This window comes from Leguminivora glycinivorella, chromosome 6 (assembly GCF_023078275.1).
Source record: "Leguminivora glycinivorella isolate SPB_JAAS2020 chromosome 6, LegGlyc_1.1, whole genome shotgun sequence".
In the NCBI taxonomy this organism is placed as follows: Eukaryota; Metazoa; Arthropoda; class Insecta; order Lepidoptera; family Tortricidae; genus Leguminivora; species Leguminivora glycinivorella.
This window is the reverse complement of record NC_062976.1, coordinates 3,730,277-4,018,634: the sequence shown is the minus strand read 5'-3', so window position 1 is coordinate 4,018,634 and position 288,358 is coordinate 3,730,277. Positions and strand designations below refer to the sequence as shown.

The 288,358-nt window shown below is 37.7% G+C and overlaps 2 protein-coding genes and 17 non-coding genes across 19 annotated transcripts; 10 read left to right on the top strand and 9 right to left on the bottom strand.

Annotated features, from left to right (window-relative positions):
- Positions 1-65,151: 65,151 nt before the first annotated feature.
- On the bottom strand, positions 65,152-77,640 carry LOC125226945 (crustapain-like). Its single transcript, XM_048131128.1, has 7 exons — positions 77,519-77,640; positions 77,164-77,430; positions 68,439-68,827; positions 68,128-68,251; positions 67,020-67,201; positions 66,347-66,463; positions 65,152-65,291 (listed from the first exon to the last, which is right to left on the bottom strand). Exons 1-7 carry the CDS (start codon positions 77,638-77,640, stop codon positions 65,152-65,154), a joined length of 1,341 nt encoding a protein of 446 aa, XP_047987085.1.
- A 9,740-nt stretch (positions 77,641-87,380) lies between these two features.
- On the top strand, positions 87,381-217,523 carry LOC125226944 (zinc finger protein Gfi-1b). The gene is made up of 8 exons (XM_048131126.1): positions 87,381-87,447; positions 106,637-106,912; positions 122,552-122,605; positions 154,520-154,633; positions 174,513-175,155; positions 175,397-175,578; positions 214,791-215,030; positions 215,642-217,523. The coding sequence occupies exons 1-8, from the start codon at positions 87,381-87,383 to the stop codon at positions 215,728-215,730; spliced, it is 1,665 nt and encodes a 554-aa protein (XP_047987083.1). The 3' UTR covers positions 215,731-217,523.
- Positions 217,524-231,335: 13,812 nt separating this feature from the next.
- On the bottom strand, positions 231,336-231,407 carry Trnaq-uug. Its single transcript has one exon. It is a non-coding gene; the product is annotated as a tRNA-Gln (tRNA).
- A 1,759-nt stretch (positions 231,408-233,166) lies between these two features.
- Positions 233,167-233,238, top strand: Trnaq-uug. The gene has a single exon. It is a non-coding gene; the product is annotated as a tRNA-Gln (tRNA).
- A 460-nt stretch (positions 233,239-233,698) lies between these two features.
- Positions 233,699-233,770, bottom strand: Trnaq-uug. Its single transcript has one exon. It is a non-coding gene; the product is annotated as a tRNA-Gln (tRNA).
- Positions 233,771-233,913: 143 nt separating this feature from the next.
- On the top strand, positions 233,914-233,985 carry Trnaq-uug. The gene has a single exon. It is a non-coding gene; the product is annotated as a tRNA-Gln (tRNA).
- A 501-nt stretch (positions 233,986-234,486) lies between these two features.
- Positions 234,487-234,558, bottom strand: Trnaq-cug. The gene has a single exon. It is a non-coding gene; the product is annotated as a tRNA-Gln (tRNA).
- A 167-nt stretch (positions 234,559-234,725) lies between these two features.
- Trnaq-cug lies at positions 234,726-234,797 on the top strand. Its single transcript has one exon. It is a non-coding gene; the product is annotated as a tRNA-Gln (tRNA).
- Positions 234,798-236,625: 1,828 nt separating this feature from the next.
- On the bottom strand, positions 236,626-236,697 carry Trnaq-cug. Its single transcript has one exon. It is a non-coding gene; the product is annotated as a tRNA-Gln (tRNA).
- A 183-nt stretch (positions 236,698-236,880) lies between these two features.
- On the top strand, positions 236,881-236,952 carry Trnaq-cug. Its single transcript has one exon. It is a non-coding gene; the product is annotated as a tRNA-Gln (tRNA).
- A 7,843-nt stretch (positions 236,953-244,795) lies between these two features.
- On the bottom strand, positions 244,796-244,867 carry Trnaq-cug. Its single transcript has one exon. It is a non-coding gene; the product is annotated as a tRNA-Gln (tRNA).
- A 193-nt stretch (positions 244,868-245,060) lies between these two features.
- Trnaq-cug lies at positions 245,061-245,132 on the top strand. The gene has a single exon. It is a non-coding gene; the product is annotated as a tRNA-Gln (tRNA).
- A 4,559-nt stretch (positions 245,133-249,691) lies between these two features.
- On the bottom strand, positions 249,692-249,763 carry Trnaq-uug. The gene has a single exon. It is a non-coding gene; the product is annotated as a tRNA-Gln (tRNA).
- A 10,959-nt stretch (positions 249,764-260,722) lies between these two features.
- Trnaq-uug lies at positions 260,723-260,794 on the top strand. Its single transcript has one exon. It is a non-coding gene; the product is annotated as a tRNA-Gln (tRNA).
- Positions 260,795-260,997: 203 nt separating this feature from the next.
- Positions 260,998-261,069, top strand: Trnaq-uug. Its single transcript has one exon. It is a non-coding gene; the product is annotated as a tRNA-Gln (tRNA).
- A 3,763-nt stretch (positions 261,070-264,832) lies between these two features.
- Positions 264,833-264,904, bottom strand: Trnaq-cug. Its single transcript has one exon. It is a non-coding gene; the product is annotated as a tRNA-Gln (tRNA).
- A 192-nt stretch (positions 264,905-265,096) lies between these two features.
- On the top strand, positions 265,097-265,168 carry Trnaq-uug. Its single transcript has one exon. It is a non-coding gene; the product is annotated as a tRNA-Gln (tRNA).
- A 456-nt stretch (positions 265,169-265,624) lies between these two features.
- On the bottom strand, positions 265,625-265,696 carry Trnaq-uug. Its single transcript has one exon. It is a non-coding gene; the product is annotated as a tRNA-Gln (tRNA).
- A 183-nt stretch (positions 265,697-265,879) lies between these two features.
- Positions 265,880-265,951, top strand: Trnaq-cug. The gene has a single exon. It is a non-coding gene; the product is annotated as a tRNA-Gln (tRNA).
- The last annotated feature ends 22,407 nt before the right edge of the window (positions 265,952-288,358 follow it).

Sequence of the window (288,358 nt, the reverse complement as noted above, 5' to 3'; positions counted from 1 at the left end):
GACCATAATATTGCCCTAATAGGTCCAAAAATGGTGTATATATACGAAAACAAAAAAATTGTGCCACCGACAACCAAAATCTGAAGTCTATTTGCTCTATCTCTTATAGTTTCCAAAATATACGCAAAATCTTTAAAGTACAAATCTAGTGTAGTCAGGCGCTCATGACCTTTTTGTATGGAAATGTCGAAATCCGACTCGCACTTTACCGATTTTCATAGAAAGTTGTGTTTTATTATAGTTTTGAAGGAGGTTTCTTGTTTTTAACCACCAACGCAAAAATATTATAATAATAATAGGTTTGACGCTTGACATGTCTGTCTGGCATCATAGCTCCCGAACGAATCAATCGATTTTGATTTAGTTTTTAGGGTTCCGTAGTCAACTAGGAACCCTTATAGTTTCGCCATGTCTGTCTGTCCGTCCGTCCGTCCGTCCGTCCGCGGATAATCTCAGTAACCGTAAGCACTAGAAAGCTGAAATTTGGTAACAATATGTATATCAATCACGCCAACAAAGTGCAAAAATAAAAAATTGAAAAAGATGTTTTATTAGGGTACCCCCCCTACATGTAAAGTGGGGGCTGATATTTTTTTTCATTTCAACCCCAACGTGTGATATTATGTTGGATAGGTATTTAAAAATGAATAAGGGTTTACTAAGATAGTTTTTTGATAATATTAATATTTTCGGAAATAATCGCTCCTAAAGGAAAAAAAAGTGCCCCCCCCCCTCTAACTTTTGAACCATATGTTTAAAAAATATGAAAAAAATCGCAAAAGTAGAACTTTATAAAGACTTTCTAGGAAAATTGTTTTGAACTTGATAGGTTCAGTAGTTTTTGAGAAAAATACGAAAAACTACGGAACCCTACACTGAGCGTGGCCCGACACGCTCTTGGCCGGTTTTTCTGTATGGTACTGAGATACGTTTTTTTCTTAGACTCTGTCTATACATACATACATACAACATACATACAATCACGCCTGTATCCCATGAAGGGGTAGGCAGAGCACATGAAACTACTCAAGTTTCAGTGCCACTCTTGGCAAATAAGGGGTTGACAGAAAACGAAATTGTGACATTGCAGTGACAGGTTGCCAGCCTCTCGCCTACGCTCTGTCTATACGGAGTTATATTATATATGTCTTTGATAATAATTAATGATAATCTTGTCGAACTGGGGAGACAAAAGTCATAGGTAGGGTAGGGTCAGTAGGGGTCATTTAGAATATATTTTAAAAACTTTAACGACATAAAAATCTTGATTTTAGCAGGTTATTAGCCTGCTTGTCAAATTCCACGAGAATACGTTAATATAAAAAAGTGACTTGGGAACTTTTGAACAAATTTTTGCCCTGAGCGAAACAAAGACCTACGCTCAATCAAAAGGGGTTAGTGTTCAGTGAATCAGGAATAGGGTTAGAATTGTTTACACTCGATTCGATGACGTCGAGGGTGCTCAGTCGAGAAGCAATTCCAAACACTTAGAGTTGCTCTGAAACATTGCATTCAATCCGAGATGCAGCTGAGGGGGCAAATGGAATGCACTCGCGTTGAAGTTATTTGAAGATTTGTAACATTTGGATGATATTTTATGTAAATCGCAAACGGGACTTAATCGTGTATTCCTATGTTTTTAACACTAACCTCTGACGTATCAAGGGCAACATTGTCCCCGTGGTCTCGGAGTAGACTGGCAAAAGTTGACATCAATATATTCTAGCTGTACGAATTTTTCGAACTACCCGCGCTTCGCCCTGACTACCCACTTGAACGTTTTTTGCACTAGGGATGTCACCTTGTCAACACACAACACTCACAAATCTCACAATACTCGGTTCGGTTAAACATAGTAATACGCGATTAAGTCCCATTTGCAATTAAAAATATTTGGATGATACAAATATAACATACTTACCGAAGATTGCCAAAATACGGGTTTGAACAAACAAATGTTAGCAGGTTTTCACAATCAGCAAAGGACTAAACTAAACGGGCCACAGGCAATCAAACTTACCAAACTCGACTGTACATGCGATAAATACGTCTTTCCGGATAAACTAAAGATTGCTCACCTGGGATTTACGTAAAGAGCGGTTCACCGCATGTGTCTGTACTGTCTGTATTCAAGCAACTCAATTATTTAATTCACTTCGTTAAAATGCCTTCTGGAGTATTTTTTTCTAGATTTTCACTATTTGTTTTTTATCTAATTGCTAATCACAAAAATAACCAGTCTGTCTCACAACACTTTTGGTTTATTTTTCTTCTTTAAAATCTTCTGGATCATCTCTACAAAAAGCTATTTTCTTCGGCTTGAGCATTTGTAGCCAATTTTCGGCCACCACTAGCCACTTTTTCTTTAAAGGGGCCATTTTGTTTCGATGTTAGTATGAATAAAAACATCAAACAATCAGTCATAATAGAACAATTATGATTTTTTTTTTGAAAAAGTAAAGCAGCTAAAAATGTTCTGTCTTAAAATATCTTTTTGAAACTATTGATAAAAGGGACCCCATCGCAGCAGAATTTAAAGAAATATCTACCTATCTCAGATTCGAAAAGCTTTTAGGTTATAAATTAGTAATTCTACAATTTCAACGTTCCAGACGGCCAATCACCATTAGGATCAATTCGAATTTTCTCTCCTAATTAACCGAGAAAATTGTACTCTTCCGATACCTATAAAGAATTTTCAATTTTTTAATAAGAATCGTTTGAAATAATGTCCAGTAATTCTATTATTTTCGTCATGTATTACCTACATATGTATTTATTTATTGTTGAAATATGAGTATATAACCTGAGCGTACTTACGAGCTGACTTAGTTGACTTAAAGACCCAAGATGAGTCTGCCTCCAACACAAAAGCACTGAACGTATAAAAGCCAAAACATTCAAAGCCATCTAAGGGTACGCAATATTTTTAATCCAATTTATGAATATACATAATTTCGGGCAACCGAAATATTCTTTGAATCCATCATCATCCTCATTATCCTCCTTGCGTTACCCCGGCATTTTCCATGGCGCATGGGAGCCTGGGGTCCGCTTTGACAGCTAATCCCAAGATTTGGCGTAGGCACTAGTTTTACGAAAGCGACTGCCATCTGACCTTCCAACCCGAAGGGTAACTAGACCTTATTGGAATTAGTCCGGTTTCCTCACGATGTTTTCCTTCACCGAAAAGCGACTGGCAAATATCAACTGACATTTCGCACATAAGTTCCGAAAAACTCATTGAGCTAGCCGGGGTTCAAACCCATGTCCGACACATTTTGCAAAAATAGAAATATCTTTTGAAGACCAGTGGCCCGTTTCTCGAAAGGTACAAGCGGTGTTTTCATGACAACCCATACGATTTGACAGTTCGCGCACTTGTAATTCAACGGCTTGTACATTTCGAGAAACGGCCTCAGATATTTTACAAAAATATTTGTAACGTGGAGTTATCTTCATTATCTGGACCACTAATGAGTGCTCCAGCCTTCTTTCCTAATTGCCAACGGACAAAGCCCGTGATAATTAAAACGGACGGGTCAGTAATGTTATTTTATTTCTATTGAGAATTCTGGGGCCGTAAAGTATTGGGTTGGTAAGAAAGTAATGAGCGAATCATAACCAATATTGTAATTTTTATTTAATTTATTATTTTAATCATTTATCAAAAATATAACGGCCTTCGTTATTTACTACTTGTCTCCATCGTTCTGGTAAAGAATGAATAGCATCGGCGAAGAAGTTCTTAGGTTTAGATTCAAAAAACTCAGCTATGTACTGTCGTAGATGGGCTTGATCATCGAATTTTTTTTCATTCAAGGCATTGCTTAGCGATCTGAACAATGCGTAATCCGTAGGTGCCAAGTCTGGAGAGTACGGTGGATGAGGTATCACTTTCCAACCTAGCTCCAATAGCTTTAGCCGAGTCACTTTTGCAATGTGTGGGCGAGCATTGTCGTGTAAGAAAAAAACTTTAGCATGCTGTGGACGATTCTGACAGATTTTTTGGTTTAAATTTTCCAGCTGATTACAGTATACTGATGCGGTAACAGTCATTCCACTTGGTAGGAGTTCCCAGTGAATAATACCATGAATATCCCACCAAACGGACAGCATAACTTTTTTCGGGTGAGGCTCGGTTTTTGGTGCCTCTATTCCTTTTTCGTTTGGAGCTAGCCACTGACGTTTGCGTGTGTGATTTATATATAAGACCCATTTTTCATCTCCAGTGATAAGATGGTCCAACCAGTTGAATGTGCGGCGAAAAGACAGAAGTTGTATGCAGATATCGGCACGGCGGTTTAGTTGATCTCTATCAAGTTCGTGCGGTATCCAAACACTGTATTTGTAGTTTTTTCCCAACTCGTGTAAATGTGTTTCTATGGTGACATGGGAGCAGCCTAACTCGGTAGCAAGAGTACGACTCGTTAGCCTCGGATCTCCTTCAATTAAGGTTTTTAATTTGGCTACATCAATCTTCACCGGTCGACCAGACTTAGGTTGATCTGATAATGAAAAGTCGCCACTACGAAACCGCTGGAACCATCGTTTCGCCGTGGCCTCAGACACAACTTCAGGAGCAACACGCTGACATATATTACGCACTGCTTCGGCGGCTGAATGGCCAGACTGAAATTCATATAGTAAGCAATGCCTTACATGCACTTTTAATTCGTCCATTTTCTTCCTTATATTAGCTCGGCGACAGCTAGTGAATGACTGACGAGAAACTGTGCGACTCGCGCTTTATATACTTTCGACCATAGAAGATTCTAGAACTCTCTCAAAAATTTTATGTGGAATTCAATCGATCGCTCATTACTTTCTTACCAACCCAATACTTTTGGGGCTTGAAATTAACCTGGAATGAAGGCTTTGTAGAATATAATGCATCTATTAGAGTAAAGCAGGAAAATTAAATGTCATAGTTAAGTTCGTCGTACGTCCACATATGTATCTCGTGAAATTTTAATAAAACAGACTAGTTTTTTAAAGGTGCGCGGGGCCCGAGGGCCCCGCGGTCTTTCTTGTTGCTTTTTTGTTTTTTTTTTGCTTTGCTTGTTTGTTTTTTTGCTTTGCTTTTTTGTTTCTTTGCTTAGCTTGTTTGTTTTTTTGCTTTACTTGTTTGCTTTTTTGCTTTAGCCTTTGTGTGCTTGGATTGGAAGCACTCTCTGCCCGCAGCTCGGCCTGCGGCCTTCGCGTGCTTGGGAGCCTATCAGACACGCTCCGGCCTTCGGCCCTCCGCGTAGTTACTGTGGGGGTTGTAGGGAAGTTGGAGCTTAAACACGATTCAATAGTTAAAGTGTCTTGAGAAGCTCACGACGGGCTTGCGGCCTGCGGCCTCCGGCCCGTCGTTTCGCTTCTCTAAGACACTTTTACTATTGGGTCGTGTTTAAGCTCCAACTTCCCGGTCCGCCGGCGAGCCGATCAGGGACGCTCCGGGCCTTCGGCCCTACGCGGAGCTCGGCCTTCGGCCTTCGCTGGGTTTCGAAGCTCCGCGTCGGGCCTTCGGCCCGCCGCTTCGCTTGTTAAGATACTTTTTGTTATTGTTTTGCTTGGGAGCACAGTCTGTACGCAGCTCGGCCTGCGGCCTTCGCGTGCTTGGGAGCACTCTGCCCGCAGCTCGGCCTGCGGCCTTCGCGTGCTTGGGAGCCTGTCAGACACGCTCCGGCCTTCGGCCTTCCGCGTAGTTTCTGTGGGGGTTGTAGGGAAGTTGGAGCTTAAACACGACCCAATAGTAAAAGTGTCTTGAGAAGCTCACGACGGGCCTGCGGCCTGCGGCCTCCGGCCCGTCGTTTCGCTTCTCTAAGACACTTTTACTATTGGGTCGTGTTTAAACTCCAACTTCCTGGTCCGCCGGCGAGCCGATCAGGGACGCTCCGGGCCTTCGGCCCTACGCGGAGCTCGGCCTTCGGCCTTCGCTGGGTTTCGAAGCTCCGCGTTGGGCCTTTGGCCCGCCGCTTCGCTTATTTAGATACTTTTTGTTATTGTTTTCTTGGGAGCACAGTCTGCACGCAGCTCGGCCTGCGGCCTTCGCGTGCTTGGGAGCACTCTGCCCGCAGCTCGGCCTGCGGCCTTCGCATACTTGGGAGCCTGTCAGACACGCTCCGGGCCTTCGGCCCTCCGCGTAGTTACTGTGGGGATTGTAGGATTGGTAGGGAAGTTGGACCTCCGGCCTGCGGCCTCCGGCCCGTCGTTTCGCTTCTCTAAGACACTTTTACTATTGGGTCGTGTTTAAGCTCCAACTTCCCGGTCCGCCAGAGAGCCGATCAGGGACGCTCCGGGCCTTCGGCCCTACGCGGAGCTCGGCCTTCGGCCTTCGCTGGGTTTCGTTTCGAAGCTCCGCGTCGGGCCTTCGGCCCGCCGCGTCGCTTTTTAGACACTTTGATTATCGTTCTGCTTGGGAGCACAGTCTGTACGCAGCTCGGCCTGCGGCCTTCGCGTGCTTGGGAGCACTCTGCCCGCAGCTCGGCCTGCGGCCTTCGCGTGCTTGGAAGCCTCTCAGGCACGCTCCGCGTATTTACTGTGAGATTTGTAGGTAAGTTGGAGCTTAAACACGACCGGGTCGTGTTTAAACTCCAACTTCCCGGTCCGCCGGCGAGCCGATCAGGGACGCTCCGGGCCTTCGGCCCTACGCGGAGCTCGGCCTTCGGCCTTCGCTGGGTTTCGAAGCTCCGCGTCCTGCCTTTGGCACGCCGCTTCGCTTATTTAGATACTTTTTGTTATTGTTTCCTTGGGAGCACAGTCTGCACGCAGCTCGGCCTGCGGCCTTCGCGTGCTTGGGAGCACTCTGCCCGCAGCTCGGCCTGCGGCCTTCGCGTACGTGGGAGCCTGTCAGACACGCTCCGGGCCTTTGGCCCTCCGCGTAGTTACTGTGGGGATTGTAGGATTTGTAGGGAAGTTGGACCTCCGGCCTGCGGCCTCCGGCCCGCCGCGTCGCTTGTTAGACACTTTTACTTATATTTTCTTGCTTGGGAGCACTGTCTGTACGCAGCTCGGAACTTGGACCGGAGCAATGACCGTCGGGCTGTAGAACGCTCCCTCAGGCTGGTAGGGAAATTTGACTTTGTCCCCTCTCGCCGCCGTTTTTGACTTTTCCAAAAATTTTTTTTCTCATTTCTATTTTTGGCCCCCGCTCTTACCACGTGCCAAATTTGAACGCGCTCGGACCGAAAATAAAAAAAAATTTCAAAGTCGGCCATTTTGAAATTTTGTAAATGCCATTCGATGGACCTCAGATAACTGTACAACATTAGTTTAAGCACTATTAACCTTTTTCCTACCGTTACGGAGCTATGGGGATTTAAAAAAAAACCTCCATACAAACTGGTAGGGAAATTTGACTTTGTCCCCTCTCGCCACCGTTTTTGACTTTTCCAAATTTTTTTTTTCTCATTTCTATTTTTGGCCCCCGCTCTTACCACGTGCCAAATTTGAACGCGCTCGGACCGAAAATAAAAAAAAAAAATTTCAAAGTCGGCCATTTTGAAATTTTGTAAATGCCATTCGATGGACCTCAGATAACTGTACAACATTAGTTCAAGCACTATTAACCTTTTCCCTACCGTTACAGAGCTATGGGGATTTAAAAAAAGGACCTCCATACAAATTTCAATTGGCCTTCAAAGGGCGCCATTTTGAATTTTTCAAAATTTTCTTTTTGTATACTAATCTTGGGTTGGCTGTCTACCCGTGTGCAAAATTTCAGCGCGCTCGGACCATTTTGAAATTTAAAAAAAAAAAAAGTCGGCCATTTTGATTTTTTTTTAATGCCATTCGATGGACTTCGGGTGACTGTATAACATTTGTTTGAGCACTTTTCACTTCTTTGTACCGTTACGGAGCTATGGTAATTAAAAGAAAAACCTCCATTCATGAAATTACTTCTCAAACCGGGGAAACTGAAGAAAGTTTAGCCTCCAAAGTAAATATGAATGTAAGCCCCCTGAACTCTTTCTTCATGCACCCGACCGACCCAAAGGAAATTAGAGGCATTATTTTACAGCTGAAAACAAACAGTGCTCCTGGCTTGGATGGGGTCAGCAGTGATCTCATCAGGTCTATCAATCACTTAATTCTGGAACCGCTAACACACATCTATAACCTGAGTTTAAAAACTGGTATTTTCCCTGAAATGTGGAAAATTGCATCAGTGACTCCAATTCATAAGGGTGGTCCTAAGGATGAACCTGGTAACTATAGACCCATATCTTTGCTTAGTGTCTTATCTAAAATTTTAGAAAAACTTGTAAATAACAGACTTGTTAAATTTTTAGAGAAGAACCGCGCATTATCTGATAGGCAATACGGTTTCCGATCGCAAAAATCAACTGAAGATGCCATCACACTTTTAGTTAAACTTATATCAAACTATTTGGATAATAACATTAATTGTATTGGGATCTTTTTGGACTTGGCCAAAGCCTTTGACACGGTGTCGAAACCAATATTGCTGCGAAAGCTCGAGACAATAGGAATTCGCGGCGTGTCACTGGCCTGGTTCGACAGCTATTTAACTAACAGAAAACAACTAGTTAAAGTGGATTCTCTCAAGAGCGGGTTGGATAGTCTAGACTTTGGAGTTCCCCAGGGTAGTGTGTTGGGTCCCACTTTATTTCTGATCTATATAAATGACATACACTACCTTAACCTCCCCAAAGCCGAAATTATTTGCTACGCGGATGACACAGTAATCCTCTTTAATGATAATAGTTGGGATGGCGTCCTTGCCTTGGCAGAAAAAGGTATGAGCCGTGCTGCAGGCTGGTTTCGTAACAATCTGCTAACACTAAACAGTAAAAAAACCAAATTTGTTTGTTTCCATAAAACCGCCGCTTCTAGACCTCCTGATCCAACATTAGCAATTAAAATCCATTCTTGTATAGATACAGACGTCCGCTCCTGTTCTTGTGAGACCATAAGTCGTACAAAAGTTATGAAGTATCTAGGTTTGCTTATCGATGAAAATTTAAACTTCAAAAGTCACATCTCCTGTCTTTCTAAAAGAGTCCGTAAAACAATATACATCTTCAAGAAACTCCGGCACTCCGCGGATCCAACTCTCTTAAAAAACATTTACATATCTCTGTGTCAGTCTACAATTACTTACGCGATATCAGTCTGGGGCTGCGCTGCCAAAACCTATATGTTAGTTGTTGAGAGAGCCCAACGCTCTGTCCTGAAAGTTATGCTCAAAAAGCCCTATAGATATGAAACAAAAAGTCTTTACGCAGATGCCCAAGTCCTTACAGTCCGTCAGCTTTATATCCACAAAGTCTGCCTCTCTATGCACAGATTCGCGTCTAAGCTGGATAATTATTCCGAACTGATCTCAAAACGCATCTTTAGATTACCCATCTCATCAGTTTTAACACTGCTTTTGGCAGACGCCTCGGTGATGTTTTAAGCTATAAAATCTACAATACTGTCGTAAAGCTGCAAACCGGGCTGATACGTTGCACGGTATCGGAGGCTAAACGTATTCTTTGCAAATGGTTACTGTCACTTGACTACCATGAAACTGAAAACTTACTTCAATAGGTAATTTAACAATAATTTTAACTATAACCATACTATAAAATAACTTCTACAAACTGTAATATTTTGGGCAACAGAATCAATGTTTAATAACTGTTCACACTGTACTTTTAATTATATAGTTACTGTGTTTTTCTAATTTTCTAACTACTGTCAACAGACTTCCATGAAACTGAAAACTTACTTCAATAGGTAATTTAGTAATAACTTAATTATACCCATAGTATAAAATAACTTCTGTAAACTGTAATACTTTAGACAACAGAATCAATGTTTAATCATTGTTTACACTGTACTTTAATTATATAGCTAACTTGTTTTTCTAACTTTCATGACATATAAATGCAATACAGGTCTCCCGCGGTACAGGCCTAGCCTAGTGCGGGGACCCCTGGAAACTTGTGTTAACAATAATTAGGATATGCACAAATGGATGTAAATTTTACCTATCTTTTGTAACAAATGACTTTGTGTTTATGTGCAACAATAAACGATTTTTTACTTTTTTTACTTTTACTTTTTTACTTATTATGACACTTATAATTATTGTTCTGCTTGGGAGCACAGTCTGTACGCAGCTCGGCCTGCGGCCTTCGCGTGCTTGGGAGCCTCTCAGATACGCTCCGGGCCTTCGGCCCTCCGCGTAGTTACTGTGGGGGTTGTAGGGAAGTTGGAGCTTAAACACGACCCAATAGTAAAAGTGTCTTGAGAAGCTCACGACGGGCCTACGGCCTGCGGCCTCCGGCCCGTCGTTTCGCTTCTCTAAGACACTTTTACTATTGGGTCGTGTTTAAGCTCCAACTTCCCGGTCCGCTGGCAAGCCGATCAGGGACGCTCCGGGCCTTCGGCCCTACGCGGAGCTCGGCCTTCGGCCTTCGCTTGGTTTCGAAGCTCCGCGTCGGGCCTTCGGCCCGCCGCTTCGCTTATTTAGATACTTTTTGTTATTATTTTGTTTGGGAGCACAGTCTGTACGCAGCTCGGCCTGCGGCCTTCGCGTGCTTGGGAGCACTCTGCCCGCAGCTCGGCCTGCGGCCTTCGCGTGCTTGGGAGCCTCTCAGACACGCTCCGGGCCTTCGGCCCTCCGCGGAGCTCGGCCTTCGGCCTTCGCTGGGTTTCGAAGCTCCGCGTCGGGCCTTCGGCCCGCCGCTACGCTTATTATGACACTTTGATTATCGTTCTGCTTGGGAGCACAGTCTGTACGCAGCTCGGCCTTCGCGTGCTTGGGAGCACTCTGCCCGCAGCTCGGCCTGCGGCCTTCGCGTGCTTGGAAGCCTCTCAGGCACGCTCCGGGCCTTCGGCCCTCCGCGTAGTTAATGTGAGAGTTGTAGGTAAGTTGGAGCTTAAACACGACCCAATATTAAAAGTGTCTTGAGAAGCTCATGACGGGCCTACGGCCTGCAGCCTCCGGCCCGTCGTTTCGTTTCTCTAAGACACTTTTACTATTGGGTCGTGTTTAAGCTCCAACTTCCCGGTCCGCCGGCGAGCCGATCAGGGACGCTCCGGGCCTTCGGCCCTACGCGGAGCTCGGCCTTCGGCCTTCGCTGGGTTTCGAAGCTCCGCGTCGGGCCTTTGGCCCGCCGCTTCGCTTATTTAGATACTTTTTGTTATTGTTTTCTTGGGAGCACAGTCTGCACGCAGCTCGGCCTGCGGCCTTCGCGTGCTTGGGAGCACTCTGCCCGCAGCTCGGCCTGCGGCCTTCGCGTACTTGGGAGCCTGTCAGACACGCTCCGGGCCTTCGGCCCTCCGTGTAGTTACTGTGGGGATTGTAGGATTTGTAGGGAAGTTGGGCCTCCGGCCTGCGGCCTCCGGCCCGCCGCGTCGCTTTTTAGACACTTTTACTTATATTTTCGTGCTTGGGAGCACTGTCTGTACGCAGCTCGGAACTTGGACCGGAGCAATGACCGTCGGGCTGTAGAACGCTCCCTCAGGCTGGTAGGGAAATTTGACTTTGTCCCCTCTCGCCGCCGTTTTTGACTTTTCCAAAAATTTTTTTTTCTCATTTCTATTTTTGGCCCCCGTTCTTACCCCGTGCCAAATTTGAACGCGCTCGGACCGAAAATAAAAAAAAAAAATTTCAAAGTCGGCCATTTTGAAATTTTGTAAATGCCATTCGATGGACCTCAGATAACTGTACAACATTAGTTCAAGCACTTTTAACCTTTTTCCTACCGTTACGGAGCTATGGGGATTTAAAAAAAACCTCCATACAAACTGGTAGGGAAATTTGACTTTGTCCCCTCTCGCCACCGTTTTTGACTTTTCCAAATTTTTTTTTCTCATTTCTATTTTTGGCCCCCGTTCTTACCCCGTGCCAAATTTGAACGCGCTCGGACCGAAAATAAAAAAAAAAAATTTCAAAGTCGGCCATTTTGAAATTTTGTAAATGCCATTCGATGGACCTCAGATAACTGTACAACATTAGTTCAAGCACTTTTAACCTTTTCCCTACCGTTACGGAGCTATGGGGATTAAAAAAAAAGACCTCCATACAAATTTCAATTGGCCTTCAAAGGGCGCCATTTTGAATTTTTCAAAATTTTCTTTTTGTATACTAATCTTAGGGTGGCTGTCCACCCGTGTGCAAAATTTCAGCGCGCTCGGATCATTTTCAAATTTTTCAAAAAAAAAAGTCGGCCATTTTGATTTTTTTTTAATGCCATTCGATGGACCTCGGGTGACTGTATAACATTTGTTTGAGCACTTTTCACTTCTTTGTACCGTTACGGAGCTATGGTAATTAAAAGAAAAACCTCCATTCAAATTTCAATTGGCCCTCAAAGGCCGCCATTTTGAATTTTTCAAAATTTTCTTTTTGAATATAAATCTTGGGGCGACCTTCCACCCGTGTGCCAAATCTCAGCGCGCTAGGACCATTTTGAAATTTTTCAAAAAAAAAAGTCGGCCATTTTGAATTTTTTTTAATGCAACTTTTTTCTACTCGGATACCTGTATGACATTTGGTCGAGCACCCCCCGGCTATCTCTTACGGTTTAAAAGTTGCCATACAAAATAAAAGTGGCCAGTTTTCCCACATTTGTAGCATTTTTCAATTTTTTTCTATTTCATTCGAATCAAGGCCGCTTGGAGATTCTATGACCAAAATTTGAGATCTCTACGACAAACTTGAAAAATTGTCAAAAAAAAAAGTCGGCCATTTTGAAAAAAAAATGGCGGCGTCAAAAACTGCCCAGGGTCCTCTATGACATTTGGTCGAACACTCCCCGGCTAACTCGAGCCGTTTGGCCAGGCCGTCCAACATTTTTTTACCCGCAACCGGTAGACCGACGGTCTGATCTATCCGGGGTCGCAGGACCAAACTCTATACGACCACACCAAACACTGCCACCTTCAAGTCCCCCTTCTGCCCATTTTTGGAAAAATGTCAGTCGGGTTGTAGCTTTATATTACTAGTTTTTTAAAGGTGCGCGGGGCCCGAGGGCCCCGCGGTCTTTCTTGTTGCTTTTTTGTTTTTTTTTTGCTTTGCTTGTTTGTTTTTTTGCTTTGCTTTTTTGCTTTTTTGTTTCTTTGCTTAGCTTGTTTGTTTTTTGCTTTACTTGTTTGCTTTTTTGCTTTAGCCTTTGTCTGCTTGGAAGCACTCTCTGCCCGCAGCTCGGCCTGCGGCCTTCGCGTGCTTGGGAGCCTGTCAGACACGCTCCGGGCCTTCGGCCCTCCGCGTAGTTACTGTGGGGGTTGTAGGGAAGTTGGAGCTTAAACACGACCCAATAGTACGACCCGTCGTTTCGCTTCTCTAAGACACTTTTACTATTGGGTCGTATTTAAGCTCCAACTTCCCGGTCCGCCGGCGAGCCGATCAGGGACGCTCCGGGCCTTCGGCCCTACGCGGAGCTCGGCCTTCGGCCTTCGCTGGGTTTCGAAGCTCCGCGTCGGGCCTTCGGCCCGCCGCTTCGCTTGTTAAGATACTTTTTGTTATTGTTTTGCTTGGGAGCACAGTCTGTACGCAGCTCGGCCTGCGGCCTTCGCGTGCTTGGGAGCACTCTGCCCGCAGCTCGGCCTGCGGCCTTCGCGTGCTTGGGAGCCTGTCAGACACGCTCCGGGCCTTCGGCCCTCCGCGTAGTTTCTGTGGGGGTTGTAGGGAAGTTGGAGCTTAAACACGACCCAATAGTAAAAGTGTCTTGAGAAGCTCACGACGGGCCTGCGGCCTGCGGCCTCCGGCCCGTCGTTTCGCTTCTCTAAGACACTTTTACTATTGGGTCGTGTTTAAACTCCAACTTCCTGGTCCGCCGGCGAGCCGATCAGGGACGCTCCGGGCCTTCGGCCCTACGCGGAGCTCGGCCTTCGGCCTTCGCTGGGTTTCGAAGCTCCGCGTCGGGCCTTTGGCCCGCCGCTTCGCTTATTTAGATACTTTTTGTTATTGTTTTCTTGGGAGCACAGTCTGCACGCAGCTCGGCCTGCGGCCTTCGCGTGCTTGGGAGCACTCTGCCCGCAGCTCGGCCTGCGGCCTTCGCATACTTGGGAGCCTGTCAGACACGCCCGGCCTTCGGCCCTCCGCGTAGTTACTGTGGGGATTGTAGGATTGGTAGGGAAGTTGGACCTCCGGCCTGCGGCCTCCGGCCCGCCGCGTCGCTTTTTAGACACTTTTACTTATATTTTCTTGCTTGGGAGCACTGTCTGTACGCAGCTCGGAACTTGGACCGGAGCAATGACCGTCGGGCTGTAGAACGCTCCCTCAGGCTGGTAGGGAAATTTGACTTTGTCCCCTCTCGCCGCCGGTTTTAACTTTTCCAAAAATTTTTTTTTCTCATTTCTATTTTTGGCCCCCGCTCTTACCACGTGCCAAATTTGAACGCGCTCGGACCGAAAATAAAAAAAAAAAAAAATTCAAAGTCGGCCATTTTGAAATTTTGTAAATGCCATTCGATGGACCTCAGATAACTGTACAACATTAGTTTAAGCACTATTAACCTTTTTCCTACCGTTACGGAGCTATGGGGATTTAAAAAAAAACCTCCATACAAACTGGTAGGGAAATTTGACTTTGTCCCCTCTCGCCACCGTTTTTGACTTTTCCAAATTTTTTTTTTCTCATTTCTATTTTTGGCCCCCGTTCTTACCACGTGCCAAATTTGAACGCGCTCGGACCGAAAATAAAAAAAAAAATTTCAAAGTCGGCCATTTTGAAATTTTGTAAATGCCATTCGATGGACCTCAGATAACTGTACAACATTAGTTCAAGCACTATTAACCTTTTCCCTACCGTTACGGAGCTATGGGGATTTAAAAAAAGGACCTCCATACAAATTTCAATTGGCCTTCAAAGGGCGCCATTTTGAATTTTTCAAAATTTTCTTTTTGTATACTAATCTTGGGGTGGCTGTCTACCCGTGTGCAAAATTTCAGCGCGCTCGGACCATTTTGAAATTTAAAAAAAAAAAAAGTCGGCCATTTTGATTTTTTTTTAATGCCATTCGATGGACCTCGGGTGACTGTATAACATTTGTTTGAGCACTTTTCACTTCTTTGTACCGTTACGGAGCTATGGTAATTAAAAGAAAAACCTCCATTCAAATTTCAATTGGCCCTCAAAGGCCGCCATTTTGAATTTTTCAAAATTTTCTTTTTGAATACTAATCTTAGCGCGACCGTCCACCCGTGTGCCTAATCTCAGCGCGCTAGGACCATTTTGAAAATTTTCAAAAAAAAAAAAAGTCGGCCATTTTGATTTTTTTTTAATGCAACTTTTTTCTACTCGGATACCTGTATGACATTTGGTCGAGCACCCCCGGCTATCTCTTACGGTTTAAAAGTTGCCATACAAAATAAAAGTGGCCAGTTTTCCCACATTTGTAGCACTTTTCAATTTTTTTTTATTTCATTCGAATCAAGGCCGCTTGGAGATTCTACGACCAAAATTTGAGCACTCCACGATAAATTTGAAAAATCGTCAAAAAAAAAAGTCGGCCATTTTGAAAAAAAAATGGCGGCGTCAAAAACTGCCCAGGGTCCTCTATGACATTTGGTCGAACACTCCCCGGCTAACTCCAGCCGTTTGGCCAGGCCGTCCAACATTTTTTTACCCGGAACCGGTAGACCGACGGTCTGATCTATCCGGGGTCGCAGGACCAAACTCTATACGACCACACCAAACACTGCCACCTTCAAATCCCCCTTCTGCCCATTTTTTGAAAAATGTCAGTCGGGTTGTAGCTTTATATTATATAGATATAGATTTACATTCTTTACCCTATATTAGGTACTTTTAAACCAAATCTTTTTTTTAATTAATATTATGGACTGATCGGTGATTGATGCTAGTCACACCTGATGGGAAGTGAAGACAGAGTCTAAGATGGAGCTCACCGATTCAGTAATAGCCTATTCACTCTTGCTTTAACACTTTCGCTACCAAGAACCCGACTGTCGGGTACACCGCTCGTAGAAGCGTAGCCGATTACATGGGTTTCCCCGTATGTAGCGAAAATGTCGTAGCGCCGCGTAGAGCCCGGTTTCGAAAGTGTTAAAAAAGACCGAGGTCGTATTTTTCTGGGAACGCCGATGGTGGCAGCGCATTCCATTAAATCACGTTTTACATTTAATATTTGCCATCAAGAAATATACATTTGTATTTCCTTTAGTGAAATAAATTATAGAGGTAAAAAATCCAACTCAACATGTTGCATAGTAAGTAGATCGACAATGTTTAAAACACTCGCATGATAACATTGGAGCCTATTTCACAATAGTGAGAATTACCGCCCAACAGTGACACTTCGCTGTTCATTTCCCGTTCAACAAGGAAATATTGACGCCGAGTAATAATGTTACTTATCAACCCAGAAATAGGCACAGAATTGTTAGTGTCAAGTATCAATATCAGTGGTGAAATAGACCACTGGTATCATAATTGTTTCCATTCCAACTTATCTTGGTCTAACACTAACGACTGTATTAAAAATAAGTTGATATAAATTATGTTTCTATAAATTTACATTCGTTATCAATTCGTAAGAATTGGAACTATTTTCATAATCTATTAAGGGATTAATAGATTATGTAAACAGTTCCGTTTTTGTAACCCTAAATTATAAATAGATTGCATAATTTAGCATTCGCGAATTATGATAAACAGTTTGCAGTGTACGGCTGGCATAGATTGATCGCCCGATGGCTGGTTCATTGCATATTTATTGGGCCGCTTAGCTTGGCAGTCGCGGAGATCGGTTACAGACTAAAACAGATCTGCAGTATGGTAAATTCATGTATTTGATCAAATCGCTTCAGCACTGTTTATAGTGGTTATAGAATTATGGTGAGTAGGGTCTGCAGCAGCGTACGTTACGTGGTCTCACAAATAGTCTCGTCGGAAGATCAGCGCTGATCTCCGGGTCAGTACAATCCATTGCACATTTGTAATTTTAGACATACATAGTCTACTTGCATAATGTGTAGTTTTAAGGTATTACAAATATTTATTATTGATTGATAGGATCCATTTCGTGATACACACTTAAAGGCCAAATTGAATCTAGCCAAACAGGCAATCATTGAAGTAGCGAAAGCGAATGATTGTCACCCTAGTACAGAAAGTAATAAAGAGACTGTTTCGTTGGCATTACGTTTTAAAGTTTATTAGTCATCAAGTTGGTGAATATGGAATTATTTGGGTCTGATTCCTAATGGCACCAGAGGGGTCGGAGAACTTGGAGAGACGTAAGAAATATCTGAGCTTATATTGGATTGTGTAAATCCGAATGAATGAATTGAAGGCGAAGCGACCCCCGATATTCCGACACTGAGAGAATTCGCGAAGTGATATTGAAGTGCTTTGAAATTAGAGTCAAATATGACCAAGTTTAGATTTCGTAACGTCAAAACCACCAAAAGCATCGAAGGGGATTCTACAAATGTAGGAGACAAAGTTACAGAAACGTAAAACTACTGTAGAAGATAAATTATCTGTGCTTATATTGGATTGTGTAAATTGAAGGCGAAGCGACTGCTCAACCCCCGATGTTCCGACAGTGAGAGAATCCGCGGAGTGAAATATTGACTTTCGTTGCACTCCGGAACATTGGAACGGCGCCACTGAACGGGTGATGCGCATCAATATTGACAACTGTCTAGTGGTTTCATGTTACTTCTGTATTATGAGCTGTTTGTTAAAGCTTTTCTTAAACTTATTTATTATGTATGTATGTTCTGATTGTAATAATAAGTTGTGATTGGCTAATGCTTATATCTACACGTTTGTAGATATTAAACGGTCACTTAAAAGATCACGCGCCAAAACGGTAATGGTTTCCCTCTTACAACACGTTACATTAGATGTTTAAATAGTAACAACATGTAATGCATATTTTTTTCATTGTTGACTACCTACTTATACTTAGTTAAAACGTGCAATTCGGTACTCATTGAAATCTTCCCAAACACCCCCAGAAGGTAATCGTCCCTCGGGTAAATTGCGCGTAACAGCAAGGCGCGATATTAAATAGAAGGGAAATTTTAAACTGTTCATTATGTAACGGACTCGAGGTAATTCTCGACTCATCAGCGGCGTGTACAAGTGAATTTCGAGTTGAGGCTGGGATCCACGGGGAGAATGGAAAACGTTACGTCGATTTGCGACGCTTACGTTCGTGATATTGGCATAATACTCTTAAATGATGCGAGTACAGAACAACATTCAGCGACGCGCGACTTCAATGGTGCCGAATTTCCCGAATTTACTGAGATACCAGAAAAACCGAAGATTTTTGGCGAACTTAATGTCATAAGGAATTCGCAAGCAGAGATTGAACATTGAGTGAAAATTTCATAACATTCTTCATACACGCTTGTCGATTTAGAATGGTCTTGACCAGGACTTCCTTCAGAACTTTCTCGATATGGTTAGAGAAAATCCGCCAAGTTCATCTCTTTCAACTCTTGCTTCTACTTCTGTCCAAACTACACCTACATTTTCGTAAAAAACTTCAAAGAAAACGTTGAGCTATATAAGTGTACCCCAGGCTGAACTTAACCAGCGTTGAGATGGCAGCTTTTTAATCAAAAACCTAAAGTGGATTGCAGATCGTTTGGCGAGATACGAGTCTCAGTCAGTCTTTAAAACATGTTTTACTTGCGAATCTGATTTTAGTCAAGCTACGTGACGCTACAATTTTAAGACTTAAAATAAGAGGGAACAATATAAGCATGCTACGAGGTAGTAATCTTCTATCGGCTAATCTTTGTATATTTCTAATATTTCTATTACAAACAAAATTTTAACTAAACCATTGATTTATTGGAGTATTTGGTAAAAGATCCGTATCGATCGAGTCGACATTCTTCAGAGATACTTTTTTACCGTAGACCAGTAGATAGAGACGGATCACCTTAATTTCCATTTTTTTCGACTTTAGCAATTATGTATTCCATCAACACCAGAGTCGTTACGGGTCATCGCTCCGGAACATCGTCGGCAAAAGTTCATTCTACATCAGTTGCACACTTCAGATCTGCAGTCAACTAACATGTGGTGAAGAGATCAATGGCGATAATAAGAGCAGAAATCAATCCGAATATTCCGAATTCCGAAAAATCCCACGCTCTATATGCTGGCTGGACCAACTTGCTCTCCATCTGACGCAATCTAGAGGGAGAATAATATCACTGAACATGCATAAACTCAGCTTTGTTGGAAAAACTGGTAGGGAGAGCACATGGATCTGCTCGTTTAAGTGCCACTATTAGCAATCAGGGCGTAATATTGCAGTGCACTGAGAGGTTGCTAGCCTATCGCCACAACAATTGAACCCATTTCCTACAGTAGACTCCTACGGGAGGAAAAAGGGATGTCTAACGCACAGTCACCACACGGGTTCCAATTACCTACACATACACTTTATTGATGACTTTCATTGTAATATACACACATCCGTGAAATAGCTGGTCCATTTGAGCAATCCCTAATTTCATTCGCAATTCGACTCACGTAAGATTCCGCTATTAATATCCCTAAAAATGCCAAACCATTGACTTATGAACTACCCACTATCGCGTTATGAATCGATTATTGGCCATTCATATCTTGAAATAAGAAATGGCCTGTGAGATATTAAGATTAAAAACCTATTGAGACAAATCCGGTATACATTTTGATTCGTTGTTTTTTATTTGAATTGATTTTTCACAAGGTACATTTTAATTTTAGCACAAAATCTGTTAATTTTTTTATACTTAACTTGTGGTATAAATAATTCGTCGTATTTATGTTAAATACTTATATCAATAACTAGCTCCTGTTACTTCGCCTGCCTGGGATAGTGACGATGATAATAATTGATATAAACTATCCTTTGTGTATTTCCGCAAAACTAAGACATGCGTAGTTACTTTTGCATTAATTACATAAGTATTATAATAACACGACATTATTATGTTCTCATTTCCAAAAACAGCTCATAATCCACCGGCCAAAAGCACACAGATTGCGTCCATCATACCTCCCCATTTCCCCATGGAGCGGACCCTTATTCGCGATTCGGTTCACGCGGCTCCGGTATTAATTCCCCGAAACGCGCACGACGAGTCGCTGAACGTTGACTTATGGGCTTCTTGTACACTCCACTGCGTTTATGGTATTTTCTAACCAAATAAGTGTTTTGTCCCTTTCCTACAAATACGCAAGTCAACATGACAGAAAGGGACAAAACACTTTAACTAATCAGTTCAGTAACTTGTTTATGAATAAGAGGGTTAATGTTTTTGTACTGGCTCAGTAATACAAAAAAAAAACGGCCAAAAGCGTGTCGGGCCACGCTCAGTGTAGGGTTCCGTAGTTTTCCGTATTTTTCTCAAACACTACTAATCCTATCAAGTTCAAAACAATTTTCCTAGAAAGTCTTTATAGAGTTCTACTTTTGTGATTTTTTTCATAATTTTTAAATATATGGTTCAAAAGTTAGAGGGGGGGGGGACGCATTTTTTGATATACATATTGGTACCAAATTTCAGCTTTCTAGTGCTAACGGTTACTGAGATTATCCGCGGACGGACGGACGGACGGACGGACGGACGGACGGACGACGGACGGACGGACGGACGGACGGACGGACGACGGACGGACGGACGGACGGACGGACGGACGGACAGACGGACAGACAGACATGGCGAAACTATAAACAAACTCTAAAAAGGATAAAGTTTGATACTGCAAAGGTTTTAGATCCATAATCCTGTAACTGTCATATGATCATTTCACTAGTTCCGAACTAAAACTAACGATGCTGTGTTATTGTGATTGTCGGTGTTTAGACTAATCTCAACATGAGAGACTTGATTGTGTCCCATTTATGTGAAAATCTTTGTCCGATAAGAGACAGCCACGCCACGAGAACTCAAGAAGTGTGAGAGTCAAATGACTGTTGTAATGACCTACTTCCCGCACTAATAATTAAATTTACCGGTCTACTATTATGTCAGTAGTAGACAGGAAAAAATTGTTATTTGTTTTACAAGGGGGCAAAGTAGTTGTTTAACCGCACGTGCCAATATTGATACCTGAGCAAGCGAAAGATTCCAATATTGAACCGCGAGCGAGTGGTTCAAAAAGCGGAATCTTGAGCGTTGCGAGGGTATCAAGGCACGAAGGTTTGACAAACTTTGCCACCGAGTGAAACACAAAATTTTTCACCACACCAACACGAACAAAATACTGACTATAAAATATCAAAATAAATCAAATCCATCAATTTATTCAATATTTATGATTCAAAATCATCATTAAATTTATAGGTGAAATCTAGTTGCCAGATTAAGAGATCGAGTTAAAATTTTTATTAAATTACTTTGCCCCCTTGTGGATAAAATGCAATTTTGCTATCTGTTTTCGAATAGCAAAGAAAGCCTTTACCAGTTGGTGTGGTGAAAACTAAATTGTCCTTTAATGAGTTTTGCCCTCAGTTGAAGTATTTTACCGTTAACACAGCTCAACATTTTTTTATATAAATATATCTGTAATCAAAAATCGCTGTCAAAGTTCTCTGAACTGTTAGAATCAACGAGCGTATTTCTATCTACCTAAGGAACTTGGCGAGTTGCGACGACCAGAAACTTTTGCTTTTGATACGCATACTAAACTTTTGACGGCGGCTTCTCGATTCTACCTTAAAGAGGAATCAGCTTTACAACACAATTTTTGACTTATTTTGTTTTCACTAAGTTTTACCAAATAAAACTTGTAGCAATTAGAACTAGCACAGCTTGAGTTCTCGTTCTGTTCTAGATCGACAGCTTTCATTTTCTATTCATGTCGCTAAGAGCCATGGCTTGCAAGACTTATATGTTAGCGACATGTGTATGTAATTGTAAAATCCAAAAAAATGGGGTTTTTAAATGAAATGAATTAAATGAAATACCTATCATTTAATTCAGAAATTAATTTCCATATTGTATTAGTAACTTTAATTCTTGAAAATCCATCCATCCAGTCCATGTTAATGCGATATATCTAGTTTAAAATCTCACTTTAGAAAAATTAATCATAAGTGTTATTTTTTCTATATTTGTGTATTGAGTGAAAGATTTGCATCCGAATAGAAATGCAATGATAGTTAGGTATATAAAGATACATTGACCTCTAGATTTTAACCTGTAGCAATTCTTCAATTGTAGCAAACTAACATTTTGAAATTGCAGTCAAATTGAGAATCACCCTTAAAGTAGCCCTTTTAATAAGCCTGCCAAATTCGGGGCTCCGAGGGTATCAAAAACCGTTGTTTTAAACTAAGTACACACTTTGGAATTCTCCATTTTGCACGAAATTCGTAATGATTTTAGATGAATTTTTGGTACAAGATACTTTTATCTCATATAATTGATTTTTCAAGAGTTTAACATATTTGGAGAAAAATATTCAAGGTATTCAACAAATTAACCAAGGGAAAGAAAAATTCAATTGAACTAAGGACTTTATAATTTATAACATAATATCACAATGAGGTTGATTGAAATCAGCTAACCCGTTAAAAATATAAGGGATAGAGAGAGCCTATTAGAGATTTGAGGCCGGTAAATGAATTTCGAGATTTTTGTTTTACATCATTCGGAAATTTATGGAAGACTGCATGTTGCTATTTTTTTAATTGTTTAATTTAAATACGAACGATATCATGATTTCGACCATTCGTTTCCATTCCATTAAATTCTATTAGTTATTAGTAAGTCCTCTTCTTTGTCGCATCCTCATGGCTGAGGGACGTGACGAATGTGGACACTCTTTACCAGTTGTCTCCAACGTTGTCTCGACATCAAAACGAGACTCTCCACTATTTGCACCCAACGTGTGCTGGGTTTATTTGGCCACCTGAGCAGGACCGCACCAGATAGTCTAGACTGTCTAGAGAAGCTCACAATTACGGGACGCATGGTAAGAAAACGAAGAAGTGGAAGCATGGGCACACGTTGGGCAGACAGAATAACGTCTGTGACAAAGTCCATTTTGCAGGCTGCTAGCATGCATCGGGTCCAGGATTAGTAAGTACCTATTAATAAATATTTTAACTAACGAACCATACAAAATCGGGTGCCCATAAGCTCTTCACCACTGGTGAAACTCACTTTTTTAGAATACTTGTATATCAACTATATTTTAATTTATAATTTACACCAAACGTTTTAACCAAATACAGTCGCAATTGGATATATCGATATCGTAGCGCGCAGAGTGCTCACAAATATCGGAACACGCCAATGAAAATGATTCATTCGTCGTTCATTCTCATCCGCTTACATGTGTTGCGTACGTACACGTCGCGCATACATACACACCGCGCGGCGTACGATTGGTAGAAGTGTTACCACTGGACACTACAGCCGGCGTAGCCGAATGGCAATCGTCGACGCCTGCACTGAGAGAAATTTTCATTGTGAATTTAACAAGTTCGACTTGTTGCGGTTTATCCGTTTGAATCAGCCAAACGTATGTTTAAAACAATATGTGTCAGGTTGTTTTTATAAAATCGACTTGTTGATTCAAATATATTGCCGATTCAAATGACAAGTAGCTTGTTGTTTGAACCAAAGAGCACGTAGGCGCTATTTTAACCAAAAAACTTGTTGAACGAACATGAAAACTGGTTGTATTTTCTCTCAGTGTGAGTGCGTTTTCACATTATCCGATCCGATATCGGATGTCGGACCGATATCCCATACATAAGAGGCGCCATCTTGGATTTTTTCTATTGAAATCCTTCCGACATCCGATATCGGATCGGATAGTGTGAAAACGGACTGACGCCGAAAGAAATGCACTCTCGCTCTGTCGCGCCAATACGCAAGAGTGATACAGATAGATAGCTACGAAACAGATATTATCGTGAGCGTTTGTACATTTGGCTACGTAGTACGTACCCTGGCCCGTAGCCGAATGGCATTTCTGCGACGCGAAACGAAAACGAAACGCCGCGAAAGGTAGTCTGGCTCTGTGGCGCCAATCACGCAGGAGCGATAGAGTTAGATATCTACGAGCGTTTCGTTTCGTGAGCGTTTGTGCCTTTCGGCTACGCACCCTGGTCTTATACTGTGGCTAAGTGCTTCAAATTCATATCTAACAATGTAACATATTTTTCTCCTCACTAGCTCGGAAACACGTGTTTTGTCCTTTAATACCAGCGGGTAAAAACGCATTTTATCCACTAGTGGGTAAAGTAATTTGACCTTGAGTAAATTTAAATTAACTGCTTTAAAATTGATTAAAGTGAATCTAGTAATAAAGATTATTTACCACCTGTAGAACTACTGGAAGCAGTGCATGATAAACGCATTTTTTGCGTTGTAGTTTCCTCGCTATAGTGAGGGGAAAAGTTTTGTGTTACACTCGGGTGCAAATGTATTTTACTTCTCGTGTGTTAAAAAACTCGCAAGTTCAGGATTCTATTCTCGAACCAATCGCTTCGCTCGTGGTTCAACTATAGGATCCATTCACTTGCTCGTTTTTCAATTCCACACTCGGCGTTAAAATACAACTTTGCCCCCTTGTATAACAAATAACAATTGACGGTTGCCATGGCGTGTAAACGAGCAGACAATAAATTAATGACGACGCAGAAGACTGTAAATAAGTTGTCATAACGCTACCGTCAGCGAAACGTTAAAATCACTCCGTTTCTCTTTATTGTTGTTTTGGGTGGGGCAAGTTATGAACGATAGCGTTTGTCTTCGTAAGAAAAGACGTCTAAATCTAAAGGACAGTGTTGCGAGTGTTGCGAAACTGGGCATTTCGGGAGATCGGTTGATAATCACAGCTAAGATAATAACTTGATTTTGACATCAGCGGAATGGGTTAGTGACTTAACCTCGTTCTGCCCAATGTGATTCATAAAGGACATATTCCTGGATAGGCAAAAAATATATATTTTTTTAATGTTTTACCTAAATTGTGACACAAAGGAAGATGTACCATATTTAGTCAATAATTTGGTTTAAATTTCAATGGCTCTAACTGTATATGGTGGTAGGATATATGAGAAACGTCCATCACGTTTCTTATTTGAATAGCTGTCAAACTTCAGTTTTGTGGGTCTTTTTTCTTTCTTTCTTTCTTCAATGTAGTAAAACATAAATCAGAATTGATACTGCTTTCAGCTAATGCTGCTAGGAGGCACCATGTCTATTGTATAGTTTAACTTGACTGACACCAAATCTTCTTCTTAATTTTCTAAGACTGCTATAAAGCAATTTGTAACTACCCTACCTCCCTTTATCTTGTTGTACCACACATAACACTAAATGTATTTCACGCACATTCTGTAATAAAGCATAAATTAGAATTGATACCGCCGTAAACCTGTTTATCGCCGCTAGGGGGCGTGCGTGCCTATTGAATATTAAACTTGTGACGGTGTGATAACTTTAACTTTGGAAATAGCTTCTTTTCCGTTTAAGTGCTTTTTGTTTGTTTCGGGAAAGTTACCTGTGGGTTGTAAAATCGCCGTCAATAGAAATTGTCAACAATGTAAACAAACCATTCTATAAAATATCAATATTCTAGCACAATTTTATTGGGTATTTTAAAGGTGGAGGGTCATAATTTGATATGAATTGATTAAATGACACATGGACTTAGCCAGTATCTGATGAGTTAGAATGGAAATTAAGACATTTTCTCAAACATGCAATGAAATATTGTCTTTACGTTCCTTAAAATGGGCTGGGAAGTATCGCTTTTTGGGCGCAACAACTCGAGAGGACTGTAAAGGGATTTCATATTATTTTTCAGGCCTAGGCCTGCAAAGTAACTTTTTTTTATAAAATATTGTCCTTTAGAGCATTTTTTATTTTATTTCATTGTATGTTTGAGAAAAGCACTATACATGCCTCGGCGTGAAAACGGATTCCCGACCTCGTATCCCTATATACCCACTTGGCCGGAAATCCTCATTTTCCCGGCCTCTGATGTAATGTACTATTTGACTACAAGGTTTGTTTACATTGTTCACAGATTCTATTGACGGCGACTTTAGGGTGCAGGTTGGTTTATACCTCTAGATAGATATTCTTTTTTGCTTTAAGTAAAAGAAAACAAACGGCATATGTATTACGAATTATTCAAATATCGGGAAAAATTAGGTCTACACACATGATTATATGATTTTATCTCGCCATACACTGCAAACTTAGCAAAAAAAATATTTTAAATTAGGTATAATCATCATCATCATCATTTCAGCCATTAATCTGCCCAATGCTGAGCATAGGCCTCCCTTCGTGTACGCCACTTATCTCTTAGGTATAATTAGGTGATCAAACGAACTTACCTTAAGTGAAGTTCGATCACAATTATGCGAAGCTCCTTGTCCAAGAGGGTTTAACACTGTTATATGGCGAACCTTGACCTTAGTGAAGCTTATTTTTCGGTACCCATCTCTAATAACTCGAAAAAGTATTTAAGATTTGAATTTAATGGACGGTTATATCAATTCAATGCCTTATTACCATATGGTCTATGTACAGCCCCATTTGTGTTTACAAAAATAATTAAGCCAATAAGTACTTATCTCAGAAGCAATAATGTAACAGTAACATGTTATCTAGATGATATTTTAATCTTTGGAAATTCCGAAAAAGCTTGTAATGATAACTTGACATTAACATGTAGACTTCTTCAAGACCTAGGTTTTGTAATCAATTTTGAAAAAAGTACCCTTATTCCAAAGAAAGAATGCAAATTATTAGGCTTTATTTTAGACTCCGCCAATATGACATTAGGTGGTTCCTCAACAAAAACAGCTTTCATTATTAGAAAAAATAGACTTGTTCAAACATAAATCTTCTTGCAGTATTAGAGATTTCTCACAATTGCTAGGATCTCTGACATATATAGCCCCAGCAGTTCCTTACGGCTGGGTGTATACAAAAATACTGGAAAGAGAAAAATATTTAGCCCTTTTAAAAAATAAGGATAATTATGAAGCCATTATGCAACTTCCTAAAAATATTTACTCAGAGCTTCACTGGTGGTGTAAAAATATACATATACCTAATCCAATTAGACAACATAACTTTACTCTAGAAATTCATACAGATTCATCACTTACCGGCTGGGGTGCTGTAAGCGAAGGGAAAAAGGCATCTGGTTCTTGGTCACATAAAGAAAAAGAAAATCATATTAATTTCCTAGAATTAAAAGCGGCTTTCTTAGGTTTGAAATGTTTTACTAAGGACTTACAAAGGTGTGAAATCCTATTAAGAATTGATAATACCACAGCAGTATCATACATTAACAAATCTGGTGGAATACAATTCCCACATCTCAATAGTATTACTAGGGAAATATGGCAATATTATGAAAAAAGAAAAATATGGATTTTTGCTTCTTACATTAATACTAAAGATAATGTTGAAGCCGATATAGAGTCAAGACGAGTAAATATAGAGTGGGAACTGTGCAAAAAGGCATTCCATCAAATAGTAAACAGATTTGGTAAACCGGAAGTAGACTTGTTTGCATCACGAATTAATACTAAATGTCAAAAATTCATCTCTTGGAAATGTGACCCTGAAGCTATGACAGTAGATGCTTTCACCGTTAGTTGGGGAAATATATTCTTTTATGCCTTTCCACCCTTCTCTCTAGTCTTAAAATGTGTTCAAAAAATTAAAAACGACAAAGCTACTGGTATATTGGTATTTCCATACTGGCCTTCTCAACCGTGGTTTCCATTAATGAATAACCTAGTAATAGGAGACCTTATATTTTTTGAACCTAACAAAAACCTATTAACATCTCCTTACAGAGAGACACACCCTCTCCACCACCAGCTTACCCTGGCTGCAGCAGGGCTGTTGTCAGCGAGGCATACATGAGGCGAGGTACTCCAGCTTCAGCAATGACTATCATGCTGAACTCGCTGTCACTCAACACTATGAGACAATACGACTCTCCTCTTAAACAGTGGTGGAAGTTTTGTAATACACATAAGTTAGACCCATATCAAACATCTATCCCATATATACTAAAATTTTTAAGTGAACATTTTGAACAGGGTGCATCATATGGCACCTTAAATTCCGCTAGATCCGCACTATCTCTAGTATTAGGCCCTAAAGTAGGTAGTGATGACAGGGTCAAACGAATGATGAAAGGAATCTACAGGTCGAAACCTCCAAAACCGAAGTATAATGTTACTTGGGACCCTTCAATAGTATTAAACTACTTATCTACCTTACCTTCAATAAATGTTCACTTAGAAATATTAACAAGAAAATTAGTTACGCTGCTAGCGTACCTAAAAGACCATAACCAGGGCAACGACAGGAAAAAAATAATTCACGCATTATCCAAATTGTAGAAGTCAAAACAATTGACATTCAAAGAAGATTGTAACAATAAATATCATAAGAGTTTTCCGTGATCATGATGCATGCATGCAACTGCGTCGAAATATCGGGAGCTCGACAAAAATCAAAAAGGTAATCACGGTCTATATCCCGGTCAATATAAGTCTAATATAAGTCTAATAAATATCATAACCTAACCACAAAATTAAAATTTTGAAAAACCCCCGACCGCGACATAGTGGACCGATTTTCATGAAACATGGCTAAGAACACTCCCGACTAACTCAGCTTTCAGACAAAAAAAACTAAATCAAAATCGGTTCATCCGTTCAGGAGCTACGATGCCACAGACAGACACACACAGACAGACAAACAGACAGACAGACAGACAGACAGACAGACAGACAGACAGACAGACAGACAGACAGACAGACAGACACGTCAAACTTATAACACCCCTTCGTTTTTGCGTCGGGGGTTAAAAAGACCAATATTGAATCTACAAATGAAGGCATTTAGAAGTAATGACTCTGGTGACTCATCATAATAAGTGACCGGCCACACCAGAGCGTCGCGTGTCTCGGGGCGCGCAATGGGCGTCCGCGCCACGCCGCTTCAGTGTAATTCAAAAAACGCCTCCTCAGTACATTTTGTATAGGAAAGACGTAAGACGCGCCCCAGGTGGCGTGGCGGCGGCGGGGCGCGCGCCGCGCCGCTTGGCGGCGCGCCTTACGTCCTTCCTATACAAAATGTACTGAGGAGACGCTTTTTGAATTACACTCAGGTGGCGTGGCGCGGACGCCCTTTGCGCGCCCCGAGACACGCAACGGTCTGATGTGGCCGGTCCCTAAAACACCAAGAATTTCCCCTTTAAACCGTTAAAATACTTCCAAAGTCTACATTTCACACATTAACCGAATAACTAAGTCGGCGAACGCTCCAATGTCAAAACTGTCACAGAACCTATAAAAATTCCGACTTGTTCTAAAGAATTTCAACAGGGAATGTTGATAAAATTTCCGCCGCGTCAGCGGGCCTACCGCGGACACTAAGCCCCTAGCCGAATGACATTTCTACGACGCGAAACGAAAACGAAACGCCGCGTAAGGTAGTCTGGCTCTGTCGCGCCAATACGCAACAGCGATAGAGATAAATATCTGAGCAATTCCCGTTAAGTTTGTACATTTAGATCACGTCTCCGATTTTGATAAAAATTGGTTATAGAGTCCAATGATTTTCTGAGCAAGATCACTTTTCGCTTTTTCCCAAAATGTCCTATGTAACAAAGTATGAAACCTTCCTTTTTCTTTTTCTATACATTTTCAGTAACAAAAAGGAAAGTTATATTACAATCAACCTCTATAGGACATTTTGGGAAACCTCATGCTGAGCATGGATGAGCGTCAAACAATTGAAGATTGCAAGTGTCTTGAGTCGACGCTGCATAGGGTGTACGCATACGCACGCTGCACGCACCGCCGCCGAACGTTCCAAGTTCGCAAAGCGTCTCAAATCAATGACAATGTGCTTGAATGAGTGACACTGATTGTCACAAGTCACAAGTCATCATCACCGTCCTTGCGTTATCCCGGCATTTGCCAGGGCTCATGGGAGCCTGGGGTCCGCTGTGACAACTAATCCCAAGATTGGCGTAGGCACTAGTTTTACGCCTTATTGGAATGAGTCCGGTTTCCTCACGATGATTTCCTTCACCAAAAGCGACTGGCAAATATCAAATGACATTTCGCACTTAAGTTCAGAAAAACTCATTGTTACGAGCCGGGGTTCGAACCCGTGACCTCCGGATTGAATGACGCACGCTTTTACCGCTAGGGCCACCAGCGCTTCCTGATTGTCACACGTACCTACACGTAAAATTATGGACATGCTAAAGCGGCGGCCATTGAAACTGATTTGGTACGCCGTAGGCCCTATATAAATAATGTGCTAGTGGCTCCCTCTACGCCGAGATTTCCGTAATATAAGTGATGGAGTATGAAGTAAACGAGAAAGTTGCGAGCAGTTTCTGAATGTAGGTTCTCGCAGTAAGCCCGTAGGACAGAGGAATTCACCTTTGTCATAACATTTTGCTTTGTTAAAACGACGTATTTTAATATTAAAAGCGCGTCCCTTAAGCTCTTTTATTTTGAGAGTAGGTATGGTAGCGCGTTTTAAATACTTATTCGCTTGATTTTGTGACGCTTTTATTTTGCATACATGAAGTTATTTTAATATTCTGCTGTAAAACAGTCAGCTGAAGACTGAAATCGCTGAAGAAATTTTCTGTGTGTTATCATACAGGTAGCTTTTTTTAGAAGAATATGAAACGTCTATTTTAAGCCTTAGTTGCGCCAAAAAATATCATGTAAGGTACAGCGGGGCAAATCTCGACTGGCCGGCAATTGTAACTGATCCATATTTTCCATTATTACACTATGATATTGAGTTCTACATGTATCCATTGTACACGCCTACCATATACAACGTGTTTCCGGTATCACTCAAAACCTCAGACACCCCAACTGATTTTTATTTTTTTAAACTCATCTAGAGTATTCATCTTTTAATCTGATGATTACTTTTTTTTTAATTGAATTTTTAATTTTCTGTACAGCTCTACTTGACTTTTAGCTCTACACTCAATAAAATAATTGCTAACTACCATCATAAACCATAAAACTATTTATTTGTGTACGTTACTGCAACGACATAAGGTTTACCAATAGACAGCTAGATGTCACTGTAAATACTTTAAAGCTTTGTCACAGTAAACTTCAAATTGGACAGGTAATCACAGTAAGCAAATTTAAACCCAATATTCAAAATGACAAGGTTGTAATTAGGTACGAGTTCAATTTGTTATGAATTATGATAAACATTAAGATTAAACTGACAAACAACGTCAAACTCGTAGCGGAAAAAAAAATCGTCTAAGTAACCAGCCAGTATTAATACCCCTAAATACTGAAAAAGGTAAACAACCTCTAGCAATGCGATATACACAATGTTGTATTACGAACACAATAGAATAGGCACGTAAAAAATAACTAATAATACTAATTTAAATAAAAATATTACCCCCATCAAGATATAGCTCAATCGATTCTACTCTCGATTCTGAACAAACGGTTTTCAGGTTTTTAGTGTTAAGTGAAACACGGTGTATAACCGGTGGACACTATTGAATAATGCAAACATTGTAAAACGTGGAAAAATGAACCAGTTACATTTGTCCTTATTAGGTATTTGAAAGGAACGTTAATACATAATATATTATTAATATTTACGTTCTTACATGTAATTCTGTTGTGACCATTTTGACGTAAATATCACACGAACCTGATAGACAGCTAACCTTAATGTCCTTAATAAACGTTAATAATATCTTTAGTTTCGTTATGTATGTTAGAGGTAGGTACGATAAACCTACTAACTATATATTTAGGTCATGAAAACCTTTTAAATATACCTATGGAGTTTCGAACCGTATCAAAATACGCAGAAAACACTATTAATATAATTAACAGAAAGCTTAATAATATAGATTAATAATACGTACGGGCTAGGTCGAACTCACTCCATCGTAGGCCACGTCTTTGCCTTTGGCTAGTCTGTTGCCAAGCGTACAAGCCCATTTATAATTTAAAAAAAACCGGCCAAGAGCGTGTCGGGCCACGCTCAGTGTAGGGTTCCGTAGTTTTCCGTATTTTTCTCAAAAACTACTGAACCTATCAAGTTCAAAACAATTTTCCTAGAAAGTCTTTATAAAGTTCTACTTTTGTGATTTTTTTCATATTTTTTAAACATATGGTTCAAAAGTTAGAGGACGCACTTTTTTTTCCTTTAGGAGCGATTATTTCCGAAAATATTAATATTATCAAAAAACAATCTTAGTAAACCCTTATTCATTTTTAAATACCTATCCAACAATATATCACACGTTGGGGTTGGAATGAAAAAAAATATCAGCCCCCACTTTACATGTAGGGGGGGTACCCTAATAAAACATTTTTTTCCATTTTTTATTTTTGCACTTTGTTGGCGTGATTGATATACATATTGGTACCAAATTTCAGCTTTCTAGTGCTGATGGTTACTGAGATTATCCGCGGACGGACGGACGGACGGACGGACGGACGGACGGACGGACGGATGGACGGACGGACGGACAGACAGACATGGCGAAACTATAAGGGTTCCTAGTTGACTACGGAACCCTAAAAAAATCACCCTCCAAGGTATGACAACCAAATCCCCATGTACATTTAAGCCCATTTAAACCTACTCCTTGACCCAAAAGGCGAGTAAACCGAACAAGCTACACCCTGCCATCAATCATTTCGCCAATCGCCGCCAATCTCGCCAAGTTTGGCAACAACGCCAATCCCTTGTCGAGTTAATGTGCCAACGCTTAATGAAAGCTGCCTGTTAATTGGGCAAATGTTTGGCTGAGGCTCGTTTTGTTATATTGGTAGTAATCAAAACGAGAATTGGAAGCGCTTGTGCGTTTATCGTAGCCAGTGAAAAAGAGATATTTTTATGCGATAAGAGGCAGACCACTTCGGCTTATGGTAAGCGATGACGCATAGACAGCTGAAAAACCAGAAGGGTAGGAGTTGCCTTGAAGGTTGAAGGTTATACTATTCTAGAATTACCGCATTACGCAATTAAAGAAAACCTTCAACAAATTATCTCCCATTCCATTCCGGCAACGTAATCTTGAAACCCTAACTCCATCCATTTGCAACGGTAATTTCTAATCATTGTATCGTTATATTTGTCTCCCCGTTTGCCTCCTATAATCAGTCCAGTGATCGGACTCTTGGATCGGATTTCTAACAACTTAAGATTAATTATTCCGAAAATTTTGCGATTTTTTCTATGGACACATTCTGCTCATTTTCCTCCAAGCCTTCATTTTCTGTTCTGTTTCCACATGTACAGATGTATAGTACGAAATTATTATCCTTCGAATTTTACCGGAAACTTACGAACGATGTCTTTCAGTCAGTCTCAGTACTGAGACTGAACTAGCATGACAAATACAAAGATATCCGTAAAAGTACGAAAAAACCATTCGCACTACCTCTGTACCCATATTAACCGAGCATTAGCTGCAGTCGCGTCACTACGTGCGCTTCAGTTCGTTTGTGGTCCGCGTGCCGCGGCCGCTGCAGGACACCATCGCGAGCGCAGACTTCTGACCTAATGTATAGAGTTAACTTTAGTTAGAATTTAGAATTAGTATATATTACAATTGTATCTATATCAATTGTAATTTCAACTCAATTTTAAATATTTTTTAAATACCTATGTACATGTGACGTATGAAAGTGCCCCTGTGGCCTATTTGCTGAATAAATTATTTTGATTTTTTTTTTTTGATTCTTAAATAAAAAGTTGAATAAAAGCTTGTAAAGGTGTGGTTTTTCGGCGGTTCCGAGGCAACCTGCCGAATTCCACACCGGGGCTAACGACGCAACGCTGTTACGTCATCACCCAAATCATTTTAATGTTGTTCTCTTTTTTTTCACTCTGGTTTTTGTTATGTCAGTCTAAGTTTCGTGACGCATCTGGTTTTACTGTTATGTCCTGTAAACGTGTTTTATACTAATAAATAAATAAATTTTGTGTGTGTTTTTGGATTTCTTTCAACCCCTTTTTGCCAAGAGTGGCACTAAAACTTAGTAGTTCATGTGCTCTGCCTAGCCCTTTATGGGATACAGGCGTGATTATATGTATGTATGTGTGTAAATAAATAAATTATCAGATATGTCGAACTACGACCGTATACCCTGAAGACCTCAAGTTGCTATATTAATATTAATACGCTACTACGGCGCGGTCTCAGGGGGCGCAGAAGGATAGAAAAACTTGGTCGAGACGTCACTATAACTCACTTGAAAAATTGGGGTAGGAATTGTAAAGGCTCTTTCTGTCCCCCGACCGGAAAGCGTTCAATTTCAGGCCGATGCGCTAGATGAAGTTACCGCTTCCCGGATCCATCGAACAGAAAAATAGTATACCTACACCTATTAGGTCAGTAAATATAAGAAAGCGTCGATCACATGTTCGTTATACTCGGCTCCGCATCGGCCGATAATTTAATTTTCCCCTCACTAGCTCGGAAACACGTGTTTTGTCCTTTAATACCAGCGGGTAAAAACGCATTTTATCCACTAGTGGGTAAAGTAATTTGACCTTGAATAAAGTCAAATTAACTGCTTTAAAATTGATAAAAGTAGGTGAATCTAGTAATTAAGACGATTTACCACCTGTGGAACTACTGGAAGCAGTGATAAACGCATTTTAGTTTCCTCGCTATAGTGCGGGGAAAAGTTTTGTGTTACACTCGGGTGCAAATGTATTTTACTTCTCGTATGTTAAAAAACTCGCAAGTTCAGGATTCTATTCTCGACTATAGAATCCTTTCACTTGCTCATTTTTCAATTCCACACTCGGCGTTAAAATACAACTTTGCCCCCTTGTATAACAAATAACTATTATGTTATTGGAGACGTTTCTTACTAAATGGTATGTAATATAAGCTACTACTTCAGAATACTATGAGTTTTTGACGTTTTTTAATAAGTTATCGATAGCGTGAAATTAAAGAAAATGACATTCATTGCACGGAGAAAGTGAACTTGTTGTTTCTATACGTGTCTGTTATCTTCCGTGAATTTTCTCACTTAATGGTCTTATCGGAAAACCAGCGCTGGAAGTCGCCAGCAATATACTGAAGTAAGGATATTTCGAGGCATTTTATTATTTTGCCATATGGCAGTGTAAAATGTTGTTTACTGGCTTACGAATAAATCGTATTCTATTCTATTTAATAAAAATATTCAAATTAATAATGGCGTTAAAGCAACGATACCAGATAAAGGTGTGACAATGATAGATATCCCGGAACCATTGCCTCGGTCACGCAACAATATGATTACAATATTTACAATCTAAGTTTACAAATGATAAGCCATGAAATTTTACACGATCGAATTAAATGTAGAACAGTAAAATCAACCATAGCTAAAATTTTCTTTGTTATGTTCTATTAGAGTCGGACCAACCTAAGTTAGCAACGATTTTGATAACCACGCCTTTGCAAGTAAACGTCATAAATCATAATTTCAACGAAACTTGAGTTTTAAAATAACATTTGCACCGGAGAGGCTAGGCTGTCTAAATGGCGGCAATCAGTGTCAAGTGTGTTGTGACTTAAATGTCTTACTGAAGTTGTACATACCTATTGATCTTATTTTTTATATATTTGGGTGGGATTTTACACATATCAATCCATCTAGACTTGAAAATAAGAGACATACAATAAAATTGTGTACTGTTAGCAATAGTTTAGTTCAGTTTTATTTATGTCATAGTTAAATTTTCATTTCAGACTATATTACAATTCGTATAATGATCGTTACATTTGAAATAAAATAATAGTTTTCTGAGTTTAGATGCCATTACCATTATATTTTACATAAGTATAAAACAAAGCTGCTATCATTAGTAGTTTACCATTACCATCGTTTTCAGGTCAAACGGTTTAATTTCCCTCACCCACTTTTAACCAACTTTGAATATAATTTCCTCAAGTCATCCATCAAAAAAGCAATGCATTTAATTCTCGTCTGCAATATCCGAGCTCTTAACTGTCAAAGTTCCGAGGTACCAGAGTAAATGAAGGAATGAGTAAGCTTTCTTCAAACAAAGACACACTATAGACATAAAAAAGCTTTGCAATTTGCCTTGCGAGTTGCGATTTACAACACAATGTTGATTGCCTTTTTAATTTGCCTTACTGCACACGTTTATAGACAGGAGAATATAGGTTTCTGGGTTGTTTTTGTATGTAAAAATCTTTGCTTACGATGGCGTTGTTGATCGGGTCGCCACTTCCCCGAATGAAGGTTGAGATACGTGCCATGAACGGGTGCTTCTTCTTTATTCATATTTATTTTCTTCAGTTGTGACAGCAAGAGTCTTTTACAACTTTAAGTTATTTTAGTTATCTTTTATTTGTATCAGTCTGTTTTTTTTTTTTCATGTTTAATTTTTACTTTAACATTTAGAGACTCTGTACATCTCTAACATCTCTTATTGATCATAGTAACTTTGTACTTTAGTTGAATTCATACTATTTGTTGTAATTTTGTAATTGTTGACATGTAAAAGTGCCCCTGTGTCCTACTTGCTGAATAAATGTTTTTGATTTTTGATTGTAAGTCACTGTATCTTTTTTTGCCTTTAAAAATCTTCTTGTCATGTCATTGTGTGTGTGTGCTAAAACTTCTTAGAATAAGTGAATTTCATTTTTTTTATTTTTATCGTTCCGTTAGCTACATTATACCCTTCGCTTAGAATGATAATACATACCTCCATATGCTAGCACTATTACTTGTAGGTTCTGTTATATATCCTGTGATAATAGTTTCTTCAATTCCCTTTTGACTGAACTTAATTTATATAATAACTCAGATATTAAGTTGGTTTCTCGGAGTTTGCCAACGAGCCATGGAGCGTAGCATACTACTGGACTCCTTCTTGGAGGAATGGTCAGACATAGCACTGGATAGAGATTAGTGGAGAAATTGGGGGAGGCCTTTGCCCAGCAGTTGGACACGACGGGCTCCAAATAATAATAATAAGTTGGTATCAACAAACTTTGCGTCCAAGTTTTGACTTTATACATACAATACTGTCACTGTCCCTACACTATATTTTAACTGTCTAACTTCCAAGGAACTCCAATTATCGACGCCTTATCTTTGTTCCCGGTTGTCTGGGATCGGATGAAATATCGGTGTCAGACAGATGTATAGTTTAAAAAAAAAGGAAATTTAACTTCCACTACGATGTCTTAATAATGGGACGGTGACAGTTTTGGACAATTTAAGACACCAGTTATGGACACTGGCTAGAAACTGCACTGTATCTACTTTGTCAAATGAACTCAGTAAAATCCAATGAGTTGTCCATTTTTATTCGCAGAAGATGAAGTCTACAAAAACATAAAAAACGTAATATTTAATTGCAACAGCACAAAAATCATGAACAAGGGCCCGAGACATATTTAAAATCACAGACAAGTAACAGCTGAAGTACAACATCTGACAAGCTCGGCCCCTCATGCATTAGATTATTTCTTCTATTACAAACTATCTCTGACTTGAAAAGTGGTATTTCAGCGTCTAATGTTTGTTTTTTCTTATGTGGGCGTTAAATAAGCGTTTTGTATTATATTCTATGGTAAAAGTAATGTTGCTCTTTCAAAAGATGTCAACAGCTCAACCGAGATAACAAAAAGACTGTTTAAGGAAGCGTTTCCAAGCATCGCATAGGGAATTGGAATTTTATTCCAACAGAAGTTCTGAATAAGAAAAATTGTGTTCTCGTCTATTTTCCGACACGTTGGCCCCGGGAAAATGGAAATTCTAGTGAATGATGGTGGCTACGGGACGTTTTCAATGTAAAACGCTTTTCTATTGCTGCAATTTTATATTAAAACCTGTGGAGTTGAAGTGATTTGAAAATGTTTCCATTGAAGATGATTGTGACGTCCACAGAACTATATAAGATAGAAGAAATAAGTTTATTCCCGATGAACTACAGTATGGGGTCCTTCAAAAAAGGAGTGTACAAGTTTCTAATGGGTCGGCAACGCGCACGTGACACCTCTTGAGTTGCGGGCGTCCATAGGTTGCGGTGACCGCTTTCCATCAGGCGGGCCGTATACGTGTTTGCCACCGACGTGGTATAAAAAAAAATCTACTTATATGTATAGGGGCCGAGCGTGTCAGATTTTGTACTGAAGTTGTGTAGATAAGAAATCTGTGATGACGTCTGCAATAGGTTAAAAAAACCGGCCAAGAGCGTGTCGGGCCACGCTTAGTGTAGGGTTCCGTAGTTTTCCGTAATTTCCTCAAAAACTTAAGTTCTACTTTTGTCTTCAAATAAAGTTCTACTTTTGTGATTTTTTTCATATTTTTTAAACATATAGTTCAAAAGTTAGAGGGGGGGGACGCACTTTTTTTTTCTTTAGGAGCGATTATTTCCGAAAATATTAATATTATCAAAAAACGATCGTAGTAAACCCTTATTCATTTTTAAATACCTATCCAACAATATATCACATGTTGGGGTTGGAATGAAAAAAATATCAGTCCCCACTTTACATGTAGGGGGGTACCCTAATAAAACATTTTTTTCCATTTTTTATTTTTGCACTTTGTTGGCGTGATTGATATACATATTGGTACCAAATTTCAGCTTTCTAGTGCTAACGGTTACTGAGATTATCCGCGGACGGACGGACGGACGGACGGACGGACGGACGGACGGACGGACAGACAGACATGGCGAAACTATAAGGGTTCCTAGTTGACTACGGAACCCTAAAAAGTAAAACAGAGGGTAAATTGGAATTTTCTTTCCGATATAAAAATAATTTCATCTACTCATATGCTTTGAGCAGCACACCTCCTTGCTTGCAATAGCTGTGGCTACATAGCGGAGTAATGAAATGTTTGATCAATTTTATTTCGAAGCCATTTAGAGCTCCTTTTATGAAAATCCACATCACGTGAGTACTCGTAGTTAAGACATTCGCCATTGCGTCACGCTTATACCAAAGCAACATTTTAAACGCGAATGATATTAAAATGTATCCTAGTAGGTGCGAATTGACTTCCAGGAAAACTTAAATCTGTTTTCGTAGTGTTTCGGTGTCTATTATTTTACCATTCATTCAAAGTAACTTTAGGTGTACTTTTTGAAATCTAAAACTCAAAGTGTTAAGAAATGAGATAAAATCAAGTAATGGATGTGTATTTCCAAAGTTTCAAAGCTTTTTATTACGTTCAACTCATTTCAATATCAGGAAGTACTCTCGAGTTCCGTATTTTTAACTTTTTTTTAAGGTTTCGCAGCTGAAGCTGTATTCAATTGATCTCAAACCGTACAACGTATTGCCAAACTTTCTTCGATCGAATATCCAGGAAGGAGAAACCCAGATTGTTTTGTCTTTAAGGTTTCTAACCAAGACAATATCTTTTCCCCTCACTAGCTCGGAAACACGTGTTTTGTCCTTTAATACCAGCTGGTAAAAACGCATTTTATCCACTAGTGGGTAAAGTAATTTGACCTTGAATAAAGTCAAATTAACTGCTTTAAAATTGATAAAAGTAGGTGAAATAGTAATAAAGATGATTTACCACCTGTGGAACTACTGGAAGCAGTGATAAACGCATTTTTTGCGTTGTAGTTTCCTCGCTATAGTAAGGGGAAAAGTTTTGTGTTACACTCGGGTGCAAATGTATTTTACTTCTCGTGTGTTAAAAACCTCGCAAGTTCAGGATTCTATTCTCGAACGATACGTAACTTGCTCTCTCGATGTCGCACCAATACGGAACAGCGGTAGAGAATGATAAGTACGATGCGGCGCGTCAACGTTTGTATTCTTGGCTACAGGGCCAGGGTACGTAGGCAAATGCACAAACACTTGAGGAGTGTCTTTTCAAAAAGGCTTTTTTCCATATTTTCTTTTTTTTTAACTATGAATGCAGTTTTTTTTAGTATAGAAGCTCAAAAAGTCTCGCCTTGATCTTTTAAAAAAAAGAGTATCGAAATATTGTATTGTATATTGTATGTATTATAATATATGTATGTAGGTATATAATATGTAAGTAGTATGTATGTATATGTATGTGTAGGTATTATATGTATTATGTAGGTATATGCTTTTTAGCTACAATTAATTACTTTTAATTTAGTTTTTTTGCACCTCCTAATTAGTTAAAGTTATGAATACCATTTTTCCACTACCCAAAGGTTGCCTGGAAGAGATCGCTCTTTAGCGATAAGGCCGCCTGTTGTTTACCTCTGTAATAAAATTTATTGTAATGTGTGTGTTCCTATGTACATTTCTGAGGTTGTGCAATAAAGTGGATTTGTATTGTATTGTATTGTATTGTATCAAAGTTTAGAACACATTTTGAAAAATGTGTAATGATTATTAAATTTATGTGGATAAACCAATGTATGTAGTACAACAACATTGATATCAAGTAACTTAATACAAAATCCAAAAATAAAATAAAACTATTTTAAAATAATAACATGTAAGGCCACAACAAAATGGCTTAATTCCCAAAAATTCGCATCAAAAGTGCTTAATTCTCAAAAACATATGGTAATTAAATACATATTTATATAGGTACACATTTTACGTTTGATGTAATATTACAATTTTGCAAATTCAATATTAATTTCAAAATATTACCGTGGAATTATGTTTTTCTCGAATTCCCAAAAAAAGTTCAAAGTGGAAATAAGCCCTTTTGAAAAGATACTCCTCACTTGACAGAAACAAATGACAGTATGATTGAGAGAGCCAGACTGCGTTCCGATCGGCGTCTAGCGTGAACCATTGTCAATTCGGTTAGGCTGGCAGTTCTATTAAGATTAAAGTTATGTGGTTCCTATGAAAGAGGTACAACTTGCGTGCAGCTCAGGAGTAAAAGAGCGTAAGTTCCACATAATACTTATGCTTTTTTGCACCTGAGCTGTATTCCATCGCTGGCAAACAAGCCTATTATGCTATGGTCCGGCTTATTTTACATAAATTTTCTTGCCCATTTTTCTCCCCCTCAAAATCACACCTCCAGCGCCCCAGTTATTTATCTTTTTAATAAGGGCAAGATATACAAAGGCCAGTAGCTAATTGGGCCCATTTGTAAGGGGCTCTTTAAACAGCTAGCCTCATTAATATGGCCAAGGCCGTATTCTTTATTCTTCGGAGCGAGGGCAAGCTTGGTCATCAGATTAACCACTCTAGCGTGACTTTAGGGCCCATATGTTTATATCTGCAATTTCTACAGACACCTGCTCTTATTTCAGATGATGACGTAAGTGATGGTGATGAGTACGTGTGCCAGAAGACTGGCTACACGCTGAGGGTGCACCAGCTGCAGTCGCGCCACTACGTGCACTTCAATTAGTTTGTAGTGCGTGCCGCGGCAGGACACCATCGCGAGTACAGACTTCTGCTGGCCAAAGGGTGTGGTGTTTCGGCGATTCCTGGGCAACCTGTCCTACCCTCCGCCATTGAGTAATTATGTTAATTGAATGATATTGCAGTGACACATCGCAACGGAGCAACGGAGCCACGCTGTGACGTCATCGCCCAAATCAATTGTTTAATTTTGGTTTTATTATTGTTCTCTTTATTTTCTCTCTTTTTTGTTATCTAAGTTTCGTGACGCGTTGGTTTTACTGTAAACATGTTTTTACTAATAAATAAATAATAAATAAATAAATAAGGCAAGGCGGTATGGGAGAGCAAGCAGCTACACGGGCGGTTCTACAAGGCCCTCATGGGACCCGATGTAGACCTGCTCGCATCGGTGAACTGGTTACGATTCGGGGACCTCTTCGGAGAAACCGAGGGTTTTGCCTGTGCAATTGCGGACGAAGTTATGATGACGAACAACTACCGGAAATATATCCTGAAGGACGGTACGGTCGACATTTGTCGGGCATGCCGCCGTCCCGGAGAGTCACTCAGGCATATCATTTCCGGTTGTTCTCATCTTGCTAACGGCGAGTACTTGCACAGACATAATCTCGTAGCCAGGATTGTTCACCAGCAACTTGCTCTTCAATACGGCCTTGTGGACCGCGAAGTACCGTACTACAAGTACTTACCTGCGCCAGTTCTTGAAAATGGTCGTGCCACGCTCTATTGGGATCGATCTATTATCACTGACAGGACTATTGTAGCCAATAAGCCTGACATTGTGATAATAGATCGACTGCAACGCCGGGCAGTGCTCGTTGACATCACCATCCCCCATGATGAGAATCTCGTGAAAGCCGAGAAGGACAAGTCCAGTAAGTACCTAGACTTGGCTCACGAGATAACCGCCATGTGGGATGTTGATTCAACGATCATTGTTCCGATAGTCGTTTCAGCGAACGGTCTCATAGCCAAGAGTCTCGACCAACATCTTAAGAGACTCTCGCTAGGTGGCTGGATCAAGGGCCAGATGCAGAAGGTGGTGATCTTGGACACGGCGCGGATAGTCCGACGGTTCCTCTCTCTGCAGCCCTAACCACCGGCAGCTTGGGCCCTGCCCCGCTGCTGGCGGCACCCTAGGTTAGGTTTTTTATAATGTGTTTATATATTTTGTATTGTTTTGTATGTGATTTTGTATTTTACTTTTATAATCATATTATAAAATAGCCTGATCTAAGAGAAAAGATAAATAAAGGAAATAAATAATATACTTAAAATAAAAATATAGACTTTTTTTTTAATTTAGTGAAAGGAGAACTATCACAACTAGGTAGGTACCTACTTTATTTACCCCTGCCTACATATATATGGTAGGTATATCTAACGCAGCTTACGTGACATAAACAAATTAATTATAAAACTATTCCTTACCCAAGCAAAATATAACTCATAATAACAATTACAAAACTCATAAACTAGAACAGCTAAAAACTTTATCGTTCTTCTATGCAAATGACTTCAATTTCGCATTGTTCTCTCTCTAATTACTCTGCCATGTTTTCTAGCCCATTACATTGAAATGTGTTTTCTAGCTAGGTCCTGTTTTATGAATAAAGCTATTACTAACTGAAATTCATGAATAATAAGCATCTCATTCACAATTTGCCTCAGACGTGTCACGGAGAAGTAAGGTTGCCAGAGTAACAACTAAGTATTTCATGCTTGAAGTCACTATACCTTGTACTAAAACTATGTCGATATTGTCATAATTTTCTTGTTAATGTGAAATAAGGCAGATATAAATATACTATTGTGTAAATTCTTGACGACTTCCATTAAACAAACTAACGATATCATCTAGACTATATTTAACCCCCGACGCAAAAACGACGGGGTGTTAGAAGTTTGAGGTGTCTGTCTGTCTGTCTGTATGTGTGTGTATCTGTCTGTGGCATCGTAGCTCCCGAACGGATGAACTGATTTAGATTTAGTTTATTTTGTCTGAAAGCCGAGTTAGTCGGGAGTGTTTTTAGCCATGTTTCATGAAAATCGGTCTACTATGTCGCGGTCGGCGGTTTTATCAAAATTGTGGTTAGGTTATTTTATGTCGTTTACAGTGACGTTTATAGGTTAAGGTTTATTTGTACTTCTCAGTTACTTACACATTGGCGGGAGTGTGATGAACGGCACGGGCGAACCAGAAAAAATTTAAAAAGTTACGCTTTCGGCGGAACTTGAACCCGTATAATCTGCAATCTTGTAACATATTCGTTAGCAGACGATTCTGCTTGTTAAAATTTAATATGGAACCAGAAAAACAAATAGATCTTAGGTTTCTTTTAAATTTCAAAATGTAATCTTAAATTTTTATTGTTTTAATGTTTACTAGGGCAACAAACGGTGCAATTTATCTTATAAAATAATATTATCAGTTAATACAAGAACCAATGAAGATGCTACAAGTTGCTAATGCATTTACATGTACAAAATCGGAACAAAATAACAACTACATCTAGATAACAAACATTTGTCGGCAATATGAATAAATTCAAACATACAAGAAGATTGCTTACGGATAAAAAAAAACTAACATTATATTACAAGAATTACAAGCTATTCATTCAAAACACTAACGCCGTGTCTTGCGTGGGCGACGGTCGCGCGACCGTCGCCGTCGCGTCTCATACTTCCATATCGATAAGGTTTGATTTCGTATGCGTCGCATCGCCGTCGCGCGACTATCGCGCGACCGTCGCCCACGCAAGCCACGGCGTAAGAAAGTTGAAGTTAGTTTTGTTACTCTGAATGTCATATCCTCTGTATCACTACTTTCAAGTATTTTAATGTCCATTCTATGACTGAAAACTTGTAACTGCAGCTCGTTTTTGTTTTAAAATATTCAGCACCCGTCTTACGTTCCCTTTCTGTTTGTTTCTTTTGTGATCAGTTGTATCCAAGTGTCGCTAGACAAAAAGGAATATTGTATGAAACTGTTGTTTTTTTATGCTTGAGAAGTGGTACATATAAATATTTTTTAATAAGAGCAGATATTGATATGCATGGTATGACATATCAATATCATGTAGGTAGTTGCCTGAGCAATTTGACGACCGGTCTGGCGCAGTCGGTAGTGACCCTGCCTGCTACGCCGCTGTCCCGGGTTCGAATCCCGGTAAGGGCATTTATTTGTGTAATGAGCACAGATATTTGTTCCTGAGTCATGGATGTTTTCTACGTATATACGTAGTTATATATTATATATATATCGTTGTCTGAGTACCCACAACACAAGCCTTCTTGAGCTTACCGTGGGCCTCAGTCAATCTGTGTAAAAATGTCCTATAATATTTAATAAAACTCGTGTTGACAGTTGCTAACGGACTGGTTTATTGTTCAACTTAATGGCCGCTACCAGAGATGGCAGCACTGGTAATACAATTCTGATTTTGTTACAATTTTAACACCACCACCTAACAAAATCAAAAAATAAACTTATATTTACTACACAGCTGTAATGCCCAGTAATTTAACAAATTTGTGGTGCTTTACAGAGCATAAGCTTTTTGTCAAAATATCTGCTGGCATTTCAGCTGTAGGCATATACTTAATTTTAACAAAATTATTTGCCACAGCTTCACGGACAAAGTGACATCTAATGTCAATATGCTTTGTTCGCCTGTGGAAAATTGGATTGATAGCCAATTTCTGCGCACTTTGATTGTCATTATATAAAACAATAGTGTCGCAGTTACCTAATATCTCTGTTACAAGGTTCTTAAGATAAATAGCTTCTTTGCACGCTTCTGACATAGCTATAAATTCCGATTCCGTACTTGAAAGTGAAACTGTTCGCTGTTTCCTGCACTCAAAAGAAATTACACTATTTGACAATGTAAAACAGAACCCGGAATAAGACCGTCGGTCATTGACATCTGACCCCCAATCAGCATCAACAAAACATTCAAGAACGGAATTATCTCTTTTATATACAAGACCAAAATTTTTAGTTTTATGTAAATATTTCAAAATTCTTTTAGCGTGTTTCCAATGACTTTCATCATGACAATTATTAAATTGACTTAAGTAACTCACACAATATGAAATATCAGGTCGAGTCAAGACTGACAGGTACATTAAGCTACCTAGCAATTGTTGGTATGGATATTTCTTATCTTTACAGAAATTTTCAGCCTTTTCACACTGCAGATTTATCTCCATCGGAGTGTCTGCTAGCTTGCTATCAGTCATATTAAATTTATGAAGTAATTCAGTTACATACTGTTCCTGATCTACAGTTATCATGCCATTTTGAACGTTCACTCTCATCCCTAAACATTGTTTTAACTGACCTAAGTTTTTTATCTTAAAATTAGCACTTAGCTCCTGTACTAATTGATTAGTAGCCAATTTACTGTTGGAGAAAACAAAAAAATCATCAACAAACAGAGCTATGATAATTTTAGTATCACCATCAAACTTAGTGAACAAACATGGCTCAAATTTAGATTTCTTATAGCCAAGACTATGCAAATACTCCTCAACTCTTTGATACCAAGCCCTAGACGACTGCTTGAGCCCATAGATGGCCCTTTTTAATTTTAAAACTTTATTATTATCATCACTGCAGTCAGGAGTGACAGGCTTATACATATACACTGTTTCATTTAAATAACCATTTAAAAAAGCAGTAGTAACATCCAAGTGACTTACATCTAAATCAAGTTTTACAGCAAGAGCAAACAATAGTCTTAAGGTAGAGTATCTAACTACCGGAGAAAATGTTTCATGGAAGTCGACACCTTCCTTTTGGGTGAAGCCCTTGGCAACTAAACGCGCACGATATCTCACTTTATTTTCTAAGTCTATTTTCTTTTTAAACACCCACTTACACTGAACCACTGTGCTATTCTCAGGATAGTCCACTAATTCCCACGCACTGTTCTCTTCAAAAGATTTTAGTTCGTCTCGCATAGCCTCCTTCCAAAATGAAGATTCGGGGCCATTCAGAGCTTCTTTCAGACTAATCCCTCCTTCAACTGAGCTTTGACTGGACTCCACACACATATTTGTGAAACCGTACCTATCTGGTTTCTTTCTCAGCCTCTTGGTAGGTGTGGCACTGGTTGCTTGAACTGGGGCCTCTTCAGTCGCTTCAACGCTTACCTCGCTGGTGATAGGCTCATGATCATCAGGACCACTTTGCACCTCAAAAAACTCTGCCTCATCAGAATCAACTGACCTATTAAGTTCCTGTTCACCTTGATCTGAGGTCTGGACTAAAGGCTCCTTCTCAGTCTGAACTCCTTCTTCTACAGAATTCACCTTCTGTTCAGGACATGAGATATCAATCTGCACACTGCTGTCCTTCTCAACTCCCTCTTCAATTATAATTACATCTCTACTAGTAATTATATTGTTGCTGTTAGGATCATATACTCTGTATCCTTTGACATTATCAGCGTAGCCAACAAGTATGCACTGCTTCGCTTTCTTGTCCCACTTTAGACGACGTTCTTTTGGGATGTGGACCATAACTTTGCTTCCGAAGATGCGCAGGTTACTTACATCTGGCTTCTGCCCCGTCCACATTTCATATGGTGTTTTGTCTTTTAAACCTGATGCTATAGACCTGTTTTTCAAATACACAGATGTATGAACGGCCTCTGCCCAAAACTTTTTGTCTAAACCTGCACCAAACACCAAACTTCTAGCCTTCTCTGCTATCGAACGATTTTTCTGCTCCACTAAACCATTCTGTTCACTGGTATATGGGTTGCTCTTTTGATGTACTATGCCTGAATCTTGTAGACATTTTTCAAAACTTTTATTACAAAATTCTAATCCATTGTCAGTCCTAATGGACTGAATTTTCTTTGAGGTCTGATTTTCTACCAATAATTTGAATTGTTTGAAGTATTCAAAGGCTTCATCTTTTGTTTTCAAGAAATAAACAAATGTCATTCTACTGAAATCATCCACTAAGAGCATAAAGTACTTAGAGCCCCCTATAGATTTTTCCTCCATAGGCCCACATAAGTCTATATGTACCCTCTGAAGTACCTCCGTGCTTCTGGTACCAACGTGAGAAAACGGTAGGCGAGCTTGCTTAGCCTCACAACATACCACGCAGTTTTCTTTGGTTATATTTATCTTGTCTTTGACTGACATTCCTGTAACTGCACCTTCATTCATTTTATTTAGATCATTACTGTTAATATGACCATATCTGCGGTGCCAAATACTTGCCGTCGTCGATGACAAAAAACAGCTGTTCGATTTAAGAACATTCAGCCTATAAACACCTTCCACTAAGTCTGCTGTAGCCACCAGCACTTTATCCTTGTTGTAAATATTACATCCGTTCACCTCGAATAAAACTGTATTGCCCTTGCGCATGAGCTCGCTAACAGACAATAAGTTTGTTGCCAAACACGGTACATATAAGACGTCCGTCACTGGGATCTCGTACTCGATACCCTCGGCTTCTGTGGAGATGCACAAATCACTACTGCATTCAACTGGTATTGTGTTTTTATTAGCAACCACGATCTCATTTACTCGAGGATTGTTAGACACATTTGCCAACCACTCTTTGTTTGGACTCATGTGACTGCTGGCTCCAGAATCCACGTAAAAATCAGACTCGCTGAATTTCGCACTCAAAAATACTGCACTAAATGCGTTTGATTGCTTTCTTTTTTCAGGTTTATCAATCATTTTACACTGATTTCTGTAATGACCCGGTTGGTGACATGAATAACAGGTTATATTTTTCTTGTTCGACGACTTGACATTGACGTTTCTAGCCAGAGACTCATGCTTAGTGTTGCCAGGTTTCTGTTTCTGAAAACCTTTCGCTGCAAACGCTCCGCTAGACTGCGGTTCACTCGATTCCATATCGAGCAGTTTCGACTTAATGACATCTGCGTCGATAGGAATGCCTGAGTGCTCAATAGCCATGATCATTGGCGAAAACTTGTCCGGCAATCCTGCCAACAGTAGCGATCCAATCCATTGTTCGTTTATATCGAATCCCGTACCTTTCAACCGCTGTGATGTTTCAACAACCTGAGTTACGTATGACGTCATTGAATCACAATTTTCCAGCCGTATTGATATCAAATTACGAAGTAGGGTAATTTTTCTGGAAAAACCTCGATCATCAAACATTGATCTTAACTTGTCCCATAATTCCTTCGTGGTCTTCGTACTTTTAATATGGACGTACAAGGTCGGGTCGATTGTTAAAACTAGCTTCGCTCTGGCTTTTGCATCCAACGTCTGGGCTGCCGCAGCCGCTGCCGCCGTAGTCGCTTTAGTCTCCTCGTCTTCTTTTTTGCTTAAAAGGACCTCGGTCATTCCTTCTAAGACGAGCAAGTTTTCTGCCGCAAACGCCCACTCATCGTAGTTTTCACGGCCCTTCAACTTCGGCACATTCGCGATAAAATTTGAAGCCATTATTTAAACAAATGAACACTACACTAACTGAACAATAATTCTGGATTAATCTGATCGTCTTTACTGTATTTTTAGTGAAAATATGCACTGGGACACATAACCTAATAAAACTCGTGTTGACAGTTGCTAACGGACTGGTTTATTGTTCAACTTAATGGCCGCTACCAGAGATGGCAGCACTGGTAATACAATTCTGATTTTGTTACAATTTTAACAATATTTATATTTATTTATCCTATAATATTTATATCCTATAATATAATATTTATATTTATTTGTAATGTAAAAGTACTAATAATTTGACCTTATGGGTCAGTAAGGATGATTCCAAAAAATACAAGAAGAAGCCTAACAGCTATCTGTATTTTCACTATATTTATTTATTTATTTATTTATTTAACCTTTATTGCACAACATAAAGTACAAATGGCGAACTTAATGCCTTAAGGCATTCTCTACCAGTCAACCATTGGACCAAACAGAAACTTACAATTGGTGCGGAAAATAAAACAGAAATTTAAATAGATATAAGTCACTATCTAAATACTATATGCATCATCAATATACATACATAAATAAGTACAATCATATACATACATAAACTAACTAAAATATATAATATACATATATATACATATATATAGTACCCATTTAACCATTACTGTCTAACAACGTTGGTGTACCTGCGAGAAGTGTTTACGTAATTGACGTTTGAAGGAAAACTTGCTCTGTGCTTGTCGTATTGCGAGAGGGAGATCGTTCCAAAGACGAATTGCCTGCATAGCGAAGGAGTTGGACATGAACCCGGTGCGATAGAGGGGGATAGCGAGCTTAAGGCTCCGAGACTTACGAAGATCGCAATCGGGACGAGGAGTTATAAATTGAAATTTAGATCGAAGGTAATCTGGTGCAGCTGGATCAAACAGGATAGTATAGAGCATGCAAAGTATTCTAGACGACCTACGCTCGCGGATCGGGAGCCAGTTTAGTTTTCGGCGGAAGATGGAAATATGGTCGTACTTTCTGAGCCCGTAGATGAATCGGATGCAGTTATTAAGCAAACGATCCAATTTATTTAGTAATAAAGTAACTATAGTACCTAGTCTACATATGCTACAAAACATTACATTTATTTCACGCAAAAGTACGCATGACGGGTATAGGCTCAAATTCATTAGTCTTATTTTTTCGAATATAAGCAATAATTAAAATGTAATCCATACTAATATTATAAATGGGAAAGTGTGTATGTCTGTTTGTTTGTCCATCTTTCACGGCAAAACGGCGCGACAAATTGACGTGATTTTTTAAGTGAATATAGTTGAAGGTATGGAGAGTAACATAGGCTATATTTTTTTTTTGTCTCTTTATTATTTTTTGTCTCTTTCTAACCCCCTGCTTCCCTAAAATGGGGGGTGGAAGTTTGTATGGAACATTCGGCAATAATCGAGGTTAACGCGAGCGAAGCCGCGGAGAAAAGCTAGTTTTTTAATAATTTTGCAGTATTTACTTTTTAATCTTATACTTTTAAACGAGCAATTCTTGTATATTTATTTATTTATTTATTTATTTATATATATATATTTATTTACACTGACGATCTCGGAAACCGCTCTAACGATTTCGCAGAAATTTGTTATGTGGGGGTTTTTGGGGGTGAAAAATCGGTCTAACTTATACTTAGGTCCCGGAAAACGCGAATTTTCGAGTTTTCATGCGTTTTTCTTCGCGCGCCATCTCGTGTGCAGTAGTTGTACTGTTAAGACAGAATTCTTTCGGTCGATGTAAGTACTATTTATTGCAAACACTAGATGGCGACACAGGTCAAGGCTAAAACGAATAGAAAATACACTATTTGAGGTTTTGTGGCGAAATGCGCGCCATCTCGTGTGCAGTAGTTGTGTTGTTAAGGCTGAGAATTCTTTCGCTCGATGTAGGTACTATTCATTTTTGAACTAGATGGCGACACATGTCAAGGATACGAAACAGAAGATATTTATGTACAATATACATATTCATAATGCCCAAACAACCCACTTCAAACCCCATAATGAAATGGTACAATATTAAAGCGGAATCCACACCAAGGTTTATTAAACCCGTTAAAATTCAGGAGGGCCTAAATATAAATACGGTTTAAAGTAATTAACGGACCCTTAATATTGACGGTTCATTAACTTATCTCATTTTGATTTATGATTAAAATGTTGTTACGGAAATATCATATATTTACCGTAAAATATGCCTACCTTGCTCCCCACGGATACAGCGGGTACTGTGCTGTGGGCCAACAGTTTTCATAGAAGGACACTAGGTATATTACTAAAACGGCGGGGTGTTATAAGTTTGACGTGTCTGTCTGTATGTCTGTGGCACAGAACCGATTTGATTTCGTTTTCTTTGTTTGAAAGCTGAATTAGTCGGAAGTGTTCAGTCAGGTCAGGCCATTTTTGATAAAAATCGGTATGTCTGCCGTTTCTTTTTTCAAAATTTATTTGTTTGATTCCAATCAGATAATCTAGGTGGCAAAGAAACTCTTTGATGAAACAACGTAACCCAATTGTATTTGGGTGTTTATTTATTTATTTAAACTTTATTGCACAAATCTCTTTATTTACACGAACATACAAGTATTTACATCATTATATAAGAAACTAAGACTAAACTTAAAAGCTAGCTAAGCTAATGTCTAAAATAGGCCCTTGAGGCATTGTACCAAGGATACTGGCGACATTTCCTCGCTGTATCGCAATGCTGATACGTGGTGCGAGGAAGTCGCCAGCTCTTCGGTCACCAGCTTTTGCACAAATTAACATTAAAATTTTGAAATAACCCCCGACCGCGACATACTGGACCGATTTTCATGAAACATGGCTAAGAACACTCCCGACTAACTCAGCTTTCAAACAAAAAACCGTCAGACACAGTCAGGCAGACAGACAAACAGACAGACAGATATACACGTCAAACTTATAACACCCCGTCGTTTTTGCGTCGGGGGTTAAAAATGACTTACATACAGTAATACCCCGCTTTACGCGACCCTGTATAGCGCGGATTCGTTATAACGTTTATAAATTTTGATGGATCAGAAGCAAAAAGCCACTCAGAAAACATTAGATTATTTTTTTAATAAAAATAGTACTTTATTATTGTTTTTTCTAATGTAAAATGTTACAAGTTTCTTTAAACAAGCGATTTGATTGTAATTTATCAAGTAAAATATATATTATTTTCGGTTTGGTTCTAAATTTGGTACCTTATTCAAGTGACCCGATATACACGTAATTCGCTTTAATACGAGATTTTCCCTGAACGCATCTCTTGCGTAAAGCGGGGTAATACTGTATTTTACCATAACAAAAAACTTTTGCAATATTGAGCAGCGTGCATTAGTCTCGATATAGGTATAAAAGAAAAAGCCAAAGCCAAACTTAATGAATACATAAATATCGATGTCCATTACATCTGGCCATGTCGCCCAGCGGGCTTTTACCGGCTAAGTGCTTTATTCGTAATGACTTCGACCTTCTAAATATACAATTCAATAGCCACAGCAGGGTTAAGTTGAAAGGAAATGACCACCCGGTTTTTAACCCCCGACGCAAAAACGACGGGGTGTTAAGTGTGACGAGTTTGTCTGTCTGTCTCTGTGTGTGTGTCTGTCTGTGGCATCGTAGCTCCCGAACGGATGAACCGATTTAGATTTAGTTTTTTTTTGTCTGAAAGCTGAGTTAGTCGGGAGTGTTATTAGCCATGGTTCATGAAAATCGGTCTACTATGTCGCAGTCGGGGTTTTTTCAAAATTTTAATTTTGTTGTTAGGTTATTCATATGTAGGTAAAATAGTGCATTACACAAGTCCGAAACTAGTGGCGGGACGAAAACACGACCTAGAGGAGTGTTTTAAATCGGAACGAGTTACGAATTTCCTCTTCGCACGTGTATCGTTCAATTTTTACAACGTTTTCAGTTTTTTTTACATGAGTAGGTACGGTACGATACTGCTTTTGTATGGAGAAATGTCGTCCCCTCTATTTTCTCTCAAAGAGTGTAATTTCCATTTCCAAAACACGCAGTTTTCGTACTGAATTAGTATTAAGTTACAGGGGTTCACACCCAAATGCAGTGAAATTACATTTTAGGAAACTTTATAGAATTATTCGGTGTTAGTATTGTATCTTTGACTTGCTAGGGTAGGTAAGGTACCTATCGAATTTCTAGATAAGTAACAATAATAATCATTTTAACTTTAATAAAAAAAAAGGTTAAGGAGTTGGCAGAGGACCGGACGAGTTGGAGATTGCTCCACCAACAAGGACACAGCTTTAAATAGTGTGAAGAAGAAGAAAACACTAATAAACCAGGGATGTAACGGAGCTCTGCTTCTGCTTCCGTTTCTGCGGAACTTCCGTTTTGTTTTACACATCCGCTTCTGTTCCGGTTCTGTTATTTTTCAAACGGAAGTTATAGCGGATGTCGGAACCTAGCGCGACGGTGGGACATGAGTGGCGTACATCAAAGACCAACAGGTCTATACCTGTCATTCGCTCATCTCTCAGCTTGCCACGTGCTGCGATACTAAACATCAATCGCTTCATTCCATTGCGCGCCAATATTTGTCCTGTCCACCTAGTTAGTAGCGAGTGAACAACTATTCAGTGGTGCAGGGCTTATCTACGATCCCCTTAGAAGCAAACTGCCGGGAGATAAAGCTGCTAAGCTTTTGTTTATTAAATACAGTTTACTTCTTTTATAATCACTCCATTTAATTTAAAAATTTAATTGTGTGCTAACAATTACACATAATTTTTACTGGTTAATTTTGGATTGTATTATAGGTACTACCTACGAGTAAGTTTTCTTTTCGTTTCTAAAACCTTTTACGACATAATAAAGGTTTAAAAGGATTCTTATGTGATTTTTAGTGATTACCTAAACAACTAAACATCTTAAAGTTCAAGGTGATTTAAATTTTTGGATTGTAATGAATGATATACTTAAGATAAAATATCAGGTAACTTTTCTTTTCGTTTTTAAAACCTAAGTGGGCCTAAAGGCTGATTACAAACTGCTGATTACAGGTTGAACAGTAAACACCTAAAAGTTCTAGGTAATTTAGGTAGTTTTGGTTTATGTTATACCTATGTGGTATTTTTTCATTTCGTTTTTAACATCTATAACTTCCGCTTCTGGTTCCGGTTCCGCTTCTGCTTCCGTTAAACTAAATTCCAAACTTCCGCTTCCGCTTCCGGTTCCGTTAAAACCACATCCGTTACATCCCTGTAATAAACTTATAATAAACATTAGTTATATTTATGAAGTACTCTTAGTTTACCGAAATATTCATAATAATTATGTAAATTCAAATTCATAGTTGTTTTCAATTTTAAATTCATCTATTTCAGTTGTTGTGCGACCACGCCATCTATGAGTTGATCGTAAAACCACATCATTGCGCAACATGCTCAAATTGCGCGACGAATCCCCAGTACATTGGTTTCAGCATAATGTGAGAGATGGCGCTGACAAAGAATCATGAAAGCGCCCTCTATGAACATAACACGGAACTATCTACTCCAGCCACTTACAAAATCGCGACCAACTGTAGCAGTGCTAGCCGAAAATAAAAGATGGCGCTTTTTACAATAATAAATATTTACCATCTCATTTATTGAAATAATTTAAGAAAATAAGTTTTTACTAAATATATTTATTTTTTTATTACACACTGCAAACTAAAATTTTGCTTTATTATTAGGACTAACCTGTTCATCGCCGCTGGAGTGCAAAGCAGCATCCCAGAAATCCTCCACATTCTCCGGAAAGTCAGATTCCTTTTCAGGATCCGGGCTCAGGCAAGGTTTCCTAGTCTGGAACACCAGGATCATGCCACCATCTTCTTCCTCGGGTCTCCATGCACCACACATAGTGGCTACAGTTCTAGTAGCCACATCATTTAAGGTCAATTTTAGTTTTTTAGACGGATTTTCATCCAAATTTAAATCACTTTTCATCTTAGATGATACACCGGCCATTCTAAACTGATTTGCAGACTCAAACGCGTGTCGGAAAGATTTGGATAAAAGCAAACGGTTTCTTATTTGGGAGGTTGTTAATTTGATTATTTTATTAATAAATTTAAGCATTTAAGTTTTATTGCAGTAAAACACATAGTAACCTAACATTACGCTTATTATTTAATACACAAATTACACATTTATAGAAAAACTTAATCACTAAATCACTAAAAAACAAACAAGTTTTAGCCGCAAAGCGAATGCGCTGAGCACGTTGTTTTTATTTAAAATTCTCGCCTCGCATTCACTAAATAAGCACTACACTATTAAAACACTTTATTGACACTATATTTAAATGTACTTTAACTCAAAATTCGGAAAGTAAACAAGATTTTATCTCCATATGCCGACCGATTTGAGGTTATGCAGCTTGGGCAAACCGAACGTCAAGAAACTCGCGATCAGCTGTGCGATGACGGCTGTCAACTGTTTTTTACATCAGTGTTGTCAGTGTCACTGGACTGTCAGTACAAAAAATGATAGTGAAAAATGTAAATTGCAATTTTTCGATAAAATAAAATGTTCTGTAAAGATGAAAGTGGCAATGTGTTTTTATATAAACCAAAGTTTTTAAAGCTTGAAAAAAGAAGGTGTTTTTCGTTTACGTGGCGCGCGAGTAAGTTTACGGTGAAGAAAGTTCAAGGCAAGCTGTTTTCCAGATTTCTTGGCAAGTGCTTTAAGCATTCATACATATTTTTTTAATGTAGTTTTATAAAATCTTAAAGACTAGGTAATGTTAATTAACGCGATTTGAGTGGTTTAATGCTGCAGTCACAATTCCACATACGATCAGTTCGTGATGGCGTGTCTTTCAATTCCCTTCGGATAGCGTGATATGTCATCAGTCATCACGAATATTCTCCGAATTTCTGCTAATATTATTTTGATTATTTTTGAGGCAATTATAATATAAAAGTGATAACACACGTTACACACGACAGCACCGCACCACCATAAACATAGTCGACTACAAAGAGATGTATCCACTTTTTCACCTTACCTTAATGTATTGTAATAAGGTGAAAAATGGATCTTGTAGTCGAGTGTACTGGAAGGTCACGGTGCGGTCGTGTATTAACTTATACTTAAGAGTAAACACCCATAAAGTATATATACATCGCAAATCGCAACATCGGTTGTTAGTTTCTGTACCAATCGGTGTGCAAATGATATTTTAGTCCGTCTCTATCGCTCCTATTTAATATCTACCTCTCTATTTCTTTACATTCTTATCTTATGTTTCATATCATAACATAGTCGCTAACGACCACCAAATTCGTGTCCACTCACACGATTGGTTCCACGTCACTCGCGCGACATCTGTGGAGCGTCAAGTAAACGATGTCGCGACGGAGACAAATGGTCGCTCTTGATAGTCCATACTTGTATTTGGGTGGGGCCACGAAACAGTCTATTGAAATAAAAAAATAGTTATCCATCACACTGCTAGGACTTCTTCTTTTGTAATTCAAACTGGAATGTCAATTGCCAGCATAATCTAATCAGCTTAGCCCATTGGCGCTGCTAAGAGGTGTGGCCTCGCTTTGCATTTTCTGTCGTTGTATATATTAGTATAACGAGTAGTGCTTTCATTAATCCCTGCCACTTCTTTCCGTCATCGCCCTTCGCGACAACATTTCCATCCCCATCTCCAGACAGTCCTCAACTTTGCGTTTCTCTAGAAACGGCAGAATATCCTGCCTCGCACAGCTTAACCGTGGAATGAAAACCTGCGGTATTTCCGGACCGATACGACCTTCAAACCTTCAACAAGAGAGCTTACACCCATCGTAAAGGCCGGCACCGGCAACACCTCCAATGCTTCTTGTGTTTCAGGTGTCCATGGGTACAGAAGCCTGCAGAAGTTGTGGTCATAGACTGTCTACTGAATACGGTTACTTAGGCACTGGTCTGGGATCTGGGAAATTATATGTAGGTTAAGCGACTATCTTTTGTTCGTTTCTATCATAGCTTATAGCTTATTATAGCTTCATAGCTCACTCGATTTTGGTCGGACCAGTGCCTAAGCCGTATATTTTGTCACAATCAAATACTCTAAGCACAGCATGCCGCGTTTAGAAGTCCGCTGAATTAGTGGCCCAACACTGCCCGCTGAAAACGGTTACTTAGCGTTGGTTTGCCACATATTTTGTCACAGTCAATCCTCCACGCCTGCAGACTTGATATAAAGCTGGTGGCTACTCCAAATGTGATGTAATGTAATAACTACTTATGTTAGAACATAAATTATATAAAAAATACTGGGGACGTTTAGGTTATTCAATTCATTTAGGTAGGGTACATAGGGGTAATTTCAATGAATTCTTAGATTAGGTAGGTACTTAATTGAAATTACCTTAAGTTTTAATAAACATTGTAAGTAGTTTCTTTATTGGTTTTTTTACACCATGTCTTACATTATAAATAGGCCCGGTATAAATTAATCTACATACCCAACAAAGGGGATTAGATTGAAAAAAACTTCATTTGTTGACTCCTCCCTACATAATAAAATAAGTTAGAAAAAAATTTGAAATCTAAAATATTGGAAAAATAAGTTATTGGCTACACTTGAATGACAGGACTATATACTTTATGCCTAATAAGGTCAAACTATCAAACTTGTGTGAACATTTTTTTTGGGGAATTTAATTTTTGAACCCTTGAAATTTTCAACATGCAAGTGTTTTTTTTAACATATCCTGTAAAAATCGATATAAAGTAGTAGGTACATATGAAGACAAATAAATAGATAGCTATCTTGCCAATTTGGCAAGCCGACAAAATGATAGAAACTGCAATTCCCCTGTAAACAATGACAGGCAATCGAGCCAGCCATAAATCAGGCTGTGGGAACGGGCCGGCTGCTGCTGACGAGCGGGATGGGTAACTGGGGGCACGGCAGTGCTCACGCCAAGACATGGTGCCCTTAGTGCCCTTGGCCGGTCCTAGTAATAAAATGAGAAGACACTTATGGAAGTGGAAATGTTGGAGGATAGGGATGACGACTATATAAAAAAATGGCATTCTGTTTAGTCCGTCAAATAGATCATCAAAAAATACTGAACACATATTTTTCGCTTTTTCTAATAATTAATGAAAAAATACAAAGAAAGATATAAAGAACATCAAAGTTCCGGAGTGGGGGGCTTGTGACGTCACTTCTAAGTAAAAACTGTACCTAGGCGAGACGTCACGCGAAACTTCAACGCACTGTACCGTCGTCATTTTTCGTTTACGAGAAAAAGAAAATTTGTGCCTAAAATTCTTTGATAATCTAACTGACGGACTAATTGGTTTTTTTTAGTCGTCTCGCCTATTGTCACAACCACCTTACAAAAAGAAATAAACTTAAACATCTGCCAAAAAAAATTTTATCTGTCCCGTGTTACGTTGACAAAACCGTTCGTCCATCAAATAGTTATCAGGTCTTCTGAGACTGACAAACTCTACACATTAGTAAAAGTACGTCGTTTGGCCTTTTTGTCAATAAGTTATCAAGCTTTAACTTCACAGACACTGCATCGAAGTAAAAATAAGACATTTGGACGATTTTCGAGCCTTGGTTTCTTCTTGGCAACATTTTACACGAAATTATTTTTGATGGGTTGTGTTTTTGTCGAGTTGATGAAAATGAAAGTTGACTTGGACTTAACTGATAAGTTGTTGAGTCTGTTAGGAAAGAGAAGAATCGTGAGGTCCTTTACATTCTATGAATTATCTCATTTGATACAGATTCTATAAAAAATGATTGGTAAGATATGAAACATAAGTAATAAGCGTGTCTATCTAGACAGGCATAGCTTTAATCGCCGTCTGTAACACTTCAGGGTATGTGTCTAAAGTAATTTCTTTGAATATTACGCTTTAAACCCTTTTTTGTAGGATAGTTGACACGTATTTTATTTAAGTTACAAAAGTTAACTAGAAACTAAGAACAATTGTATCCTTCCTTCCTAACTTATTAAATGTCTCCTCTTCCACGATTGAAACGAACCTGTTAAAACCAAAAAGAAATCGCCCAATCTTTCGATTGATCTGCTTTAAAAAACATACCAAGACGATTTCACGAACACAAGCACAACATAAAAGTCTACGATAAAACATTCAATAATCCACCTTACGGCACCGTCATAAAGAATTCGTGTCTGCTACTTTTTTCTTGGTCCTGTTTAATCCGAAACTGTATGGGGCCGGGCCCGTTCGAAAACAAATGACAAACGCCTAAAGGTAGACTTTACCATGTAAATTAGTTTTTCAAAGGAGTTCCATTTTTCGTAACCCCTTTTTGAATGTAAATAAGTGTACTACAGAGAAAAACTAACATAAATTTGCGGTTGACAATGGAATGCCCTAGTACGATACCAAACAGAATCGCTTTGTTTTTCATTCTTATTCCATTGCTTTAAGATAATCAAGAATTTTGAGAAACGCAGAATTAAAATGGTTTTTGCCAAATGAAGTTGACAGCTACAGAGCGATTCTTTGACTGTTTTTTGTAATAACAGCTAGCAGCTAATATTTTTGTTGAGACAAACCTTTTACTTCTCGTTGATTGTGTTTTGAATCCATTTAAATACGAGAGGTGTGAAATTAAAGCGTTTTCGTTTCGACGATAAAACGTTGTTGGCATTGTCACATCATATACAGACCATTCTTACAAGTAACTATAGACTTTTTGTGTTTAAAAAATACATTTAAAAACCGGCCAAGAGCGTGTCGGGCCACGCTCAGTGTAGGGTTCCGTAGTTTTCCGTATTTTTCTCAAAAACTACTGAACCTATCAAGTTCAAAACAATTTTCCTAGAAAGTCTTTATAAAGTTCTACTTTTGTGATTTTTTCATATTTTTTAAACATATGGTTCAAAAGTTAGAGGGGAGGACACTTTTTTTTCCTTTAGGAGCGATTATGTCCGAAAATATAATTATTATCAAAAAACGATTTTAGTAAACCCTTATTCATTTTTAAATACCTATCCAACAATATATCACACGTTAGGATTGCAATGAAAAAAGAAATCACTCCCCACTTTACGTCTAGGAGGGGGGGGGGGTTACCCTAATAAAACATTTTTTTCCACTTTTTATTTTTGCACTTTGTCGGCGTGATTGATATACATATTGGTACCAAATTTCAGCTTTCTAGTGCTAACGGTTACTGAGATTATCCGCGGACGGACGGATGGACGGACGGACGGACAGACAGACATGGCGAAACTATAAGGGTTCCTAGTTGACTACGGAAGCCTAAAAAACCAATAGTTTCGTGCAAGGCGTTTGACTACATATTTTAATCATATGAGACGTATTCAATAAAGGTACCCCAATAATCGTAAACACTGCACATTGCTAGTTTAAAAGCACAAGCCGTTACCCTGAGTACCTCGACCGAAACAATATTCAAAACAATCTAGAGGCAAATACCCGATTGGTGTACCCCAGGGATCCATTCTCGGAGCTTTTTCGCATTACTTCAGAATGCGTGAGGTCTATATTATGCGAGTGTTTATTTTATGGAATGTAACTCATGCGTGCTTTATGCGTACGAGTTATGATTTCGGGGTATCATTGTGAAAGATTGTAAATAAGATTGCTTTGGATGAATATTAACAAAGGCTACCGACCAGAAAAGAATTGTATTTTCAGTGGCTCAAAATCCGTGGGTGTTATGATGAACTCAGAAATAGAGTAAGTTGACTACAGATTACATAACATGGTGTTGAGCTAATCCATACTAATATTATAAATGGGAAAGTGTGTGTGTCTGTTTGTTTGTCCGTCTTTAACGGCAAAATGGAGCGACGAATTGACGTGATTTTTTAGGTGAAGACAGTTGAGGAGATGGAGAGTGACATAGGCTACATTTTGTCTCTTTCTAACGCAAGCGAAGCCGCGGGCAAAACCTAGTTATCTATAATTTTTCAAGTACTACACAGGTTTATTACGATCACAAAAATTACGGAAGTCGCATTAAAATGCCAACTAGCTTTTCGATACGACATAACTTAATTCTCATTTTTGTTACTACCGAGGCATAAAATAAAACATGTGTTTATATAACTAACAATTGGACTATGAAGTCATTCTTAGGTTAAAACGAAAAATGCTTTGATTAGGTATTAGTTTGTATTTTTAAAACAGTTACTAGTGTTATATTACATCCTTGTTTACACCACCTTTTGTCTGTGACGGATTCTTCTGTATACATTTTTTCATATTTGATTTTGGAATTTGATTTAAGAAAAATGATCCAGAGAAAGAAAAGAACCCGTCAGTCTAGATATAATTTTCGGCGTGAGCACGATCCAAAATTCTCAGTGATATTCCTTCTGTAAAAAAATACTTAAATAAACTTAAAGTGTGTCTTTTAAACAAAGTGTTTTCAATAATGCGGATCCATCATAGAGTCTATATCAGAAGTTCCATAGTTTCAAAAAAACACTGACTGACAAATCCGCCCTGCAAAAAGTCATAGACAGCGAACAGGCCAGCAATTTTCCTTATTGTTTTAATTAAGCCACTAACCTGGCCGCCATTTTTGCAGTCCCGCACCGCTCGTGCAGATTGATTAAAAGTCTATGGCCCATGCTTTATAGTCCGTGTCCACGGGACTGGACGACACGAGATTACAACGGCGGAATTTCTGTGATGGCCGCTATTTCAAACGTTGGTATGGCAGAAAAGTATAGTATGTAATTATACATCATATCACTATCAGTTGCCCGTGCACCTTGCTTCTCGCTTGCGCCCGATCCCGATACCATATGGAGGCCTAATATAATGGTTTTTTTTTGTGTTTGTCCCACTTTCTTTCTCAGCCGATTCTCGTAAAATGTGCTTAAAGATGAATGTTGCCGTACCAAATTATACTCTTTTTGTCAAAGCTAGCGTTTACCAAGAACTCTGAAAAAATCGCACCTTGCACACCACTGACAGGCCTTCCTGGCTCAGTTGGACAGAGCAGACGGTGTTCGGAGAAACAACTGGACTACCAGAGGTGTGATTTTTCCTAAACTGGATTCTGTCTAAACCGATTTTGTGTAATAGGTATAATTGATAGTTTCAAGTAGTATATGTAAGATTTTAATGTAATTTTTTAGCATGTTTTGCAATAGTACAATGGGAACAGTGTGGGCGCATGTAGCGGTCCTAATTTACGGGCGCCGGGATAGTTACACGGACGCTAATTCCGACCGACACGGACACTCAAATCTATGGCGCTACCTTTGTATTTTACTTTGTAGTTGTACCTACCAATGTATTCATGAATTTGCATTAACATAATGATTGTGAATACTCTAAGCCAGTGAATTTTGTATGACAATGACAAGCGATTTCAAAAGTTGCTACACAAATCTGTGTAGCTTTTATCAAAAATAAATTAAAAACAAATGGTAGTAGATAACTTTCCAACTCAGTACTATGATAATTATGCTCTGTGAAGTATAATAAATATAATGGTTTTGGTATTTTTGGAACGATGCTGATGTAGGGAATAGGTAAACTTTATATCCTTATTTTTATTTCTTTAAGGATCTGATTATAACGGGTCTCTATTGGTTCCCATAATTTTTTTAGTCCGATTTTTATAATCCATAACGTTGTTAGTCATAATTTTTAATAGTCATATTATCAAAGTCATAAAGTTGAATGTCAGAAATTGGAGGTCAGATTTTTGCAAGTCATCATTATTGTTAGTCATAAACATTGTTTGGCATAATAATCAAATTGCATTTTGTATTATGGACATAATGTTGAAAGCAATAAACATGTTTGTCATAATTGTCGTAAAGTATATTTTCGCAAGTAATAATGATTACTGTCCACATTAACTTTAATCATAACATTCAATGGGATCTATATTATTTTTCATTAAGTTTGAAGTCATAATGTTTGTTCGTGTTCACTATCGTTAGTTATAATTTAGTATTTCACAGAAGATACTTTTTTTATTGGGCGTCTTTTACATGTTATGTGTTTAATTTTTTCATGTCGCTTTTAAGAATATTAGGCCCCGCCAAAATGCGATTCCTATTTCTGCTCTGAATGACACAAGGTAACTAACGAACCTACCCCACTGAGAAATAAAAATTTTCTCGTTGGGCTCACTGATTTTCCCGCCATTTCGTCTTTTACATGTTATGTGTTTTATTTATTCATGTTGCTTTTAAAAGTATTAGGGCCCGCCAGCGATGCGACGGAGCCTCGCTATGCGGGGCTCCTATTTTTGCTCTGAATGACACAAGGTAACTACCGAACCTAGCTGAGAAATGAGGATTAAAATACTCAATGAGCTCACTGATTTTCCCGCCATTTCTTCCTTTGCATGCTGATTTTTGTAGTATTCGGCTTCGTCAACGAGTAGAAGGGGGGCAGGGGTCCTATTTCCGTTCTAATGGACGCGAGGTAAATGCGGACTACCAATAAAGTCATAAGGTATAATGTATCGATTCTCCACATTTTCGTTAGTCATAATTTGTTTTTTCTCAAAAACGCGTAACTTTTCAGGATTGCCATAAAACTAACCTAACCTATCTATAGGTGACCCTAATGAAACCGTTTCAGAATTATGACTAATGATAATCTGGCTAACAAAGGGATCCGTTTTAAATGTTATATTCATCAACTTTCTTGATTCTGTATTCTATAATATGGGTTGTTAACGTTAGAACTATTAAACGTTATTCGTAACAAAGATTATGACTTATGAGGTTTATGCCTTAAAACTGTATGCAGAACAATCAGTAGGACTTCAAAAAATATGCCTAGTAATATTTTTGGATAATTATTGTTATGCCTTTCAATTTTATACTCATCAACTTTATGACTTTTAAGGTTATGGCATCCAATATTATGGGTTGTTAATGTTAGTACCATTAAGCATTATTCGTAACAAAAATTATGACTAGTGATGTTTATGACCACAAAATATATGAATAACAACTTATGACTAACGAAATTCTGACCAAAAAGTTTATGGGAAAGAAAGGGGTCCCGATTATAACAGGTATTTATTTATTTGAATACATTTTTCAATGGCAATAAAGATAAATCCAATGCGTCATGAAACTTAAATTTTAAAAACAGTAAATAAGAACACAAAAACATTACAAACAATAAAAGTATTACAACTAAACCATTGATTTGGGCGATGAAGTAACAGCGTGGCTCCGTTGCGCCGTTTGCCCCGGTGTAGGATTTGGCAGGTTGCCCCAGAACCGCCGAAAACCACACCTTTCGGTCAGAAGTCTGCGCTCGCGATAGTGTCCTGCAGCGGCCACGGCACGCGCACCACGAACGAACTGAAGTGCACGTAGTGACGCGACTGCAGCTGTTGCACCCTCAGCGTGTAGCCAGTCTTCCGGTGATCGTAGTCCACCACCTCGTCGGCCACGGTGGAATAATGCAGCCGAGACACGTACATAATATATATAATATACATGACATATAGGTTTATATATATATGACTGTTGGGATATAAGAGTCGTCAAGGATGGCGAGTATATGATTTCATTATTTTGACTTGTGATACGATCTTTTCGTCGTAGTATTTTGTCATAGTCCTCTTTTTCGAGGCTTAACTGGGGTATCCCCAGGTTTTTTGAGGAGTTCCACTACTCTTGGTTGATCAGACCAGTCATAAGGAGTTCTCATTGTCCGTGAGTGTGTGTCATTATTTTTAACCGACTTCAAAAAAGGAGGAGGTTCTCAATTCGACTGAATGTTTTTTTTTTTAAATTTAAAATTGCGCATCTTACAGCTACGCTTAGCTGTGTGTATCGTGAATGTGTTGTCATTTGAGACGTCCAGATACCTATCGTAATGATGGTGGATTATTTATATCTTTCTATTTTTAACTTTGTAATTGCATCTTTACACTGTTGAGTGTAATTAAATTCTAGATTTCTATTTAAAGATAGTTTTTTTTATTTATTTATAGTTAAGTATCTTTTTAATTGCTTAATTGTTGACTTCGATATTTAAATTAAAATTATTGAAAGAGTGTAAATTATACAATATGTCGTTATTTTTATAACACTCAACTAAAAACTTTTACTTAAATACAAGAACCTTGCTTATATAAAAAAAATGAAAAACTACAGGGATAAGATAGGAATGAAAAGACAAAAAGTACTCTGCCAAATACATTTTAATAACATGACATAATTATTTTTTTAATTTGGAAAAAAATACATTGTCAGAAATAAAATTAAAATCGGTTTAGACTCCAAACAACTCATAAAGACAAAAAGTAATTCTTGACTCGCTTAGCTTAATCAGCATCAGCAGTAGTCGTGTATGCCGATCCTAAGCCGCACGGACAACTCATGTCCAACTTGAAAAAGCCTTGGTCACCAACGCCCGTACCCCAGGAGTTTTTAAAGAGCCAGTAAGACTTGCCACTTGCTGCATCTGTAAAATGTCAATGTAACGAAGAGGGTCGTTTTAAATTTTATTTTAATCAATTTTCTGTTATTATATTATACTAGCTTTTGCCCGCGCCTTCGCTCGCGTTACATTCGAAAATTACAGAATGCTCCATACAAACTCCCACCTCCCATGTTAGGGAAGTGGGGGTTTAGAAAGAGACAAAAAGTAGCCTATGTCACTCTTCATCCTTTCAACTATCTCCACTTCAAAAATCAGGTCGATTTGTCGCTCCGTTTTGCCGTGCAAGACGGACAAACAAACAGACACACACACTTTCCCATTTATAATATTAGTATGGATTACTACTAGCTTTTTCCCGCGGCTGCGCTCGCTTTAGAAAGAAATAAAAAGTCTAAGTATGTCACTCTCCATCCCTTCAATGTATCTCCACCTAAAAATCACGTTAATTCGTCGCTCCGTTGTCAAGAGTAGTGCTTAGCCAACGTGAGAAACGCTAGATTTATTTTGTCATGAATACACCGTGTTTCACTTAACACTAAAAACCTGAAAACCGTTTGTTCAGAATCGAGATTAGAATCGATTGAGCTATATCTTGATGGGGCTAATATTTTTATATTTGTATTATTAGTTATTTTTTACGTGCCTGATGTTCTAGAAATTCGTAATATAACATTGTGCATATTGCAATGCTAGTCAGAGGTTGTATACCTTTTTCACTATTTAGGGGTATTAATAATTGAACGATTATTTTTCCGCTACTAGTTCGACGCTGTTTGTCAGTTCAATTTTAATGTTTGTCATAACTGTCATAAGTTATAAAAATTGAACTCGTACCTAATTACAACCTTGTCAATTTGAATGCGATTACCGCATTTACTTTATACGTTTATATGTTATCACGTAAGTTTATGTATGTGCAGTTCTAATAAACACAATTTAGAAGACACCATGTCGTGATTTTAATAACATAACCAATTTTCAGTGGTCTTTCGGTCTTTGTATTCCGAATGGTTTGCCTTTGTGTCAGATTTACGTTATGATAAGCCTTGTTAAAAAACAAATAACGCACACGTTACCTTTGCCATACCCTATCAGCAAAACGGCATGATTAAGCTGTTGACCTGCTGTACAATCGTTTGGGCTACATACTCCCGGACCGGTACATGCCTGAAGTTGAGATCCCGCGTATAATCCTGGAACATCAAAGCAAAACGATTTAATAATCTTCCAGGTGTGACATCAATTTCAGTTCAAATTTAGTTGTGACGCTACTGCTACACAAACTTTTTTGATCGCATAGCATCTTACATAATTAATAAATATCATAGAATATTCTCACACGAATTGACTCATAGTAAGTTCAAGAAGGCTTGAGTTATGAGTATTCAGACAACGATATTAACATAATTGTAATTTAATAAGTACCTACATAAAACCAGAGCAGTCAGCCATGACTCAGGAATAAATATTTGGGCTCATTACGTAAATAAATTCCATTATCTGACCAGGCAGGCAAGTATGGTCGCGCGATAAATGATAAAAGAGATGTTTTATCGCTTATCACGCGACCATGTCTGACCTATAGGATTCGGACCCAGGACCATCTGTTTAGCAGGCAGGGCCACTACCAAGTTCGCCAGACCGGTCGTCAAACTTATAAATCAAGTGTATGGGCCGCTTGAGTGTTCTATGGCTAGACACGCCACAGGAAGTTTAGTTTTATACAAAGTCAGACTTTACTGCACTTACCAACAACAATGGGGGCACCATTCCCATAAAGAGCTCCTTTTAGTGATTCAATGTCGGGGGTATTAATAACAGTTCCTCCGTTAACATTGACTTTGCCTTTGCTAGGGTCGGCGCGGCAATTTCCTTTTTTTGGAGTAAAAGGGTAATCCAACTCTGTCATTAATTTTTTACCAGCCATTTCACTGCAAAACACAAAGATGGAATGATTATTATTAATTACAATTGAAACTATCCATCATAATTTTTCCATTATTCATCCCGGTTTTGCTAATTTCTCGAAAAGCGTCAGCCAAATCTATACCTGTTTAGTATGCATAAAGGTTGAAAATTATTGCGCCATCACACCCAAGTTGAATCAATCGTTGAATCGTTTTGTTGGTGATTGACTCAATAGCGACAACATTATTATTTAAGCATAAAATAAGTAAGTATGTCGAAACCAATTTGTATAAAATACCTGTGTGTTTATAGAAAACAGATATCCTGCACCTTTTATGTCCACAAACAGAAACGACAGCTATTATATTGAGAAATAAAATGATTTCCCCCTCCTCCCCAACTATTAGAAAGAAATCAATTCAGAACTCTGAACAAAAATGAACACACAATTGAGTCTCTATACCCCTTCCCCAATACCCCGTCTAAGTAGATTGCTAACTGAAATATGTGACCATGCTGATACATATAGGTATACTTCGACTCCTTCAGTAGATTCCAGACTCGCATCCAGGACTAAGTCCCTTTTCCCTTTATATTATGGTAATATAACCATACTAATTGTATTCTTTTTATCTTAATTAATGTATTTCTATTGTCAAATGACATTGTAGCATTACAACATGTTTTAAATAATGAATTTTCATTTAACTTTAAGATTATAAATAAGTAGTGTTTGCCTATAATTAGTTGTGCAATACATTTAAAATACCTGTGAAGGCATACCTAATAATGTATCATTGTAACCGTAGTTGGTAGCCCTTGTTACTATGATAAAGTAAAAATAAAATAGGTAAATATAGTGTGTAATATTCAAGTCTCCCTGACTGAGGTCACTGAGTTCAGAGGTTACTTCTAGGTTCTTATGCCCTGCAGTCTGGTAAAAACTTACTTTAATGCATCCACTGGCATTCCCCCATGTTCGCACACTGCTGAAGTACAGTCTAAAACTTGCTGCTCTGATAATGACTGAAGGTCTCCACCGGACTTTTTGGCATGCATACCTTCAACCGCCCCTGTAATAAAAATAAAAACACCTATAAAAATTTCATCTTCAAAAAACAAAATCGTAGTCTGTAACTTGGTCTTGGCTCGGCCCAAATAGGAAGAGAGCGTATCGGGGCTGAGCCCAAGTTACAGGTGCGAAAACCTGGCACAGATTTTCTTTAGGCATGTTGCTAGTTACTATATTAAAAACATTACCTATAGCGGCAAAAACATAGCAAATCAGACAAGTGCTCTGATCTTTTACTTCCGTGACTAGATTTTGGTTGCGATAATCCAGCTCATCTGGGGCATTTAAAATAAATTCCTTTTCCACTTCGATAACTTTTGTTGTGTTTCTAATTGCAGATTGATCTAACGGCTTCAATTCTTCTTGATCGGCAAATTGGTTAACAGCATACCACACGTTTGTATATTTATTATTTTTGTTCCACTCGTTAATGTTTTCCAATCTTTTCTTAAATATCTCAAATCGCTTCTGGATTTCTTCGGCGCTTTCGTATTTCTTATCATATTTTTCTATAAAATCAGCGAAATGTTCCTCAGCTTTTTCTAGATCATATTGTGGGTACCAGCCTAGAGCAAAGCTAAAAAGTAAAAACAACGTTAAAACGTTTAGATAATACATGATTATCAAAGTAGTTAAGTATGTAAAGAATAACCAAATGCGTTCGTCTTATATACTAGTTTTGTGTCAACCTAAAATATTTAGCATATTTCTTTTTTACAGTTTTCTGTTATCTTTAAGACAAACTATTCAAATTATTATATTCCATTAACTGTACAGAACGTAGTAATTAATATTTTATTGCCATAATTAAGGACATTTGTCTATATTTATGTGCAAGTAATAAACTTAAGGCTTATTAAGCTTGGCTTTACTTTGCACGTGTAATTTTGCTTAGCACGTGTAATTTAGCTTGAAGGTCATAATTCGAATTCTACTACCATACTTATTTGATATTTGGTCTCCAACTCAAAAGCTCGCCACCAAGTCCTATCTGCAAACAGATTTTTATCATAATGCATATCATAACATAAGTATGCATCTGTGCAAAACTAGACATTAAAATACCTACTAGTGTTACCTTATTATGAAACATTCGTGTTTAAATGCCTCTCATAATACACCATCCAAATAAATAGCTATTATCGCTCCGGTTTCTCCTTATAATATTCAGTAAAACTTTTCTATTAGAATGTAGATAATGTTCGTTTGTCCCTTTCCGACGTATTGGTGTAACTTCAACAAATGGAAAAGGCAAATAGAAAAGGACAAACGAACTTTATATGCTTGATAACTTTAGTGAGCGTTTATGAATAAGGGGGATAGATAGATAGATCGATAGAATACTCTTTATTAGCATACCTCATTAAAAGATACAGTGGAGACAAAACAAATGATTATAAATAGAGGCAGACAACAGGCGGTCTATCATTAGGTATTTAAATAAAAAATAAAATCTGCACCGAAAAGGCTTCCCTAAATCAGTTGAGGCTAAATTAAATGGTCATGTAGTCTGACCAAATAAGGAGGTTGAAAATAGGTCACTCAGTGACAAATCCGCTTGGTTTTGTATTTCGTTTTTTTTATTTATTTTTGTTAGCCAATTTAAGTGTCCCACTGCTGGGCAAAGGCCTCTCTCCTGGCTCTCCATTACTCCCGATTCTCCGTTTCCTTCGGCCAGTTCTTCAGAAAGGCGTGAACCTTTTTCATTCAAAATTATAAAGAAACTATAAATTTATCCTAAACTAGAACTTCTTATTGACCTATAAGAAAAAAATCATACATATAAGACATACCTTTCTGTCGATAGATATGTTTTTAAAACACCTAACATTCGAATAAAAGACACTGTGCTAACGCGAGCCCGCTCAGTCTGCGCCGAGCGCTCGAAGACAACGGACCTGCGTTTGATCGTCCGGCGCACCTAGCTTTCGTAAGCAGCTCGATAGTTCCGAGAAGTGCCGTAAACTGCGACTAAACAAATCTTGATCCTTTTTACACCTTATGCAATTTTAGCATTCGACATGCTTTTCATATGATTTTGGATTTTAAGTTATACGTGAAGTTTGTTGAGAGTTTGAATTATTATTATATTTTGGGACCAGGATGAGGTTCTGGTTCTCATGATGATGGAGTCAGGCAGGAGATGTTCAACAGAACTGCTATTCTACTTATCATAACTCCACCATGTTTGGGCTCATTAGATTTGGGCTGATGAGCACCATCGATCTAGATGAGGTCCAAGGTCTCATGATGGAGTCAGGAGGTGGTCAACAGAACTGCTATTCTCCTCATCATAACCCCATCATGTTTGGGCTCATTAGATTTGGGCTGACGAGCACCATCGAACTAGATGAGGTCCAAGGTCTCATGACGGGGTCAGGAGGTGGCCAACAGAACTGCTATTCTCCTCATCATAACCCCATCATGTTCGGGCTCATTAGATTTGGGCTGACGAGCACCATCGAACTAGATGAGGTCCAAGGTCTCATGATGGAGTCAGGAGGTGGTCAACAGAACTGCTATTCTCCTCATCATAACCCCATCATGTTTGGGCTCATTAGATTTGGGCTGACGAGCACCATCGAACTAGATTAGGTCCAGGGTCTCATGATGGAGTCAGGAGGTGGCCAACAGAACTGCTATTCTCCTCATCATAATCCCATCATGTTCGGGCTCATTAGATTTGGGCTGACGAGCACCATCGAACTAGACGAGGTCCAAGTTCTCATGATGGAGTCAGGAGGTGGTCAACAGAACTGCTATTCTCCTCATCATAACCCCATCATGTTTGGGCTCATTATAAATATGTGGAAGGTCGTTAATAATAATAAATGTTTTATTAGGGTACCCCTACATGTAAAGAGGGGGCAGATATTTTTTTTCATTTCAACCCCAACGTGTGATATATTGTTAGATAGGCATTTAAAAATGAATTAGGTTTTACTAAGATCGATTTTTGATAATTTTCATATTTTCGGAAATAATCGCTATAACTTTTGAACCATATGTTTAAAAATATGAAAAAAATCACAAAAGTAGAACTTTACAAAGACTTTCTTTGAAAATTTGTTTTGAACTTTATAGGTTAGTTTTTGAGAAAAATACGGAAAACTACGGAACCCTACACTGAGCGTGGCCCGACACGCTTTTGGCCAGTTTTTATTTTATTTTAATACTTTTCTGTGCTATTCATACATAGCCACCCTAGGGGATTCAGTATTGACAGCTTCTTTTTTTCTTTCTGCATATATTTGTTTCCGCTTTTAAGTTTATTGTAAATAAGACTGCTTGCACTTACATTGAGATTATAATTACATAATGCTATTAAATTAAATCTAATGAAGCGTTGTTTTATTTCCTAAATCTCAAAACCCTTTAAATCGAATATGTATAGTAATGAGCAAAAATTTTACCGCAGGCTTTCCAAACCGACGATGCTTGATCAGCTACTTTTAGAACGAACATGTACACCGTGTCCAATAAGTCCGAATACTCACATTTTACCTCAGTTCTAAAGATATAGGGATCACAGGCCATCAAATTCTTATTTAAACTGAAGAGTATATTCCTTTTAATAAAATACAAGCACAAAGTTCTTGAAATTTCCGAAGTGTCTAAGAAAAACAAAGAGGTAAAGTGCCAACAAAATACTTGCTCGGCACGCAGGTGACGAGTTATTTTTTATAAGCAGAATCTGTATGTGATAAAACAGACGCCACGTGTCCAAAATAAAGTATTATGGGTACCGAGGATAGATAACATTCCGGGCAACTAGAAAAATGTGCCTAGGTTCCAGAGCTCACCATCGGCCCAGGTGTGGGATGCAGTATGTAAGCGAGGTAAACTACCTTCAGTACTTACAGATAAAAGCGTTAAAATCAACGTTTTTTTCTTTAAAACCAAGGTTTTGGAGAAAAAAATGCCTTAAAGTTAAAAAGGATGCTTGGGAATGAGTATCATGTGTCCCAACAAGACGCACCTCCAGCACATTCGGCAAATGGTATTCTAGCGTAGTTTCAGACTAATTTGGCAGTTTTTTATCCGAAACATGAGTGGCCACCCAGGCCTCCAGGTTTAGGCGTATTAGACTACTTTGTATGGTCATACATGCTTTGAAGACTAAATTTTTATAAAATCATAAACCTAGATCATTTCAAAAAGATTATTGAGAGTATTTGGGATGAAATGTGAAGAAAACGGTGCGTGCCGCGTGTGATCCGTTTGAGAAGCGTTTGAGGCTGGTAAACAAGTTAATGCTGGAGTTATTCCAAAACATTTGTTGTGAATGTAGTAAATAAGAGTGCCATTCATAAAATATAATAATAATGTAGTAACTATTTGTTCATTTTGTTTTATTGGCTATTTGTGCTGTATTCAAACTTATTGGACACGGTGTACATATTTTGATTTTCACCCTTTAAAATGTTTCTAAGACGCAACGTTTTGCAAATTTGGTCACGTCATGCACAGTTAAACTGTGGAATGAATTGTCGCCAGCGGTATTTCCGGACCAATGCGACCATCAAACCTTCAAGAAAAGAGCGTACATCCATCTTAAAGGCCGGCAACGCACCTCCAACACTTCTGGTGCTTCTGGTGTCCATGGGCGGCAGTGATCGCTTACCATCAGGCAGCCTATCTGCTCGTTTGCCTCCTATCCCATAAAAAAACGTTTAATATTTTTTAAGAAAAAAAAACCGCCGCCTTTCGGGTTGTGGTGAAAGCTACTTGCGAATGTTGGATTATGTAGAAATGTGTAGGTATTTTTTAAAACTGCTTTTAATGCTTTAATTATTTGATGGCAACACAAATCAATATACGTATAACGCTAAGGTTTGAGAGTTTCTCAATTCCTCATGAATCCGATTATAAGAAATCAAAGCTTGACAAACTTTGACTTGAAAACTCAATAATTATGCTTAACAAACATAACTAAATAAATGTCACTGTTCTGAACTTAAATGCATGCTTTTCTTACAAAAATACCAACTGAGAGACTGGACGTAAGTGCATGATGTTCTTATAAGAATACCAAAGTCACTATAAGTGTTCCGTTCAGATTTGAGAAGATCGGTTCTGATCTGACCATCATCAGCAGTTCCACTGCACCAAATGTCACTGTTCTGGACGAAAGTGCATGCTGTTCTTATAAAAATACCAAAGTCACTATAAGCGTGCCGTTCAGATTTGAGAAGTTCCGTTCTGGCCATCATCAGCAGTTCCACTGCACCAAATGTCACTGTTCCGTACCTAAATGCATGCTGTTCCTTTAAAAACACAAAAATCACCATACGTATGCCTTTCAGATTCGAGGAGTTCCCTCGATTACTCCAGGATCCCATCATCAGAACTGGGTTCTGAGAAAAATGGGACCAATCTGTATTCATATACATTCAATTTTTTTTTTTAATCGGTCCAGTAACAACGGAGATATCGAGGAACAAACATAAAAAAATGAAAAAAATAAATAAACATACAGACGAATTGAGAACCTCGCCTCAAATCTCTCAGATTTGAGGCGACGGTTAAAAAGTGACACATCATGAGCAGTTCCAATGCACCAAATGTCACTGTTCTGGACGTAAGTGCATGCTGTTCTTATAAAAATATGAAAGTCAGTATAACTGTGATAATTTCCGAAAATATTAATATTATCAAAAAACGATCTTAGTAAACCCTTATTCATTTTTAAATACCTATCCAAAAATATATCACACGTTGGGGTTGGAATGAAAAAAAAATCAGCCCCCACTTTACACTTTACACTAATAAAACATTTTTTTCCATTTTTCATTTTTGCACTTTGTTGACGTGATTGATATACATATTGTTACTAAATTTCAGCTTTCTAGTGCTTACGATTACTGAGATTATCCGCGGACGGACGGACGGACGGACGGACGGATGGACAGACAGACATGGCGAAACTATAAGAGTTCCTAGTTGACTACGGAACCCTAAAAAACAGAAATCACTGTTAAACTATTCTCTAATTTCAAGTTCCTAACTAAAATTTTCCTAATTAAAAAAAAAACAAATTGATCCCGCTACAAACTTTCACCCCCTTTTTCCCTCTACTAGGGGTGTAAATTTTCATAATCGATTCTTATCTCTTCGAAATTTTGTTAATGCAATCTATACAAATTTCGATTTTCTAGCTTTCGTAGTTTCGGCTCAGCGGTGTTGGTTGTTGAATCAATCAATTAGGAAACCTGAATTTATATATGTACTGAAGTTAGCAGCGTAGTGTTTCGGACTCGATAGGACCTTTTGTATTTCGGGTTGTTTTCCTTTTGTATTCGTTTTGTATTTCGTTGGTTAATCAAAAACTGTTGTAAGTACCCGAAAGTGTGCAAGTTATTTTTTTACTTTTAAATACCTAAAAGTACCTACAGAGAATAGATACTGTACACTCTCTACAGTAGCATGCAACCGAATGCAGTCTTCATCCCGAAATCCTTTAGCGAGCTCTCCTCTTAACTGAATTTGTGCCGATTTGAATCTCAAAGATTTCGAATTTAAGTTTCCTTATGCCGTGGAATCCTTGGTCTGGTATAAAATGGAAGAGTAAGCGGTTGTTTTAATACTACATACGTGGTAAATAAGCATACTGCCCGTCTGATTGTAAATAATCAAAGTAACGGATGCCTAAACTCCAGATCAACTTAGAGTCTACGTCATTTTTGCCATCGTAGTTGTTTTAACGTCAGGTATTTTGTGGTTTGGTTGAGACACCCAAAATACCCGTAATTTTATTTTCATTACATAAGAGTAGTTTTTTTACAAATAAGTGAAATATGAAATAGGTAAGAATTCTGAATTGTGTTTTTTCTACTTGTCGACTGTAATCTGTCAATTAAGCCACCACAGACTAAACTATAAGTGCTAACTTTTCAGTGTTGGATACTCTATGGCAGTTCCGACTCAATTATAATAAGCTCATTATAGTTGACTTTAGTTAACTGTAATAATTTCAAAAATAGAACTTCATACAATTTCTATACTAATTTGCGATACCTGGCAAATTTTCCTGCATCTGAAACACATTTTTTTTTATCTGTCGCGTTATCGGCCAATCAGAGACGGTTATTACAAACAATTGGTTGCTAGGTAATTCGATGTTGATACAACGGTGAACGACTCTATTAACATTAATTTTAACTTGCATGAATGATGATATTTCCGTCCATTGATGATGAAGATGATGACTCGTAGAAAAAATATTTTATACAATAGTGATATAATTAAGCTTTTCACTCTCGTACCGTACTATTAGGCCACTCAGCAAGCTTCGTGGCCTAAACATGGTACTCGACTGAAAAGCTTTGTACCTATTATATCACGATTGTATAAAATACTATTTGAAGTACTCATGCAGCCACACTAACGCATACTTAAATTACAAACCGAAATAGACGTCAGATCAAAACTGACGATACCCGTTGAGCTGGGGCGCATGAAACAGGAATCGAACCGGCGTCTCTATAGTCATTACGGTTAACGAAATAAACGAAATAAATATTTATCGCTATCTCAACAGTCCCATATCGAAAATTGGGATGTCAAAGGTTTGCAAAGATGGTCTCAAGTTTTGTTCCATGATGAGATTTGCCTTAGAGGGCTGGAATACTGGACAAAGATCCGGGGAAAATGAGAATTTGTCAGAGTATATATATTTGTTCTAGTTATTGTCAGAAGAAATTATGATAGCGCCGTTTGAAGAATATTTTGACCACCAAAAAATTACCAAAGAGGATCGAGTATTATAGAGAGTTACTGTCGAAGTAAAATGTGTTATCACAGTGCATACACTGCCATGTCTTGACACAGGCTTAAAACTTTTGAACCTCAGTTTTGACAATTTGGCCCATATTCTTATCTTGATATGTTTTAAAATGTCAAATAATAATATTAGCGCCATCTAGCTGAGCGTACCAAAGGTGTAATGCCATCTAGGCCACCGTACCTTTTTAGGGTTCCGTAGTCAACTAGGAACCCTTATAGTTTCGCCATGTACCCACAACACAAGCCTTCTTAAGCTTACCGTGGAACTCAGTCAATCTGTGTAATAATGTCCTATAATATTTATTTATTTATTTATGTCTGTCTGTCTGTCCGTCCGTCCGTCCGTCCGTCCGTCCGTCCGTCCGTCCGTCCGTCCGTCCGTCTGTCCGCGGATAATCTCAGTAACCGTTAGCACTAGAAAGCTAAAATTTGGTACCAATATGTATATCAATCACTCCAACAAAGTGCAAAAATAAAAAATGGAAAAAAATGTTTTATTAGGGTACCTCCCCCCCCCATACATGTAAAGTGGGGGCTGATATTTTTTTTCATTCCAACCCCAACGTGTGATATATTGTTGGATAGGTATCTAAAAATGAATATTTATTATATGAGCCTCTTCCTCAGCACATTTCAGATGGATATAGTTTTAGTATTCTAATATATCTCTCTTTCTTATCATCTACTCTGTTCCAGGTTACTCCGGCGACTAAGCGAATGTCATCATCCCATCTTTTTAGCTGTGAGCCAGCCTTCCGTTTCCCTTTCGTTTCGTTTTGTATCCAACCCCTTGGGTACCATTCAGTTATACTTTTACTCCATTTTTCGCCTCCTCTGACCAAATGACCAGCCCATTTCCATTTTAACCTTTTTATTTTTATTGTTACATCTTGTACTTTGGTTTTTGATCTTATGGAGGAGTTTCTAACACGGTCCGCTCTCCGGAGTCCAAGCATACTTCGTTCCATGGAATGTTGGCAGCTTTCCAGTTTTGAAGTTAAGTGTCTTTTGAGTGGCCACGTTTGACTTCCATAGATTAGGACGGGTAGTACACAGGTATTGAAGAGTTTGCTCTTGGTTGAGATGTGTAGCTTTTTGTCTTTAAAGACTTCTTTTAAGCTCCAGTACTTTTTCCATCCGTTTACAGCTCTTCTTTCTACTTCCTTCTCAATTGCGTCATGAGGTGATATAATCTGTCCTAAGTAGATGTATTCTTCTACATATTCTATGGTGTTTTCCCCAACCATAATAACATGTTTTTCTCCATTTGTCATTAGTTTAGTCTTCTCTAGGTTCATGCCTAGTCCTACTTTCAGACTCTCTTGGGATAGTTCATTGATCATGACATCTAGCTCTTCTGGAGACTTGGCGAACAGGACGATATCGTCCGCGAATCTAAGATGTGTTAGAGCAACTCCATTGATGCTGAGGCCGTAATTTTGCCAGTCTAGATTTCGGAACACCGGATAGAGGATCTCCTTGCCTCACACCTTTTTGTATTCTGAATATGTCACCTTTCTTTTCCAGTTGAATACACGAAGTGCTGTTGTTATAAACATTTCTGATCAGGCGAATGTATTTGTGCTCGACGCCTTGTGTTCTCATGGCTTCCCATATCTTCTCATGTATGAGGGAGTCAAATGCCTTACTGAAGTCTATAAAGGCTAGATAGTAGTTAAGTTGGTGAAAAATGAATAAGGGTTTCCTAAGATCGTTTTTTGATAATATTAATAGTTTCGGAAATAATCGCTCCTAAAGGAAAAAAAAGTGCCCCACCCCCTCTAACTTTTGAACCATATGTTTAAAAAATATGAAAAAAATCACAAAAGTAGAACTTTATAAAGACTTTCTAGGAAAATTGTTTTGAACTTGATAAGTTCAGTAGTTTTTGAGAAAAATATGGAAAACTACGGAACCCTACACTGAGCGTGGCCCGACACGCTCTTGGCCGGTTTTTATTCTGTATGATACTGAGGTACGTTTTTTTCTTAGACTTTATCTGTCTATATGGAGTTATATATATTATGTCTTTGCCATTACGCATTGTTTTAAAACAATAAACTACTGTCGTCAAATTAGTTATTAGTTTTTAAATAAATGGAGCTATTTTGGATTCCGCGAATAACTATATTTTACCTTGTTGACTTTTTATGACTAGCTTTATACATAGTTACTATGTAAATTTAATTCATTTTAAATTAATGTCAATAATTTAGACTAGTTTTTCACCATGGTTTGTCTAGGTACACCGTGGTTAGTATAGGATGTATTGGCCAATTCAAAATCTGTAGAAATTGAAAATATTCTCACTGAAATATATTCTTTATTGTACTTTATCACCATAAAAGCCAACAAAAGCAGCTGTCATAACTAATAAGTATATTTTGGTGCTTGGTAGTAAGAGTAGTGACCGTGACTGAAAAGCAGAAGATTCCAGGTTTGAATCTCGGAAAAGGATTTTTTTAGACCAAAAAGGTACAGTGGGCTGCAAAATTTCATGTTGAAATTATGAATGAATTCATTGATGAACCCTCTGCGCGACTCTGTTTTGGGTTCAAATTCCGGTAAGAGCATTTATTTGTGTGATACAGATATTTGTTCCTGAGTCAATGTTTTCTGTGTATATAAGTATGTATTTATCCGTTTAAATATCCGTTTAAGTTGCTTAGTTTTGGGCTAAGTTGATCTGTGTAAGGTGTCCCCAATATTTTTAAAAAAATCATTCTTAGATAAGACAAATCTCTCGTGCCTTGACCCGCCGTATCTTAGCACGCAATATTCAATGCATACCCTTTGAAACGTTACTGTATGAGAATCTGCCTCCATTATTGATCAGAGCCTCCATGGGTGTTCGACGTTTAAGAATAATAATTATTATGTATCTCAATAGCGTACAAATGTATGCAACATTTCCCGTAACGGCCGTGACGTCGTTGACTTTTGGTTCAACATATATAAGTATCCTTGGCGACGCTGTGTTACTTAAGTACAATGAATTTTATTTCCCATAAGTCCGTTTACACATTATCCGATCCGATATCGGATTTCGGAAGGATTTCAATGGAAAAAATTCAAGATGGCGCCTGTTATGTATGGGATATCGGTCCTTCATCCGATCATCATCGTTCTTGCGTTATCCCGGCATTTGCCACGGCTCATGGGAGCCTGGGGTCCGCTTTGACAAGTAATCCCAAGATTTGGCGTAGGCACTAGTTTTACGAAAGCGACTGCCATCTGACCTTCCAATCCGAAGGGTAACTAGACCTTATTGGAATTAGTCCGGTTTTCTCACGATGTTTTATACATCCAAAAACGGATCGTACAATGTGAAAACGCACTAGTGAGCAGCTCAGAGCTTCACTTTATTGTAGTTGTATATAGTGCTGCCTGTGTGGTGACGGGTTAAGAATTTCACCACCCCCTTTCTTCTCGTGGGTGTCGTAGAAGGCGACTATGGGATATGGGTTAAATTGTGGCGTAGGCGAGAGGCTGGCAACCTGTCACTGCAATGTCACAGTTTCGTTTTCTTTCAACCCCTTATTTGCCAAGAGTGGCACTGAAACTTTAGTAGTTTCATGTGTTCTGCCTACCCCTGTATGGGATACAGGCGTGATTGTATGTATGTTGTATGTATGTATGTATATAGTGCGGTAAATAGAAGTTGATATGATTTTTTATCAGATCGCGGCGGCTTTGGACGACCGAGGGCCGGCTTTACGTATTATATCTGAGTCAAGTGAATTATTTCGATACCAAAATTTGCACCTCATGAGAATGAAAGTGTTTTTCTTATTTAAAAAGAACAATATGAAGTGTTTTGGAATTATTTAGAAAATTGAAAATTACAAGCTTTGCGCACATACTTTATAAAGTTTAGAGAGTGCTTTTTATGGTTTCGCACATATTTTGACGTTTTAAATACGTGCTTTAGTAGTTTCATGTGCTCTGCCTACCCCTTTATGGGATACAGGCGTGATTGTATGTATGTATCTGTAAATACGGACCTTTTAAAGATTATTTGCCTCTCATGCGAAATTACCCCAATGCACCATATATCAACTACCGCTGTTTGCTTTGGACTTCATTCAGACTAATTATGCTAACCAGAGTCACTCCCGCAATTCAAAATGGTCACACAACAGTAATGATATAACGGATGGGCCGATGAGAATGTTTCTGAAAATTTGTTTTCTAAATAAATTTCAAGAAAATTTCCGATTTTTCTCGAGAATATCCTGTGTAAAAAGCTGTCTATTTTTTTTTTCAGTTTCTCACTAACTTAAGACCTTTTTGTATCGCTCGGCAACTGATCAGGAGGGTTACCATTACCAATTACCAGAATGTAAGTACTACAGCCGTTCAGTTTAGGTTTAAGAGAGAGGGACGGATCTATAAAACTGGTATAGCTGTGTCCCTTTCTCTCGACTAGGGCTTCCAATACCGGGATCCCGGTATCTCGGGATCCCGGGATCCCGCCTTTTTTTGGGCACATTTCAATACCGGTATTTAATTTAGTAATACCGGGATCCCGGTATTCTTAGAAACTAACAAATTTTGCCAAATGAACGTAAATTACTCGTCAAAAACGTTACATTTCTGCATCATGATGGTCGCTACACGCGTAAATCTTGCTTCTTGCTCTCTTTTCTCGATTTGACACATTCCCTGTTTGGTGTTTTTACAATATTTGTATGAAAATGATAGTTTTTTCGATGGTTACCAAGATAAAGATACGTGTCAAAAGCATTCATTAAGCGGGCCTGTCGCGAACCTTTTTTGACACATTTGTCGCACTTGTGATTGATTGGTTGATTGATTGATTAATGTGTTGAACTCTAGCGCAAAACTTTGCGGTAACATTCCCTACAGTAACGAAATTGGGAAATCTGAACTATCAAAGCAAGAAAATTACTTTTCTAATCCGTAGATTAAATGTTCCTATTCCGCGAAGTAATCTTCTTGATTTTGATTATCATGATCATTATGTATGTGGGATAATTTAGCTTTTTTGGCTAATTGTTCAATGATTTGACGGATTTATTTTATTAGTGCTTTAGCGCCTCTAGTGCCACGAAAAACAAAAATATCGCTAAATTGTACCACAGAACACCCAATGTGTTTTCAAAAAAAATAATTTCATGTTCTAGTTTCAAAAGTCAATGATGTGTCTTGTTATTTACTAAAGTGATTTATTATAGTTAAATGAACTACAAGGTTTTATTCCGTACGAGCCTAAAGAGATCGATTTGGAATAAAACATGGTTTGCTATGGATGGCCGCGTCTCCTTGCGAAATGGGTGGCGATATCTAACTTACAGAATCGGTTCACTATTGTCTTGCAGAAACTTTTTTCGCATATATTTGATTGGTATAAAAGTTCTTGGCAGATGTCACAATTGGCAGAATATGCTTTGGCATAAATCATTTCGCAGATTTTTGTAATACCGAATTGTCTGTTGTCATAATGTTGATGTGCATAACAGTCTTCTAGTCGAACAATACTTTCGCAGATAATATTTGTGCATAATATTTAGACTGCATAATGTTGCAGTTTGCTTTTTGATAGCCAGTTGTATGTGTTGTGGATGCAAGATACCTAACTCTCCTGCTCATTTCGCACGTCGTCACACCTAACGGTGACTCTGGGGCAGTATTTCCTTTTTGATATCCTGTAATAATTCTGCTCATGTCATAGTATGCTATACGATTATTAGGGTATATAAAACTATGCTAAATCAAAGTCGAGTAATGTTCTGTAAAACAATATTCTGCCAAATGTGTGAGGGTTGTAGTAATAATGCCAACCAAGTTTCCTGCACAATGACCATTCGACCGATAGTGCTTCTGCGAAACATGTTATGCAAAGTGTGTTTCTGACTAAAATTATTCTGCCAGATGGGTAACCCTACAGAATCACCTGAGTAGAGATCTGGCGCTCTTTCCCGCTTGCTTTTATACTGCGCCCTCAGTCCTACTCATAACAAAAATACAGAGCACGGGGCGTAGCCCTTTGAACTATGTATACTTATAAACAATAGAAGTTGAACCGACTTGGCCACATAAGTTTGCGAACCGTTTTGGGTTGAAATCGAAACATATGAAGTTCGAAATGTATTTGATCTGTTTGACCCATCACTAAGTCCGATTGGCAAGATTTCGCTGTAGTATAACACGCATGAAAAGTAACAAACGAGATTTTGAATAAAATTTGTTATTTTAAGCAAATTACTTGGTTTTTATATTTTCGCGATTTCAATACCGGGATCCCGGGATCCCGGTATTGAAATCCCCAATACCGGAATGAATACCGGTATTGGATAAGGTCCGGTATTTGGAAGCCCTACTCTCGACCTAAAGTGGACGGATTTAGTACGTAGCCATTTTTTTTAATCTGCAAATTTTTATGTGGTTTCCACTCAGAATCGCGAGCTCTTTCAATCCTAATATTAGAAAAAAAGTGTCCCAAGGTTTTTTCCGATTCCGTTACCATTTTTAATACATTTTGTATGGCGGTAACGGAATGGAAGTTCTAAAAATGTATGGAAATCTTGGGACATTTTTTTCTCCTATCAGGATCGAAAGACCTCGCGATTCTGAGTATGAATCGCGTAAAAAATACCCATGTTACAAAAAAAGTGGGGTGGACAACTTTGAAAAAAAAAAGGCCCTCATTAATTTTTTATTTTCTGCAATAAAGTACCTATAAATAAATAACGTAACTGTTCTCACTAACCTACGCCCTTTGTCTTCTGAGTCGCCACTGATTAGGCCGCATCCACACTGACGTCACCAGATTAATGAGGAAGGAACCTCGGGATGTGCACAATTAGTGCGGTCATAACAAATCCCCGGGAAGCTGGGCTGGTTAATGTGTTCCGTGGAGTTGGTACAGTTGGCACAAGGAAACAATGCTGCAAAATGCCTAAAACAACCTTAAGTAACTAATCATAAACAAACGAGTCTCTGCAAGCAAACCAGTACGCGTCTTGAGCCTAGCAGAAGATTTTAAAATACATAATAATCGACATTTTTTCCATGTTATACTATTTTTTTCATTATGAAATAGAGTAATTTTTTTTTCCCCTCACTAGCTCGGAAACACGTGTTTTGTCCTTTAATACCAGCGGGTAAAAACGCATTTTATCCACTAGTGGGTAAAGTAATTTGACCTTGAATAAAGTCAAATTAACTGCTTTAAAATTGACAAAAGTAGGTGAATCTAGTAATTAAGATGATTTACCACCTGTGGAACTACTGGAAGCAGTGATAAACGCATTTTTTTTTGCGTTGTAGTTTCCTCGCTGTAGTGAGGGGAAAAGTTTCGTGTTAAACTCGGGTGCAAATGTATTTTACTTCTCGTGTGTTAAAAACTCGCAAGTTCAGGATTCTATTCTCGAACCACTCGCTTCGCTCGTGGTTCAACTATAGAATCCTTTCACTTGCTCGTTTTTCAATTCCACACTCGGCGTTAAAATACAACTTTGCCCCCTTGTATAACAAATAACTATTTAATTTTTATTTTATTTTAAAACATGGAAAATCGGTCAGTTGAAATTATCCCTCCGTCGAAATTGACCCCTGTACCTTAAATTAGATTACAGCTTGGTCTTAATAAATTGGCATTACAATTTAGTACTTCAAAACTAGGACACATCCTAATAGTACATTACGATACAAGTGCGTAAAAAAGGAAGTTAGAAACGAGTGGCGATAAATTAAAACACGACCGAAGGTAGCCACTAAGGCAGCCAGGGGTAATGAACCACTTCTCGCACTAGTGCGTAAAAAACATCATCTGTACTGAAACAAATATTACATAATAAAATTTTAATATTCCTTCATATTGTAAAATTCCACCATCAAGAGCTTCTTTAGTCCATAACTACATATTTACTAAATATTATAAATGGGAAAGTGTGTGTGTCTGTTTGTTTGTCCGCCTTTCACGACAAAACAGAGGGACGAATTGACGTGATTTAATAAGTGGAGATCTTTGAGTAATTATGTTAACTAGAGAGGGCACCTAAACTTGATTTTGTGTAACAACACTTAGAGCCGATCGGCACAAACGCGCTTAGTCTGTGCCGAACGGCTGTGGTAGATTGACGTATCGCAATGAAAAATATTTCGTCTAAATAATGCCGTCATGTGTAGTTAGGTACTGTACAAACTGCTCAGGAAAATCTAACAAAAGCCAAGGAGTGACTTTTCATACGTAGGTTTACTGCAATTTTGTTTAAACACGCTTACTTTTTAAAAAATGTATCAATATAAACTCATGCCGAAGCACCATGTTGCGGCGGCCATGTTTCGTTGAAACCAAAGAGTAAAAAATGCAACAAAAGCAGACGTGACAATATCGCAAGTTAGTTCAAGTTTCCTATCATACATTAAATTATATATATTTATCGACGCAATAAAGGTTATTTAATTATTATTGTCAGAATTGCACAGTTTTCCGACATGTCGGTCTATAACAGATTCTCAATACGCGTGTCGAATTTCATGTGAGTATGTAAATGTAAGTGCAGTATCTAACCTATCTGATTGAATTTGGGTAGGTAGACGGTCAAGCAAATTATGAGAGTATAAAAACGCGCGAAATTCAAATTTTCTATGGGACGATAAACCCGCGCCCATACATACATGGATGTAGATAAAGTTATATATGTATGCGACTATACATAATTAGGCGTTTTAACACTCATGTTATCTTATTAACACAACAAAAACAACACTCATGTTTTAATGCCTACCATTATGCAAATGTCACATAAATAACTAATATCCAGTTGCGGCTACGTGTACACATGTACGCTCAGTCCGTATGCAGCTTTATATGTGGGCATTTAAAAAAATTGGGACTCACAGAGTTGTTAAAAAAAAGTTAAATCGCTGTCAGTTTTGCAACGATAATTATTAAGCATGAAATTTCAATAAAAACATCGTTTTTGTTTTAATTATGTAAATTATACTAAGCTATAATCTAAATTCAGAACGTGAAAAAAGTTTCGTTTTAAATACAGATTTCAAGCTTGATTGTCGTTACAAAACTAACAGCGATTTATGTTTTTTGTTAACAACTCACGCTAATTGAGAGTCATAAATAAAAAAAATGCCCATGTAAACCCATGTCACTTCTATACTACGACTTCTAATCTATGCACTCTATGCAGGGCTCATCATTGCGACCGAAAGGTCGTAAGCGCCGAGTAAAATCGTAGCGCTTGCGATGTTACGGAAGCAGGCCATTGGTTCACACCCCGCCCCCTCGCCCCGCCTTCAGCTTACAGGCTGTGACACGTTCGTTGTTTGCTATAGCTCCTCTATACGAAGTAATACTTACTCAATGGTGGAGATAGTTGAAGGGATGGAGAGTGACATAGGCTACGTTTTGTCTCTTTCTAAAGCGAGTGAAGACGCGGGAAAAAGCTAGTTTGTTATAAAATATTTTTCTTCTCTACGTGATTGAGTTTTAAAGTTATTTTAAAATGAAACCGGGACTTAATCGCGTAATATCTGCCTTGTAACCACACGGACCGTCGAACGAAACGTCGGGCCGAATTCTAAACGTAAGTCTTACGCAATTAAGTCCCGTTTTCATTTAAAAATATGAGTGAAAATCGTGTTAGTTTCAATCAATATATTTTAAAGGTATTTCATTGTATGTTAGCAAATACATATGTAACTCTGTATAGACGGATAAAGTCTAAGAAAAAAACGTACCTCAAAACCATAGTGAAAAAGGTACGGTGACCAAGATGGCGTTACACCTTTGGGGAACGCTCGGCTAGATGGCGCTAATATTAATATTTGACATTTTAACATATATCAAGCTAAGAATATGGGCCAAATTGTCAAAACTGAGGTTCAAAAGTTTAAGCCTGTGTCGAGAGATGGCAGTCTATGCACTTTGATTACACATTTTACTTCGACAGTAACTCTCTATAATACTCAATGCTCTTTGATGTTAGTAATCAGTAACACGCTACACATCCAATCCATCGATCGATTTTGGAGCTAAAAATCTCATTACTCTAACTACATAGTCGCAGCTGCTCCGTCTACTAAGAAATTGGCCCGTCCGTACGTTCGGCGATTGGAAATCACCGATCGAACACCTGGGGCTGATAAAAGATTCATTTTGGAAGAATCTGGTAAGTAATTTGAAAATAAAGAATATCTTTTTGGTGAAAAACCCATATTAAAGGATAAAGATAATTATGGAGAGAAAGTCCGTTGGCTCGTTGGGTGGACGACATTCGAAAAACTGCGGGGCATTTCTGGATGAGATTAGCCCAGGACCGGGATAAGTGGCGTACACGAAGAGAGGCCTATGCTCAGCAGTGGGCGATTAATGGCTGAAATGATGATGATGATGATGAAGAGAAAGGTAAGGGGTTGATGCAATACTGCAACATTAGTTCTGATGCAGACTGAATCCCAATGGCACCATTGAAGTAAACACATTTTTGTAGCAAGCAATTAAAAAATTGTTAATACAATTTTTTTTTAGTTTTGAAATTTTGAAACTCCATCTGAAGAAAATTGGAAAGTACCAACTAGTATAGATGAGTCCTGTTGTGAGCCACAAAGTGATATCAAAATGGCTTCGTTTTAGTGTCATTTGCCCGTGCATGTATCTAGCTCTAAAACATACGAACAAGTCCGAGCAAATACATAACAACGGTCGGCAACGCATAAATAAGTGACTCCCCTGATGTTGCTTATGTCCATGGGCGGCGATGATTGCTTCCCATCAGGCGGCTCGTCTGCTCGTTTGCTGCCTATTCCATTAAAAAAATGCGCAACTACGCAAATAATAACTAAATATTTTAGATATCGGTACGGATTATTTTTTACACGACTGCCCCAAAAAAGAGTGTATTGTTTTCAGCGTTCATGTTTGTAAGTATTTATAGGTATCAGTTTGATGTGGCTCGAATCGGCCTCTTGCACCTATGTTCATGGTTTATTTTGTTCATGATGTCGCTTTGTAATTAGCTAACTTCATATCGTTACAGCGGTTACAGCGTACCTACGTTACAGTTAAACAGGTCTAATAAAGTAACAGCACAAAGCAGACAGCAAAAGAAGCAACTCGAACGCAGTGCAAAATTAAACACATGCTGCCCTCAAAAATTGCACTAATTGAGTTGCAGTTCTAGCAGAGACAACGTCCTATAGATACCACATGATAAAATAGCTTCAAAATAAATATTAAGAGATACGCTTTTTTTTTCAGGAAGAACTTGGAGGTGGAACAACTAGTGGGCGAGCCCAACGTCATCGGCGACAACAAGGCTGCTCGTCTTCGCTGGCTCGGCCAATGGAGAGAATGAGAGATGATCGTGCGGCCAAAAGAGCTTACCTGTGGCGATCCACTGAGAAACGGCCGGCTGGAAGGCCCAGGTACCGATGGATTGACGAGGTCTAAAAATACCTGTGTGTCCTTCAAGTGACTGAACGGCATCAGATAACAGTGGTCCGTTTCTCGAAAGGTACAAGCCTTGTATTACAAGTGTGTTTCCATGACAACCCATACGATTTGACAGTTCGCGCACTTGTAATACAAGGCTTGTACCTTTCGAGAAACGGGCCCCAGATCGCACAGGAAATGAGCGAATGGTGAAGTCTAAATAGTGTCGGAGGCCAAGATCGGCTAGATCCACTTCGGGTCGCTGAGCCAGCGAAGTAAGTAGTAAGTACGCTTTTGTAAACAAATGGTTTATACCCATTGCAGCACAGAGTGCCTAAAATGTTGAATGTAATATGTGACGTGATCTGGGTAAAGGGACCTTATTGTCGATGGCGCTTACGGCGTTATGAGCGATGTTCGTGTACAAATACGACGCCGCGGGCCGTAAGCGCCATCGACAATAATGTTCCTTTACCCGGATAATGTCACATATGCATCCTAGTTTAAGGTGACATTTGTTAGAGGCCAGGACAGGACATTCTTAAGGGTCGATAGGTCGGTATCTACCTATATACAGATCATTTACGAAGACGCGTGCTTTAGCACTGTAAGGTCATTTGATTAACCGTCCTCTTGAATGACACGACCTTGACAGACGGAATATAACCATCGCCGAAAGGGGTTACTGACTTAAGTCTTTTTCAAACTTTATATAGGTATGTATCAGTACGTTACACCAAGTCCTTACGACTAATGCCATAATCTTACAATTATCTTACAATTGTATTGAAAAACATGTCAGAAAACGCATTGAGTTTCAAAATACAATACAATACAAATACTTTTTATTGCACACCTTTATAAAAAACAACAATACAAAACAAGGAAGCTACACGAACAAAGGTAAACAACAGGCGGTCTTATCTCTAAAGAGCGATTTCTTCCAGACAACCTTAAGGTAACGGAAATCGATAAATTTACATTATGACAGTAGGTGTCAGCAAATTCGAAGAAATAAACTTATCGCACATTCCAGACTAAAGACATATAATACATAAACATACATACATACAGATAAATATGTGTATGCATTACATAAAATACCTATGTTAGAAAGAAACCGTTGCTTCATCTAATCATTAAGTGTTCTGCGAGCTTCAGTCTCCGCTAACCGGACTCGAATGAGACAGAGCAGAGTTGCTATTACAACAAATAACCGCTTTACCCCGAAATTGAATTACTGCACGTATGTGTATACACACGGGCTTACATTGCGGACGGACGGTAATGCAGCGTGTTATCTAATGTTTAACTTTTTTAACACGCTTTTATTAGGTCGTCGTGTATGTAACTAACTATGTAATGGAATCTAAGGAGGCTAATTTAACCATCTTCCAAGGATCGTAGCGTAATGAAAATTGGCAGCTGTATGTAGTTCTGATGACCATACAATAATATGGTACTGTTGAACTGATCTGATGATGGAGCCGGAAGATATTAACTGGAACTACATGATGGAACATCGTATCATAGCTGTTTTTGGGTTTCTTAGAAAAGTAATTTATCCAGCAGATTATTAGATTTAAAAATATTTTAAGCGGGTTACTCACGTATTAAGTCGATATATAAAATATATATATATATATATTTTAAAATATATATTTTTAAATATGTATGAGTCTCACGGGAGTTTTATAGTTAAGATTATTAGATTATCTAAAAAAATATGAAAAAAATGTCACCCCTTTCTCTCCCCCTCTTTCTTGAGTTTTGTAACCTTTTGGAACAGCGGTAAAAGTTTTGCCATTAATAACGGAGTTATGGAAGTTTAATGTTTAGTGTTAACAGTACCTACAGGCTACAAGACAACATGAATGGGCCTTTTAAGGTTAATTTAAGTCAGTTATTTATGGTTTGTAAACTGTTATAGCCTGTGCTAGCCTAGCGGTGCGGAGTATATACACCCAAGATTGATCGGGAAAAAAATAAAAGCTTAAAGGAACTTAATTTACCTCACGTAATACGATAGTTATTTTCCAATTATGGAACAAAAATAAATCGAGACATTATCAAACGGGTATCCGTCGCAATTCTCACTTTTTTGTTTTGTTTTCAACAATCTAGGTTAAAATTAAGAAATATTTATTTTGCTTTGGTAATGTCACTTTTAATAGCAAAAATTAACTTTGCTCTATACTCGTAAGGCCCACCATAGTTAGTTTTTCTATTTTTAATTTGAACCCAATATGAAAATTGGTAAGATTTCGTTTGCTTCAAAATCAAATGAAACAAAAAAATGCTACTTTATTCGGTCCACGGAAGATTCAAATTATTGCAACAACTATGTACATTGTAATATTTACATTTTGAAAAAAGTAGGTTAATATAAAATAGTATTAATTATTTTATTACTATTATTTTACTGTATTTGACTTTTTCTTTTACATTTTTGGTTGATTATTGCTGTATTTTGATTTTCTTTGATTGTTGTGTGTTTAGTTAAGTAGTTATTTTACAAATATTAATGAATTTTGATTACGTTTTACAATCTGACGATCTTTTTGTGAATTCATGTTATTTTGAGACATCTTTAATTGTTAAATACCATGTTATTTTCAAGGAGAAATAAATAAATCTATCTATCTATCTATCTATATTGGGCCTTACTAGGCTAGATGTGATTCCAAGTTGTGAAGAAGCGGTCTCGTTGGTAATTTCATACACTATGTTTTCATCTGACATCAAGCGGGCAAAAATACGGCTTGGCCAGTTTTTAAACTAGGTTCTAATTACCCGTGTTTAACTGTTATCCTTGGCTATTGGAAACACACAAAATTGTAACTACTTATATTATTTTGATTTTATAACGTAACTTCGTAAAATATATGATATGTTTGTGCAATAAATAGGCAAATAAAATAAAAAATAAGTACAAAGTTAAGCCACAGGCTTCGTCAAATATAGTATCTTTGTCAAGTAGGTTATTAAGATATAACATTCATAACATTTTTTAAATATAACTTAGGTACTGTAATATAACTTACCATACAGTTTTCATAGATCAGGATAGGAAAAATATACAGTGTACTCTATTGTTACGACTATTGAAATAGGTATTATCTCGTACCTACTTTCTGAATCATTTTTTTTACTTTTTTTTTTTCTTTGGTAACTAATCTAGCATTCGCTCTTAGTTCCGTAACTATCTTTCAATGTTTTGATAATATCAACACCACATTATTTTCTAAAATTATGTTTAAAATGACATTCTAATCACATACATCGTGCTAATAACATCATCAGCCATTATAACCCCCTTTTATTATCCTAATAACCCAATGGCTCTATTAACCCCTGAATTTTGTTTACCTAATAGAATAATGACCTGTCGTATAATAAATTGAGAGATTTCCATACCCGATAGTACGTTTATCATTTTAATACTTGGAGTGCCTAGGGGGTGCATGACGTCATTAAATAGCACGTTCATTTTACCAACTTATCTTTATCACTTATAAAACTATTTATCAAACCATTGTCAACCTTAATTTGAAAGTAATAAAGGTGTTTAAACAATTTGGATATAGCAATGTTAAGTTTGCCAAAAAAACAAATGGGTGCGAAGTTCGAAATTCAAATTCCAACGATTTCGAATTCTATGTCGTTGGTTTAAGAGGGCTTTCGTGTTAAAAATAGTGAAATCGCAACCGAGCGCTTGATCATACCGTGTGTGGTATCAAATTAAAGGGCTTTGCGAGTAGTTTATAAATATATATCACATTATAGGACTTTTTCTACTTGATCTAACAAAATATGAGAAAATGTCCAAAAGTGGTAATAATTGTACCGGTGAAGGCTCGTTTTCAAAAAATTGGCAAAAATCAATAATAGCAATTTATAATCACTAAGGCATAACAGCAATTTAAGTAAACGTTGCAGATTAATTTAGTACAAAACTTACTTCGATGTGATGTAGGTTTTTAAAGAAATTGTCACTTAATTTTAGGTAATTTCTGAAAAAAATTGAATTCGCCTTAGGCTAGTTTACTCTTTTTCAAAAACTTAAAATAAAAATCTAGTCTGAAATGATTGTGGTACAGGATATACGAATTATAAATTTACCCGTTTTAATATTCAAAATTGTCCAAATTTTACAAATAAGATCGACTGATTCAGCTCTATACGTGCGTTTTTCTAAACGTGCATTAGAGAAAAATTCATAATTAATTTAGTGAGTTAGTTTTCAAAAATCCAGTCTTATAAAAATCAAGATAATAAGATGCTCTAACTGGAACTCGAATTAAATAAATCTATTGGACAACGGAAAGTGTAGTATTTCACCGACTAAAACTATCAATTTTACATTATTTTGACGTTTTTTTTGAAAGCAGCCTTAAAAAAGTTTTATAAAATATGAATGGAAAATAGTGTTTGGTAGGGAGGCATCAGAAGTTGACATAGGCAAGGTGTTATTAAGTAGTGATACAGTAGGCAATGATTAGGTATTTTATAACGCTATTAGTTAGGCTTGTTAGGGTGCGTTTGCTTGTGTTTATGATTTTTATGGATGTTTCTCTTGTTGGTAGAGACCGTCTGATCCATTGACATGTTATCTATGGTCTGATAGACTTTTGCATAGGCCTGGCTTGGTGGATAAAAAGTACTTATTACTCGTATATACCTGTGCTACGGTTTAGTATGCCAATGCTAGGCTTTATTCCAGTTCGACTTAGTAGAAGCTAGTTTAATTTGTTTTGCACAACACTCCCACAGTAAATGTGCAATTATTGCATGTAGGCGGAGCGGGAGTTATAGAAAAATCACGGGGAGTTATAAAATTTCTAGTACGTACTGTATTTAACTTCCTTTTGTCTTTTTAGATATTTTTTTATTTGTTGCAAGTGTGATGAAAAACATTATGTGTAACATAGGCGTAAAAATGTTGCAAACTCGGGTTACCTACTCTCGTTAGCAATATTCAACAAGTAGCCTGTCTTTTGTCAAAGACTATTGTGGTGGTATTGTGGCGGTTCCGGGTTCGAATCCCGGTAAAAGGGCATTTATTTGTGTGATGAGCACAGACATTTGTTCCTGAGTCATGGATGTTTTCTATGTATATATGTATTTGTATATTATATATATCGTTGTCTGAGTACCCAAAATACAAGCCTCCTTGAGCTTACTGTGGGGCTCAGTCAATCTGTGTAAAAAATGTCCTATAACATTCATTCATTTATTTATTTATTTTCCCCTCACTAGCTCGGAAACACGTGTTTTGTCCTTTAATACCAGCGGGTAAAAACGCATTTTATCCACTAGTGGGTAAAGTAATTTGACCTTGAATAAAGTCAAATTAACTGCTTCAAAATTGATAAAAGTAGATGAATCTAGTAATAAAGATGATTTACTACTTGTGGAACTACTGGAAGCAGTGATAAATGCATTTTTTGCGTTGTAGTTTCCTCGCTATAGTGAGGGGAAAAGTTTTGTGTTACACTTGGGTGCAAATGTATTTTACTTCTCGTGTGTTAAATTCCACACTCGGCATTAAAATACAACTTTGCCCCCTTGTATAACAAATAACTATTGTTTCTACAGATAGGACAAAGGTTATAATTACATTTATGAAACCTTAAAAAAATTCGAAAATTCCTCTAATCAATATACCCATTGCCTAGTCTTAACGAGTTTGATTTTAATATGAGCCACGCAATTCCGAACAAACACACGGGCCATAGAAAAGGCTATAAAACTGGCGTGTGCTGGAAACCAAACAGCAATTTATTCCATTATTTAAAACACCGAAACAATGGCTTGTACGTTCATTAAAAAATCTAAACTCAAATAGGTGGTGGTACTAGGGGATCTCGAAGGGTGAGTTCGAATTTGACGTGAGAAATGCAGCCACCACCACTGAACTGAACATTTTTTGATATCATAGATTTTTGAACCCGTGTCACCCGTGTGACGGGTTAAGAATTTCACCACCCCCTTTCTTCCCGTGGGTGTCGTAGAAGTCGACTGTCGGATATGGGTTATAAATTGTGGCGTAGGTGAGAGGCTGGCGACCTGCCACTGCAATGTCACAATTTGGATTTCTTTTAACCCCTTTTTGCCAAGAGTGGCACTGAAACTTAGTAGTTCATGTGCTCTGCCTACCCCTTTATGGGATACAGGCGTGATTATATGTATGTATATGTATATGTATAGATTTTTGATAGTCCTCAACTGCTTTTCATGCTAAAAACTTTTATTATTGTGTTCTGTTGAATTGTTGTTGCGGTTTTCGGGACCGCTAAGGGTCCCCCCACATTTAGTGGGCGTGTCGCGAGCGTAGCGTCGGGCCAAGAATGGAAAAAACGCCGCGTCGACTTCACGCCGATGCAGCGTCAGGCTTTGCTAGACAATTGGCCCAACGCTACACTCGCGAGACGCCAGATGTTGGCTACAAGTAAACGCAGCTGGGAGCTTACAATTTGTTATACTAAATCATAGTAAAAAACATGATTGAAATAAGAACCAAGTAAAATTTTAAAGAGTAGTTACAAAGTCAAGAAAATAATGCTAAGTACGTATGTAATCTTTATTGTCTACTTATTACCTATTTATAGTGCACGTTTCATGTGCCGCTTGTAGTCAATGTTATCTCACTTTTTTCTCGACACAACCTTACTCACGAACCAATAGTACCGCCGCACCCACCCACTCCTCACATTAAGCAAACACATTTGTCCACGATTTCCAACTGTAAAACGTCACTGGCCGCCGCTCCGCCTGTTATTACCGACAATATATCAAAATATTGTAAAAATAAGGGTAATTTACCCGTGTTTGCTCATCGGGGTATTTACCCCGACGCGGGCTTTTAATATACCAACCTTAGAGCATGTAACACTAGGGAGCGGACAAACCACCGGCGGACGTGTCGCATGTTAGCTTATTGAGTATACAGTTGTCATTGTGTGCGTGCGTGATGACACCTATCGCTAGTTGTTCGCACGTACACAGACATAGAAAGGGTGCGAGTCTATTGCGCAATAGCCCAATTGGAGCGTCTATCGACAGAATATATAAAAGTACAAGTACCGAAGGCTGCTTTGATGTTCACATATTCCGCCATTCATAATTCTTACCTAAATTAACAAACCGACCGCACGCGAGCAGCCGACATTAAGTTATACTTATTGCGCCGCGCGACGGTCGTCACCAATGAATGGGCCGCGAATGCGCGGCCGCCAGCATATACTTGTAGCTTGGCGAAAGAATCGCGGAGTGAGTCGCCCCTGGTCCATCTAGAAGTGTGTGTAGGTTCATGAAATTGCGTCAGGTCATTCAATACAAATCGCCTGGCATGTCCGACCGATCTCCTTTCTTCCTATATCTGTGGCACCAACACTGTGACACGCACTGGTTAAAGGGAAACTAGTTGTGTGGATTTTGGAAGTTTTATGAGGTTACAGTGAAAGTCGTTTTTATGATTCAGTACACGCGTTTATTGAACGTTGTTTACCTAGTAGTAAGGCATGCGCCCAAGCCTAAATAAATCAATATCAAGGTGACACCTTTCACAGATAAACCAAGCCCCAAACTAAGCAAAGCTTGTAAATTAGGTACTATGGATGTAGGTAACGATGTACATAATGTACTTATATATACATAAAAAAACATCCATGACTCAGGAACAAAATATCTGTGTTCATCACACAAATAATTGTCCTTAACGGAACCCAGGACCATTGGCTTAGGAGACAGGTCACTATCGACTATGCCAGACCGGTTGTCGTAAATGAGGTACCTAAGATGACACAGGAGGGGTCAATTCTCCATACAAACGCTCTCGACTATTTCCTCCCTGGTTTTTGACGATAGAGCAATGATGTTTTCAACACAGATTATTATAATTTTTATCTGTGTCGGACCGTTTTGATTTTTTTTGATATTCTTATTTTTAAAGACGCTAGAGCCCATCAAAAATTTCCAAAATCGGTTTTATTGATTATGGCGCAATAAAAGGTATGGTTTCAAAACTTTCAAAATTGGTAACAATTAGCAAAAAAACTAAATAGTCCGACACAGATTATTTTATTTTTATTCAGATTCTAAAATTTCATTACGATTGATTAAGTTTTGGAGAGGAAAAGTCGAGAGCGGAACCTCGATTAAAAAAAATGTTCTGAAGGGACAATTTTTTTTCGATAAATCTAATTAATAACACTAGTATATTTAACTAAAATCCCCAAATAGAAAGGGGGGCTCCTTTCATTTTAGCATTTCGCTTCTGTAGCCTCTTACTATAACATTAGTATGGATACATTATCTTATTAACAACTCAATTTCAGTTGTTCTACTGCAAATTGATTAAACATACATACATACATACATACAATCACGCCTGTATCCCATAAAGGGGTTGGCAGAGCACATGAAACTACTTAAGTTTCAGGGCCACTCTTGGCAAATAAGGGGTTAAAAGAAAACCAAACTTGATTAAACATAATTGATTAAACATATTTAATTATGTATAGAAATTACTCATCATTTTAATTAAGATAACAATAATTATGTTGAATAATTTATTCCTCTGACACGCGACAGGGAAAATGACAGTTGACAGCAGTCAGATTAGGGCTAAAGTGGCGAGTTCTGATTGCATAAGTAATGTAATTATTGTAAATTAATCAATATCCTGTTAGGGCTTTAAATGAAGGACAAACGACGATATTTTTTATTTGATACGTATATAATTATTTATTAATATACAATTATTATATACGTATGTATATAATTATTTTATATGTAAAGAGCAAAGATTTGTAAAATATCAGAATGCAAATTTTCTTTTGGTCAGCACTTGAATGGCTTATTAGGGGCATATGTGACTACTGACTACCTACCCCTTATTAATTACATGTTTTACAATCTCAAATTAAAACTGTAAGTAATTTCAATTAAAAAGTTGAAAGATGGCAGCGAAGCGCGATTTAAACAACCAATTGATTGATTTGAAACAATTAACCTCCTTGGAACTTGTGCACTCCTTTTTACTGTGTATTTAACACAGCAAAAGGGAATGTACAAGTTTCTAATGGGGTGTCAACGCGCATGTGACACTCTTTGAGTTGCAGGCGTCCGTAGGTTACGGTGACCGCTTTCCATCAGGCGGGCCGTACGCTTGTTTGCCACCGACGTAGTATAAAAAATTAACGAAATAGGTCCGGCCTTGGAGTGATCCTGGCATTGCAATAAAGTTTAAATTAATGACAAAATATCAATTACATGGCGTTTATAACCCTCACTTTGTTCTCTTTAAATGTGTACAGAGTTAATTTGATAAGCAGAAGCAGCGAATAATTATGATTGTTACCTTACTTTTACAATGGATTCTAACATTTGCGACGCGTAAAAAGTGTACATCGCCAAAAACAACCATAATAAAATTGAGGACTGTTTTTGGTTGCCGAAAACGACCATCATTGTAAGGTTATTTCTCTAGGAAGACATAGATAAAAATAACATCTGATGACTTACAAAAATAAGTCCTTTTGAAAAGACACTCCTCAATTAAATGCCAATCACAATTAAATTTTATTAATAACTAAGATTGTAAAGTTCCACGGCTGATATGGTCACGGTGACTGCTTTCAAGTCCGTTGCTGTCTCTTTTATGCTTGCAAATGGCTGACGTAGCTGATCTTGTAGATACAATGTTCGCGGAGATTGTGGACATGTGAGCACACCATTGACACACCTTGGACATTGGCGATCAGATATATGAAAGAGGCGCGTTCCTAGCACACAGTCTTAGCTCGTGTAGGTGAACGTGTACTATGCTTGTATGACTGAGATATGACCGGTCGACTGGTCGCGTTTTTGACAGGCTGTAACTGTGAGACATTCAGCGAGGAACGGGAGTGGCCATATTGTACGATAGTACGCTTTATATTGTACTAAGTAGCTATTGCCCGCAGCTTCGCTCGCTTTAGAAAGAGATAAAAAGTAGCCTATGTCACTCTCCATCCCTTCAACGATCTCCACTTAAAAAGTCACGTCAATTCGTCACTCCGTTTTGCCGTGAAAGACGGACAAACAGACATACACACTTTCCCATTTATAATATTAGTATGGATTGCTGCAGGTGGTCGCAATTCAATTAATATGTATATCGTGTACACCTTCAACTATTACGTGATACAAAACTCGCAAAGTAAACGCAAGTCTGTCAAAGCAACGCGACTCCCCAGGGCCTGCCACTGTCACATTTACCACTTTTCAAACAATGTTTTTAGTTCGAATTCCCATTAAGGTGCGTTTAAACGGCGCGCGATAACGCGAGCCGAGCCTGGCTCGGCTCGTGATCCGGCGCGCCACGCGCCGTTTAAACAGCTACGCTCGGCGCGGCTCGGCTCGGCTCGGCAAAGTTCGCGCGATCCATCACTTGTCGGTTTTTTCGACACGGATCAAAGGCGCGCGCGCCATCTTCGGCTCGGCTCGTGTTAATACGCGCCGTCTAAACAGATGGTACAAAGCGCGCGACGACGGAAGTCGAGTTTTAAGTTTTTAACACGCTTTTATTAGGTCGTCGTGTATGTAACTAACTATAAGTATGTAATGGAATTTACGAAGGCTAATTTAACCATCTTCCAAGGATCGTAGCGTAATGAAAATTGGCAGCTGTATGCAGTTCTGATGACAATACAATAATATGGTACTGTTGAACTGATCTGATCATGGAGCCGGAAGATATGAACTGGAACTACATGATGGAACATCGTATCATAGCTGTTTTTGGGTTTCTTAGAAAAGTCTTGTAATGAACTTTGACTAAGATTAGGTTTCAAAGTCTGATGATGGAGCCGGAAGATATGAACTGGAACTACATGATGGAACATCGTATCATAGCTGTTTTTGGGTTTCTTAGAAAAGTCTTGTAATGAACTTTGACTACGATTAGGTTTCAAAGTCTGATGATGGAGCCGGAAGATATGAACTGGAACTACATGATGGAACATCGTATGAAAGCTGTTTTATTAGGGTTTCTTAGAAAAGTCTTGTAATAAACTTTGACTACGATTAGGTTTCAAAGTCTGATGATGGAGCCGGAAGATATGAACTGGAACTACATGATGGAACATCGTATCAAAGCTGTTTTTGGGTTTCTTAGAAAAGTCTTATACTTAATGAACTTTGACCACGATTAGGTTTCAAGGTCTGATAATGAAGCCCGAAGATGGCGAAGATAGGCACTGGCATTCCATGATGGCATATCGTATCATAGTTCTGTTTGCGCTTGTGAGAAAGGCCACGTAATGAACTTCGAACGTTACGTTTTCAACGTTATAACAAACCTATTATTGACCGAAGCGAAGCGAGGCCTAAGCTAGGTTAGCGTTTTCTTGCGACCCTTATGAGCGGAAAAAGGAAAGACCGAATCAGTATATCTAAACTAAGTCAGGTTAGGGTCTTTTTTGTGACCCTTAAATATGCAGCCCAGCCAGGCAATCATGGTCGCGCGATAAACGATAAAACATCGAGCATCGATAGGGACGGCCTGCTGTTTTATCATTTATCGCGCGACCATGATTGCCTAAATAAATATCAACGTAGTATTTAAAATAAGTTGGTTAAGGGTTTTCTTGTGACCCTTAAGAGCAAAAGTAAGAGGGGCTCGGGGGCGAAGCCCCCGCATATAAAAAAAGATTAACGTAATATTAAAAATAAGTTGGGTTAGGGTTTTCTTGTGACCCTTAAGAGTAAATAAAGGGGGGCTCGGCCCCCGAAAAAAAGAAAGATTAACGTAGTATATAAAAAAGGTGGGTGTGGGTTTTCTTGCGACCCTTAAGAGCGAAAATAAGGTGGGGGGTGGGGGGGTGGCTTTATCAACGAAAAATTTCACGCCACGCTACTGCTAAGCATGTCGCGAAGGTCTACAGTTCCCAGAGCCACTATCAGTCTTTTAGTTGCTTAGCAAAATGTCGCGTCCACGTTCCATATCCAGGTTCAACCCAACGTAAATATACTAGAGTGCGACTGAGAAAATTCAACCCTCTGTCTCTATCCTCTTACAGAGTAAGATGAAATCCTTAAGTTCCGTATTGCATTAATCTTCAAATTAGCGCAGCACTATGAAAAAATTTCGCGCTCGCTACGCTCGCGATCGCGATTTTTTCCCTACATGCTAAAATTTCTTCCCAAACCTGCCGAAACTCAAATTCGCTCAACCAACCCACACAACCCTAATCGATTGCACAGGCCGGCACTGGCCGGCATTGACTCCTAGTGATTTCAAGTTGGGCATCTACCGTGCACAAGATGCAAGGCACTACGCAGTGGTGTATTTAGGGTCCCTTACTTTTGCGGTTGGACAGGCTCATGTGGCCCTGAGTAGAGTAAAATTACTTAGTGCTCTCCAGATAGAAGAGCTAGATTGTTCTAAAGCTGACAGGTAAAACACCATGCAATACAGACACACTGGCGGAGATGGAGAGAATGTGGGCTCAATAAAATAGAAATTGAAATAAAAATAAAAATTAAATGAATCAATGAAAAACTTTATTGCGATAAGCTTGGTACCTATACATCAGGTGGTATTAATTATTATTAAGTAGCAATACGTGTTAGCCACAAATGGCTTGCGAAATTCGCCTACTTGGAATAAATTTATGTTTAAATTTTAAAGATATTTCATTATTAACGACTAAATTAAATTTATAGTTTAAAAAACTCTAGAAAAACACGCTTTTATAAATGCACGTAAATATATGGCGTCTATTTCAGACGATTTATGGTGCAATGTACGATTTATGTAAATGCACGTAAAAGCCAAAAATAAATTATGGATCGTTTTAGTTGTCTCTATTTCTGGGATGAAGAGTAAACTCTGTGCTTTTAATTATAATATTTGGTTGTAAAAGCGTGGGGCGCTGTAACAGGAAAATCTTTTTGTATAACTTGCTGAGAAATCAAGTTAAACTATATTACGAGAAGCAGTTTACACAGATTGGCGCGCTAACTGGACTTGCAGCACGGCTGCAGCGCCCCACGCTTTTACAATCAAATATTATCATTAAAAGCACATATAAGTAGTTTACTCTTCATCCCAGAAATAGAGACAACTAAAGCGTGTTTTTCTAGAGTTTTTTAAACTATAAATTTATTTATCGGCGTTTTCATGTGTTCGAATTATGGAGTGGAGCAATGATATGATTCAAAGCTTTATTGAATTATATGAAGAGGAACCATCAATATGGAACCCAAAACATCTCGGTCACAAAAATCGCAACAATATAATAGGCTTTCGTTCGTATCTACACGGACGGCTCGGCTCGCGTAGGATCGTGCTACCTCGCGCCGTGTAAACGCACAGGCTCGCGTTCGTATTGAGCCGAGCCGCATCTACACGGACGGCTCGGCTCGCGTAAGATCGTGCTAACACGCGCCGTTTAAACGCACCTTTAGAGAACGCTAATGAATGACTCGTTGTGGAGTGACGTGAACACATAATTACCTACCCTTTTTTGGGTGCGGGGGCTTAAAATCAGTATTAATTATGAAAATATTATAACAAGATCATACCATCCCATACATTAAAATGCGACCGCCTACGAACGCGCTTACACTCCACCACATATAGATGGCGCCACAAAAAAATGCCTTGTTGCCACCGATTATTTGTAGATTGGCATTAAGTGTCAATTCCGAGCCGTAAATATATGTCAAAAGTGACACTTATCGCCAGCTACAAGTATAATCGAAAGCTACAAGACATTTTTTTGTGGCGCCATCTATGTGTGGTGGAGTGTAAGCGCGGTCTTAGGCGGTCGCAAGGTATGATCGGATGGTATGATCTTGTTATATTTAATTTATGGTTAAACTGAAATAGCCTACACACGGACCAGACCTACGACCAGCCCTTGACTGCGAAGCTCGTCAGGTCCTCGACAGTGATGACCAAACAATTATTAAATTAACAAAGATCGTAGACAAAGTCCTTGCAAATAAAGGCATCATTTCGGCACAAGCATTTGAACGCATAGGATAGACTAGGACTGGAATAAACCAGAAAAATATAGTAAATACAAAAAAGTGTCCATAAACAATTCATGCACATTTTAATCGATTTAACCAACTAATATTTTACGAGCAACACTTACACGGCCACAAAGTTCAATCAATCCGCAATAAAAAAACGCCACTAAAAATAAAACCGAGTTAAACTCACACAAACGTCGTTTCCCGTGGATTTAAGAAGTTAAGTTTAATAAAGAGGACGTAAAATTAATTATCCAATCGTTTTTAGGCTGGAAATTAAAAAAAAAACGGCCGTCAACGCCCGTATTGGTCGACCAACTTAATAAAATCAGTTGGTTAACTGAGTTGGACAACGGGGAATGTACAGAAATTGTATGTGGTTTGAGTTTCTGTGGACGGCAGAAGTTAAGTTTGTGATGTTGTCGCAATTGGATGGAAAACAATAAAAATCGTAAACCCCTGATGGTTTGTTGATTGAGAAAGATGACTGCTACTCTGGGAACTTCTGCGCCAGATTACGGGGGCTGTTTACAGTTCACGACTTCGGTTTTAAAGTTTCGTACTGTTAAGGGTATTAAGTTAATTGAAAGGGTTAATGAAATGAGTCATCTGTGATTGTTGAGTGATATAAAATTTTACGGCAGTTATGTGTTATAATTTTGTAGCATGATGACTTTTACTGCATTTAAGAAGCTTAAACAAGGGAGTTATGGAAAACAAAATAAGAAACCTTTCTCAGCAGCGGGGCACATAAATGGGATAAAAAAGTTAAAGATCATTTATTAGGACCTATTTGATCCATCTTTGGATGCAGGTGTTTTGCTTACAAATCCTGGAATAGTTGCCAAACCGAACTTCAGCCTCTCAAGAAAGAAGTAGGTATCTAACTACACCTGTTTCGAAATATTTCGAAAAACTGGCTGGTATTTTAAAATCCCTTGTCGCGATCGTTTGATCGTTTCCCAGTCGTGTCCCCTAAATGTCACCACCCGATAGTCATGTGAGTCACTCATTAGACCCAAGCTGAGCTTTAATCAGCGAGAATAACAAGTAATTAGTTGATCTGGAGCGGAGTTGAGTCAACTTTCTCGGCGGCCGCCTTTGACTGTGCCCGGACGGACCAATTGTGGTTTGTTAACTTTCCTATTTTGTTACCATATACAAACTACGTGGAAAATGGTAACAATAGGAAAAATCGCATGGGACAGTTTTGTTTACCTATAGTAATTAGGACTGAAAAATTAATGATTTTGTTTGAGTAAAAGAAATACATCCTCCTGTGTGGTGACGGGTTAAGAATTTCACCACCCCCTTTCTTCCCGTGGGTGTCGTAGAAGGCGACTATGGGATATATTGGGATATATGGGTTAAATTGTGGCGTAGGCGAGATGCTGGCAACCTGTCACTGCAATGTCACAGTTTTGTTTTCTTTCAACCCCTTATTTGCCAAGAGTGGCATTGAAGCTTTAGTAGTTTCATGTGTTCTGCCTACCCCTTTATGGGATACAGGCGTGATTGTACGTATGTATGTAGAAATACATGAAATGTAACAAAAATATCACCTTTTAATTTTTCCAGTTCTGTTTTTTTGCTACATTTATCAGCATTTTTCACTAGATATCACCAGTTTTTCACAGATAACCCGTGATATATTTAAAGCATAACGAGTAGGTAATTAAATCCTGACCAGGAATGGCAGAAATATATGATTACGCGTAGTGTTACGGAATTGCATTAAAACTATTTTCTTCATATTATACTAAACTGTCACCGCATACATCAGAATAACAGTGCCCTCTTGAAAATAGTCGTATATTTCTGATCAGTACTTAGATGATCTGCAGCGGAGTTGAGTCAACTTTCTTGGCGGCCGCCTTTGACTTGGCCGGACGGAACAATTGTGGTTTGAGTTTCGAAATGGGACACAGGGATTGGGATTTTTTGAGTATTTTTTCATAAAATGCTTCCTTTTTAGAAACACTATCTACAAATAAATATGATAATCCTATGTCGATACTTAAACAAGGATATTTTTAGGGAGATGCGCATACTTGTACTTAATATAGGATCCCTATAAGTAAACTCGGGCTTGGTTTCCTCAACTCAACGTTGTAAGTTTGCGCCTATTTGGCGTGATGGGTTACGGCACTACTGCGCACTATTCCTGCCAACCCAACTCTACCAGAAAGCCTAGCTGACCCTTTATGTTGCCGACAACTTCTTGGAGACACCCCGGCGCTCCGATGTTGTTGTGCACGGTATTCTGCCATCCCTGGGCATTCGACGATGACATGAGCGGCTGTTGCTTCTGCCTCCATACATGCTCTAGTCTGCTCTGTCTGTAACACTCATAGTATCTATATAAGTGTTTATTGAAAGGGGCATGGCCAGTTATGCCTTTCAGAAGGATCCGGAGCTGTGGCTACCCGAAGTAACAATTACTGACGCCTGGCAATCGAAACATAGTCTGTCACGCCTCTTGGCTACAGATGAGCGATAGGGACCTAATTTAATGTTAACGACATTAAGATCACAAAAAATGTCTATTAAAAAACGAGTATCCATTTGATTCTAACCTCTTATCTCTGTCATCATCATCACTGTCTGTATTAACCCATTCATTTAGAAAGACAAAAGGGTGAACGCACGTTGATAAAACGCAAACATATTGCTTATACAACATTACTTTTACCATCCACTGTGCCCGCCATGACTCCAATTTTCATTGAAAACTAATCCTCATTTGTACAAGCTTAAAGTTCTTATGAATAGTTTTGAGTAGATGTATAATTAATGTTGTAAATTGAACACGGGAGCCCGCATGTCATTATTAACACTTAAAATAAGTATAATTATTTCGATTCATCAGATTGCTTATTAAGGGCCCTTGATGAAGTAATCAGTGTGATATTTTGAGCCGCTGATGTCATTCATTAAGTAATATTTATACTGTCTGTTAGTTTTAAAAAAAAGGAGTGGTATAATACCCACAAAACGAGTGTCAGGTCTTTCCTGGGAGGAGTAGGAGGACTACCGCGAACTACGAAATTTTGCAACCAAAAAGGCATGTTTTGTTTATATAACTCCTACTAGGGTGAAATTTGCGAAATTGGTGTCCGCGGTAGACCTTGATGGCAGGAATACATTTTTTTTTTTTCTATATGATACTGATTGGATCTGTCAGTTTTTTAATGACTTCTTTCTTGACACGTCACTTTTAAACCATAATAAAATTATCTGAGACAAAAATAACATTTTTATTAGTTGAAACGTCGCTTTTGAAACTGACATTCCATCCATATCGTGTTTAGACCTCGTTTTGGTATATATTAAACTTCGAACGGGACCGTTATGTCCGTAATCTAGCTGAATCTATGATTATTGGCTAAATAACAGATGTTCCAACGCTTACCGCCAATTAAAAAATATGAATCGAAACAAAAAATCCAGACCCGCATTTTAAAGTAATCTCCGTAAACGAATCAAATGTTTTAGCAATTTACGTTAACAGACTTTTTTACCGATGGCTGATAAAAATCGGTTTTTTGTTAAAATGGCCGGGATAGTTTGATTGTTGTTGGGAGATGTGATGTTTTGTCGTTGTGTTGTTTGTTGTGCCCGCATATGCTCACACGCAAGCTGACAGAATGTGCTTCGTTTTTGAGTGGATATTTTTAGTGGAGTGAGTAAATAAGGAACTTGTTTAGAAAATGTTAATAAAACTGTTCGTAGTTAATGCGTTTAAGTGTATAAGAAAATCATTCTTTATGTTGTGTCGCATCTCGCAAAATGGACGACGGCCCTGAAAACGGGTTTTCGAAATAAACGTATTACCCATTTACTCTCTGAGGATTAAATTATTATTACTTAATAATTATTTGTTCATGAAAATCAATTTCCAATACATTTTTATATATGTACCTAATCAGTGAATGCGCAAAACTTGTTGGTAAAAGTTATCGTGTTTTGTTTACGTTTTTTTATTCTTCGATTTTTCAATGTCAAGAAGTTCTTAAAGACAAATCATTAAAATATTCAACGATTGAAGTAAACCTATACCACAGTAGATATTTTTTGTTTTTTTTTTATTATTATTATGAGATCTAAGAGACAAATGAATAACAAGTATTCAATGACTGATAAAAACCTACACTCCACCAAAAAAAAACTTTTTTTTTCACCCACCTCGCCTCACCTCGATCGCAAATTTAGCGTAGACACGGAAGGGGCCAGGGCCGCGCTCCCAGGGGGCCTATAACACGGCCGCCGACTGCCAACGTCTACTATCGTCAACGAGCATTTGGATTGGAAATATTCGTATTAGATTATTTAATAAATTATATTATATCACGCCTGTATATATAAAATTAAAGCTTCCGTGCCACTACCTGTGACATTGCTAGTCTCAGCCTCTCGCCTACGCCACAATTTAACCCATATCCCATAGTCGCCTTCTACGACACCCACGAGAAGAAAGGGGTTGCTGAAAAATAAATAATAAATTAATAATTATTTAATAAATTATCTTATATATAAAATTCACTACCACGTTTAAAAATAATGCGGCCCGCTACTTGGTCGCCCAGGTACATTTCCACAGTGATACCAGTGCAATAAACAAAGTATCCGACAAAAACGGCTTGTTAATTTCAATAAATATACCAAAACGTTTTGTGTTGAAATTTATTTTCGTTTAAACAGTCATTATTTGTGTAATGGAATACGTAAAGATTTTTAATAAACTTGTAAAATATCGGCAATTTTAATACCTCGAATTGTGCAATTTTTTTATAGCACTGGCCACACATTTGTTTACAATAATTCCGGCTAATTAAAAATGGGAATATAGTAGTTATTAGTAAGTAATAACAGTGGAGGTGCTGTTAGGCTTAAAGCCCCTCTGGATTGAGGCAAAGAAGAGAGCCATGGAACAGTGGTACAGAATGAAAGCATGCAAGGAATGGAGAGGAAGTTGCGTGGACAAGAGACACGCACTGATACAAAGAGAGGCACTATCGAAGCTAGAAATGCTGATGGTCAACAATGACCTCATAAAGAGGGAGGAGATTTTCGATAAGAAGTATAGGGTACATATAGGATAAAGAGACAACTGGAAGGTAGAGGTCGTGCACCTAACGACTATATGCTTCACAGATGGCTCTAGGAGAAGCTCTACAAAGCTAGCAGGGGCGGGAATAGTAATCCCGAAACTAGGAGAAAAGGTGTCAATACCACTAGGGAGATACACTAGCGTGTTCCAAGCAGAGGTATGTGCCATAGCGCGCTGTGCACGTATATTAAAAGAAAGCGACAAACAAGATGGAGCCGTGGTAATATACACCGACAGTCAAGCGGCACTAAAGGCTCTGAAGAGAATATCGGTGACCTCGTCACTGGTGAGAGAATGCAGGGAAGAGCTCAACTCGATAGGCAAGCATAGAAGTGTAACGGTTGCGTGGGTACCGGGACACCAGGGAGTCCGGAACCGGCTCTGCCTATGTCAGCTGACGTCACGAAAGGAGTCATTGAGAGGATAAAAGAGATGGAAGCACAAAGAGCTTGGGAAAGAGAGACCAGTTGTAGACAAACGAAGATGATGATAGAAGGCAGAGACCAAAGGAGAACTAAGTATCTTCTGAAACTAGGTAAGAACAGTCTAAGAATGTTGACCGGTATCATAACGGGACACAACACTCTTAACAGACATATGAAGATAATAGGTATCAGTAGTGACGAATCCTGTCCACATTGTGGTAAGGAGGAGACTAGCTTGCACCTACTAGCAGAATGTATCATGTATGCGGCACCGCGACATGAAACATTCGGTAGAGACAATTTGGGAGAAGATGAACTCAAGGATGTCAAACTTAAAGATGTCCTTCTGTTCTGCAGGAAAACAAGAAGATTTGAGGAGAGAAGTGTGGGAGGGCAGCCGGGACAGTAACCTGCAGCTCCAACTCCAGGGAATTGGGCTGAATGAACGCACCAGCGATCGACAGCCCGCCTGTATCCGGCCAGGCGTCCCTACACTACATCTACATCTACATCTACATCTACAAGTAATAACAGTTGTTTTAGTTATAGGGAAAACCTGACTGACATACAAAGATTACACTTGCATACCTATATGGGAAATAAATAAATATAATAGAGGTATAGTATAATATAATATCTCAAACGGAACAGAATTCACAAAATGACTGGTGTATTTCCGACCCTTGGTTGACCCTAGGATTTTCCTTAAATAATTATGGTTTCATATTAGAACAAAAAGTGACCAAAAGCTCTTATGGCCGATAGATAAATAAGTACATGCCATTTACAGAGAAAAAGTGACCTAGCCTAATGCAGATCAAACGTTTTACGTTTCATAACTAGGAAGCCTCCGTGACCAAACTTTCTTTAAAACAGGGGAACATATTTAACATCAGCCGAAAAGACTTGAGAATACCCTGATTTCATTTCGACATTTCATTACCCACCAGAGGGCTTGGTAATATTTTTCAATAATACCTTACCTAATTTTTTTAGTACGTTCAAAGACATATATGTAACTCCGTATAGACGGATAAAGGCTATAAAAAAACGTACCTCAAAACCATAATGAAAAAGGTACGGTGGCCAAGATGGCGTTACCTTTGGGGAACGCTCGGCTAGATGGCGCAAATTAAAATATTTGTCATTTTAACACATATCAAGCTAAGAATATGGGCTAAATTGTCAAAACTGAGGTTCAAAAGTTTTAAGCCTGTGTCGTGAGATGGCAGTCTATGCACTGTGATTACACATCTTACTTTGACAGTAACTCTCTATAATACTCAATCCTCTTTGGTACGTTCTATTAGCCTACCGTTGACCATTTCTAACAAAAAAAGAGCTGTAGAAAGCAGCCAAAAATCGTAACAACTGTATCAAACAAAACACATTTCACGCCGCACCCGATCGGCAAATTAAACATAAATAAACACAAACCCCACAGGCCCGTACAAATTAGAGAAAAAAAAATTCAATAGCCCTCCAACGGCTTGCAATATCAATGACGTTTAACCCTAAATATAATCGAGTCGATCGAAACTACCTTGGGGCCATGGAGAATAAAATGGCAAAATTTAAATGCACACGGTCAACTTCGGAACTAAAATTTATCTATACGATTTGAAGTTTCGACATAGACACTAGCGCCACGATGGTTGTCAAAGGGATGTTTGTATTTGAAAGAGAAATGGCCGGGTATTTTTTGGCAGTAAACGCTCCCCTTTAACCGGCGGCAGTTTAGGGTTAGGTCTGTTGACAGTGTGTTGAGCCGACATAATGTGGGTTTAGCTTTTAAGTTCGAGTATTACAAGTTTGGATAGCGACTTTGATGGTGGTTAATTTCATAAAAGTTTTGAATAATGTTGCAAGCAACGCAAGTTGATGTTTTTGTATGATATTTGGTCTCGGATCTATTGCACGATTAAAAATAAAGCTCTAATTATTCAGGTTTCAAAAACATGATAGTAAGAACGCCTTTTAGGAAAAATTTTAATCCATTTTAAAGATACCAAGTGATAATTTTATTACTTGGTATGAAAACTTAGCGTGGTCCAACTCAACCATTAATAATATTCCCAAAAAAAAACTGAATATTTTAAAAAGGTCCCCTTCACCGACGATACTCTCATCCTTAAAACAGATTGCAAAAACCCGAAACGGGCCCCAAAACCTTAACCCTTCGAATGACACGGCCCCATAATTGATAAGTAAAGGAAAGAAGGCCCATACATATTTATGAACCAAATTGAGGCCCGTACTTGCCATCTCATTATGCTTTTAGAGTTCCTTTGTGATTGTTCTTTGATGATACAAATCGGTATTATGATTTGGAGATGAAACGGGTTGAGTTGCGGTTAACTTTTCATTTGATTACGTAAGCGGAAGGGAAGGGATCCTTATTGATATTTATGAGGTAATGGGCTATATTTGGTTTTAATTACTGGACGAAATTTTTGAGATTTTTCTTTTTAGGTTTTTTTTTAACTTCGTTACATGGCTTTAAAGAAAGCTCTTTTTTATGAATCACGATTATCAGAAAGTCGTCAATCCTAATAGGTACCTACTCGTAGTAGAAAAGGCAGTGTTTCAAAATAAAAGTAAAAAATGTATATTTCGTGGTTTATGTCACAAAGATTAGAAGAAACTTTTATTATTTTTAGTAGAAATAAGATACAAAAGTTTCAAATAAGAATATATTCAGGTAGTTAGTTAAATAGGGTTTTACAAAAAAAAGTATCTACAGTAGAAAGAGCTTTTTTTACTAGCCTGGTGTAGTGTCCCACTGCTGGGCAAAGGCCTCCCCTCGCTTCTTCCACTCAACCCTGTCTCGTGCGTAATCCTGCCAGCGCGGATAGAATGCGTCCAAGTCGTCCCGCCATCTCTTCTTCGGTCTGCCTGAACCCCGGCTTGCACCCTCTACGGTGTTCCGTGGGCCCCACTCGGTAACCATTTTGGCCCACCGTTCAGGGTGCATGCGGCAGGGTGCATGTCCAGCCCAGTTCCACTTAAGCATAGCGGTTAAGAGCTTTAAGTTTAGTAAATACATTATTAGCCCGTATCAAACCTTCTGAAGTCACCATAATGCAACTTGATTATAATATTGTCAAAAATAAACAACGAAACCTCCTTTCATATTTTGTGAATCCCCTTTTAAATATCACTCTCAGACATAACGTTTTCAAATGCTACTGTTGCCATAACGCAAAAAAAAACAATTCAAACTTTTCCGGAGTTTCAACACTTCATTTACCGCATTTAAGGCCCATTATAAGAGCTCGGAGAGCGTTCAGAATGGATTATGGCCGTTTAAGAGTACTGCGGCTGTAAACTTACTTTATTGTGGTTTTTGAACGCCACTTCAAAATTATATTGTGACATCAAAATGATATTATGATGCTGTCGTAGTATAAGTAAGATATGTTTTCGATTTTGTTAGTACGAGTATCTCTATTTATAATCATTTGTTTTGTCTCCACTGTATCTTTTGCTGAGGTATGCCAATAAAGAGTATTCTATCTATCTAACTTTATTATTTCATATAACTCTTCATAGTCTAAATCAATGTCACTCCAGAAGTCTACAGAAGAGCGGCTGAATTGAGATATATTATCATTTTGATGACACAATGTTATTTTGAATTGGCCTCCTGAACGCACCGCCGCGTTTTGTCGTTGCAAGTTGATTTTATGCGACACTTAACGTTTTGTTTCGTGTAAGTAGGTGTTTCGTAAAGGCTTTGGTAAGCATTCAAGACTGAGCTGAAGCTTGAATTGATGTCGCTGTACGGTGTCATAATCATAAGTATAAAGGGTGGCTAGCTTAGAACTTTCAGGTAGGCACCAAAAAATGAAGTATGTAATGAAAACTTACATTTTTTTAAATTATCCTACATAATATTGTCTTCGGTTACCCCGATAGTTACTCATGAAATAAAACTATGGAAACGGATTAAATCGCGTATAATGAATTTACACTTCATTCCGACGTTTTGAACACTTTACAGCATTCGTTACCCGTTGACCACGAATGCTGTAAAGTGTTCGAAACGTCGGGATGAATCGTAAATTCATTATACGCGATTTATTCCGTTTCCATAGTTTTATTTTATCCTACATACTTAAATAAATACACTAAGGTATACATTTTGTTTACTTTTTACGTCACCTTTAAATATACGATTTGGTTCTCACCCGTAAAATTGACGTTTTGAACATAAAATGTCACTAATGGGGAAATCCATTACTTAATATTATAACTGGAAAAGTGTGTGTGTCTGTTTGTTTGTCCGTCTTTCACGGCAAAACGGAGCGACGAATTGTCGTGGTTTTTTAAATGGAGATACTTGAAGGGATGGAAAGTGACATAGGTTACTCTCTGTCTCTTCCTAACGCGAGCGAAGCCGCGGGCAAAAGCTAGTATTTATACATACAAATCTCATCATTTGTATATAAAAATAATTCCCTATCCCTTTCTTTTAACTAATGTAGTCATATTTCCGTTATAACCCGTTTCGTAACAAGCCCATTAAGGGCCAATTAAAGTTTAATGAATGAAATCATGTTTACGCGTTTCACGACACATGCGCAAACGATTGGCTTCCGGTTGTTTTTCAGCGCCGCGTTGTAAAGGCTTACAGAACATTTTTTATGTTTTTTTATTAAAATATCAGTTGAATGAGATAAACAGCACAAAAAGTACACACCATACCGTTTAAAAAAATTCGACGGACGGCTAATTCTTGTAGAAGTTATCTGAAATAAAGACCATACTGTTTACGCTTCGTCAAGGACATAATTATAACCTACATAGGAGATTCCCTATGAGAAAGCTTTACCGGCGAGTCTATGTAAAATACCAGCTAAATCTGTACCTTAAGACGCTACGGGAGCGAAAATGCTAAAATGGAAAGGAGTCCCCCTTTCAATTTGGGAATTTCAGTTAAATATACTAGTGTTATTAACTAGATTTAAGTATCGAAAAAAAATGTCCATTAAGAACAAGTCAGTTAAAAGATATTGCGAAAAAATCTTTGAAATCGAGGTTGCGCCCTCGACTGTTTCCTCCTTCAAAACTTATTTAAACGGAACGAAATTTGAGAATCTGAATAACAATGAAATAATCTGTGTCGGACCGTTTAGATTTTTTGGCTAATTGTTACCGATCTTGAGTATCACACCTTTTTTGAGCCATATTGAAAAAGGCCGTTTTTAGTAATTTTTGATTGGCTCTAGCGTCTTTTAAAATAAAAATAGCAAAAAAATCAAAACGGTCCGACACAGATAAAAATAATAATAATCTGTCTTGAAAAATCATTGCTCTATCTTCAAAAACCAGGGAGGAAATAGTCGAGAGCGTTTGTATGGAGAATTGACCTGTATCGTATCGTCGAAATACGCTTTGTTAAATTTGGGACATGTTATAATAATTATTGCTTAGTATGAAGATCTTGGAAATCGGTAGAAAAACATAAATTGTACATTACGGTTACTTTGCTTTTAAAGCGATGATAATAACTTTACTGCCTGCGCCCGCACATCCGACGGGATGATTTGTACGCTTTGACACAGCTTAAACAATAATGTAAAATCATCACATGTCCATACAAAACATTTAGACACTTATGACGTTTTCGACTGAGGTATTATGAAGCAGATGGGTATAGAAAACAAAAGAAATAAGGATGTTGATGAGAATTTGCAATGCAAATGGTTTGCGATCAAGTGGGCCTTATTTTAGCTTTTTAGTTAGATGTGATTGTGAGAACTTGCGAAATCATTTTCATCGTTATTATTATATACTTAAGTATAATATCATCATCAGTAATTTAAAAGTATTTAGAAGTAAATTAAATTTACCAGCACATTATTGCTGTTATTACAGCAATTACTATAGATTTATTTTTCTTTGTATCTGTTTGTGCTTTCTTTATGTATTAATTATAGCTAGTAATAATATGACATTTAGAGACTTCATACATCTTTAACTCTATATCAGTGTATAGCTACTTTGCTTATGATTAATATTTTTAATTGCTTAATATTTATATTAATTTATTTGTTTAATTTTAATGAATACTTTGTAATGTTGACATGTAAAAGTGCTCCCGTGGCCTATTTGCTGAATAAATGATTTTGTATTTTGTATTTTGCTTATTTCATCACTCTAGTGGGCAATGTAATCATTTTCTTAACACTATCAATCAGGTCGAAACATCAATGGGCCATGTTCATTAAAACCGCCGTACGATACACGTGCGCAGAAGAAATTAGACAAATACACAATAACTTCGCGTCAATCCTAAAATCCTAGCTAAAAATTACCTAAGTACCTGTTATAGAAAATATAAAAATTTAATTTCATACTACATACATAACATTATACCATACACTTATAAGTCTTATAACAAAACCAAAGAGGATCAAGTATTATAGAGAGTTACCTACTGTCAAAGTAAAATATGTAATCACAGTGCATAGACTGCCATCTCTCGACACAGGCTTAAAACTTTTAAACCTCGGTTTTGACAATTTGGCCCATATTCGAAGCTTGATATGTGTTAAAGTGTCAAATATTAATATTAGCGCCATCTAGCCGAGCGTCCCCCAAAGGTGTAATGCCATCTAGGCCACCGTACCTTTTTCTGTATGGTTCTGAGGTACGTTTTTTTCTTAGACTGTAGCTGTCTATTACGGAGTTACATATCTATGACGAAACTAACACCATAACGTCCATAACCCCAAAAAAAATCCCAAGTCTCCATTATAAAATCTTAATAAAATTATATCATATATCGAACACGTGTAGTTTATTCATAAATTCGCGAGGCGACCGTTTGTCTGCGCAAGCACATGTACTAATGATCCAGTGTACCACGTGTTTTGTGCGTGTGGCTTTGGAACGGATAGAGGGGATTTCGTATATAAATTGAATTATTTTTAAAAATAAAATTACCCTAGTGTAATGTAATATTTGATTTAAAAATAAAAACATTGAGACGATATACAGAATATTTAATAGCATCACAAAAAAAGTATTCAGATCACAGGGCGAATCGAATCAGGCAAATAAACAGTTTTTTTGCATGATTTTCATTGAAGGGATTGAAATAAAACGAAATTGTAATTATCTTACAGTAACGGTCGCTAGCCAATCGCCTACAACTGAACTCATAACCTCACAAGTCGACTTCTACTTCACCCACGAAAGGAAAGGGGGGTGGTAAAATTCTTAACCCGTCAACACCCAAACCCAAACCCAAAACCCAGAAGTAGTTATCATATTTTTTTAGTTAATATAGATACAGGGCTGATTTTGAAAGTACTAGCCAAACTTTGCATCGCAACTTTTCAGTTCAGGTCATAATGAAAAAGTTTTATTATGGAACCAATGTTAAAATCGCAAAAGAATATTTAGCTGTTTCATATAATTCAACTAACGTTATGCCGCTCATTTCTATGTCACTATGAAAAGTTTAGCTAGTAAACAAAATCAGCTTGTATAATAAATCCTGTCTTAAAGACTCGAAGCTCTATGCGTAGTTAATTTCAGTGAAGTAATGAATGAACTGGATGAAGCCATGTTTATCCACGCAAACATCACGTGTTGGACAAAAATAAAACGTCAGATTATCTTTTTTGTTCAATATAAGGCCCACAATGTATGCTTACAAGTATAAAATTTATTACAACTAATTTTCTGCTCGCGATTTCATATGAATGAAATTACGAGTATCTGTTGATTGATAAAAACTGGTTCTTTAAGTAAATAAATAATATCACATAATTATTTTAGTTTGAGAAGGATGATGCTATAATGGTGTCACCCATAAATTCTACGACTTCTGGTTTTCCTAACAGGGGGCCGACTTTTTAATCTCACGCGTTCGAATTCAGAAAATTGTCACTGAAAATAATAAGCAAAGTCACCGTTTTCAACCGGTATTTTAGTGACAAAATCCCGTATGCAAGATTCAAAAATCGCTCCCCCAGACTCTAGCTATAACATGTTAGAAAAATATTGGGTTGGTAAGAAAGTAATGAGCGATCGATTGAATTCCACATAAAATTTTTGAGAGAGTTCTAGAATCTTCTATGGTCGAAAGTATATAAAGGGCGAGTCGCACAGTTTCTCGTCAGTCATTCACTAGCTGTCGCCGAGCTAATATAAGGAAGAAAATGGACGAATTAAAAGTGCATGTAAGGCATTGCTTACTATATGAATTTCAGTCTGGCCATTCAGCCGCCGAAGCAGTGCGTAATATATGTCAGCGTGTTGCTCCTGAAGTTGTGTCTGAGGCCACGGCGAAGCGATGGTTCCAGCGGTTTCGTAGTGGCGACTTTTCATTATCAGATCAACCTAAGTCTGGTCGACCGGTGAAGATTGATGTAGCCAAATTAAAAACCTTAATTGAAGGAGATCCGAGGCTAACGAGTCGTACTCTTGCTACCGAGTTAGGCTGCTCTCATGTCACCATAGAAACACATTTACACGAGTTGGGAAAAAACTACAAATACAGTGTTTGGATACCGCACGAACTTGATAGAGATCAACTAAGCCGCCGTGCCGATATCTGCATACAACTTCTGTCTTTTCGCCGCACATTCAACTGGTTGGACCATCTTATCACTGGAGATGAAAAATGGGTCTTATATATAAATCACACACGCAAACGTCAGTGGCTAGCTCCAAACGAAAAAGGAATAGAGGCACCAAAAACAGAGCCACACCCGAAAAAAGTTATGCTGTCCGTTTGGTGGGATATTCATGGTATTATTCACTGGGAACTCCTACCAAGTGGAATGACTGTTACCGCATCAGTATACTGTAATCAGCTTGAAAATGTAAACCAAAAAATCTGTCAGAATCGTCCACAGCATGCTAAAGTTTTTTTCTTACACGACAATGCTCGCCCACACATTGCAAAAGTGACTCGGCTAAAGCTATTGGAGCTAGGTTGGAAAGTGATACCTCATCCACCGTACTCTCCAGACTTGGCACCTACGGATTACGCATTGTTCAGATCGCTAAGCAATGCCTTGAATGAAAAAAAGTTCGATGATCAAGCCCATCTACGACAGTACATAGCTGAGTTTTTTAAATCTAAACCTAAGAACTTCTTCGCCGATGCTATTCATTCTTCACCAGAACGATGGAGACAAGTAGTAGATAACGAAGGCCGTTATATTTTTGATAAATGATTAAAATAATAAATTAAATAAAAATTACAATATTGGTTATGATTCGCTCATTACTTTCTTACCAACCCAATAGTTTTGAACTTCGTCGATCAAATATTTCCTTGTCATTTCTTATTTATATCACCCAAAATGAGCAACTTGTCAAAGTAGTTATAGAATTTATCTAAAAAAAAATCCAATCTTCTACCCATCCTTACTCCGCACACTGTAACCACACTTTCACATGTCATTTAGTTAAGATCGTTAAAAAACAATCTAGAACGCTAGACCGGAGTTCACTGACCGCACCACATGTCACTGCAGACTTTTAATGACAACTTTAGTGTATTATTATTTGCATGTGCACAAGAAATAGGCTACTTAAACACTTCTGAAGTTTAAAAGGTTGAAAGTGCCTGTCGAATAGTGGACTATCCGTCAATTGGCTTCTGAGGTTGAGAGTTACGAGTTTTTGCTTTTAAATTATATATTTCAGTGGTTTATTTAATTTATCCGTAGTTAGGTTAGGTTAATCATGACTGTAATTGTGTCTAATTTCTTTTCTAATACATTAATTCAAAGATATCACAGTCCTATATGCTTTCCAAGCTGTTTGAGATATAACAGCACAATGCAATGTATGAAAATGTGTCTTTTGTATGGACTACTCGTACCTACAAAAAAGCTTACGTTGGCATATTGTTTTTATTTATTTCAACTTTATTGCACAACTTATAACAATGAAAAGTGCAAACGGCGGACTTAACAATCTAAGGCATTCTCTATCAGTCCAAACATTGGGCAAAACTATATAGTTAGTATCAGAGTCAGTAGTAATAGAGTCAGTTTGGTGCAAGATTATAGAGTCAGTATGAGATTAGACTGTTTTGAAACAAGTCAATACTGTACTAATTATGCTTGCCCCATGCGAAGCAGGAGAGGCGTCGCTAGTGTATATAAACGTTTAAAACGAGCCCATACTTACTACTACTTACGAAATTATCAAAAACTACTTATATGCCGACGACGGAAACTTTACAAAATTGCGAAATTTTCATGATAGGAAAAAATCTCAAAATTTTCCTCATTTTTGTATGGAGATTGACACTTTCCATTTAATAAATTTAAATTTCATTTCTTGAGAATTTTCATGAAATTTCCAAAAAAAAAATTTTTTTTTTTTGTTATGTTTCCGTAACTTGCACTTAGTACCTATCAAATATTCAACTGCAAATAAATATAAGAGACTAAGACAACCTCTTTCATTCCAAGACCACTCCTAATTAACCCGTTGGTCACTGCAAAACATCAAAAAGGTTAAAAGGTTAATTACATCGTCCCGGTCAAAAAACCCTCAGCTAATGTGACGATCTAAATGCAAATACCGGGTTTGCCCGCGCCGGTAATTCGGCCCGGTAAATACCGCAAGGGTTGAGCCGGGCGAAGTTTTCTTTTTAATTTCTGGAGCGCTTTGCGGTGTCTTTGTAACTTTTAGTTTTTTTTATTGTTACGAGACTTGGAAAATAAGTAAGGGTGAAATAATACTCTGTATTTTGTTTGTAACAAAAGTTATTTCTTTTAAAGTATTACAGCAAAGTGGTTTAAGCAGTTTAAATTGCAAAAAAAAAGAAAAATATTTTTTTTTTCAAAATGTTTTTTTAGAATTTAGAAATTAGGTAGAGTTAAACAGGGTACTTAATTTAAAAAAGACTATAAAACTGTCAGAAATATGTAATTAAGTACCCTCTACTTTAATTAATTTAGAATAATTTAGATTGAAATATAATTTAGAAAGAAATCTAGTACCTATTCATATTTTTGTTAATTACTTTTTTCGTGCCAATAACATATCACAATTTTTTGTCCAAATAAATAATTAATTCATTGTTATTTATTTCAGGTGACCTGAAAATGTATACATTTTGTGTGCTATGTGCATTTGTCAAATGCTTTAAAAAAACATGCTGTATTATAAAATTATGAACGAAAATTATAAAGGTACATTAAATTTTCATCAGTGCTTTAAAGCGCTACAGCGCTGCTTACTAAAAGGCGCGATAATTTAAATAAAATTTCGACTGGGAATGGAAAATAAACATGTAAAGGGGGCAATTCTCGCGTAGGCGAGTACTAAACGATTTCACGGCGAGAGATAAGTTTTTAATGTTTTGTATTAATTAACTCTGTATAATTTGGCAGTGAGAGAGCTGAGCCGAGTTGCTGGAGTTACAAGGGTTACACGGTCGACTGTGTGTGTCGACACAGTGTTTGATAACTTGATGAGTAGTGTTGAGTATTGATAAACAAAAATAAGAGGTTTTTTTTTTGATGAAACATAAGTTAAAAATGGCTTGTATAAATTAATTCTGAATCATTTGGTACTTAGCAGGGCCGTATTAAGGTTAGAGCGAATGGAGCGGCCGCTCTAGGCGCCAAATGGTAAAGGGGCACCAAAATCGCAAAGGAGCGTAAGCGTGACGATGGGCGTACATGCAGTGACAAAACACCCAAATTACTGCCTAATGAAAAAATTTCGCGCTCGTTCTGCTCGCGATTGTTTTTCCCTGAACCCAAACTTAAGAAAACTTCAAGGGCGCCGAAACTCAAACTCGCTAGAGCGACCCTGATCGAGCGCACGGGCCGGCACTGCTGCTTAGTTTGCTATTGCGATTATACTGCTTGTTTTAGAATTAAATGTGTACCTATTGTCTTTTTAAGGTATTCTCAAAACAGAAAAGTTGGTAAAGATTATATTTTCAAAAAACTAAAAATCCGTATGAGTGAACGATGAAATATTAAAACATCCGGATAAAAAGTTTCCATCCGGATAAAAAAATATTATTCAACATAAATAAATAAATATTAAGGACATTCTTACACAGATTGACTTAGTCTCACGGTAAGCTCAAGAAGGCTTATGTTGCAGGTACTCAGACAACGATATATATAATATACAAATACTTATATACATAGAAAACATCCATGACAGAAACAAATATCTGTGTTCATCACACAAAAAATGCCCTTACCGGATTCGAACCCGAGACTGCGGCGTAGCAGGCGCACTACGCGATAGGCCAAACCGGTCGTCAAAATTTTAGTATTATTTTTATTAATTTTATATTGATGTACAGTACTGTATACGTTTTAATCTTCAACACAGTGTCTCTAATAGGAAAGCTTCCATCCCTGCGCAGGTGACTCCCGCTCTGGATAATTGCCACGAGCGTTTGTGTGCAAACGAGCAGCGAAGGGTTATACGATGTTTAGTTGGACTTTGTGAGGATTGGGTTATTAAGTTGCTGCTGCTTTATTGTTAAATTGTATACCTACTTCATTGTTTAGCTGAATAAAATAATAAGTTAAACGTAACTAAATAGAAGAATCCATTTTAAGAAAATCTTTTTTTTTTTTAAAGTCAAGTCAAAGGGTAAATCCAGACGCAAAATTTATGGTTTTCACAATTTTTCCTTTATCTGAGATATGTGCTAATATGACGTTCCATCGTACCAAATTTCCAGATCCTGTGTTCACGAGTGTCGAAAATTTGCAATAATTTGCAATGTGAACGGGCTGTATCTTATGGTTGCGTTGGCTTAGAAGTTAGATTTATCGCAGCGCTAAGGGACAGCAGGACAATCACGAAAATCGCATTTTTCCTCAATTTTTTTATTAAGATTCCAAAAATATTTTTTATTTCAGACAAATCCGGATAAAATAAAAAACAAATTTTAATTTACGTAGATAAAACTGCAGTTCTCCGGACACACTCATGTCCTGTCAGCTGACCTGACACAATTATCCGGACAACGATGGCGTCACGTAGCGACATTAAAAACAATGAACGGTTCAATTTTTCACCGGCTCGCTCTGCGCTAATCCTACTGGGGTGGATCCTCAACATGGTGTATTAAGAGTGCTCGACATTCGGAAAAATATCTTATAGAAAATGAACCCACGTTTTACCGGTAAGTCCTAGGTGTTACCGTACTTCGAGTTTTACAGTAACGAGTACACGTATCAATATATTAATATAATAAATTCATCCAGAACATAATTATTAGCTAAGAAAAATGTATATGTTTTTTTTTATTTAAGGTTTTTTTATTTTATTTTGTTATTTTAATCAATAAGGGATGTGGGTACCTACTCACTATGGTTGTTTGCAAATAAATGGCGTAAGAACGGACGTACTGGTTTTATTACAAATGCAAAAGCATTTTTTACTTCAAAATCTTTTTAAAGCATTATAAATTATTTTTTAAATTTACATTATGGGGAAGTATTTAAAGAAACAGATTTTCTAATATTTAAGCAAATTTACTTGTAAGTTTGGTCTAAAGAGTAAACTTAAGGTAAACTTAAACAGTAAACTTAAAGAATAAACTTATGTTGGTTACCTAGTTAAATTTTATTTTTGACCAAACCTGATTTAATCATTCCAGAATAGCCCCCGCCGTTACGAAAACTAATTATCCCCCGCTTCGAAATGATAAAGCAAAGCCGTCGTATGGGATAGGTATTTTTATTCCGGACAAAATGAAATTCCCCGACGCACTTCATACAGGGAATTCTCCACCCTATTCACAACCGGTCCGGTTTAAATTTGTACGAAATGGGTTGAAATGGTGGGTATACAGTACATTGTGGAAAAAATTTAGTACTCAGTATAAAATAATCCGGATATAATCTCGCTGGGTAGATCCCATTATTTTTGATCATCCCTCTTTTGTACTGAAGGTACGGGATGAAAGTGATGAAACGGAATGTAGATCGGGTTTTGTTTTGAGATTGTTTTTGTTTTTATTTTGATTTCGATATTTCGCATTAAATACAGCAACTTTTTTTCCAGACTTGTATTTGTATACATACAATTAATTAATTAATTAGGTGTGAGCTACATTTAGTGTAAGTTGCGTTTTCCTCAGGTTTTTTTTACATTACGAAAAAACTATTTTTATTTTAACTGGAATTTTATTTAAGTAACCTTGGTTTGGGAACCTTTGCACCTTGAATGACTCGTGGGGGGTTGTTTGACTGATGATTGTTGTTGTTTTTTTTTAAGTAAAACTATAAACTGAAAGGGTTTTTTTATAATTTGTGTACTTTATTTTCTAATTATTCATATTATGGCAAAATAAATCTGATCGTCGTGGAAAATAAATTCGAATCATTTACATATGCGGTGCAGTGAAAATAAGACAAATAATATTGTTGGGATCTCAAGCCAATTCATAACTACTACGCATAAAAATAAGTAATTGGCTAAATAGATCTATATCGAATATCTATTTCTGTTCTGATGGTTTGATTTGTGTTCCAAGATATTTCCATTGTCTACAAAATATTTAAAAGAGACATGATATAAACAAGAAAACATATAAGTAGCTAAAAATTAAAAAAAAAATTAGTTTCGTTCTCTGTCGTCTCAGTATATTTTATTTTTATTGTTTACTAAAACATTAGCAATTTTCATTTCTCGAACCGTGCACGATTTGAAATAAAAAATACTTGTTCTTCCATTTTCCTACGTTTGCATTCCGGTTTAAAATATTACGGTTTTAATAATAATATCGCCATTTATTTCCTTGCAAATATAAGTCTTTACCAAAAAAATAACATTTTTTTTTCTTATTTTTACCTTTGAATAATATTTATAACCATAGTTCATTAACTACATGATTTTTTTGTAGATTTGTATTTAATCCTAATATACCTACCTATTTAATTTAGTTACCTGTTTCAAAAGCTCTTTTACTTTCAGTGTCTAATTACTTATATAATCATTTTCAATACAAGTTAATTCATCAACACAAACCCATTAATTTATCTAACCGGAGAACAACAAGCACCGCCTCTCCAAGCCCACATACAGAAAACGTATTAAATTGCTACGGTAAATGCATTCGCACAAAATCCATCAAGAATCATATTATTGCGTTACCTATACAAAGTGATTGTCACTCCGGACACATGGCGTCAGGGGACGGTGGGCGGCGCTAGCCAAGCCACGCCTTTACCGCCGATAAGGTTCAAATCTCAAACGAATCCAACCTTAAACACACCAAAAGCAAGTCGAAGGCGCGTCGTGTGTTACTGGTTACTGGTTTAAAACACACTGGCGGTCCGGCGCGATCGCACGCTCCGCGAGCCGGATATTCGGTGTTCGAAATTTGAAGTTTTTGTGTAATGTTTTTTTAACCGGGACGATGGAAGTTAGTGCAATGCCGCCGATGCCGTTGGACTTTTCTATGGTGCGGAGTGGCTCGCCTTATTTAGAATTATTTAAATGTGTAGTTGATTTGAGAGATAATATTTGTGAAGCGGCAAGCTTTTGTGTTTCAGCCTTATGGATAAGTGGAGTCGCCGAGGAGTGTCTCCAACAGCGCCTTTAGAGTTGTCACACCAAAGGGTGAGTTTTTTTTATAAAATAAAAAAAGCACAGTACTTAAGACTTGATACTGTTACTTATTTAGAATTATTTAAATGTGTAGTTGATTTGAGAGATAATATCACCAATATAACGAAGAAAGCAAATTCTATGCTGTATATGATTCGAAAGGCATTGTGATCACTAAGGATCTTTTTGTTGGGAACAAGACATACCTACGCTTTGCTTGAATACGCTTTTCAGGTATGGTCCCCCTATTCAAAAAGGATATTACACTATTAGAAAAAGTCCAGAGAAGAGCTACTAAAATGGTCGCTTCACTGAAAGATAAGCCATACAACGAACGGCTTCAAATTAGGTCTTACATCATTGGAGGATAGAAGAAAGCGTGGTGATCTCATTGAGACTTACAAAATCTTGTCTGGACACTACAATGTGAATAATATGAAAGACCTATATATACTAAGCCAGAACTTTTATCAAACCTCCATGTGCTAGCAACCCTAAGAAACACTTCCTGCCGAATCGCATAGTATATGTGGAACCTACCAGAAACTGTTATTAGCGCGCCGTCAGTGAACTGTTTCAAAAATAGACTGGACAATTATATTAGAACTTTGAAGAGTGCAAAATAAACACAAGTGCAGTGATATACACGCATCAGCTCGAAGAGCTGCTAGATCAAATAAATAATAATAATAATAATAATAATAATAAGCTTTAAGTTTCCGTACACGTGAAGGTACATACAAATACATATAATAATCTTTTGCGGTGTGCATTTAAAATCCTTGCCGATTTTTTTTCTTATTTCAAAATCCTTGCCGATTTTTTTTAAAAATTATTTTCCTATATTTGTATACTGTATACCAACGAATTTAGACTGCCATGCCTATGCTTAAATTGACTGACTGTAGAAATATTTTTTGTGTCAGTATAAAGTGACAAACTGAAGAAATATTTTTTGTATCGATAAAACACTGTCAATTATCGAGTCTTGGTTAGGATGTAACGTAGATTTTTATGGATACAATGTTTATTTTACAATAAATATTATAGATTTACACTTAGGAAGTATTAAATGTAGGCGGCTCAGATTATCTTTAGGTTTTTCCTTCTCCGCAATCTTAATCTAAATCATGATACTCAGCTTTGTAATATCTACAACAGAGGTGGATATAATGACAGTAAAACTCCTACTAAAATAATTAGTACCTAAGGACATATCTAGAGAACAGATTTTTTAAAATTTTGACACCTCGATGATGTTTGTTTCATTAAATACTATTCTATTAATTAAATTGGAGACGAATGATAACACCTAAATTCGTAAAAATTTCGTATTAAAAATATATTTTTCAATAAATGATGGGAATCAAATATCGGTTCTATGTCATTTAATATAGTGATGAATGGTTCATAAATAATTTAAAATCATTTTTATACATATAAATAATAGGTACGATAAGAAAAATAAAACTGAAAAATATAAATTAAAAGAGATAACATAATATAAATCAAATTTCATTAATTAAAAACGAAATGAATGAAACCAAATCGAAAATCATATAGCCTATAAAGTGAAACTAAACTGACTTTTTAGGTAGGTATCTGACTACCATATCTATTCATCGCCATCTTACTAAAAAAATAATGAACTATATAACAAAACCTTAAAAAATATTATCACACCATCATTATAAAAATGTACCCCACAAGGATTCTAATTGGTCAAAAGCCGACACTAATACCGATACTTCCTTTGTGCCCAGATACCCAATGCAGTTGAAATTTTAATTTCCAATTTTCATCTCGGCACCTGATGATTGTTGTTCTTTTTACCCTAGCTTCCCCTTTCCGCAATTCTTTTGATCGTCGATTTGAAATTGGGAGCTAGGGCGGGGCACACATTTGCTACATTTTCAATTTTAAAATGAAGAAATGAGCTTTTAAAAATTATTTGAAATTGTAGATTATTTATCACTTAGGTCGGGGAAATGGAAATGCAAAAAAGGTGAATGCGGTTTTTTATCCGGGTCTATTTTTTAACCGGCAGTTGGTTTATGACATGTAACACTTAAGAGTACATTTTTTTTATTTTATTATTTCTGTAGCTGTTACATGGTGCAAAAAATAACTAGTTATCCAGAAACCAATTTCATTCCATCGACAAATGAACGTCACAAAAAGTGAAAGGGGTTGAAATTTAAGTCAATAAAATTTTACAACTTTCTAAGCACCATGATAAATTCTATACTTGTAAGTTATAAGTATGTTCTCTCTTACAATTATAAAGGCAATAAGATTAACTCAATAAGTAATACATATAAAATCTCGCTTAGAAGCTTACGCGAAAAACAATTAATATCGAAGAAGATGGGGCCGGGCGCCGTCCGATCACAACTAATCGGATTGCTTGATCGACCATCGACCACTGACATTGATTTTAATGAGATTTCTATATATTGGTTGGTTTTATTGAAATCTTTAGGTATCAAATTACTTTGGCGAACTAGGATTTTGTTTATGAACCCGGCAACCTTCAAATCAATTTTTAATTTAATTTAATTTATTTATTTCATACATACAAATATCATTACAGGATGAACCCATTGCAATATTGTAGTAACAAATTAGAATATAAAAACAAAGAACTTATACATGTATACAGTGTTAACTTTACCTATTCTGGATTTCTTTATTGTAACAAAGAGTACATAACGCTACCTTTGTGAATTCACTCATCGTACAGGAATGAAAGGGTGAAAAGGCATCTTCTGGGCGAACTCACTCCATCGTAGGCCACGTCTTTGCCTTTGGCTAGTCTGTGGCCAAGAGTAAGCCCATTTATAAATAAAAAGGTAGACAAAATAATTATAACTAAAGTTGTGAAAATACCTAATAAAATAAAAAACTAAAAATTTACTTCCTAAAAACATAAAAAACTAGGTGTAATAAATAAGTCGGTCTGTGGCATAATGTTGAGATGAGTCGTGATTGAGATACTGGGTGCACGAAAATCTTTTGTTTAACCTTTTTACCAAAATACATCAAAGCATGGTATGAAAATTGATTTTGCATTGGTTTTATTTTAAAAGGGTAATGGGTATATTTTATGAAATATACACATTTTTTTATAGCTTCATGTATAAATAGCAGACTTATTGGAGAGAAAAGCTAAAAATCATTACAATTATTTTTTTTAAGCTCAGGCCTAGGTATATCAAAAACATAAAAACTGAAATTATATCATTTAAAATTTCTTAAATTTGTTAAGATTACTTCTAAGAAATAAAAAGCATATCTCAAATAAAAAAAAACGCATCAATTCGGTTCACCCGTTTATAAGCTACGGTGATACAACACTCAACTTTTTACAGGATTAACAAAGGGAAAAAAGTTATTTTCAGCTGTTATTTAAGATATTAAATAAATAAATATTAACGGACATTCTAACACAGATTGACTAAGTCCTATCTACGGTAAGCTCAACATATTACAATTCTGGTCTGAAAATGATCAGAATTTGGTGCTAAGGATTAGGTAGCTCCTTTAAATCGATTTGAAATAATATTACTAATAATAATTTTTAAGTACATTCGTTACAAGCATAAACCTAAAATACGTTTTAAACGTATACTGAGATAAAAGACAAAATTACAGTTTATCCTGTGCGGTACTTTAACACATATAAACCAAATATTAATTATTTCAAGTCACACAAGTGATAATATGTTTCAGGATTTTCCTATGACTTTAAAATATACTTGATGGTGACATAAAACTAATTTACGTACCTACATGAAATGATAGGGTAAAAGTAGGTAAAATTATAAGAATAACTATATTTTTATTATGCATTTACTTTTTATTATACAATTAGAGTACCTAAGTACTACACGTACGTCGTGTACATTCAATTATTGGCGATGAAATATTGAACAATATATTTTTCAAATCGGATAAGGAACACTGAGCTGCGCTCCAAAACAGGTATCGCAGATGTTGGTGTGAAGGCAGCCAAGCTGAAGTGGGATTGGGCGGGACACGTCTGTAGGATGTATCCGGAGAGATGGGCCAAGGTAGCGACCGAATGGGCGCCACAAATTACCAGAGGCCGAGGTAGACCAAAGATGAGATGGCGGAAAGACCTGGACTCATTTTGTGGCGGCTGGCGAGAGCATGCAGAGCCGTGCGGAAAACAGGGGAGGCCTTTGCCCAGCAGTGGGACACATTATAGGCTATATAAAAATACATATATATTTTTCAAAATTGCCATACTTGTATGTTGCTTGTTCACATTATTTCTTATTAACGTTGTTTATATACCCAGTTTGTATACTATTATTACTATTACTCAACAATAAATAAATTATTTCACTACGACCTACAAAAGTAAACTAGCTCTAACTTGCAAACCATCCTTGTTTTACCTTATCTTTACATTTTATAACCTAACCACAAAATTAAAATTTTGAAAAAACCCCCGACTGTGACATAGTGGACCGATTTTCATGAAACATGGCTAAGAACACTCCCGACTAACTCAGCTTTCAGACAAAAAAAAACTAAATCTAAATCGGTTCATCCGTTCGGGAGTTACGATGCCACAGACAGACACACACACAGACAGACAGACAGACAGACAGACACGTCAAACTTATAACACCCCTTCGTTTTTGCGTCGGGGGTTAAAAAGTACCTAGGTATAGTGAACTCTGTAATCTCTAAATTACTCAGATTAATAGTAAGGAAATAAAAAAAACCGTTCATTATAAGAATAGGTCGAAGTAAGTTCGATAACTTATAAACAGGAAAACGGAAGTAGTTACCAAATTTATATCAGAATAAGTCAATTAACTATTTAAATATCGGCCGGAAACTGGATAAAACTTAAGTTTGATTAATTAAAATTATTACAACACCACCTTATGAGGTAAAATATTATTATTTTATGTAATTAATAATTAAATCAAAATGTATTTATCCGCCATAGTAACTGAATGCCCAGCACGATACTTGCACAACAGCAAAAACTGTGTGTCAGACGACCCGTAAGAAGAAAACACATACATATTTACATATATACACACTTTAGAACCGATTAGTTTTTAAATAGTCTCCCTCGGAATCCCTAACAACGTTTGTCCTAAACTCACTTATACCAAACAATATTAGGGAATTATAAATTGAAATAGATATCATACACGAAAGAAAAAACGGCAAGGCCTACTGGTGGCCGAGCCGGGAATCGAACCCGGGTCTTCAGCTTACGCGGCTAACGTCCTTACCACTAGACCACACGCCCGCAAAAAAAAAATCAATAAAATAATTTAATTTGTTCCCTATTTGAATATTAGGGAATGTAAAAATAGTTCAAAAAACTTTAGGGATTCCGATATAGATCCGTTTTTAAAGTACCTACCAGTGTTTTTCATTAATTAATTGTTTAAAAGCAAACATTTTTGCGACAATTTTTTATTTATTTCTTCCTCCCTAATCGTAACGAATATTTAGTCCTTTTTAGTATCAATATTTTTTACAATTTGTGTAACTTATTTTTTATTATAAAATCCTGATAGCTGGTAGCTTCAAATAATTGTTACTTACAACATTTGAAGGCACATAATCGCAGAACCACCCGGTAGCTTATTTTAATTTTTAAAAAGTTGCAAAACCGCATTAGGTAAAAAATACGAGTACTAAAAATTGGTTCATTCTACATATTATTTCCGTTTTTTTTTTGTGTTAGCGTATGTATAATTAAGGGAAACGTGAAACCGATATATTTTAATCACAGTAGGCAAACTATGAACTCAGTAGACCAATTTTGGTTTGATGTCAATAAATCTGTCCAAATACTTTCATAATTTAGGAAATAATAGGTAGTAAGTACAGTACATGTTGTTCCTATAAACATATGAGCCGAACTTGGCAATAAAAAATCATAATTATGTAATTTTTACAATATCCTTTACATTTAAGTAACCTTATTATTCTTTTCTTATTTATTATGAGATTTACCCGTAACAGAAAATCTCTTCGTAACATAATGTAAGTGTTGCATAAGTATAACATCATAACATACTTCCAATTTTCTAGACAAGTTTATCAATGAATAATTCATGTAATTATTACGTTAATTATGTACGGAAAAGTGAAATATAATTTTATGACATTCAGAAACACTTTTTGTAATGAAATTATGTTCGATCAATATTTTATTTATGTAATATGCAGCATCTGGAAAAATCTATATCAAAATAAAAAAAAAAATAGTTTTACAACAGCTCACAAAACTAAAATGTCCACCAGCGTAAAAACTAACTCCAACTTCTATAGAACCTGATTTCACCATGTAATCCCAACCGGCCGATCCGTCATCCAGGATGGAAACCTAATTTGGCAGCCGACTACTCGTCGGGGTAACCGAATTACCCGCGCGTACGCTATTACGGTAACCGATTTACTTGCTAATTTTAAATATGTCTCAGGCTCTTGATTGTTCAAATCTTTGTGTTGTTGACATTTGCACGTAACGATGATTTTTATGTTTTGCGCTGACTTCAACTTACAAAAATTATTTTGGGCTGTGACAAAGACGTCGACAACTCAGTGTTTCACTGAGTTCATTTGACACGCTAAGTAGATAGGTATCTATGAGACAGTGATTAGGTATAATCAAGAAATGAATAAAATATTTTATTTCAAACTTGATCATAGATTATCGCTGTTAGCCTTTGGAGTGTCGGCCGAATCCCGGCCGATTACATTAATCAATTTGAAATTTAATTAATTGGAATAAAATCAAAATTCCATTGACTCAAAAATCAGTCTGGCACTCGAGGAGAAGTTAGCTTAATATATTATTGAAAGAAGACCTTGAAGTATTCTTGGACCGATCTTGTAATGAAAAATTTCTTCATAAGTCTACAGAGTATTCTTAATAATCATTGATTAATAAATAAATATTATAGGACATTCTTACGCCTGAGTCCCACGCTAAGCTCAAGAAAGCTTATGTTTCAGGTACTCAAACAACGATATATATACCCGTAATATACAAATACTTATATTCATAGAAAACATCCATGACTTAGGAACAAATATCTGTGCTCATCATTCAAATAAATGGCACTTACCGGGTTTCGAACTCGGGACCGCGGCGTAGCAGGCAGGGTCACTACGCGCTAGGCCAGACCGATCGTGAAATTCATTCCTAGCAACATATTTATATTTACGTAAAGTATGCGATTGACTAGCTATCCAAACTTTGTCGGCGTCTAGTCGACCCAAAAAACCCTTTTAAATTTCCAATCATCATCGCCCATAGGTCTTAAATCTTCTTTCTACATGTATGTACCTATCTTATAATAGTAGAATAGTGCATTACGATACAAGTGCGTAAAAAAGGAAGTTCGTAACTCGTGTCGATTTAAAATACTTTTTTACGCACTTGTACTATTAAATAGCTGAAAATGTGAAGTGGCCTGACCTAACGGAGCCGGCGTAGTCGCATGGACCAAGGCTCCAAAATAAAGCAGTCTTAAAAATAAAAACAACTGACTCGCAAAATTTTACGTCGACGTTTTTGGAAGTCCAATACATACCGTTTTATCAAAATCTTGACACACGACGGCGACAGTGAGCTTATTACAAACTTCAAGACTGCAATGTCACAAGCAACGATTGAAACAAATCGAGCTCAGCTTCAGAACGTTACTTAACAGTTTATTTTGATCGCACATGTGCGGCAAAACGACAATAAAATCGCAAGTCCTTGGCTACATCCGACGTCCGGTTCCCACACTCAAGCAATTACAGCATGACATCAACTTATTACAGATCTAGATAATCTAATTATTTTGCTTGAGAAATTCCAATAACGAAAACAAGAAGTAAGGGACAAAGGGACCTATAAAATCAAACGCAATTTTTTCGGAGAAGTACTGGCGCATTTTAAATATCTATCAACGTTTACTACAAACTTCTTTTTTCCACTGAAGGAAGCCTTTTCATGAATGTTTTAGCCTATTTAAATAACAACACCTTATTGTAAATCAAGACTGGTGGGCGCCTGGGCGGTCGAGATGGTGTAGTGGTAAGCACGTTAGTCGCGATAGCTGGAGACCCGGCTTTGATTGCCCGCTTCGCCACCTGTGGGCTTGATCGCTTTTTTTAATGTATGATAATAATTTTAATAAGCGCTGGTAGCCTAGCGGTAAGTACGTGCGACATTCGTTCCGGAGGTCGCGGGTTCGAACCCCGGCTCGCACCAATGAGTTTTTCGGAATTTATGTGAAAAATGTCATTTTATATTTTCCAGTCGCTTTTCGGTGAAGGAAAACATCGTGAGGAAACCGGACTAATTCCAATAAGGTCTAGTTTACCCTGCGGGTTGGAAGGTCAGATCAGATGGCAGTCGCTTTCGTAAAAACTAGTGCCTACGCCAAATTTTGGGATTAGTTGTCAAAGCGGACCCTAGACTCCCATGAGCCGTGGCAAATTCCAGGATAACGCAAAGAGGATGATGATGGTAATAATTTTAATATTTCAGCTTAGAGACACCATTTTTAAATTTTGAACCCTCAACCACATTAGGATGAAGTAAATTACGGAGTAAAATATAGGATTCGTCGGATAGATGCGACTTTAATGACTGTACTGTAAGAACAGACCTAACGCGCACACGTAATCAACTCAACAAAAACAATTTCAAAAAAATTTTAAAATCAAAATACCACTGCAAATATGTATAAAGATTCGATATGAAAAAATTACTCATTCTAAACTAAATGTGTCGCCCCACGCGTTGACAAAGCTCAAATCGTAATCATGTAATCATGCTCTGCCACAGATATAAATAATTAATCCGACGAAGGCGTGTGTCCCATTAGGATAATGACCCGAATCTTTCCGGACACGGAATTTACAATGACTTTCGCACGTTCACAGATTTACTCTGTCCCTGTACGGTCTTATCGATTTTTGGAGCTATTGTGCCGCTCGTTGACATAAATTCAGAAGTTTTCGGTGATAAAGTGCAATTTTGACAAGATGCGTGACGCTGTCTCACTTTATCTCATGAACTTGTCTTGCAACGTCTAGTCTAGCTGTATATTTGAGAAGAGATATATAGGTTCCTTTTTTACCTGACTAGTCCCTATCCACTTCTGTTTTTCCTTATTTATCCTAAACGTATTATCTTTATTGACATGACAAAGCGTCGCTGCGCGTGCAAAATTCGCTATGTGATTTTTAACGATTTTTCGTTTTCAATGCCATTTTAAACCTTATTTCTAAATACATATGCTCCAAAAACAGCGTCGAGCTCATTTCAGTATTACAGGTTTTATCAAAAGTAGGTATGTGATGCCCATACATTGAATGTTCCTCCTATAATCGCTAACTGCAATAAATCACATAACTACATTATCTTCTTATAACAGCAGTTTTGGAATTGCGCCTGCTATGTGAATTATGACACATAGCTATATTTTCGGAAATATTGTATAAAAAGATATGTTAGATGTTTGTGCCCGATTTGTACAATCTCATACACAGCGATAATTTTGTACTATTTGCAGAAATCGTGAATGTTTCCAGATCGTGTGTTTTGCGTCACATAGCAAGCTTTTCTTATAAAAATCTAGCCTACTCTCTTAAAACTCGTTTAAATGGTGTATGGTAGGTGGGTTTGTAGTCAAGTATAACCTCTATAAATGAGACAGAGAGTGTAGTTTCCCTTTTTATTGAGACTATGTCTGAAAGTACTCACTCTGACCGAATAGTTATTTTTTAATATTTGTTAAAAATAAATAATTTTAAATTGATTTTTAAGATTAACTGTCAGAAATTTATTAGTGTTTAGTATAATGACAAATTTCGTGTAGGGTTCAGTGCGTGTAAACATATATTACAAACTATCGAAATACGATAAAGTTATGCTAACTTAAAAAAATAGCAAGTGATTTAACATTGCATTGGTAAGACATCGTTTTGTATGAAATTTTGTGTGATAAGATCTATCTATCCTTTCTGGAAACATTTTAAAATAAATAAATGAAAATAAAATGTTTAATAAATGAAAAAAAGCTGACTTGAGATTCACACAAAGTTTTGAGTGACAAAGATTTTTTATCGTTTTCGGATGAAAAAAAGAAAAATGGAACCCTTACACAACTATGTACTTTCTTGTCAATCCGTTTATCAATTTGTCAATATTATTTATTTCGGAAAAACCCTATACTCAAGTGTACTGTACCGTTCCTTGAAGCTGTAAAAAAACCTTATTTCTAAGTAAATACAACATAGGTTAATTGAGTTGAAAAAAAATCTACACTCTCAAGGAAGTCAAAATTAATAGGGTACTTCCGTTTGACCTAAACTATGAAATTTGGAAAATAAATCGTTTTACACCATACATGATTATTAATATAGTTGTGAGAAAAAAAAATAGTAAAATATACACGTAACCTTCGGTGTTCGAGCCAGACTAGCATTATCCGGTTTTTTCAAGTTAAAAAATGCATAATGAAATCTTATTCAATACATAAATGTTTACATAATACCACATTGAGCAACTTTGTAACTGAAATAACCTCCATTCATAAAAATTAATGGAAAAAATATATTATTATAGTTGTAATATATTGGTAGTAATATATTAATTTAATCGAGTTTTTTATTATAGTATTATGTATTAAGCTTATAGTATTAAATCGTGTTTTTTCTGAAATAATTAATTCGAAAATGAATTGCTAAATTACAAATAAACAACAACATAGTTAATTCAAATCATATGATTAAATAACCATGTGACGATAAAGTGCACAAATTGTATTTTGTTCCTTAAGAATAAAATCTAGTTAAGTGATTGTAAGACACATACCGGTTTTTTACGACTAAAATTATAATCGCTATGTAACATATTTATGAAAAAAATTTTTTTTAACCTTATAATAACTGAAATATAATTTCAAGTTATTTCTTAATGTATGCAAAAGTGAAAATACTTATGCCATAAAAATATTAATTTATTTATGTTCAATAATTGCCGAAATAAACAGTTTTTTGTGTCTCCTGTAAAGTAGGTTAAAAACACATAGCGAAATTTGCACGCGCAGCGACGAAAGGCATTATAGATCCATAACAGCACAGTCAATCAATTTGATTCCTATTAGACCACTTTATTTGTAATCTCCTTTAATTTGTTTATCTTCTACAACAGTGCTTCTAAGCTTCTTGAGAAACACAAAAGTTTTGTATAAAGGTTAATATCTGTCCGCCGAACTAAAAGCTGAAAGGGTAGGCCACACATACATATATACATAGGTACATACATACAATCACGCCTGTACCCCATAAAGAGGTAGGCGCACATGAAACTACTCAAGTTTCAGTGCCATTCTTGGCAAATAAGGGGTTGAAAGAAAACGAAATTGTGACGTTGCAGTGACAGGTTGCCTCTCGCCACAATTTAACGAATTTACGACACCCACGAGAAGAAAGGGGGTGGTGAAATTCTTAACCCGTAACCAATACACTAAAGCGAGGACATGAGAAAGAAAGATGTGAGTGTTGAGATGACGAGAGATAGGGGAGAATGGAAGAGGAAGACATGTTGTACCGACCCCACATAACGTGGGATAAGGGTAGGAGGAATAAGAATCAATACAATGGCTAAAGCGACAAAAGTTCTATTATAGTGGTCGGTGGTGGTATAAAGGACCTTTTGCCACATCTGAAAACCACCATAATTTAAGGGATTCACCAAAGCTATCCATCTTTTCAAACAGATGCCAGCGTCCAAAGCATTGCTTAACCTGAGTCACCCACGATTTGACATTAAATCTTAACCTCATTAGAATCTTCCGCCGCCGGCACTTCAGAGTCGCCGCTCTAATGAATCATGCCACCAATTGGATTGATTGTCTATGCCACGGACTTTTACGGCTTTGGCGGTCGAACAGACTTTTCAGTCACAACTACGAGCAAAAACAAAACACTCATGTGATGTGGACGGTTGTGTTGTGTAAAAATACGGGAGCGAAGTCAGTACACATTTTTGTAAGGTTTTTTTATGAAAAAAAAAATATTTTTTTTTCCTTTTTCATGTAAAATTTTCTTAAGAAAGTTCTAAAATAATTGCGCCCTCTCTCGCAGTTTTGACTAGCCAATGACTAGGAATGAGTCTTGGCCTCCAACGCATGGGGACACCACTTTACTCTATCATGCGGAATCACGCCAGTTTTTGCCGTCGATTTCACGGGGGTTTACCTCCACTCTATCCACCCTATGATAATTTAGTATGACCTTAGGCCGGCGACGTCCACTGGGTTGACCCAAGTAGGTATAGGTCTTCTTCTTCTTTGTCGAAACCTCATGACTGAGGGTCGTGACCACCATAAGTCGCTGTACGTTGCAGTGCTCTCCACTCAGGCCGATCTTTTGCCTTCCTAAAGGATCCCTGGAGCCCAACGCGCGTGACCTTCTTTATTGTGTTGAACCAGCGCGTGGGTAATCCGGCTCTTTTACGATGGCCCTCCACTGGTCCGACGATCAACGCCTTCTCAAGGCTGTCAGGATTTCGTCTGGCCAAATGGCCAAAGAAGCCTATAATTCTCTCCCGGCAGATAGCAGCGAGGCGAGTCTTGACATTAAGCTCTTGTAGAATAGATATATGAGGTATAGGTACTATCAGCTGCAAAAGTGCATAGCGAATTATCAAATTCATTCATAATTTATCCATGTACTTTTGCAGCTGATAGTACCCAAGCCGGTCTTCAAAGATTCTTTCGAGGATTTATTTACTAAGTACTAGCTTACGCCCGCGGCTTCGCTCGCGTTAAAGTCAAAAATTGCGGAATGCTCCGTACAAACTTCCACCCCCATTATAGAGTAGTGGAGGGTTAGAAAGAGTCAAAAAGTAGCCTATGTCACTCTCAATCCATTCGACTATCGCCACTTAAGAAATCACGACAATTCATCGCTCCGTTTTGCCGTGAAAGACGGACAAACAAACAGACATACACACTTTCTTATAAATTTATAATATTAGTACGGATTACTACCATCAGTACCATCTGATAGTACTAGGTACTTATTTACAGAGACCTTGTAATGTGTACATTACTAAATTTATCTAGGTAAACCAGAGACTATAGATATCTTCAGATTTCCCAAACATATAATATGAATATGGTCAAGTATATTGATATGCTGAAGGTCTGAAGTGCGAAGCGCAAAATGTAATTCTATCTTGTTTACGACTTTGACCCCAATTGGTCCAGTCGCACGGGCATTAGTATCATATGTGATTTTATTATTCGCACTTAACAATCTGTTATTTATCGTTCTAAAAACTGTGCTCACAGTAGACTCATATTAATTATGCCTGTCATTCAGAATCATTTGAATTCATTTATGCCGACTATTTTTTTATCGCTTATTTTATTTAATAGTTGAAAACATTTCATATTTTTCATAGACTTCATGGCTGTCCAAAATATTGCTGAGTATTGGTGGGCTAAGCACCTACCTACCATTAATATGGTTACCCTACCTCGCTCAGCGTTCTTTAAAATCAAACCAATATTAAAAAATATTTTACACATCACGGCTTACAGTTGTACCCAGCGCTTTAGTCACGGGCGTCACGGTGAGTCCCACATAGTTAGCAAAGTGCACATCCTATTCTAGTAGCTCATCTTACCACAAAATACACGTCCAGTTGGTTGAATAGCAAAAGAAACAGTAGACAAAAGATTCTTACATTAGACATGAAGTTTTTCATCAATACTAATATTATAAATGGGAAAGTGTGTGTGTCTGTTTGTTTGTCCGCCTTTCACGGCAAAACAGAGCGATGAATTGTCCTGATTTTTTAAGTGGAGATAGTTGAAGGGATAGAGAGTGACATAGGCTACTTTTGTCTCTTTCTAACGCGAGCGAAGTTTAAAATATTGACAATGCAGTAGCGATTCCTCATCTTAAAAACTCGCTCGTCAAACCCCGTCTCGCAGCAAAAACGAAACAATTGCGTTCAATTGAGATTCCGCCCTGAAAACATTCAATCTGCACAATTAACACCTCTTAACCCGCTCCTCGATCGCACGGCAATCAGCACCGTGAATTAATATTTTTATATAGAGTTTCATATGTCTAAGTAGCTAACTAATATGGTTCTGCGATCCAAAGAGAATCTTGGCCTCCAAAACGAAAGCACGCCACCTATCCCGATCCTGCGCAGATTCCAGCCAAATATCTTGGTACATATTATTGGCTATATTGATAAAGTGATCCATAGACCTCGCAAGAGTCGTAAGTCCTAAACTGACCTAATTTTTTTTTTCAAAAATTGACACTATAAAAGGATCAGGAACTTGCGTACACGTTTCTCAAGAATGGATTGCGAGCTGTAGGTAAACCAGAAAATAGGTACAGTCAACCAATTGTGACCCTAGGCCACTCTACAACCATGTCAAAGACAAGCAGTAAGATATTTCTTACAATATGGTTTATAACGTGACTATGACATAGTTCTACAGTAGCCTAGGGTTCCAATTGGTTGTCTGTACAAAGATTTTTTCCCAAACTGCAACGAAAACTTTTGTTTATTAACTGTCAACAACTTTTTCCATTTGAAGGCCATAATAATCATCATCACTGGCCACGACATCATAGCAGATGATTGTAATTTCAGTGCCTTCATTGTGTGGTGCCGGTAGATCGTCTTTGGTGGTTTAGTAGTCCGATGGCAACATTAGACCCTTTGCCACATCTGTCACAGGTGAAATGTGGGAGCTCTGGAACGAAGCCTTTTCTACTAAAGGTTGTATTAATAATAATGGACTAGGTTAATTTATGTGTAATCGTAACGTATGACGTCCGCAATGTTTTATTAATTTATATTTATTAACATTCTTACTTATTGTGGTCACGTTGTATGGTTTGAAATGATCATACTAATTTACTATACGGATGTCACAACATTTGCTTCTCGTCAAACACACATAATTAATTTGCATAGCAACCATGACCAAATTCGCCATAACGGCCCATTCATAAAAATCCTTTGCCAAGGCCGACCACGTTCACACACTCGCAGACTGAAGAACCACGATTCAATTTACAGATCGCGCCATTCACGAAGACACCCGAGAAGACTCGTGGTACCACTGTATTAAAGGATAGATTTGACAAGTCTGCATGCCGTCGTGTGTGAGATGAGTTACTAGGAGTTCTCGCTCGGGTCAATTAAAGTAGCAGATGACAAACGGTGACTAATGCTGTGGGCGGCCGTGGGAACTGCTCCAGTTCTTGTCTAGTTTATTGGTCTGCCTGGTTAATCTGATTGGATCTGGAGTCATAGAATCTAGAAATTTAATGGGACTGTCTTGTCACCTTATTTATGGAACTTGATATAAAATGTTGACGCTTTGTAACAAGCATGTCAAAATTACAGATAGGGACAAAATATTTGGTAGGTATCTAGTTTCTGTCTGTTAACTTGAAAGTTTTAATAAAAAAAATGTTACTAACGTTATACAGTTCATTATCCTAAGCACTGTGGGTATGTTTCATTTGTTTCCAGCAATCTTAATCATTCTTAATTAAAGTGAGAATTTTTAAAATGTGCGTCCTGTAACTCAAATGTAACGTTATGGAGAGCTCCATGCGGGCATTTCATAACTATGTAAAAAGAAAAATTAAATATTATTTTAAAAGCTCATTTGCAATAAATAAATAGCATGCTGCTTTTTCTAATACTTCAAAAAAAAAGGAAATGGCTAAGGAAAATAAAAAAAAAAGTAAAAAAAGTCATGGCTAGAAGACTAGAATGTATTCAAATTTGCGCAAAAGAACCAATGTCACAGTATAGTAGAAGAAATAAATATAAAATAAATCAACAGAATCACCAGAAAACCACTTCCACAAAACAAGAAAATTAGCCCATTATATACGAGTCAAGTCCAAAGCCACTTTACCTAAAATCGGTCTAAATTCTAAAATCCGTCGCCTGCGCATTGCCCCACGCGAGGAAGCGGCGTGGGCGCCGCTCGTGAGAACCACTTTGTAGGCTAACCTGATTGATCCAAATGCATCTTCAAAGAACATGACAAATGGTCACGTGACAAATTGAAATGATATGAAAGATCAGAGAGATTAGTGACAGCAGTTATGACCATGGATGATAATCAGGCATCGGACAAAAAGTGCGGACAAAGTAGTATCAATGAAGTAACAAAATAATCGTAAATAAATCTATGGAATTCATAATACAGGTAGGATGATGTTAGTGAATAAAATATGTATTCACGAGATTTGTTAACATAAAGTACGATTATTTGAAATTAATTGAAGGGATATTTACAAAAACAACATAACTGCTTAGAGCGGTTGACACTTTTAGAACAACATTTTTGATCGTGACAGGTGTCAACCAGTGTAGTCAGTTATGTTGTTTTTGTAAACATCCCTTCAATTAGGACTGAATAAATCTGTGGGAACCTCAGATAAATAGGTTTAAAACTCAAAGGTGGGAACAGTAGGTAAGATTAGTAAAAAACGTAACGTACGTACTTACTCATTTCAAGTGGCGATATCGTTTAATAACGAGGTTGATAAACAGATAAGTGATAATTGTTTATGAAAATCAGATTAGATTAGATTAGATTTCTTTATTTCATGATAAAAATTACACTATAAATTTGCTACATGTCAAAATTATGTTTATCTTCTCATCATGATCGTCAAAAATTACATAATAAATTCCAAATAAAAATAATTCATAGATACTATTTAAAATCATCCTATAAGTGGTTTGACGTCATAGGCACTTTTTGTCCGATGCCTGATGATAATGTTCAAACAACTAAATCAGATCTGGTACCAGTTGCACCACTTAGGAAAATTTGTTCCAAAAACATCAAATATGATGACGATATGTCCGATCTCTGCTCATCAACCAACTATGAATTTCCAATACAACTAAATTTTGCGTCACAAAATAATGTTTTCAATTAGAACTCACGGCGGTATGTTTTATGTTACAAATATAAATATCACAATTTTAAAGAACTATTATAGGAACAAGGAACTATTATAGAGCAGGCGTAGCTTTATTTGACGTTCATATGCGCATTGTAATATGCCTACTTGAAAAATAAATAAATATTTCATTTCAAGCTAATGGCAAACTCCTTGTTTCACATTTAGCTTTTATTTGTATTGTTTTCCTCACATGCTTACTGAAAAAAGACTAGGCCTAGAGATCTAACCTACCAATATCATATAAGGTTGTTGATATGTTTATCATCACACCCATTAAGACAAAAAGAGTTGATTATTTCCTTAAATATCTTGTCACCATACACTCACTGGCTATACAAGAACATTTGACTTCAGCGGTACAGATGAATGCGACCGCCGGCTCGCGTTGAACTCCCGCGCGACTCCCGCGCAGCGCGCAGCTCTCAATGCGCCTATTAATCCCAATCAATACTCAATCCGAGTGTCGAGTTACCGCCTGGGTGGTATCGCCAGCTACCGGATACTGTGAACTTGTATTCTTTTAACCCTTTAACTAATGGGCATGACTCAAAAAAATCGTGAAAAGCCTCATCGCCATTCTGAAGTCCTAAAAAATATGTGCAAGAAAAAAAAAAAACAAAAAATAATCTTACTCGTACAGGCGGTCTTTTTAACCCTCGACGCAAAAACGACGGGGTGTTATAAGTTTGACGTCTCTGTCTGTGTGTGTGTGTCTGTTTGTCTGTATGTCTGTCTGTTTGTCTGCCTGTCTGTCTGTGTGTGTGTCTGTCTGTGGCATCGTAGCTCCCGAACGGATGAACCGATTTGGATTTAGTTTTTTTTTGTCTGAAAGCTGAGTAAGTCGGGAGTGTTCTTAGCCATGTTTCACGAAAATCGGTCTACTATGTCGCGGTCGGGGGTTTTTTCAAAATTTTAATTTTGTGGTTAGGTTAGGTTATTTGACGCCAAATGTGTATAAACAGTTATGGAATGTTACTATGGGAATCGATAACATTTTATCAGCAACAATTTTTCGAGATTGTTATTGGGAATAGTGTGCTTAGGTACTATTTAGTAGGGCACTGTTCTTCCTTATATCCTCATAAATCTTAGATTGTTTTCATTCAAAATGCCAAAGAAAATTGTGAGTACCTACGTGAGGTTAAATAGGTTAACACAGAAGCGTCATAAGCATAATACCTGTAGGGAATCCTGTAACTACTCTTATAAACTATATTACAATACTATTTATTGCACACCTTGATAAAATACAACAATACAAAACAAGGAAGCAACACGAACAAAGGTAAACAACAAGCGGTCTTATCGCTAAAGAGCGATTTCTTCCAGACAACCTTAAGGTAGCGGAAATTAATACATTTACATAATGTCAAAGTAAGTAAATAAACTTATTGCACAATACAGACTAAAAATTTAAAATACATAAACATACATGCATAAAGATAAACAACTATACGCATAAATAAATAATTACCTCTATATATTATTACCTAACCTCATAAGCTTAAAACATTAGAAATCAGTACCTACCAACAGCTTCGGTATAACGAATATTATCATCTCTAAAACGCAGCCCAATTAAATTCAAAAGAGACATTGTCCTTTATCAAATTCTCAGTAAAACACAAGCTAGGTATCACAAGAACCGTTATCGTGGTGACAGGCAGTCTGAGCGTTATCACACTGTGGTACACTGTTTTGTGCACACCAGTGTAAACCGTTCTGTGCACATCAGTGTGCGTGAGCACAGTGGGTCCTTCTTCCCACTGCATCGATGGAGGCATGCGGTGTCAGTGAGGTCGCAGCTTCCTGGGTTCAGATTAGCGGAATGTGACTTTTTAGAGTCTTTGTTTTCTTGACACTTTATTATTATGCTCTTGGAAACTTAGCAGCAATTAGTTTTTTTTTTTTTTTAGTTCTGCTTATTTTGAATCTGTAGTTATAGACGGTCAAGGACTAAAAGGAAAATTCATATTTTCTATGGACGATAAACCTTCTACCTTCGGCCGGTGAGTCCGACATTTTTCAAATTTGCCGCCATTTTTAGTGACAAGATTTGCTTGACCGTCTTTACCTAATAGTTTGTTGACAAGAAGAATAAAGTCAATTTGTTGCCAACATCCCTTCTCGAGAGACAAAAAGTAGCCTATCGTCACTACTTTGAAATAATGTCGTATCTCACATTGCTCCTCAAAGTTAAAACGCAGTAAGTCTATATGCATTCCATACACACTTACTTCATTTTTCTTTTCATTGATAGAAGAAGATACAAGTTTTTTTCAAAGTAGTGACGCTATGTTACTCTCCATTCCGTCAACTATCTTCAATTAAAAAAATCAAGTTGTCGCTCCTTTTTGCCGTGAAAGACGGACAAACAAATACACACACACTTTCCCGCTTATTTATATTTGTGTGATTTTATATGGATCAATTTAGAAAATACGATACATCTATGACCTTGTTAGCTTGCTCCTATTTTTGTCGAATAAAGACCATTAGTTTTAATTACCACAGCGTTGGTACAAATTGGAGGAAGTTCCTAATTACGGCGTTCACTCGATTTGGTTTAGCTGACGCCTCGCTTCTAATCGACACACACACAGTTGTTGTCAAAGTAGTAAAGTTTTTTCCATATAAACATAAATTTCCGAAATTCTAAAGTTCGCAATTTCTTCAAATTTGATTTTAGATCACGATCAGAAGACCTGTAATTGTTTTGTTAAGCTATTAAATAATACTGTCATTATTCATTATGGATAGTTTTGAAGCGATATTCAATCTGCAACTATTTAATTGGTTCAGCCTGAAAATGTACTAAGACAATTTAAAATAGTGTATAACGTGTGGTGTGAAATGTACACTTCACTTATAGCTGTTCAAACAAGTTAGTCCTTAAGTGTGATATGAAAAATTTCCCATACAAATAAAAAGTGAACGCTAAATTATATAAGGGACGGTTTGGTGCACGGTTGCACTCCTAAGTTCAGAACAAACTACCAGCGCTTTTAATGTGATTGAAAAAAAAAACCGGCCAAGAGCGTGTCGGGCCACGCTCAGTGTAGGGTTCCGTAGTTTTTCGTATTCTTCTCAAAAACTACTGAACCTATCAAGTTCAAAACAATTTTCCTATAAAGTCTTTATAAAGTTCTACTTTTGTGATTTTTTTCATATTTTTTAAACATATGGTTCAAAAGTTAGAGGGGGGGGGACGCACTTTTTTTCCTTTAGGAGCGATTATTTCCGAAAATATTAATATTATCAAAAAACGATCTTAGTAAACTCTTATTCATTTTTAAATATCTATCCAACAATATATCACACGTTGGGGTCAGAATGAAAAAAAAAAATCAGCCCCCACTTTACATGTAGGGGGGGTTCCCTAATAAAACATTTTTTTCCATTTTTTATTTTTGCACTTTGTTGGCGTGATTGATATACATATTGGTACCAAATTTCAGCTTTCTAGTACTTACGGTTACTGAGATTATCCGCGGACGGACGGACGGACGGACGGACGGACAGACAGACATGGCGAAACTATAAGGGTTCCTAGTTGACTACGGAACCCTAAAAATTGGTTCAACAAGAACATTGCTTACGTAAAAACAAAAGCATGTCAACAAAACCGTTCACTTACAAATCGTTCATTCACGCAAATAGTTAATCGTTGTCCATTGTCCATTCAGTGGATGACCGATTCGATCCAATAAGTGAACGGCTCCGGCCCATTGATCGTGAAGACGGTATTGTACTAATTGGCGACCCGCGGTGCGTTTCATCTTGATAAGCTCTTGATAGGTGGCTGTAAATGATGTTATGCAGAAGATTGCATTCATGTTTCAATGTGTATGAAATACACATACAAATAAAATACAAAATAGTATATTGGAAAAGTACACAAGTATAAAATTTTCTCTCAGTGTGTATCTAACACACTGAGAGAAAATACAACCAGTTTTCATGTTCGTTCAACAAGTTTTTTGGTTAAAATAGCGCCTACGTGCTCTTTGGTTCAAACAACAAGCTACTTGTCATTTGAATCGGCAATATATTTGAATCAACAAGTCGATTTTATAAAAACAACCTGACACATATTGTTTTAAACATACGTTTGGCTGATTCAAACGGATAAACCGCAACAAGTCGAACTTGTTAAATTCACAATGCAAATTTCTCTCAGTGCAACAGTATAGAGGTTTCGTCGTTCAGCGTTCAGTATGTTTAATTTCCTCATGTCAATGGATCTTACCTTAAATATTTGATAAGTAGATATGTTTTTATTTTGATTTAGTAATGATATCGAATATACGGAAAACGGTCTTCGAAAACCTTCCTTCAATTTCAAATTGTAGAATAATGCGTTTAAAGAATTTGGAAACAACATACACGGCACTGACAAAATACATTCTGTATAAGTTAGAGAATCATCAAGAACATAAGAAACTTCAAGTCTCCAAAATGTTATCTTTAGGAATAAAAAAAAAAACAATAGTATGGTCATATCAAAATAATGCTGAAGGTACTCAATCTGAGGAGCTGCCAGATACTTACAATGTGCAATTCAACTTAGCAGCAATAGTATTAAGCATTGTATCACATAATGACATTAACACAAAGCTTTAACAACCATTGAAATTGTAATTATTTTTTTTTTTTAAAAGCAACACTTACAACAATGGCATGCAATCAGACATAAATGATAGGTCATTATAAACGTATATAATTACATTAACATATTACACAATAAAAATTACACGTCAAAAAAAAAAAACTAAACCTAACTTAACCTAGATATCAAGTAACACATAAAGTACACAAAGCAAAACACCAATCTATCATAGTTAATATGAATTACAGTTAATATGTTAACTGTAATTCATATTAACTGTCATAAGTATTGATCACACAGACGTGCGTCACACGTCACACATTTCCTCATAAATGCAGCCCTCATTAATGAACCCTATCACCTCACCAAAAACAATAATACTAATTAGAGGGTAGTCGCCCCTCGAGTTGATTCGATTAAAGTGTAATCGACGACTGACGATTCAATCACAATCGATTGTTGCGATGCACTATTATTTATTGGCTGCTTTGTGACTGACAATATTTCCATTGCATTTAACATTTGTGTTGAAAGAAATATTTTGTTTAGTTTGCTATGAAGACGATATTTCTGGGTATCGATATCCTGGTCAGTAATGGAATTTGCCTGTTTGATGACCACATTATATTTGCTCCTGATGAATTATTTTCAATGTATTTAATTATTTCGTACATATTTTATATAATTATTCATTACTTACCATCAGGTGTGATCGTGGTCAAACGTCTACCTATTCATACTAAAAAAAAAAACATCATCATCAGGCATGTCTTCCTTTTTCCATACTTCTCTATGCCCCTATATATTGTATGTATGTATATAATTTTTACATCGTCGTCTTGATAATCCAAATATTTTTTTACATATTTAATTAATCATTAGCTACTTCAATAAACTCTACTATTTTAGCGTCTGTCCTAAGTAGTTCTATTTTTGTCTAATTTGTTATTCAATAACATTAAAAAAAACGAACTAGTTATTTTTTTTACATCTGATCGTTTCACCAAGACGCGTGCCGAGTCAAATCCCTAGGTCGACCAAACTGGATGTGTAGGCGAATCTGGCCCGTATGCAACGGTGCCGAAGGAAGGAAATCCCCAATATCCGCCAGATTGACCGGGGAGACGTTGACACTAAATCCCAGTTAAATTTGGACACTAAGAATCAGCACGGGACTGAGTAAGTGGTTTAAAATACAAGCATATTGAATATGAACTAAAATGGCGTTTGATTTTTGGAAATATTCAGGCACCTATTTTTAAAAAAATGTCAATGCTACCGGAAGTAGATTTTGTTGAATATGGTACAGCAAACAGTCAGCTCATGACTTGCGCGATGACAGGAAGCGGTGTGCAATTGGCATTGTCAGTGCCAAAAGCCTAAAAACTGATCGTTGTCCAAAAGTGTAACCAACCCAAGTAACAGACAAGTAGTAAGCACATAACTTGAGCAGTCACAGGAAGCGATGTTCAACGGACGTTATCAGCAGTGCCAAAAGACTGAACTGTCAGTGCCAAAAGACTGAACTGTCAGTGCCAAAAGACGGAACTGTCAGTGCCAAAACCCTAAAAGCTGATCGCTGTCCAAAAGTGAGTCACAGGAAGCAATGTTACTCGTAGTGCCAAAACTGCCACAGACTGGACTGGCAGTACCAAGGCAAGGGCCTAAGCAATCATTGTCCAAAAATCTACCCAAAAAGCACAGTAAAATAAACAGTTGTGCATGACTTGAGCGGTGACAGAGGAAGCGATATCAAATTGGCATTGTCAGGGCCAAAAGACTAAACTATCAGTACCAAAAGTCAGTGTCAAAAGCCTAAAAACGGATTATTGTCCAATAATCTACCCAAAAATCACATTTGTGCAAGCAGTCAGCTCATGACTTGCGCGGTGACAGGAAGCGATGTCCGATTGGCGTTGTCAGTGCCAAAAGACTAAACTATCAGCACCAAAAGTCAGTGTCAAAAGCCTAAAAACTGATCATTGTCCAATAATCTATCCAAAAAGCACATTTGAGCAAGCAGTCAGCTCATGACTTGCGCGGTGACAGGAAGCGATGTCCAATTGGCGTTGTCAGCGGCAATTGCGAGAGCGCCGGACGACGGCCATTGATTCCGCTGGCGCCATTCGGCTGCCTTTGTTTTTTAACCATGGACTAGACTGGTAAACAAATCGTGAAAGTAGAAAAACGTAATAGAAATGACTTGTAATCGAGAAAGCTACTGGAAAAATAGTTACTTACTATCAAGGACCATACAATACGGGACAGACAAAGCACATACCATACAAAAAAGCGTACCCCTGAAATGTATGGGCATTTTAGGCTTAAAACTAGATGGCGCTGTTCGCAGCCTGGAAGTGGCCAAAATCATATATTTCAATATCAAATATTTTTTATAAGAACAAATAACTTGCTTCTTTATTTAATATCATGATATCACATCAATAAACACTTCAAAAAAAAAATGTACACATCGTCATAGTTATGATAGTATTTAATAGGTGGCGCTAAAAAAATGCGGTTCGATTCTTAGTGGTAGCCACTAAATTACTTTTTACTCAGTTCTAAAACGAGACATTTTTCTAACATTCCGTCATCTAAACTTTTGATAGCACGCTGTGAGTCAATCATCTATAAATAGAAAGTTAACTGATCCTAATTGACTAGTCTATTATTAGGCGGTTTGATTGGTCTATAAAATGGCGGTATTGTGTTAATTTTGGGATTACGATGCAATGGATGTCAAGGATGGGTGACACATCCGCAAGTAGTGTCGGACACTGAATGCTACTTATTAGAATTGACACATTGTGGCCATGTTAGCATTAATGTCAAATTTCTCTAAGAGGCCTTTACAGCGACAATTTGTCACTTATTACGTCTTTATACACTTATTACGTATTATATACGACGAAGGTAACCAGGCTTACAACCCACCTAATGGTAAGTAGTAACCGCTGCGTATAGACGCCTGTAACTCCAGTCGTATATCATGTTTAAATGCGCGCTGCCGATCACACCAATTCGCACCCCAGTTGAGCTCCAGCAACCTTACATACACTGGCAGGATATTAAACACGAGTGGTGACTTTGTTTATTGAAGTAGATACGATACGACCTTCAAATCTTCAAGAAAAGAGCGTACACCCATCTTAAAGGCCGGCAACGCACCTCCAACAACTCTGGTGTTTCGGGTGTCCATGGGCGGCGGTGATCGCTTACCATCAGGCGACCTGTCTGCTCGTTTGCCTACTATCCCATAAAAAAAAAGTAGGTGGGTGCAGTTTTCTAAGATTGACTTTATTATTTTCCCTGTTTAAGTTACCTAGATTTTTTGGGCAACCAATCAAGTGAGGTAATAGTACATTGTGCAACAAGGGGGAGGACATAGAGTGATGAATATTACTAACGAAAGTAAGTTAAATCGCGACGGCTTGCCCGTTAGTAATATTCAAACTCCCCGAGTTACACACAATGTTTTTCATCACACTCGCAATGTAAAAAATATGTACCTAAATAGATGTAAAAAAGTTAAGTACGGTACAAGAAATTTCATTATTCCCTTGGGAGAACGATTTTTCTATAACTCACGCTCCGCCTGCGTGCAATAGCACATTTAAAGTGAGGGTGTGATGAAAAGATTTTCAGTTCGTATATATTATTTTAAATATAAGTAATAATCTCAGACATAACTATGATTTTAGCAACAATATAGAGCCCATTTTCCAGTAAGAACAAAAGAAGCAATACAAGCACTGGTCTATGAAGTAGTTAATTTTTTTTTAAATAAAATTAAACTTTTACTCATGAACTCTTCTACTCACGAAGAGGTTAGGCTTAGGCGAACTCGCATGCGATTTTAGTTACATTGCGGGCTGTTGAGGTTACATACAATTTTGCTCAGCCATCAAATACCGCCATGTAATAAAACTCGTATGCGAGTTCTCGTACCGTCTAAATGGGCCCTTACTCTTATTGGTATCTTAAAGTAAGTAATGCACAGACCACGCAGTCCACACACCAAGTTGGTCTGTTACCTAATGCCAATAATAAATAATAATGTATGCATAGATGAAAACGGGCCCTACCTACATTCGCCCTCTTTCGTCTAAAATTCATATTATAAGTCGATTTAAATTGAAGCACGCGCAGGAAGCGGGCGAAGGCAATCCGTGCGGCGGAAGCGAGCGATTCAGTGGCGCCATCTGTCCGGCTCAAGTGCCAAATAGCCTGCTTGACGTAATTGTGATGGACTGTATTATCGTGATTCATGTCTGTTTACAAGGTTATAGAGTAGAGATGGGCCGAATACGGACTTTGCCGAATACGAATATTCGGCCGAACGTCCGGTTCAGCTGTTACTGAACCAAACATTCGGCCGAATATTCGGTTGCGCCATCATATTTAAAATCCGGGCTTAGAGTTTAAAACTTTTCAATAATTGGTAATGGGTACATTTATCTTGCTAAGGCTCTTAATATTCCTATAATTTAGTGCAAAATAAAATTTTGGTTTTTGTTTCTTAAGCTACGTTATTTTTAATTTTTCACAAAATTATTGTATTTATATTTTAACGCATTTTTACACCCTTTGACTACCAAAGGGACCTTAGAATGCTGAAATATGATGTCATTATCCGATTAATTACGAAACAACTTATATTTTTACTTGCAATTCAAAGGGCGCTGGTTCAAACCCCATTTCGCACTAATGAATTTTTCGGACCTTGTCAACGAAATACTATTTGACATTTGCAACGTTTATGGTAGAGGAAAACATCGGGAGGAAATCGGACTACTCACTAGAACTAGTCTAGTTTACTGGTGGAAGATCTGATGTCAATCGATTTCGTAAAAAACTAGTGTCTACGCCAATTTCTTGAATTAGTTCCTAGAAACTAATCCCAGTGGCCAAGAGCCGCGGCGAAAAATCGGGATAACGCAAAGACCTTGATACGACATGTCTTTAATAGACATGATGAAATAAAGATATTTTTTTTAGTAATATATTTTTACGTTTGAAATCGATCTCAGTACCGTTACCATGGGCTGCCCAAGTGAGAGCCGTATTACTTTACTCAGAAAGTAAGTGAGTTTACGTTTGTTTACAATATATTGTGCCTAACTTCACGCCAAAGAAGCTGCTTCTATCCCTTTCTAAGTTTATCAATAAACGGAGAAAGAACTATAGGCGAATGCTACGCCTCTGGTGTTTACGCGATGGAACTAAAATCATAAGTAAGTGTAATTTACCTATCGAAATCTGTCAATATAGGGTTTACTGCAAATTTCGAAACATACGCACTGAGGGATTCTTCCTTTTTCACTTTACACTGATAAGAGTAAAAGAGACGCATGTCCACATTTCGATAACTTCGGTATTCGGTAGTAGGCCTCAAACCATAGGCCAATTAAGTCATTCTAACGTGACATTTCTGTCAAGTTATACCAAAATCACACGGAATTTTCACGATTATATTTGCAGTTTTAAATAAAATTATGACTAACATATTGCATTAATTTATAATATTACGTGAAATTCAAGATCAGCTAAAATTGAATAAAAAGATAAACCAGTGAACAAATCAAATAAGGTAATGAGTAATGAGTTATTTTTGGCCATCATTTTGTACTATTTACAATTGAGATGATTATATTGCTCAAAGCAGTTTTTGGTTTCAGAAAGATGACGGAAGCTATGATTGAAATCAATATTTCCGAACAAGGGTTATGGTTTCAGTCAACATGGAAGACGGTTCAATTGATATTAATACTGTGGAACTCTGGCAGTTACGCTACTCAAAACCTTAGGGCAGCAGAGGGGAGCAGTACCAATTTATAGGTGTTTTTGTTCCGCGATGCACTTAATGGTATTATTGGCCATGATCATCACAGGTATATGTATAGAAGTGCTCCAATAAAGGAAAAATCCTCAACTCCAAAAAATAATCCTGTTACTAAAATAAAGTATTTCATTAATTGACTTTGTTTATTTGTGATGTTCTTGAGTAGTAAAGAAATAGAAATATTTTTTACAGAAAAAGGGTACATAGCATCTTATATAGAATTAGCTTTTTGCCCGCGGTTTCGCTCGCGTACTAAAAGAATTCTTATTCAAACATATACAAATAATAAAATTTTCTTTTGGATCCGTAGGTTTCTATGCAGACGTTTGTCTGCGTTTTTTTCCATTACTCATATTACTATTGTTTTTAAAAAAGAAATGCTTGCAGTGGTTGTACATGTACAAATATGTTACACAGCGACCACAGCGTAGGTAGTAGGTACGAGTAGGTATGTATTCTAAGATATACACTGAGGAAACTACATATTGTACAACAGAACTCACATAGCTCCGTATCTCGGCACTATTGTCCGTGGGTAAAAAGTACTTTCTCGCATTATCGCTTACAATTACTGATTGCCGACCGATTACCCCTATCCCTAACCCTACCCCTATCCCTATCCCTATTAGGGTTTGCTCCCGGGAAATACCGGTACCGAAAGTACCGGGAATTCCCGGGATTTTCACAAAGAACCGGGAAATGAACTTGAAGGCTGTTTTAAACCCTATAATTTATGAATTTATTATGCACACTATTGGCGCTTTGTAAATAATTTGTAATTGTTCAAAAATACTTCTTTTCATTCATAAAACATTGTATTGTGTAGTTACTATATAGTCATAAGTTTAGCATTTCAATATGTGCAATATTACTTTTATGATTAAGAAAGTAATTGTTATTCCTGTAATTGTTTCTTCTGCTGTATGTTGTATTAAATATTGTATGTTTGCGCTGATGGCCAAGTTGCCAATGCTCCCAATAAATTAAAAAAAAAATAGCTTTGTCAATTTTGACACAAGGACTTAGCTGAAATGTCAATCGTTGACGCTCAACCATGGACTTTAAATCTATGCGCTAAACGCCGATCGAAATTCAGTCTAGCTCTGTCATGTCAATACGGAAAAGTGATAGAGATAGCTAAGCTACGATATCGATGTTATCATAATCGTTTGTGCATTTGGCTACGCGCCCTGCCAAAAAATTAGATACAATTTTTACTTGTTTCAAAATGCTTTTCTACTCACTTTTGTATCAAATTATAATCTTCATATACACCCCATAATGGCCTAATCGCCTTCAAAAGTTCTATACCTTACCTTAGACTTTGTCGTTACCTATGTCGATGTCGTTGTAATTGATGTTTGATATGTACGTAAACGCTGAATTTTAGGTTTTTAGTTTTCGTTTCACGTCAATTTATTAAATACTTAGCCTGTTACTCAAGAATATTACAAAATAAACAAAGTCACAGAATGAGATACTTTATTTCAGTAATAGGATAATTTTTTTGAAGTTTTTTCCTTTGGTTCATTTCTAATATATACCCGAGTTATGGTGACTATAGGTACAAGTATTGTGCATTGAGGAACTAACATGCCCATGAATTGGTACTGCCTGCTGCTGTAGGTAATCAGTTGATTCTTAACTGCCTCATTCATTATCAATTTGAACAATCTTCTACGTTGGGTTTGCTGAATACCATACGGCTGGCATGGAAATATTGTTTTCAATAATATCTTCTTTTTCTGAAAGCAACCAATATAATCATCTCAACTGTAGCTAAACAGTACAAAATGATGAATAAATATACCTAACTCATTACCTTTGTAAAAGTATCAAGCACCGGTTTCATCACTGGTTTATCTTTATATCGAACTACTGACTAACTGCTACATTTAAGCTGTTCTTTAATTTCACGTAATATTATAAATTAATACATATTAGTCATAATTGCATTTAAAATTGCAAATATAATCGTGAAAATGTTGTGGGATTGTTATATAATTTGACAGTAATGACACATAGAACCAGAATTGGTGGTTTACTTTTCTTAGTGAAAACTCAATACTTTACGTAAAGTATTGAGTTTTCACTAGAGACTGTCAAATAGTTCTGGTTCTATTGACTTCATACAATCAGAAAGAGAGCGCCTTAGCTGTAAAGTTAGGAACGTATTAAAAACTAGGAGTAAACACGTTAATAACTTATGGTACCGATGAAGATTTTAGTACGTGAGCGTTTCGCTTGGAGCGCTGTTCAGTTTTTCCATACATTTTCCGTAACTCTCACTGAAAACGTAACGTATTTTTTCACTTAAAAAAGTCATGGTAAGGCTACAGATTAAACAAATTACAAGCGATGCTTGCAAAACAAATACTGTGATTAACTTTTAATTAAATCATTAAATAATTTAAATTCAGCTTTATTATAACGAACTAAGGTTGAAATTGGTATCTATATTGAACACAATTCATTTAGATTTTGATCGAGTTTTTGATTAGGAAATTATTATCAATATGTAATCCGTTTGCCACCACGTGTAAATGATTTATTTTTCTGATTACATAAGTTTAGTAGAAAATACTTGTAACTTCGCACAAAACGATTCGCGAATCTCTTATGGGATGAGCTCGGTCAAAAAAATCGATGAAATTTATTAATGTAGTCTTTAACACTGACTACTTAATCTACATTATGTCTCTCGTTATTAAAATCAGCATCATTCATGCGAATGCCACTCAGCATTAGATACATATTTATTTTGCTCATGTTTTCAATACATTTTTACTCTGAAAGTGGACAAGTCTATTGATTTGTTTTGACGGTACATCGGTTTAAAATCTGATTTAAGTTTATTCGAATAGGCCTACAAATGTGCTTTTTCGAATTGATCGCAACATCGCGTGGCACATCTACAAATAAATCAGACATGACATGATCAGCTGTGAAGGGTCCAGAGAGGCGCGACACAAATCAAGACACTGGACATTCAATTGAATATACGCGGCTTTCGATTAGAAAAGGGCCCTTGTACTTTAAATCCACCACGTTCAAAAAGAACGATCTTCTTCTTAGGGCCCCCTTCTCACTAGGCGTCTACTGAGCGTCGGCATCGGACTAACTGTACGGAAAATGACTTTGCCTTTGCTCGCGAGACGCCTAGTAAGAGGGGGCCCTTAGTCGTATACCCTTATCCATATTAGTCGTGGTCATTGGGGTATATACTGCCTTTTTAATGGTTTCCCGCCTTGTTTCTCTATTTGATAGCGTTCCGAACGCGCAGATTTCAGGGTGACGACCCGGTGAGATGCTTCACTTGGCCTGTCCATCGCATTGAGGGCCGCAGTTTGGGTCTTAAACCACCCACTTCCCTGAACAACAAGCCTCTCTATGGTGGAGTCCATAAGGACGTTATGATATGATCTGAAATATTAACAGAAATCAGTTCTTATTGCTGATGTAGCATAAGGACCCTTGATGTGTGGAATGCCACATATTGTTGCGACGTCTGCCTGAATCTGCGATTACAATCACGAGACTTATTTCACTGAATTGCTAAATTAGAAAGCGCGATAAGAGATCCTTTTATTCTTAAATCGGAAAGATTTTGAACAAATCAGTTATTATATTTCTGAAATCAACAGTCGTGAATATTTATCACATTAAATTGCTTTAAATATGTTGTTGCCTTTGAATCATATGGGTCAGAATCAAATTTTCTTGTTACTCAAACACACGTGTGTGTGTACACGGTGAGACATAAGAAATACATAGTTCAACCACAAAACTTCTAGGGACAGTCAGCAATACTATTCTCTTAGCACCTTCGCAAAATATATCTTCAATGCAAGTAAGTACTTATATTTGTCAGTTCAATGCCAGATGTGATATGACTCACAGCTCAGAGTTGCGTGACACACAAATGAGGAAAGTAATCTCTGATTAAAATTGTCACTTTGACTGATCGGTGATCAATAGATTGCATGTTGAGAGCAATTGGGACGAATTCTTCTGAGGGCCGTTCGACAAGTTGTCCCTGTCACACTTAAGTACGAATGTATAAGTGTGCCAGAAAGGTCCGAACTTGGTTCGCGGTAGACCCCCTGATGTCCTCTGCCACGCGTGTTGTTAAATGTATTTTAAAATTAAATTGTATTGGATTGGATGATTGATCTTTGAAACCTCACCGCTGGGAATCAAGGATGGTTGCGTCACTTGCGTTTAAACAAACGTTAGTTACCACCAAGATGATTTTTTTTCCATCTCTTAGTAGTACCATTGAAAAAATACTTCCCAGTAGTTATTAGGTAGAACAGGAAGGTTCTTATAATTATATTTTTACCCTTGCTATTTTTGCCTTCACTATTTTGTATAAATGTTTGCTTTGTGTACTACCAATTTACTGAATCTTCCCTATTGTCCACAGGAATCCTAGCGAGCGAGGCACTTCGGAACAGCCTCGGACAAAACACCTGGTCTCCAGTTCCTCGGCCGGAGCCGAGAGCGTCTCCTCCTCACCATGACGTTTATCCTGTGAGAGGTAAGAAGTAAGGATTAAGGAATGGTAAACCTAACAATAAGTTTTACCAACGAGCGGATAAGACAGGTCGATATGTATCGATTCCGATCCATCATCAATCCAAAATCTCCATCACGGACTGTCTGCTGCCTCTGAAATAATCTACTATTGTCATAAATTCATCCCCTTTCAAATAAGTATCAATACTCATAAAAATATTGTTAATGGTCTTCCACATTGAAAAATTAGGTTTGTGCCATTGATTTCTTATTTGACGACCGGTGGATTTCTGCTGTTCGCTATTCGAGTACTAACACACCTAGAGCCAATGTCTTTCTACGTAGCCAAATGCATCAACGCTTACGATCATATCTTTATCGTAGCTAGCTATATATCGCTCTTCTGTATTGGCGGGACATAGATTGCTTTTCGATCAGCGTTTAGCGCCAACGAATGCCATTTCGACTAGGCCGACAGGGTACGTACAGTCTGCTACAGAGAAAAGTAGACCCCCTTGCATACAAATTTGTATGGCAGGGGGTCTTCTTTTATCTGCAGCTGACTGTACATGGCGTACGTATTATCCGAATGGCACAAACGCTCACGAAACGAAACGCTCGTAGATACCTATCTTAATCGCTCTTGGGTATTGGCGTGACAGAGCCAGACTAGCTTCCGCGGCGTTTCGTTTTCATTTCGCGTCGCAGAAATGCCATTCGGCTACGGCACCTGATAGGTAGGTAACCAATTTAATTGCAACGTGACCACTCCCCAACGTCACAACATTCAATATCCACAATCCCACGGCTTCAGATTTCGGCATGACACTATCTCCTATCACCTTATCACTTATCAGTGGCCCGTCAGAGCTTATCGCTAGCGAAATTACGGTTGTTTTATGGCTTTGATTTACGGGCGGCATCGCCAAAAGAGAGATAACTTATCGCCAGTTTAAATAGTCGTGTTATGATGGTTGTAATTTTTGTATCGAACACGAATTTTGGATAGCGCGCGATAAGGTACGGTCTGCAGCACCTGGGGTTTCAATAAATATGGATTGATTTTGTAACTCCATGTGGCAATCACCACAGTGACATTGATACTTGAAACTAAATAAAATAAAAACATAAAACACAATTTCTTAAAAACAACATATTTAGGGGGAGTCCGGGAGACTTGAACCTCTTTTTACTCTTAAGCCCCTAGAATTTTATCTGTCAATGTCAGCAACTCGATGTTTTGCGTATAGATGGCATGCCTAAATAGCTATCTTTAGATCATAGTAAAGTGCTGATAAAATACAAATTGTGCGTTCTGCAATTTTTTTTTCTAAAACAGAAATATGGCTCAAGTCTCCCCAACCTATGGGAGACATGACCAGGGGATGAGGGAGACTTGACCATGTATATGTTATTTGGGAAAAGCAGTGAAATATGCAATAACATTTAATACATTTTAATAGAAAACCAACTTAGTTCCTCTAACAACGTATTTATACCCATTAAAATACTTGTTAAACTTTTAAAATTGACAACATGAACATTTTCTAGAGATCAGAAACTTTACATTGGTACTTGTTTGTTTTACAAGGGGGGAAAGTTGTTGTTTAACTGCACGTGCCAATATTGATACCCGAGCAAGCGAACATTCCAATATTGAACCGCAAGCGTAGCGAGTGGTTCAAAATATGGCATCATGAGCGTTGCAAGGGCTTCAAGGCACGTAGGTTAAACAAATTTGCCCCAGAATGAAACACAAAAATTTTCAACGCACTAACACCAATAAAATACTAGCTAAAAAAATGAAACGAAATCAAATCTATCACAATTTATTAAATATATAAAATATTTACGCTGAAAAATTACCATTAAAAAGCTTAAATCTACCAGCCAGCCTATGACATCAAGTTAAAATGTGTATGAAATTATCTTGCACTCTTGTGGATAAAATGCAATTTTGCTATCCGGTTTCGAAAAATCAAGAGAGCCTTTACCAGCTGGCGTGTTGAAAAATATTAAAGGCACATGCAAAATCAATTTTCATTTTACACAAAATCATAGTCTTAAATATAATTAATATTTGTGACAAACAAATTTGTCTAAATCTGTTTCAGTTAATCCAACGCTAAGTTCGTGAACATATCCATTGCAGGAACCACATAGTCTCATAACCATGACTGCTTCAGTTTCACATAAAGACCAACGATTATCTAGGCTAGGATTTCCCTCATCCGTTGTACCAGCATAGGAAATAACCTTTTCATCTTCGAAATCACTGTCACTTATCTGAACAATTTTCCTTTTCCCAGTTTGGGCTTTGCTCGTTTTCTTCTGACGTTTATTTTTGTCTTACGGGTTGACCTCATCTTAAGCTTGTATTTAAACGTCAGTATCATCTATAAAAAAATATAAAAACAACAAAAAACAAAGCAAACCCTTACCCAAGCACTGTGCGGGAGAATTGAACCACTGGTCAAGTCTCCCTACCACCTTGCGGTTCAACTCTCCCGCACCCTCCTTTACTTTATTTAGGTCATGTTTTCTTAAAACTCTTACAATATACATCCCAAACGTTCATTGTTAATAAAAGCACAATAACCAACAAACACAACAATGGTAAAGAATACCACTCACCAGTTTAATAGTCCAAATAATTTATAAATTTAATGTTATTATTTTTTTCACTCGCCGACCACAAAAACACGTTCATTGCAGTGAGATCTAAATCAGACCAATGGTGGACAAAATGGCATCGCCTAATGTTGCGCCATTGGTTAGTCTATCATGCGACCTACCAACGGCGGCGGTGGCGCGAAATTTGAATTGAAATTTTGATTGTGGTTCAAGTCTCCCACCTGGTCATATCTCCCGGACTCCCCCTACATAATATCCAACAAATTAACGAAGAAAGTTTGACGACCGGTCTGGCGCAGTCGGTAATGACCCTGCCTGCTACGCCGCGGTCCCGGGTTCGAATCCCGGTAAGGGCATTTATTAGTGTGATGAGCACAGATATTTGTTCCTGAGTCATGGATGTTTTCTATGTATATACGTATTTATATATTATATATATCGTTGTCTGAGTACCCACAACACAAGCCTTCTTGAGCTTACCGTGGGCCTCAGTCAATCTGTGTAAGAATGTCCTATAATATTTATTTATTTATTTAAAGTATATGAAAAAAGAGTGGAAGGGTCAGTTGGAAGTGAAAGACCTAGGCGAACTTTTCTTGATCAAATCGGGGAAATATTGCAAAAAGGCCAGGTCAGAAGTACTCGAAACCGACGAGCGTGTATGAGAAACGTTATGAATGTGTGTGAAGCGAAAGTGGTTTGTCAGGATCGCAGTAAATGGAAATCCGTGATCTCTGCCTACCCCTCTGGGAAACAGGCGTGATTGTATGTATGTTGTATGTATGTATGTATCCAACAAATGCTTAAAATTAGTGAGGGTTTACATTTGCCTGAACTAGAATACCGTGTTTCAGGCGAGAGCTGCACTGACATGTCTGTGCCTATTTCTGATTTTACAAGTAACTAGCGACCCGCCCCGGCTTCGCACGGGTACTATACCTACATGTAAACCTTCCTCTAGAATCACTCTATCTATTTAAAAAAAACGCATCAAAATCCGTTGCGTAGTTTTAAAGATTTAAGCATACATAGGGACATAGGGACAGAGAAAGCGACTTTGTTTTATACTATGTAGTGATAGTGATATTGTCATTCAGCGCCAATATTTCCTTGTCAAAAAGGCAAAGAATGACTAAGGGTCACTTTCGGTTGACAATTGTCACTTTTGTGAAATAGCTGAATGGAAAGTACTGAAGATTCCGCACAGAGAAATTTGCATTGTGAATTTAACAAGTTCGACTTGTTGCGGTTTATCCGTTTGAATCAGCCAAACGTATGTTTAAAACAATATGTGTCAGGTTGTTTTTATAAAATCAACTTGTTGATTCAAATATATTGCCGATTCAAATGACAAGTAGCTTGTTGTTTGAACCAAAGAACACGTAGGCGCTATTTTAACCAAAAAACTTGTTGAACGAACATGAAAACTGGTTGTATTTTCTCTCAGTGCGTTTTTGGTTTCCAAGTGTCGTTCATTCAATTCAATTCGTGTAAAGTGGGTTCAAAAGGTGAACTAGGTAGGTTGTTTCAAGTCCACGTGGGGCTATAAAATTGCCAGAAAAAATACCCGTTTGGCATGTACATGTACATGTATTCTTACAAGATACATCATTAACACTCTCTTCATAACACTGTAATCAATTTTTTAGGACCTACAACTATTTCGACAACTACTTACGTATACAATTAACGCTCTTCATTCGGTATTAAATGCAGTTATAAACCAAAAATACCTAACATACTTCGATGCAATATTTATAAAATCTATTCCATAACTAAAGTTTCTCACAAAAAAATATTTTCTTTTTTCTGACCATACTCAGGTACGCAACGCCCTCCTCTTGTAAATCCGAGTTGGACATGTGTACCCGTGTAAGCAAACACTAATACAAGATAACGCTTGTGTGTTCGTGTGTTTGCGGCCTCGTGACTTCGAGGAATCCGTTAAAAATAAATCGTATCGGATTTGAAACTTATTGATTTATTGGGATTGAAATCTGACATGTCTCACAGATAGACGACTTTGTAACAGTTCTTCATAGCTGTTAAGTGAGTATAAAATACGAGTCAAAATAATAACCTAAATATTTTGAGTTTTTTTTTATACTATTCAAAAAAGCTCATTGTAAATGAAAAATATGAGATAACTATCTTTTTCCCGCGGCTTCGCTCGCGTTAAATTCTAAAATTGCGGAATCCTCCACATAAACTTCCACCCCCCAATTTTAGGTGAGTGGGGGTTTATAAAAAAACAAAAAGAAGCCTATGGCACTTTCCATCCCTTCAACTATCTCCACTTAAAAAATTAAGTCAATTCATCGCTCCATTTTACCGTGAAAGACAGACAAACAAACAGATACACACGCTTTCCCATTTACAATATTAGTATGGATACGTTTAAATTTTAAACACAACCTAATTAATAATGCCATAAATTAAATATAACAAGATCATACCATCCCATACATTAAAATGCGACCGCCTACGAACGCGCTTACACTCCACCACACATAGATGGCGCCACAGAAAATGCCTTGTTGCCACCGATTATTTGTAGTTTGGCATTAAGAGTCAATTCCGAGCCGTAAATCTATGTCAAAAGTGACACTTAACGCCATCTACAAGTATAATCGAAAGCTACAAGACATTTTTTTTGTGGCGCCATCTATGTGTGGTGGAGTGTAAGCGCGGTCTTAGGCGGTCGCATTTTAATGTATGGGATGGTATGATCTTGTTATATTTAATTTATGATAATGCTAATTATTTTTGTTGATGGACCTAACACAGGTAAATTATTACAAATATTATGTTTTAATTAGTTTGGCCCACGTGTCATTGCAACGTGAAAAGTTGATGTGGCAGGAAACTATATGTATTGTACAACTTCATTGCTAATTACAATAAAATTGATGCAGAAGGTACAGCGGGACAAATCTCGACTGGGGGGGGCAAATGTAACTGATCCATTTTTTCGATTATTACACTATGATGTTGAGTTCTACATGTATCCACTGAACACGCCTGCCATACATTACCGCTGGATACTCTATTTAATAATGCAAACGTTGTAAAACATGGAAAAAATGGATCAGTTACATTTCCCCCCAGTCGAGATTTGCCCCGCTGTACCTTAGTTTGTTAGACGTCTGAGAAGATCGTAACCCTAGTGAGTATTATATTCTTTGACAAGGACTCTCATATGTGTTATATTTCAGATTTGTATACTTCGGTTCGGTACTTACTTTAAAAAATTAATATGTACAGCCGATGTATCTTATACACGGTGTTTCCGGTATCACTCAAAACCTCAGACACCCCAACTGATTTTTATTTTTTTAAACTCATCTAGAGTATTCATCTTTTAATCTGATCGTTACTTTTTTTTTAATTGAATTTTTAATTTTCTGTACAGCTCTACTTGACTTTTAGCTCTACACTCAATAAAATAATTGCTAACTACCATCATAAACCATAAGACTATTTATTTGTGTACGTTACTGCAACGACATAAGGTTTACCAATAGACAGCTAAGATGTCACTGTAAAACACTTTAAAGCTTTGTCACAGTAAACTTCAAATTGGACAGGTAATCGCAGTAAGCAAATAAACTCAATATTCAAAATGACAAGGTTGTAATTAGGTAAGAGTTCAATTTGTTATGACTTATGATAAACATTAAGATTAAACTGACAAACAACGTCAAACTAGTAGCGGAAAAAATAATCGTCCAAGTAACCGGCCAGTATTAATACCCCTAAATACTGAAAAAAGGTAAACAACCTCTAACAATGCGATATACACGATGTTGTATTACGAGTACAATAGAATGGGCACGTAAAAAATAACTAATAATACTAATTTAAATAAAAATATTACCCCCATCAAGATATAGCTCAATCGATTCTACTCTCGATTCTGAACAAACTGTTTTCAGGTTTTTAGTGTTAAGTGAAACACGGTGTAGTTGTGCAGATCGGATTGATTTCAGTAAATGATATAAATGTAATTGTCATCTAATTAAAGCAACGGATTATTTAGTAATTTTGTACAATACTAGTTACGCAACGAAACTATGTATTGTACAACTTAATTGCTAATTACAATAAAATTTATGCAGAAGGTACAGCGGGGCAAATCTCGACTGGGGGGGGCAAATGTAACTGATCATTTTTTTCGATTATTACACTATGATGTTGAGTTCTACATGTATCCACTGAACACGACTACCATACATTCATAATTCATAATTCTTTATTCGCATTTAAAAAGTGTCAACATGATAGGTCTTACATAAATTGTGTGTACCAACTTTTTAGCTGTGTTTTGGCAGCATGCAAATTATACAATAACTAAAACTACATTAAAAATTAACTTAATTACTTATTATTAAACTAAGGTATACAATATGTACAATATTTACAGCATATCTTACTCTTGTTGATACTTCCCCATTACTATCCACAAATTATTTAATCGAGTAGAACAGTTTTGCCATTAGCCATTTGAATAGTGCATTTTTAAATTTATTGCATGGATACTCTATTTAATAATGCAAACGTTGTAAAACATGGAAAAAATGGATCAGTTACATTTCCCCCCAGTCGAGATTTGCCCCGCTGTACCTTAGTTTGTTAGACGTCTGAGAAGATCGTAACCCTAGTGAGTATTATATTCTTTGACAAGGACTCTCATATGTGTTATATTTCAGATTTGTATACTTCGGTTCGGTACTTACTTTAAAAAATTAATATGTACAGCCGATGTATCTTATAGTTGTGCAGATCGGATTGATTTCAGTAAATGATATAAATGTAATTGTCATCTAATTAAAGCAACGGATTATTTAGTAATTTTGTACAATACTAGTTACGCAACGCCAACGCCTTATCAATATTATCAATTCCAAATTCTTATTTCTCTATTCCTATAAAATGTGTTCATCGTCATCAAATACGTAAACCTTATTGCAGACGGAAAATCCAATAATCTAAATATATGAAAGAAGAAGCTGACTGACTGACTGACATATCAACGGACAGCAGAAACCGCTGGTCATAGAGATTCCAAATTTGGAACATAGGTTCCTTATAAGGTGTAAAGGAGGACTAAGAAAGAATTTTACAAAATTCACATCCTAAGCGGGTGAAATGGGGGTCCAAAGTTCGAACGTTTGAATAAGATTACTTTTAGTACGCGGATGATGCCACAGGAAAAAGCTAGTAATCAATAAAACAGAACAAAACCTAAGTGAAAATCATGCGACCATTAGTCATTACAGTCACCAAAACACAGACTAAATGTAAAAACAGCGCACGATCAATCAAAGGGTAACATTCGACCCAAACCGTCAATATTTGCCAAGTGGTCACGACATCGCTGTGTGCGCTATTATTCACCATGTTTGACCAAGAAGTGTAGCGAAGACTTGGCCTCGGCTGGTGGCCATAAATCCGGGGTAAACTGGGATTTGTCCCGCCTTTTTATAGTTGTGGGTGCAGACTGTTTGAACAGTTTTGAGGGACAGCAGAAATGTGCATTTGCTCACTACGCTTGTGCGTCCTATGTAATTTGCAAGGAAAAAAAATAATCATGATGATCAGCTGATCTTAGCTAGACTGAATAACAATTTAGGTGGTAGCAGGAAAAGCATACTAAGTAGACAATTAAAACCAAAAAAATACAAAATACAAAATACAAAATCATTTATTCAGCAAATAGGCCACGGGGGCATGTTTGTAGGACAACATTACAGAGTATTCATTAAAGTTAAACATTTATTAATCATAAAAAGTAGCTGATATAGAATTAGAGATGTATAAAGTTCTAAATGTTTTATTACTAACTATAATCAATTAAAGCAAACAGATAAAAGATAAAATCATAATACTTCAATAGTTGTAAAAGACTGAATATTACAAAAAAATATTATACTTAATCAAATAATCCATGGAGATTCTAAATTTAATCTGATTGAATTGGAATTGACCCAATGTTTGTAGGACCCACCTTACACACATTTTGTAAAAATGGGATGTAGTTCGTTTATTTTATTTGCAAAATAAATAAAATCAACTTGGTTTACGAAAGGTTCTAAATTTAATCTGATTGAATTGGAGTAGAGTACATGCATATTAAATATTTCAAGGTTATTTAATTATTTTACGATTCTCAAAGCATGCTAGTTTTACCGTCCTTATACAAATACTCCAGTTTCCAATATTATTGCCAGTGTCCAATTTGTAGTAAGTTTGATAATAAAAATCAGTAAGAACTTATCAAAAGACTTGTCCTAGGTTTTTACTGGATTCAGTGACCCCACCGTCGCGTGTCAACCCGGTATGACAATTGAATTTTGTGGTGTACCCGTTAATAATTTAGGGGATTGTGATTGCCTTGCGCTTTTGTTTTCCTACGGCACTTGGCTCTGTTTTTTAAACATTTTTTGGCAGTAACCAGCTTATTACTAGATTTCTTTCAACGTTTTACAAAAACGTGGAATCAGACTTTTCGCGCAATATGACATAAAAAGTCGTCCTCTAAAAGCTTGCACAAAGAATGAAAAATATGGTCAGTATTCTTGCTCATACAAATCAAACACATAAGTATAATATAACTCCGTATAGACAGATAGTCTAAGAAAAAAACGTACCTCAGTACCATACAGAAAAAGGTACGGTGGCCTAGATGGCATAACACCTATGGGGTTGACATTTTAAAACATATCAAGCTAAGTAGGTATATGGGCCAAATTATCAAAACTGAGGTTCAAAAGTTTTAAGCCTGTGTCAAGAGATGGCAGTCTGTGCACTGTGATTACACATTTTACTTCGACAGTAACTCTCTATAATACTCGATCCTCTTTGATACAAATAAATAATAAGCTAACTCTAAAATAATAATAACATTAATGTATTTATATTATACAAGAAATAAATAAATGAAAAAAATGAAATAAAAAAAACTTAAAATTAAATTAAAAACTAAGATAAATTAAAATACTTCTAAATCCCCTGCGATATTGTGCCAAATATGAATACGAATTCAACAGAAATCTCAAAACACTGAATAATATTTCACTTAAATAGGTACTATGATAAAATTTAATAACCCGTCATTCCATAAATACAGCGAATTTTGGGTCAAATCATGTTATCTTATTCTGAATCATAGTCATTCCACAATGGCAAATCTAGGCACGAGTTAACCAATGTTGACCTGCAATTGTTTAAGAATCTAATCCATCAAAGGAGCCGCCATGAATGACGTTTCGACAGTGTTTACTGACAAACCTCAAATTGCGTCAATGACAAATAAAACCTCTTCAAATTCTACTTTAACAGCCTTGTATTAAGGTTGAGAGATATAATGTTAGGTGTTTTTTGGATACATAAGGTAATTAAGAACATTAAGAGTGTTGCTTTAGCAAATAATTCGGGGAAACCAGTGAAATCGGGACAGAAACAAAGACGCCGGTTGAGTTTGACGATTCTAATGACCTTAAAGGGTTATCTTGATTACTTCGTGTACTTCCCTTTCATTCATAACGTTTGCCTTTATTGTTTACTACTATACAAACGTACTGAACAGATTGTTTATTTTTTTTGTACCTAATAGATAGGCGACACTTACATACAACAAAATCTTGAAATTTTATTTTAAAAGCATCCCTTGAATTTACATATATGAAGTTATTATGTAGGTTTGTCTTTAATGTACAGTCGATCTCATAAATATGTGTACCTTAACTCGTTGCTTTAAGGTGTACACATATTTATGAACTCGACTGTACGTCTGAAGGAACTAAACTTCCATGCTTTTAAACGAGTGAATGATGATTTTATATGAGTGAGTGATGGAATCCATACTAATATTATAAATGGGAAAGTGGGTGTGTCTGTTTGTTTGTCCGTCCTTCAACGCAAAACGGAGCGACGAATTGTCGTGATTTTTTAAGTGGAGATAGTTGAAGGGATGGAGAGTGACATAGGCTACTTTTTGTCTCTTTCTAACGCGATCGAAGCCGCGGGCAAAAGCTAGTGATAATATAAAAGGGAACACCAATGTCAAAACTGTCAGTTGCCAGGAATACCCAAGAAAAAATAAAAAACATGCTTATTCTATGTTATTGACTGAATATGAAAACTTGAATAGTAATTTTCGTCATTTTTTGGCAACAACACATTCAAATAAAACATATTACGTAGATTAAAATATTGTCATACCTCTATACAAAGAATAAAAGTGATCAATGACTCCAAGTGTTCCGAGCTGGAATCTACTAAAAAACTACAAACTGGGCTACTTAAAAAATACAAGTTAAAATAATTTCTATGAAAATAATTTGTTCTTAGAGTACGTCTAGTTTTTTTCTGCGCATCTCACAAACACAATTGTATAGCGAAACGTCACTAATCCTCCTATGATTGTGTCAACCGTCACAAATGTCAGTATCGAAATGTGACGTTTCACCAGGCGTGGTTTCCCTAAGCCCCGGGCTTCATGTCGCCGCCTAAGCCCAGCCGGCGTATCAAGCTGCCAATTTTATCACTTATCCACGTGGATAAGACATCTGTCACTCTCACACTGACATACTTGCTAAAGCATGACGGATGCTTTATCCAAGTGGATAAGTGATAAAATTGGCAGCATGATACGCCGACAGATTTGTCAACGATATCGAAGAATGTCAAAGATATGTTTCGTCACAATCCCATTGTTTAAGTAACATACTTGTATTACCAATGTTCTGGATTAAATTCTCGAAAATTCTAATGATTTGTTTTTTTGTTGCCAACAATACAATACTATTCCTCTTCATCGCAATGCTCAATAAACATACATACATACATACAATCACGCCTGTATCCCATAAAGGGGTAAGCAGAACACATGAAACTACTAAAGCTTCAGTGCCACTCTTGGCAAATATTAAGGGGTTGAAAGAAAACGAAACTGTGACATTGCAGTGACAGGTTGCCAGCCTCTCGCCTACGCCACAATTTGACCCATAATCCCATAGTCGCCTTCTACGACACCCACGGGAAGAAAGGGGATGGTGAAATTCTTAACCCGTCACCACACAGGCCAATAAAAATAAAAAAAAACATTCAGTCGAATTGAGAACCTCCTCCTTTTTTGAAGTGGGTTAAAAATAATGAATATAGAAGAAAATAGCAACATAAGGTAAACCACAAGTGGTTCTTTCGCTAAGGAGCGATTTCTTCGAGATAATTTAGGTAGCGAAAATGAAGAGTAAGTAATTGAACTTTGTGCTTTTAGTGTCTATTTGTATGACACTTGAATTTAATATACTTCCTTCAATATGTGTGGCGTAATTGTTGAAATGGAACATTGGTCAATAGTTAAGAATAATAAGTACATATGTACCTTATCCCTAAAATATACTCATACTTACCGACATATGGACCTAGGACCCCAGCTTAGAAGGCAGGGTCACTGTTACTACCCGCTAGGCGAGACCGGTCATCAAATTATCGTTACATATTTATAAAAATAGAAATTCGAGGAAAAAGATCTCGTTTGATAAGGTTTTTCAGACCAGAAGATTACCTACGCAGTGGATTACGGATTTGGGTACTGCACGTAACTAACATATGTTACATTTCTGGTTGTATTCTGATATCTGAGTCTGTCTTTTCTGAGAGTTTAAACTGCCAGCCATATAAATAAAGATAGCGAATTGGGTAAAATGTTTCATCAACACGACGTTTTCTGTTATTAATCCGTGGGTGTCGTAGAAGTCGACTGTGGGATACGGGTTAAATTGTGGCGTAGACGAGAGGCTGGCAACCTGTCACTGCAACGTCACAATTTGGATTTCTTTCAACCCCTTTTTGCTAAGTGTGGCACTGAAACTTAGTATTCATGTGCTCTGCCTACCCCTTTATGGGATACAGCCGTGATTATTTATGTATGTATGTATGTCATTAATCTTAGGGCAACTTGCACCACCCGCTTAACTCAAGGTTAGTAGGCTGTTAACTGTCAAATTCCATATAAAATGGTGGGTTAACCTCGGGTTAACCTCGGGTTAACCCTCCATTTTCGGTAGTGCAAGTGATCCTTACAGGATGAACATAAATCAGCATACGCCTTTAAAATTAAAAAAATTACCTACATTTCTACCTAAAAATTCGTGAATGCAAAAAATGCGAACTTGTAAGAGTATAATTACTAGATAAACATAATTTCAAAAGATTAAACCATAAAGATACGAGTATACCATTTCCGACGCACAAAATCAATAACAAAATTGTAAAATGTGCCAAATCTAATCTCAATGGTGACCTTGGAATGTAAAACTTTGATTAGTTCGGCTGTGGATTACTGTGTACACAAATCCAGGTTGATTAAGCCCGAGGTTTTGATAAATGTCATGTTTTTATGATTTTGCTTTAGATCATAGATGTCGCCGCCATGTTTGCAAAAGTTGTATAACATTATGCTTTATTTGATATTCATAAGTGCAGTGGAGTGGCATATGCCTACTAGAACTACTTAAAAAAATCATTGATGTTAAAGGCTTATTACAGAGTCGAGGACTATTTGACAGACAAACATGCATGGCCCGAACCAGAAACTACAAAAAACGAATCTTATAATATCTTTTAAATCTTGTTGTTACGTCCATATTCCATAGGATCCTAACTATTTCTCGCAATCCCCGATAGATATTGATACTCGAGTTAACGGAAATAATAATTTTAGTTCACTACTTATATTCAAAATGGGACACTAAGATTAAACAAACTTTGCTCCGAGCAAAATTCTAAATGTTTACAAAACTAAAGAAAGAGAAATCTACCGTCCAAAAATCAATTGTGCCAGCTAAAGTGAAGAAATAACATTGACATTCTAAAGGATAATTGCAACTTTTTCATCAGTTTTTCAAGAAATAAGAAATATAAGTTGCGGTGAATCGTACGATTTTCATCGCGTTCAATCCAAGATTCGACAACATGTAATCCACCGATAACATGGATTAGCAGATATCTTTACGATTGATAAAAGACATTAAAACGAATGATAACATTTGATTTATACATATTATTTGTTACATTTTTATGCTGATACGGCTAATTCACAAGCTGCAAATAATGTTGCACGCGTTGATATGATCGGTGTAGGTGTGTAAAATGATTAATGTACCTACTTCTTATAATAATCATATGGTTTTTATCAATATTTAACATATACTACATACAGATGTCATATATACCATAGATCAAGCAAACGTATCTACTTAGCGTGTCAAATGAACAGTAAAATCCACTGAGTTGTCCGTCTTTAATCGAAGCTTGCTGCTTTCGGGCGTCAATTTTTGTAAGTTGGGGTTCATAAAAACATTAAAAATTCCTCGTTACGTGATATTTAATTGCAACAACACAAAAATTATGAAAATTCAAGGGCCTGAGACATATTTAAAATCACAGGCGAGTAACAACTTCAGTACAAAATCTGACACGCTCGGCCCCTATACAAATATTTAGATGAACTTGTTTCTTCTATCCAAATCTAGTTCTGTGGTACTACATTAATATAATTATAATATTCTTTACATACTGCAGTGCTCATTTAAGACTACTCGAAAAATAAGAACCTACAAGAATCAGCCTTTGGTAACTTACGTTCCTTTCTTATTTACAGTAGAGAAATTCATTTCGGTGAGAAAATTTTCAAATATTAATTTTGGGGTGAAAATTAGATTAACTTAAAAACATCTCTTAATTATTGATAACACTAATTTATCGCTGCATAATGTTTACAAACTGAATATCTTGGCTTTCGACACCCAAAGACCGCCATTCTCTGCAGGGAAATTTCTCATAGACAACGAACAATAAGAAATAACTACAGATTTAAAATGGGGTGTGACTTTATTAAAATAGTGGTAAATTATCCACGGCTCCCATATGTGGGGTTATTGATAAATAATCCATATTAACGGGCGGCGCATGACTTTGCATGTTCGTGGCGTCAATTATAGTTTTATTGAGCTTATAGGTGACTTTCCATCTCTGAATGATCCTTAAGCAGCGTTTTAAGGTCCTTTTTGTCTGTAATTTCAAGAGAAGGTCCTTATAGCACATGAGGTCCCTAGTCTGATGGATTCATCATCATCATCATCATATCAGCCCTTTATCGCCCACTGAAGCATAGGCCTCTCTTCTAGTACGCCACTTGTCTCGGTCCTGGGCTAGTCTCATCCAGTTGTCCATTAGTCTGATTGATTGCCACATTTGATATTTGATAGAAATCGCTTAAGGATTTTATGCCTGTAGCAATTAAAATTATGTTAGTTTGTGCAACTTTTTCTGTATTTATATATACTTATACATAGTCAGTAGATATTGTTACATATTTACATATGCATACCGATTTGTCCGATTCAACCGATTCAACGTAACCAATTTAGGATAGCACGCGGATTTGCGTAAGGGTCATCAGTATGCAAACAATATGCTAATTCCGAATGGGCTACTGAATATTGAGCCACAAATTTGCAAGGCATTTTGATAAAAATCTAAATATTACCAGTGATTCGTGAAAATCATCGGAAATTCTCATTGGTAATTCAGTGTGGTAACGTTGCCAGACGATTGAGCCAGGTATGATTTGTAAAGGTAATTTTATTGAATTTTAAATGTCGCATAAAAATGTCAAAATTTATGTTGAGAAGAGAATTGGAAACATTGTAGGCGTGACTCGGTTAAAACTTATATATTTTTGCTGTAAATCTAGTTTTAAATATCTTTCGTGAAGATTCTGTTACCAGAATGACCCTACAAACTACCAACAATTATAATATGAATCTCCTGAAGATCTTCCTATAGTATATAAAAAGTTGTCTTCTCTTCTTCATAGACTTTTCGACCTTAGAGCTTTTTCACATTATTCGATCCGATATCGGATTTAAGACCGAAATCTTTGTTATTTGCCTTTGACATGCTTCCTCCTTAAATATTTGAAATGCTGTTCTAATTTGGGATTTTTCTATCCACTTCGATCTAACTGTTCTTTTCAAAAGTTATATTAGTAAATTCTACCTGTTCAGTGTAGACATATTGTCTGTAGTGGATTTCGATTTCTCATTTCGACTGCATATTCAAACCTAGATATCCATCGATAAAACAACACAACCGATTACAGAAACACTTAGCCGTGTTTTTAATTTGTTAAAAGCTTTGGAAAAATAGCAATCACAATGCACCGGGCACTTTGCGGCGCGCCTCTTATAATTAAAATTGCATTAGTGCAGCGATACTAATGCGCTGTGCATAGAAAAATGCACTCTTGTAATATAATTAGCTTTCATGTGTGTAGAGATGGACAGAAATGCAATTCAGCTGTAATGACACTTGTAACTGAAGAGAAGGAATTTTTCGAAAACCAGAACCGTATTTGTATAATTAATACCTGCTAATTGATTTAAAATTCCAATTCAAGGTCAACAAAGTTATAAAAAAACAATTATAAGTGCATGAATTTACCTTAGTTATATAAGTGGAATTCCAAATTTAAGATCTCCCGCAGAATTTGAAGTATCCTTTATCATTACACAATCTGCAAGAAAATGGACATAGTCATCCACCACCTTATTAATATCAATGTAATAATAGAGGTGACTTGATTAAAATTGCACCCATAAATCAAACACCAAAATTAAGATCATCTAATTACAAAACGGCACAATGGCTCACAATGAACGTCCTCACACTCTCCATTATCCCATTCAATATTTTGCAAACCCATAAATTCGAGCATACTGTCGGGGCGGAACAATGAATCCAAATAACCATTAATATGTAATAAATACTATGGGGTAATAATGCTGGGGGACAAACAAACAAGTGTACAGAGGCAACCCTAGAGGGAGCCGAGGATTGCCGAGCTGATCCGAGTGTTCCCGATTGGTTCCGCTCTGGATGACAGCTGCTGCGTTTCGGTATAGGGGCGCCTCTTCATTAGTGCAACTTGTCTGCTGAGATGGATGTTTGTTTTTGGATGGCCGCTTGATGATGTATGATTTTTCGGTAGGGAAAGTGACGGTCAGGCCCCGTAGCCGAATGGCATTTCTCCGACGCCAAACGAAAGCGATACGCCGCTGGCTCTGTCGCGCCAATACGCAAGCGCGATAGAGATAGATATCTACTAGCGCTTCGTTTCGTGAGCGTTTCGTGAGCGATTGTGCCATTCGGCTAGCCACCCAGGAAATATCCATTATATTAACGTTGTATTGCAAATATGTAGAGTTACAAATTTCATATACTTATCTAGTAGCGACAAAGAGACTGTTTTAAATATGACGGAGAGTAAAACCACTACAGAATGGAAAACTGGAACGCAACGTTTTATTGATATTTTATCAAAGGCATGTAAAGAAATAAACTAAAAATGTAAAAAATAAACATTTTTGACAATTCCAATATGATACAAATGACAGTAATTTCTAAATACCTACCTAATAACGAAGCACTTCCATAAAATATCTACATACCTAGCATATACTTAAACTTGATGGCCAACAAAAAAATGCCAATCACAATGCAGAAGTAGGTAAAGTAGAAGATGAATAATGACAATCAAATTATGTGAAAAATAGTATAACTTAATATTGAAAAAGACGAAAAAGAAAAAATAAATGCCGACAGCAATACACAAATTCAAAGTTCACCAAAGCTTAAACACAGCATCAGAAACTAAACGGAGCGTAGTTTTACCGAATAAAAAAGGGGCCCAGACCCAATGTGTTAATTACAGGGGTGGGCCGGAGGGTCCAATGAAAGTCAATTTGGTGCTACGACATGATATGGCCCATTTCGCCGACGACAAGTGAGGCACCTGCGCTTTTTCAAGCCCCCGGGCCCTTTGATTGTACCCTTTGTACCCGAAAACGATCCCATGTTTGGCAAATTGCTATTTGATGTCGCTTTGCTGTTATTTTCTGGGCTATTGTTAAAGTAGTTTTTTTATGTTTTATTGATTTTATAAGAATTTACGCGGATGATCTTATAGTCCACAGTAAGCTTAATTAGGGACGGTGAGTAGGTTTGGGACTAAATATAACTAGGAAAGAAATATTTGTGATTGACACAAATAAGTTCATTAGGTACCTTCCTTTTATTAATAGGTATATGTCGGTTAGGGTGGAGTGAAAAATCGTTTTTTCGATAATCAAATTGGGGTACCTGGGGAAAGATGCTCCATACCAAAATGAATAAAATATATAATGAGAACTTTTCAATATTTTTAAGTTTTGTACTGCCCCAAGGCCACTGAAAGTTTTGTAAATGCCGATTTTTGGAGTAATAAGATAATGATAAAAAAACAATTAAAAGCTGTATGCATTGTAATTTTCACATTTATATTTATATTTTAAGTAACAAAAGAACCAAATTTCATAATTTTTACTACTAAATTACTAAAAATTATAATTTAAGAAGCACCTGAAATATATTCAATTGCTAAGTTATAAATCAGTTTTGTATTCTTTTTTAGTGTTGAAAACTGGCATTATTTTTCTTGATTCGAGCCGTGTTTTTATAAAACCATCTCTCCTTTCTAGTCCACATACTGAAGCACTAGCTTCAGTTACAATTTTCACGCATCTTTCAGTTGCTTGTGTGTGACAAGGGAAGTTCTGAATTTGTGATAAAATAAGGTCTTTTGTAGCATCCGGATTTTCAAGACACTCTGAAATTATTTCTGTCGATATGTGCTTAAGCAAAGGGGTTCAGTTATACTAACTGTATTCCAATTTATTAGTTCTGTGTACGATTCAGCATTAAAATTAAATTTTGGTAAGACAAATTGCCGAACGAGTCCCAAAGATGATGTGGTTTGCTTTTCTCTCAATTCAAGTACCCTTTGCAATGCGGATTGTTTGACAAGTTTTGAATCATCTGCCAAAATCGATATTAAATATATTTTCCGGGTGGCCGAAATACCCATTCCGCTGAATGACTGGATCAATAATTTTTTTTAAGTCATTACTCAAATATCGAGATAGTACCATCGTTTGGTGTAAATGTTTAGTACCATAAATACAAAGTGGCTGAGTCTTATTAAAAGACTGACACTTATATGCTGCAATATCAAATAATCGTCTAGCGTCTGAACGAAACTGTAGCAATTTCTGTTTATAATTTTCATCATTTTTCCTCGAAGCGTAAGGTTTCAACACGGTTCTGTATTTTTTATAAAAGTTTTTAATTTTTGTAACCACAGAACGATAGTCAATTGTAGGTATAGAAGATAATTTCCACTTTTCTAACACATGTTCTGCCACTTCATGGCTTGATTCCGTCACTAAATTCACAAACTGGTTCGGTTTATTTCGACTTATCAAAATATAAAACATCATTACATCTTCGTATGTCGGCAACAGGTTCGGTGGTAGTTCCCTTCCATTCATAAATATTGGACATTTAAAATTACTTCGTAATAATGCCATGACTTCGCAATAATAACTTTTTACAGTATACTTGAACGACTAAAACGATTTTGCCTTTGCAAACTCCATACGATAACAAGTACCTACTTATTAAATAGGTAGAATGCGTTAACGAGTTTATACTGCTAAATATGTCTTACACTGAGCTAGACACATACTGCTAAATGTAAATAAATGTGTAAAGCATACAATAGGAGGTAGTTGATAACTTTAATGCTAACTTTTTTATCATCTACCGCAATTACGGCTAGTGTAGGACGTGGGTTCTTACTGTAGTATGAACGAAATTTTCAGTTGCTTTGTGGCAGTACTAAAAATCAAAATAATAAAAAAGTAATAATACACAAATAAAAGTAAAGTAAAGGAGCACCAATTCCGCGGTAACCCATCAAGCATATTACAACTTTTTTTTTCTTCATACATTCACGCTCCACCCTAATGTCGGTAAACCACCAAAAAAGCTAGAAAGTCATTAAAATGCATGTAGTTGAAATGAAGAAATCATTGTTAAATTATTATTTTTTTGCACTACCTAGTTGATGGAAGTATGTAATGATTGGTATATCCGCTTGGGTTTTTTGCGATGTGTATTTAATACTACCTACTGCTGTCGAGTTTGGGAAACCTGAATGATTTAAAATCATATTTGTTCCTGTTTTAAAACTAAAGCTAAATAGGTATAAGTAAGTGTAGTAAGCGAAAACCGCATAAGGCAAAAATCATTGCAATATTTGTCACCTAAACCGCAAGCACGTAAGTGACCCATTATTAAAAATACGTATTTTGTTGCAGAGGAAATCAAATTCGGCATCAACCGTCTGGTCAGCGAGAAAACCGACGAGGAAGAAGATGAGCAACACACCGAAATCCCCAGACCCGAGGACATTTCCCCCAACTCCCGCTGCGGCAGCTCATGCTGGCCCCCGTCTCCGCAATCCCCTCGATCAGTCCGCTCAAGTTCCCCTGAACTCGAAGTGGATTCCCCTCCTTCATCCCCAAGAAGACCTCCGGACTCTTCGCCACCTCCGAGGAGATCAGAATCATTTTCTGTCAGCGCTCTCTTGAGACCTGATGCACCTCGAGTGCAGCCGCAGCGGCCTTTCTTATATCCTCACCTGCCTTTCGCGGAGTTTCTTCGAGACGCTGGGAGTTTGGGTATACCTTGGGGAGGTTACAGCAACCTGTACCTCCACGCAGTGCAGGCCGCTGGTCCGGAGTTCCTTCGGCTCCGAGCGGCGGTGCTTGGAGCTCCTGGACCTTTGTCACGACCTCTGCCGATTGGGGACGTGTACTCGTGTGTGAAGTGTGAGAAGATGTTCAGCACCCCACACGGATTGGAAGTGCATGCGAGACGATCGCATAATGGCAAAAGGCCGTTTGCTTGCGAGATGTGCAGTAAAACGTTCGGACACGAGATCAGTCTTAGTCAACACAGGTGAGTTTATTTCATTATTACTTTAAAGTGCTTTTATATTTTCATATTGTAAATACTCCTCATTTAATCATTTAGTCGTAAAAATAAAGTATTTTTTACTTGCTAATCATAAATTTTGCCAAATGAATTTGTAGTTTGTGTTCCCGTCTATTTTGTGCAGCCTTTATTTATTAAATGACTTTCCTTACTGTTTCTAAATTGTCCTGTTCTTGTCAATATTCATACCTCACCCTCTTTCCAGGGCTGTCCACAGCGTGGAGAAGGTGTTCGAATGCAAGCAATGCGGGAAGACCTTCAAGCGGTCCAGCACGCTGTCGACCCACCTGCTCATCCACTCGGACACCAGACCCTACCCTTGCCAGTACTGCGGGAAACGGTTCCACCAGAAGTCTGATATGAAGAAACACACTTACATACATACTGGTGAGTCTTAGTTTATAAAGTACAGACCAGACCATAGTCCAGAATTATGTCTTATCCTCTGCTCATTTTTTCCAGTGTTTAGGGAAACACAGTCCGAAAATAGGTATCTACAATATAAACAAAAACACTTACCTATGTATTTACTTACAAAGACTAGTCATAGACATACTGGTGACTCGATAGAATGAATATAACAACAAAAAGAAAAAAAATGGTCGGGATTATCCAATTATATCTATTATCTACTAGATATTAATTTATATTAAGGATTTGATAGGAGTTTTCTCTCAACGTCCTAATTTTACAATAGCTGCCGTTTAGAAATCGACGTTATGGTACATCTGTACCTAGATAGGAACGTATCTAAAATGCCTTCGTGTTCTCTGACCAACAACTTCGCAAATTTCCTTGTTCTTATGTATCATTTTATCAATTATATCATTTAAATATCCACCTACTTTAAATTAAAGCTTACCCTCATTATTAATCTGATCTAATCCTACAAATTCATCACCAAAAACTTATCCCAATTCCACTTCATCAAAACAATTTAAGGCAAACTCCGTTTACTTACCATAACTCAGGGCTGTCACGCCGCCCCAAAATTAATGTGTATTAACGCTAAGATGAGCTAGGTGTTTTATAATAATTGCGGGCTGAGACGTTTGCGGGTACATTATAAGGGCGGATTGGGTTGCGGATGGGACATACGGTCGTGAAAGACGAGCGAACGTAAGTTGCAGAGCAATATTAGAGGTATGATATACGCTAATAATCGCATGTAATGGGGAAAGTAATTACAAATTGATAATTTACATTTTTTCGCCATGGAATCCATAGTTAGGTTAATGTTTCCTTTTAAAATGTACCTGTTTAATATTTTACTTTTAAATTGAGGTTATTTTTTGTAGAAACGTTTGACGTTCTATTTCATGAATGTGTTCTATGCAATGGTACTCGTATAAATGTATGTATATGAAAAGAAATGCAAAATACCAAACCAATTCTATAAATAAATGTGTGGGTACTTTCGCTTGTGTGTGGTGGTGGGGTGTCTCTAATGTATAGGTATGTGTTGAAATAATTTTATCCTCATCACTTTTTTTTTAAATATTTTATACGTGTCTCTTTAATCGGCTGACTCATCTTTCTTTAATCACAACTTCTTCACATTACCCCATATTATTTTTCCGAAAAACCCTACAGTGAGCAAATACACTCCTGTAAAAAGAGATATTAAAGAAGCTAAAACATGATGTTTACCAGGCCTCTCGACAGTATCTCCAAATCCTCAGGCCCTTCATGAATATAAGATGCCGCGGTCGGCAGAGTTGTCTCGGTAACACTTAAGCCGCCGGGTAAGATTCCGTATCTTAACCCTAAAGTGCTATCATGATTTTACGTCCGTGTTTTAGTAAAGTTGTTGTGGCGACATGATTTTCTGAAGGCATGATTTAGTTATGAAGGATTGTCCTAAGGACAAAACTTTTGTTGTTAAGCTTAAAGAAGATGAACCTTTTTCAGAAATATTTATCTAATGAAATGAATAAGTATAATAGTAGTTAAATGAAAGCACAGGTACTTGACAAAAAAAAATGCCGACTTACTTACCTGAATACACAGGGAGTGTTCCATAAAACATACATAATAATTGTGTATTTTAAGTATCTCCGTCTAATGTAGAATTATTAAAATTGAGATGGATATATTTTTGAAACAACTGTGAAAGAGAGTCTCGTTCATATTATATCCGCGTCTTTTTAATATCAGATAATGTTCTGATACAAAATATATCCTGATACCTAATGTAAATAATAACCAAATTTTAAACCATTAGCAACCTACAGCACCATCCAGATCTCAAATTCGCACCTCCATATTGATAAAACATGTAAATTTTATTCATCACGTCTACCTACAGCTAGTAATTCCAACCCTTCTGTCACTGTCTCGCTTCGCACTAATTGAGAAACGGGAGATTTGTGTAGCGCTCTCCCTCACTCCCAGTGTCGAAGCAATGAAAACTGAATCACGGAAGATGGAGGAAGTCCCACCCTTCTTAAATGAACTGGGGTTCCTCAAGGGTAGGTATTTGGTCCTTAGTAGTTGCGACTGTTCGCGGAAATCTTTGCCTTGTAATGAAAATTATATGGCGGCGAATCGTTTCGAGTAATTGCTGAATGTTTTATTGAGGGTTTTATTGAAAGACTTTCTAGGGAGTAGTCTGGATTTATTCCAGTTTCATAGCAAATAAACGTAGTAAGGGAAAGCTATGTATTTCATTTTAATTTCAGATATTTAGAGCCCCTATTTAGAGTATAACATTCTAAGATTCCCTATTTATTTCATTTTCCTTATGTTTCTATGAAATAAATTGTTTGCCGTTTGGACTACAATCAATACCCATAACACCAATATTTGTTAAAATGCAAATAAAATAAATAAAAGAGACACTTCCAAAACACACACAATATTAGGTATAAAAATTAAATAGATCCTCACTTTATCAGATACAAATGACTAATAGTTAAGTGACGTAATAAAGCATAATATGCAATAATAAGTTTCCCTTATCAGCCATTGTCACGATTAAAAGGACAAGGGTATCCTGAATAATTAATAAGGAAGCCCCCGACACTTTGTCGGACAAATTGTTCTATCAACGCAGTAAATACTGCCATTAATCGCAACTTGGATACGGAATATCTTAAAAATAAAGTGTATTGTTTACAGTCTTAGATTTTAAAGGAGGATTTTCATATTTTTGACCATGCAATAAAATAATGTGTCCGATTAAAAAAAATGCAGTATCACATCACATTCATGTTTTTCTTCACACCATATAGCGTAGGCTGTCTAGTAGGTCTACATCTCGAGTCCTTTGTGATAAAGATGAAAAAACTAGGCCTCATGCACACTGTTTTTTTTTGTTCAAGAGATTCAGTGCAATTACTAGTATGTATTTGTTTTTATTACAGTTGTTTTAGTTTAATTGTAATTCATTATATTTAATTGCAATAATCATTAGGAATTTATACTAGTAAAATATGCAAATGCAAATGGACATGCGTCTCTTACTCTACACATGATTATACAAAAAAATTACAAACTGGAATATAATTTTCCGGAATATACTGTATATTTTAGTAGTATCATTTTTTTATTTTACTTAGACATTTATATGACATCAGAAAATGCATTAACTTTTGATTATACGCGACAGAGATCTCCGCGTGTAAAACGACGCACGCTCGCCACTTATCGTAGCTGTCTCGTCCCACCACACCTGATACCCCTTGTAAATTATTAACATCAACTCAGCGAATAGTTCCTCAACGGCATTTTAATCAGTGTCCCAAGTTGTTGATTAATGTACCCTACACAATTTATCGTCGAAATTTTATTTATAATTACGCCTGCGAAATTAAATGGTGGGTGATTACTCAACGTCAAGACGTACGACCACGACCTGCGATTTGTCACCTCGCCCGAAGGTTTAATTCAACGCTAATTGAGCGCGGAAGTTTGTAACCCCTGAACTTGTACCTGTTAGAACGGCAATTTACAAGTTAGTAGGTAGTTAGCAGTAGTTGTGAACAGTTGGAGTAATTAATATAAATTCGCCTGCCGCTGCTCTTTGGTTCTATAATTATCGAATGGGTTGAATTAGATTTGCATCCGCTTTTCAACTTATGTTTACATTTATCGAATACGGATATGACAGTTACTAATTGGGAATGTGGCTCGAAGTTAGACCCTTGTGGTACGCCTGAAGATAATTGTAAAATAAGTGAAGCTGAAGTGAATTTTAAAAGCCGTAGCTTTAGACCACAGACGTTCCTGAAGCAATTAACTGTAAAAGTTGAGCGATCGCACCGCCTCCACCTCATTAATGTTTGATTTTAAAACGCTCTCGTTTAAGAGGCATTTTAAAAAACTCTTCCTCTTAATTAGGCGTGGAATAAACAAGTGGCACATTAGCCTCTCGGAATAATTACGCAGCGCTATTTTCTTTTTTCCTTGCATTACTTCCCCGCACTCCGCAATGAAGAATTTAAAAAGCATTTGCAAAATTGGTTTGCACTGTGGTAAAAAATACAATCATGTTAATTAGTATCAAAGTAAGATTGCTGTAATTTGATAGCTTTGTTTTGTGTCTAGTTACACAAACATTCGTGTTGTTTCTGAAAATTCAAGTTTACTTATGTTTGTTTCCGTAACAAATTGAAAACAAAGCAGATACTTAGACAATGTTTCTTTACACTAGGTACCTATATTTTACGTTACTGAGAGTTTAAGAAAACAAGTATTTTCTTGCAAATATTTTCTTTCTTTTTTCATTATCGTTACCAAATTTACCAAATCTCTAAAAGTCTAAGACAATTAAAGCAAAAACGTCCGTGAAACGATTTTTCCGGCGAAAGATTGCCAAAAACAAAATTAAAAGTATAAAACACTTCATAATTGCCGTTCCTGGGCCAAATGGTCTAAACTTTTTGTTCGCAGCCCCTTTGATTACTTTTAAAGCCTTCTTCTGCTTAAAAATTGCAGAAAGCGCCTCGAAAGTTGTTAAAAACGAATTGCAATTGTGTAATTGGAAAGAAAATGCTCAATTTTCTTTTGGAGGGAATCAATATGGAAATGTAAATACAGAAGAATCTTTCGATGTTATGTTATTTGAAATAGATTTTAAAATACAGGTTCTTAGATTTACCTACATATGTATATTTAAATATGTAATTATGTAATGCTACAAGTTTTTTATCGTAACATTTTAGTCATCCAAACATAAAATCCTTCACTAACGTAAGAGCATTTTGAAAACCAAGCCACAGACTGAACTGTCCAATCTCACCAATTCTTAGTACAAGATTCCAGACTTCAAGTATTCCGTCCACACAAGGGGGCGAAATCTAAGCGGTCCATAAGGAAGGGGGGGTCCACAAGAAGTGCCCCCCTCGGGAGGGGGGTGAATCAAGGAGTGGTACGTGCCTGGCGTTTAATTAAGGACCCAGTCGGTGGGTACTTCGATTTCAGTGGAGTTTACTTTTAATTTAAGTCGTTTTTTGAATTCGATGCGAGGTGGTAGTGACATTTAAAGAGGCATTACTTGAAAGTATAGTTCCGACTTCTTATACGTGAATACATCCATTATAAAAAAATCATAATACTATGGAATATTTAAGACGATATTCTAAAGTAAAATCCGTGGCTCCTACTTCATCCAAGAGTAAATAAAACGTCATTGACGTATACATATAAATATTCATCTCTCCGGTAAACGAAAATCTTCCTTAAATTGAGTAGAGTAGATAAGTCTCTACTCTACTCAATTTAAGGAAGATTTTTCGTTCCTAAATGTTTAATTCCTATTAATAATAGTATCTTTTTATTTGTATCAGTTCGTTTTTTTTTTCTTCATTATGTAAGTATAATTTTTCTTTTTTTTAGATGTCACGACTTTGACACTTAGAGACTCTATTCATCTCTAACATATCTTATTAATCATGGTAGCTTTGTACTTTGTATAATTTATTGAAATTAATTTCCATAAAGTACCTAGTCTGTTAATATTTTTTGATGAATACTTTTGCATGTTCAATTGTACCTTGTTTTTTAATGCATGTTAATTATAAGATGTAATGTTTTGAAAAGAAGTTGCTCGCCGAGTTTCTTGCCGGTCCCATAGTGGAAACCCCTCCTCCAACTGAGGGGGGACTGAAATCTTCTCGAGGCTGAGGCGTAGGGTTAGAGCCGGCGTAGCTTTATTTGACGTCCATATGAGCATTGTAATATGCCTACTTGGAAAATAAATATTTCATTTCATTTCATTAACTTCATTCTGAACAAATGTTATAACAACATTTTGTGTTGTACTATAAAACATAAAATTATAATATAGGTACCTACTCATCATCTTTCTAGAGATATCTCTGCATATTGCCGAAGCACATTAACTTAATGCATAGGTAGAATTTATGTTGAATGTGTAAAGCTAAGCTTTCTCACAAAAAAATAAAACATAGCGATATCCTTTCAAAGATTTACACCCGATATCCAAGAAAATATATTTTGTTGAAATCCCTGAGTGGAATACACGGTACATCCAGATTTCCTCGCTCTGTCATCCCTCCTCCCTCAGACGTGCTTCTGACAATGCCGTCCGCGGTTATATGTATGTATATACATCGTATACATCTTGAGCATTCTGAAATACAGTGATATGAAATAGTGGACGTAGTTTAAGGAATCTGAGAAAATATTACTGAAAGATAATGGCAAAGTTTAATCCTGTCCATCTAGTCTGATAGTTTTGACTGTGTTAATTACTTACTGTAATCCTGGTACACAAAGTTGGGTGATCCGAACTACAGTTCGACAATTTTACTAGTAGTTTTTGATGGGTTTTTGTCATATAAATAAAATAAGGTGTTGAAAATGTGTTTGTTAATTTTTTTTTCAGCCGATGCATCGACTGTATCTTTGGGATACTCATTGGCCTTCTATTATTATGGATACCTTATATACTTAAGTACTTAATGTTTTTTTTTTTCTTATATTTGTTTCATACACACCTATCAAGTACCCCAAAACAGCCAAAATCAATATAACTTTGACAAGGTTGGAAACATTTCTTTCAATGTCACCTTCTCCAGATTTGCCGCGATACACGCAACACGATCCCACAAGGGATCGCGGAAAATCAGTTTTGAGATTTTTTTCTCACGCGAAAAAATGACACCCGAATTTGTATGCTGGGTCTGGCTCCCGTATAATATTAGAGTGTCCCGAGAGAGAGAGGTAATTAAATTAATGTCTTCGCCCTATCTGGCCCCTGTTTCGTAACCCGACACCTGCTCTGTTTTCGTTGGGATCAGCGATTCTTTTCTGCTTTAGTTTTAATGTTTTGTGTTGGGACTTGGGAGGTTTTGAAGTACGTTTAGTGATGGATTAAATCTAGATAGCTGTTTATAATTCCCGATGTTGTATTAAAAGGAGACAGCAAAACAAAAGGAATAATAGAGGGTCCAATTTTTTTAAATTAATATTAAGAATTCGGTAATAAAAATTAGCATTTCTTATTTCGCGTGCGATACTTTTCTTGTCTTAGCATATCATCATCATTTTGCGATATAAGTATCTTAGATTTCCTCTGTAGAAGGGAAAATCGCGCAGTCTGAATTATTTACGAAAAACTTGGCTCGAGAATAATCGCATTATGCTATAAGTATCTCATAAACATCTTTCTTTAGAAAATCTATTCGGTTTATTCGATTGACTGTTGCTGCTTTTGTTTCGTCGGCTTTTCTTTGTTTTATCTTATGGAGTACCTACCAACAATGTATTCCAGCGCTTAGCATTAATGTTTGACAATCCATAAGATTACGTGTATTTGTGATACTTAACGCTTCTCCTTCACACACCTTGCCAATATTTAGAACACAAAAATATGTCGTGATTATAATTCTGTTTAAGTTTTCCAATTTTTCTTCTCAAATCTTTATAGCTGGCCGATTTTTAAGGTTTTCAATTGAAACTTTATCACCGCTTTCTACATCTACAATCAAATCCAAATTAAAAAACGCACCCAGAGCCCTGAGAACTTTTTTCAAGGCCGTCAAAAATCACTCCCCATCGATCTTCCCTAACAAGTGATACCACTTAACCGGGAGTAACCAGATCCACGCCGCACGCGCCTCTAATTTAATAAGCACATTATCACGATTAGCTGCAGTGGAACCCCTGCTTAAGCCGACGTATGGCGAACGGGGCCGAACATGCGCGAATGCGGAACGAAGAAGGGGCTTAATCAAGAAGGCAAAAAATAGTTGATAAAAAAATAGTGCATGGAGTTCCTCCGCGCGGAAGAAGTGAAACTTCGTAACATAGCCTTAAAAACATTCTGTCATTAGTGGCCGTCACGTTTTTTCGTTTAGTTACTTCCATCTCTTTTACTGTTTTAAATATTTTACATTGCTAATTGCTCAAATTATTTAAAATATAAACATAAACTTCTGAAATACAGACAAGTCGCATTAGAAGTTTCACTTCAAAAACGCACAGAAATAGTACCGTGAAGTAGTTTTTAGAATTTGCCATTCCGATACATTTTTTTCTTTTGACATTTGGTAATTGTCACCTTGACTATGGGTATGGCCCTAGCTAGTTCCACTTTCACTATTGTCATCTGATATTGAGAGTCCATTGGGAATCTAAAAGTCTGAATCAATCATTGTAAAGAGTAGAGCCAATATAAATTCTCGCCTTGGGTTAATACTAGTAAGTGATAGAGTTGATAATTGTGAACTTGCTAAAAATGTTTTTACTACAATTTCGCCAAACCAAAGTTTAACGGCGAGGTTATGCGTGTCAATAGCTAGTTGATGTTGTGGTTTCATAAACATAAATACTCGTAATGTACCTATATAATATACTAGCTTTTGCCCGCGGTTTCGCTCGAGTTAAATTCGAAAATTGTGGAATGCTTCATACAAATTTCCTCCCCCATTTTAGGGAAGTGAGGGGTTAGAAAGAGACAAAAAGTAGCCTATGTCACTCTCCATCCCTTCAACTATCTCCACATAAAAAAATCACGTCTCTTCGTCGCTCCGTTTTGCCGTGAAAGACGGACAAACAAACAGACACACACTTTCCCATAATAATGGATAAATTATTATTGTCGATCGTTATGCTATTAATAATTTCTCGGAGATTTCTCTTGTTTTAATTAATCAAGCAGGACAGGATGCGTAATAAAACCACAATATCAGTCTTTGTCCAAGAAGTAATAAAAAATAAGACATCACTAAAAACATCATTCATAAAACAAAGTTGCAATCTTTTCTCAGTAAATCGATTGAAACATTGTAGCTTATTGACTAACACAGAAATTTATCACCACAATACTCATTTCCCTTTAAAAGGCACGCGTCCACCAACTGTTACTATATAAAAAACTCATTTATTAAATTTGGGACAGCCCTAAGACTGATCCTGCCAATTTAGTATTACCTCCGCGGTAAAGCTACAGCGACTTTATACCGACGTGTTAAGGTTGAGATTCCAATGAGGTTGAGATGAGTTCAGTTCAGGGTTGTCTGGCTAAAATTGACCTTCTGATTTTTGTAGTGTGAACTAAATTGAGGGTCTTCCAAATTGGGGGCTTACGGGGCTGGTGGCAAACACGTGGCGGCGCGTGCGACGGGCTCCAGGATGTGATTATTTAAACAATAAATTTAATTGTAAATCGGTTGATTCGTGCGACTAAATACGGTGCGGATTTTAACTTTTTTAACTCGTGAGGTGGTGGTGACATTGCTATGACATGTTAAAAAATACCTAAAATACATATTAAGCTTCTTTAAAATACAAAATTAATAAATTGAATAGGCAACTGATTAGTTTATATTTTTATAATATTTCAATTTGATTATTTAATTTAATTTAAAAAGAGCACAGCTGATGAAGTTGTCTCCACTTTGGTTGATCCGAAGGTGGCTTTTTATTTTCATAATATAGTAATTGATATTTAAGTTGATTTATACTTTTGCGACGTATTGTTTTACCTACTACCAAATATCGTTTTACCTACTATCAAAAGGAAGTATTCAAAGTTTACTTTTCAAATTTACCAAGTGTTTGCATATATGTGTATTGTGTGCGAGTTATAGTGACTTTCAATAGGTATGTGTACAAAACGGTAAGGCATCGTTTATTTTAGTATGAATACAAGTAGATAGCATTAATTACAAATTTTATTGAAAGTCACTAACACTCACACACAATACACATACATGCAAAAACTCGGTAAATTAGGAAAGGCAACTTTAATAGGTACTTCCTCCAGATAAAACGATACGTGGAAATGTCTCACCATTATTTGTCGAGCTTCCATTACTGTCATCGCGTACGACACGCGCGATCCCGCGTAATGCAAGTGTCATTACGGAATTTACAATCAAACCTTTTTGGCTACGCTATTATGGGATTATAGACCTAATTCTATTAGCAATTGTTGGCTTTCTCATTATGGTTTTATTTAACTTCGTAAAAAACCTTAAAGTAATTTTCTTCTTTATTAATTTTGAGTGAATAGAAGTATTACGCATTTGACTCTTAAACATAATTTTGGACTGACTCCACGAGACAGGCCTAGCCTAGTGTGGTGGTCGAAGGTAAAATCTTTTGTAATTTTTGACAAATAAACTATTTTTAGTTTTATTTTATTTTTAAAATTTTTTATCGGTTTTAAGCAAAAATCGAAACATAGTTTGATTACGTAATTTAAATAAGTAAGTAATATTCTTTAATGATAAGCGGTTGAGAGAATTTGTCAGGATTCGTCAATGTTCCCCTTTTATCTAAATACATAATGTACGGTGGAATATTTAGCCATGAATGTTATGAATTACATACAAAATAGCATTAAAAACAAATTTAAAAAAACTAACCTCACCGAATAAAATGTAACCGTTTGGCCAACAAAAACACAAATGTTTTCAAAAAACGAAACCACATCTGAGCTTAATTCAGACCGTTCTATAATCAAATTATTCCGTTATTTTGATTGGCCGCCGACAGATCGTCAAGTGTTTTGATTCGCCGGTCACAATACCAGTTGGCTAAGTGTTTCATATACATTCTAAAGGAGAATAGTCTTTACGTTTTAAGGTTTAAAGAGGAGGTTTGCTCGGGGTGTGTGAGTGAGGTGAACTGGTGCATTCGAGTGCTAGGATAACAGCGGCAAATGTAAGTGCATTTGTTAGAATCACACTAAATCGTGGTGGATTTCTGTGGAAGATATAGATTTTTCTAGACTGTTGTAAAATGGTAGGTTATTTGTGATTTTTAAGTATTCGGTCAATTTGCTGACCGTTGGGTTTACTCCTAAGCAATAATTGCAGTAACGTAGGCTGAAGAGGCGTCATCTGCCGTTTCTTTTAATTTGGATCATATCTTCAGGAGATTTAATAAGAGAAAAAAGCTAGTCATTTTCCTACTCACCTACTCTCTCTCTCTCTCTCTCTCTCTCTCTCTCTCTCTCTCTCTCTCTCTCTCTCATCTTAACGATTTCCCGGTTGCATCCTCAGCTGAAGCGCTTCGGAGCCCGGGGTCTGCTTTCCGGTTTTTTCTCCTCCACTTCGCACGGTCTTCTGCATCCCTTTTTGTGAGACCATTAGCACGCATGTGAGCCCCAATGACATCAAGCCAACATTTCTTGGATGCTTCGTCCGGGGCCAGGCGGAGGTGGCAATGGCAAGACCTTTGTTCCACGTAACTTGCCGGTTTAGGTAAGACATGGCCGTACCATCGAAGACTCTCTTGAAGCTTGTCTATGTCACGGACATGAAAACTGCCGCGAATGCGGGAGTTTCTCACGCGGTCTCTCCGCAAAACTCCACACATCCAACGGAGCATATTTGTGCCGCTCAAACACCTACTCACCTACTATTTTTTTTTATTATTATGAATGGGCTTACTCTTGACCACAGACTAGCCAAAGGCAAAGACGTGGCCTACGATGGAGTGCGCTCCCCCAGAAGATGCCTGGTCACCCTTGATTTGAAGGTCGCCGGGTTATATGAGCTCGGAAATATAGCATTCAATCAACATCAATGATAATTATGGGAAATGCTTTGCTGTAGCGTAGGTATTGTGACAGAATATTGTGGATTACTGCAGTTTTCAAAATTACCTAGTTGTCGCAGAAAGTTACCTAAAATGGTACACTTATAGACAGATGTTCCATACATTTATAATGATAATGTCAGTGCTAATGGTCGCATAATAGGATGTAACATGAGTTAAGAGTAATATTTTTAAACATGTAAAGCTCTATGACACCCTTTTTGCCACGAACTTGCGACTAAATGACAATGTATGAAATAATACCAATATTTTCGTTAAATCTTACGACACGACTACGAGACGAGACGAGATTGTGGAACATGGAATATATCCTCTTTGCTTGTCAAAAACACAAATTAATTATTTGGATATGGGTGAATTGGGTAGGCTACATTACATAATGAGGAGGCACACTGACATCTTATCCCGTCAGGCGGCGCCTGTGCAAGTGTCTAGGCATTGTCACTGTCATTAATTTGTGTGAGAGAGAGAAAAATATCTTCTTCTCGCTCTCTCGTATAAAATTCTTTATCTGTGCAATAGACTAATAAGGTGGCGCCATCTTTGCCATGACCTTTGAGTGTGCCTGCTCATTGTCACATCATATCAGTCTACCAAGTTTAAATTCACAAAAAAAAATTGAAACGGATAGAGAATTAACCAGAATAATTATGTTATTTAAAAGGATTAGCGTCTTGCCTCTCAAAAATCGCGAGATTTCATTTCATTTGCGCGGCACTCTTAGACCAGTAACCCGTTTCTCGAAAGGTACAAGCCTTGTATTACAAGTGTGTTTCCATGACAATCCATACGATTTGACAGTTCGCGCACTTGTAATACAAGGTGTAGTATTCGGAATTAGGGATCTAAGTAAAACCACGGAGATAGCTAGATCAAGACTGATTTATTTTTATATCGAGCCTACCCCACTTTACTTGACTACCCACATGTACAATTATGATAGGTATTCAATATATATACAACATCTTCCCCCTTATAAATAAGCACCCGAAATAAATCACTGTTAAATTGCTTACACAAATTTAAAGTACAGCGTTATCTTAATAAATGTATAAAACCGTGCGAAACCTTTTTTACATTTAAATCTTAAGTTTATTATGCCTATTTTCTTAACCTAAGTTGAATGATGCCTATTTACTTAACAATCATTATAACAACAAGTCACTACTACCCAGTACATACTTACATATAAAGCAGACATATCAAACATTACCTACTTATCAACATTAACATGCGGCGACAAACTATTGCTAACGTTATTACATCGGATTAGAGTTCATTACAAACATAATTAGCTAAAGTGCGCTGAAGATAAGCAAGAAATTACTTATTATATGCATCCTTATATACTAGTCAATAGGTTTACGTGAGTGTAAAATATTATTCTATAATTGCTTACATTAATTACTTACGATAGGTTTTTTTTTAGTTCACCGAAAATACTTATAGATACCTAGTACCTATTATACAATTAAAACCTTTCCGGCGTACGTACTCGCCGGCCTGAACGAGTGTAGCGGAAAGTGGTATGTTGAGCTGTATCCTGGGGTCCTTGTGAACTCTGTGGACCCAGCGGTTGACCTCCGCCACACTCCTCCAAGTCATCATAGTATTTAGGTATATTAGTCCCTGAGCTGGTACTATTGGCAATAGTACCAGCCGGCGGCGCCGGCGCCGCCGGTATGATCTGCTGCCTGTTGCGGCGGTAGCGGCGGCCGTCCGGCGTGCGTACCCAGTAGGAGCGCGGCTCGGCGGCGGCGCGCTCCACCTGCGCGCGCACCCAGCGCCCTCTGCCGTTTATCTCGGCCGGGTCTCGAATACGCACCTGCTCATTATCCTTTAGTGGCTTTAATGCCCTAGTTCCTCTATTGTAATATTGACACATTTTATCATTTTTAATATTGCGACTGATTGTTATTTCTTTTTTAAGGGAGTTTTAGGGTTTAATAAGCAACTTTTTACTGGTAACTTTGTGTTTAATCTTCTACCGAACAATAACTGAGCAGGTGAGTATTTCTCTCCCGATATTGGTGTGTTGCGAAAATTCAACAGTGCCACGTAAAAATCAGTTTTAGTCTCTTGTGATTTTATAATCATATTCTTTACCGTTTGCACATTTCGTTCCGAAAAGCCGTTCGAACGCGGATAATGTGGCGAACTAGTGACCTGTTCAAAATCCCAATCTTTAGCAAAGTCTCTAAACTCTTGCGACACGAATTGACAACCGTTATCTGATACTAATCTTTGCGGTATCCCATGACGCGCAAACATAGGTTTCAAAATACCTATCACTGTCGCACTTCTCAAATCTACTAAAGTGGCCACTTCCACATACTTTGAGTAATAGTCAACCACTAGCAAATAGTGTTTGTCCTTTACCTGAAAAATATCAGTAGCGAGCACCTGCCAAGGCCTGTCAGGCACGGCGTGCGGCGCGAGCGGCTCGCGCGGCGGCGCGGCGCGGCGCTGAGCGCACGCCTCGCACTCGCGCACCGCGCGCTCCACCGCGGCCGCCATGCCCGGCCACCACATCACGTCGCGCGCTCGCCTCTTGCACTTCTCGATGCCGAGGTGACCCTCATGTACCTTATTGATCATTTCGGCCCGTAAACTGTTAGGGATGATCACCAAGTCGTTCCGAAACACTACGTCCTCCACGACATGAATCTCATCTCTAACTTCCCAGTACGACTTAGCTTTCTCGGTTACCTGGCTTTTAGTATGCGGCCATCCCTTTCTGTAAAGGTCCATTACTTCGCATAAACTCTGGTCGATCCTCGTAGCCTCTCGAATCGCTTGCATTTTATTGCTACTAAATGGTAGATTAGTCACCAGAGTATTTATGTGTAAACTTACCTGTTCTTGTATTCGCTGATCGCACTTGCCTCCTAAATCCCTGGTCGCCCTTGACAACGTGTCGGCTACGTACATCAGTCGCCCTGGTACATAACAAATATTTAAGGAATATATTTGCAATTTAAGTAGCATCCGTTGTAGTCTTATCGGTGTTTCATTCAGCGGTTTTTTGAAAATAGCCTCCAATGGCTTATGATCTGTCTCCACCGTCACTTGAGAGTGTCCATAAATAAACTGATGAAACTTACTGCAGCCAAACAGGATGGCGAGGAGCTCCTTCTCTATCTGAGCCCACCTGGACTCGGTGGGCGTGAGCGTGCGCGCGGCGTAGGCCACGGGCCGGCCGGCCTGCAGCAGCACCGCACCCAGCCCGCGCGAGCTCGCGTCCACCGACACCGTCACCGGCTCGTTGGGCGAGTAGTACCTCAGTGTGGGCGCCTGCGCCAGCTGCCGCTTCAGATCATCGAATGCTCGAGTGTGCGCCTCATGCCACTCGAAACTTACGTCCTTTTTCAATAGCTCCCTCAACGGCTCCACCTTATCTGCATAATTATGAATAAAACGAGACACATAGTTAGTCATACCTATAAACCGTTCTAACCCTTTTTTATCTTCCGGAATGGTCATATTCTCTATACATTTAATCCTGTCTGGATCAATCCGAATTCCATTTCTATCTAGTATGTGACCCAAAAACTTGACAGTTTCCTGAGCAAACACACACTTATTTTTATTAAACTTTACCCCAAACTCGGCCGCTATCCGCATTACCTCCCCCAATCTCTGGTCGTGCTCCTCTCGCGTTTTACCATGAACTAATATATCGTCAATAAACACCTCTACTCCCTGTCTTGAAAATAGTTTGTACATTATACTATGAAATACCTCTGACGCGCAATTTATCCCGAACGGTAACCTAAGGAAGCGAAAACGCCCAAAAGGGGTCGCAAATGTGCACAGTTTTGAGCTAGGTTCATCTAATACACACATATAGAACCCCTTGCTCGCATCTAAGACTGAGAAGTACATGGCACCCGAGATATTAGCCGTAATTTCATCAAGAGTGGGGAGTTGGAAATGGCTTCTCTTTATTGCCTTATTTAAATGTTGAGGATCTAGGCATAATCGAATGTTTCCATCAGCTTTTTCTACTATTACAATATTCGAGACCCAGTCAGTGGGTTCAGTAACCGGTACGATTATATGTAAATTCTGAAGCCTTTGCAACTCCTCCTGTAGTTTAGGCCGTAATTTAATTGGTATTTTCCGACAACCCCTAACAACAGGTGGCACAGTGTCATCAATCGTTAATTTATGCAACCCCGGTAACTGGCCAATCCCCTCAAAAATGTGTTTATGCAACGTAATCATTTTACTTAAACAATTCTCATTAATATTATGAACACGCTGTATCAACTTTAATTGTACGCAAGCATCTCGAGATAACAAATTGCCACACTCAATATCTAGTAGGTACATATATTGTCTCTTTAATTGTAACATCATTAAAACTCAAATCTGCTTCAAAACAACCTACAACTGGTAAAATATGCTTACTAACCTCTTTCAATATTGAGCTCGACTTACATAATAACCGTTTATCAAATCCGGCAGCCACATAATTGTCTATAGATATAACCGTGACGTCCGCACCACAGTCCAATTTAAACTGCACTTTCGCTCCGTTTACCACTATCCACTCGTACCAGCCCTTACTGTCCACGCTCCCAACTTCAATTCCTCTTATCATAAATTCCTCCTCTTCGCTCACATCCTCCGCCGATTGACATAACTCATGCATCGTATGGTTCACAAATCCTGTAGATCTACAACATCTGGCGAAATGTCCTCGCCTGTTACACTTGAAACATATCACTTGGACAGCTGGGCACCTGTTGTTGTCATGCGCGTAGCTACAATTCCAACACCGCCGCGAGGCCCGACCGGTAGCGCGGGCGGGCGGCGCGGTGGGCGGGCGGGGGCGGGCGGCGGCGGCGCGCGCGCGCGCGCGAGCGGCTCCACGGCGGCCGCGGCGCCCGGCGCCGGCGTCGGCGGCTCGGCGGCGCGCACGGCCCCGGCCTGCTCGCTCGCCACCTCGGCCGCCCTACACCACGCCGCGGCTTCTTTTAGCTCCAAATCTGACTTTCTAAGCATCCTTTCTCTCAGCTGGCCGTCTTTTATCCCCCTTATCATTTGAGTCAATATTAAGCTATCCCGTTGATCCCCAAATTTGCACGATTTACTTTTCACTTTCAATGACGCGAAGTACTTATCGAATTTATCACTTCCTTGATAACACTCGAAAAACAGATGTCTCTCGAAGTTAATGTTTTTTGTTGGGTCACACCTCGATTCAAACTTTTGGCACAACACGTCAAAATCGTCCTTTTCTTTATCTTCAAAGTCCAACTCCTCATATATTTCACGCCCACTTTTACCTATTATGTGCAAGAACAGAGCACATTTCTCCTTCCCCGATGCCTCACTGCGCCCCGAAGCTACTAAATACCAATCGAATGCCCTTTTCCAATCACGCCAACTGTCCGCCATGTTCCCGTTACCGCCATCGCATAACGGCGGCGGCTGTTGTAAACTTGCATAGCCACTATTCCGAGCGCCTAAACCTTCAACTTCTTTTCCCGTCATCACTGATAAATATCTACCACGTTCTATTTACGATTATAAACAGAATTTACACCTGACACCATGTAGTATTCGGAATTAGGGATCTAAGTAAAACCACGGAGATAGCTAGATCAAGACTGATTTATTTTTATATCGAGCCTACCCCACTTTACTTGACTACCCACATGTACAATTATGATAGGTATTCAATATATATACAACACAAGGCTTGTACCTTTCGAGAAACGTGCCCCAGGGGCCCGTTTCTCGAAAGGTACAAGGCTTGTATTACAAGTGTGTTTCCATGACAACCCATACGATTTGACAGTTCGCGCACTTGTAATACAAGGCTTGTACCTTTCGAGAAACGGGCCCCTGGAATAATTTACATTCACACTTGTAACACCCAAGTAATAAGTAAAACCAGTTATTAATTATTATAATTATATTAATGATTGTTTCAGTCTTTAATTTGTTAAGTATTTTTTCTGAAATTTATTTACTCCAAAATCATTTCAAATATATTAAAAACCATCGTTACGACACGACCGAACGATCAAACTCGTATCGTATAAAACATAGTTTATACCATCTAACCCTTTATAATCCTCAACCGTACACCGCCGTGGCAATTTATTAGTACCGCGATATGAATTAGATCAGACAATATGGGGCGGGGATGAGGCTATGATTTACATTGTGGGCCTTAATTACTGTCATATTCTATAAGCTTATATCATACACAAACCACATTTAGGATTTAGACGGATCAAGAAATTGTAATATGCTATTGAACATGGAGTCACGTCGTTCTCTGCATTTTGCATGTATGCTATTTGGCATTATTAAATCATTGACACCACAGTATTTATCGAACAAGTTGAAATTTTCTCAGCGGCATGTTAGGGAAGCTACTCGTCTCATCTGCCCACGGCACAACACAACTGCATTTCGTGGTAGCTTTAGATATGCCGCCATGAAATGCTGGAATAATATACCGCCGCCCATAAGAAACTCCCGCACAATGTTGTCTTTTAAAGTTAAATACAAAAATTACATTTTAAATTTCTGCCAGCTAGTATGCCATTATTGCCTTATATAATTTTCGTTCCATGCAACTAGTAGGTAAACTCTAATTAGTCTCAGACGTAGATTAAATTAAAAAAAAAGGTCAATGTTAATGTAATAGTAGGTCATATATCTTTAGTTTTAATATTCATAATCTCTTTCCAGATCTCGTAAGTTTAATTTTTGTTATAAATACGTACTGACACGATCGCTTTGACAGGTCTCCACGGAAGACCAGCGTCAAGTTACCTGGTAGGTAACTTGACAAAATGCTGAGGGGAGACCTTTTCAGTGACGTTAATATACTACCTATTAATGTGTATCACAGACGTAAGGAATATTGTTAACGTCCTGAATAAAATTATTTTCTTCTTCTTCTTCTTTCTTCTAATTAATAAGTATTAGACACATGGCTCTACAACAGGGATCAACAATAAATTTCTTCAATGGGTCTTTACATTGTCGGAAGAGATATTTTGTAATATTTCGGGTATTATTGTACAATTGTACATATTGGTACTTGGTAGTAGGCTGTAGAATTTCTGTATTAGATTGTTTTAACTAAGTGCGTTTTCATATTATCTGATCCGATATCGGATGTCGCAAGAATTTCAAAGACAAAAATCAAAGATGGCGGCTTAAATGTAATGGATATCGGTTCTATATCCCAGCAGTTCTCGAAAAGTTTGTACAAAAATTAAGGGAAAAGTTAAATTTGTTTTTATTAATAATTCCTATTTTGTTACCAAGATTTTGTTGATGAATTGAGATTTTATTAAGTTTTATTTCGTCATTAAGGTTCTCTAGTATCTATATTTTCTTAATTATAACAATTATCCTGTATATATCTTACGAAAGTCGAATTATATTACTAAATGTTGGTAACAAAATAGGATCAATTAAAATTTGCTGACGTGTCATTGTACAAAGTTGACGGGAATTGCTGATCCGATCCTATATCAATGGTTCTGACCATGACCAAAGGTATCAGTGATTTACTATCTAGCAAAGAGATAAGCAAATATTTTTCTTCCATATAAATATCTACATAAATGAAGAAGAAGAAGAAGAACATAAAAACATTGGTTTAGGTACTAGTTTCATTCTAACTAATGTAGGTATAGTATTAAATTCCTGCTTTAAGTTCACATTGCGTTGCAAGACTTGCTAGTTTCAACGACGTCACTTCCATTTGGCAAGTTGTTTCGCTATAACAAAACATTGCGTCGCTTAGCTGACATCCACAGAATAAAAAACAGTGGATCTACTTGGAGTTTTGAACGCTGCTGCAACTTCACTTAACTTTGAATGTAGAATTTCCAACGATGTCACACCTATTTGGCAAGTTACTTCGCTATAACAAAACATTGAAAGTTGAGACCCATACCCATACTGTACTTAAGTAGACCCACATGAAGCCACAAGTACACATATTTATTACCTATATAAACAAGTGTCACTTTGCTGACTGCTACGAACGACAAAATTGAGCAGCGAAGTCTATTACTTAGATTGTGTTATAAATGATTTGATGTAGAGAACAATGTACACAGACCAAAAAAATGCTTGTTCCGCAAGTACTGCACTAAATTGAAAACCTGGGTGACTTAGTCAAAACGTTTAAAACCAATATGTTCCTCCATAAAAGTAATGAGTTGTGAAAAACCGTAGTCGAGAAAAAAAGGAAATAAACTTGTTCATTGATGTTCATTGTCCATTATTTAGATTTTTTCTTTTAGCAAATAGGAGCGGTTTTCTGTCCAAACGGTCAGTTGGTGTGACAACATACGCTGTGGCAGGAATGCAGCAAGATTGCCGCCCGTCGGGATTGCTCGCAACTATTCGGGAATGCTCCAGTCACTTCACTTATTGCGATGTATTTGACGGTCGGGTGTCTGTGTCAGCGGATTTAGTCAACAATTTCAACTGGCCGAAATACATAAATGTAGCGTAGTAGGTAGTCGTATCCGAAGGCTGGTGTTAGCTAAAGCCTAAAAGCCTAGAAGTTGTAAGAATTATATAATAGACGCAGAATCCAAGATAGGTAACAGAAGACAAAAATATTAGCTACTTAGTCTAATAGGTAAACGATTCTTTGATGATTTTTTTTCGTATAATCGTATAAAGTCTCCCCAAATTTATCTCAAGGTCTTAATCAAACTGATTTTACTTGTTGCGTTCTTATAATATAATAAATATGTAATCAAAAATCTTTATTTTGCACTGAACAGAACAGGCCAATTTTCATGTCAATTTCTAAGGATGTCGTGTGATCTCCGGGCTATTTGGCTGACACATCGGGACGTGTCGTCCCATGCCATTATAGTGTTATGGTGATAAAGAATGTTACTATAATCTAGTTCCGCTGTACGTCTATATTGTTTGTGACTGTAAGGATCCTGTCATAATTTAGATTTCTTTTAACCCCTTTTTGCCAAGAGTGGCACTGAAACTTAGTAGTTCATGTGCACTGCCTACCCCTTTATGGGATACAGGCGTGATTATATGTATGTATATGTATGTAAGGATCCGAGAAGTATTCGATTTTCGAATTTTTGCCGTATAAGTTGGTACCTTTGTATCAACGCGACGCGTTTCGCTTGCAAAGGAGCCCCGCCCGGTCCAAGAGTGCCAGGAATTCGGGATTTTAGGGGCTCCAGCTATATTGTGGACTATTGTCGTTGGCGATTGTCTCCCTCATTATCACCGTGACCGTCGCGCTCTGTTCTAGATGTGTCTATTGGGCATTTTCAGAAATTGGGACCCAAAACTAGTGACAGTTGTGACGCCAATATAGAATAAAATTTGTCTAAAAACCAACTTTATTCATGTTCTAAGTGTAGATTTTTGCCTATAGTTTATGTATTTAAAACAAAAGCAATATTTTTATTGAAATTTCATGCTTAACTGTCGTCAAAAACTGATATCGAGTTAATTTTTGTTAATAACTTTCACTAATTTAGGGTCCCAATTTTTGAAATAGCCCCTTTACAGGAAAGTACTAACATATAACAAAAGTTAGAGCAAACCGTTATAATAGAGCAGACAAAATCTGTACAGACATGAGAAGCCACAATGTTGTGTGCGTGCTGAACTGGCTTAGGTAGGTACTCATATTATTTAATTGAAACGGGACTTCTCCCGTAAGATCTCTTGTAAAACCAGGGGCGGCTCACTCCGCGATTCTATCGCCGCGCTACAAGTACATGCCGGCGGCCGCGAGCTCGCAGCCTACTCAGGGGTGGCGCGCGTTCTCACGGAACGCACGTTTGCACTTTCTAATGTTACTTTACGTCGCGAGTTTTTTTTAAGGTTCATATGGGATGTCCGCGTGTGGAATGGCTAATAATGCTTAGTTAAATAGATATCATGAATAAAATAAATGCCATAGCACATTTTTAAACAGATCTACCACTGAACTCCCCCAAAAAATTTCAAGAAGGCTTGTGATGTTGGAACTCAAACAATTATATATATATATATATACTTACCTAGAAAGTACCCAAGACTTGAATATAATAGTATGACATTTTATCTGAGTATTAATTCGTTTTAGTCCATAGGCAACCCTATCGCCGGGCGCCGCGCACGTGCGGCACGTTTCTTTGTAAGAATTTTGTAGGCATTTAAAAAGGCGGCATGTCGTGAACATCAAAGCAGTGGGTCTTCTGTACTTGTACTATTATATATTCTGTGGTAAAACTCGAAAGACTTCGGTTATATTTAGCCCGACGTTTCAGACTTAACATTACGTCCATGGTCACGGACCACGGACCACGGAACGGACTTTAAAAAAACAATTTAAAAATGTATACTTATTACTATTCAAGGGCTACAACACACACTCCCTCTGGTGTTACGGGTGTCTGAGTGCAACAGCAACCACTTACCGTCAAGCGCTCATCTGCTTATTACTTCCTAAAGAAATGTGTTTAATTTTAATTTTTAGGGTTCCGTAGTCAACTAGGAACCCTTATAGTTTCGCCATGTCTGTCTGTCCGTCCGTCCGCGGATAATCTCAGTAACCGTTAGCACTAGAAAGCTGAAATTTGGTACCAATATGTATATCAATCACGCCAACAAAGTGCAAAAATAAAAAATGGAAAAAAATGTTTTATTAGGGCACCCCCCCTACATGTAAAGTGGGGGCTGATATTTTTTTTCATTCCAACCCCAACGTGTGATATATTGTTGGATAGGTATTTAAAAATGAATAAGGGTTTACTAAGATCGTTTTTTGATAATATTAATATTTTCGGAAATAATCGCTCCTAAAGGAAAAAAAAGTGCGTCCCCCCCCTCTAACTTTTGAACCATAAGTTTAAAAAATATGAAAAAAATCACAAAAGTAGAACTTTATAAAGACTTTCTAGGAAAATTGTTTTGAACTTGATAGGTTCAGTAGTTTTTGAGAAAAATACGAAAAACTACGGAACCCTACACTGAGCGTGGCCCGACACGCTCTTGGCCGGTTTTTTTTACAAAGTTTTTATTCAACTTGCCTTGTTGTTAGTGTGCATCAAAACCTCGAAGCTAAATTTGACCCACTTCCCGGTTTCCGATTGAGCTGAAATTTTGCACACATATGTAAATCACGTGCTGAGCTGATCTGATGATGGAGCAGAAAGGTGGTCATAGGAACCCTGTTATGAAACGTCCTATCCCCATCGAGTAAGGGGTTTTAGAAACGTCTCGGAGAGCAGGAGATGACTGTTGAAAGAAAGGTACAGTCGGCGATAAAAGCTTGTGCCAATAATAAATTTTTTGCAAAAACTTATTGAATGATATCATATCGTAGAAAGGTCCTCAAAATTAGATTTCTCTTCCAGCTAGACTGAGTCGGTGGTGAGGAATGCTACAGTCACCCGGTTTATTGCGGGGCGAATGGGCTCCTCTGTTAGAAATCTGGAGGCCCGGAGTAAAATGTTAGGACTTTGTTTTATTGTCGGGCCTTAAATGGAGAAACTAGTAAGTACAGTCACCGGAAATCACAAAAAGAAAGCCGCAAAAATATCTGACACGCTCTTATGACTCTAGAAATTACATTGTGTCTCATATTTTTGAAGCCTTCTTTTTGTTATGTTATTGCTTGTGATTGTGACTGTACGCGTAGGTATATTTATATTTACAATTAGGTACCTAACGTCTTTCTAAATAACGTGTAGTCAGAATAAACTTCCAAATGTTTTTTCAATGCCTATTTTATTTATCAAGTGGTATTTCAATAATGAAGCTCCAAATAAATCTACAGTTACTCAGTAAGTCCACACAAAGATTAACACATGCCCAAAAACCTTATGAAAACAATTTCCGAAATTTCCCACGCAACGCCAAAGCGTCGTAAGTCGAAAAATCTAAAATTGTGTTCCAAATTTCAAGACATTGCTTCACGTGCGCCTCGTCACCGTGACGTAGCGCCTTTTTCCTCTAGGGGCTAGATACAAATGCCCTCACTAAGGGTGCCGAATTAACGAATTTGTCAAACTGTCAAAGCTTTATTAGTTTTTCTAGCCGATGTCTTCACGGTGTCTTCATTTGGGCAATAAAATTGGGGAATTTTCGTGGTTTCTGGAGGGATTCTATTGTTTCACATTGATGGATACTTTAGTGTGATCGTTCGCAGAATGTTGCTTGAAAAATTACTTCGTGTGATGCTTTTAATTATGTACAGAGATAATTTCAAAACAAAACTATTTTATTTTGACACGCGTTCTGAGCTAGTGAAAAAAATGTGTACCTACATACTTTATTTAAAAAGTATTAATTTTTGATTCATTAATATGATTTTATTCAAAAAAACCTTGCAGAATCAATTAAAATAATTAATAAATCAAAATAATGAAATCATGAAATGGTACATAGAATAATAAAGTTGCAATGAGATTAGAAATAAATTTAAACTAAGCTTTTAAATAGTGTTTTTCCATGCTTTGTAGATACGAGCAACGCTTTGTGCTATGTCAAGTCCGGCCAAGTAAGGAGATTAAATAATGTACCTACGCATTATTTGTATACTGCATCTGCTGCCCATTCGTTTATATTCTACATACGATTTGTTAGTAAAAGCGAAAGTAATCATACTAAGAATGAAGTCCACGCTAGACACGCTTCAAAATCAAGTCCGAATTCCATTTTCCTCAAAAACAAAACACGAGCGAACAAAACACGTCTCGGTAGCCAGTACTATAAATCTTCCAGCTAAGTGGCATTTACACACAACACATATCTTCTGTAAGAAGCAAATCGTAAACGTCCTATGCGCGGGCATATTTTACAAAATAGTGGGGTGATTTGGGCAGGGTGTGGGAGGGACCTTTTTAAATCAGTTGTTGGGGTTTTGTCTGGAAATGGACATGGGTTGTTAACGCTCGGGAAGATATGTTCTAGTATCAACATGTATGAATGAAGGTGAAGTAGCATCAAAAGGTTTGAGGTAATATGGTTACAAAGATATAATTTGATTTTTAAAGTGCTTCTTTGGGAAATTTTTGTACCTAATGTTTGAAACTAGTGCAAGAATAAGAAACTGTTCATTACTCATCCTCCTTGCGCTATCCCCGAATTTGCCACGGCTCACGGGAGCCTGGGGTACGCTTTGACAACTAATCCCAAGATTTGGCGTAGGCACTAGTTTTACGAAAGCGACTGTCATCTGACCTTCCAAACTCTTCGCACATAAGTACGGAAATTCAGTAGGTACGAGCCAGGGTCGAAAACGCGACCTCCGGATTGAAAGTCGCACACTCTTACCACTACGCCAGGCTTATTGTTTATCAAAGTTTTGCTATTCGCTATCGATTAACATATTTTATATCGTCTTTCTATATAGTAGAAGCTCAGTTGTGATAGCGCCACCATTTTGTTTTCAATTCAAGATGGCGGTTGTTTGCACACGGCAAGATTGCGATTCCATTAGATCTGAGATAGGAGTGTTTACCCGGCGGCTAGTGATTCAATCATTGTGCGACGTTTACTTAAACGCTGGTTTGTTGGTTCAATCTGAATTTTAGGTTGTTTTGGTGTTGGAGGATTGGAAATTGCGTTACTTACGTACCCACTTGGTGGTGACGTTTCTTGATTAAGATAAAGATTATGGAATATGTGGTTGGATTTTGGAATATGTGGTATTAAAATAAGAATTTGACTTACATAAACATGCGCAAATTTAATCGAGTTTATTATGAAGAATAATTAAGAACTCAGAAGTAGACACATACTGTAGGTACGTAAGTTCTGAGTATTTTTTCCGCACTAGTACCTACGCAAAAGTTTTTGCGGCAAAACTAGTAATAGGTACGTACAAACCGCGAAGAGCCGATAGTCGCCATAAATCGTCAACCTTTTACTACTAAACTAAATTAAACCATAACACAGGCATCGCAAACATTTCCTCCAAAATCTCTAAGCAGGGATCGATAACATTTTTTCCCAGTCTACTAAATCCTATATCCGTGGTCATCCCCCCTCCCCCAGGTGGAGGGGGGAGGGTCGTAAACCGGGATTCCGGCGAAATCCGCACTTCACTAGAGCGTGGTAATCACGACGTCTAGAGTGTGGATTTGTAGGTATAAACGAGCTCTTTTTACCGACTGAGGATCGATGTGTTTTTCTCGGTTTCTTTAGTATATTTTGAGAATTTTATTTTAAATATGAAAATAATTGCGAGTAAAAGTGAGCATCTTGCAAACGTACCTATAGAAACGTTAAGATAGAGTAATATGATGTAAGAAACTTTTTAACAATAACAATGTGAATTCACAAACTATTAATGAAAGGATACCAACTTTAAATAATTTTCACGTTTAGTTATAACATTTACTTTACCTAAAATCATCAAAAGCATCAATTATCGTAGTTTGTACCCAAAAAGATTATAATTATCATTATTACCACTTTGCCTTTCCACTTTTCACGTGTAGGTAGTTTTTTCTTGAGTTTTTTTTTACTTCTTCACATTATGGTCCCTAATTATTTAAGTTGGCTAAAAATTTACTCTACCTTAATTTACCAAAAACATCTCGTACCATGTTTTGTACCCAAAAAGCTTATAATTACCATTAGTTCCATCCCAAAACTTACACCATTTTGCGAAAACCCGCAGGCAACACTTAGTCCGCTGTTTCGAGCCAGCGCACGTTGCACGTCTCGCACCTGGCTAAGTGCAGCCCCAATTCATCGGCAAAGTACCCTAGTTCCCACTAAGATACTGAGTTACTCGGCGCATAGTTCAGTCTTCAGTAGAATAGAGTAAAAAATGTTGTGAAGCCAGAAGAGGTCAGAAGACGACAAAATTCACCTAAAGCAACGTTTTCACCAGAAACACCTTTAAAAGTAGGTATTAATAACATTTAAGTATTTTCAGGTCACAATTTTCGTTTACAAAAAGTTCCACAAGTACATGAAACTTCTAAAATTCAGTTCAGAATATAAGTATATTACGATACAAATGCATAAAAAAACCGGCCAAGAGCGTGTCGGGCCACGCTCAATGTAGGGTTCCGTAGTTTTCTGTATTTTTCTCAAAAACTACTGAACCTATCAAGTTCAAAACAATTTTCCTAGAAAGTATTTATAAAGTTCTACTTTTGTCATTTTTTTCATATTTTTTAAACATATGGTTCAAAAGTTAGAGGGGGGGGGACGCACATTTTTTTCCTTTAGGAGCGATTATTCACGAAAATATTAATATTATCAAAAAGCGATCTTAGTAAACCCTTATTCATTTTTTAATACCTATCCAACAATATATCACACGTTGGGGTTGCAATGAAAAAAATATCAGCCCCCACTTTACATGTAGGGGGGGTACCCTAATAAAACATTTTTTTCCATTTTTTATTTTTGCACTTTGTTGGCGTGATTGATATACATATTGGTACCAAATTTCAGCTTTCTAGTGCTAACGGTTACTGAGATTATCCGCGGACGGACGGACGGACGGACGGACGGACGGACGGACGGAGACATGGCGAAACTATAAGGGTTCCTAGTTGACTACGGAACCCTAAAAAGGATCGAGTTACGAATTTTCTTTTCGCACGTGTATAGTACGACGTTTTTCAGTACTTATGGCACTCCGAAGTTTCGACCTGATATATAATGAACCACTTCTCGCACTAGTGCGTAAAAAAAACACCATCTGTACTGAAATTTATAGTACATTACGATACAGGTGCGTAAAACAGGAAGTTCGAAACGAGTGGCGATAAATTACGACCGAAGGGAGTGTTTTAAATCGACACGAGTTACAAATTTCCTTTTTGCACGTGTATCGTACGACGTTTTTCAGTGCAGATGAGTCTTCAAAGTTTCGACCTGGCATATAATGAACCACTTCTCGCACTAGTGCGTAAAAAACACCATCTGTACTGAAAACTAATTTAAGGTTTCACTTTATACACAACAGGATTGACGAACATGAAAGTAGCAGGGTACTTTCATAATTTTCATATCTAATATACATTACATGTGTTAAAAGTATCGGTCAGTTATTTCATAGACACGGCTTCAAAACAGTCTATCCACATTTCAGATTTAGAACCATTTCATTCTTTTTCATTCCCCCAAAGTTCCACATTCAAAATTCAACGGTGCAAGCCAGTGTTGCCAGAGTACCCTGCATTATCTATGAACATGTAAATGTTACCTGAATTCACGGCGTCTCTCCCCAATTTACTTCGCCGTTTTTTCTCTAAGTCTCTGAATAATTAAGTCTGGCAAGACCGCGGCTAAATTATTATTATGGCTGGCGGTTTTTTAAGCTTCGCCGTTGTCTATGGCTGAAGGGAGGTTTTATGGGCTTTTTCTTATTGTTTCTTTATTGTCTTTTGTAAGCCGCAACGGCAATCATTTGGAAAGGATTACAATTTTATTGCAGATTTTGTTCAAAAATGTTATTGAGTTATTTTATTAACGAAAATAGAGGTTTCGTTAAATAAAGGAATTCTTTTATTTAGGATTTTGTCTTTTAAGATAATCCGACAGACTACGTCATTTTGTTGCGATTCAAATTTCAAATTCAGAATTTTAATGTCAGTGTGGGGAAGACCGTCTACCCGGAAAGACCGTCTATTGACAATAACTTTGGTTTTTATATATCTACGCCTCTCACACCTCCGAAGGTATACCAGTTTTTCATCCTTAAGCCATTGGTCTTGAATACATATCCCTAGGACAAACACTAGTTAATAATAAACTTGATTCGTGTTTCGAACTCGAGCATCAAGTTCAACATGGTTCCGCAAAAAATTAAAATAAAATAGAAGCAGTCGGAATACTTGTATATCATGTATGTAACGTAGTCATTTAATAACCGTTCTTTCTGACTAGTATTATTAATCTACTCAAAACGCGTTCAATTTCTTGTTTTATGTTCTGAAATATGTAACTTAGAAATTGTGCCTACTCAGAAAGTCCGGCATAAAAGAGAAAGGCAAGACCGGCATACGATAAACAAGGAGTTGCCAACCTTTTTTAGGCTTTATTGGAAATAAGTCGAGTGTAAACAATATCAATATATAAGTACGTTTTTTGCTTATGATAGTTGTACCGTTTTTGATTTTAACTTCGAAATACAGTTTTGGTAATGATTCCTATGGTGTTACTAATACTAATATCATTCGAAAGTATTAAATAAAAATTACATAGTTGCGAAGAATTATAAGTGGTGAACAGACCTAAGCCTACTTACACTCATCATCATATTTAAGATGGTAGTGTTTGTATAGATTGTGCAACATGCGACGACAAATATTTCAAAAGAGAGTTAAGTATTTTTAGAAATAAAAGTAAGCATTTTGAATCCAATTATTTATTCAAACAGAAAACATAATATTTGCGCACCCTTGACAAAACATATTTGATAAAGGTTGTTCGTCAGACGGCAAAAACTGAACCCTGGACGCACAGAGGGTCATATCTAAACTATGACTAGTGGCACAAACTGTGCACTTCTCAAGCAAAATCATTTCGTCTTCCTCGTCGATATATACGCTGGCGTTAGGAAGTGCATCAAAAAAAGATTTTATCAATACATTCTTCGGAAGATGTATAGACATGACTTGTATATTGTTTGCTATTTTTAATAACTGAAACAAATATTTATGTATTAAGTATACAAATATTTATGTATTAATGACATCTGAATCTCTACTGAGTTTTTGAAGTCGTAATCGAGCAAAATGGGGCAAAGGGTGTTTATTGAATCCTGAACGAAGTAAAGGAATCTCTAATCTCGCTACGCTCGGGATTCAAAATTAGAACCCTGAGCGTAGTGAGGGATTCAAGTATTAACGCTCAAGGTGGAAATAATTTTGCTACCATGTGACATATACAATTTTTCACGTCACCTATAAGGAGATTACCAAAATATTAATAATGAATATACCTACTGCAAATCAGTAGTACGAACTTAATCTACAACAATTTATAAACGATCATGAAATATAATGTCAAAACTCTTTTCATTGAATTAATATGTTATACTGGCAACATAAAATCCTTGAACAGAAAAGAACCACTCAGCTCCTCCAAGACTCGAGTTTATAATATTTATACTCCCCGAGTTACACAAAATGTTTTTCATGACACTTGCAACATAAAAATATGTAAAAAGATAAAAAAATTGAATACGGTACTAGAAATTTCATAACTTTCTATAACTAACGATTTTTCTATAACTCACGCTCCGCCTGCGTGTCACATTTAGTGTGCGAGTGTGATGAAAAAAAATTACGCATTCATTCATACTGTAGTGACTATATCAAAACCAAGCATTGCTAAGAAATGTTACCAAACTAATTCACGTATCTTAATATCCTATTACGTTTTCTTAATTAACATAGTTTCAAAAACAGATAAGTAATTGGATTTATATGCGACTGTATGAAGACCTGTAATATTGTGACTAAATTGTATTCGCAGGTGTTCGTTGGAAAAACAGTATTATGCCATATCTGGACCTGAAAAGAAAAGGTTATGAACCCCATCTACGGGACATATGCCGGTCTTGCCTTATAAATAGAAAAATGCTTATATGTTGAAAATTTCAACGTTATTTTAATAGTTATCTAGCACATTCTGCCCCGTTATTACGTAAAATAACAATGATCATGATTTTGGAACCTAGTCTCATATGAAATTACGCGACAACAAGCACTAGACGGTCTTTCTGTGCTCATCGCGGGAGGACGGTCAACCCGCCGAGCCTTAAAAAAAGTGATTTTTATCACTTAAAAGTACCTTACTTCACCAAAATACTGTAAAAGCTTTGTAAAATATAATATTTGCTATCCCATAGGACCATGCGCATTACGCCAGACTGCATTAATTATAGAGTTTTATCCACTCAAACTTTATTTCAAATAAACTATGCCGGTCTTGCCCGCCCTGACCTTACATCTAATAATGGGAAATAGTTATTTGTTTTACAAGGGGGCAAAGTAGTTGTTTAACCGCACGTGCCAATATTGATACTGACCAAGTGAAAGATTCCAATATTCAACCGCGAGCGTAGCGAGTGGTTCAAAAAGTGGAATCTTGAGCGTTGCGAGGGTATCAAGGCACGAAGGGTAAACAAACTTTGCCACCGAGTGAAACACAAAATTTTTCACCACACCAACACAAACAAAATACTGACTATAAAACATCAAAATAAATCAAATCCGTCAAAATATTCAATAATTTATAGGTAAAATCTAGCAGCCAGATTAAGACATCGAGTTAAAATTTGTATGAAATTACTTTGCCCCCTTGTGGATAAAATGCAATTTTGCTATCTGTTTTCGAATAGCAAAGAAAGCCTTTACCAGTTGGTGTGGTGAAAAATAGTTTATCATATAGATTATGCTAGTTTTTTTCCAAAATTATATCTACATATCGTATGTACCTACCTATTTTTAGTAGTTTCTATCTACCATGATATTTTCCAAAACTTAAAAAGCCTTTTAAACTAAAATCCACCCAGCGCTTTTAAAGCTTCTGCACTCCCCGTATCCTCGGCCATATTTCGTGAAATCTTGCCACCGAAGCACTTTAAGTCGGGGCCATAATATATTTAATTCACGACCGCCCAAAGTACGTCCCCATAAAAATCCAGCGCCGTGATACTGTGCAGATGAGCCGCGCTGGGCCGGATTCGGTAATTATGTTAGAAATATCACTTGTAATGAGCGCAGATTGGTAGATTGGGAAAAAGGTTGGAAGCCCTGTATCAGGATGTTAGGAGAAAACAGAATTAATGCAATTGAAAAATGTTCTGGAACCCTGCATATTAGTCTTAGGTACTTATCTCTCTTCGTATGATATAGCATGTGGAGGTAATTTTATGTAGCAATTTCTATCATCACGCCTTTCACACGCCTCTGTCGATAATTTGGTGTCGGAAAAATCAACAAAGTTGTAAACGCTGTTTCTTTTTTATTTAATCGATAATAAAGCAATAAATATTTTTAGATTTTACACAGGGTTATAACTTATTATAAATCTGCAAGAAAAACTGAATGTACTAAGGCACTGAATAATTTTCACTATATCATTAGCTGTTCTCGTAGCTTACCTTTTCGTCCCAAAACTAGAATAAATTCCTTGAATGAGAAGCTTCGAACATACATTTTTATCAAAAACTAACGAAATAAAAATTCGTCAAAAAATCTCTCTTACGAAATCGCAACAGGCTACACTTCTAAGTCCCACCAAAAAGAAATGATATCATTCTGGTCCCTCGGCCAGATTGTAATAGTATTATAATAATTGGTTTTATTGCGAATCTCGCAATAACCGATAACGGCCTTGGCAATAATGTCGCTGTGATTATTTTATGGCGTCATAATAATAATTATTATTTCGCCATTTACGGGTATTTATATTGGTGTGTTAGTGCTAATATTTTAAGGTAATTAAGTGCATAAATTAGTTTTAAGAGAATTGTATGTTTACCATAAATGGACTTATTGAATCTAAATGATTTAATGAGTTCATGAAATTGTCCAATTAATTTTGTGCGCAATTGATATTTAAGTAAATATTTGTTATTATATGTGTTATTTTTGCTTAAAATATTAAATAGTTCCCGTAATTTATAAATTGCTTGAGCACGGTGTACGACAGCTGTCACCTTAACATTATATCATCACTAAATACAATTTTGCAAGATTTGTGTTATATACTGAGGTTATATATTAGATAGGTACTATCTTAGGTAGCTATACCTATTATACCTTCATTGTTGTAGGTAATTAATTGGTTAAAACTGACCAATAATCGCAAGTTGTGGGCATCTTTCTCTTTCACTCCAATTAAGAAATATTTAGAGTGACAGAAAAAGTAGCCCGCAGTATTCGATTTTCGATGTTCGCGGTACGCTCTCTTAGGTACTATCTTAGAAAGTTATACCTATTATACCTTCATTGTTGTAGGTAATTGTTTAAAACTGACCAATAATCGCAAGTTTCTCTCTCTTTCACTCCTATAAAGCCAATTTTTAGAGTGACAGAAAAATAATGCTGGATCGGACACAATTCTAGCGCTATCTACGCTTAATAAATATGTTTGCGCATTTACGTCTAAAACTATTAATTTCCCACCCAAATCCGGGCCCGTGTTATCCGGACGGGATCCGGGATTTACGGTTATGCCCGTCCGGGATGCGTTCAATCACAACCCGATATTAACGTTACTGCACACGTTTGCGCCGTTGATTTTTATCGTTCAAAAACTGAATGTTTGAAAAATGAATCCGAATGGGAAACCAATTTTGAATACTAAACTCAATCCATACTAATATTATAAATGGGAAAGTGTGTGTGTCTGTTTGTTTGTCCGTCTTTCACGGCAAAACGGAGCGACGAATCGACGTAATTTTTTTACGCGACGGAATAACCCGAGAACAGGATGTGATTTGGAATTACTGAAATTGGCGTGTGCCTACTATCTGTGTAAAGTATGTAATGTAACAATTTTAGGTAGCCTTTATTTCCGCCTTCGGAAGACAAACTCTTGCTTCGTGTATTGGAGGCCAATTCAGTCAGAAAAAAAATACGTTGTAACTTGTAACATCAACCTGATGTAAAAATCTTGAAACTATACCTACTCCGTTTTATTTAATCTCCATAGTTCAAATTTTGATTCGGTTAGACTGTTTACTGTAAGTTGGTTGTTGTTAGATATCTTTTCAGAGCAAATAGTTGCCAGAACCTCGTCATTTGTCGTTATATCCCTCAGGCACCAAATCGATTCTATAGACAACTCCTCACCCGGGTCCCCTTGGACAATTAAGAGGCCCCCTCTCATCTCAATATAGCCGTCATTACAAGAAGCTCGAAAACCGGCAGACATACAAATGATATTTATCCTTAGAGAAAACTAATATAAAATCTAGTTTTTGTCTTGAACGAGCAAAGAGTGGAAAGCCCTTGTTATTTGTGATATATTTTAGGCACTAATATTGATTCGGTAGATAAGTTTCCACCCGGATCCCCTGGGACAATTAAGAGGCCCCCTCTCCAATATAGCCATCATTACAAGAAGCTCGAAAACCGGCGTGTAGACAAATGATGTCAATGTTTAAAGAAAATTAATAGTACCTAGTGCAAATTTTGGTTTTTATCTTGAATGAGCAAAGACTTAAAATCCTCGACAAATGGTCTCGATTTTAAGCGCTAACGTCGTGTCTTGCGTGGGCGACGGTCGCGCGATCGTCGCGCGACCATCGCCGTCGCTTCTCATCGCATCGTCTACTTCCATATCGATAAGGTTTGATTTCGTATGCGTCGCATCGCCGTCGCGCGACCATCGCGCGACAGTCGCCCACGCAAGCCACGGCGTAACGCAACGATGTTGTTATTGTCGTTAGGTCGTTACTTGTACTATGGCCTTCACAAGATCCTTCCGCGCCTTTCTTCCTATTTAGAGGCACCGCAAAATCCTTACAAAGTTTCATTAAAATGTCAAAGACTATGTATCTGGAATAACACCATTTGTGCCGTGATGGGAAAGATTTACTAGTTCCGAAAGCAATTGTTTTGTTTTGATTTTAGAACACTAAGAGTCCAATATAAATTCAAAATAGATTTCAGAACATGAAAATTTTTTTACACGGAAATTAAATAAAAACAAAGTATAGATCATTTGTATGGGGTTGCGGCTCAGTAAGAGCCAAGATTTTACGCCAGCGTAAGTCCTTACGTTTACGTTTACGTGTTGTCGGAGGGTAACGCCCGCTGCTGAGAGTTGAGAGTTTAAACAGCTGTTTAGGCCGTTAACGTGGTGTTACTACGTTTTTATTGTTTTGGGAATTGTTTGGTGGATTTGGAAGTTTAGACGTATCTAACTTTCAAGTTCAGGTTGTAATTGAAGCGAAATGACACAAGGGGCAAACTTTTTATGTAATCGACATCGCATATATGTTCTTAAAGAAAATATTGAATTATTAAATTACACTTTAATATGGACGATACCTACCGATAGGTAGGTAATACCTACTGCTGAAACGCTAGGTACTGTTTATAGAGGATGTAAAAATGATTAAAAATAATCTATGACACTGTGAGTTTTTACTTGGAACCGATGTTTGAATTTCGAACCAACGAATTCGCTGTTCAACAGTGAGCGTGTGGAAAACAACGTAGGTACCTAATGCTATTTTTGAAAAAGGACGGCTAGTAATTTTTAGGGTTCCGTAGTCAACTAGGAACCCTTATAGTTTCGCCATGTCTGTCTGTCCGTCCGTCCGTCCGTCCGTCCGTCCGTCCGTCCGTCCGTCCGTCCGTCCGTCCGTCCGCGGATAATCTCAGTAACGGTTAGCACTAGAAAGCTGAAATTTGGTACCAATATGTACATCAATCACGCCGACAAAGTGCAAAAATAAAAAATGGAAAAAAATATTTTATTAGGGTACCCCCCCTACATGTAAAGTGGGGGCTGATATTTTTTTTCATTCCAACCCCAACGTGTGATATATTGTTGGATAGGTATTTAAAAATGAATAAGGGTTTACTAAGATCATATTTTGATATTATTAATATTTTCGGAAATAATCGCTCCTAAAGGAAAAAAAAGTGCGTCCCCCCCCCTCTAACTTTTGAACCATATGTTTAAAAAATATGAAAAAAATCACAAAAGTAGAACTTTATAAATACTTTCTAGAAAAATTATTTTGAACTTGATAGGTCCAGTAGTTTTTGAGAAAAATACGGAAAACTACGGAACCCTACACTGAGCGTGGCCCGACACGCTCTTGGCCGGTTTTTAATCTAGTGGTAATGACCACTCGTTATAGATTCTGTTAGTACAATTTAAATCGCTAGTGGTGGAGATATTATTGAACGAATTTCACGAAACCGGCCATCGACATTTAAAAATCGGTCCCTTGTACCTAAACCATTCTTGGTAGTTTTATTCCTAATAAACACAAAGATAAAACCTACATTAGTATCATAGCTACGTAAAGAAATATTCCTTCACCCAACACCTGAAGTAAACAAACATCTAACAAAACCAAACACTCAACCATCCGGCAGTAAAAATCTGTATCCAGCGAAGACGGCGGCTAACGAGCGGCCCTGCGCTGATTTCCAATTCAAAGGAAAATTGCGATCCATAACGGCGGTGGGGGGTTAATCCCCCCTCGGTTGCTAAGCGACGCGGGGAGGAGTCGCGCTAAAATCACGGCCAATAGTACGACGGGTATAAATTGCTCCCGTATCGCGACACTCGAGCGGGAGCAGGACATATATAGTATGTTCTTCTCTGTCTAATGAACTGGGTTTCACCACTACCCTTGATTGACGCGTCCCTTGGTCGATACGGCCGTGATTTGAGGTAATTGCCTACAGCAGTTGACGCGGTATTGGTCGGGGCTATTTACTATGTGATAATGTATTGTTTTGGTTTATATAGTCGCTACCTGAGTTCGGTTTTGAACAAAAAGTTTGGAGCGTTGAGTGGGTTTATTGTTTGTTTTAGATGTGGGGTGATTCAATAAGAATTCAATATATTTAATATTGATGTATTTTTATAAAATGGTCTGTTTGATTAATTTGTTAAATATGTAAATTAACCTGTAATTTAACTGATTTATTGTGGATATCCAAATATTTATAAAGCACACTAAGCCTATTTACACAAGTCATTATCATTATTATTAGGTGTCTTTTATAAACAAATAATATCTATCAATCTACCTACTTTCGTAGGTTTCAAAACATAAGGCAAATAATAAAATTAATACAAATAAGGCCCACTTCCACCAACTACAACTCAGGGTTAGTGGGCTGTCATCTGTCAAATTCCATACAAAATGGTAGGGTTAACCCGAGGGTTAACCCTCCATTTCCTTTGATGCAAGTGGCCCTAATAAACGATTAAACAAAAGCCTCCACAATATTAAAATCCTCACACGAATCACGATACACATAAACTTTTAACGCGCGACCAAGCGAAACTACATCTTAACCCCTCCCAATAAGATTGGCAGAGTTTCTAGAAACGTCTATAAATGTTATAAGTCCAGGCCCCGTAGCCGAATAGCATTTCTACGACACGAAACGAAAACGAAACGCCGCGAAAGGTAGTCTGGCTCTGTCGCGCCAATAGGCAAGAGCAATAGAGATAGATATCTACGAGCGTTTCGTTTTGTGAGCGTTTCGTGAGGGTTTGTGCATTCGGCTACGCACGCAGGGCCGAATCATGCAGAAATGTTCTAGTAGAAACGTCTATAAATTTTATAAGTCCAGGGTCGAATCAGAAATGTTCTAGAAACGTCTATAGGTACATTTTATAATTCCAGGGCCGAATCAGAAATGCTGGCCTGGGCAGAGATTACGCGGACGTGTATACGCGCGGTCACCGGTGCCTCTAACATGAGATTTTCACGTTTTGGAGCATCTGAAATTGCTCCAGTTTCAGTGCCACTCCTAGCATTCGGTCGAATGGTAATTTTGCAGAAAACTTAGTTGGCATTATTACTACCACGCATACGATACATTTGGCAGAATATTGTTTCACAGAATATTACTTTGGTCGACTTTGATTTAGCATAATTTTATGTACGATAATAATCGTATAGCATACTATTACAAGAGCAGAATTATGACACGCTATCTAAAAGGAAATACTGTCTCAGAGCCCCCGTTAGGTACGACGACGAGCGAAGCGAGGAAGAGTGTTAGGTATCTTGCATCCCCAACACATCTGACTCGCTATCAAAAAGCAAATTGCAACTTTATGCCGCCTAAATATTATGCACAAATATTATCTGCGAAAGTACTATTCGACTAGAAGACTATTATGCTCATCAACATTATGCCAACGTACGATTCGGTATTATAAAAATCTGCGAAATGATTTATGCCAAAGCATATTCTGCGTAAGGTATTTCTGCCAAACGTGACTGCCAAGAACTATTATGCAAATCAAATATATGCGAAAAAAGTTTCTGCAAGATAATAGTGAGCCTGCTAGTCCATCGCCCGCACCACAATCGAACCCATCTAAGACGAATCGTTTGCAAAATCTAGCGATTATTTACGAATTGTTTGAATCGATTGTATGATGGTATGTAATTGAAAATATATTTGAAATTGTAAACTAGAAACGGTTATATTAAAACTAAAATTAACAAAGCACTGATTTCTAAAATCTTCTCACTGAAATAAGCCGCGAAATTCAAATTTTCTATGGGAACAACTTCAATAATTATGTTTTCATTGTTATGACTAGTAATTTTTTGTCTATGTTCGTAATGAGGCTAAACTTCATAGCTTAGGGCCCCCCCACATCTAGCGTCTGGTTTGTTCGTTGTTTTCATCTTATTTAATTTTATTGTAATTTTTACTTCTTTAAAGTATCGTATAGTATAATAAAATATTCGATTTCTATCAACTGATGGAAATGTCATTTGAATCCAAATGATAGACTCTGCTACAGCACTAGTTTAAAAATAAAAATGAACGATAAATGACATGATAAGTGATAAATTAATATCGTAAAATACTCACTAATGAAGGTCCGCAAAAATGTAACATTGTTAGATTATGTTTAAAGTAAGCGAAATATTGTTTTTAAGCACTTGATTTTTTTAAATATTATTACAGGATTTTATTTAAAATTTCATTAGGTTGCGCGAGTTTACGTTTTGTGGACGATGTCATGTGTCAAAAAGAGGTTCTTACAAATCCGGGACAATAGTTGGGATCGATATTTTCAGTGAACAAGCAGGCATAACTCTAATTAATATAAGTGAAATGAAATGTAACAGCTAGCTTTATAGTAGATAACCCTACGAGCAGGCTCCGACCTGGGTGATCTTGCCTAAAATATTATATTTAATATAACCAAACGGGGAACGTAAGAACGTAACGTAACGTAACTTATTACTACATCTCGTGGTAGCAGCCCGGGTACCCGGGTATTACGGGCCGCAAGTCCTCGTACGATCGATGCGAGATTATTTGCGGAATCGCCCGGATTAGGTTTAATGGGCGGCGGGTTATTTTTGCGGACGTGCGGCCATGTGAGATGAAGGCTTGTCTATGTCTAGGTTGGAGTTAAAAGAGGAATAGATTGCTGGTTACCTATAAATACACTGTGTTAGTCGCTAAGTAGGTATTGCTCTTGAAGTAAGTGTGTGTTTACACAGTTTTTTTTTATGAATTGTTTATACGGATTAAACCTAAATACCTAACTAACGACCCACGTAATGCAAATAGTAAGTACCAGTTAAGGTTTGACTCTTTATGAAATTGACTTGAGTTACGATTATATTTAAGCTGGCAAATTTTGAAAACCGGTCGTCAGGTCAGGTCATAGATATCACATCCTTTTCACTGTATAGGAACAAAAGTGAAATTTGGTTTGATGCAGATGCAGTGAGAATATGTCTAAAACCTGTGAATTTAACTTTTTCCATAAACATTTTTAGGTACTAAATATTTTTTTTGTTAAGGTATCTCAGTATGTTTAAATGGTTAAAGTAATTCCCCAGAAATACTAAAAACCGTTTTTCTCATTGTCAACAGGCGAGAAGCCGCACAAATGCCAAGTGTGCGGCAAAGCGTTCAGCCAGAGCTCGAACCTTATCACCCACTCCCGCAAACACACCGGCTTCAAGCCGTTTGCGTGTGAACTTTGCGGGCGAGCGTTCCAGAGGAAGGTCGACTTGCGGAGACATAGGGAGACGCAACACGCTGACTTACGACACGTGCCGCATACTGATGTGCATGGGATGCATGCGGAGATGATGCCGGAGCATAGAATAGGTAAGAAATAGTCTGAAGTCAATTAAAAAACAATATACATTTCAAATTAGGGAGTAAGGGCTAAAGGCCGTTTGTGTGCGAACTTTGTGGCGAGCGTTCCAGAGGAAGGTCGACTTGCGTCAAACACGCTTTTGCCGCATACTGATGTGCATGGGATGCATGCAGAGATGATGCCGGAGCATAGAATAGGTAAGCAATAATCAATTAATAATCTCAATTCATTCCAAATCGAAACGTAAAATCGTCAAGCTTTTGTATGCGAACTTTGCGGGCGAGCTTTCTAGAAAAATGTCGCTTTGCGGAGACATAGGGAGACACAACACGCTGACCTTAAACATGTACCGCATACTGATGTGCATGGGATGCATGCAGAGATGATACCGGAGCATAGAATAGGTGAGCTGTCAATAAATATCTTCAATTATTCCAAATTGGAGCATAACGGGTTCAAACCATTCGCCTGCGAACTTTGAGGGCGAGCGTTCCAGAGGAAGCTCAACTTGCGGAGACATAGGGAAACAACACGCCGACCTTAGACACATATTTATTATTATTGAATTACGTAGCACAGTAAAATGTCTAAATCAGTAACACACTCTTTTTGTCTCCAGACCTCCACCCCCCGCACCCCGAAATGCGGCAGCACCCCGACTTCAGACCGCCACATGCGCCCGCGCCGCTCCAGCCGCTCGCCTCCTGAACGGCGCCCGCCTTCGCGCCGCCCAGCTGGCGCTGAGGCAACGAGACCCTGCTTGCAGAGAGTATAAAATAGAACAGTGATGTAGACTATACTATTCCAGTATCTCCGCGAATTCAACCTTGTCGCAGCCAATTGCGCTGAGGCTATCGATACCCTACAAGGAGTCTAAAATTAGAACAACTGTTATGTAGACTCTTCGAGTTCCATTTTTTCAAATAGCGCCACTCATTGTTGACGCATTTAAGTAATCGGACACTGTGACAAAGCGTCCAAACTGCTACAAAAGTGATCACTACTGAAGTATATTCACGTCTGATAGACAATCGTGACAATGTAGCAGTCTGAATTAGATGAACAGTGATTCTATCTTTTTGATCCCGTGTTGGCCTATACTATTACATTACACCTAACGTATTTTATGTTACAAAAATATTTGACGCTTACTCCGTAAGTTTAAAATGAAGAATTTCCAAAGATTACCAAAATGTAATAATGAAAATTGACAAATTACTTACTACTTACCTACACGCTACGGTAGCCCAAAGATTATTTTAAGGCATTATTCTAAGTTATTAGTTGAGGCCAGTTTAATGTACAAACTCTCATATTTGAACTGTGCTTATTTATATATAATTTTATTTAGATTAAACTAGATTATGTTTTAAATAAAAGACGACTTTTTCAAAAAGTCTCCCGTCTCTATGATGTTCTTAACTAAAAGGTACCACATTGTCGCTTACCATATGGACGTAATATGCGAATTCTTTATACGAATAACATAAAACTCCCGTGAGACTAATACATATTGGATCGAAACATGTCGAACGCTATATCGACTTAATACGTGAGTAACCCGCTTAAAATATTTTTAATACGAATAACATGTTAGAGCGACCTTATGCTTAAGCGTCAATATTGTATCTTTTGCTAGGGAAAAGCACAAATTTTGAATGATTCACGGTTAGTTTCATTAGATTTATATTGACCGGGATATAGACCATGTTACACTGTGTGTGTTTGGACAGGCCAAGGAGTGTGAATGCGACCAGTGGTAACGTTGTGCGAACGCAGCCGGCGCGCGCGAATGAGGGTAGATCGCGCGCTGTCTACTCAACTTTGACATCCACCCGCCATCTTTAGTTTTCCGTGATCATGATGCATGTAACGAAATATCAGGGGCCCATTTCTCAAAACTGAAAGTTACAAGTTACAAACTCGACAAAAATCCAAAAGGTAATCACGTGTTTTTTTTTTTTAATAAATGGGCTTACTCTTGACCACAGACTAGCCAAAGGCAAAGACGTGGCCTACGATGGAGTGAGCTCGCCCAGAAGATGCCTGTTCACTCTTGATTTGAAGGTTGCCGGGTTATATGAGCTCGGAAATATAGCCGCCCCCGGTCAATTTAGGTCAAAAAGCACAAAATATGTTAAAACTGCTAGGTATTTAATAATATTTAGCAGATTTTAGGATAAAATTATATACATTGTGAAGGCTTCGTGCATGTGAGTTTTTGATCTCCTTTTAATTAATATTGTAAAACGCTAAACTTTGTAAGTAGACTGATAATGTCATTCCAAATATTTTGAGAATGTTGTTTTGAATATTGACTTAGTTTTAAATTTATTCCGAAGAAGTCATTCCAGTTGAGATTTTTGCTTATCACAAAGTTATTGTTGTTTTTACCGATTACAAATAAAATAATTTACTAAAATGGATACTCATAAATTTCCAATGTTAAGTCTTACTTCATTCATATTATGCATGATTTTCAGACCTTAAGTGTAGTAATGATTTTTAAATTACGACCTTCAAATAATTATTTTATTTACAATCCAGTCTATAGTTCTTTACTTTAACCCTTAAATCGACAAGGAAAAAAAATGACAAAAAAATGGGGTTGCATCTGTTTTTTGAAGTTATTATGTGATAATTAATTGTAGAAAAATCATAAAAAAAATATATTTATAATAGTTTTGAAAAAAACCTATGTCAAGTATGTTGGACACTGCCAGGTTTGCTGTAATGATGGCGTCAGGATGGAGTTAGGAGAAGACGTGCAGTATTTTGGACAATGCCGAGTATACGGTATTTTATCCGCATACGGTTTTTTTATCAAATTATTTTGTTTTGCTAATTACAAAACACTTGTGTTTTTTCCATAAGAACATCCTGTAATAAAAAATATATTGATATAATAAACTTGTGTCATCCAATTTTTTGGGAGATAATTTCATAGCTTTTAAGGTGATCATATTTTTCCAGTTATTGACACATATATTTAACATAAAATTAAACGAGCCGAATGTCATAAGAAACAGTAACGTAGAAGCTATTGTTTGTATTATAAGCGTGTGCATTTATCAAAAATTTCATAAGAAATTTCTATATTGAAATTGGCTCTTCCTTGTAACGGACTAATAGGGAAAGTACTCAGTAAAAAATATTTTTTTTTATCCATTTGGCTCAATAACCTGTAGTATACCAAATAACGAACTTGTTGAGGTTTTGAAATATCTAAAAATCTTATATTATTGTTATTTACAATAAAAAAATCATAAAAAAGAATTGTTTTTAATCTTCGTTTACTTGGCAACGTCCAACATACTGGACGTAGCAAAAGTATCGTGAACTTGACAACGGGTAAAATACTGCACACTGCACTTTTCAAGTGTCTAATACCCATAAAAACAACACCTTTTCGTGTTTTTTAGACTGTAACTTATTAAATAATTATTAACATATTATATATTTTAACGCTGCATAATACTGCCCTACAAAAAAATAAAAACAGCTAGCAACGATATCAGTCAGTCGGATGCTTCCTAGTAAGGTCTGTGTTCTGTAGGACTTTGACACAAATATTAGGTCTCCACTGGTTTCTAATATTTTTTTATTTACTTAAAAATAACTAAGGATTCAGTTACGCTGCATCAAAAGTATTGATATGCTTTAATATTCGGTGTAGAATTTTTTACTTAGGATGTCTTGTATAGTGGACGTTGTCGATTTAAGGGTTAAAACCTCAGAGATCAAATTTATTTTATTTTATTTAGCCAACAAATACTCACATATCACTATATTTGATAACATTGTTTAGTTATAATAAAAGTTATTTGTTGCAGCCATGTAAATATTTCACATTATTAAGCTAAGTATATTGAATGTACAAAATGTTGTCTATTTTTATAGCTTTAATGACATTTTAAAGCACTAGGTTAATATAATACCATCAATTACTCACTGTAAAATATAAATCATAAAGTTTTGTTCTCAATACCTACACCAAATGTGAAAAGTATGAAATTGCACCAAATAATAGGTTAATAAATAGATTTCTATATCTGAGACAGAAATGAATATACAGATAAGTAAGAAGATATTACCTACAAAATGGGCGTTAAAGAGTGTCGTCATCGGGAAAAGGGGCCATAAAGAGAAGTACGGCATTGTTATTTGATGCTGATATAATATCACTCCATGCTAACGTTCCTTTTCCTGACAATGACACAAAATATGAGGAAGTTTTATTTATGTCGACATTGTTAGTGGCCTGTTTCACCACAGTGACAACTGTCGCCTGTTCAACAAGGAAATTATTGACTGACCCTGAGAACTAATGTCACTTATCAACCCGAAATAGGCATAACATTATCAGTATCAAGTGTCAATATCACTGTGGTGAACTAAAGCACAGGCCCCATAGCCGAATGGCATTTCTACGACGCGAAACGAAAACGAAACGCCGCGAAAGGTAGTCTGGCTCTGTCGCGCCAATAAGCAAGAGCGATAGAGATAGATATCTACGAGCGTTTCGTTTCGTGATCGTGTGTGCATTCGGCTACGCACGCAGTTTAGAGTATAAACTTTGCACAAAATATCTTAAAATGCTGTAAATAGTACTTTTCTGGCTTTGCTTATTATCTGCCGATGTTGTCAGTGAATCCTTAATGCCAAAGACGAAATAGAACAAAATGTAAATAGCTGTTGATATAAGCAATCCAATATATTTATAGTATTTTTTCAACTCCCGAACTGTTATTTGTAACGAAAAAATTGAAAACGCATTGTTTGGCTCTGTAATCATGGCAACGCATTGTTATAACGTTACTACGCGCTTGCGCGGGAAAGCGGCGGGTGCTGGCTTTGGGGAATAGACTTATGTAGGGTTTTAATAGACTTATGTAATGAAAAATAACAGTTTTAAAGATTTAATCGTAATTACCAGTGACATGTGTTTTACCTATATGTTCAAAATCAAAGTAACATCAAATAACAGTTCGGGAGTAGAAAAATTACTTGATCGTAATTACCGCAGTGACATGATGTTTTACCTATATGTTCAGTCAGTATCAAGTAGCCGATCAAATAACACTTCAGAAGTAACTAGTTAACTACCATTACTTATACCTTTAAACAAAAAGAGATGTGTGTCTATACCTACGTCCTACATTTCTATTATACAGTGTGTATTTTTGATAATACCTCAAACTTTAACCAGACCAAGATTTTAGTGCTGAGAACCCATAAAACTATTAGTAATTATATGTATGGTCCTCACTGCCAGAACGTAATTTTTATATTATTTAACTAGCTTTTGCCCGCGGCTTCGCTCGCGCTAGAAAGAGACACAAAGTAGCCTATGTCACTCTCCATCCCTTCAACTATCTCCACTTAAAAAATCACGTCAATTCGTCGCTCCGTTTTGCCGTGAAAGACGGACAAACAAACAGACACTCACACTTTCCCATTTATAATATTAGTATGGATATTGAGTAGCAATGTATTGCGTGCACCTAAATATTTGACATCTATAAGACGCGGAACTAATTGACAATTCGTACCTACGTCAAGTCAGCTAACAAAATTCATTGCGTGCTGAATTATTTTGTGAGCATTTTCAGAATTTGGGCCACCTCAATTAGCGTAAGTTGTTAACAAAAAACCGGCCAAGTTCGAGTCGGACTCGCGCACCGAGGGTTCCGTACAAACCTGCAAGGTTTACAAAGTTCGTTCATTACGACAATCGAGTCATAACTATGGTATTTTTATTGCAAAATGAAATTCATTAAAAAAATATATATTATGTGATGTAACTAAAAATTTATGGTTTTCGTAATTTTTCCTTTATCTATGCTATAAGACGTTGCTTCGTACCAAATTTCAAGATTCTGAGTTCACGGGAAGCACCCTGTAGGTTTTGATTCCCTTGCAAGTGTCGAAAATTTGCGGCATAAACGGCTGTATCTTTTGATTGCGTTGGCTTAGAAGTTTGATTTTTTCACAGCTTCAAGGGACAGTAGACCTGAGTAATTGATATAAATTTCAGCTTCATACCTCCACGCGTTCCTGAGAAAAAGGGTCTTGACAGACGGACGGACGGACGGACAGACGGACAACAAAGTGATCCTATAAGGGTTCCGTTTTTTCCTTTTGAGGTACGGAACCCTAAAAATTAACTCGCTGTCAGTTTTGTGACGACAATTATAAAATCTATCTAAAAATTTACTTTTTTCACATTCTGTATGTAAATTATCGCTCAAAGTTTATGTAATAACACAAAACAATATTTTTTTAAAGAAATTTCTTGCTTAATTATCGTCACAAAACTGACAGTAAGTTAATTTCTGATAACAACTTACGCTAATAGGGGGCTAATCCCAAATTCTGAAAATGACCACGTATGAAAAAATAAAAGTAGTATTTATTAATTAAATCATATGAAAATAATATGTTCCGTAGGGCTTATACTAATAAACCTTTAATTATGAGGTAATATCAAAAATACAACCTGTATACACAGAAAAATAACTGTCATAATTCTGACCGCAAACTGTACAGATTCTCTATCCATATTTGGATTACCACATTTTGCATAAAAATCACCATTATTTCCATGAAAAAATTACGTAAGTGACATAAATGTTGTTTATAAATATATTTTTTTTTAAATTATAAATGGGCTTACTCTTGACCACAGACTAGCCAAAGGCAAAGACGTGGCCTACGATGGAGCGAGCTCGCCCAGAAGATGCCTGGCCCCGTAGCCCAGAATGATTTCTCCGCCTGTCCGCCGCTGGCTCTGTCGCGCCAATACGCAAGCGCGATAGAGATAGATATCTACTAGCGCTTCGAAATTGTGCCATTCGGATCCCATTTGAACTCACCAAATAACTTCTAAATGGAATGAATATGTTTTGGAATTTTAATGTTTGTATTTGTATTTCAACGTGAATGTCGAAGTTTTCACATAATTCCTTAATGTTAATATTAATTGTATATATTGTAATATATAGTTAAGTACGTATAAACGGATCCAAAGACAAACGTGCAATCCTATGTAATATTATACCTAAAGTATGTTATAGACGAGTCACTTCAATAAATGATGATGTTTAAAAAGTTGTTTTTCTTATAACTTTATAGATCTTTATTTACATGAACATATTTACATAATTAGGTATATAAGAAACTAAGATTAAACTTAAAAGCTAGCTAATGTCTAAAATAGGCCCTTGAGGTATTGTACCAAGGATATTGGCGACATTTCCTCGCTGTATCGCAATGTAATACTTACGGGGAAATTAGCTAAAATTACGGCATAATTAATGAAAGATTTTTTTAAATTGGGATATGTAAGTTATAGACCGAAGTTATTTTTCATCAACCCTCCCCACCCCTCCCCCTCTGTGTTACCCCTCTACCCTTTGAGGGCAAAGAGCCGAAAATTAGGTTTTTCTTAATTTCTGACAAAAGCGTTGAAGATACAGAAAAAGCGTATAGAAACGAGGTAACCCTTAATAAATTTACGACAAATCTCTCATTAACACTTCAGTGCTAGCACTTATAGTTTTCGCGTGATCCGTCACGAAAGTCACATTCATTAAAGAAAATTGCAGTAAGGACCAACTTTCGTGACGGATCGCGCGAAAACTATAAGTGTTAGCACTAAAGTGTTAATGAGAGATTTGTAGTAAATTTATTAAGGATTACTTTGTTCCTACACGCTTTTTCTGTATCTTCAACGGTTTTGTCAGAAATCACGCGACGCAGAGGGGGGAGCGGTGGGGAGGGTTGATGAAAAATAACTTCGGCCTATAATGAACGTATCCTAATTTTAAAAAATCTTCCATTAATTATGCCAAGATCTTCATACATAACTTTCCAGGAGCAACGTACTATTAGAATGTGTGCTAGGAACGCGCCTCTTTCATATATTTATTTGATCGCCAGTGTCCGAGGTGTGCGTTAAGGTTGAGCAATGAGTCAAAAACGATTACCACCATATACAACGATTAGAATATAACATATCCCTTTCTCTCCTATGCATTACTTAGCAGGTAACTAGTTACCGAAATTCATCAAAATTGGTTCTGCTTTCTTTCAACCCCTTCATAGTTAAAAGTGGCTCTCCTACCCCTTTTAGAACCACAGGCGTGAGAGTTTTTATGGAGGAGTCAAACAATGAGAAGATGTCCAATTGTCCACCTTTCGAGGAATTTAAGCACTAATTACTTGAAATTTTAATGCATTATGAAAGGTTCTAAATGCTCTAGGCAACAGATGTAATGCGAAAGATTTGCCTTCGCATTGTGGCGGAAACGTATTACGCCGTGGCTTGCGTGGGCGACGGTCGCGCGATGGTCGCGCGACGGCGATGCGACGCATACGAAATCAAACCTTATCGATATAGAAGTAGACGATGCGATGAGACGCGACGGCGACGGTCGCGCGACCGTCGCCCACACAAGACACGGCGTTAGTCTCAGTATAGATCAAGAGCCCAGGCCCGCCAGACCTTCCTCAAATTCTCAAGGATGAAACTTTGGGACAATGTAGAGTTCATATCGGTGGTTAATGTGTGCATATTTTCTAGTTCGGCCCATCGGCCAATTTTTTGCTATCAAGTGATGAAGGTGAAAAAAAAAAGTGCTTACTTTCCTTAAATTCTCAAGGCTGATTTTTATATATGTGTTAGAGCACGTTGTTAGAAATTGGTTATCATCAATGCCAGACCGTTTCCGCCGGCCATAACTTTTACCAGACGCGACAAAGTTGGCAAAAAACGACTCTAACTTACCTCATTTTCTCAAGCTTGATTTTGATATATGATACGCAGGGACCTATAACTAGACCGTTTGTAAGCAGCCAGACCAATCGGATGGACCCAACCATCCGCCAGACCGACTTAAAGTTTCGATACGAGCATTAGTAGAATTGAAATATTCCGGGTCTATAAAAGCTAAAAACTTGAATTTTCTACATTAAGCTACGTGTATATTGTATACTTGACGTAATAAGCGACTTTCAAAAATTTTACTTCTAAGGAAATAAAAAAATGAAAGTTTATATGTGGTGCAAGATTAATTTTAAGCTATGAATTTTATTTACACTGCGTAAGTACATGTGTATTTTATTATAAATATAAATTTTACCAGACGCGACAAAGTTGGCAAAAAACGACTCTAACTTACCTCATTTTCTCAAGCCTGATTTTGATATATGATACGCAGGGACCTGTAACTAGACCGTTTGTAAGCAGCCAGACCAATCGGATGGACCCAACCATCCGCCAGACCGACTTAAAGTTTCGATATGAGCATTAGTAGAATTGAAATATTCCGGGTCTATAAAAGCAGGGGCGGCTCACTCCTCAATTCTATCGCCGCGCTACAAGTACATGTCAGCGGCCGCGAGTTCGCGGCCCATTCATTGGCAACGACCTTCGCGCAGTGCAATAAAATTTAATGTTGGCTGCTCGCGTGCGGTCCGTTTGTTAATGTAGGTAAGAATTTAGAATGGCGGCATTTTGTGAACATCAAAGGAGTGAGCCTTCTGTACTTGTACTATTATATATTCTGTGATAAAAGCTAAAAACTTGAATAAAGAATTGAATTTTATATTATAAATAACGTAAACAAGGAAAAAACAAATTGGTACAGTGCATTATAAATTAAATATTCAATTCAAAGAAGTAAACAATCAATGTTACAACGGTATATAACTAAACGAATTTCCTTTCTCCTACAAAACATGGTAACATACCTAAGTGACGAACTTTAGAATTACAAGTTTAGGACGTTTAAACATTTGTACTCAATACGAACATCATCAACCCCGTTATAACCCATGTCGGAGATGCGGAATTTTGAGACATGAATACATTTTTGGCATTCTTCAAATACATGTATGCCGTTATAAAAAGTTTAGAATACTTTACGTATGTACACAACATATACACTTATACTTTCCACCTCATTTTAACTGAACTTATATAAATGCTTAAATAACTTTTGTAGTATGCGAGGGATTTGGCATTATATGCAACATACACATAGTGCCTTTATACATAGTGTGAGGTCCCTCGCCCACAAATTAAAAAGGATCGATCTTAAAACTAATTTTAAACCACCTTTTTCGACGACCGAAAAAAGTTTAATTTACTTTTCTTCTTTAAATTTGTAATAAAATACACATGTACTTACGCAGTGTAAATAAAATTCATAGCTTAAAATTAATCTTGCACCACATACAAACTTTCATTTTTTTATTTCCTTAGAAGTAAAATTTTTGAAAGTCGCTTATTACGTCAAGTATACAATATACACGTAGCTTAATGTAGAAAATTCAAGTTTTTAGCTTTTGTTAGCACTTTTACAACATACTTATGCGGGAAATTAATTTATATGACAACTGCGAGCCTTCAAAGCGCCACGAAGGATATGATTTTAAATAATTTAGCTTCGAAATAAATGGACTGTATAAATTTGAATATTAAAGTAAATTACGACACAAAATACTTGCTTGCACCTTATTTAAAAGGAAAGAGGAAAATGCCAACGCCTACCTTTCAGATTTTCTTCTAGGTCTTCACAGCTTGCCAGCTTTTCCAAAACTCCTCTCAGCAATCAGCACAATAGTCGATACACTTGTTCACGACAGTTTTTAGGGGCGCGTTAATATTTATCACATTTTTGATACTTAGCCATGCGCAGGCTGTTAGCCAAACGGAGCTTAGACGGGAACTGGTCGAGGCGAAAATTACGTCTCGAATATTCGCGATGAGTGAGATGGATATACTAATCTCACGTGCGTTGGCAAAGGATAGGTGACTTGGAAGGGTGAGGCGATTCGCAAGTACCTACATTTAAAAATATTAATATAAAACTACCTTAAATGTAAAAATAATAAATTTGGAACTCAACAGCTTTTATAGACCCAGAATATTTCAATTCTACTAATGCTCATATCGAAACTTTAAGTCGGTCTGGCGGATGGTTGGGTCCATCCGATTGGTCTGGCTGCTTACAAACGGTCTGGTTACAGGTCCCTGCGTATCATATACCAAAATCAGGCTTGAGAAAATGAGGTAAGTTAGAGTCGTTTTTTGCCAACTTTGTCGCGTCTGGTAAAAGTTATATTTATAATAAAATACACATGTACTTACGCAGTGTAAATAAAATTCATAGCTTAAAATTAATCTTGCACCACATATAAACTTTCATTTTTTTATTTCCTTAGAAGTAAAATTTTTGAAAGTCGCTTATTACGTCAAGTATACAATATACACGTAGCTTAATGTAGAAAATTCAAGTTTTTAGCTTTTATAGACCCGGAATATTTCAATTCTACTAATGCTCATATCGAAACTTTAAGTCGGTCTGGCGGATGGTTGGGTCCATCCGATTGGTCTGGCTGCTTACAAACGGTCTAGTTACAGGTCCCTGCGTATCATATATCAAAATCAGGCTTGAGAAAATGAGGTAAGTTAGAGTCGTTTTTTGCCAACTTTGTCGCGTCTGGTAAAAGTTATGGCCGGCGGAAACGGTCTGGCATTGATGATAACCAATTTCTAACAACGTGCTCTAACACATATATAAAAATCAGCCTTGAGAATTTAAGGAAAGTAAGCACTTTTTTTTTTCACCTTCATCACTTGATAGCAAAAAATTGGCCGATGGGCCGAACTAGAAAATATGCACACATTAACCACCGATATGAACTCTACATTGTCCCAAAGTTTCATCCTTGAGAATTTGAGGAAGGTCTGGCGGGCCTGGGCTCTGGGTCTAGAAGGAAACCCTTTTCGCACTATACATCTGTATCTATATATTTGATTAAGTTAAGGCAGTATGGATACAAAATGTTTCAATATGGATTTTCCAAGCGCCTGACACTAATTTAATGATTCTATCATGCGCATAAAGTCAAATGCTTTTTAATTTTTTGTATTTAGCATATTACCTGCCTGCTACGCCGCGGTCCCGGGTTCGAATCCCGGTAAGGGCATTTATTTGTGTGATGAGCACAGATATTTGTTCCTGAGTCATGGATGTTTTCTATGTATATAAGTATTTGTATATTACATATATCGTTGTCTGAGTACCCACAACACAAGCCTTCTTGAGCTTACCGTGGGACTCGGTCAATCTGTGTAAGAATGTCCTGTAATATTTATTTATTTATTTATTTATTTATTATGAAAATTTTGCTTCGAAAAAAGAAAATCTTTTGCTGGCGGCATCTTTAAAACATATATTGAGAGGTTTTACAGACAAAGAGACTGTATCACGAGTTTTTGAAATTAGATATATACTGTATTCGATAAACGACACAGAAAATTGATTTATTCCCGATGACGCGCAGCGATCATATAGATCAATCTATATAGATGATGATTATGAAATTGAAAATACATACAAGCAAGCACGCGTCTTCCTGAGGGACACCATCACCATCCAGGATACACCAAACATCTGCAATTCCAACAGCAATTCTCAGTTTGTAATCAATTCTTCGATATAGATTAAAACACAACATATAGATTAGCCTGTGTGGTGACACTGGTGACGGGTTAAGAATTTCATCACCCCCTTTCTTCTCGTGGGTGTCGTAGAAGGCGAATATGGCATTTGGGTTAAATTGTGGCGTAGGCGAGAGGCTGGCAACCTGTCACTGCAATGCCACGGTTTCGTTTTCTTTCAACCCCTTATTTTGCCAAGAGTGGCACTGAAGCTTTAGTAGTTTCATGTGCTCTGCCTGTATCCCTTTACGGGATACAGGCGTGATTGTATGTATGTATTGTATGTATGTATGTATAGATTAAAACTGGTAGACTGTTACCTACATGATGCTAATAAACAGAATCGACCAGAATTCCCTCAATCTCCCATCGCAAGAAGTTTGTATGAAACTTTCCTTTATTGTTACCAAAATATATATTTTTGATTCCTACATAAACAGGGATTTTCAAGCCAAAATAAAACTGATCCTTCACCAAAGCCTTAGAAGCTTTCATTACTTCTCATCTCGTTAAGATCGAATTTCTTGTTTCCAGACCCGTCATCCGGGAATTATGCAAATAGGAGCGACGATAGTAACTTCGTTTGGCCATTAACGCGGCGAGGAATATGATTTGCGATCCTCGGAGCGTCTTCGGTTACAATTATGTATGTATATTTGGTTAGGTGGCGAAATTCAGAAGACTTGGAAGCGAGTGGATTGTGATAAAACGAAAGAAATTAATTCTGGAAAAACTGCCGACGTAGTAGACCAATTTTCTAACGGCAAGAACACTCCCGACTCATTCAACTTTCAAACAAAAGAAAAACAAATCTAAATTGGTTAATCCGTTCGAAAGCTACGATGCCACGAACACACACACACAGGCAGACAGATAGACAAACACGTCAAACTTATAACATCCGTCGGATCGTACACTGAGAGAAATTTGCATTGTGAATTTAACAAGTTCGACTTGTTGCGGTTTCAGCCAAACGTATGTTTAAAACAATATGTGTCTGGTTGTTTTTATAAATATATTGCCGATTCAAATGACAAGTAGCTTGTTGTTTGAACCAAAGAGCACGTAGGCGCTATTTTAACCAAAAAACTTGTTGAACGAACATGAAAACTGGTTGTATTTTCTCTCAGTGTATCGTTTTGGGTCGGGGGTTAAAAACAGCGTTGTACATAAGTATGACTTTGTTTCATAATAGGTACATATAGAACCCCATTACTCATTTATTCAATTGGACACCTGCATTCCCGAGGACTATTATAAATGCTGCGTTTTAGTTGAGATAAACAGATACCTATTTATTTTAGACGGTTGGTTTAAAATCTCCAATTTTTATAATTTAGGTACTTTTACCACGTGAAGAATATCTAACGCTATACTGAGGCAGGGGTTTACAAGAATAGATATAATAAATTGCGTATAGAAATAGTTTATCATAAGTATTCAATGATATAGAATATATGGATTATTTTATAATATAAGAGAGTAGAGACTGCACGATCCCACAGTCAAACAGTGGAAACTGTTTTGTGGGACACTGTACTTGTATAAGCTGTACACTTTTATGTTAATACATAAATAATAATAATAATAAGCAAAGATCGTCTAAAAACGGGCATGCTCTTTAGGAAATATTTAACCTGATGCTTATTATCCTTTCATAGTACAAATTAACACACCGATATTTGCCCAAGGCGCGTCAGAGTCTCAAATGTCAACCAAAAGCTTAATTTGGTCAAATCAAGCTATCAAAGTATAGCCGATTGGAAAGTAATGAGACCGCCCCTGTGTTTGCTCATGAGTGTTGTTTGAAGTACCATGATCGATGGATCATTAGGTTAATGGTTATCTGTGGCTAAAGTGATTGAAAATGGTCGATAATTGCTGATGATTGATATTAGTTGCGCAAGGGGCGAAGTTTTATTAACTTGTGTTAGTAACTTGCTGGTTACCAGTTGGTCGCCACTTTACTTTTAGGTTTAAATGTAAACAAATAATGTGTACATTTTCGAGTAATTAATACAACATGTGTCGGTCAACCGGCTATAAAAACCATTCCGATCTCTCACTGAGCGACCAGTCTTTATCATACTTATATGGTTCTATAATAATTTTATTTACCCTCCACTTTTAATAGACTATTTATTTAAGTAGACATACTACCGAAACCATGAAGACGAATCCTATTGTTCTGGGTTCTAAAACGTGTTTATGTGTGTCAATTCAGGGATGAAAAAAAGCTCCTTTACGGCGTTACCAAAATTAAAAGAGTCACGATTAGGTACACAAAATCGGCACAATAACTAGCTACAGGTAAACAAAACACAGGTTACACGTGCTATCTAAATTAATCTGAATAAACCTTGCTGGTAAAACATTTTCCGCTTCCATATTATTTCGCCACCTCATCATCGGTATATTAATTTTAACACACCTAACGTCCCAATTCAGCGCCTAGGATTTTCCCATTGTTCATTTGATCCATACCGGTTTCGTCCGTCCGTGATCCATACCGAACGAAACACCAAAAAAAAAAGAACAAACATGTGTCATCCATAACAAAAAGTGCAAATAAACTTTAATTGAATTGAAAGTAATTATTACCCAAAATATGACAGGCGCAAAAGGAGGGTTATATATGATTTTGGCCGGTATGTTTTATCAACAGAAGCGTCTGCGAGAGACATAAGAAAATTTTATATACAACCCTAAGACTCCAATACTGCAATTGACCCATTGGTCCTTTTCGTTAAGTCCCAATATTTTCATCCATCTATTTAGTTATTTTGTCAACCGTAGATCTACAAATGATGTATTAAAAGACATATCGATGGCCCATTTATCAAAACTGAAAGTTACAAGTTACAAGCGGAAGTCTCTTTCCAACTTGTCATATTAGACAGTGACAACCACTTGTAAATTGTAACGTAGCTTCGAGAAATGGGCCCCTGAATTGAATATTTACAGTTAATTTAGGACCATTGTTGGATTGGGAGATATGGACTATACTTAGGGGTAAGTGTTGTATAAAATAAAACGATGTGCCTGAATTTTGATAAGGCATTCAATTGGGTCTAGATCTAGATCTAATATCTAAGAACAAAATGCAAAGGGACTGACATAGTCATACGTATATAATTCTATTTGTCCATGTTACATAGACAAAGCAAATAAAACCTGTCGTGCTTGATCACCGAAGGCGGGCTGTGGGATTTGTCCCGCGCTAAACGCCTGTTAGCACGCACTCCGGCGTACGCCAGGGCTGCACTCGGACCACTGTTCTTCATAAAAACAATATGTACTCTCAACTGACAACGACGTCACACCGGTTCGATTTTATCTAGCCATTCGATTAGAACAAACTACAAAAGGAAATAGACTAGTCCAAATAAAAATGCCTGGATTTTGAGAAGGCGTTCGATTAGATGTAGATTTAGAATCTGCTAGTAAGAATCAAACAACAGGCATAGCCATACTAGATAATTCAACAGTCATGTTACATAGACAAGCAAATAAAACCTGTAGTGCTTGATCACCGAAGGCGGGTTGTGGGATTTGTCCGGCGCTAAACGCCTGTTAGCACGCACTCCGGCGTACCCCAGGGTAGCACTCGGACCACTGTCTTTCATAACAAATATTACTAAAATTCACACCCATTAATAAATGGTGAAATACGTACAATATATCGCCAGTCAGGCTTCAAATATACATACTAACTGTTAAAATTGGATATCTCATTCAGTTGACTACATGATCAAATGGTTAAAATAGACCTTTGGAATACTTATGTTAACTTGCAAAAATCAGGTTTCACCGAGATTTGAACTCGGATCGCTGGATTCAAAGTCCAGAGTGCTAACCATTACACCATGAAACCGCATACAAAGTCTCTCCAAAATTATAATGATAGTGATCAATGAAATGAACTATATCTCAATACGCACATGTAAAATCAATCATGTCTATGTAACTTACCAGATAATGTTTGAACAGCTTTTAAAAATGTCATCTTTCTTGTTTTATCTAAAATAAACGTATCATCACCGTTGACTACAGTCATAATAAGCACACACGTGCAACTAAAACTGGTGGTGCACGTAAAATTGCACGTAATATAAGTAAACGCATAAATGTGTTTAGCAAAAGCTTTTACGAAAGCCACTGCCATCTGACCTTCCAACCCGAAGGGTTACTAATTCCTTATTGGAATTTGCCTTCAGTAATACAAAATTTTAGTCTCGGGAAAAGCATAAAGTATTGACAGCATTGATTACATTACGAGTTTACAATACAATGACAATGCAAATGTAATATGTATACTTAATTCATATTTTTCATGAGATATCAAAGCCACTTTAACAAAAAAAGCCCTAATCCCGCCCTGCACGCAGAATCGCCGCGCATTTATAATTCATACGCCGCACGTGCGTGGACGCAATCAGTATGGTGCATAATGGATGAGAGGCGAGCGTCGTGAGATTCACGAATCACCAGCAACAAACCCTACAACATACAGTCCAAAATTGCATTTGCAAAAAAATTACGAATCGGGAGCATTTTGAAACCCGAAAAGCATAAACCTTAAGTCGTAGAGTCCAAAATCCCTATCTTGGGGCACGAATCTGCATTGACCTTTGATGTTTTTGTCTTATTCAATTTGTCCGAGTAATTTGTGAGGGTCAAGAAATGCAGTGTAATATTTTTTGTTGCTGTAGATAACAGATTGTTAGTAATTTGGACGGGCATGTGATGACTCACAAGAACAATCCTAGCTACTTACTACGAGTATATTTCTTATATTATTGATCGTTAGTTAACTAAGGTTGCTTCAGATTGAGCAGAAATTCCTTCGGATGTTCAAAATGTTTTTCTCTGCAGGTTGCAATCAACTGATTTTTGTGTGGCAAAGTTTGATTATTGCCTAAAGATATTTATTTGATTCCGTTTTATATTTTTAATGGGAAGGCCTATACATTTATTATTAAGCGGCGACTCACGAAACTGGCCAATAGATATAGAATTGGTAATGATAATTATGATTTCATTCCCTAAATCATAACCTGGCAGGCAATTATGGTCGCGCGATAAATGATAAAACATTTCATATCCACTACTAGTAGTGCGATAGGGACGGCCTGATATTTTATCGTCTATCGCGCGACCATGCTACCCGTGCAGGTCGTGCATGTTTTATCAAAAGCGGCTTAAAATGGTTTATAGCATTTGACAACCATAACATATTAGCGTGTCACATTTCATTTAGCTGATAATTCTACAAGCCAAGTAATAATAATAACCAACGTAGCGCCATAAACCAACCATTAGAAATTGATTCTGTCTAGGATGGTAAAATTATTTAGACTCTCAGTGTTTGTCTTGTGGCGTATATTATTATTTTAATTTAAAGGAAATTATTGTACCTACATCGATTACTGATCGAATTCATTTAAAATTCTTAAATTAAAATTGCAATTAAGTACAGCTGTTAGTCGTGACGGACCATCACGCACACTACTTTAAGTATGCTATCAAACCGCTTTACTATTAGCAAGAACTTTCACCCGCTCATCTGCCTTCGACCTCGTGACGTCACAGTGAGAGGCTTATAGCTCGTATATTCAGCACATCTCATGTGAGGTTCCATGGTGTAATGGTTAGCACTCTGGACTTTGAATCCAGCGATCCGAGTTCAAATCTCGGTGGAACCTGTACTTTTAGTTTATTTGTTTGTGGTTGTTTGGTGACCTAATTAAGCTATGGATGTTTGTTTCGGTTGACACATTTCTTGATCAATGAACAAAAAATTATATCAATGCTGATTCGGTCTTTTATGCAATCTTTGAAATACAAGAGGTATATCTATGTATTGAACCCGTTGAAGGCCACGCTTATTGTGAACCATGTCCGAACGCATGAAGGTTGATTTACGTTATGCCGGTGAAAGGGTCAATTTATAATGTATGCAAAATAAATTAGTTTTATTGACGACGAGGCAAACTATACTATGTACCTACCTACCTACCTAAATCTTTTCTTTTTATTTATAATTAGGAGTAAGTATAGTATAAACATTACACTTTATGCTTTTCGAATATTGATAATCTATCTTCGATTTGCCATTAAGCCTAATTTAAGAACTACTTATGCAAAAGTTCGGACCAAAAAGTCAGGTTCCACCGAGATTTGAACTCGGATCGTTGGATTCAAAGTCCAGAGTGCTCACCATTACACCATGGAACCGGTTGGTGAAAGCCGTAAAAATAAATGCCGTAATCAGATTGAAATCAATAATATGTTCACACTTGAATAAATACGTGAATTAAAACTCCATTCAGTAAGAATGAAAGAATATAGCATATAGTAATTTTGTAAGAATAAGCAGAGGTTCCATGGTGTAATGGTGAGCACTCTGGACTTTGAATCCAGCGATCCGAGTTCAAATCTCGGTGGAACCTGACTTTTAGCAACAAAGTTAGCGTTAATTAGCTTAATTTATTAGCTGTGTTTACATGCATGCATCTTATACAAAATGCACGTATAAAATTCAATTTAGGAAAAAACTAGTAACTATTGAAACTAGAAAATTTAACGCGCATATAATTTTAATAGGAATTATTGTAATGTGCATAATAATCCCACATGTGCCATAATATTATGTAAGTGTGCAAATAAATACAATTTAGTCAACTTTCGTAGAAAAGGGATACGTTTCGTAGAAGTGAATATGCAGTGGATCGTCACATCAGTCGGCGTAGCCAAAATGGCAATCATCGACGCCAGACTGCTGGCTCTGTCGCGCCAGCACGAAAGAGCGATAGAGTTAGATAGCTACGAAATATATATTATCGTGAGCGTTTGTGCATTTGGCTACGTATACGTACCCACTGTACCCAGGTATAGTTGCCGAGTCTAATAGTAAATCTAGTAATATAATGCAAATAATTAGTCAAAAAGTCAGGTTCCACCGAGATTTGAACTCGGATCGCTGGATTCAGAGTCCAGAGTGCTCACCATTACACCATGGAACCGTTTAATTGCCTATCAAAATACTTAAGGACTACATTCAACATTAAAGACATATGCCAATTGAGCAAACACTTATTGTTCTTGTGCAGTGGCTAAGTGGCTATCAATCATTATTTGACATTATTTAAATAATAAGAATATGGTAAAATTATTGTCATGAGCTCTCATCGGTTCCATGGTGTAATGGTTAGCACTCTGGACTCTGAATCCAGCGATCCGAGTTCAAATCTCGGTGGAACCTGACTTTTTGAGTTTTGAACCTTTCTGAAAGTCCGTTTTAAATCATTATTTTATTTCCTATGGCACTTGAGCGTGCCGCTCTGAGCCACTAAAATAATGTTTGGCATTGGCACCTCATCAAGTCACAATTTTAAAGATAATTTATTTACATGAACATATTTAGATAAATATATAAGAAATCCTAAACTTAAAAGCTAGCTTATATCTAAAATAGACTCTTGAGGCATTGTACCAAGCATGCTGGCGACATTTCCTCGTTGTACTCGTATCGTAATGCTGACGTTGTGCACAGTCACAATAGTATGCTAACAAAAGAGTTTTACGCATTGCATTTCCTTTTAGACCGTATCCCAAATCGAACGGCCAAGAATAAACAACGCAGGACAAAATTTCATCAAGCCAGCATCACTTTCCGATAGCGTCCCGACCGAAATGGCGCCGCGATCAAATTTATTCAAATTGCGCCGTGTCACCACCGCACTCCCGTCGCACCTGGTTTAAACCACCACCGAACCAAAAGCAACCCAAGATTCAATGGACTGCGATCTAAAGTGTAGTGCTGCGACTTGATCGCAATTCCGAACATTGCGATATATGATTATGGATAGAAATTCTTATTCCACTCAAAATAACATCCGTTTCCTCTTAGCAGAGGTTCACTTCGCTTCTTAGAATCCTCTTCATCTTAATTTGCACCTTACTAGTTTCTTATAGAGTTGTTCATAGTTCGTGATAGTGGTTATATAAGTCGTGTAGTTAAGTAAATGGCGAATAGCTGAAGCGGCTGCCTTTGTATCGAAGACGTGCCTTGTCGGGTGCACGGTCTGCGTCTGAAGGGTGCATGACTCGATAATATGCTGAGAATACATTTTGACATGCACATAGTCAAATCATATTCTCAAAAGAGTCAAAAGTAATGAACGAGCTATGCTTATGAAATTTTCACGCGTGGTTACTAGTTTAGTAAACTTTAGTACAATAATTTCTAACATAAAAATATATATCTTCTAAAAAACCTGCTAAAACTTATGAATGGTAACATCCGATGACGAAAGTCATGTGTTTCAAAAGTATAGATAATCATAGGGTCGGAATATTATGAATGCAAAGTTTTATAGCTTAAATATTTCCCCATTTTAATAAGGATGTATATAATTTCATATATCAGATTAATTTATAAGAACAGTAGTTTAATATCATTAATACGTACACAATATATCATTATCTTTTTTATCTTTTACGAACATTTAAATAAACAAGAACTCTTCAAAACTTCATTTTCACGCATGTTCCCCAATAAAACTTGTAAATGTAAAGTATCTTTCACAAATCAACTTAGAACACAACCGTCGAACATTTAAAAAACCCTCACGACACGACATAATCAAACATCTCTGAGCACGATCACAAACATATATTTACCGTTACATTCGTGGATTCTTCTTTGGAGTTCTATGGGGTGATGGTTGTCCCGTACGCAAAGTTATCTTTGTGGAATTTACATAAAGATGGCCGGTGAGAGTTGAGATGTCTGGAATCGAGTTAGGGGGGATACTTTAAAACTGTCGCTTAGTTGAGATGTCGAATCCGTTTACCGAGTTTCTGTGAGTTTACGAAGAGGTTAGGGATGGGAGGTTATCGATACAGCGTTCGACTTGACTTTCGCTTGTACGGGTAAAAAAGAATCGTGAAAAGTAAGAATCCGATACATTCTATGACTCTTTTCTTTGCCATAAGATAAATACGACCAAATATTTCGATGTTTCTTATTGCTTTGCTCACTATGTCACTTTCGCTTTATAACCTACATAATATTTAACTAAAAAGTTAGGTTCCACCGAGATTTGAACTCGGATCGCTGGATTCAGAGTCCAGAGTGCTAACCATTACACCATGGAACCGATTAATTGCCTTTCAGAATACTCAAAGGCCATTTTAAGCGTAAAATTATACAATTGCAGAACAATTGTACAAATACTTTATACATTGTTCTTGCTCATTGGTCATTAATTATTTTCTGACATTAATTAAATAAATAGGTGACTAGTAACAATGTCAACTAAATATTACAATGAGCTATCATCGGTTCCATGGTGTAATGGTGAGCACTCTGGACTCTGAATCCAGCGATCCGAGTTCAAATCTCGGTGGAACCTGACTTTTTTCAAACACGTATTTTTTTTAAATTACTGGTTAATGTTTTGTGTGCTGTATGTTGTGTTTTTTTATGCAATAGGCAGCAAACGAGAAGATGAGCTGCCTGATGGGAAACAGTCATCGCCGCCCATGGACATAAGCAACATCAGTGGTGTCACTTTTGCGTTGCCGTCCTTTGAGAACCCTAAATACCTGCTTCTTGAAAGAACCCCATGTCATAGCTCAAAAGAACACCTCAGAAGGTAGCTGATTCCACAACTTGCATCTTCTGGGCAAAAATGAAGCCAATTGTTCCTGGTTTATTTGTTGAGTAACACATTTAAACACTGGGTTAGTTAATTTTCTGCGATAAATGTTGCCGGAAACTCAGATTTTTCTACCCTTCATAGAACAATGTTGTCATTGTTACGGTAGCACTGCCATTTCAGATTTCAGTCTCAGCTAGAAGACATGTAATTCAATTTTGTAGTCTTTGTAGTATACTTAGATGGTACCTATAGGGTATTTTAGAGCCATACGAAGCTATATTGATAGCGTATATGACAGACCTACTGATGACGAAGGTTCGGAAATAATGTAGGCGACACCGATTAACTTTTAACAATTTTAATCAAACTTTAGCGATTAAATTACAATGAGAATTATATAGATCGGTGCGCGCGCGCCTATGCCGAGTGCCGTTGGAGGAATGGTGGCGCGGTGCGCGGCGTGGAGACAGCCGGCGGGGGCGGCGCGCGGGGAGAGCTGGAGGCGGGGGAACCGGTCCGCGAGTCGTGGTAGGGCGTTAACAAGCTGGCCCCCTTGGACCGTCCTGGTCCAAAGTGAATGGGAGCGGGCAGAGCCGGTTGTAGGCTCGTCTCAGCGTCCCTGTGGTGGTGGTAACGTCAGCGACGCGGCTGACTCCGTCGTCGCCCGGGTAGACAGCGGCGACTCGTCCGAGTAGCCACCTGCTGGGCGGCAAGCGGTCGTCCTTGATGAGGACCATCTCACCGAGCTTCAGCTGGCCTCCGTCCCTGCGCCATTTGTTTCGGACCTGCAGTTCTGAAATATATTCTTTATAATAGCGATTCCAAAAATGCGCTTTGAGCGCTTCTATTCTTTTGTATCTTGCAAGGGTGTGGATCGGCGAATCTTCCACCAAGGGAGCAGGTGTCATTGTGAGAGTTCGACCTATCAAAAAATGCGCAGGGGTGAGAGGAGTGAGATCTGACGGATCAGATGAAATTGGGGTCAAAGGTCTAGAATTAAGCAAAGCTTCACATTGAACCAAAAATGTTACCATTTCTTCATAATCTAAGTGGGCCATTGAGGTAACTCGTTTTAAATGATATTTTACCTGCTTTACGGCTCCCTCTGCCAAACCATTAAAATGCGGGCTATAAGCAGGACAAAATTTAAATTCTATTTCCTTAGCAGCTGAATATGATGTTATTTCATCAGAATTATTTTTGAGGAACTTTGCTAATTCGTTGCAAGCCCCTACGAAGCAAGTACCATTATCTGACAAAATGGTGGCTGGTTTGCCTCTGCGGGCTATGAATCTGTTTAGAGCGGCAATAAAGCCCATTGCGGTCAAATCAGTGACGAGCTCCAAGTGTACCGCCCTCACTGCTAAGCAGACAAAAACCACTATGTATGATTTTTTTAATTGACAACCACGACCCTTTTTGCTCGCTATCAGGATCGGCCCAGCGTAGTCGCAAGATGTGTTAGCAAATACATATTCAGACTGTACCCTTTGCAGCGGCAAGTTTCCCATAATAGGTTGATGAGTTTTCCCTGCATATCTTAAACATGTAATGCAGCTTTGTGAGGTTTTTCTGCAAAGGTTACGGCCGTTAATTATCCAATACCTGTGGCGTAATGTTGTTAGCATCAGCTGCGGTCCAGTGTGCAACAACATTCGATGGTAGTAGTGTACCAATATTTTAGTGATGTGATGTGATGCATGTAATAGAATAGGGTGTTTTGTGTTATAATCGTAATATGAATTTACAAGTCTACCGCCTACTCGCATAATCCCAAAATCATCTACGAATGGGTTATATTTCAAAAGTGTGTCTTTAGGAGAGAGCGGGCATTTCTTTTGCAAACGCGAGAGTTGCTCAGCGAATTTGTCAGCCTGCACTTGGTGACATAACATTTGTAAAGCTAAATTTAGTTCAGACACTTTTAATGGGCCAGTGCTTTTACTTGTTTCATTTCTACAGTTATGAACGAATCTATTCATGTATGCTATAATTCTTTGCAGTTTACAAAAGTTTGAATATTTAGAAGTGAAATTATCCTCACGTTGTTCTTTAATTGAAACAAGACAATGTGTTTTGACTTCAGGCAAATCGTGCAAAGGTAAGTTTTGAGGCTGAGTAGGCCATTGTATTTCGGTTTCGTGGAGGAAGGTCGGTCCTTCCCACCACAAGGATGAATCCTTGAGGCTAGATGCACTCTGACCCCGGCTGCCTATGTCGGCAGGATTCATGTTTGTGGGTACATAGTGCCAATCAGTGGGGTTAGAGTTGTTAGTTATTTCTGTGACCCTATTGTGGACGAATTGTTTTAATTGATGTTTACATGTTTTTATCCAGCACAAAACTATAGTTGAATCAGACCAAAAATGATGTGAGTCAATTGTTAGGCGCAGTGAATTTTTCACTTTTTTTGCTAGTTGGGTTGACAAAAGGCCTCCTAATAATTCCAATCGTGGGGTACTTAATTTCTGTTTCAGTGGAGCAATTTTGCTTTTGGCTAGTATTAGGTGAACATTTACTTTTCCTGCATTGGAAATTGAGCGTATATATATGCATGATGCATAAGCTTTGTTACTAGCATCGCTAAAAGCGTGCATTTCGACCTTGACGTAAAAATCACATAATATTCTCCGCGGGATGCGAATTTGGACTATTTCAGGTATTTGTTTAGCAAAATTGTTCCACTGGCTCTCTATTTCGTCGGGTAATTGGCTTTCCCAAGAAATGTTTTTAGCCCACAACGACTGTAGAATTATCTTGGCTGGCAATAAACAAGGGTTTATAAGTCCTAATGGATCAAAAATAGTGGCAATGGTGGATAAAATACTACGTTTGTTTATGGGTTTTTGTTTTAAAGTGTCAGTTACAGGGAACAGCAGTTCATCAGATTTGCATGACCAAAGTAACCCTAAAGTTTTTGAGTTATCTTCTTTGTCTAATTTAAATAGTTCATCACTGCTGTTATCTGCAACCAAGTTATCTAGTAGTGTTGGTGTGTTTGAACGCCATTTTCGTAAGTGAAAATGTGCGCTTTCTAGTGTTTTTATGACGCCTCTGCACGTTTCTAACAAAGCGTCTTTATCATCGTTGCCCGAGATGAAATCATCAACATAAAAATCATGTAAGATTGTTTCACTTACAGTTTTGTCTGCACATTCTTGACCTAATTGTACGAGACACCTAGTGGCAAGATATGGGGCACTGGATGTGCCATATGTGACAGTGTTTAATTTGTATTGTTTTATTGGCTGTGATGAGTCTGGCCGCCACAGGATTTGTTGTAAACTTCGCTGGTTTTCAGTTACATAGATTTGTCTGTACATTTTCTGGACATCTGAAGTTACTACAAACTTGTGCTGTCGGAATCGAATTAATATGCTCAGCAAGTCATCCTGTACAGTCGGCCCAACGAGTTGTATGTCATTAAACGATTTTCCTGAGCTAGAAACTGCAGAGCCGTCAAAAACAGTGCGCAAGCGTGAAGTGAGACTAGACTCGCGCAAAATTGCAAAGTGAGGCAGAAAATATGAAATTTCGTTTGTATGTATGTTAGTGTTTTCTGACATGTGACCTAACCTTAGGTATTCTTCGATGAATTCAATGTATTTTTGTTTGTATTCTGGGTTGCGCTTGAATTTACGCTCTAGTGCTTGAAATCTGAGTAATGCTTGTGTTTTTGAATCGCCCAAACATTCAGGGGATTCCTTTAGGGGTATTGTGACAACAAACTTACCATCTGGGTGGCGTGTTGTTGTTTGTGTGAATATGCGTTCACATTCACTCTCACCTTTATTGTGGATTTGTTGAGTGGATGGAACCGATTCTAGTTCAAAGAACTTGTCTAGTTTTGCGTCAAGCTCAATGTTGTTTATTAGATTGCAGTGGACTGTATAAGGTTGCTTTTGTTTAGAGTTTTGTGTGTGTATAGAACCTACGACAAGCCATCCGAGTGTTGTTTCAACTAAGATGGGTTTATTCTTGCCCAGGGCTATGTGATTGAATGTCATCAACTCCCAAAAGAGTTGTGCACCCAGCAGCATCTGCACCTCGGATGGCTCGTGGAAATTCGGATCCGCTAGGTGGATGTGAGGGGGAATAGTGAAGGAGTTACAGTTTATTTTAGTGAATGGAATCATGTCAGTGATATCTTGGACAACGAAACAAGTAACGTCTGTTGTGTAATCTTGTGTGCGTGATTTAATGGCTACATCACAATGTTCGGTGATGCGTGACCTTTTCTTTTCTAGAACTGAGACTGACATATTAGTAGAATAGGTAGGCAATTTTAGCTTTGACTGAAGATCTTTCGTTATGAAACTCGATATGCTTGCGTTGTCCAAGAGAGCTCTGACTTTGTGCATGTTGCCATCGCAGTCGCTGACGTTTATGACAGCTGTAGCTAGGGGTATACTCGAACTACCCAGAGTGGAGCATAAAGCAATGCTATTAGTAGCCTGTGGTGCTTGTGTACACTCCTTTTGTGTTGATTGTGCCACACAGTCATTTGAAGGTGTGGATGTGGAAGGCTTATTGTTTGCATGTATGTCATGTTTCATGTGTAACATGGTGTTGTGTCTTTGTGTGCAAAGCCGGCATGAGCTCAGCCTGCAACGTTGCTCGTCATGTCCTGATCGCAAACAATTTGTGCAAAGGTTCAATTGTTTTACTTTGGTAATTCGCGACTCAATTGGCATTGTTTTGAATTTAGTACATTGATATATTGAATGGTTATTGTTGCAGACAGGACATTTATATTTGTACTGTGTCTGATTTTGAGTATGATTTATAAGAAATGTTTTATGACGATTATGGGTAATGTCACTGTGTCTACGTGGTTTGTCTAGTGTTCGTGCTTCTTCCATGGTTTCTAGCAAATCTGCGCGGTTTCTCAAGAAAGTGGTAAATTCTGTTAGTGTTGGTAGATGTTTAATGTCATTGCGCTCGGTCTCCCAGTCGCGCAGAGTGGCTGAATCGAGTTTGCTAGCTACCATGTGAATTATGAGTATGTCCCAGTGCTCCGTGGGTAAGTTAAGAGTCCTCAAAGCCCTGAGATTTTTGTTTACTAAATCTATAGTATTGCGCAAAGCCCTTGAAGACTCTTGAAGCACAGGGTGTATGTTAAATAATGCATTTAAGTGATTATTTACCAATATTCTATCATTGGTGTAACGTTCACAAAGTAAGTCCCACGCGACTGTGTAGTTATCAGACGTGAATTCTAATGATTTAATTACGAGTGAAGCACCGTCCTTTAATGAACTTCGCAAATAATGAAATTTATGTATAGCAGGAATTGATTGGTTGTCGTGTATGAGAGATTTATAGGTATCATGATATTCTAACCAGTCCTGATAGCGCCCAGAAAAGGTAGGTAAATGAATAGTAGGTAATTTAATATTTGGCCCACCTGTGAGTGCAGTAACGATATTGGAACCCGTTACCCGATTGTCCTCAGGCGCCGCAGAGGCAGCACCGACCGCGGCCTGCCTGCTGAGCAGTTCCTGCGCAGCAGCCATGGCCCCGAAGTAGCTTGTCTCGAAAGTTTCCCGTTCTGTGTACTCGTCACCTGAAATTTCCGTCAAGTTTTCTATATCAGTTTGAACTGAGTCGAAATCATTGTACATATCTTGGATTTTGTTAAATCTAGTATTTAATTCGTGAATTTGCAAGCTATTTAGCGTAGTGCAAGACAGAAGAGGCTCTAGATAAGATTTAAATATGGTGAGCTTTGATTTGTAAGAAGCACGTGTTTTTTTTAAGTTTTTTAAATCCATTGTGCGAGAAATGCAATAAGAATTTGAAATTGTGTGCAAGATTTTTGGCCAAAAGTAGCCTTGAATTTAGCTGCAATAAAAGGAAATACAATTAAAACTTTTTATAATTTAAATATGAAAACTTTTAGAACGATACGTAAATTTTAAATTTGCAAATAGCGTGTTTGCGAATGGCAATAGCGTGGCAGAGGCAGGCAAGCAGCTGGAACAATGGCCTAAGCGTCCACGAGCACGCTGCAGCCGCGGCCAAGGCACTGCTCGGATACGTGCAACGTGCGAGGATGAACGCGTGGATTTCTGAAATATTTTAAATAAATATTAAAAATTAGCAATGATGGCACACGATTGGCACAATGGTTGCAATGCAATTAATTAGACCTTGAAACGTGGTGACTAGTTTAAGACTAAATTTAGGAAAATATCATAAAAATATCCAAAATATGACCGGGAATGTTATCCTTGCTATAGAAACTATTAAATTTATAGGAAATATTGAATAAATCTTAATGATTGACTTAGATGTAAACGGATTAAGACTTGGGGTGACGTGGAGCAGGAACGTAATTTTGACAAAGGCCAGTTGAATTTAATTGAAATTTAGAGAATTGCCCAATAAAATGAATAAACTGAGGCAAGACTATACCTGCGCATTAAGAAATAAAATAGGAACGACTCACAAATGAATGTTGCAAACCCTTTTCCTGGTATTTGGCACCTTTCTTGGTTTTGTTTAAATAATTGTCTTGTTTCTCGGACGGGCGACTCGAGCGAGTCGATAACTTCACTATTTTCCTGTTTGTTCTAGTAGTTGTAGTTTGCTTGGCTTGCGGTGATTCACTCCGGTGTTGAGATAAAATGGCGATCGTAGTATCGGCTGGGCGCGCTGCAATTTGTTTGATTTATCTTGACCTCGTCGAAACGGCGTCCTTACGGTTCCTTTATGCCGGATCCGGCTCGAAACTTGATGACGAAGGTTCGGAAATAATGTAGGCGACACCGATTAACTTTTAACAATTTTAATCAAACTTTAGCGATTAAATTACAATGAGAATTATATAGATCGGTGCGCGCGCGCCTATGCCGAGTGCCGTTGGAGGAATGGTGGCGCGGTGCGCGGCGTGGAGACAGCCGGCGGGGGCGGCGCGCGGGGAGAGCTGGAGGCGGGGGAACCGGTCCGCGAGTCGTGGTAGGGCGTTAACACCTACTTACATTCAAAATATAATTGGCACCAATTGGGCTGTCAATATCGCTATCAATTTTTCTTCCTTTTTCTCTTAGTATGACTTATCGTATGTCTAAACTAGCGACATTGCTCCATCCCTACGCCACTGGGGGCGTCCAAGTTGCGTATTGAGTTACGCGCCCCAACACCGGTCCGATCTGCGCCATTATAATATCCATTGTCGGCGGTACGAGTAATCCGGCCATTTACATAATGGCGCCCTGAAGTACAGTGGACAGTTTGAATAGTTTGGATGTACATTGTACAGCCAGTATCAAAATGAAACTGCTCGTTCCTAGAGACCCGGATACAGAAAATGAGAGTAGAATTGGTATGGCGAAAGGAAACAAAAGACTCATTAGACCTGCAAAGCTGGCAGATAATTGGCGCTTCAGTGCCTATCTCGCCGTGACATAGATCAAACGTCGTTTTCTAATTGTTTTAATGACATAAGGACAGGTAATCTATGTCGCGTCGACATTAATCTCGTGCCAATCTTGTGCTAGCCTTGACGCTATCAAGACCGCCTAAGACAGGAACACGTTGAAAAACGACCACACAACCTTCAGAAATGAAACAAAATATTTCCAAAAAAGTCAGGTTCCACCGAGATTTGAACTCGGATCGCTGGATTCAGAGTCCAGAGTGCTCACCATTACACCATGGAACCGATGATAACTCGTTACAATTTTTTCTTCATATTCGTATTAAGTAGAAATTTATTTAATGCATGTCAAGATAATGATTGATGACCACTGAGCAAGAACAATAGCTAACAAACAGTATCTATTTGAACAATTGTTCTGCAATTTTATAATTTTCTACTTAAATGTAGTATTTAAGTATTTTGATAAGCGTTAACCGGTTCCATGGTGTAATGGTGAGCACTCTGGACTCTGAATCCAGCGATCCGAGTTCAAATCTCGGTGGAACCTGACTTTTTGATCAGGTTAGGTTACCTATAAGTTTTGCCTTTTAAATAGCCTTTGGATGTGCTGTAAATGAGGTATTATTATATGATATTGACGTTATTGTATGTTAGGGGCTTATATACTTTATGTAAACCTTTAGCCATTCGTCAAGTCATGCAGGGGAACAAGCAAGCACACGTACAATATTGGCTCACATTCTATCACACGCGCATTCTTCAATAACATTTCTATCCGTGTTAGGAATACCATATTCACATTTTTTCTAGGACATGCTAAAAACTGCAGTAACGATAAATTCGGAAAATTCCTAACAAACATGAGAAAATTATTAAATTCTAAGTAGCTAACGACAAACCGAATATAAATTCACTTGATCGCCAGACCAGACTAGCACGCGTATTTTTAATTTTAAACTTTTTACCTCAAAGCTATAGAGCTCTGAGTTCTATAGCTACGTCACGATTAGACCTCAAAGTTCAATTTAGATAGATACAAGCATATGTATATAAATTTTCGTGTACTTAAATATATTATTTTATTTGTTCTGCAGGCAAATCTGGGTGATTACGCTATGTCTCACTGTTTGGAAAATTAATATTTTACTGTTTGGTTCGTTACGGCGTAAACAATTAACATTGACAAACAATTACTAGAACCTCAGTGAAAATTGAGATGGCGCAAAGACCTGGACTCATTTTGTGGTAGCTGGCGCATGCACAAAGCCGTGATAAGTGGCCGAAAACAGGGGAGGCCTTGCCCGGCAGTGGGACACAATATAGGCTAACTAAAAAATAAAAGATCCTCAGTGATCCCGCAGTTTCCAAGCCGCATGGCCACCCTTAGATCGTATTTGAATGTGCCTCCTCCGTAATTGATTCGTGGGCGCGCCAAGTGAATTTCAATTGCGATTAAATTGATATAAGCGACGTGACGGGTAAATCCATGGCGATGTCTTTCTTGGAGAACCTGTTGCAAGGAAATGGATCTTTTTAAACGAATTGGAGTATTCAATGCGGCATGCCTGATCTTATTTAGTAGGATGAATTATTATAACTGTAGTATATTGGCATATAATACATATCCAAGTTTGTATGAAACATTTGAATAAGTAAGGGAAGTAGAGATTCGAATCGCCATCTCCCAAAAATTCATATGGTATTTGATATATATTAACATAACAATGTGACAATAATAATTTAGCAGACAATATAAACTCAATACCTATAGGTACTATGATGTGACTGTTCTGAGCTGAGAATGTTAAGTCCTAAAAATAATTCTTACTCTGCCTTTCTTACACTAAGGCCCACTTGCACCAAACATTTAACTCGGGGTTAGTGGGCTGTCATCTGACAAATTCCATATAAAATGGTGGGTTAACCCTCGGGTTAACCCTCCATGTTCGTTGGTGCAAGTGGCCCTAAGTAGGCCAACGGGTAGTTTCGTTGATGTACTGTAATCGATTTTTTTAATAATTTTGTTGGCGCCCTACTTCTGCATGTTTCAGTTCGGATACGTTGAAAAATCAAAAAATAATGTGCCACATTAGTCTAACAAGCTATGACACGTGGTCCCAGACGACCGGTCTGGCTCAGTCGGTAGTGACCCTGCCTGCTAAGCCGCGGTCCTGGGTTCGAATCCCGGTAAGGGCATTTATTTGTGTGATGAGCACAGATATTTGTTCCTGAGCCATGGATGTTTTCTATGTATATAAGTATGTATTTATCTATTTAGGTATGTATATCGTCGCCTAGCACCCATAGTACAAGCTTTGCTTAGTTTGGGGCTAAGTTGATCTGTGTAAGGTGTCCCCAAATTAAAAAAAAAAAAAAAAAAATTGCGTTGGTGGTTTTAGACGATAGCCCTAGATTGGTTAGTCCGTCATCGCCTCTGGTTCTCCCGGACCGGGGGCTTGCGTAAAAGCATTTCCCCATACGTAAAACAAGTATGAACAGAGTCTTACTCCTCACCGATCTCATTTCTCCCAGCCATCTCCAAAAGCTCACAAATGACGCACGACATTTTATCTCCTATCACTTATATCACTTTATCGTATTGGCGTCGTAAATGCGACAAGCCCATATTTACGGCGACATAAAATATGGTGCACCGAGTAATCACTAACCGAGGGAATTAATATGGCCTTATTGGGTTTTCGTTTATGGTCCAGTGTTACGTACTTTAAGTGTGTACTTGAAAAGAGTTAGGCCACCAATTTGTTTTGATCAATAAGTTACAGCATAAGCGTTATTCGTTGGCATTTTCCCATCGTAAAATATAATGCTTTTAAGTTTAATTTTATTCACTTGCCGGTTTGCAATGAAGCTTAAAAATGGTGACGGCCTGTAATTAGAAGTTTAGTAATCAGTGACAGGACTGAACAACTGACAAACCATTGCCGTCCAGCGAATTGATGGCCAGTGGACCCCTTTAATAGAGTCTGTTCGGGAAGAGAAGAGTCGTGAAATGTGAGCATTTTCAGAATTTCATAATTTAGCGTAATTGCCCGCGTAAGCGTTGGTAACAAAAATTTTGTGACGATAATTAAGAAAGAAACTATAAAAATATTGTTTTTGTGTTAATTACATAAACTTTAAAGCGATAATCTACATTCAGAATGTGAAAAAAGTAAATTTTTAGGCAGATTTTATTATTATTAAGTATTATTATTTTATGCTTGATTGTCGTCACAAAACTGACAGCGAGTTAATTTTTGTTAACAACTTACGCTAATTGGGGTGTCTCAAATTCTGAAAATGCTCATGTATGGGATCCAATACATTCCACGACTCTTTACTTTCCGAACAGACTCTAGGCAATAAATAATTAATTATATTAATGAGTTCCTGTGTGGTGACGGGTTAAGAATTTCACCAACCCCTTTCTTCCCGTGGGTGTCGTAGAAGGCGACTATGGGATATGGGTTAAATTGTGGCGTAGGCGAGAGGCTGGCAACCTGTCACTGCAATGTCACAGTTTCGTTTTCTTTCAACCCCTTATTTGCCAAGAGTGGCACTGAAGCTTTAGTAGTTTCATGTGTTCTGCCTACCCCTTTATGGGATACAGGCGTGATTGTATGTATGTATTAATGACATTAGATGGAACTTTTTAAAACTAAATAACATTAAACTACTTTTAGCTGATGGAAAATCTACGGCAAAATGTCCAAATGCAAATATTACGGGCATACAATTTATGTCCATACTAAAACATTTTCCTAAATAACTAACAAATTCATGCGACATAAAAGCGAGACTCGCAAACGTAAACCCTCACAACTCAAATACTGGAAACGATCAACAGAAATTCAATTCGGAATTCCACATAATTCCGGCATAACCTCCGGAGAATCAAGGTGCGTGCCGCAAATATGCAGAGAGCCTTGGTCAATGGGACAACCCTAGGGTTGGACGACGGTGGTTTCACCGAAGGAAACCAAACTTAGCAAAGATCATAACATTCACAGGATCACTGAAATCAAGATAAGTGAACAGGTAAAAGTAGGTTCAACGGGACAAGTTAATCTGCACGGGAAGCATGGTCGCGCGATAGACGATAAAATATCAGGCCGTCCCTATCGCACTTACAAATAGTGCGATAGGGACGGCCTGCTATTTTATCACTTATCGCGCGACCATGCTTCCCGTGCTGGTAATAAAGTTTTACCAAAACCATGTAACCTTTACTAGCAGCAATCTAACTTAAATCTTTTTGGCTTTATACAGATTGTCACTATTACCAAGAAGTATTTTCTACTGTATATCCATACTTAATATTATAAATGGGAAAGTGTGTGTGTCTATTTGTTTGTCCGTCTTTCAGGGCAAAACGGAGCGACGAATTGACGTGATTTTATAAGTGGAGATAGTTGAAGGGATGGAGAGTGGCATAGGCTACTTTTTGTCTCTTTCTAACGCGAGCGAAACCGCAGGTAAACGCTAGTTTATAATAAAGCTTATGAATTAGAAAATACCAGCTGAAATTACACACAAGTAAAAAATGTATATATTTACTCTAATTTTGCAAACCAGTATCTGATTACATGCAAAGACTTTTTTTTTTTTTTAATACTACGTCGGTGGCAAACAAGTATACGGCCCGCCTGATGTAAAGCGGTCACCGTAACCTATGGACGCCTGCAACTCAAACAGTGTCACATGCGCGTTGCCACCCCATTAGAAACTTGTACATTCCCTTTTGCTGTGTTAAGTACACAGTAAAAAGGAGTGTACAAGTTCTAAGGAGGGTTCGGGTTGCCGACGACTCAAAGGACAATAAACGGAACAAGTTAGTTCCGTAAGTCCTCCCGTCATCAGCACACCGCACCCTCGTTGAGCTCTGGCAGCCTTACTCACCGACAGGAACACAACACTATGAGTAGGGTCTAGTGCTATTTGGCTGCGGTCTTCTGTAAGGCGGAGGTACTACCCCAGTTGGGCTCTGCTCTAGATTCGAGCGAGACAATATCCGCTGTGCTGTGCCCTACCACACAAAGCGGAATATCATTCGCTATGCCCTACCTCCTAATGACTAATAACTTAAAACTGAAGGAGCAAAAAATCAGGTTCCACCGAGATTTGAACTCGGATCGCTGGATTCAAAGTCCAGAGTGCTCACCATTACACCATGGAACCGGTTGATGGAAAATCGAAATAATCTAAGATAGTAGACAACGCAAAAACAATCAGCTGAACAAATAAGTATGGTATTGTTCTTGTTCAGTGATCATTAATAAAAATTTGGACATAATCATGACGTAGCAAAGGAAATAGTAAACACAGACGGCACTAAATATATAATATTTTTTTTTTTTTTTTATGGTATACGAGGCAAACGAGCAGACAGGTCATAATATCATGCAACTCACAAAAAAATATGCATTCTTAATACTACATTAATCGTCAAAATATGTAACGTTATATTTTTAACCCCCGACGCAAAAACGACGTGTCTGTCTGTCTGTCTGTCTGTCTATTTGTCTGTCTGTCTGTGTGTCTGTCTGTGGCATCGTAGCTCCCTAACGGATGAACCGAATTTGATTTAGTTTTTTTGTCTGAAAGCTGAGTTAGTCGGGAGTGTTCTTAGCCATGTTTCATAAAAATTGGTTCACTATGTCGCGGTCGGGGTTTTTTTTTTTTCATTTTAATTTTGTGGTTAACTTATTAGTCACTAAATCAATGTTTGTTTAGTTTAGAAAACGACGACAAATTGTAACAATTTAATAGGTAACTAAACTATAAATGCATCAATGCCACTGTTCATCATCCTCCTAGCGTTATTCCGGCATTTGCCACGGCTCATGGGAGCCTGTCCATTTTGACAACTAATTCCAAGATTTAGCGAAGGCACTAGTTTTATGAAAGCAACTGCCATCTGACCTTCCAACCCGAAGGGTAACTAAGGCCTTATTGGAATCAGTCAGGTTTCCTCACAATGTTTTCCTTCACCGAAAAGCGACTGGCAAATACCAAACGACATTTCGCACATAAGTTCAATAAGTTGCCACATCAATGCAACTGTTTATCGAACGTATTTATCGAACGAAAGGCTCACTGAACTAATTAAATCCAATAACTGCGGGAATGTGTACTCTTTCCCCATACTATACCTGATACTCGCCAAATGTGGTAAATACTATTACATAAATAGGTACTAAGTAATACTCGATAACAAAATGCCATACGATAAGAAAAATACTCGTAATATTACTTCCGAGTTGCTTTTTAGCGCACCGGACACTACTATTCTTCTTACTATTATTATTCCATTTGAGACCAAAACAATCCAATCTCACCAACTGCCTTCAGAAACCGGATACCACATTACCAAAGAGCCCTCTCACTTCGGACACTCAAGAACCCTTTATGACGAGACATCAATATTTTATGTGACATCTCACTCGCTATATAGAATCAATCATTTTTTGCTTACTTTATATTCAGAGGCGTTTTTGCCATATTTTCCTTATGCAAAATTCAGGGAGGTCCGTGATAGGTATTGGATGGCTGACATAAAACGGGACAGGGGTGGCGGTGTACTTATACTGTGGTTTACCTTCGCTGAAAGAAATATTTTCATAACAGTAGCAAGATATTATTATGTTACTAAATACAAAGAATTGAGACTCTCATAGGGGCATTTTCAAAAATTAAGACCCAAAATTTTAACAAAAGTGAAAGTTTTAACAAAAATTAACTCGATATCAGTTTTGTGGCGACAGTTAAGCATGTTTCAATAAAAATTGCTTTTATGTTAACATAAAATAAGCAATAATCTACATTTACCTAGAACTTGAAGAAAGTTGGTTTTTAGACAAATTTTATTCTGAATTGGCGTCAGAAAAGTGACATGGAGTTAATTTTTGCTAACAACTGTTACTAATTTTCAGTCTTAATTTCTGAAAATGCCCATACCATTATATTGCGCAACACCGGATAACATGGTTTGTAATAAGAACAAAATAGTTTCTAGCGTTAATCAAAATTATTAATGTTCATAATTATATTTTTGGGTTTTATATTTTTAGTCGGGCTTATTCAATTGTCAATGGCGTATTTTAATGGAACGTAAAATAGGTATGATTAACTTTTCACCACCCCAACTGATAAAGGCTCTCTTTGCTATTCGAAAACAGGATAGCAAAATCGCATTTTATCCACAAGGGTGCAAAGTAATTTCATACTCGATGTCTTAAACGGTCTAATAGATTTTACCTATAAATGATGATTTTGAATCATAAATATTGAATAAATTGATAGATTTGATTTAGTTTAATGTTTTATAGTCAGTATTTGTTCGTGTTGGTGCGGTCAAAATAATGAATTAGCCAAATGCACAAACGCTCACGATAGTCACGATAATATTTGTTTCGTAGCTAAGTATCTATCTCTATCGCTCTTGCCGCTTATTGGCGCGACAGAGCTAGACTGAATTTCTACCGGAGTCTGGCGTCAACGATTGTCATTCCGCTACGCTCGCAGGAAAGATATGCAGCAAGGAGGAAGGAGGAAGGCAAAAAAGAAGGTTTCATGTTTAGGAAAGAAACCGTTACTTTTACTAACGGAACTAAGCATGCAAGTACCCAGCCCCACTAAAGAATTAACACGATTACCCTCATTGGGTGAAAATTGATACGCGCGGCAACAATTATCCGTGCCCTGGGGTCTTGTCCGCGTGTGATTTAGACGAGGGGTACGCAGTCTATTCAATGTTCTGGAGTTATTTCATTTAACTTGCCTCTCTTGTCTATAAAGTACTAGCTTTTGCCCGCGCATACAAACTTCCACCCCCATTTTAGGGAAGTGGGGAGTTACAAAGAGACAAAAAGTATGCCTATGCCTATGTCACTGTCTATTCTTTCAACTATCTCCACCTAAAAAATCACGTAAATTCGTCGCCGTTTTGCCGTGAAAGACTGCCAAACAAACAGACACACACACTTTCCCATTTCAAATTCAAATTAAAAAAAATATATATTTATTTTCAGCATTTATAATATTAGGTATTGATTTCACTTTGTGAGATTTTCTTATGCTACGTCGGTGGGAAGTAAGTGGACGGCCCGCCTGATGGTAAGAACTTACTTAAGCAGTCACCGTTGTATATGCACGCCCAACGCCCATAACTTCTGATGTGTTGTATGTGCACACCACACTCTCGTCTTTGATTTTTAAATTTTATTTAATATAGACACTTTATTCTTCATCATATTTAAGAGCTTTATTATTGTTCTTAGAGGATTATTAAATAAAAAGAAATAAAATAAAATATTATAGGACATTCTTACACAGATTGACTGAGGCCCACGGTAAGCTCAAGAAGGCTTGTGTTGTGGGTACTTAGACAGCGATATATTATAGCATTAAATACTATATATCTGTGACATTGTTAGAGCAACAAGTGAAGGGCTACAATTATCCTCATCCTCAATGGATCCATAAACTCCAGTAGTAACGACTGAGGGGAGTTTAAAATTCTAAATCGGCATCTAAAAAAAAACCACGCTTGTATCCGATAAAAGTATAGGCAGATCACATGAAACTAGTGCAGTCCCACTCTTGTCAAACAAGGGGATGAAAGGAATAGTTATTTGTTATACAAGGGGGCAAAGTTGTATTTTAACGCCGAGTGTGGAATTGAAAAACGAGCAAGTGAAAGGATTCTATAGTTGAACCACGAGCGAAGCGAGTGGTTCGAGAATAGAATCCTGAACTTGCGAGTTTTAACACACGAGAAGTAAAATACATTCGCACCCGAGTGTAACACAAAACTTTTCCCCTCACTAAAGCGAGGAAACTACAACGCAAAAAATGCGTTTATCACTGCTTCCAGTAGTTCCACAGGTGGTAAATCATCTTTATTACTAGATTCACCTACTTTTATCTGTTTTAAAGCAGTTAATTTGACTTTATTCAAGGTGAAATTACTTTATCCACTAGTGGATAAAATGCGTTTTTACCCGCTGGTGTAGCTAGTGAGGGGAAAACGAAATTGTGACATTGCAGTGACTGTTTACCAGCCCCTCGCCTACGTCACAATTAAATATGTTGAGATCTAAAGCAATAAACTTAATAATTTCCAATTAACGGCATCGATATAAACTAGTACCTCGCGTGACATCAATAGTAGCAGCAATTGGGCCCCCATCGAACTCTAATTATTTAAACGTAACCGCTTTTTAATTGGCAATAAAAGTTGCCAGCAACAAATCAATGTGGCAACTCTGCGCTGCAATACAATCTTACCCTTACCTTTCACCATGCAAGAACTACCTTATATCTAATTGCAAAAGGTTTCGATAGACCGTAGGATACAAGTTGGTGTTGTAACGAATCTCCCGCGCTCAGTAAATCTTGGTTAGTTCGCTAGATGGCGCTGATCACGCGAACTTAGTTCATCTGTTAGGGAAGTGTATCTTCATTTGAGGAAAGAATTGAGTTTGCGGGGGTAACTAACTTATTCGCGATGTGAAACGGGCGTTCCCTTTATTTTGGCATTTCCATGATAGTATTTTTCACATGTGAATTTAGGCAAACACGATATGAGTGGGTCATTGTCATTGTCGAAAGTGACGTATGTTCAAAAACGCCACTTTTTATTGAAGTATCCGATCCATATTGTATCTTCTATTAAAACTAACTTTTCACGTATTAAGTCAGAATAAGTGCGTTTTCACATTATCCGATCCGATATCGGATGTCGGACCGATAGCCCATACATTACAGGCGCTATCTTGGATTTTTTCTATTGAAATCCTTCCGACATCCGATACCAGATCGGATAATGTGAAAACGGCCTAAGACGGAAAGTCGTTAATTACTTAATCCTGAAGAAAGTTTCAGAGCAAATTCACTAAGAATACAGGCGCCTTGGAAAATATTCGGAGCAAACATTTGTTTCTATAACTGTATCGATCGTAATTGAGGATCGAAAATGAAAATGAAAACACAGTTGAAACCGCTTAATACGATCACTTTTAAAAGGATTCCCTGCGTATTACGCCATTTTGCGCCGGTCCATGCAACTTTGGTTGAAAAACGAAATAGGGCAATATTGCCAGAAAACATCACATTGACTAGGAACTTCAGTCGAAAACGCTGCCTAAAAAAGTTATGACAACAAATAGGGGGATACAAAAACACTGATAATTATTGATTGCTAAAGGCCGCGACACACTATACTCTTTAATGCCAATTTGTTCAGCTAACGACTCACATAGGTGTTCAAATTTGAGCACACAACCTACGTATCCCTTTTAGATTAAACGTAATTACATTGTGGGTTCGCTCCTGAGGGCCTACCACGGACACCAAAGTTCAAGGCATCTATCTCTTTTACTCTAATTAAGCTGTAGCTAAGAGTGACTGAAATAGATGGTTGAGTTTTGGTATTCGTAATAGACCTTCAGAACGTCCTATGTACTTTATTACAAGTTACATAAGGTATTGTTTGGTCTGGTTGAGGTTTGATAATACAATTAATCAGGCTAAACTGGTGACAATGGGATTAAAAGCCATTGTATCTGCTTTAAAGCGATCTTGGTCCCTAATGGAGGTTTGTATGGCTGTGTTGTGTGCTTTGTATTTGATTGTTTACTTGTATGCAAATACATATTATATGGATACATTAACGTTACTTACACGTGCAGAAATTGTAGGTATTAAAGTCTTGGTAATATCAAAGACATACCTATGTAACTGTAACTCCGTATAGACAGCTAAAGTCTAAGAAAAAAACGTACCTCAAAACCATACAGACAAAAGGTACGGTGTCCTAGATGGCAATACACCTTATGGGGGACGCTCGGCTAGATGGCGCTAATATTTGACATATCAAGCTAAGAATATGGACAAAATTGTCACAACTGAGGTTCAAAAGTTTTAAGCCTGTGTCGAGAGATGGCTGTCTATGCACTGTGATTACACATTTTACTTTGACAGTAGCTCTCTATAATTCTCGATCCTCTTTGGTAATATATATTCCTATTTCCGCACTTCTGTAGGAAAAAATATAAAATATAAAGGTTACTTTTACTTTTCAAGTTAAGTGAGTGAATTTACCGGGGTAGACGTGAAATAATGTATGCATAGCTTGATGTAAAGTTGTAAACTTATTCTGTCACAGTTCATTTAGGCGTTATAGTTGTCTCTCAAATACCTACAGAAAAATGAAAGTGGTTGAGATATTTAACAATGTTAAGTACTAAATAACTGACTCCACCGTGAAGGTTACTTTTGAATGTATTGGGTAACCGTAAAATGCTACATTGGATAAAAAGAATTATGTTAGTTACCCAAAATTACTAGTTTCACGCAAAAGAAATACTTAATACATTAACAAAAGTAATTTACATTATAAACTGAAATAGATACCATACACTAAAGAAAAAGCGATCAAGCCCACTGGTGGCGAAGCCGGGAATCGAACCCGGGTCTCCATGCAGCTAACGCGGCTGACGTGATAAACCGCTACACCACCTCGACCGCCCGAAACGCGTCGAAATAATTTGATTTGTTCAATACATTAAAAGTAATTTACAATTAGTAAAAGCGAACTAGAAATGAAAACTTATCGTTTTAAAGGCATCTCTTCCATTTAACCTTAGTATGTAAGTATAATCTCAATTCCACATACCTCACATAGCAATAAAACCTACCCAAATCGAAAGCAATATCCGTAATGGTGGACTTTACGCGACAAATAAAAATAAATTTACATGGCATTAAACGGCGGGGCCGTAGTATTGGTAGTACGCCCGTGGGCGTCGTGAACTCCCGATAATTATCGAACGGATAGACTATAGACGTTTGGGGCTTATTCTGCACAAGCTTATTCCACCGTCCCCATTCTACCATCGGACTCTTAGACGCACGGCCGGTTTCCATGCTTATTTGGTAGATATTCCGCGAATTCGCATGAAGCGCTTTGCTTCTTCTTTTCTTATGCGCACTGCCAAGGAGTGGAATTCCTTGCCGGCGACTATATTTCCGAGCTCGTATAAGCCGGCAACCTTCAAATCAAGAGTGAACAGGCATCTTCTGGGCGAGCTCACTCCATCGTAGGCCACGTCTTTGCCTTTGGCTAGTCTGTGGCCAAGAGTAAGCCCATTTATAATAATAATAAAAAAAAACTAACCACAAAATTAAAATTTTGATAAAACCCCCGACCGCGACATAGTAGACCGATTTTTATGAAACGTGGCTAAGAACATTCCCGACTTACTCAGCTTTCAGACAAGAAAAACTAAATCTAAATCGTTAACGGTGGCATCGTTATGCCACAGACAGACACACACACACAGACAGACACGTCAAACTTATAACACCCCGTCGTTTTTGCGTCGGGGGTTAAAAAGAGAAATTACAAACAATTTATCTAAATTCGTCAACTTTCCCACTTTAAGATGGTCGAGAATCGCCCAAAGGCCCAATAGGCCTATCGTAAACGTAACGGCCCATTAAAGTTAGTGCATATCCTCGTTGCATTCGGCGTGGAATCGTCGCATGCTACTGCTTCCCCTGTGCTGTAAAATGCATCGCTCCCGTGCGTGCAGCTAAACCATTTCTGCATATTTGTTATAGGTTTCAAATAAAATAACGCCGATCCGGCTACGTGTGACATACTAGGATAGGTATGCCTTTTTACATATAGTCACAGGTGTTTTGGAAAGTTACTCTGTATTAATAAACACTAACAACTCCTTAAACAGGCCAAATGGGACTTTCCCGTAGGTATACTTTTCAAATATACTTAGCATTTGTCCTAAAAATAGTACTGTTGATAGGTAATAGGTAACAAAGTGATACATTTTAACAGAAAACAAAAATATCAGAGCCACTACAGATCGTACGCACCCCGGTCATAGTTACTCGAATAAAGATTTCACCAAACAATTTTTATTTCAGCTACTCCCCCACATCAAAAGAGCTTGTCGTATTCCAAAAGTGTTGTTTCTTACGACCTTTTCGAATAAAACGGGCATTTGAAACCCGAGTCCCATTAGGGATGCACACTTGTTAGTTGTTGCCCGCAACCATTTGTTCGCGACCTAAGCCGGGACACCGGCTTAATCCCGGATCAGGAATCATGACACTATTGTTGTAAGTGTGAAACCGACACAAATAGGCCTACGGCTTTGCACACCCCTAGTTTTCGCATGCTATTTAAAATGGGTTCGAAACAAATGAAGATACAGTTGATTTTTGAATGAAAAGCGCGAGTTTGCGATGACGATGAAAATGGAATGCCCTTTTTAAAATCTATATTGCAAATGCGAATCCGAAATGGACCTTTAGGTTTTAAAAATTGGGTTTATATGCGAATGGTTCTGAGTGAGTTTTTTTGACATTTCGTCTATTTTGTAGACACAATGGCCTAGGTCCTCTTGATTGAATTTTTATTTATAAAAGCTCATTGTAGCGTTTATAACGGGATTATTATAGTTGTACATTTTGGGGGCACGTTATTCAAATATTGACTGAACGGTAAATTTGGCACTTTGTTGCCAAGGGAGCAAAGTGTAACATTGTGATGGTATGAATGGCTCATTAGTTTTGTGTAAACAGGTGTTTGTAAATTGTGTGGCGAGAAAAATATTATTTTGGTTTTTCCGTTGCTGTTCAAGTGTTGGTATGGATAAAAGTCGGAAAAACCCAGTGACGTATTTATTTGAAAAATATTCTTATTTTATGGTAAATTAAAAAACAAAACCTATATCTACAATGAGTTATGGTTTTTCACCTTACTTTGTCTGAAATTTCATTCATTGCCGATTTAACAAAATACAGATGTTTAGGTATTCGGGAGTACAGATAATTCGTTTTTTAATGAAACAGGAAACTTATGTTACGCTACATAAACTTACAATAAATTGGTGAATGTTACATCCGGAAAGGTCGGCCGAGTGTTTTAAATCGACACTAAATACGAATTACCTTTTCACACGTGTATCATAATTATATACGACGTTTTTCAGTACAGATGGCCCTCTGAAATTTCGATCTGACAATAATCGAACATCTTTGCGCACTAGTGCGGGAAAAAAACACCATCTGAACTGAAAAATTGTAAAAATTCTCACACAATCATTTGTAAAAAACTAGAACTATAAAAAAACTTTTCACATTTACCCACACCGCTTTTCCAAAAGCAAATAAACGCTACCCCAAATCATAATCACTCCAACTTCCATTTCCAATTTACCAAAACAGCGCAAAAAATGAGATTCCACTCTAAATTCAAATTTGGCGCGTTCCAACGGTTATTTATGACCCGCCACTGAGGTATGTAATAATCTCAGGCAGGATTTAATTTGTCGGACTGATTTCCACACTAGGGAGGAAAGGGAAATGAGTATGAGAGGGACACTGCACATATGTGTATATGTACATATGTACAAAAGGGGTGAAAAAAAGGTTATTTTTCAGCGTAAATAGAGGGAGTTTACGCTGTTTACTTACGTTTGTTTTTAGTTTACACTTCAGTAAAACCTGAAAATTTTGCAAAATGTATCACAGCCATAAGTTATTTTTGTCTATGGGCTAATACCTACCGTCATAATAGTTATCCAAAACACTCCAAAACTTATTGTTATCCATTTTCGTTATTTCATTACATAAAAACATGTTTCCAATATTTCTTTCTGAATAATTTGGCATGGAAAAGACTTAAATCAATCGATTATGTGTACAATATACAAGTAAATATTTGGAGTTAGGAGCGAGAAGCAAGTTTCTACCTATAAAAACTCCTAAATCTTACAAATTTTAAGAAAAGGGACTACGTTTATCTCGTAGTTCTTAACCATATTACAATTTGTGAGTGTGTTTAGTAAAATGTCCCACTTTGTCGGTTACCTTTAAGACGAGATTCACTTGTATCTTTATATAAATAAACTGACAAAGCGGCTTTATAGCAAGCCACAAAGTGGGACGTTTTCCCGTGCACACTCACATTTATGCTTAGTTTTGTACCCCTTTATTGCTGACTGTACCGCATTTGTATAGTACAGTCGGCAGAAGTTCAATTAACACTCTCGTTATTAATGGGACGCGCCGGGCCCGATTAAACTCAATCTCCGATAATCCGCGGGGAGGGCCCGGTGGAACTGTTTGTTAACTGGAGTTTAAGTTTAACCCTTAACTTGGCAGCGTTAATAATCAGTGATCGAGGAATTGGTTGGAACTTGGGCAGAAAAAAAGAAAGAAAAACGAAAAAAGACAAAAAATTACCTGTTATCTTCGAATAACTATGAATATATTTTGTAAAAAGTGAAATGTGTAAAATAAATACTGTAAGACTAATTATAAATTAAATAGATAAGTCCGAACTCTAGCTGTAAACAAGCCATTTCTGGCTTAGCAGTTAAGTAACACGAAACTCTGTGCATAACTTAAGATTTAGTAATTTAATAAATTAAATTAAAAAAATTACTAGTTTATTATGTAAAAATGTTGCCTACACTCAAATATAGTTATTTTCTATAACAGTTTCAAACACAGGATTGTACCAATGTTACAATTTACCGCTTTGCAACCAAATCTCGGATGACTGCACTGCCAATAATGCACACATTTCTACACCCTCTTCTTTCTATTTTATATAAAAACTGAATTTTGTTCTTTATTATATGCAACCGAGGCAGAAAGAAGAATTTTTTTTATGTGAGAGTTTCTTTTTTTTCGCCACTTTTGTGATATTTTTGTAAAAATTAATGCTATTTCTACTCAGAATTACTAGTTTTTATACTTTGCCTTTAGCTAGTCTGTGGCTAAGAGTAAGCCCATTTATAATTTAAAAAAATGCAAATTCGTGATGATTGCAAAATCATGAAACGTGGATTTAAACGTGGAACGTGGGCGCTGGAAAGAACTAACATACAAAATAAAAGATTATTTCATAACAATATTGTTTATTCAGATATTGGACTTAAAAACAGATCTACGAATCCGCTATACCATTAATAAAAATAACATATTAAAACAATCTATAACAAAAGAATGCTACGTATTATTTGATCAAGTGTATATTCATTACACACATGCACGTAATTTCAAAGTCAGAAGATAATGAACATTTCGGCGAGTTTATCAAGCGGTTCCATGGTGTAATGGTGAGCACTCTGGACTTTGAATCCAGCGATCCGAGTTCAAATCTCGGTGGAACCTGACTTTTATCAACACAATACGTAATAATTAGCCTAATTGGTGAATTACGTAGATTATAAATTTCTAAAGGAATAAACTTGATATAACAGTAAAAATAACATTAACTTTACTACGCAAAAGCACACATATCTAACTACAGCTTTTTCAATTAATGTAAAAGTACAGAACAGAAGTTATTGAAAATTTCGTCGTCTGTGTCAAGCGGTTCCATGGTGTAATGGTGAGCACTCTGGACTTTGAATCCAGCGATCCGAGTTCAAATCTCGGTGGAACCTGTCTTTTAGCAACTAATGTGTGATAATTAGCCTAATGTTATACTGGATTATAAATTGCTATATGAATTAGGGAACTTAAGGAAACATGAAAATAGAGTTTACTAAACAAATATACTAATCCGACTGATGTAGATACATAATATTGTTTTCGGTTAGCGCGATAGTTACACATTCAATATTTACAACTCTTCATATAATCCGTTTAATGAATTTACAAAAACACCAAGCTTAAACTACAGTTAACATAGTGTCACCGGGCCGGTGGCACGCACTAATTACCGACGAGAATTCAATGCAATAAATCACGAGCATAATTTATAACGGCGTCGCGCGGGCATGCAGCCCGAAATCCAGGCATTCTGACCGACACTAGGGCTAGCCTGGATAGTGCAATGAGAGGACGGATGGAGACTAGGCCTAGACTGGATAGTGCAATGAGAGTTCGGACCTGCAAACTGTCTTTATTTCTTGAAGTGATACTGTATACCAGTACTACCAGGCCATTATAATAATAACCTAAACATCACAAAATTAAATTGTTGAAAGAACCCCAGACATAGTGGACTGATTTTCATGAAACATGGCTAAGAACACTCCCGACTAATTCAGCTTTCAAACAAAAAACTAAATCTAAATCGGTTCATCAGTTCGGGAGCTATGATGCCACAGACAGACAGACAGACAGACAGACACGTCAAACTTATAACGCCCCGTCGTTTTTGCGTTGGGGGTTAAAAATTATAAAGAAGATAGGACCCAGGATTGATCCTTGTGGAACTCCTCTTCCAGAATTCGATGCAACAAATCAAGAGCATCAAATTTATAACGGCGTCGCGCGGGCATGCAGCCCGAAACCCAGGCATTCTGGCCGACACTAGGGCTAGGCTGGATAGTGCAATGAAAGAAGTTTGGAGAGTAGGACTTTGGGTAGTGCAATGAGATGCGTACAACACGAATAGAGCCTTAAAGACCTATGCTCAGCAGTGGGCAATTAACAGCTGAAATGATGATGATGATTAACGGGTTGAACGCGAGAACAGTCTGCGGTCATGTATGTATGTCAATGTAGTATCCACACCTTCTATAATCTCATACTGTAGTAGTATGAGTTGACGGTTCAATGAAGTGAGTTGGTGATCGCTTGGGTTTGATTCTGAATTCTTAGAGCAGATTCAAACTACATCCGATCCAAATCCATGAAAATAAGATCCGTAATAGCCGTAGAACTATATGTATCATCATCAGCCAGAGAGCGTCCACTGCTGCACGAAGGCCTCTCTAAAGAATCGCAAAGCGATGTTCTTTAGAGGGAAATACCATAGTCGCCACGCTTGGCAGGCGGGTTGGCGACCGCAGTAGCTGTAAATACATCCTCGACGGACGCTGCTGCCCATCCGTTGGTTTTATTTTATTTATCCTTTTGTCGCCTCTTACGACACCCACGGGAGGTGATGGGGTTATATGTATGGTCATAAGCAAAAGCCGTAGAACTATTTTCACGGATGCTTAGTGTGTAAAGTACCATAGGTACAAATAGCTACGGCTATGAGGGATCTTATTTTCACGAAGGCCTCTCTAAAGAATCGCAAAGCGATGTTCTTTAGAGGGAAATACCATAGTCGCCACGCTTGGCAGGCGGGTTGGCGACCGCAGTAGCTGTAAATACATCCTCGACGGACGCTGCTGCCCATCCGTTGGTTTTATTTTATTTATCCTTTTGTCGCCTCTTACGACACCCACGGGAGGTGATGGGGTTATATGTATGGTCATAAGCAAAAGCCGTAGAACTATTTTCACGGATGCTTAGTGTGTAAAGTACCATAGGTACAAATAGCTACGGCTATGAGGGATCTTATTTTCACAGATTCGGATTGGTCGTAGTGCGAAACCCCTCTAGACTTACAACTTAGGGAACAAATCAAATTATTATATTGAATATTTTTGATTTGTTCTTTTTTTCAAGTAGTCACACTACTATATATAAATTATAAATATTTTGTATAAATTTCGTGTATGTTATAATTGAAATAGATATCATACACGAAAGAAAAAACACTCTTTACCACTAGACCAGACGCCCGCCACTGTGGAGGCGGGCGTGTGGTCTAGTGGTAAATACGTTAGCCGCGTAAGCTGAAGACCCGGGTTCGATTCCCGGCTCGGCCACCAGTGGGCCTTGCCGTTTTTCTTTTCGTGTATTATGATATCTATTTCAATTTATAACCCTCTAGACTTATTTCCGGTGGATGCCAGTTGCTAGTATTGTTATAAATAAACGTCACTAATTCTGCGCACTTCGATTCTTAGTGTCTATCTTGCAAAACCGATATAGTTATCGTTTCGGCTTACATTTTAGAAATCCCACATTTGGCCGACACTGGAGAGGATGGTAATGTGATTGCGCGCAGGTGCGCGTGGAGTGTATTGCAGCCCGGGCCGCTAAGATGGACCTTTTCCAAGACACTTGTAGGTATAATGTTATGGTTTGAAGCAGTACATTATTAGGACAAAAAAGTCACAAATGTGTCGGGGCAAGAATCTCTATGGTCTCTTATATGTATCGGACGAGGTGTGTAATTGTGCATATTATTTTTCACGTGAAAATTATCGTGTTAACTGAAGAACATCATCATCCTCCTTGCGTTATCCCGGCATTTGCCACGGCTCATTGGAGCCTGGGGTCCGCTTTGACAACTAAAGAAGGACATTATCTTTAATATTAAGATTGTACGCAGTGTTTCAGAACATTGTTCACTCGCACTGCCTAAATCTTCACAAAGAATATGCGAAGAACATTAGGTACCGAGAATTGTCCATGAGAACATTCACACTTTTGGAAACTTTTTTTAAAGTATAAACGGGCTTACTCTTGGCCACAGACTAGCCAAAGGCAAAGACGAGGCATAAATAAATAAATAAATAAATATTATAGGACATTTTTACACAGATTGACTGAGGCCCACGATGGACTGAGCTCGCCCAGAAGATGACCATTCACTCAAGTGATTTGAAGGTTGCCGGATTATATGAGCTCGGAAATATAGCCGCTGGCAATAAATTCTACTCCTTTGCAGTGCGCATAAGAAAAGAAGAAGCAAAGCGCTTTGAACCAGACAAGAAAACGCCCTCTTAGCGCCCCGATCGACTCCATATAAATCATGCGCTGTCGTTTCGTATTGAATTAAGATTTCCTCCATCGGACGAGGCTTCATCTTGCGAGTGACAACCCTGATAACCGCCAATTTCCCGAGAGCGCAGAATAAATAATACTACTAGAGTAACAAACAACACCAAACGTTTTCAACTTATACCTGGCTGAGGCGTAGGGTTAGAGCCGGCGTAGCTTTATTTGACGCTCATATGCGCCTTGTAATATGCCTACTTGAAAAATAAATATTTCATTCTCAAAAAAAAAAAAAACTTATAGGTAACCTATAAGTTTTTTTTTTCAACATTGAAACAAAGAGTTAAGGTTGGCAATTCAGGAGTGTATGTACGGGTACGAAGTATAGAAAGTGTGTGAGGGGTCAGTTGTCTATTGTACTTACAAATAATTATGTAGATATTATTTAAAAATTAAAATTTTGAAAAAACCCCCGACCGCGACATAGTGTTTTAGGAGTGTTTTTAGCCATATTTCATGAAAATCGGTCAACTACGTCGGGCGTTTTTTTTCAAAATTTTAATTTTGTAGTTATTCTGCGAGTGATTTACTAGACGAAAAATACAATTTGTAGGACATGAATTCTTGAAGCAAAACATTAGGTTCCACCGAGATTTGAACTCGGATCGCTGGATTCAGAGTCCAGAGTGCTCACCATTACACCATGGAACCGATTAATTGCCTATCTGAATATAAAAACCGTTAACAATATGTATAGAAAACAATTGAACAAATATATGTAAGTTACTCTTTGTTTTTGCTCAGTGGCCATCCATTATAATTTTGACATAATTAAATAAGTATGTAGGTAGGTAGCTGAAAGATAGATTGAATGCAGTTGAATTATTTAAAAACAGAATCATCGGTTCCATGGTGTAATGGTGAGCACTCTGGACTTTGAATCCAGCGATCCGAGTTCAAATCTCGGTGGAACCTGAGTTTTTAACATTTTTATAACGTTTTTAAACATTTGAAGCGTTAAGTTATTGAAGTATTCGCAAATTATTTAGAAAAGCCCCTGATAAACTGTAAAATCTTCGTTTTTGAAATACATTTTTTTTCTCATTTTTTACCCCGTAGTTGAATCCCAAGAAGTTGATCGTGGGATATGGGTTCAATTATGGCACAGGGACATGCTAGAAATGTAGAAACACGTCGTCACTGCTGTATCACAATGTTGTTTTTCTTTCAACTCCTTAATTACTAAGAAGAATGACACTGAAAATTTTGCCAACTGCAAGTGCGCTGCATACGTGATTTGATGATTAGAAGTGATTTGATTTTGTGTGATCTGATGATTACCAAGTTGCTCTATTAAGTACTTATTTATAATTGAATAGCTACGTAATACACTAATTAGGCTAATTAATACAGTTGATGTTGCTAAAAGTCAGGTTCCACCGAGATTTGAACTCGGATCGCTGGATTCAAAGTCCAGAGTGCTCACCATTACACCATGGAACCGCTTGTCAGAGACGACGAAATTTTCTTAAGCCATTGTTGATTTGTTAACCCTGAAATTACGTACATGTAATGAATGAATACACTTGATTAAACAATACGCAGGAATCTTTTTGTTGTTTATTGTGTTATTAATAATGGCATTATTAATTTAATGGCTTATAATAATTGTAATGAGAAATCATCGGTTCCATGGTGTAATGGTGAGCACTCTGGACTCTGAATCCAGCGATCCGAGTTCAAATCTCGGTGGAACCTAATATTTTAGTTTAGTTTTGTAACTTTAGGCAATTTTGCTATAATTAGATGAGTAGGCAAAAGAGCAGTTAAGTCACTTGATAGTTGACGCCAAAGTAGTTAGATAGTTGGTACTTACAATATTTTATTGAAGGTTGAAATGAAAATACATAGTTTAGCTCTCTGAGACAGGCAGTTTCTGATGAAATGCACAGTGGAGGACAGCCCAAGCCAAATATCTCTGGTACACATGTGCGCGGAGTATAACGGTGCTGTTTACACGGGCAATACAATTGCCAGCAATTTATATACCATTGCCACGTTTGTTCAAGACGCACCAACTAACTATGAAGCAAACGCGGCAATGGCAAGTGAATTGCTGGCAATTGTGTTGCCCGTGTAACAGCACCTTAATGTATAGAAGCGGCAAGGATTAACAACAATAACTCGAAGCACTTATGTACCTCCATGCGTTACTTATGAATATTTACCTACATCCATCGATTAATACATATAAATAAATATAACATTACCCTCAGCTTTGAGAAATCCCATCACAGGCTTCTCAAGTCAGCATACAATATTTAAAGTCATTTAATTCCCCGCTCGGACTTGACTGCTACATATTTTATTAAAGGGCGGGTGCACCATCAGTCTCCCGCGCAATATCGCGCGACGCCGTACAAATCGTTTTGCGACAACTTTTCTAAGGGTTACGTCGGAGATCCGCGGGCAGAGAAGAAAACCCTATTCATTTGCATACGAAATACATACATAATAAACTGGGGTAGGCATAGGCATACCTCAAGTTTCAGAACCACTTTTAGCAATTAAGGAATTTGATGAAAATTAAATGCCTAGCCCAAATTTCACAGTTGACACACTCAGCCGTAAATATTATGATATGAATCAGCATATTTTGTATGGCATTTGATGCGATCCGATGACTAGTTCACGTTATACATATATAATAAAGGCAAATTCGATAGATATGATAGATTGTGCAATGCTAGCATAAGTAGTAGGGTAAACAGAACTCGCCTCATTCGGTGACACGTGACACGCCTAATTCGGTGAAACAACCAAGAATTGTCTTTCGGAATAGTGCTTCAAAGCTTGTATCGCCGAATTAGGCGTGTCACCGAATGAGGCGAGTTTACCCTAATAATTTTGACGAGTTTTCAAAAGATAGTCCATGAATTAGACTTCATGCTATAAATAATGAAAGTACCAGCAAAATAGCCCAAAGCAGAACATATTCAAGAAAATTTGCACGATTGCACGATTTGCAAAAATTGCACGTACGGAACCCGCCAAACCTGAAAACAAAAAGCAACAGCTAAAAAAATGGAGCGCGGAACAAGCATAATCATGTCCCAAGTCCATTTGTCGTGGCCCGTAGATTGCGTTGGAAATGAAAAGTGGTTAGTTTTTAAAACTTTTGCCATCCCCAGTCGTAAATACTTGTCCGCCCGGGTGTCAACCTGACTGATTTGGTGCGCGGGGCATTCTTTTCGCGGGTTCATTTGTTTTCAGTGTTTTGTTTCATTTTATTTGTTATACTACTTATGCTGTGATAGTCCTAGGTGGTTTAGTACAACTTGTGCTCTCGTGCGAGTGTCGATTCGATACTCCATCCATACTAAAGAAGTCACGCTAGACTAGGCTCACGCGCGAGAATGCAAGCTATACTATGCTAGTGAATATTCGCTAGGTGATTTGCAGCTGTCCTACTGGGAGTCAAATTATGTAGTTCGAACGGTCGTTGCTAGCATGAATCTTTGACATGTCCATAGATTACGTGTATTATTTGTGACCATCAACGCCAATCCTTCACGGATTTTGCCAACGGTGTGGTTATACCGTGACTATCATACATGATAGTATGTTAGTCCGACTAAAAATCTTATACCTATTTATCGTCGAATTAGATGTTAATGAAAATCATCATCCGCCTTGCGTTATCCCGCATTTTCCACGGCTCATGGGAGCCGGGGTCTGCTTTGACAACTAAGGTTAACTGATGTTTACATTAGTTGTCAAAATGATGAACTATTTTGTTGGTAAATGCCCTCTTTATTTTTCGAAACTGTTGAGAAAGTACATTATCCACATTTGGGGTAACTAATGTGATATTTTGAACTGTTTCCTATGTTGACGACTGATACAATTAAATTAAATAAAAAAAATATTATAGGACATTCTTAGTTTCTTACACAGATTAACCAAGTCCCACGGTAAGCTCAAGATGGCTTGTGTTGCAGGTACTCAGACAACGATATAAACTCATATATACTCATTTATTCATAATATTCTTAAAATATTACATGTGATGTACCTCTTATGTGCCTACCCCTTTATGGAATACAGGCGTGATAGTACCTATGTGTGTGTGTGTGATGTGTGATTACATGTCAACACCAGGGAATAAATTATTATGTATCATCAATTCATCACATTATTTACAATGGGTAATAAAATTATTAATATCTATAAAATTAAGTCAGTCAGTAATATTCAAATACTTATATACATAGAATCCATGACTCAGGGACAAATATCTGTGCTTATCACACAAATAAACCTTACCGGAATTCGAACCCGGGACCGCCGCGTAGCAGGCAGAGTCACTACGCGCTAGGCCAAACCAAATTGGGTGAAATGATGATTTTGAATGATTAATAGAATTTGCAAATAAGTAATTGCACATTTTTTGAACCTTGACCGTGGACTAGCCACGCGAAATACATTAAATATAATTTTATAATATTAAATACTATTATTTAATATAATACCTATTTAATATTATGACCTCTAGATGGTTCTGGTGGTTATGCCGATTTAAATAATGATAATATCGCATTTTGATGATGTCATGTATTGCGAATTTTTTTTTTGAAACTAGATAAGGTACCCGGTTTCGCTCTGGGACTTTTATATGGAATTGCATAGTGATTGGTATACAAAAATAAACTTTAAATTCTAAGTGATATATTGTTCTAAAACATGCCCATCTTTGCAGTTAAAATTAGGCAGTTTAAAATAGGCAGAGATTCTATTACCGCTAAAAAATACATAACAATCATGTAACTTATAAATACGAGGGCAACACCAAAAGTTTTTAGAATTATAGAGATTTTATTTTAGCAATAGGGCACGCAATATTTCATTATATATTATAAATATTAAAAAAATGAAAATAATGTTAAAAAAAATATTAAAAATATCTTTAATGTACATAAATTAGCTATAAATACTGTATTTTAATATGATTATGTATAACATGCATGGACTAAACTACCTCTAATATTGTAGAATAAGTACCTAGGTATTATTAGATTTATTATTGTGTGCCCTTACAGGCTGTCATGACTCAGTGTCTTAATTAATGTAACACCTATTATGTACATGACAATGCAATACTGAATAAATGAAATAAATGAAATGAAATAATCTTTGTGTTAACCTCAAATTGAAGGACTTGACGGACGGGCATTATAATTCTTAACCTAATACTAACCTGGTACTGTTATATGTGTATTTATTTATATATATTTTATTTATATATTTATGCATTTAGTTATTTATCTTTATATATGTATGTTTATATATAATATTTTATTTTTTTTGCCTAGCTCTTTAGCGATAAGACCGCCTGTTGTTTACCTTTGTTCGTGTTTCTTCCTTGTTTTGTATTGTTGTATTTTATCAAGGTGTGCAATAAAGAGTATTGTATTTTATTGTATTCTTGCAATATGGTTCTAACTGTCGCAATCTAGGTATTGAACCCTAAAAAATGCATGATTCATCTGCGTTACAGATAATTTCAGTCATTTAACTATCGCAGTATTTAACGTTGAAATGCGTGACCTATGGACATTGGACATTTACTAGTGACCCTAGCACTAGATGAGTTACTTTAGAATAATGTAAGAAAATGTGGTCCATGCTGCTTGTCGTGGTTTATGCTGCAATGTTCGCAGCAAAAGAAGTCGTGAGTGTTTTTGAACAATCGACTTGTAAAAGTGAAGTTATAAGTACGTTTCCTATCTTCCGGTCGGAAAACGTTTAATTCCAGGCCGCCCGGGTCCGTCGAACCAAAAAAATAGTAAATACGTCTTAGATCACAATATTTGTGAGACATTTCTTACTTCACTGGCCTGTTACGTAATCTACTGACAATTCATATGAGCAGTGGCTGTTTTCAGCATTAAAAATATGAGCATACTCATGGGCATAGACTAGCCGAGGCTAATAATAAAATATGATTATTTTATTATGGAATGTGTATTGTATATTACCTATGATCGTGTTTTTTTATAGATTTACTACGTGGACTTCGAGCACCCAAACGTAACGTACTTTAATCCTAAATACTTGGAGTACGTGAAAATCACAGCGCAGAGATACAGCCGTCGAGACCCCATCCACTACATCAACTTTCATTTGAAATCCTTAACCATCTTTGGAAACGATATTTTAGTGAGTAGAATTTTATTTTATTAACCGACTTCTTGACTGAAAATAAAGAAGAAGGTCATAATTGGGAACTTGACTGTAGTAAAAATAATAGTATTTTATACAATCGTGATATAATACAAAGCTTTTCAGTCAAGTACCATGTTTAGGGCACGAAGCTTGCTGAGTGGCCTAATAGTACGGTACGAGAGTGAAAAGCTTAATTATATCACTATTGTATACAATATTTTTTCTACGAGTCATCATCTTCATCATCAATGGACGGAAATATCATCATTCATGCAAGTTAAAATTAATGTTAATAGAGTCGTTCACCGTTGTATCAACATCGAATTACCTAGCAACCAATTGTTTGTAATAACCGTCTCTGATTGGCCGATAACGCGACAGATAAAAAAAAATGTGTTTCAGATGCAGGAAAATTTGCCAGGTATCGCAAATTAGTATAGAAATTGTATGAAGTTCTATTTTTCAAATTATTACAGTTAACTAAAGTCAACTATAATGAGCTTATTATAATTGAGTCGGAACTGCCATAGAGTATCCAACACTGAAAAGTTAGCACTTATAGTTTAGTCTGTGGTGCCCTAATTGACAGATTACAGTCGACAAGTAGAAAAAATATTTTATACCATGCACGAAATAAAGCATCAGATAATTATAAGAAGAACATGACAAGAACAAGACAAAAAAAAAAAACTGTCAAGCCTTGAAAACGATCCAGTTAAAAATATTTTGCTTATTTTTCTCCTATCATTTCTATAATAGCAAATGCATGCAAAGACGTACAACGAGAAGGTGTATAAATCATAATTGCAGGATAAATATAGAAATTACCGTCGCAACGAGGACGAAACGCGCTCCGTTTGAAATGACAGACGTCAAAGAAAGAAAACAATAAATAAAATAATACTCATTGAGAAATATTTTATATCTCTTGTGTGTAAAGTGCATTATTTAGTATTCAAGCAGTGTGCTGACATAATATTTTGCAAGTGTCCTGAAGTTGCATAACGTTCCACGGGATCCACCAAACTTCACAAGCGGTTCTCTTGTCTCAAAGAGCCCCTGCAGCAGCAGCGCAGCACACAGTGGGGGCCCAGGCCCTCTTCCTCGCGCGCTGAGCCTGCTGGGCCCGCGACAGGGAATCGCCACGTTTTGTTTTTATATATCCTTTTAAGACTTTAGATAATTTAATTGTAAGTAGTTTATTGACCGCAGCGAAGCAAGGGCTACGTTTTAACTCAAGCAGTTTGCTTTTGTATGTCCGGATGTCTCGCTCTACAGCTCGCATTTCCCAACCGATTCGCGTGAAATTTTGTGACCAGATTCTATGACTCAATAAAATTTTTTTGTCGTCCCAGATTTTGGAAATTGTAAAAATTTACAAAGTCATGGGGCCTCACGCCTTAACTTTTAGCCGTATCGATATCTTAAAAGTCTTGTCTTTTAGATGCATGTATATAGAGTGCTTGGCAAAAAAATCAGACGTTTTAGAACACAGGTTTAGACGGTAGATGTAAAAATATGTAATATTGCATGAGAATAAGCATTTTAATTTCGCCAATCTACGTATGTGTTAGGGTGGCTCAGTGGTAAGTCACCGTGCTTTTTTTCAAATTTCTAATCACCAAGTTCTGCGTTCGAATCCTCCAGGTGCCATAATTTTTGTATTTTTTTTGCATTTGAATTTTGTATTATAATAATTATATTTTAACCAACTAAGCGATATATACATTTTATATACATATAATCATTTTTTTTTTCAGTAGAAAGTAAAATCCTGTTTGCTTGATGATCGAAATTTGCATTTTTATGTCCGTATATTTTCCTCTATTCAACCGATTCTCGTAAAATTTAATTATGTAACGAGACTATTTATATTTATTTTTTATGATCCAGTGTTTAATAATTTTGAAGTACAAAAAAAAACTTATTATTTATAAATAAATGTAGTGCCGAAGATGGCAAAAATAAGTACTAACCAATTTGATATAGAAAGGATGAGCTGAAATAATTACGATGCCTCTCCTACAACGTCACGCCACAATATTCTCACAGATGGCGTTAAACAGAAGATAAAAACTTACCTCGGAAAAATCAACAAAATTGTGTCTGACCAGAGACCTATATAACTTCGTCTGACTAAGACTCTATACTCTCTGGTTTGACTAAAGAAAACGGACGCAAACATTAAAAATTTGTGCGTGGAGTCCCTCCGCGCGGCATAAGTGAAACTTCGTAACATAATTATGATAGCTGTTGGCAACAAGAAGAAAAATAATAAAAATACAAAAAGTTTTGCATTTGCCGGGAATCGAACCTAGAAATATGACCAGCATGAGGGCAAAAATGTACCATGAATGACACTGCACCACCGTGGTTTGTACTAATCGGTGCGAATTTAAGTGTTATGTGCTGCCACTTTCAAATAGATTGAATTAGTGAGTTGGCGATGCATCGTAGTATTTAAAATAGTTGGGTTAGGGTTTTCTTGTGACCCTTAAAAGCGAAAATAGGAATCCCACTTCGCGGGCTACCGTCGACACGTTTACAAAACAAAAACTGATAACAAAACCAAAATGGACGACGAGGGGGAAGCACCCACAAGGGGGGCTCGGGGGGCGAAGCCCCCCGCCAAAAATAAATACCACGTAGTACGTATTGAAAATAAGTTAGGTTAGGGTTTTCTTGCGAAGTATAAGATCGAAAATAAAGGGGGGGGGGGGGGGGGGGGGCTCGGGGGCGCAGCCCCGCAAAATAGAAATACCGATTAAGTATCCAAACTAAGTAAGGTTAGGGTTTTCTTGTGACCCTGAAAAGCGAAAATAGGCAACCCACTTCGCGGGCTAGCGTCGACACGCTTACAAATCCAAAATTGATAAGAAAAACAAAATGGACCACGAGGGGCGAAGCATCCACAAGGGGGGCTCGGGGGGCGAAGCCTCCCGCCAAAAAGAAATACCAACGTAGTAAGTATTGAAAATAAGTTAGGTTAGGGTCTTTTTTACGACGCTTAAGAGCGAAGATAAGGGGGGGCTCGGGGGGCGCAGCCCCCCGCAAAAAAGAAAGATCAATTAAGTATCCAAACTAAGTAAGGTTAATGTTTTCTTGCGACCCTTAAGAGGAAAAATAAGGGGGGCTCGGGGGGCGCAGCCCCCCGCAAAATAGAAATACCGATTAAGTATCCAAACTAAGTAAGGTTAGGGTTTTCTTGTGACCCTGAAAAGCGAAAATAGGCAACGCACTTCGCGGGCTAGCGTCGACACGCTTACAAATCCAAAATTGATAAGAAAAACAAAATGGACCACGAGGGGCGAAGCATCCACAAGGGGGCTCGGGGGCGAAGCCCCCGCCAAAAAAATACCAACGTAGTACGTATTGAAAATAAGTTAGGTTTAGTCTTTTTTACGACGCTTAAGAGCGAAGATAAGGGGGGGCTCGGGGGCGCAGCCCCCGCAAAAAAGAAAGATCAATTAAGTGTCCAAACTAATTAAGGTTAAAGTTTTCTTGCGACCCTTAAGAGGGAAAATAAGGGGGGCTCGGGGGCGCAGCCCCCGCAAAATAGAAATACCGATTAAGTATCCAAACTAAGTAAGGTTAGGGTTTTCTTGTGACCCTGAAAAGCGAAAATAGGCAACGCACTTCGCGGGCTAGCGTCGACACGCTTACAAATCCAAAATTGATAAGAAAAACAAAATGGACCACGAGGGTGAAGCATCCACAAGGGGGGCTCGGGGGCGAAGCCCCCGCCAAAAAGAAATACCAACGTAGTACGTATTGAAAATAAGTTAGGTTTAGTCTTGTTTACGACGCTTAAGAGCGAAGATAAGGGGGGGCTCGGGGGCGCAGCCCCCGCAAAAAGAAAGATCAATTAAGTGTCCAAACTAATTAAGGTTAAAGTTTTCTTGCGACCCTTAAGAGGGAAAATAAGGGGGGCTCAGGGGCGCAGCCCCCGCCAAAAATAATACCGATTAAATATCCAAACTAAGTAAGGTTAGGGTTATCTTGAGACCCTGAAAAGCGAAAATAGGCAACCCACTTCGCGGGCTAGCGTCGACACGCTTACAAATCCAAAATTGATAAGAAAAACAAAATGGACCACGAGGGGCGAAGCATCCACAAGGGGGCTCGGGGGCGAAGCCCCCGCCAAAAATAAATACCACGTAGTACGTATTGAAAATAAGTTAGGTTTAGTCTTTTTTACGACGCTTAAGAGCGAAGATAAGGGGGGGCTCGGGGGCGCAGCCCCCGCAAAAAAGAAAGATCGATTAAGTATCCAAACTAAGTAAGGTTAAAGTTTTCTTGCGACCCTTAAGAGGGAAAATAAGGGGGGCTCGGGGGACGCAGCCCCCGCAAAATAGAAATACCGATTATGTATCCAAACTAAGTAAGGTTAGGGTTTTCTTGTGACCCTGAAAAGCGAAAATAGGCAGCCCACTTCGCGGGCTAGCGTCGACACGCTTAGAAATCGAAAATTGATAACAAAACCAAAATGGACGACGAGGGGCGAAGCACCCACAAGGGGGCTCGGGGGGCGAAGCCCCCGCCAAAAATAAATACCACGTAGTACGTATTGAAAATAAGTTAGGTTAGGGTTTTCTTGCGAAGTTTAAGATTGAAAATAAGGGGGGGGCTCGGGGGCGCAGCCCCCGCAAAATAGAAACACCAATTAAGTATCCAAACTAAGTAGGGTTAGGTGTTCTTGTGACCCTGAAAAGCGAAAATAAGCAACCCACTTCGCGGGCTAGCGTCGACACGCTTAGAAATCGAAAATTGATAACAAAACCAAAATGGACGACGAGGGGCGAAGCACCCACAAGGGGGCTCGGGGGGCGAAGCCCCCCGCCAAAAATAAATACCACGTAGTACGTATTGAAAATAAGTTAGGTTAGGGTTTTCTTGCGAAGTTTAAGATGGAAAATAAGGGGGCGCTCGGGGGGCGCAGCCCCCCGCAAAATAGAAATACCGATTAAGTATCCAAACTAAGTAAGGTTAGGGTTTTCTTGTGACCCTGAAAAGCGAAAATAGGCAGCCCCTTCGCGGGCTAGCGTCGACACCCTTACAAATCGAAAATTGATAACAAAAACAAAATGGACGACGAGGGGAGAAGCACCCACAAGAGAGGCTCCAAAAAGAAATACCACGTAGTACGTATTGAAAATAAGTTAGGTTAGGGTTTACTTGCGAAGTTTAAGATCGAAAATAAGGGGGTCTCGGGGGCGCAGCCCCCCGCAAAATAGAAACACCAATTAAGTATCCAAACTAAGTAGGGTTAGGTGTTCTTGTGACCCTGAAAAGCGAAAATAAGCAACCCACTTCGCGGGCTAGTGTCGACACGCTTACAAATCGTGGACGACGGGGGGCGAAGAAAGAAATACCACCGTTGTACTTATTGAAAAGAAGTTAGGGTTTTCTTTCGGCGAAACACCCACCCCGGGGCTCGGGGAGGGGAGGGTAACCCCACAAAATACCAACGTAATACCTATTGAAAATAAGTTAGTTTAAGGTTTTCTTGCGACGAACAAGGGTGATTATAAGGGGGGGGGCTTGGGGGCCAGCCCCCGAAAAAAGAAAGACCTATTAAATATCCAAACTAAGTTAGGTTAGGATTTTCGTGTGACGCTTAGAAGCGAAAAGCCCACTTTGCGGGCTAGCGTCGACACGATTACAAAACAAAAGTTGATAACAAAACCAAGGGCAGGACTATGATTCTTGCCATTTTATCACTTATCTACGCGGATAAAGCATCCGTCACGTTGTGGCAAGTTAGTCAGTGTAATATTGACATATATGTTATCCACATTGATAAGTGATAAAAGTGCAAGCATGATAGCCCCACAGTTTTTATATGTTAAATGCAGAAATTGCCGTTAAGGGCTTGAGTTGAGTGCCTATAGCGTACGAGTATATGTCGCTTGAAACTGTTGCTGTCATGAGGTCATGACTTGACTGCGATAATCACTAATTATCTTTCAGTTTTGCGTTCTCTAAGCATTTCGCGAAGGTCTACAGCTCCCAGAGCCACTAGTTATACCTTTTAAGACAATGTTTGCATGATCCATAGGTACATATATCTAATAGTTAAAATTCGATGATGGCTTCACAACCATGCAATGTTTCGGATTGGCTATATTGCTCTATTTGTTGTGATAATAAACAGTACAAAGGTCAACGGGGGCTCGCCGTTCATATGGGTCGCAAGCATAGCACCCGTATGATTGTCGATCCTTCGCTACCTAGCTCTTCTCAACCTTTACTATCAAACTGTATGAGGGGCGCTACAGCAGCTGTAGCCATATCACCCACTAATGAGATACCTCTCGTCAAAAAGTTGGGGCTTTTGAAAACAAATAACCCAATCATAAAAAGAATACCCCGTGCTGCACGCATTACTGTTGCACGCAGCCTCACCGAGTGTATAGCTAGGGTTGTTGCTGAAAATTCTTACAAGGCATGGGAAAGTCTACTCACTTTTCCTTACAAAGTTTTACATGCGGATAAATCCTGTAAATTATCACTCACCTCTCAAATAAAAAACAATACATTTATTCCCGACTCGTCTCTTATTCCGCGCGTTCGTAATATTTACACACATCTTCCTGCTAGTTCAGTAGCTTCCAAAGTGAAATCTGTAGAAAATAAACTTTCAGAAGGAAATGTGAGCGGAGCTGCTAGGCTTCTTTTTTCGCACGACGACTTAGCTGCACGTTCACCCGAGATCTATGAAGCTCTGAAGGAAAAACATCCAGTCCCTGACGCTAGTTCCATACTTCCGGATCCCCCCGGCACTGATGACCCCTCAGTTGTGGTGTCGGAAGATGCTGTAACATCTGCAATATGGTCTTTTCCCAACGGATCCGCCGGAGGAATGGATGGACTATCACCCCAACACCTGAAGGACCTAACCGCCACGTCATTGGGTGACACGAGTTCTGCCCTAGTTAAACAAATAACGGGTCTTATGAACTTAATGCTATCAGGACTCGTGCACGCCGAGATAGCCCCGCTGCTGTACGGAGCCAACTTAGTTGCTCTCGAAAAAAAAGGTGGTGGTATTCGCCCAATTGCCGTGGGCTGCACGTACAGACGACTGGCCTCAAAGTTGTGTTGCAGGAAGTTCAGCGAGAAGCTGAGACATATATTCAAGCCTCGGCAGTTAGGATTCGGTATAAAAAACGGATGTGAGGCGGCTGTACAATTGTACATGCTGCACGTACGTTTTTAAGTCGCCCGGATTTCGAAGTTTTTGTGAAAATAGACGTGAAAAACGCTTTTAATTCGATCGATCGTGGTGCTCTGCTGGCGGCTGTGAAAAACGATTTGCCGGATATCTACAAATATATGTGGCAATGCTACGGAGCGCCGTCTAAATTGCTATTCGGAGAGTACATCATTTCTTCTAGCATGGGCTGCCAACAAGGGGACCCGCTTGGGCCAGCCATCTTTAGCCTTGTCATTCATCCAATCATATCAAATTTAAAATCAAAATTTAATTTATGGTATTTAGACGATGGGTCACTGGGAGGAGAGGCTTTAACAGTTTTAGAGGATTTAAAATTCATTATAGAGAAGTTTTCAGAAATCGGATTGTCACTTAATCCTGCAAAATGCGAAATCTTTATACCTGACAATCTTCCGAATGACAGGAAAAACGAAATTTTGTGCAATTTTAGTGCAGTTTTGCCGAATATTTCAAGCTGTTCAATCTCAACTCTCACCCTTTTAGGCTCACCAATTTTTAATGAATCTATTGCACCGGTCATTAACCACCATCTAAATTTATTTAACAGTACGTCAGAATTTCTTTTCAAAATTAACCCTCATATGGCGCTGTTTATCATCCGCTTCTGCCTATTTACCCCGAAATTTATGTACTTGCTCCGTAGCTGCGCAATTTGGAAATATCCTTCAATTACTGAGTCCATTGACATTTCCCTTCAGGATACACTATCCAAAGTTTTAAATATATCGTTTGAGGATGGTCAATGGACCCAGGCGGTTCTCCCGATTAAATTTGGTGGTCTTGGAATTCGCACTTCGGCTAGTACCGCTTTACCTGCGTTTCTGTCTTCCGTATACGGCTCCCTGTCTCTCATCGGTGTCATTCTAAACCTTCCACAGATACTCGATGATGAGGTAGCGGGCCTTACGGAGGCCAGAGAAACATGGTGCCAGTCGTGCCCGAGTGCGGACATCCCAGACGCTAGGCACGTTCAGCGTGCTTGGGACGTCCCTCGTTTGGAAGCTGTTCATTCCTCGCTCCTTGAAAATAGTCTGGACGATTTCGAGCGCGCCCGCATCCTGGCGGTTTCGGCCCCCGAGTCGGGCCATTGGTTACAGGCTCTCCCTTCCAAAACAATAGGCACTGTTTTGGACTCGAGCAGCCTAAGAATAGCCATTGGTTTGAGGCTTGGGTGCACAATATGTGTTCCACACACGTGTGCCTGCGGCAAAGGTGTGGATCAGCTGGGTCGCCATGGCCTCTCTTGCGTCAAAAGCGCCGGCCGTATATACCGCCACGGCACCATCAACGATTTAGTTCGTCGCGCGCTTGCTACCGTCTCTGTGCCTTCAATTTTGGAACCAGTGGGTATGGCGAGAGATGACGGCAAGCGTCCCGATGGAGTTACATTGGTGCCGTGGAAGTTAGGGAGAGCCCTGGTGTGGGACGCTACATGCGTTGACACCCTTGCAGGGTCCCACATTGGGGCAACCCGTATCCAGGCCGGTGGTGCGGCTGACCAGGCTCAGGTCCTTAAGCGCCGCAAATACTCGTCCTTGCATAAGGACTACGAGTTTGCGGCGCTCGCGGTGGAGACGCTGGGCCCTTGGTCGGCCAACATGAAGGCCTTTGTAAGAGCTCTGTCGACTCGGCTGGTGGACACCACAAGGGACCCGAGGGCTGGCGCGTATTTCTCGCAACGCATTGCCCTAGCAATACAGCGAGGAAACGCTGCCAGTGTAATTGGCACCATGCCGCAGGCGGAACAGCTGGAGGGGGTGTTTTTTTATGATTGAGTTGTTGTTTTTTTTTTTTATTGTATAAGTTTTTTTTGATATATTTATAGTTTAAGTTAGTTTTAGTTTAATATTTATTATGTTTTAGTGTACTTTGTGTAATACAATATTCAAGAAGAACATGGAGTTATTTTTAAATCCAATTTATATTTAATAAGTCAGGTAGAAATATATAAAGTAACTGAGTTGACCGTGGCGTCACTCAATTCGATTTCATATAAATTCCATATTAGCAAGTCGTTCAAATTCGTTTTGACAGTTCTTAAAAAGAAGCTGATTTGACTAGGAGGCAAGTAGCGTAATATTCGGGTTCATCTTATGAATGTTACCTGATTACTCCGAGACCCGTGGTCCGATTTCAATTTTTTTTTGTGGTCCAAGGTGGTCCCATATTAATCTGGAGCTGCTCTGATGAAGGGATCCATGAAGAGTTGAGGGAACTCCTCAATTTTTAAAGGCACATGCACTAACTAACAGTTTCATAAAGTGAACCTCGTGATGATGATTGTTCATTGTTCTTTTTGAAGTCGGTTGTATTTTTTTGTAAAAAGTTTTTTTGTATTAATAGTATTTAATAGATATAATAATTATAAGGTGTTAACAAATTAGTCACGAATATTTTAAGGGACGTTAATCAATATTAAAACAATTAACTTCCACTAGAAATTAAAAAAAACTTTTCATATTGTTTTTTTTGTTTTTATTTACGGAACAAACAATTTATTTTAATTTTCACCTAAAAATAATCAGCATGTACATTTAACCGACAAGTACATTTAATCCACATACTTCGTGCATTATATTTCGTGGCCCTTAATTATTTTATGTCAGTTTTAAATATTGCTTAATGTCGTTTATTGCCCTGGTGCTTCCGGATAAATCTCTGTTCTACACTGTGTTTCTTTTTTTTGTTTTCCGTTAAATTCGACACGCAGTTAGGTTAATCATCAGGAACCACTCTGTAGGTATATTGCCTTTAGTTAAATTCGTTTTTTTTTTCATACGTAATAAATGGATTAATTAGTGTGAGAGGACCTTAATCATAACATTAAAGTCATTGTCAAGTTGACGGCACATGTCAAAACAAATAACATTAGGAAGTGGTAAGGGATGCCACACACATGTTCACTAACTAAATTTATTTTTTAATAATTCGATAACCGTAAGAGTTAAGACGGTAGTTTCTCAGAGAAATTCATTGTATTTGAACTAAATAATCTTCCCTTAAAGTTAACGGAATGCAATAAAAACACGGTGTATACTACCATAATGTAATGATAGATAGATAATAATTCCTCAAAATTCAACCGTTAACTTTTCATGTTTCAGTTTATCTTGTGTAACATCAGTGGTTTATTCAATATTTAAACAAAACAATATAAAATGATGAAATCAAAAACTGAAACAATCCAAGCAATAAGTGACAATGTGGCCGTCGGTGAAAAGACAATTTTGCTCACGCTTTTTATACATAAATAAGTTTATCGTTACATACGTTTCAGTTTCAGTTTATGGGTTAAATTGTGGCGTAGGCGAGAGGCTGGCAACCTGTCACTGCAATGTCACAGTTTCGTTTTCTTTCAACCCCTTAACCCCACCAAACCAACCCCAAGAGTGGCACTGAAGCTTTAGTAGTTTCATGTGTTCTGCCTAGCCCTTTATGGGATACAGGCGTGATTGTATGTATGTACGTTTCAGTTTATAGGTACTTACATAAATAATATTTATCTTTACAGATGACGATTGACCTATACGAGTTCCTAAGCAATGAGTACCGTCCTAGCATGTTCGTCATGCGGTTCAAGCTTTGCGACTTCTTTACCGACCCCAGATATGACGTCTTTAAGCCTTTCTATCTGAAATATCATAACGCAACTTCTTGTCCTTTTCCCAAGGTAACATTTACCACAAACCACAATGCAACTTACAACTAACATACGTTTGCGTACCTACTTTGTCTCACGACGGTTTGTTTGTGCGTCTGTCTGTGGCATCGTAGCTCCCGAACGGATGAACCGATTTAGTTTTGTTTTTGTTTGAAAGCTGAATTAGTCGGGAGTGTTCTTAGTCATGTTTCATGAAAATTGGTCTACTATGTTGCGGTCGGGGGTTTTTTCAAAATTTTAATTTCGTGGTTAGGTTATTATTCATTTCCGTTAAGGGAAAGTTCTTTAGGTTAATTCAGTTTGTCTTAACTCTTACGGTTATCGAGTTGTTCAAAAATAAAATTGGTTCAACAGTTGTACCATAACCATTATTACTTTCTAAAAGTATTAATTACACACTAACTGTTACGGTATTGTTAAAGGTTCTCTCACACTTATTAGCTTATGTATAAAAATGAAAAAAAAAATATCGGTTAGTTCTTGTTAATGAGCCTAACGATGTCAGATTAGTTTTTAAGTTTGAAGTTAAGACGATACGGTAGGGGTCAATTCTCCATACAAACGCTCTCGACTGTTTCCTCCCTGGTTTTTGAAGATAGAGCAATGATTTTTTCAACACAGATTGTTATTATTTTTATCTGTGTCGGGCCGTTTTGATTTTTTTGATTTTCTGCTTTTTAAAGAGTCTAGAGCCAATCAAAAATTTCCAAAAACGGCCTTTTTCATTGTGGCGCAAAAAAAGGTGTGATACTCAAGATTAGTTCACCAAAAAAACTAAACGGTCCGACATAGATTATTTCATTGTTATTCAGATTCTCAAATTTCGTTCCGATTGATTAAGTTTTGAAGGAGGAAAGAGTCGAGAGCGGAACCTCGATTTTAAAGATTTTTTTGAAATATCTTTTGACTGAGTTGTTCTTAATGGACAATTTTTTTTTCGATAAATCTAGTTAATAACACTTGTATATTTAACTAAAATTCCCAAGTTGAAAGGGGGGCTCCTTTCCATTTTAGCATTTTCGCTACCGTATCCTCTTAAGCGACACATTTATTTATGATGACTTCATATTTATCAGTCAACAACACAGCTATACAGAACTTTATTACCTGTACATTAAAGGTGTGTATACATATTTTTGGCACTTTGTCTGTATACACAGATGTGTTGTTGACTGTACTCTGTCGAGCAATGTAACTTTTACCAAGGATTATTTTATTTATATAGAATTTACATACTTCATACCTATACCTCGATTTTTTAGCGCCACCTTCTAAATACTATCACCGATGATGCCTACAATTTTTTTTTTTCAAAATGTGTAGGTATTGACGTGATATCATGATTTTGAAATAAAGAAATATGTCATTTTGTTCTTATAATAAATTAATAGTTTAAAAAACACTATAAAACACGCTTTTATAAATGCACGTAAAAGCCAAAAATAAATTATGGATCGTTCAAGTTGTCTCTATTTGTGAGCTGAAGTTTAAAAACTATGTGCTTTTAATTATAATATTTGATTGTAAAAGCGTGGGGCGCTGGAACAGGAAAGCCTTTTTGTATAACTTGCTGATAAATCAAATTATGCTATGTTACGGGAAGGAGGTTACACAGATTGACGCGCTAACTGGAGTTGCAGCATGACTAGTAGGTTCTACATTAAACAGTCAAATCAATTAAAAGTCAGTGTTCAAAGTAGGTACCAGTTTGTCGAACTCAGACAAAATATGCGCTAGTAGCGAGGAGAGTCGATAGTCACCGACACAAAGAACGCCGTTTTTTTCCGGTAATCAAAGTACAAAAGGGGAAAGTGTCTACTGACAGGATGCAGAGTTCTTGTTCGTGGACGAGATATCTTTGGTTCTCTTTGGTAACCCTTAGGCTGCACATGTAAACGTAATGTTCTTATGCAACTTCATTCGCCAGGAAGTTCGGATTAGTATTTGTTTACAAGAAAGTCTTTCCTGTTCCAGCGCCCCACGCTTTTACAATCAAATATTATAATTAAAAGCACATAGTATTTAAACTTCAGCTCACAAATAGAGACAACTTGAACGATCCATAATTTATTTTTGGCTTTTACGTGCATTTATAAAAGCGTGTTTTATAGTGTTTTTTAAACTATTAATTTATTTTATACTTTTTAGTCATTAATAATGAAATACTTTTAACATTTATACATAAATTTATTTCAAGTAGGCGGATTTTACATGCCATTTGTGGCTTAACATGTACTTATTGCTAATTGCTACTTAATAATAACTATAGCGGCTACCTTCTTATTACGGTATTATCATAAAAATGTTTATACCTAGTAAGTTATCCGTAAAAGATAGACAATATAGACATGTGCCATCGCGGACTTTTTGAAGACATTAGACAGACATACTTTCGCCATACATTGTTTTGAAGCTCTCAGCTAGTGGGATTTTGTTTGACTCGATTAGAAAATATTGTCACATTTCAACTAATTCAAACAAAATTTAAGTATTTCTTTTTTGCCGAACCCCCCTTTATTTGCTCTTAAGGGTCACAGGAAAACCATTACCAAACTTATTTTAAATACAACGTTAATCTTTCTTTTATGCGGGGGGCTTCGCCCCCCGAGCCCCCCTTTGTTTGCTCTTAAAGGTCACAAGAAAACGCTAACCCAACTTATTCCAAATACTACGTTGATCTTTCTTTCATGCGGGGGGCTTCGCCCCCCGAGCCCCCCTTTTCTTTACTCTTAAGGATCTCAAGAAAACCTTAACCCAACTTATTTTAAATACAACGTTGATCTTTCTTTTATGCGGGGGGCTTCGCCCCCGAGCCCCCTTTGTTTGCTCTTAAAGGTCACAAGGAAACGCTAACCCAACTTATCTTAAATAATACGTTGATCTTTCTTTCATGCGGGGGCTTCGCCCCCGAGCCCCTTTGTTTGCTCTTAAGGGTCACAAGAAAACCCTAACCCAACTTATTTTAAATACTACGTTGATCTTTCTTTTATGCGGGGGCTTCGCCCCCGAGCCCCCCCCTTTGTTTGCTCTGACAGGTCACAAGAAAACGCTAACCCAACTTATTTTAAATACTACGTTAATCTTTCTTTTATGCGGGGGGCTTCGCCCCCCGAGCCCCCTTTTCGTTACTCTTAAGGGTAACAAGAAAACCCTAACCTAACCTATTTTAAATACAACGTTGATCTTTCTTTTATGCGGAGGGCTTCGCCCCCCGAGCCCCCCTTTGTTTGCCCTTAAAGGTCACAAGAAAAGGCTAACCCAACTAATTTTAAATACTACGTTAATTTTTCTTTTATGCGGGGGGCTTCGCCCCCCGAGCCCCCTTTTCGTTACTCTTAAGGGTAACAAGAAAACCCTAACCCAACTTATTTTAAATACAACGTTTATCTTTCTTTTATGCGGGGGGCTTCGCCCCCCGAGCCCCCTTTGTTTGCTCTTAAAGGTCACAAGGAAACGCTAACCCAACTTATCTTAAATAATACGTTGATCTTTCTTTCGTGCGGGGGGCTTCGCCCCCCGAGCCCCCTTTGTTTGCTCTTAAGGGTCACAAGAAAACCCTAACCCAACTTATTTTAAATACTACGTTGATCTTTCTTTTATGCGGGGGCTTCGCCCCCCGAGCCCCCCTTTTCGTTACTCTTAAGGGTCACAAGAAAACCCTAAACCAACTTATTTTAAATACAACGTTGATCTTTCTTTTATGCGGAGGGCTTCGCCCCCCGAGCCCCCCTTTGTTTGCCCTTAAAGGTCTCAAGAAAAGGCTAACCCAACTAATTTTAAATACTACGTTAATCTTTCTTTTATGCGGGGGGCTACGCCCCCGAGCCCCCCTTTTCGTTACTCTTAAGGGTAACAAGAAAACCCTAACCCAACTTATTTTAAATACAACTTTTATCTTTCTTTTATGCGGGGGGCTTCGCCCCCCGAGCCCCCCTTTGTTTGCTCTTAAAGGTCACAAGAAAACACTAACCCAACTTATCTTATATACTACGTTGATCTTTCTTTCATGCGGGGGGCTTCGCCCCCCGGGCCCCCCTTTGTTTGCTCTTAAAGGTCACAAGAAAACGCTAACCCAACTTATTCCAAATACTACGTTGATCTTTCTTTCATGCGGGGGCTTCGCCCCCGAGCCCCCTTTTCTTTACTCTTAAGGATCACAAGAAAACCTTAACCCAACTTATTTTAAATACAACGTTGATCTTTCTTTTATGCGGGGGCTTCGCCCCCGAGCCCCCTTTGTTTGCTCTAAAAGGTCACAAGAAAACGCTAACCCAACTTATTTTAAATACTACGTTAATCATTCTTTTATGCGGGGGGCTTCGCCCCCCGAGCCCCCTTTGTTTGCTCTTAAAGGTCACAAGAAAACGCTAACCCAACTTATCTTAAATACTACGTTGATCTTTCTTTCATGAGGGGGGGCTTCGCCCCCCGAGCCCCCTTTGTTTGCTCTTAAGGGTCACAAGAAAACCCTAACCCAACTTATTTTAAATACTACGTTAATCTTTCTTTTATGCGGGGGCTTCGCCCCCCGAGCCCCCCTTTTCGTTGCTCTTAAGGGTCACAAGAAAACCCTAAACCAACTTATTTTAAATACAACGTTGATCTTTCTTTTATGCGGGGGCTTTGCCCCCCGGGCCCCCCTTTGTTTGCTCTTAAAGGTCACAAGAAAACGCTAACCCAACTTATTCCAAATACTACGTTGATCTTTCTTTCATGCGGGGGCTTCGCCCCCCGAGCCCCCCTTTTCTTTACTCTTAAGGATCACAAGAAAACCTTAACCCAACTTATTTTAAATACAACGTTGATCTTTCTTTTATGCGGGGGGCTTCGCCCCCCGAGCCCCCCTTTTTTTGCTCTAAAAGGTCACAAGAAAACGCTAACCCAACTTATTTTAAATACTACGTTAATCATTCTTTTACGCGGGGGGCTTCGCCCCCCGAGCCCCCTTTGTTTGCTCTTAAAGGTCACAAGAAAACGCTAACCCAACTTATCTTAAATACTACGTTGATCTTTCTTTCATGAGGGGGGGCTTCGCCCCCCGAGCCCCCTTTGTTTGCTCTTAAGGGTCACAAGAAAACCCTAACCCAACTTATTTTAAATACTACGTTAATCTTTCTTTTATGCGGGGGCTTCGCCCCCCGAGCCCCCCTTTTCGTTGCTCTTAAGGGTCACAAGAAAACCCTAAACCTACTTATTTTAAATACAACGTTGATCTTTCTTTTATGCGGGGGCTTCGCCCCCCGAGCCCCCCTTTGTTTGCTCTTAAAGGTCACAAGAAAAGGCTAACCCAACTAATTTTAAATACTACGTTAATCTTTTTTTATGGGGGGGCTTCGCCCCCCGAGCCCCCCTTTTCGTTACTCTTAAGGGTAACAAGAAAACCCTAACCCAACTTATTTTAAATACAACGTTTATCTTTCTTTTATGCGGGGGGCTTCGCCCCCCGAGCCCCCCTTTGTTTGCTCTTAAAGGTCACAAGAAACCGCTAACCCAACTTATCTTAAATATTACGTTGATCTTTCTTTCATGCGGGGGGCTTCGCCCCCCGAGCCCCCCTTTGTTTGCTCTTAAAGGTCACAAGAAAACGCTAACCCAACTTATTCTAAATATTACGTTGATCTTTCTTTCATGCGGGGGCTTCGCCCCCGAGCCCCCGTTTCTTTACTCTTAAGGATCACAAGAAAACCTTAACCCAACTTATTTTAAATACAACGTTGATCTTTCTTTTATGCGGGGGCTTCGCCCCCGAGCCCCCTTTGTTTGCTCTGAAAGGTCACAAGAAAACGCTAACCCAACTTATTTTAAATACTACGTTGATCTTTCTTTCATGCTTCCCCCATCGAGCCCCCCCCCCTCCTTTTTTCTGTTCTTATCTTCCGGCACCATCATCAGGCCTTGAAACCTAATCGTAGTCATAGTTCATTACAAGACTTTTCTAAGAAGCCCAAAAACAGCTATGATACGATGTTCCATCATGTAGTTCCAGTTCATATCTTCCGGCTCCATCATCAGACCTTGAAACCTAATCGTAGTCAAAGTTCATTACAAGACTTTTCTAAGAAGCCCAAAAACAGCTATGATACGATGTTCCATCATGTAGTTCCAGCTCATATCTTCCGGCTCCATCATCAGACCTTGAAACCTAATTTTAGTCAAAGTTCATTACAAGACTTTCCTAAGAAGCCCAAAAACAGCTATGATACGATGTTCCATCATGTAGTTCCAGTTCATATCTTCCGGCTCCATCATCAGACCTTGAAACCTAATCGTAGTCAAAGTTCATTACAAGACTTTTCTAAGAAACCCAAAAACAGCTATGATACGATGTTCCATCATGTAGTTCCAGTTCATATCTTTCGGCTTCATCATCAGACCTTGAAACCTAATTGTAGTCAAAGTTCATTACAAGACTTTTCTAAGAAACCCAAAAACGGCTATGATACGATGTTCCATCATGTAGTTCCAGTTCATATCTTCCGACTCCGTCATCAGATCAGCTCAACAGTACCATATTATTGTATTGTCATCGGAACTACATATAGCTGCCAATTTTCATTACGCTACGACTCCTGGAAGATGGTTAAATTAGCTTCCTTAGATTCCATTACATACATAGTTACATACACGACGACCTAATAAAAGCGTGTTAAAAAATAAAACTTCGCAAAAATTTTTGGGGAAAATATGATTTTGGCCACTTTCAGGCTGCGAAACAGCGCCATCTAGTTTTAAGCCGAAAAGGCCCATACTTACATTTCAGGGCTGCGCTTTTTTTTTGTATGGAATTTGTCAGTCCAGTAAAATCGTTTTTGCTTTTACCTTACCGTTTTATTTTTCAGGCAGAATACAATTTCCTGAACTTCTCCATTTCAAACCTTCCGTTGCTCAAGACGTGGCCCCTGCAGAAGGGCCGCCTGTTCGGACGTTTCGAGCGCGGCCGCGAGCGAGTCGTGGAAGCGTATCTCGATGCAGTCATCAAACAAAAGTTCATCTAAATGTCAACTAACAATATACTTACAAAATACTTACTCAGTTTGATGTT

What these genes read in the sequence shown, in the direction of transcription:
- LOC125226945 (XM_048131128.1), bottom strand. Translation starts at nt 77,640, where the DNA reads ATGAGAACACAAGGCGTCGAGCACAAATACATTCGCCTGATCAGAAAT. An exon ending in TGGTGCCCCCATTGTTGTTG is followed by an intron (nt 66,464 to 67,019) that starts GTAAGTGCAGTA and finishes TTGATGTTCCAG; the next exon opens with GATTATACGCGGGATCTCAA. An exon ending in GCTGATAGGGTATGGCAAAG is followed by an intron (nt 65,292 to 66,346) that starts GTAACGTGTGCG and finishes GACATTTTACAG; the next exon opens with ATGCAGCAAGTGGCAAGTCT.
- LOC125226944 (XM_048131126.1), top strand. Translation starts at nt 87,381, where the DNA reads ATGATCGTGCGGCCAAAAGAGCTTACCTGTGGCGATCCACTGAGAAAC. An exon ending in TAGAGTTGTCACACCAAAGG is followed by an intron (nt 122,606 to 154,519) that starts GTGAGTTTTTTT and finishes TATTGTCCACAG; the next exon opens with GAATCCTAGCGAGCGAGGCA. An exon ending in GATGCCGGAGCATAGAATAG is followed by an intron (nt 215,031 to 215,641) that starts GTAAGAAATAGT and finishes TTTTGTCTCCAG; the next exon opens with ACCTCCACCCCCCGCACCCC.